This window comes from Strigops habroptila, chromosome 5 (assembly GCF_004027225.2).
Source record: "Strigops habroptila isolate Jane chromosome 5, bStrHab1.2.pri, whole genome shotgun sequence".
NCBI classification, from domain to species: domain Eukaryota; kingdom Metazoa; phylum Chordata; class Aves; order Psittaciformes; family Psittacidae; genus Strigops; species Strigops habroptila.
Window position 1 is genome coordinate 47,831,303 of NC_044281.2, and position 271,399 is coordinate 48,102,701.

At 39.2% G+C, this 271,399-nt stretch overlaps 1 pseudogene; it reads left to right on the forward strand.

Moving 5' to 3' along the window:
- The first annotated feature begins 7,560 nt into the window (after window positions 1–7,560).
- LOC115608270 lies at window positions 7,561–201,596 on the forward strand (annotated as a pseudogene).
- Window positions 201,597–271,399: the final 69,803 nt, after the last annotated feature.

A 271,399-nucleotide genomic window follows, 5' to 3' on the forward strand; every position in this document is an offset into this window, starting at 1 on the left:
TTTACCCATCTCAAAAGATGAAAACGTGGAATTTCCAAAATGTCTGGTTGAGAATACTGAATGCAGGAAGCCTTGTAGAAAAGAAGTTACTGGACTGGCTATAAATTGGCCCTTAGCTTCTGTGAGGTCTTTCTGAGCTCTATTGGAAACTTGATTTTCCCATGGGGTGATGTGTAGGAATCCACTGAAAGGATGGAGTAAATATATCTGAGAGAATCCAGACTTGTATTTCCAACATTTCTCTAGTTTCAGTTACAGGCACTTAGAGGTTTATGACAATATTAGCCATAAAAAAGCTGAGATTTTGAAAAAATGGTTTTTCAAAGAGATAAATGAGAGTGTCCCATCCATGGCTGGAAGTTCACTGTTTATGACCTGTATTTCAGCAGCTCCTGTTCCACCATCTAAGGCACCACTAACCACCAACACATGATATTCCCACATACCTCTTCTAGTATAAATAGTTGATAATTATTGTTTAATACAGAAAAGAGAACCTCATGTGATGTACCACTACCCTTGTCTCCTTGAAATTTATGTATTCTGTAAAATCCCTAGCAGAATAATTTTTTTTTGGGGGGGGAGGGGGCGGAGCGAAAGAGAAACACAAGGAGCAGCAGGTCCCTATGGATGATGGTTGAGGTGCCATGGCTGATTTATGAGTCTGGAAAATATTTGCTACACCCATATTATACTTGTTCTGGGGATAAAGAGGATTTAATTTAGTAGTACTATTAATCTGTTACCTTTCAATGCAGTAAATTCACTAAATTCACTAAAAAAAGCAATTCAGCTTCGTGGTGGTGGCATTGTAATATATAATTTATCATTTACTGTATGCAAGTACCAATAGCACAAACATTTAAAATCATCAACAGAAGTGTAAAGAGATGAAAGAAAAATGTTTCAGAATAAATCTCTGTCTTCTTCAAAGCAACCTACTCTGTGATAAGGTTATAAAGTGAAACATATGTTACCGGCAACTTGAAATAAAATTCTTATTTGATCCATTGCAAAGGTTTAAACAAAACTGTTAAAACTCATTTCCTATTTATGTATGAGACTGATGTCAGGAAGAAAAGGGGGAATTTTAAAATTAAAAAGAAAAAAAAGTGGACTGGTGTGTCTTGGTTTCCCTTACAGTGATGCAGTGAGGCTTCTCCAGGGAATTTGTCAGGGACCCTAAAGTTATATACTATGGGGAGCGTCCCATGGAGCAGTCTAACTGTGCTTATTAAATCTGCAGGAATGCCTGTCTCTGAAAACTGACGTTTAGAGTTAATCTGATAGTGATAAATGCCACATTAATCTTCGATTAACCTATTATCTGAGAAAAGAAATAATATTTGTAATATTTTTCTTTCTTGAATGAATGTAGAAAGGCAATTGAATCAAGTTAAGGGAGTGATCTATGCTGTATCACTTGCTTTGCCACTTATTTTGGTTCATCACTAGTTAGTCATATTTTACATTTTGATACCATTTATATCGTATTTTCGGTACAGCTGTTATGTTTTTTTATTTACTTCTAGCATCCCTTGCTTGTTCAGCAGTCCAAAAGCCTTGAAGAGGCAATATCTGTGTTGAAGAAGTAGAAGCAACTATCAGGTTCATTCGAGAGGTTCCCTGCCTAGGCCACTTGCAGTAATACAGCTTGCTTTGACCACAATACCTGCTCACATAGACTCTCCTGCAAGATCAAATTGTAATGGACAAGAATGAAAAGGAGGATGAAAGAAGAAATGTCAGATATGTGGATAGTCAGTTTTAATGCTGGTTGTACACTGTTTTTAATCCAAGCCAAATTCCCACCTTTTGTTATTAAACTTGGTGGGTTTGCTTTGATTCTCATTATTACTCCTGGCTGGAAGATCTGGACAAGGATTGACCCTGCACTGATTGCCCTTTACAATTTTAATTTCTTCAAAAAGAAAAGTTCCGGAAAAACACTGAATGAAATGGTTCAAAGTAGGAGGAACACCTTTCCACTTCTTGCTTTTCCACTGCTAATACTGATTAAAATCTGTGAAATGCCTTTTTTGCTGTCATTTCGAAGGAAACTGTTTCCTAAATGGAAAGTTCACTCAATGAGAAAATTCAGTCTGCAATTTTTCTGAGCAATAGTGATTTTTATATTGGTGTTATGTGTCCAAAATTAAGGCTATGAGTAGCCATGTTTCTTACTCTTTCCTTTTACTATCCAGTCAAGATAACTCAAGACTTAGGGAGAACAAGCAAAGAAGTTTTTCAGAAAAAGTCCATTTCCTTTTCCCTACTATATCCTCTGTTATTGGACTGAGCCACCAATGTGAAAGTGTTTTGACACTTTCCATTCCATTAAAGCATTGTGATACTTTCATACTTACCAATGTTAATTTTGAAGAACAGTCAAAACGCAGGGGTTTTTTTAAATCAAGTAATCCATTTCACCCAGGTTGCACAATAAATTATGTTCACAGAAGCTGGAGCAGTTTCTGGTGGAAGACAGGACCACGACTGATTCAGGCACCAGGTCACCTCACAAAAAATTAAAGGATCTAAGGACAAAAAAGGTTTCTGAAAAATTTATCTCCCTCCTACTTATTTGTGGAAATCATATACTTTTCTAAAAATGGATTCTGATGAGAAATCCCCAGCCAGTTCCAGTATATACTGTTTGGACATAGGTGTCATCTTTTTATAAGTATTTGCTAATTGCCAATCTTTTCACACAGAAAAGTAATTTTTGGGTTTGAGCTGTTGAGCAATGACAACCATTCTCTTCAACATGTCTTAGGGCACTCTGGAGAAGAAGTAAATTACAGATGTGATTTGTATTGACATCTCTGCAATAGTTTGCTGTTATCCAATAAAGAAAAGAACTTGTACAAAGAATGCACGTCAGTCATGACTGTGCCCCAGCACACATGAGTTCACAGGGTGCTTGGCTCACGTATAGCTCTCCTGCCTTGGCAGAGGTTTCCACTCAAGAACGGCACTGATGGTGCATGCTGCAAATTTAGTAAGGCGCACTGCACACAGCTAAAGTTCAGATGGGCAGGGCAAGATGTGGCAAAACAGTCAAGACAGCAAAACAGTCATTCATCCCCCTGCACACTCAGAGCTGTGGGTGCACCACATCAAGTCAGGGTGCACCACATCCAACTTTGAGCCATACCAAGGGGCAGCATAATTACAAGGAACTGATTTAATTTCTCTAGTAGGTTCACTAACACTGTCTCAGAGCCCAAGCACTCATGCGCTGTATACCCTTAAACAACCTGGAGATAATGAATAGGTTTCTTCACTTTATCTCTGCTTTGGAGTTTCAATGCCCATAATTAGGCTCACTGGCTAATGAGAGCTAATACACTGAAAGCTATCAGAGTTCTCCCACAAGGGAATTAAAACCTGAAAAATAAACACGCCAAATGATTGAATGTACAAATCACTCTCCATTCCCCTAGAGCAGGAGTGACTATGCTTTCATATAAGGAATGAGTCAGGATTAAAGGGAAGGCAGGGACAGGTGACATTGTAGTAGATTTATAAGCTCTCATTTGGTTCCTCATCCATCCCCAGGCAGAGCTCCATGCACTCCGGGTCGTCATTGACATAGAGGGAGACACCCCTTCCTTGTCTTCCCTGCCTTTCCCTCCTGAAGAGCCTGTATCCTTCCATTCCATCACTCCAGTCATAGGAGACATCCCACCATGTCTCTGTGATGCCAATAAGTTCATAGTCCTGCAGGCGTGTGTACTTCTCATATAATTTTCCGAAGAGCCAGAAATGCTGTGTTCTGTACACTAGAACACAAAACAGATGAATAAACAAACTCTAATCACTGTGTGACCACTGTCTATTTTCCAAAACCAGGCATAAACTGAGATGAAGTTCTTCCCATTTAATGTAACTCAACTGAGTAGTCTTGAAACGAGAGTGGTAAAATAAAGTAGGTTTTTTGGCTAACAAGGTGTATGAATGCAAACACACTTTGATTATAGTAAGTGTGTTTGGCATGTCTCTAAAATATACGGACAGAGATGACTAAAAAAATAAAAGCCAGCATCAGAGAGAGAGAATCCCGGGCCTGAACTCCTCCTCAACCCTTTTAAGAAAATCCTTGTGGGAGATGCCTAGGACTCAGCTAAAATCCATTATAACAACCTTCCCACTTTCTCGGATTCTACAGAAAGGATTGGTAGATGTGGACACAGCTACCCCCTATCAACAGATTGCCCTGGAAGCATGACACATTTATTCCTTGTCACTGGACTTGGCAAGTTATTTTCGATCAGATAAAACAAGGGGGGGGGGGGAAGAACAGAGGAGGGTTTTGGCACATGTAAATGTGTAAATTCAGACTCGCAAAATTTTATACTATTTAGTGAAGACATCTTCTCCCTCTGAAGGACTCTGTACTACTAGGAAAGTGTGTACAGGCAGGGTCATGATCTCTATGTCATCCGTGAATAACAAATCTCTTCTCTACTTGGAAAGCCACTCCAAGATATAGCCTCATAGCAAGGGTGTTCCTTGCAGGAAGCAGAAGGAAATATACCTGGACTGTAATTTTTAGATCAGTTTCTAATGAGTGCATCAGAGCTTAAAAGGATTGTACAACTTCTTGCTGGCTCAGGAAGGAAAGAAGAAGAACATGGTATACCCTTCTCCTTCCTGGGGACATCAAGGTAGACGGACACTTCCACATCACCTTCAGAAGATACCTGAGTAATGGATTCGTCTCTCAAAACTTCACTATATCCCAGGACTTCTGCATGCAACTCTTAAACCTCCTACACTGACTCAGAAGACTAAGCATTTCATGCTTGGAACAAAGTGTCAAAAAGTCAAGTCTTTGGAGGCCTTCAAGGTACTTGCATTTTTATCATGATGTTATCATTCAGTCCCATCCTGAGGTTTGGTTCTGCGTCTGAAGTAAAAAGCAAAGGTTGTTCTTAAAACTCTTCCCACAGCCTTCCTCCTACTTCTGCTTACCTCCCTCTGGGCTGTCCATTCCTCTCCGCTACAAGTCAGCACAGCTTTTCCAGCCCATCACCAGCATTGCAGCACCAACTTGCCAAGTGGGATATTTCAGGCAAACACTGTTTCTCATAAAGTGATGATCTCTGACTACCTAACACACATAGCCATCAAACAATTTTTGGCCAAGTCTGAAATGCTGCTGCCAACTTCCAGCTGTTGCCTTTTGACTTATTTTAACTCACCATATCCATCCCTACCATTGAAAATTAATTTAATACAAGATGGCCTGGTGTTAGGCCTCCAGTGTTGTGTAGTCTTTTTGTACAGACAGTGAAGCTAATTGTTTCAAGTGTTCACTACCCACACTTGACTACACCAAACTTCCAGGGAGTTTCAGGTTCTCCTTTTACTGAGGTTAATGGTGTTGAAACCGTGGGAGTATTTTCCAGTATTTTTATGCAGGTTCTACATGATTTTAATTTCTCATGATTTTTTAGATTAATGTTTGGAGGGAGAAGGTATTGCTCTCTGTTCTTCTGACATCAGTAAGGTTTTGCCTTAGGCTGGGAGAATATGGGGAAATGGGGAATATTTGCACCTCATTGTCTGACCTGGAGCTGTTTGTCCTCCCAATATGAAGGGAGCCATATCCAACCCAAGGAAACTCTTGGGCTGAGATGATATGAAGCTTCATTTCATCTTTACCAGGAGTAACCATCTTCAAAGGCTCCCCCTGATTACAACCTGCTTAGAGAGACAATAGGTAAGGGGATAAGCAAATCTGCAAAATTGTCCCTATCCTCCTGTTGCCCTAAACACCTTCCACTTACATTTTTTTGCCTGGTTACTTATGCTTTCAGTATCCAAAAGACCAACAAAAGCTGGATTGTTTGTGGAAAGCTCTCTTGCTTTATTATAAACTGTTTTTGGTTGCCGATATTTTGGTAAGGATAAATCTCAAACCACAACAGATTTCAGTCTTTTTTATGTTAAACATTGAAGCTGTGCCTTTTAGGCTAAAACCTAGAGTCAAAGAAGACTAGGCTCCTATCAGTGTGTAGATACTGCCACAAATACATTCAAGCATTAACTGAGAAAGCCACATAAAGGTAGAAATTGTGTCCTGTTTAACATAAACTGAATTTTGTCATTTGTCATACATTTGTACTCCAGAAATGGATGGAGATCTCTCAGGAAAAAAATATATCAAAAATATTGGGCTTGGAGTCTTAATGATTTTGAAAGGATATAATCTAAACATCAGCAAAACCAATGGAAAGACTCCCAAAGACTCTCAAAGGGCTACAGGTCAGGCCTATGAGATAGCTAATCCAATGAGACTACTAAAAGCAGTGATTTTGCAACATTGAAATCTAAAATCAAAATCAAGAAAAAAGTTCTAGAAGTTTCTTCTTAAATAGCTTACATGTCCCTCAAGGAATCCAGTGGTATAACTCCTCAAGGGATGTAGTTATGCCAAAGAACAACATTTGAAACTCCTTGGCTGTACTGCAGAACATTTTTAATGGTTTTGTTTATGCTTTGAGATGAAATGTTCCTCACAGTGATTTGCATGGAATGTTTACAGAGTTGTGTATTACACTGTTATCAGATAATTCACAATATCCTCACTTAAACAAGCAGACACAAAATAATCAAACTTGACAAGTCAAAGAAAAGAAGTGCTGGCAGCTATGGAAAACACTGAACAGTCAGTGGGGACACATTAATTTCCAAATAAAATGCCATGAATATCAGAGTATAGCATACGATTTAATAGCAAATTCTTCATATTGTGCATTAAGCTGGCAATATACATTGTCATACAATAAACTATGTTCACACCTACTAGAAGTAGCACAAAGGACCCACATGGTAGCAACAGTGCAATTTCCAATGAGACTAAACTTTAGAAAAATGTGATTGAGCAACATGAGTGCTAGAATTCTTTCACTGCTGCTTGCTTCTGTTTTCTATTTCTGTTGCTATTGCTGGTGAGCAGACCTTCTGAAATGAACATCTCATTTTCAGGGTCGGTTGGCAGAGCAAATGCTGCTGCACTTTATTTCAGCAGCAAAGGACTGTTCTCTAAAACGTCAGACAATGACCAAGATAGAAACCTTCAGGTGCTGTTTGCGCTGCACAGACCACTTCTGTATCAGTTTTGCATACATGTAACCTCCAGGAATCTGAAGCAAAAAACAATTTGCAAGCTTATATTTTTGCATTTTTTAAACCCCTCTCACATAAACATGATGTCAGATATGACTGCAATATTCCGAAGTTAGTGTTGACTGCTTTAAAATCCTCATGAGCAGGCATGCCTGGTTTAGCAGCCTAATTTCTTTCGGATTCCCTCTGACCACCGATGCCGTGGGTACATGATGTCCTCACCCTCCGCATGTGCGCGGGTGTGTTACTGGTGTGTAAATCAGAGCAGCTGCAGCTAAAGCAGCTGCAAGGACACATGCTCTCTGGTGATCTGCTTGGCGGACGGGGAAGTCGGAGCGGGGACAGACAAGTGTGGTTTGAGTATAGCTGGAGGGCTTCTCTCTTGGAAATTGTGCGCTTAATGACACATTAAATCCCCTCCAAGAGAGTGGATTGCAAGGAATGAAAGGAAGAAAGAAAAAAAAAAAAAGAAATGTGCAGGCAAGGCTGATGGCTTTTCCTGCAAAGTTTAGGACTTCAAAAATTAACTTCTAAGCAACATCAGATGCATGGATAAAACCTATCCTGGACAATATGCACCAGCCCTTTCCTTCCCATCAGCATCTCCAACTTGTTGGTTACCTCTGTTGGATTTCCTTGTTGGCCATTAGCACTGAGTCAGCTCCATTAGGTAAGGATTTTGTACTTTTTAATTATTTGATAGTTATTTCGGGGATAGAGTTCATGTGTATTTTAAACTGAGATGATCTTGTTTACATTTACTTTTAAATGTGGGTTAGAGTGATAAAGGGCTATTATTAGAAAGACTCTCCAATATAGAATGGAAGTAATGTTAAAATAAACAACTAAGGTAACGAAGAAGGTCACAGTGATAACCAAGCATGCTTACAGCACACAGTGATTATTATCCATTAGAGGATTTTTTTTTCCTTTTTTTATAATAAAGAAATTACTTAGAACATTTTCCCATAAATGGAATATACAAAATTAAACATAAAAGGAGAAAAGTCTTTAAAATAAGAATCTATTCCTCTAAGGAAAGAAGTATAAGCATGGTATATCACAGCAGCATGATAGATTAGTTAATTACACATATAATAATACACAGCTATACAGTCTCTGGCAATAAAAAGTTCATGAATAATTTTTCTAGTACTGTATGCATTAAATGTAAGGCTTGTTTCAGTCTAGCACAGAGTTCGAAGAGGACATAGATTTTACATATGTAGCTTGTTTATACAGCTTTATTAATCTACTGCAGGAATACATTGAAAATCATTAGTAAACTAGTAAAATAATAGACATTATTCAACTAGTAAAACCAGACTTAATAAAAAACGAAAAAGAAAACATGAGAAAAGCCGTGGGATGAAAGAATAGTGCTGTGAGTGATTATGGATACAGCTCTGGCAAACTCTGTAGAGGCACTCCCCCTTTAACAGCAATACATTGCAATATTTTACAAAATTTAATTCCAGTAGAGTTTCTTAGAGTCTTAAAAGTGGTTGTCAACCAGCACTCATTAGCTCTATGAAGATAAAACAATTTAAAGCACTCTTCACTTCAATATCAAAGGGTCACCTAGAAAGTTTTGCAGGACTAAACACAAAGCAAATGACCTATCGCCTTTATCTTCAAAAAATACCTTTAATTTCCAAAACCTTTTGAAGAGTTGCCAGTTTTATGGAGTGTAGCAGCTACTTATCTGATAGAACAAGCTTTTCATCAAGGGGAAATGACCTTTTAACTCCAGTAACTAAGTAACTGTATTTTCCATTGTATTTTTGTTCCTGACGGTACTATGTATAGGCATTCTTGTTAAGCTGGGAACACAAAATAAGAATTAAGAAATAGCTTGCTGTCTCTTAGGTGATGCAAAAGGATTCATAAGGCTGGGGTTTTGTTTGGGGTTTGGTTTTTTTTTTTTTTTGCCTTTATTTTTTGATAATGTGAACTTGAAGTAAATGAAACTGCTCAAATAAAGTTTAATTCTGACAGATTGCGTTGTGACATTATAAATTTATTAACAGAGCCATATGCTGTTTACTTTTGTACTCTTAACAAACTTACTAACCCAATAAGAATTTAATCACGAACAAGGAATGTCTGACCAAACAGCTTTTTGCAGATGCCTTGTTAAGAAGGAGAAGATGAGAAAGAAGAAATTTATAATCTTTTGCAGTCTTATTTTAGGGAATGAAGCTTCTAATGACTGAAGATATTTTCATTATTTGGGGGTTTTACATCATTTCCTGTGACTGAGAAACATGAAAGAGTTATCAGTAACGTTTGTAGCTGCTGTCTTGTAGAAGGTTAAGTAAAGCATCAGGGAAAAAAACAACTCAGTGAATCATAGATGTGGGAGGGCTGAAACAACACAGAGCTTGTCAGACTTTTCTCAGATGAATTTCTGTAAACGAGTCAATCAAAAGAAAAAGACAATAGATTTTTTACAGAAGTATTTTAGACAAAAGTATTTATCTTAAAAAAGATAGTTGCTTGAAACATCACCTTCAAGATGGAATGGCTCCCCATCTCCTCTGGAGCCTTTTCACCACATACAATTGAAAAAGCTTTTCATTTGGATATGAGCTTCTTGCAAAGGCACCAACCTTCCTTGAAGCTCATGAAATCCAGTGGAGCTTCACTGCAAGGTGTTACATATATAGTAAAATGAGATATAATGAATTGCTTGCATGTTCACTGCACTGGATTTTCCTCAAATCTGAAACACATAAGAAAAAATTTGAGCATATCCTGGGGTGAAGAAGAGAAGATGGTGTCAGGGGAAGACAGGTGCCTACAGCCAGCAGGAAAAGACAGTTCATTCTCAAATGATCCAAATGGTCTACTTTGATTTAAGAAAGTAAATGAGAATAGTCTATCATAGCAAAAATTATTCAATATATCTTGCCATTTTATAAATCCTGGTCTTGCTTTCACTATGTAATCTCTTTTGTGTGCTTGTGCTACACGCAAGCAACCCACAATCTCAATCAGAGCTTCTGCTGTAAAATCCAAATGCCTTGGAATGTCCATGATTAAGCAAAAATCTACTGGAGCTGAGAAAACATTTCCCCATGAGTATTTCAAAAAGAGTAATTCAAAATATTCAGGACCTTTCCCACTTCCCTGCTTCATGTATCTACCACTGATGACAAGCCCTCCCTTGGTCAGACCTCAGACATGACACCCAGGTCCCCAGGAACCCCCTGGCACCCCAGGACTCTTGTCACCCTCTGGGTTCCCCACACACAGGAAGGGTGCAAACACCCACACAGGGAAGCCCCAGGGTATCTGGTCTGGAAACAGCTTGCAGGGATCAAGCTCTTGGGCTTGGGTTGGGTCACAGAGATTCCTGTGACTTTAGAAATTACACTGAGTTTATGCTGGCTCCACATCTCTGTTCTACGGAAAGCACAACAGACATTTCTAGCACTGCGCAAATAAAAAATACCATGCTGAATGCTTTCCCACAGAAGTAAAACCAACACTCCCCGGCTATGGCAAGTAGGCAGAAACAGCTCCCAAAGGGAGAAGCACAGCTTTTGCGACATATTTCTCTACCAATATTGTCTTTAATTATCAAAAGCTGTTTACAGGTTAGCATTTTATTTCCCTCTTATTTACATTTTTGTCAAAATCAAGTAACTCTATTGGCCTCATTGTCTGGAATTAAACCAGTTTGTATTGTTTGAACAACAAGTGAAATCTGATTTCCTCTGATTTTGTGCAGTCAAAGCAAAGCTAGTAGCAGGGGTTGTACAATTATCTCTGTTTGCTGATAACTTTTTTGTTGCAGTCCTTTTTATCTTAAAGACCACAGGCTTATGTACTGCAGGGATATTTCTTTCATAAGGAAGGCAAAGTTGGGTGGCTATTGCAGTCTGTGTGTGAGGGAACTGAATACGCTTGTGACTTTCCTGAGCAGTATCAATATGTCAGTACTGGATTTTTGGACTTTGAAACTTAGTAGGGAAATAATTTTTAGCATTTGCCTTTAAATCTTCTGATGAAAATTAATTATTGTTTTCAAAGTTATACAGCTTACAAAATATGTTTAGTGTGAGAGGGCTGCCTTTCTACTGCGTCTCTGAAGGGTTTGCCTATTTCCAGTTGACCTGCCCAGTGTATACAGTGTTGTCCTTTTTAAACTCCTTAACAGCTACTTATTAGTCTGTGCTGTACTAAAATTGAGGATCCTTTTCTTAGACACTGTTCATAACAGTATATACAGGATATTCATGGCCAAAATATTTGCTTTAAAGGTCCAGTTCTTCAAAGTTACTTTGTCTACAAATGCCAAATCCGAAGTAGTATTGTATACCTCTAAGTTCCTTTGCAATCGATAGGAGCTGCAAGTAGTCAACACAAATCAGTGTTTGCTCCTAAATTGACAAGACAAATTGCTGCAGAGAGGAAGCATCATCATTCTGTTTTACTGATGGAATGGAAACGTGAAGTGGCTCAAGGTCATGCAGAAAATGTTTTGGTGGATCTGGGATCTGTACCGAGACCTCGTGGGTCACAATCCAACCCCAATAACTGCAGTACAACTCATCATTGGAACAAAAGCCAATATAGTAAATAGAAGTGCAATAAAAATGCTAAATCTTTCTCCATCTTCCTTGTAAACTCTGAAGTCAAATTCTGAAGCTACACACACAGACTCAAGTGGACACAAGGTATTGTTGGTGGGATTTAGACTACTTGTATTTTAGATGAGCAATACTTGAAATCTCACACAAATCCCCTTTGATTTCAATCAGGGAAGTATCCATTCACTTCCAAAATGTTACACCTTCCTTATCATAAAAATACAGGTGAAGAGAAGAAGGATAAGTCTTTCCTGCACTAACTTCATTAGGGACAGAATTTCTTTTCTGCTTGCTCCTTCTTCCCAGACCACTTCTGTAGCCTAATAAAATGTTTCTGGCTTTGGAAATCGCTCTTTCATTACAGTATATTTCCATCCCCCCCCCCCCCCCTTTTTTTTGTGTGTGTGTGACATAGGCTTGGTGCTTCAAAAGTCTGAAAATATTGTGAGAAGTACCATTTTGTTTATTTTTTCAATGGTTTATACTGTACCTCTTTGAATAGTTGGGAAAATTTCTCAAGGCAGCCAGATTACTGGTTTGTCTGATTTTATCTACAGATTTGTTTCCTTGGACAGGTGCAGGTTTTTTCTGACTTCTTGGCTACTTTCTTCCTGGATTAAGCATTTTTCTTGACACCTCACAGGTGGAGATTTAGTGTTATACATTGCTGATGCCCAATCCACTACAAGAATGGATGTTGCCTTTAATGTTTGGTTGGCAGGATATACTGCTTATTTCATGATTTTTAAGTTTTCTTCAAAGTAATGCATTTTACTTTCGGTTACGATGTTTATTAATTTCATTGTGGCAGCTACACTACGTGTTTTGCCCTCAGCAGAAGAGCTGTTGGAGCAAGTCCAGAGGAGGGCCACAAGGATGATGAGGGGGCTGGAGCACCTCCCATATGAAGACAGGTTGAGAAAGTTGCGGCTGTTCAACCTGGAGAAGAGAAGGCTAAGTGGAGACCTCATAGCAGCCTTCCAGTATCTGAAGAAGGCCTACCAGGATGCTGGAGAGGGACTCCTCATCAGGGACTGTAGTGACAGGAGAAGGGGAAATGGGTTTAAACTTAAACAGAGGAAATTCAGGTTAGATATAAGGAAGAAGTTCTTTACTGTGCGAGTGGTGAGGCACTGGAAGAGGCTGCCCAGAGAAGTAGTAAATACTCCATCCCTGGCAGTGTTCAAGGCCAGGCTGGAGAAAGCCTTGGGCAACATAGTCTAGGGTGAGATGTCCCTGCCCATGGCAGGGGGATTGGAACTAGATGATCTTAAGGTCCTTTCCAACCTAAACCATTCTATGATTCTGTGACTCTATAAATCTGAAAAAAGTGGATTAGTTTGAAGAATATTTTTTTATCTGAATTTGAAACACCAGTAAACGCATGTGTTATTGCATGCAGTTGTTTGTACAGCTTTTCTGGAAAGAGTTTGGTGTGTTAAGCTCTTAGGAGATTTACTTAATGAATATATGTACTCATTTGCTTCTTTTTGACACATATTATTTTGATTATTCTGACATCTATTACTTTGATTGCTGTGTTCACACTGCATGGCATCCACAGAGAGCCGCAAGGGAATAGTCTACATATTGAAAGAAAAAAAATTGATTGTCTAATATAGTTGAAGGATTGTAGTAGTATGCTCTGCTCATTTTGCTGGTTTTATATTAATTCATCTATTGAGAGCGAGTTTATCTTATTCCTGCATTTTGTTCACAAAGCAGCTTCCGTGAGCTGGATAGCAATTTATCCGCATACCACAATAATGTAATGCCTCTTGTGTGGTAGCTGGAGCATTTTACAGTTCAACTGTCCTTTGACAGGTTTGTATGTTGACAATTTCAGTAAATGATCCCTCATGTAGTATCTTGCCAATGCCTCATCAGTTCAGTAGTTCTTGCACTTTCCATGAACTGGTGGATACCCCAACTTTTCCTCCTCCTTATGCTAATAAAAGACGTAACATTCCCCATCCCAGACTCACAGTCTTACTTTCTCTTCATTTTTTAAATGGCTGATTGAGTTATGTTTAATTTGTCTCAGAAAGAAAAACTCTATTGAAAAAAATCCAGATACAGAGACAAAAGGATTCTCAGAATTTCCTGAATTAATAGCACTATAATGAATTTAATGGTAAATATGGAGAATGACTTGAGATCTCATCTAGACAATTCCTTCACAGAAAGCAGCCTGTCTTATATCAGCTCCTGCTTGCTTCTCAGCTCTGTTTGAAGTTGTCTTTTGCTGATGTTTGACTATCATGCAAATTTTTTATCTATCTCATCGATTTTCTCCAAACATATATGAAGCAAAAAGGGGAGTAAAATTCAGTCACTAGTTTGTTTAATAGCTATGCTAGTGTTTTGTTATTCATAACTTAATGATTAATAAATTCTTTAGAATTAGCATTATTAAACCTCACTGCATTAGTCATATGTTATCTGTTGACTGGTCCAGCTACCAGAACATGCAGATTCACAAAAACCTTTCAGAGATTATTATTAATTCTTTTCTTTGTCCCTTTCCTCCAATTATTTACTTTATAATCAACTATGGGTATGCTATAAAGTTAGTTGACTGTGACCCAGCATTCCTCAGTAACACAGCATAGATACTTAGATTCACTCAGGTTACCTTATCATCAGCTCTGTTCTTTTCTTAATGGAATGGAGAACAAAAAAATATATAAAAATTCACAGAGCCAGTTGTTCTGTTCTTTTGTTAGATGTTAAGATTAGAGCTAGCAACAAAGACATAAACAGGGTGAAATCCGATTAGTTCCTTGTTTCTCTTTTGCAAGAAATACAAGGTAAATGAAGAGGAGGCTTTTTCCTATGCCAATGTACTTTCAACTCATTCTTCAAGTGCTAAAATATGTGGACATTTCATTTTCTGAATATGTATAAAGCAGAATAAAAATAAAGGTAAAACAAACTTATCCTACTCCCTGAGCTAGCCCTTAACCACCCCAGAAGTTGTTTTTTCCTCCAACAAAGTCCTGTATGTGCCTGTGAGACTCAGCCACCCACACCCCATAACATTCCTGAAGTATTTGAGCTTCTTGGCTCCTATAAAGTCCTCTAAAATTCTCACTCATAATTGCTGAATATAGGAATCCTCCAGTTTCAAACAATTTTCAGTCCTTTGCTTGGACTAGTTCTGCCATTAGATCCTGTAAAAGAAATTCTTAGTAAACCACTGTGGAGAGTTACACTGGCAATGCTGGAGTAGCTCATAGCATTCCCGGTCTGGAGCAAAGATGCATTCTGTTCATCCTCCACTCCCTGGGTGGGGGTACCTGTGCAGGGACACAACCTGCCCTGCCTGGTGTGTCAGCACCTGCTGAAACAGCGACAGGCAGGACTCGCTTGTGCCTGCCCAGCGATTACCTCCCAGCACAGCACCAGTGCTATCCTGCCCACTGCAACACACCTCGTAGGAGTGAACGTTTGGTATATCCTTAAGTTATCATTGTCAAAGACTATGGCCATGTGGGAGCACTTGTGCTCAGATGTGAAGGGCTGAAGTTTGACTTAATCCCTGTCCCTAGAGTATGCTTTTGTGAGGACATTAGCCTTAAAGATACTAATGTACTGCAGGATAGCTGGATTTGAGTTGTAGGCTATGATCCCAGCACAAGCTACACATGTCCCAGAGGAATTTTATAACTATTTTTTCCTCTTGACACGATTGCTGCCTTGCAATACAAATAGCTCTGACATAAATCATAAATCTACTACCAACCCCCTTTCCTTCTCTTATTCTTTTTTGTATTTTCTCAACTGATCTCTTAGTCATGAAAATCATCCCCAGTTTTTCCTGCTGCTTCATAATGTCTGTTATCCACTAACATTTCTTGTTCTGTTTGCAATTGCCTGTACTCTGCATGGGTGTGTAGACACTTTCTCTCATTAATACACTCTTGATAATATTATCCATCTGCTGTTTCAAAACAATTTCATCTTCTGTCTTAGGTCTGAGCTTGCACATTGTCTCATGAGAATACCAAGCATCCTCATTAAGTGCCAGCAGGATGTGAGGGGACATGGTGAGCTGTGCCTGGTCAGCCCCGCGCAGCAACCAATGAACCCTGGCACAGGAGTATTCACATGGCCAAAAAACTGTGCTGGAAGGAGCTTATTTACCATTCAGAAAGGCTGGTGGCAGAGACACTAAATAGTACTTGTTTGTACAATGATTAGCTGGAAAACAAGCTGTCTCTGAAAGTCTGGTTTTTGTGGTGGTATTGGATTTTGGTTTTTTTAAGATCTCTAAAACAGACAACTTTATTCTGGCTTCTTTAAATCTGTTTGCTGAGAAATCCTTCCTTGGCAGTGAAGCACAGGCTTTCTGAAAGACCCTTTTGTGAGGTTCTCAGATTTAAAACCTTGCAGCTGGTCAGCACACAGGGATAAGGTATGCCTTTGACAACTTTAACATACATTAGTACTGATGTTGCTTTCAATGGGGCTAAATTGATTATAAAGTTAAAGCATTATAATTCTGTAAAAGGTAGCACAAATGGCCACATGCATACATAAGCATAGGAAACATCATTTTGGCCTCCACTGTTATCACTGCTTCATGTAATTATCGCTAAAATTAGTGCTGCAGAAATGCTGCAAGAAAAAATATGATTGTCACAAAAAACACACCATACAAATCCATCCATTAAGTGGGATTTTTGCCTCTGAACTCCATCAGGGGCTAGCTGCTGTTATAGCTCAACTCTGCACTGTGATTATCTGCAAAACAGTCTATAGACTATACAGCTTCCCAAAAATAACCTACTTCAGGTTGAGTAACTGCTGTTGATCCACACAGGAAGTTTTTTTCTTGTGTGATTGCTTTAACAATTGAAAACAATTAAAAATTTACTTTCCCACTGAGATAGAACCAGGAAAACCCCAAAGTGCTAAATGATAGCCTGATCTTTTGTTAATCACTTCTGACAGGAAAGATGTTGTCCTTTAGGATAGAGGAGCTTGATCAATCTCTTCTGTCACAGATAAACACCCTCAGAACTAGTCTATCGATTATGCTGGAGAGATATCCTTAGATCTCTTATTTGAACTGTTTCACTTTCTATTAGTAATTAAATACATCTTGGAATAAGGGTTCCAGTGTCAATCTCCTGTGTATTTACCTCCTGTACAGCTGTAAATAGCTGTGATGGACAGCAGGTTCATTCATTCTATGGTATAATGTATATTCGCTATTCATAAAAAAATATAAACAAAGCAATTCCAGTATAGATTTAGGTAGATAGACTGATCATTCAGTTGATCAATACATGGGTTTTTTTCTTTCAAAACCATATGCCCAAGTGCATGAGCCTCCAAATGCCTCCCTTCCTAAGATGAAAGCTGTACCAAAAAAAGTACAGGTCTTCTCCAAACTTGTACACTTCCATAAAAAATTCATTAACAGCATTTAAAATAACAAACACTTTAAATTCCTGACGAGTTCTAACCCAAGCATATATTTTTTAGAAGAATGAACAGGCTAAATAAAAAGGGCAGTAAATTTTGATATTAGTAATTACACTTGTTTGGAGTCCTCAACAATGCAGAAAGGAGTGATTTATGTACATTTGTGCTTACGAAGCAATGTTCAAACACACTGATTTTCAACCTTATTTTTAATCAAAGGTACTTTTCGGTAAAAATGAAGACACAGAGTAACCTGTATTCCTATTGTTTTATGCTTAAGAGAGGGCATATTTTGAATGAAGAAAACAAGATAAAGTGAACTAAATCTTTGCTTTATGAAAATCATAATTTTACTGAAGAGAAAGGAGTCCTTAATTTGAGAGAGAAATTTGACATCTTAAGAGCCCTCCTAGCTTAAATAGCATTTCAGTCTATAAGATATGCCTGGGAACACCCATTCTCTAATATTGGAGGTTTCGAACGAGGGGCTAGTGAGACATTTCTCCCACACACACTCCAGTGCAGGCAGCTGCGGGTGAGAATTGCTCCTCTGAGTCCTGCTCCATAACAATATCTAATAACTTTTTCACATCCATAAGCTTATTCCTGTTCCTTAAAGCCACCTTCATTTCCTAAAATGTTGTCTAGCACTAAAGTGCACTATTAAGCTGCTGCCATGTTTTTGCATTGTGATAGAAATTATTGTTCCATATAGTTTGATTTTAAGAGTGCACTCTGGCATCCATTTGGGGAAAAGGCACTATGTAAAAGCAAAATCAATATGAGGGGCAGTTATATTTCCTGAGCTTTTTCATTAGCTATAAAATACATACATTCAAGAAGGGAGGGGAAAACAATGTCAGTTTTTCCTAGACTGAAACAGGACAAGACAGTGCATGGAAGAATATGCATGAATGTGCATTGACAGGAGTTTGGACCATGCAGCTTTGCTGGGTTCAGGCAGATTTCTGCTCTTACTACATCCAAACACTCCTGCAAGACACTGGCCTCTCCTGTGGCAGGTAACAAGCCACTGGAAAAATACAGAAATATGTGTGTTTTGGTGAATGAGGTTCCTTGACTTGTTCTCAGTTTCTGTAAAAGTCAAACTGACTGTTGGCTGAATATTCACAGGAAAATTTTGCATTTGCTCAGCACTAAGAATGAGCAGAAGAGCAATGAAATAGAGCAAAAAAATTCTTCTTCAAATCCCCACTGAACTCCACCCATGTTATCTTTGTTCTTTTCTCCCAAAACATACCAATATTTTCTTTCTACCTGAGCAGGCTATCCTTTCAAGCATTCTTGGATAAAGCTCTCATCACCTCATGCAGTATTTTTTGTAAGATTTGCGAATAGAGCTGGAGCAAATTCAGAAAAAAAGTGTAACCTATATTTCTACAATTAAAAAATTGAAGATATTGCAGTGAATTTTTACCAAAACCAAATCACTGCTGCTTTGTTTAAGCCCAGCTGAAAAATTGAAACTCATACTGCTGTATTAGCCAGTATTCTAACACAGGTTACTAAACCATAAGCAAAAGCATCTTATTTAACTTGGAGTAAAATTTCAAATCACAGTGTCTTTTCGGTATCAGCATGCAATTATGTGAACAAGAAATTGCACAAAAGCCTTTTTTTCTTTCTAAATGGGCCTTCTATAATAGCATTTTCATTAGTAAAAAATATCTTTGTCTGTAGAAGAATAATTTGTCTTGTTTTTTGAAAACTAAACTATCCCCTCTAAAAGATTAGGTGAAAAACACTGTATAAATTTATAAGCATTCCAGATTAAATACAAAGTTCTGCTTATTTCTGGTGGCCCCTAGTGATCTATTTTGGGAGAGAGTTCAAGAGTGAACCCAACAAGTTATTTATTTCTGAAACACAGATAAGGCATCCAGAAGATTTTATCAGTGTGATTTTTGCCACTAGCCCATAATTCAGGGAACTGGGAAATAAAGGCACAGAAAACTTATCAGCATGTGGTTGTTCATTTGAAACCCAAGCGAAGCTGTGAAAGAACATGTAAACTGGAAGTAACAGTCAGCACCAAATAGCAGAAGAGGATTTGTAGGACAGCCACTGTGTAAAATTAGTCTCTTGGGTTTAACATATCACTTACTTACACCATATGACTACCATCAAGAAGCTTTACCTGTATCTTCCCATGTTTTCCTTTTTGCCTTACACTCTATTTTGTTATTCATAGGAACTCTCATCCTGTTACGGCTTCTCTTAGGGCTCTCAGTGAGGTAAGGTAGTGAAGCAAACCACAACTGGGCCGCAAAACTACGGGAAAAGTAGCCATGAAGTGGAATTTCATTTTTATTATCATAGATACCTGGCATACAGATCAAAACTTATTTCAAACCCATTTCATAAGGGTGCACCAGAAAGATGTCTCTTTCCCTGTCTGCATGACCATTATATAATATGACTGGGAGGCGTAGCTTGTTGAACATGTAATTTCATCATGAGAGAGTGCTCCTTGCTGTGCATACACTGCTGCATTACAGGAAAGGTTTGGATTAAAAAGAACAAGCCTCTAGCTGGCACTACCCTGCTTCTGCAATTGTATGGTATGTCTCACACAAATAAGAGACATTTGCCCACCCAACACATTCCTCTTGAGTTCATAATTGTAAGATGAGCTATAGCAGGAGGTTTTGATGCTCTTGTGCCATCCATCGCTGTCCCAGGACCCTGCTTTCCCCCCACCCTCTTGGTCTTTCCTGAGCAGTGATTGGAGTTTGGGCATTTTCTCTCTCCCAGCACTCTTCTTCCAGAGGGAAGTGGTAGGAAAGCATTCCTTGCTTCATCTCTGATTATAGCAACAAGGTAGGACTTTACATTTTTAGAAATCCTTTTGCACATCTCAGTATCCTGCTCAAACTACTGAGTTTTGAGTTGATAACAAATAAAATGGAAGAGTGCGTCTAATTTCTAACACAGGTATTTCATGTTATGAACCCTGTAATAGTGTTTTAAATTCAAGGCTGTTAGTCCTGTCCAACAACATTGATTTTCACTTTGAGTAGACCAGTCATATTGTGAGCAGAGTTTGGCTCCTTTTTGCCTTGTAACAGCTGCCCTCAAAGACATTTTCATTAAAAAAAACCCAACGTTAAGACCAGCCTTACATGTCACAGATTCTTGTTACATATTTTTTGCATTGCTTTTTCCAAAACAAACAATTTGAAAGATAATATTTGCTATCTGAATATTTTGATTGCTAATGATGTGAGAATGTTCTGCTAACAGGCAGGGTACTCAACAAAACGACCACACACTAGCTGTATAACATGCACAGTTTATTAAACAAACACACTAAAGCAAATAAGCACACTAAAGCAAACAAACACACTAATACGAATCAGGTATGTATCTCTCTATATACAGTGAAAAAGCACAATAAAGCAAATCAGATATATGTATATATAAGTAAAGCACAGCGGAAAATTAGGAATGCATCAAATCATTAACACATAGAGAGAGCAGAGGTTAAGAAGAAATATATCACCAATCACTAACGAATTATCATCCAGGCCCACACTTCAAGCTGGGAAGCCCCGTTGCAGCCAATGCCAGGAGTCTCAGGCAATTGGGAAAGTTCACCACCCACAGGTGAAGCTTTCAGATTCAGCTACAAGAGGGTCCTAGTTTTATACTCATAGAAAAACAACCGGCTTTATGCCAGCTCTGTAATTGTTTACTCATCGGCCCTTGCAGTTTCTCGTGATCTCACTGTTGTCCGCACCGAAAGCATTGGCGAGGCACCCCGGTGCGGCCAAGTAAGAAAGTCATATAACAGCTGCACACCTATGTTTTCTTGCCTCTTTCTGACACAGTCACAATGAACATAAACATATATACTCTACCGAATACGCTATGACAAAAAGCATACTTTGTTATGTCTCTCAGTCATGAGTGGGAATCAACTCTCAGCTAGGTTCCCATCCATTACAGAGAAAAGGCAAGAAAATTTCCTTTCTGCTTTTATAGCATAAAGATTTATCACAGCTTGCTAAATTCTGAAATGATTAAGTCATATTAAACATACAACTAATACAAATGTTTGATTTCTGTCTTCTGAAGTTTAATACTTCATTCAAAAACACATCTTGATTTTGAACATGATAATTTTTCTTCACTATAATACAGATATTGCTCTCCTTCCACAATTGGTCACAATGAAGCCAATAAAATATGCACAGAAGAAATGAAAGTAGCATTCGGCTCAATATAAAGATTGATAATGTGACCACCTAAAAAAAGTGCTTTTTATCACCATAAGTCTCCCCTGGTTTTTTATGGTTTTCATTGAGCAAAACGATCCATCATACTTGAACTTCATGCATGTTCCTGAAGCCAACAGTTAGACAAGTCAATTTTTAATTATATTTTTATAAAATCTACAATTTATTTCCTGGTTTTGTAAAACACTTTAAACAGCAAGTCATCAATATAAATTATGCAAATCTCAAGTGACACCAAAGTCATTAATCTGACTGAATTTCACAGTGAAACATAATATAGTAATAACCCACTAGCTCTCCACCTGACATCACAGAGCAGCAGAGGTGGCTACAGCAGTGACGAGCAATGGGAAAGCACAGTTTTGTTCTAGATTAGTGCGATTTTCAACCTTTTAAATAGGTTTAGAACACCTGTTTAGAATACCTGTTGCCTTCTCACTTTAGAGCTAAAGGAGGATGGGTCTGTTAACCCTGAAAAAGAGACTAAAAGGTTATCATCTGTAGCACTGTGCAAAAAGCAATGAACTGCTACTCCAAACTACTGGGCTTTACAGTCACCTGGCCTGTGAATTTGTCTCCATCCTGTTCCTACAGAAAGCCGCTTCAAATACTGTTGTCGGCAGCAGAAAGAAATCTACCCAGGAGGACTGAGTACAGCAGTTAGTTACCCTTTGGTAGCAGCAGCTGCCTTCATGCCAGTTTCCAACAGTCCTTTCTTCTGGAATCATAGAGTGGTTTGGGTTGGAAGGGACCTTAAAGATCACCTAGTTGCAACCCCCCTGCCACGGGCAGGAACACCTTCCACTAGATCAGGTTGCTCAAAGCCCCGTTGAACCTGGCCTTGAACACTGCCAGGGATGGGGCAGCCTGTGCCAGTGCCTCACCACCTTCACAGTAAAGAACTTCTTTTTTATATCTAATCTAAATCTACCTTCTCCCAGCTTAAAGCCATTGCCTCTGGTCCTGTCACTATATGCCCTTGTAAAAAGTCCCTCCCCAGATTTCTTGTAGGCCTCCTTTAGGTACTGGAAGGCTACTCTAGGTTGTCCCCAGAGCCTTCTCTTCTCCAGGCTGAACAAGCCCAAGTTTCTCAGCCTGTCTTCACAGGAGACGTGCTTCAGCCCTCTGATCATCTTTGTGGTCCTCTTCTGGATTCACTCCAACTAGCCTATGTCCTTCTTGTGTTGTGGGCCCCAGAAAACCAAAAAGGTCTTTTGTGCCAAACCCTTTCCCCATGACTTTTTACTGCTACAGCCCAAAGGCTGCACAACTGGCAGGAAGTTTATGCTGTATGAAGCATAAACTCCCCCTTCTATCCATCTCCTGTTATTGTTCCTTCCCCAGGCAATCTCGCCTCTCCAGACCCAACACCTGTTTCTCTCATTTCAGCCAGTTTGTTTGCGCCTCCTTTAAAACCACTTTTTTGATTTTCCAGCTGTTCTCCGTTTTGGTGGCCACTTCAGTCCTTTCCAGCTGCTACCTCCTTAGGCAAAGCTGTGCTGGCTCCATCCTCATCTGCTGGCAGCAGCCCTCTGCCTTCCCTGCATTTCTGTGTGTGGGCATCACCTGTATCCTTGGGGACTTAATGCTATTAAAATAGCATTGAAGTATGTAAATCTGCGAAGATGGCACAGGGATGAAGGAGGATGTTTTTTCTCTGCACAGGAGAGAGAGTCACAGGATTTAGTTTGTATTTTTCACTAAAAAAGAGTACTTCATGTTATTCTTTTAAAAGCAGGATGTGGTTATTGTCTGGGTCTCAGTCTACATGAACTAACATCAGCCAAGTTCATGTAGACCAAAAAGAAGGGGAACTATTGTAAAGGCAAAATACCCTGACTGTTAGACATTTCCAGCTCCTCTTGCTTTCTATGCCTTTTCTTTCACTTTATGAAAGTTTGTGCAGGAGACCAGCAGGTTGGAGGAAGCAACCGCAGCATTTTAGGATGTTTGCTAAAATGTAGTTGCAGAGTAGAGCAAGACAGCTTAAAAAAATGAGATTACTTTTTTACCTTTCCTAGGGGAAAATTTCCTCATACTACATTCTTTCTTCAGCACTTGAAATGGTTTCTCTTCCTATTTATGGAGTAAGATATACAGTCTGTTCTTCGGTTCATATTTTTTGAACTTCAGATACTTTTCTCCATATTAAAACATCTCACAGGCAAATGCACATCCTTATTTATACTTCTTATATTAACCCAGTTAGACGGTGGCAATAAAATTCCATAATAAGAAATAAGAGCTCTCATTGCAGATTCATAAAGCTCTCTAAAGAACAGAGAAAGAACAGACCGTTAGTCTCATAAATCCAACTTGATTTATTCATAGTAAGAGTCTACAAATCAGACATTTTTATATTCCAGGATATTTTGATAAGATGGTGAATGTAATCCCCCCAACAATAATTGATGATCAAGTAACAAAATAGATAATAGTTTAAAAAAAAAATTAACAAAAAGTGAAATATTATAAACAATAATGTGGCTTGTAGGCATTAAGTCATATATGCAGTGGGTGAGAGCAAGAATAACATTTCAAAACCTTCACAGGTCTGTGATCCCCTGAACCAGAAACTTCCAGCTTCACTGTTTCAGTAGCTGCAGTAATATGCAGATATTTTCCCTTCATCAAATATACCCAAGTAACCTATAGGGAAGATTCTATGCATCATACACATTTTCAGCCTCCAGAAGGTTTTTGAGGGGTTACATCCACAAGAGAAAGGGAGTCGTCTGCTAGAGTTGTCAGTCCACCCAGCGTAGTTGGAGGTATCTTTGGCTTTTTGCAGGCCACACCCAGGTATTTGGAAGATATACACTGGAAAGAGGATTTGGCAAACATCACCATGCAGAGATCCTTCAGTTACATTATAAAAGCTCCTCCAGTTGAACCATGCCATTGCCCTTGCTTAGTCCATGTCCCTTGCTATAGAGGCAGCATTTGAATCCATCTTAGAAATAGGTGTTTTGCTCAAGTCACCTAGATCTTTCAGTAGGCAGAAATTCCCTATTTTCCACCCCAAATATGCATATAGATGTTGCTCTTAGAGCAGATATTCTAAAAACAACATTCTCCGTTAGCCTACAGAGATCCCTTCCCCACTATGTACGTATCAGCAACAAGAAAAGCATTCTCAGTCTCCCTTTTGCTAGGCTAAGCAAATTAATTTTAATCTCTACTTAAACAGCAAGCTCTTCATTCTGCTGATTATCCTAATAGCCATTCCCTCTGCTTGCACAAAACTGAACATGTACACAGGGATCTCAATGAGCTCTATGCAGTGGTGTTAATTTAACTGTTGCTCTACTGTAGTGTCAGCACTGACAGCAGCTTTTCACATTACCATGGAATCAGTCACCTTGTGATTAGATGGTATATCCTTCATTTATTAACACAATTCTATTGCTAATTCTTAGGCTTGCTAATGTACTGTTTTGCCTTGGAAGTATTCAAGTGTCATTTGTATGTGAACAGGACTTAAAAGGGCTTTTGGAGATAATTCTAGATAACAGTATGTAGACTCGTGCATACTCAATTCAATAGTACTTGTTAGAGGAAGGAGGAAAAAGAATGTCCAGCAACAAAGGAAATTCTGCGAATCAGCTAGAAAGGTAAAAAGCAAGAATCCAGTAAATATCAGTCTTTTCAGATAATAGCTTTCACTATTCAGCTATTCTGCACCAGTTCCTTATCTAAAACCTCTGTGGCACATGCTCATGAGAGAGAATTCAACCCATATAGACTCATGGGAGAAAGCGATGTACACTCTAGGCCCACTTTTCAGCTGCTTAACAGTTAGGATTTTTTTTTTTTTTTTTTTAATAATCTAGATTAGAAATCAAGCAAACAGGACTTTCCTGCCTGGAACAAAGGTTCTGATTTATAGTATTTCTGCTTTTGGCACTTATTTCTCCCATTTAAAATTGTTCAAGTGTATGTCGAGGTGAATTTTTTGTGAGGACAGAGTGGCCAACAATGCAAACTTTGTGCTTGCATGATTTTGTGTGATTATGAAATTCTGTTGCTTCTCTCAGGAATTCCCACACAACCAATCATTTCTGCTTTGGTCTTTCCCTTTGAAGTCATTGTGAAACACTCCAAAAAAATGCAAAAGCAAATGCAGATCAGCCTGCTTCCTGCCTGACAGCAGCTTACAAAACTTATGGTGAATCTCTTCACAGCTCTTTCTTTTTTTTTTCCTGAGCATCCTGGTAAGGCTATCTTTCTCCGGGAAAGATAAGGCATGTAGCTTGGTTGTTAGAAGTCAGCCTAGTGAGTAACATGCAGTACCGCCAAAGCCCATGTGTTTTTCATGTCTCCACCCCCCAGAAGAACATGCCATCTACACATCTAGGAGGGACCAATCTTGTGTTCTTCATAGTCACAGAGGGTTTTGGTAAAAACAGAAGGCACTGCATGGGGCTTGAAGAAGCAAGACAGCCACCCCATAGCCTGCATGGCCTCAGCAGCCATTGCAGTCCCCTACCCCTTGTGCATGAAATACAGGAAAGCCAGGTAAAACATAGACATATTGGAATAAAACAGCCTTCTTCTAGAGTGAAAGGTACGTGTACTTAGATACCAGTGTTATGCAAAACTTGTAGGAGAAGATTACTTATTGCTGTCCGGTGTCTGCAGAGTGCCACCGTCTCACTCTAAGCCTAATGACACACTGGTATTCAAGTGTTATTTCAGTCTTCAGCAAGCATTCATAATTAACTTAAGGACAGTAATACTTAAGTATTAGTTTCTGCATTCGACTTGAAGAGGCAAATGAATAAAACTAAATAAATATCAACTGTTAGAACATGAGACTTTATGTGGTTCTGGAAACAGGTGACAGAAGTTTTAATCGCATACAGAAAGATTTCAAGATCATTGAGATCACTTCCATCTGAATGCTAATTACTGTGGTTTTCCAAATCAAACCCCAGAATTTACAGCCAGGCTCAGCACCCATTTTGCTTAGATCACTTCTTATGAGCAATAATGACCAGTAATGAAGCAGCCAAAAGCCCAGGTGGCTTTTCTGCAAATGTACATTTTAGAGCCTTGAGACCTGATCCTGCAGCTGCCAGCTTCAACCTATGAAAACCATTAACAGCTGGCTTCACATCTAGGAAAAAAAAAAATGAAATATGCTGCATTTTCATAGCCATCAATCAGCAGATGCAGTGCCAGGAAAGCTTCATAATGATGTAGATATTACCAGCTGACTTTGCAAAAAAATCTTCTTTTCTGGAGAGAAACACGTAGGCAAAAAACAACAGATGATCTCAGTCTATGCTTATGTGTGGACAGAGCAGTGATCCCTTTCTTATTTGGACAGGAGGGGACTGAGACCAGAAAGCAGCTCCCTTGCCAGAGGTATCAGTGCTCACCCTCATACCGAAGCAGCGGGAGCAGGACAGCACATTTCTCAGCACCCTTCTACACCACCTCCCTGGAGCCATCAGCAGGCTCATCCGCAGCCTTACATGATTGGATGAGTAACTTTGCTCACTTTGCTGAGCGTTCTGTTATTCTTACCAAGAAAAAGTTCTGAGAGCAGAAGACCTCAAAATGAAAAATAAAGTTGGAAACCTTAGAGTTACGTAAATGCAAGTAAACAGGGTGGGGAGCAATACAAAAGTATTAATGAAGAAAATGTTACTTTGGGGGGTTGTTTTCTTTTTTTCCTTAATGTTCTGCAAAATGTCTGAAAGCTGTCAGCAGCATCACTGCTCTTAAATGTTGTTTCCAAAGATTTGTCTGCATGTATCCCTTTTTATTATCTTTACTACTTCCTGACAGAGATACTGAAATGTCTGGCATGACTCACACTGTGAGCAGTCCTTTTGTGAGAACTGAATGAAAACAGGCTGATAACAAGAGCAATTTCCTTTAAAAAACCCAGCCAGGTGACTGGTTATATTATAGAAACTATGCATGCAGAACTGTAACACTACCATATTGTTTTAGATCATGTTTTCCATGGTGCAGGAGAAAGTATCTTTGTCAGCTCAGTGGGGAAAGGTTGGAGATGATTGAAATAGAACAGCAGGAGGAGGCTGATATGATTAGGTCACATAGCCAACTGCCCATGTATAACACAGTAATGGAGGTGAGAGTAGAGGGCAACCTAAAATTAAGTTGAAAGGACACAGGAGACAAAAGGCTACACATGCAGGAAAGGATGTACAATAAGCTGCTTTGTACAGCAGGTAGAGTGCAGAATTTTCATGCTCCATATTTAAGTATTCCCTGTTAATGCTGATGCAAATGCTGTACGAACTAGTGCTGGAATGGACAGTCTGTTTAGAAAGCATGCATGGAGAGAGGCACGTTTAATTAATTTTACAGTCCTGGCCAGAGAGGTCAGATGACAGCCTGTGAGTAAAATCCCCAGCAGCCAGATTGGAGAATTGAAAAAAGAAAAGAGTATTTGAAAGAAAACTGGAGTTAGCTCTGGACTCACTCTGGTGATTGTCCACACCTCTTCAGCAGAAAATAAAGTCTTGATTTTGCTACAAGCCAGCAGGTAAGAATATCATGATTGTAGGAAATCTTAGTTGCTACAAATACAACATAGTCTACTTTAAATTGTTCCCTCCGGGTAGAATGATGCTAGATACAAGTCACAAAACAGCTGGTCAAATGAGTCATAGGGCAATCAGAGTATCAGCACTGTAGTACTCTCCAAACAAGAAATGATCCATAAAAAATCATTAGAAACTTCTGCAGTTTGGTGCAGAGGCTGCTGTAGGTCACAACATATCAGGGTGGCATTTGGTCCCCCCATAATCTCAAGCAAATATATTGGGGGAACAGCTTGCAAAATCACTTTTGCTAGTCATCTTCATGGTTCTATTTCAGTTTTTTGTTTTCAGGCATTGTTTTGGCTTGAGGCCTGAGTTCACTTCAGAATAATTTCCATTGACAAGTTAGATCATTGCATACACTCACAGTTGTGCAAGTCACAATTACCATCTCCAAATGTTTCCAGAAGACAGCAAGACTGTCTGGTAAAATCATGCAGTCATCAGACACTATAGAAGTGGGTGTTAGAAATTGTCTCCAATTTATGTAATCACTAAGAGAATATTATTCTCTCCTTTTGTGGAAAAGGAACTGCAAAAGCGGAGAAGAGTAACAGGGTGCTAGTTGCAATCCCAGCAGGAATAAAAGATTTCATTTCTTCTGAGGTAAGGAAGCAGTTAGAGCCCTGAAGAAGCCGTCAGAACACTACTCAGCACTTGTGGCAGAGCAAACATCTCACCTTCCATCTATAAACACACAAAGTTGTGATGGGAAGCCCTCACAAGCCAGGAAATCCCAGAGATAGGGTTGTTTACATTACCTTGATTTGCTCCTTGTGCTTGAAAACTCTAATCCAGTCTCTGTGACATGACCACACACCGATTTACTTGAAGACTGACTCTTCCTTTGATGCCCAGGATAAAAGGCACTGCATTACCAAGCAGTGAGCCAGTATTTCGTGTCATTCTTATTTGTGAGTACATGGCCTTAATGTGTGTACACCACAAAGTAGCAAAAACCATCTTGGAAGTGCCATTCACTTACTGCAAGAATAATAGAGTCATCTAGGTTGGAAAATACCTTTAAGATCATCAAGTCCAACTGTTACCCCAGCATTGCCAAGTCCACCACTAAACCATGACACTAACAACCTTGTCCTCCTTCTTTATTCTAGCAACTGGGTGCTTAATGCTCAATTATTCATTTACTTTCACAGCCCTTGTGGAGTGAAGGGCAAATATTATTGGTGTTATCAAGACAAAGTAGTGAAGGTCCTACAGAGTTAGAAGGTCCTACAGAAGATTAACAGAGGAGAAGAGCAGGTAAAATGGCAGCAAATACAGATGCATTTGAAATCTTTGTTGCTTCAGTCTTTGAGAAATCTGATTGCAATCAGTTATTTAGCACAGTTAGTTTCAAGACTGTAATAGGAACACAAGGCACAAAAAGAAGAGAGACAGCTAAACATGGGTATATCCAGTTTGTCGGTAACTGCTAATCCACCTAGAGTAATAGCCAAATCATTATTTGAATCATTAAAAATTATCTTCAAAAACTTATGGAGAACTTCTGAGATCCAAAGGACAAAGACAGAAGTACAAATTCAGTACTTAACACCAAAAAGTGAAGAAAGGATGATTTGAGAACCTACAAACCATCCAGACTACCTTCAGTACAGGTTCCTAATGAATCACAACTGGCAGAGTTATTAGGAAAAATTAACAAGAACAAAATTTATTACTGAGGGTAGTGCACATAAGGCACAGCAACTCATTAAACCTGTGCACTTGGACTTGAGAGGCCACAGCTGGAGTACTATTTCTAATTTTGATCATCATACTTAAATAAAGCTGGACAAGTTAGAGGCAGTTCAAAAAGGGAATGGCAAAGCTAACAAGGGGCCTGGAAATGTGACCTGCAAGGAAAGTTAGAAGAAATAGGTTTATCTTAGAGAAAAGAGAACTGAAAGGAGTTGCATTTAATCTTCTAACATGGGCAGCAGAGAAGGCAGCAGTTGGTCATTCCCTGTATCCATGTAGGGCAGAGGAAGAGGGAGACCAGCCTGACCTTGGCAGAGGCGAAGGCTGGGCACTTTCTAACCGTGAGAGACTTAAGTGGTGGGACATCTTGTCTGGGGAGATCAGTGTCCACAAAACTCCCTTCACCTGGAGCTGAGAAGGGGATAGGCAAACTCCATAGGTGGGTGGCTTAGCATCGTTAAATCCTGCCTTAGAAAAGGGCAAAACAAAGTGATGGGGAAAAGCTGATGTAGATTATTAAGAATTAATTGCATTGTATGAGCTCATTTCCTTCTCTGACAGAGTTACTGGTCTAGTAAGTAAAAGGTGAGTATGAGGTGTGATGTATCCTGACTTCACCAGCATCTCAAGGCCAACAAGTGAATGGTTTCAGAGGCAGGAAAATGAGGGTAAAAGTGTCTCATCCACTGAGGTGTCTGCTCTGTGAATCCAGAGCTGCCTAAAGGGGAGACAGGCATGGAACTGCTCTCCCCTTCAGAGACTTTTTTTTTCCATGCTGAAACAAAACCCCTTTAAAATGTTTAGTAAAAGCATTTAGTAAGAGAGGGAAAGGGAGAAAGATCCTTTTCTCCCCCGCTCCATCTCCTAAGAGTGGTCAGCCCAAGAGATAACAGCATTAATTTGAGAAGCCTTGCTTGGGCAGACCCAGAGCAGAGCCCAAGCCTCTCATTTTGTGGCTTTTTGTGTGCTTTCATTATTCCAAAGCACAGAGCTTCTTACCTTTTCTTCCTTTTTTTCCCTCCAGCAATTCCATTCTAAAAATCACACAACGATAACTTCAGTGAAAAAAACACATTTCTGTGAAAATCTCAGCTGTGGCAAGTTAACATTTTCAAACAGAAATATTTTTCACCAGAAAGCTTGCAGCCAGCTCCAACATTGAGATTTCAGGAGCAGCTAAGCTTTAAGCGCCTCATATTTCTGCATATCAGGGTCGTCAGTCAGGCACCCAGAAAATGAGGAGCATAAAAGTAATGATCACCTCTGACATGGCTGGAGTGACTTATCCAGCGTGACACAAGCCCCTGTGGCAGCTGTATCAATCACCTCCTCGGGGCAGCATTCTCAGAGTATTTTTTTTCTCCAAAACATCAATACTAGCTAACATTTTTTAAACACTGTCATCCATTTCAGTCAATCTTATTCTTCATAATTTCAGTCTGTTTCTATTGGGAAATTTGGAGTGTATTTCATAGTATGAAGTGTCAAGAGAACTGCATCAAGGAACAACATCCTTTCCTTTGCCACTTATATTTGTTTGCCCAAGAAACATGTGCAGTAGCAAAATATACACATCCACCCAAGAGAGTGAGTAACAGTTCTGATGCACCACCACATACTAAGCATCTCTTAGACTTGCTAAAAATTATAATATTCCAGACCTCTGCAAGACCAGAGATCAGGTTTTTAGGTAGTTTGATCTTGCTACCCAATATTCTAATTATTTTTTATCTCCTTCATAACATTTGGATCATTTAGATAAAGTCTTAATGGGTAAAGCTACTGCTTTTTTAGCTTATCTATACAATTGCTTTAACTCATTTATATGGAATAATGTCACAAAAAGCTTATACTTTTCACTTTCATTATCCAAAAAAGCATACCAGAATTAACATATGGTATCTTGTTCTCTTCATTTTATACTGATTCCAAACACTCAGGGGCAAGTTGTTAGTAGACACAGTGTAAAACAAACATCTAAAATCCATGCCAAGCCCTAAATAGACAAGGGTGCCAAGCTGCCCCTTGTTATTGAGAATCAGAGGACTGCTCAGAGGCCTCATCTCAGAAGGACCCTGCAGATATTCCCCTGGAGCAGCATCTGAGGCTCCAAGCAAAAGAGTTTGCAAAAGTTTTAGGGAATTTATGGGAGCTACTCAGAAATATAAGTTCTGCATCAAAGCATCACGCTCCGCTAAGTGCACAGACCAAGCAATGGTAATGTCTCTAAGGTTCACAAATGTTATCCCGTATGTGTAAAATGGGATTGTGTATAATCCATGGTCTATGTTGTTGAACGCAGGTGGATTACATGACCCTCCCAGTCCTTTCCTGACCTATTTGCTTTGACCTTTGATTGCATTGCCCAAATGTCCAGTAGTTCTTTGCTTTCAGCTCAGGCTAGACCTCACAGCAACAGGGACACGCAGTCTGTTTTCCCAACTGTATGTCTCCCTTTCTCCTTCTAGCAAGGTTTTTTCTCATAGACAGGATTTTTTTCCCCCTATCAGTGTAAAAGGGGCTAACTCAGCTGTAGTGTTAATTTTACTTTGGCCAGAAGAAACAATTAATTGGTTTGTTTATTATCTTTAATCTTAATCTTGTTTGTTAACAGCTCCAACTCCTACTTGATCTGGTAGAAAAAAATAAACTCTTATTTTAGCTATTTTACATATATATACACGTATCTTATAAAAAGACTGAAAAGCAGAGTCTTCCACATATATCATATGCACACATATGTATGATGACCTCTGAGTTCTTTACATCCTGCTGTCCTGGAAAAGGAGGCTTAGCCTAATGACTATTTGCAGAGCCTTTTGCAAAGAGCTAGACTGCCATTTCTCATGAAATCACAGCCAAAATAACCTGCTGCTGTAAGAAATCTTTGAAAGTATTTTGGCAATGCAAAAATACTGCAAATTATTATTGCAAATAAGATTCAATCCGTACAAAAATCTATGTCATTCTTGGCATATACCCATGCACTCCATGGACTACCCTAAGAAAAGGTTTGCCTTGAAAGAGAAAGGTCATTTTTCCTTCCTTAGAAGAGGATTTTAAATGATTGGACACATTCCAAGAATAGGTCTGAGTAGAAAATATGAAAGCTGTAATCCTATGATCAGAGTGATGGTTTTGGTCCCCTGATTAAAGAGAAATATTCGGCTTTGATGTGCTCTTTGTAGTCAAGGAGTCGTAATGAATAAGTTACAAATATCGAGAAATGAGTTTGAGAGAAATACAGAAATTAGCTGGTTCAGATGGCCACTTCAAGTCAGACCTGCATTGTGTTATCCATGTCAGTGATTGAGGCCCTAATGGCAGATCAGACTTGCTGGCAACATGAACATATTTGCATGGTGACTAAGAAGAATTACAGTCTAAAAAGATGCAAAAATATAGGACAGGCAGCTGTCTCTAAGGGCAGATGAAGATGAAGACTGTGTCTTGCTGTTGAAGAAATATGTAGAAATATTACATGTAATAGAGACGTTAAGATAGACATGTTTCATGACATAGAGACATGGATCCAGAGTGTTTTGGATGCACAGTTAGGGGAGTCATTTATTTATGTGGCTGATCATGTGGAATATGGGAGATAAAACAGAATTAGACGTCCTTGCTTCAGGTAGAGGACAGGAAAATAACTGTATTGTAGAAGAACTGCCAGGAGACTGAAACAGTCTCCCCGCCTCATGTTCCCATGCAGATGCTATAGCAATAGTTTAGAGATAAAAAGGATTATCATGAAAAGCAGTAGGCTGACCCTCTTTTTAGCACTGTTTATGCCAAAACGCCTCTGTGCTCTACGCTGGGTAATCAGGGTTGGGATAAGTGCCATGCCAAGACATATTTCATTCTTCTATATATTTATGCTGTGTACATGCATTGTTTTCCTGACATCAGAGCAATAGCAGCTGTGTAACTTCCAGCTTGTAATGTGATGGGGATACTTTTTTTGCAAGAGACCTGTGTTTTAGACCTATTCTAACTAGACCCACAGTTAGAATAAAAAGAATAAAAAATACAGGCTCATCATACAGGGCAGTTCATGTGAATGAAGGCAGTTGAGATAGAGAAAACAAAAGCACAGAGATTGTGCTTCTTGGAACAAACCTAATGAACTGAGCACCCTCAGGAACATATTTCAAGTGAGCAGAGCTTGGGTTAAAATGGCATTGGCGACATCTTTCTCTACTCAGCAAGATCTACTGTAGTTTCATTTTGAACATGACAAACTTGGCCTAGAGAAAAAGCAGCCTATTGTTCAAAAAGTGAAATACTTTCTTTTGATGTCTTTGCAAATGAAATGACTCAATGCCTCCTGTTTCCAAGTTATTTAATTTCGGGTTGAAGAGGAAGTTAGACTGACTTTTGATTACTATTGGTCTTCTTTGTGATTTTAGAGATTCTGTTTCTCTGGATATACTGAAAGGTTTAATTTTAGATTGAAATAAGTTGGTTTTCCTCACTGGACTGGTGAACTGCAAATCATCTCACTAAATTTTTCATGTGCCAGTAACATCTGTTCAACAGTTGCCTATTTCAAAATTTACTACATCACAGTACTATAGCCATGTCTTGCTGTTCCTCCTACATGCAGTCTTTTCCTTTCTGGTTAGCTCTGGGTGCTGTCTGTGCTTATATTATTGCAGCAGAAAAATGTAGAACATTAGCATCTGCTAATCCTTTTATACCTCAAGTCTTCACATGTTCGGCCAACTCTCCTTTTCATTGTGCCTGTTTGTCTCTGGAATAGCCTCAAAATTCCAGATACAGCAAAATAATAACCCAAAGTGTAGCCTGGCCCCATGGTACTGCTGGAAGGTTATTTTAGAATTAAGATAATTCAGTGCTTTAAGTGTGTTTGCTGGATCCCTAGGAGAAAACTTTTATCCAGTTTGCAGGGATTTAGCCATTCGGTTGTTATTAATATTGAGCCATGCTGCTGAATCTACATGTTCTATAAGGAAATCACCTAGATTTTAGTGCTTTCCTTTACACTAGACATTTATTTCAGCAAATAATAGAAAGGATGAAGAGAAACTTGTCTAAGGACAAGGCCTTCAATTTTGCAGTGGCATGACACAGAAAAGGAATGAGAGGCTAAAAAATAGCTAGCAAAGACCTTCACAGTAAATTTGGACCCTGAGTTTTCTTTCACACCATGTTTGAAAGTAATGTGGGGGGTAAAATAAAGAGTTGCAGTTCCTGACCAAAGGGTAAGTTAAGTTGGAGGTAGGGTAAGGGTGGGGGCTGACGTGAAAAGGGAAAATAGTTCATCTCAGTCTTGTGATCCCAGTGTGATTCACCTTTGCAGGCTTGAGCATTGAGTCTTCTGGTGTCTGTCAAACAGAAATACAGACCTATCCACAGTGTTCTTTGAATGAGAGACAATAAGCCTTATGCTGCATACTGCTGTGATGAAAAGTTGATTTTTGGACCGCTGAGAACGAAACATGCCAAACATGATCAACTGCAGAATTAGTCTAGCCAGTGCAAAAGACTCCAAAAAAACAACCCAAACACTAACCTAAAACCCAAAAAAGCAATTCAACATTGATTTTTCAAAAGAAACAGAATCATGCAGGTAGGAAAATTCTTTGAGACTATGATAATTTGATACTACTATACTGTCGTGGTTTGAGCCCAGCCGGTAACTCAGAACCACACAACCGCTCGCTCACTCCCCCCCTTCCTCCCCCCGCTCCCGGAGGGATGGGGAGGAGAATCGGAAGAATGTAACTCCCACGGGTTGAGATAAGAGCAGTCCCGCAACTGAGGTATAACACAGAACCACTACTGCTACCACCAATGATAATAACGATTAGTGAAATAACAAGGGGAGAGGATACAATTGCTCACCACCCGCCGACCGATACCCAGCCCGACCCGAGCAGTGATCTGGGCCTTCCGGGTAACTCCCCCCGGTTTATATACTGGGCATGACGTGCTGTGGTATGGAATACCCCTTTGGCTAGTTTGGGTCAGGTGTCCTGTCTCTGCTTCCTCCCGGCTTCCCCTCCTCCCCGGCAAAGCATGAGACTGAGAAAGTCCTTGGTTGGAATAAACATTACTTAGCAACAACTAAAAACATCAGTGTTATTAGTGTTGTTCCCAGGCTGAAAGTTAAAAAACACAGCACTGCACCAGCTACTAAGAAGGAGAAAAATGACTGCTATAGCTGAACCCAGGACAGTATCCACCCCTTATTCCATACCATTCACGTCATGCTCAGATCCCACATCTCTCAGCACACCATCACCCCTGTCCCATATATACACATATATATACACCCACACCCACACACAGAGAAAGATATCATTCCCTAGTCCATGGACCAATCCCTGTAAAATTGCTGAACTCATCCAGTCCATGATGTCAGGCTCCATCTCTTGTAATAGTCTTTCAGGGCAGGAGGGACGGTACATAGTGTTGGGTTGCTGCCTGCTGATGATACTGCCAAACTCGTCTGGTCACTGCTGAGCTTGTCTGGTTTTCTCAAAATTCATTCTTTGTTGAGGTGATGATCGGAGGGAAGTCAGGGTCAATTGCTGGCGACCTGAAGATATCTAGCTGGTGGGCTATAAAAGTGTTATAGAGCAGGCAGCAGCGTACAATTGAGTTCATTGGCTGTTTTCCCCAAAATCAAATCCCCTTGAGGTAGACGTCGGACTTCCCCATCTTCCCGCATTACCCACCAAGTATATCCAGGTCCCTGAGCAAAAGCAACCCCACGAGTGGGTTTGCCTTTACCTGAAGCAGGAATAACCCAGACTGTCTTCCCCAACAAATTCTTTATGTGCACCACAGGAACTTTATCCCCCTCTACAGTACGCAAAAGTTCTGATTGGGCTGGGCCAGCCCTGTTGGCAGATCCCCTACTGTTGACCAACCAGGTGGCTTTTGGTAAATGTGTATCCCAGTGTTTGAAAGTCCCACCACCCATTGCTCTCAGTGTAGTTTTTAACAGCCCATTGTACCGTTCGATTTTCCCAGAGGCTGGTGCATGGTAGGGGATGTGATATACCCACTCAATGCCATGCTCTTTGGCCCAAGTGTCTATGAGGTTGTTCCGGAAATGAGTCCCATTGTCTGACTCAATTCTCTCTGGGGTGCCGTGTCGCCACAAGACTTGTTTCTCAAGGCCCAGGATAGTGTTCCGGGCAGTGGCATGGGACACAGCGTATGTTTCCAGCCAGCCAGTGGTTGCTTCCACCATAGTAAGCACATAGCGCTTGCCTTGGCGGGTTGGTGGGAGTGTGATATAGTCAATCTGCCAGGCCTCCCCATACTTGTACTTCAGCCATCGTCCTCCATACCAGAGAGGCTTTAACCGCTTGGCTTGCTTAATTGCAGCACATGTTTCACATTCGTGAATAACCTGGGCAATAGTGTCCATCGTTAAGTCCACCCCTCGATCACGAGCCCATCTATATGTTGCATCTCTGCCTTGATGGCCTGAGGTGTCATGGGCCCACCGGGCTAAAAATAATTCACCCTTATGTTGCCAATCCAAGTCCATCTGAGCCACTTTAATCTTAGCAGCTTTATCCACTTGCTGGTTATTCTGGTGTTCCTCAGTGGCCTGACTCTTGGGTACATGAGCATCTACGTGGCGTACCTTCACCACCAGGTTCTGCACCCGAGCAGCGATATCTTGCCACAATGCAGCAGCCCAGATGGGTTTACTTCTGCGTTGCCAGTTGCTCTGCTTCCATTGCTGCAACCACCCCCACAGGGCATTTGCCACCATCCATGAGTCAGTATAGAGGTAAAGTACTGGCCATTTTTCTCGTTCAGCAATGTCCAAGGCCAGCTGGATGGCTTTCACCTCTGCAAACTGATTCGATTCACCCTCTCCCTCAGCAGTTTCTGCAACTTGTCGCAGGGGACTCCACACAGCTGCCTTCCATCTCCGATGCTTTCCCACAATACGGCAGGACCCATCAGTAAACAAGGCATACTGCTTTTCACTCTCTGACAGTTCATTATATGGTGGGGCCTCTTCAGCACGCGTCACCTCCTCTTCTGGTGACATCCCAAAATCTTTGCCCTCTGGCCAGTCCATGATGACTTCTAGAATTCCTGGACGACTGGGATTTCCTATTCGAGCTCGTTGTGTAATTAGTGCGGCCCACTTACTCCATGTAGCATCAGTTGCATGATGTGTAGAGGAGACCCTGCCTTTGAACATCCAGCCCAGCACAGGCAACCGGGGTGCCAGGAGGAGCTGCGCTTCAGTTCCGATCACTTCTGAGGCAGCTCGAACCCCTGCATAGGCTGCCAGTATCTCTTTTTCAGTGGGAGTATAGCTGGCCTCGGATCCTTTATATCCCCGACTCCAAAAGCCAAGGGGTCGACCTCGAGTCTCCCCTGGAGCTTTCTGCCAGAGGCTCCAGGTAGGACCATTCTCCCCAGCTGCGGTATAGACCACATTTTTCACATCTGGCCCGGCCTGGACTGGTCCAAGGGCTACTGCATGAACTATTTCTCGTTTAATTTGTTCAAAGGCTTGTTGTTGCTCAGGGCCCCATTTGAAATCATTCTTCTTCCGGGTCACGTGGTAGAGAGGGCTTACAATCAGACTGTAATTTGGGATGTGCATTCTCCAGAACCCCACAACACCTAAGAAAGCTTGTGTTTCTTTCTTGTTAGTTGGTGGAGACATTGCTGTTATCTTGTTGATCACGTCTGTGGGGATCTGGCGGCGTCCATCTTGCCATTTTATTCCCAAAAATTGAATCTCCTGTGCAGGTCCCTTGACCTTATTCCGTTTTATGGCAAAACCGGCCTTCAGCAGGATTTGGATTATCTTCCTCCCTTTCTCAAAAACTTCTTCCGCTGTATCACCCCACACGATGATGTCATCAATGTATTGCAGGTGTTCTGGAGCTTGCCCCTGTTCCAATGCAGTCTGGATCAATCCATGGCAGATGGTAGGGCTGTGTTTCCATCCCTGGGGCAGTCGGTTCCAAGTGTACTGGACGCCCCTCCAAGTGAAAGCAAACTGTGGCCTGCATTCTGCTGCCAAAGGGATTGAGAAAAATGCATTGGCAATGTCAATTGTGGCATACCACTTGGCTGCCTTTGACTCCAGTTCATATTGAAGTTCTAACATGTCCAGTACGGCAGCACTCAATGGTGGTGTGACTTCGTTCAGGCCACGATAGTCTACTGTTAATCTCCACTCTCCATTAGACTTTTGCACTGGCCATATGGGGCTATTAAAGGGTGAGCGGGTCCTGCTGATCACTTCTTGGCTCTCCAGTCTACGGATCAGCTTATGGATGGGAATCAAGGAGTCTCGGTTGGTGCGATATTGCCGCCGGTGCACTGTTGTGGTCGCAATTGGCACTTGTTGTTCTTCGACCTTCAGCAACCCCACAACAGAAGGATCCTCCGAGAGACCGGGTAAGGTGGACAGCTGCTTAATTTCCTCTGTCTCCAAGGCAGCGATACCAAAAGCCCATCTATACCCTTTTGGGTCTTTGAAGTACCCTCTCCTGAGATAGTCTATGCCAAGGATGCATGGAGCCCCTGGACCAGTTACAATGGGGTGCTTTTGCCACTTCCTCCCAGTCAGGCTGATTTCAGCTTCCAGCATAGTTAACGCTTGGGATCCTCCTGTCACTCCAGAAATAGAAATGGGTTTCACCCCTTGATACCTTGATGGCATCAGAGTACACTGTGCACCGGTATCTACTAGAGCCTTATACTTCTGTGGGACTGATGTGCCAGGCCATCTGATCCACACAGTCCAGTAAACCCGATTACCCCTCTCCTCCACCTGGCTGGAGGCAGGGCCCCTCTAATAGTGATCACAAAATTCTCCACTTCTGTCTTGTAGAAAGGGATTAGTATTCCTTATCACAGGAGCTGGAGTAAAATCAGCTCTTTCACTCCATCTGGGAAACTGCTCGCCAGAGACTGGAGCAGCAGCTTTCCTGGGAGGATCATCCTTGACCATTGTTCTCCTCTTCAGTTCACGCACCTGTTGCTCCAGAGCTGAAGTAGGTTTTCCATCCCACTTTCTCATGTCTTCTCCGTGATCCCGCAGGTAAAACCATAGGGTGGCCCGTGGCGTGTACCTCCTATATTTTCTTTCTCGAGCAGTAGGGCGCCTTCTGTTAATAGCTGAGACATGGGTTGGTACGCGTGGCGAGCTGGATAGATCGGATAAATCGTCTCTCAATTGTTTGAACTCCTGGGACAGTTTTTCCACAGCTGAAATGATGGAAGGGGTGAGATTGTCTTCGAACTCTCGGAGTTGACGAATCAGGCAATCCACTGTTGGTGATATTCCGTCATTCCAGGTCATTGATGCCAATGTGTGGGCATATGATGATGGCACACTCCGTGTAAGTTTCCGCCACATGGGTCGTGTACATTCGACTTCATCTGGATCTACGGACGTGTTCCTGGCATCCGGCCTACGATAGATTATCTCTATAATGGCTGATTCCCTCAGGGACTGGATGCCTTTCTCTATCGTGGTCCAGTTGGCTGAGCGATTCGTAATATCATCTTTGTAGGGAAACCTTTCCTTCACAGCTGCCAGCAGCCGCCTCCAAAGACTGAGGGCTCGCTTCTCTCTTGCAATCGCTTTGTCAATTCCTCCTTCCTTAGCAAGTGATCCCAGCTGCTTGGCTTCCCTACCTTCTAGTTCGTGACCATCGGCCCCATTGTCCCAGCATCGGAGCAACCAGGTGGCAATGTGCTCCCCTGGAAGACGGGTGAAATCTTTTCGCATATTCCGCAGTTCGGTTGAGGTCCGGGGTCGAGAAGTGACCTCTTCTTCTTCTTCCTCTTCCTCTGACCCACGTAGTAGTAACTCTTGTTCAGATGCTGTTGCATGTAGTAATGGTCTTCATCTTTCTTTGCTTCGCGGCTTGCTCTTTGTGCCTCTCGTCTGCTTTTGCTTACAGGGGCAACAGACATTGTCACAAACTGGACATTTGGTTTAGCTGCAGTGTTTGCCACTGTGGTTGGAGTGGCTGCAGTGCCTGCCACTAGGATTGGAGTGGTTGCAATGTCTATTGCTGGGGTTGGTGCAGCTGTTGTGCTTGGGAGTTGAGTAACACCAACAGCTGCATTATCTGTTGCTGTCGGGGTTTGAGTAGCTACTGTGCATGTCACTGGGGTTGGTGTGGCTGCGGTGCTTGGAGTAGCCACATTGTCTGTTGCTGTCGGGGTTTGAGTAGCTGTTGTGCTTGTCACTGGGGTTGGTGTAACTGCTGTATTTGAAGTTGGAGTAGTTGCGTTGTCTGTTGTGTTCAGGGTTTGAGTAGCTGTTGTGCTTGTCACTGGGGTTGATGTAGCTGCTGTACTTGGAGTAGCTGTGTTGTCTGTTGTGGTCAGGGTCTGAGTAGCTGCTGTGCTTGTAGTTGGCATAGCTGCGTTGTCTGTTGCTTTGCCATCAGATCCAGAGACATTTTTTTCCCTTTGAAGGTGCTGGATAGTGTTGAGCAGGGCTCTGTAGGCATAGGCCAAGCCCCAGCACGTTGCCAAGATTTGTCCCTCTCTGGTATAACCAGGACAACAGCACACCTCGTTTAAGTGTTTTATTAGCTTTTCCGGATGTTGCACTTGTTCAGTGGTGAAGTTCCAAAGCACTGGAGGGGCCCACTGGCCTAGGTACTTGCCCATACTATCCCACACACCCTGCCACTCATAACTGTCCAGCCTCAGGGAAAATCTCCTGGTGGTCCTCCTATATCGTCGTCTAACCCTAGACCAGATTCAAACCTGATACTGCTGAATTTTTGAGATTAAACGAAATAGGATGTTCCTAGGACGGGATGGCCGTGGGTAAAACACACTCCGTATGTGTGCCAACATGCTGATCCCCAGCACAATCAGCAGGCAGGTTTCAAGGGTACTCAAAGGCCATCTAAAACCTTCAGAACTCTCAATTGCTGTTGCAAATAGGCTGGTGGGGGAACGGGGGGTGAAAGAGAATGCTTCCTTCGTAAGTTTACCCCCCGAGGAGAAAAAAAAAAGATATGCAATTGCTAAAATATTTCATTATATACCTCCCAATGTATAGAAGTGATGGCCACGCTGGAAGCACAAACCAGACCAGTTTCATGATCAATGAGCCTATTGTATTACAAGTCATTACCATGAAGTACAGTGAAACAAGAACCTTAGCCCAGGCCCCCCAGCCGATAAACACTAAAACAGCAAATAGTGGCTGTAAGTAAGGTACAACATGCTGAAACTCTGAGATCAAGCACAACAAGTCTGAGAGCCAAATAATCACCATTGTGACGAGTAGCAACAATGAATGCTTATCACAAATATGATTAAACACACTCCAGTCAGATCTGTCGTTATCTCAACCTTTCGAGCCCCACGTTGGGCGCCAAAAAGAACTGTCGTGGTTTGAGCCCAGCCGGTAACTCAGAACCACACAGCCGCTCGCTCACTCCCCCCCTTCCTCCCCCCGCTCCCGGAGGGATGGGGAGGAGAATCGGAAGAATGTAACTCCCACGGGTTGAGATAAGAGCAGTCCCGCAACTAAGGTATAATACAAACCACTACTGCTACCACCAATGATAATAATGATTAGTGAAATAACAAGGGGAGAGGATACAATTGCTCACCACCCGCCGACCGATACCCAGCCCGACCCGAGCAGTGATCTGGGCCTTCCGGGTAACTCCCCCCGGTTTATATACTGGGCATGACGTGCTGTGGTATGGAATACCCCTTTGGCTAGTTTAGGTCAGGTGTCCTGTCTCTGCTTCCTCCCGGCTTCCCCTCCTCCCTGGCAAAGCATGAGACTGAGAAAGTCCTTGGTTGGAATAAACATTACTTAGCAACAACTAGAAACATCAGTGTTATCAGCGTTGTTCCCAGGCTGAAAGTTAAAAAACACAGCACTGCACCAGCTACTAAGAAGGAGAAAAATGACTGCTATAGCTGAACCCAGGACATATACATACAAAAATATGATACTATTTTTGACTACTCTTTGTCTCTGAACTCTATTCACAAATGAGATTTTAAGCGTAAAGGTTGCTTACATAACAGGGGGCAAGAGTGAGAGTCCAGTAAGGACATTTACTCATACCTGGTCCACCTCTAAAACAAGTGAGTGCACTTATCCAAAGCAGTTCAGTTTGATAGTCCATGATGAGCAATCTTCTTTGATGTACAACATACGGATCAGAAAGGAAGGAGGGCACAAGCCGCCACAACTGAGAGGCTGGGCAGGGATATGTCTAAATTCCCACTGACGGGAACAAGTGACAGCAGGTAAACCTTGCCGTTTAGGGACTTTGCATCCATCTTATCCACTTCAGAAGTCTCATCTGCGAAACCCTCTCCCACAGATAAGTGCTTCTGTCAGAAACTTGCCTAGAAAAAAAAAAGGAGATGTTTTCTATCTCATTACAGTCAATAAGCAGAGGTTGTGGCAAAGAACTGGTTTTAATATCCTGCTCCCCGGTTTCTGCTCTGCAGGGATATCATGAGGCAGCAGAACATTTTGGTATCAGACCTGTAGGTTTTCTTGATGAAATTATGTATTTATAAACACAATTGAATATGCATTGGTGCAAAGAAAATTAAAAGGAAGGCAAACAGCTTTGGAAGCTGGAAAAGTTGGCATATCCTTGTTTATAGTTAACAATGTATAGTTAACAAAACTATAACAAAGGGAGCAGTTTCAGTGGGAGAGGGATCTGCCACGGAATATCCAAGTGCTCAGGCCATTGCCCTAGCACATGGCAGACCTTGTTTCAAGTCAGGGAAAACCAGCCAGCTCCAAATCTGCCAGTGCAGCCCACACTCAGCAGAAGATGTCCCCAAGTCACTTGCCCTCTCATGTTTGTTTGCCTTACATTGCTCATCTGCCTGGTCTATTCTGCAGACTGTGCTCTAAGCACATCCAGTGCCTCTCTGAGCTTACCCACTGCTTGCAAACAATATTTATACAACTCAGTTCAACATAAAGGCTAAAAAAAGTTAATGGGATACTCATTTCCAAATGCAGAAAGATGAACATGATAGAGGATAAAAAATAGAAAGCCTTCATGAGGGCACCTATGAATAAATGTGAACAGTTGTAAGGTCTGCACAGCAGCATGTGGCACCACCACTTCTCAGTCTACCGCAAGGAAACGTGTTTTTATTAATGGGCTGACAGGTGTGTTATTCAAACCATGTGGTTAAAAACATCATTAGATTTCTGTAATATTCACCCATGCAGTGGATACTGTGGGAGATGCGATAGTCAGTCTTGCACATGGGACCACAGCTGACTCATGCACTGTTTTGGAGATGTAGGTCCACAGTGTGTCTTTTGAAATGGCATATACCTGCTTTAGTGAGAACTAAGCCTTCACCGAACTGGGTTAGAAAACAACAGAAATAGAGCTGTCAGGGTTCCATGCTAAGGTTTAGCTATATGTGCTTGTGCACGATATTAGCAAATGCCAGACAGATCTACCAGTACAAACTTTCTGTTCTTTAAACAACTCATAAAACACAACACAGGACTGACCAAAGCCTGTCCTTCACCAGGCTTCACATAATCAAACTTTACAAGTTTCAAAAGCAACTCGGCTAAGACTGCAAATTGCTAAAGAATAAAGTAGCAAATGATACATTGATTGCCTGCTGTTTCTTTGTGTACTAATTTGTGTTATGGCTTTCCAATCTGAAATTGCTTGAGTAGATTTTTGCTGTTTGTTTTTTTTTTAGCTCAAATTGCAAATGAAATTACTGTGGCAAACTGAATAAATCAAGTGCAATGAAGAATTGATCAATTGTTATGTTGTAGGGCTTTTGTGAACAGTGGTTTCTAGCCTATCTTAAGATGAAAATTACAGTTATTAGCGAATTATCAAGTAAGAATGCAAAACTGTGTCTGATTTTGATAACAGAAAGATAGAAGAAAACATGAAATAGTGCATGCTTTCCTATAGTTGCCTTATTTTATTTACGGATAACATTTTATGCTGAATTATTCCCTAGAAAAAGAATTCAGCTCTGGTTACTTCCTCCTTCAGTAATGCTGTTTTTAAACCATCTTTTCCAATAAAAGGTATAACTCTATTTTATAAGCTAAAAGTCTACTCCCACTGTTATCAGGCAAGAAGGAGGTGGAGGAGTAGAATTGAAAGCTCAGCATGAAAATGGCTCCATGGAAATAAAAAATTACTAGGATTCATCTTGTCTGGTGAGAATTACCTATACTGCGTCATCAGTGTCTAGGAAGGAAAGAGAATAGTTCCCACTGAGAATAATCTATCCAGTAATCTTGTTTTCTTTCATTTATTTCCTAAAGAATTAGAAACTGCCACTGCTACACGCCCTGTAAAAACTACCGGCACCACACTGACTTTGGTGGAGGAAAACCCCATCCCATCCCAACCCATCCCTGCATGAGAAACTCTCCACATAGCCTGGCCAGCTATTGAGGAGTGGAGCTCACTTCCTGGCTCAGGCGGCTTTATAAGGACACAAATCTCTCCAGCACATTTGGAGTCATTTTTAAATGAGCATAAATTTTAAAACACATGACACTACACTGTGATCAAAGTTAGTTCAGTGTAAATGAGAAAAAATCAGTTGGTTTACCTTCTGCATAGCTGATCCCGATCAAAACACATCTGCCTATAATATGCACCATATGTGGCAACAATTGTCTCATGTTTATTTCTATGCCTCCTTAATCCCCTGTGTCCTCTGTAAGCGTGCGTATCTGTATCTGCAGCTCTAGCTGGATGGCCAGACAAAGGCATTTTGCTTCATGCACATATAATTATGGAGATGTTTTTTCGTATTATCATAATTACATCCCAAAAGATTGCGCAGGTAGCAGCTGTAAAGGTAATGAACACTCATCTGATACCAGCTGAACTGGATTTTCTTTTACATCAAAAAGCAGCTTATAGCTGAAGTCCTTATTGATTCCTGAAACCTTGCTATTTTTATGAAAGCTTCTACTAGACGTAAACAAGCAGAGATCTTTGGAGCAACCAAAGCAGACATGACCCTAAACAAACAGAAAAATTAGTACATGTTAGAACCACGAATGGGGACTAAATTCCTCTAAATAAAAATAGTAAATGCAATTATCTGGAGGGTTTAATGTATAGGAACTGAAAGCTTTGCTCTTTCATGGCATGAATAGGCATCAACAGATCTCATTCAAGTGCTAGACACACAGTGGCTGGTGTTTTTACAACTAGATGTACAAGATTCCCCTGAAATACTGCCATGGCTGAGGGAACCTGCTGGTTGAACCTGTGACCATCCTGTTTCTATAGGAGGAAAGCACTAGTGCATACTAATTTTGAAGATAATTATGACTATATGTACAGAAACCGTATCTTTTGAATGTCAAAAAAACAAACAGTGAGGATTGCTGATAAACTCGGTTTGTAGAAATCTATTAGACTTTATGTCGCACTTCCATGGTTGGGAGTGCACAGCTTTCTCTTATCAAGCTGGCCAGGCAGGCTGCCAACTATTTCTAGCTCATGACCTTTTATTTTAATATTTTTAAATCCATCCAAAGTGCTATAATGCATGAGAAGGGTTTTTTGCATCTCTAGCGGGAGCTGCTATGTGCTCAGTTCTGTTTTCCATCAACTCTCTCCAGGTTTCAAAGAGTGGGCAGCGTATGAGAGGATGAAGGACAAGGTCAAAGATGACCTGAATTTGGGTAGGAAGGTAGTGAGATCCTTCCAGGTTTGTGCATTAGTCAGGAAGAGGAGTGTGTCCACGTACATTGCTGCAGAACAGTAATGAATAAAACCTTAATTCAAAGGCAAGAACAAACCAAACCATTCTTTCTAAATGTCAAAACCCTGACAGAAAAACCCATTATAAACACGTGACGAGTGTGTGATTGCTGAAACCACTATTGTGGCAATGAATGAAACGAATAATAGTGATGAATAATAGCAAAACAACCACAGGAGAAATTGCCTCGTCACCCTGCATAAATTAGGAACTAAATCACACCCAGGACACATGCATGAATTTGGCATTTGGCAGCGCTAAGCTGCCTTCAGTCGGATTCCCCTTATCTTTCTACCAGTCTCTGCTGCATCCTGGATGCACTGACAATAAGTTAGCGGCAACACTTTCCCCAGCACTCTATCACCCATATACAGAATTAAATTGAAGAAGTTGGGGGGAAATGTGGCCAAAATTCAGCATTTGCCATGGGGGCAGTCTGGAAAAATGTGTGGCTCGCAAACTGCAATTAGCCTGCATCGCAGTTGAGGCTTGGAAACGGCTCCGTCTCTCAAAGGGGTAAACCATGGAAATCAAATTTCCATCTGAATAGAGCCCAGTGAGTTCTAAAAGCAAAACATGTGAGTTTGCTTTTGGTACTGCTATTTAGGAAAGCTACATTTGCAAGTGTATGTTCAACTGAGATTAGGAGGTAAAAAAGAACCTTGTCATTTTTCACTTTTTCGTTTTGAGGGATGAAAGCAAAATAGACCAATCAATAACAACAATTATAATTTTCTTTTATTGATTGCTCAGAAGTTCTTACAGGCATCATCATTAACTTAGAGATAACTTGAGGAAATTTATGAGGTTTTTAATTCTCTTCTGACACAGCAATAGTAGGTGATTTCTATATTGAGAGTTTCAGCCTTCCTGGCTCTGAAGCTGAGCCAGAATTAGCGAGGATAAGACCTGGTAAAATTTAATAGGGTAACTGACACGATTTGGCTTTGTTGCTTTTTCTAACCTGCACATTCAATAGATTACGCCATATTTTGCAAAGCAGGGGAACTACAGGCTTCACCTGTCCTGTCCAGCTGTCCATTGATTTTTATCCATGTGATCATGCGTTGTCCCTCTTGTGCCTACCATAGTATTTGTGCGCAAATTTCATGCTGATGAGAGATAACAGTGTGTCCTGGAGACCAAAACATTTTAAAGGACTCTTCTGCTGGTAACTTTCTGGCTCCTCCAGGTCAGTTGAACATGCATGTGGTGTTGTCCCTGAGAATAAACACTCAGTTCCTTCATTCTCTCTACTTATGGAGCACTGAAGAAAGCACTTTTCAGCACATTTGTGACAGTGCTCCAAACAAACTCCACATTAAACTGCTCAGAAGTTCCTCAGACTTTGTTCACTATTCTTGCAGGGACCCCTTGTCACCTGCGTTGTCAGCCCCTCTTGATACTTCCGGCCCTGCGCAAAATGCATGTCTGCCTTTTTCTGCATCCTCCTGTGTGAGCTGTATGTAGTGCATTGTTCTGCAAACCATTCAGAGGAAACACAGACTAGAAGAAAGGTTTCATATAATAAATTCCTCCTTTATAAACCACAAGTTAGAAATAGAAATGCAACCCAAGACAAGAGATATTAGCATAAATAAAAGTTTTCTCTGGGACTGAACATTGGCCCTTGGTTTGCCAATAGTATATTGCTTCATAGAAGATCAGGATAATGAGTGATCTTGTTCCCAAGCAAATAAAACTGGGATGTATCATACAGACATCTTGAGATTGTAGGAGGATTTTTTTCAACTACATTTTCTCTCCGGGTCCCATGCTATCACTTTTGTGCAGGAAAAAAACAAACAAACAAAAAAAACCCCAAACCCCAGAATTCCCTAAGAATTAAGAAATAAACTTCCCAATCCTGCCTGATTAGAGCAATCTCTAGTAAGAGACTCAGTTACATATGCCTTAAGTACAAAACATCAAGGGTGTTGTATAAAGCATTCATGGGACTAAGGGAAAGAGGAAAGGGATCTCTCGCCACATAGCTGCCTCTATCATTGGTGCTTGGACCACACTTAGGCACTGCAGGAGGATGCGCTGCAGGCTACGTTTTGCTTCCAAACATAGCAGATCCGTAGAGTTGAACAGCCTAAAGAAGAAAGAAGAGTGCTTACTTTGAAAGACACACGTGAAAGAGTCTTTAATTGTCTACTGAGTTTCCTGGGTTACAAGAAGATGTCTTATTTTCAAAACAGTCTTATATCTAAGGGGAAGCATTAAGCAGCAGATTCCTAGAAAACCATGTTCCTGCTTGGCTGGATTTTCCTTCTTAATTCTGTCTGTTATTAGTACAAATAATACGTGTGAAAAATGGCTTATTCTTTTCAGCGGGTGCTCAGCCTCTTCCTGGGTCAAATTTTCTATAATTACATTCATTTACAAAATGGTTCATTTACCTCTATCAATTTTGTCTTATGATCTCATTATGACTTGTTGAAGACCTAGCCATTATGAGTATGTGGTACTTATACAATGTTCTTTCTTATCATTTCAGTTAAGTAGAAGGTTCTTCTGCTTCTGAATTATCTGAAAATAGCTTTATTTATTAGCTATCAAAGTTTTTTATGAAATTATTACGTTTTATACCAAAGCAGCACACATGGTTCAAGCATTTTTATGGAGCAATCACTTTCACATGCACAACAAATTTCTGCCCCTGAATACTTTTAGGATTAAAATTTTTGTCAACAGCATGCAGAATAATTGCATTAAAATCTTAGCAAGTACTGGCAAAATAAAGCAGCAGCTTTCATCTGTCATAAACTGACAGATGTTCCTTAGCTACAAATGCCTTATCTATTAATAGGTTATTGTTTACCTGGAACTTGCATCCACCAAAACAAATTTGTAAATCTTGTCAGATCAGAGCTTTCTGCTGTTATTTTGAACACATCCATTAAGAGCTTGGAAAGAATGTCCCTTTCCCAACATCTGCCTTCTTTTTCTGCCCAAACTCTCTTTCAACATATGGTAAATCATAATATGGGGAAGTGGATGGCACTGACAGGTTGAAAGCTTCAGAAGTTTTCACTTGAGCTTTGATACATCAGTGAAATGCAGCCACTGGGCATGGAAGTGGTTGGTGGTTAAAAGGTTTCCTACTGCCTCTAAAACACAAAGAGAAGAAAGCGAACACATCCCTTGTCTGCAACTAATTTAGAGTTATGGCTTAATAGCCTAGATATTTTGGACTGATTTTTCCAAATGAAATCTTTCATAATTTTCCTTTGAAGAGAAATTCGAACACTCTGGAAATTTGTTCCAATATTGATGGTAAGAAACAAAAAGTAGAAATCTGAAAATCTGCCAGGGACTTCAAAATTTTGCTGTATGCCATACAAATGTCAAAAATACGAGTATTTGCATACGTAAGTTGGAATATATATATAAAAAAAATTCATGGTGTGGGGATGAAACTAGATGATCTTTAAGATCCCTTCCAACCAAACCATTCTGTGATTCTATGATTTATATACACATACACACTTAGATATACCTACATGTGCATATTTTCAAATGTTGTACTTGAAAACCTCCCCAGCACCTCCTCTATCTGCCTTTTAGCAAAGCCATATGAAAGCCAGTGGGCAGCCCCACTTCCCAGCTCTGGGGCTCGCTGCCGTTTTGGGGGAAAGCTCCAGCTGGGTTCCCACAATATGGGGGATGACTGCAAGAAAGCAAGCTGAATCTGGGAATATATCTTTCCTCATCACAGAACAATTACAGCACATTCCAAAATGGTGCTGTTGGTTAGTATAACCTTGATCAGTCACTGGGTTTTCATTTATCCTCCACACAAAAATTCTTTTGCAATCCATCAGCCATTTCCCAGAGCTTTAGAATGCCCTTTAAATATATTGCGTGGCTGACACCCCTTTGCCCAAAACAAACATGTACCTCAGGCTTGTGGACTATATTTCTTTAAGGGTTTTCTAGCTGCCATCACCTATTGATATTATTTGATTTGCAGCCACTATTTGAAGCAAAAAAACAAAATCTCACAGCTCCTTAAACCTTTCTCTATGTAAGCCATTGATCTTTACTGGGAGGAAGAGTGACAGGTAAAGCTCTGTCACACCCGCACTCACCTGTCTTTAGAAGTAAAAGCAAAAGGTTTAGAGAATTATTCCCTTTAAGTTCTCAGCCTGCTGCTCCAGTTTTCCTGGCATCCCTCCCTGACATGTCTGGTACTTCCTCCTATGGCCATGAGCATTAGCCAGGATAGATGGACCCATAGCACATGCCTGGTGGTCCCCACAGCAACCTCTTCTCCACCAGTGCCTCTGCCCAAGAGGTGCACAGGTGGCTCAGTTGCTTGCAAACCACACAGCTACCAACCTGCTTAAAATAAGCTCCAGCCAGCAGATGTTTAAGGTGATAAATGTATAGATCTGTGCTGGGGGCACCCCAAAGTAATGCCCTAAAACCACCTTTCCAGACTTGTTTGGCTGGTTCCTGGTATAACCCTGTGGAGACTCAGTCCCCTGGTACAATACTGGGCAACCCACCAAGAATGGACTTCTGGGCTGCTGCCCTCAGGATCTACTGACACGCATGTCTTCCTCCAGCCGTGGTCACATTGATGTTTCCCTTAGCTGAGAGCCAAACCCCAGGTCCACAACAGTATTTCAGCATGAAACACGAATGCAGATATACACTTTCTGAGCATTTTCCATAAGATATTTCTGGATGATTCTGCCTTCTGCAGGAGGCTCTTCTCTTCTCAGCGAGCCCACAGGCTACCCCTCATTTCATGCTGCCTGACCAATTTGGTGGCCTTCTATGATGGAGCCATGGAACTGATGGACAGGGGCAGAGCAGTTGACGTCATCTACCTGGACTTCTGCAAAGCGTTCGACACTGTCCCGCACAACATCCTTGTCTCTAAATTGGAGAGACATCAATTTGATAGATGGACCACTCAGTGGATAAAGAACTGGCTCGATGGCCGCACACAAAGAGTTGTGGTAAATGGCTCGATGTCCAGTTGGAAACCTGTAATGAGTGGTGTCCCTCAGGGATCGGTGTTGGGACCGATCCTGTTCAACATATTTGTCGGCGACATGGATGGTGGGATTGAGTGCGCCCTCAGCAAGTTTGCCGACGACACCAAGCTGTGTGGTTCGGTTGATACAGTGGAGGGAAGGGATGACATCCAGAGGGACCTTGACACACTTGAGAGGTGGGCCGATGCCAACCTCACGAAGTTCAACCAAGCAAAGTGCAAGGTCCTACACCTGGGTCGGGGCAACCCCAGGCACTGCTACAGGTTGGGCAGAGAAGAGATTCAGAGCAGCCTTGCAGAAAAGGACTTGGGGGTGTTGGTTGACAAGAAGCTTAACATGAGCCGGCAGTGTGCGCTTGCAGCCCAGAAAGCCAACCGTATCCTGGGCTGCACCAAAAGAAGCATGACCAGCAGGTCAAAGGAGGTGATCCTGCCCCTCTACTCTGCTCTTGTGAGGCCTCACTTGGAGTACTGCATACAGTTCTGGTGTCCTCAACATAAAAGGGACATGGAGCTGTTGGAGCAAGTCCAGAGGAGGGCCACGAGGATGATAAGGGGGCTAGAGTACCTGCCGTATGAAGACAGGCTGAGAAAGTTGGGGCTGTTCAGCCTGGAGAAGAGAAGGCTGCATGGAGACCTCACAGCAGCCTTCCAATGTCTGAAGGGGGCCTATAAGGATGCTGGGGAGGGACTCTTCCTTAGGGACTGTAGTGGTAGGACAAGGGGTAATGGCTTCAAACTTAAACAGGGGAAGTTTAGATTAGATATAAGGAAGAAGTTCTTTATAGTGAGGGTGGTGAAGCACTGGAATGGGTTGCCCAGGGAGGCTGTGGATGCTCCATCCCTGGCGGTGTTCAAGGCCAAGTTGGACAGAGCCTTGGGCCACATGGTTTAGTGTGAGATGTCCCTGCCCATGGCAGGGGGGTTGGAACTAGATGATCTTAAGGTCCTTTCCAACCCTTACTATTCTATGATTCTATGATTCTATAACAACTTCCCGCACATTAACGTCAGGTGAATCTCGACCTCTGGGTGTTAACGGCAACATCCCTCATGATTTCAGTGGAGATAGATTTTTCCTCACAGGACTTGCTTAATCAAGAGTTACTCTAATGCCATTTTACTTAGCAGATGCAACAGTTATTGTTACCTGTTTGCTTTTTGTGTTAAAAAGGAACTACCCAGTGTCTCTTTGCAGCAAGCTGCTGCCACAAAATAGTTGACTTTAAAAAAATGCTTTAAGTCTAGTAAAGTGAACAAATTCTAATGTCTTAGCAACAGCTCCTTGCCTATATGGAGGGTGGTGGTGGTTTAGGAAGAAGCTTTTTGCAGGAGACTAAAGCACCAGCTACCAAGAATATTCTGGACTGAGAGCTACTCAGTTTAATTTCTTCCTGAAGGAAATTTGAACGGTCATAACAATCATGAGCACTCAGCTTCCTGAAAAGCCAGAATTTTTTTCATAAGCCCTTTTGATGCAATCAATAGGAATAGAGCTGGGTGATTAAGTGAAATACTTCCTTTTTAAAGGCAATCTAGCCTTCATGCCACAGAGTAACAGCAACTCCACACAAGACATGGATGTGGACTTTTATTGTTTCACACAACAGGGGGGACAATTGTGATATTGAGCACTTCATCACTGTACACAAGCTTGACATCTGCATCTGACTTTGTCATGAATTAAAAATGAAGAGGAAGGCTTCATCTGATTAGAGTGTAGCTGCAGTCACCATAAGGTACAAGTGGGCATCCCTCAGGTGTACAACCAACAGGGCTCAGCTGTGTCTTCTTGGGCTTTTTTTAAATAACATTTTCATAATACAGATGATAACAGCGATGCCTTTATTTATTTCTGCAGGAAAGGCATAATAATTAACTTGCACTGTGGCCTGCAATTTACATGTTAAAGTTTACAATGATTCTGTCATAAGGCCATAATAAGCACCATTTTACAAGGGAAACTCGATAATTGAGGGATTGTTTTGATAATGGCTTGCTGCAAAACCTGAGTGAGCTTTTGCTTGAGCTCCCTCCTGCTCTGTGCCAGTGCACCGCCATTGACTTCAGTGTGATTCAGTCTGATCTGCATCAGGGTGAGAACAAAATCCATCAGGCTGGCTGCAGGGGAGCTGACAGTGGATCAATTTGCATTGCTGCCTCCTCGATGACAGCCTGCAAGCATGACTAAATCCAGTCACAGGTATATAAACATACTCTGACATTTAATAGAGAATAAAATAACCTTTAGAGGTGGTGGCTGCTTGAGCCAGAGTCTCACATATATTTTCTTTAGGGAGCAAACACATGGCTTTTGTCCCAACTACTGTTAAACTTAATGGGTGAATACTCCACTCTTTACTGACCTTGCATGCCTCCCGCTATGTGCTCCTCCAAGTCCCTCCCTGCCTTTTGCAAGTCCCATTTACAGCATTCAACTCCTCTCATGTCAATATGCAAACCAGCATTTTCTAAATTACTGCAAACAAAACTATGTGAAGGATGAAAAATAATTAGCCACATCTCAGTGTCTAATATATTTGCATTGTTTAGACAGAGTAGTTAATCATTGGTAAGACCACAGTGTGTTTCGTGACTTTGGATTATAACTACTACCTATTGAGCAGAAAGTTATTAATTACATTTAAAGGGAGTATTTGATATTATTGAGAAAGTGAATGCAGTTAATGATATGACAATGCTTTTGCAGGATTTCTGTTGAAATACTGTACAAAGAGATGTTTACTTTTAGACTTTTTTGTCTTTTCTTCAGAAAGCAGGTACTTAGGGCAAGCAAAAAGAGCCTTGAGCCAAAGTCCTGTTCCTGTTAATGCTCCTGAAGTACTGAGTGACAAATGAAGAGATCAGTGACAGTCTGCATTCTTTAGAAGTTTTTAAATATAGGGTAAATTTTTCATTTCTGTCAGACCATAGTTAGTTTGCTGAAATGTCACTTATTCCCTTGGGTTGGGTAATGGCAAAGGACAGTCTCCATGTGATCCCATCCGTTGGGCCCAAATCCCCAGAAAGGACACCTGAGGGAGGGAATTGGATACCAGATTCAATTAGAGGTGCAGTATTTCCAAGTGTTCCCTCTCTAAAATGGCTCTTACCTGTAGAGAAGAAAAGCTTAGGGCACTCCTTTTTCACTTAAAAAAGGCAATTTCATTAATTCAGCTGAATTTTGCATTGGAATTGCACCATCGCTTTGACAGTTTAGTTCCATGAAAACTGCAATAAAGGCTCTGTTACGCTACATTTTGTCCCCATTTGTCTTGTATACCATTGCTTTGCCTTTGGCACAATAAAAATAATCTTTAAAAATAGTACCATAAATGGATTGACTTTGACCTTCTGAGTATCTTGTCAATAAAATAAAAATGATAAATCTGTTTCAGAGTGCCACTGGTGTAATATTCTAGCAGAGTTACAATCTGAAAATGACATTTTAAAAATTCTGTTATGGGGAGGGGTCTGATTCTCTGTCAACAGTGCCACATAAATAAGCTCTATTTACAGTGCAAAGAGGTGATTCTGCTAACTGCCAGGCTCACTCCTGAAACTAGTTTGAGCAATTCCTGTGATGTGCTCTCTGCCTCTTACATCATCATTAGCAATTAAAGATTACTGTAGCAAGAAATTAGCTGAGCTTTCAGTTGTCAATGCATAACAGGGAGCAACTCCACCTCGGTCTCCTCCTGCAACCCACTTTACAATGCCAATACAGCAAAAATGGACTTTGCCCCATAGAGAAATGGATAAGACAACCAAGAATAGGCTCTTTTTTCTACATAATCAGCTTTTTAAAAATAAACAACCTTTCAAAGAATCACTATAAGGCTTATTTTTGTTAGGTGTTGAGGTTTCACCCCAGCTGGCAACTAAGCCCCACGCAGCCACTCACTCACTCCCCCTAACAGGATAAAGGAGAGAAACAGAAGAGCAAAGGGTGAAAACTCATGGGTTGAGATAAAGATAGTTTAATAGGTAAAGTAAAAGCTATGGATGCACAAGCAAAGCGAACCAAGGAATTCATCCATCACTTCCCATGGGCCAGCAGGTGTCCAGCCATCTCCAGGAAAGCAGGGCTCCGTCATGTGCAATAGTTAGGAAGACAAATGCCATTACTCCAAATGTCCCCCCATTTCTTCCCACCAGGTTCACATGCAGAGCATGACACCATATGGTACGGAATATCCCTTGGGTCAGTCGGAGTCAGCTGTCCCAGCTGTGTCCCCAGGACACAGAGGTGAGGAGCAGAAAAGGCCTTGACCTCGTGTAAATAAAGCTTAGCACTAACTAAAACATTCCTGTGTTATCAGCACTGTTTGCAGCACAAATTCTAAACATCACCCCATACTATTAGCTACTGTGAAGAAAATTTAATCTATCCCAGCCAAACCCAGCACATTAGGTGATGAGAAACTACTGAATATTCTGTTAAAAAAAAATCAAGACATGTATGAGAATAAATCGGGCAAGTGTGTAAACAAACATACATAGAGGGGCAGCAGTTTTGGTTTAAATTTTGTGATGCATGCACAGAAGTTCTGATGTATTTGGCTTTATGGGTACATGCCTCAGGTGAGTCTGACCTGTGAATATCCAGAAGCCTAACCTGAACTTATTTCTAAAAACCTCATACTGTTGGATTTTTACCATTTCTTTTTCTCTTAGCATTTCTTAGTTTTGTTATTCTAAAAATGTATTTAAAAGTAGTGAAGTTCATTTGAGCATCAATTTATGTCAAGATTAAAATGCTCATGCATATAGTAAATGAAAAAACCACCAAAACTATTTTCAAAGATCAGAAGGCTTTGGAACCTCAGAACATCATTTGGTTTCTAAGGAGGAGCAATTCAGATGTTAATCCCCAAAATTAGAATGAGGCCACATAAAGGTTTCAGGCTTCTGGTTCTGATTCAGATACGACAAAAATCTAGATATCTAAAATTTTTATGTTACCAAGCTTCCAAGTTTATATATTTAATTCCAAATTCTATCTTTTCCCAGATAGAATTTTTGTTTGCCTTGAACTGAATCTGAACATAAGAGGATGTACCCCCTTTAAGAGGTGATTAACAGTATTCAATTTAATTAACTTGAATTAACTATTTAATCATTGTCCTTTTTCACCCTTTCCAGCTCCTGAGTGCTCACGGGAGGGACACCACGTCCTCCACAATCCTTACCGCAGCACCAACTTTGACTCACTGGAGCTGCAGCGAACAGCAATTCAGGACCTGGTTTGTGACCACTCCTTGCCACCAGCATGGTACCCTTTCATGGTTGACAACAAGCCTGCAGAAATGCCAACGAGATGTGTCGAAGTCAGTAAAACCCTGATGAACTTGAATATATCCTTTGATGTAGTTTTCATTTCCAGACACCTCTGTATTCTCATAGCCAGTAGACTGCAATGGGGATAGGTGGGAAAACCACTTTTCCAATAGTAGTAGTAGTAGTAATAATAACAACAAGAATAATGTCATATCCAAGGGCAGCAGTCAGAGACCAGGACCTCTACGGATTGGGCATTATTCAAACATAAACCAAGGCGTTTTGCAACTGTAAAGAGAGATACTTAGTAATTCACATATGTCACCTTAAGTTATACTTTTTTTCAAGCAATTCTACTGCTTCATAAATGGATTCTGGCACCTGACTCTTTCCCCATATAATTTATTGTGAATTAGGAATATGTCCTTATTATGAAATCATAAGGGAAAAAACAGAAAAAATAATATTAGAGGATATTCTTTAGTGATACAGAAGGAAAAGCTAAATTTGAGTCTTTTTCCACTATTAGTATTATTTAGTTTCGTAAGTGCACGAATGGCTTTCTAGAGCAAAAAACCCTCCACCATATAAATCTACTCTCTAAAAAAGACAAAACTATAGTTATCTTTTTTTATGAGTATGACAATAACATTTAACTTGCAATCATTGCAACTTGAGATCCCAACTAAAGTCACTGCCATCTCAAACAGCCCATCTGCAGTTTAAAATATTTCAAACACACTGTTAAACAAAATTATTGAGAAAATAATAGACTAATTACCATAAATTACTTTAAATATTAAATATTCAACCTAGATTGCCAGGAAGTTTAATATTAGGTGATGCTACCCTAGCTGGAGAACCTTCTTGAAATTATCAAACAGTGTTTCATATCCATTCAAAATGGACCTGTGAACTTGTCACAATAGAAATATATCTCAATAATCTAATGTTAAATGAAATGTTAAGAGATAATTGTTACTTCTGCGGGATTTCTAACTCTGCATACACAAACCATAGATCTAATTAACATGAGCAAATTGACATGATTATTATTGAAATACTAATTTCATGGCAGGTCATCCTTGACCATCCCAATGTATTGTGAAGCTTATTTTTACAGGTTGCTCTATAAGTGTATATATATTCTATAAAGTTATTTAATTTGTCATTGTATTTCAGCAATCTTATGTATGTAGAAATGCTTTACTGTATGAGATTTCTTTCCAACAATACATGCTTTGTTTCTTTTAATCTCCTCTCTGGAGTTTTTTATTCAGGTTTGTAGAGCTATATTCATTAGTTTAGTTTCTTATCTTGTAACATAATTCTTGTTGTTGGTTTCTTCATTATCCTCTGAATGACAGTAAATCCCTGCTTCGCCATGCTGATGAAGGATTACATCTGTTAGATGTCATAACTGGAAGAATATGCTTCTTTTAGATCTTCACCTTCTAAATCTGCCTCTACATTCTATCTCTTCCACTTAATTAAATCATTGTTTAATTTGGTTTTCCGTTTAATTTGAGCAAAACTTGTGGAACAAAATAATTTAAATTAATAACTTCAAAGCTTCCACTCCTTAATAAGCAGTTATTATTGGACATTCCAGCCTGGCTGGAGTGAGCTGATTTTAATTAAACAAGTCAAAGAAAATCCTGAACAGATAGAAAAGAGACCAAATAAAGCCCAACACAGCTGGAGAGTTAAAAAGTACATTACTCCAACATCTTGCAAAATACATTCCTGGTGATATCCTATTGCTACTGATCGGATACAATTAGCTGCTTATCGATAGATAAGATTAACTTCTTAATTCAAAGTAATAGTAGGTAAGGATTCTTGTCACCCAACTGAGCTCAGAAGGAATTTAAACCATAATGGAGATTTAGAGGTCCTGCCCAGCTTGGGAGAGGATTGCAGCAGGAGAAATGGCACGTGCTGGGTGGGCATGAGGGAGGTGAACTCCCAGAACTGGCTGTGGTGCCTGGGCAGGGGTAGCTGACTCCCAGATCTCAAAGCCTGTATTCATAATATTGCCACAAAAAGAAAAAGCTGTACAATAAATATGTGGCCCCACCTGCATATAGTTTCATAACCACAGAAAGTATTATATTCAACAGAGAGCAGAACCAAGTCACAGAAGGTATGAGAATTTCAGTCTACAACTGTGTCACAGCAAACTTTTTAATGAAAAACAAGTAACAGCTCTTCAGAAGCTGCTTCTCATCCATTAATTAAAAATAAAACAAAAACAAAGAAAAAAAAACCCAGCAAAAAACCAAACATAACAACAACAATAACAACAAAAAAACAATCAAAAAAACCAACGAACGAAACAAAAACCTAGTGAAAAACAAAGGACAGGGGGGAGGGTGAAGGAGGGAAGACAGAAGAAAACCGCAAAAGCTTTTATGTCAAAGAGAGTGAAAATATGAATTGTATTCCTGAATTCTCCATCCTTTGGATCCAACTGCTGTTCACAAATTTATTCCTCCAGTGGCAAAATACTTCTGATTGAAACAGCTTTCCAGTTTAGGCTTTGCCTGCTGAATTTCTCTGGGGGGTAATGAATGATCCTGACCTTCCTTCCTCTATTTTTTCCTCACCTCTCCCCCGTGCTCCCAAAGGAGGCACAGCAATTACTGGATCCTCGGCATGGACTCTGGGCCACAGCGACTTCCCCATCCAAAACCAAATCCTAGCAGAAAAGCAACACAAACTTGCAAATTTTATATCCCCAGATATTGAGGCTGCTGCCTACAGATCACAAATATCAGTGTGTTCTTCAAGAACTGCCAAATTCACTGTGAAAGGCAGAAACACTAAAGGAAGAAAGCATAGTGAAGTTTTACTAAGATTAAGGCACTGTACTGAGGAGCAAGAAACAATGCATGAACATGGCCAGAACTCGTAGTAAAATGACCTTCAGAGGAACAAAACTGACATAAAAATTAAAGCTCTACAGAAAATGTATTAAAGATACAGAGAAGTATTTAACAGTCAATATAGGAAAAACATACATCAGTTAGTTACAGAAATTCAGGCTTCTGAATAATAGTAATATAAAGTATACACATACATCTGTATACATGTACATACGGACAATCCCCATGAAAGGAATAAATACTGAAAAGAAATGTGAGAGAACGCGACCTGCTAATATTATTGAAGATCTGCTCTACAGCCAGATTAAAGATCAATCTGTGGATCACAGAAGCACGGTGCTTGCTGCTAACTGTAATGCAAATCCAAATGCCACACCACACTGACAGGCAGGTCTTGCAATGCCTGCTCATGTCTAATGTGAAGCCAGAAATATGGCTGGAAATACACTTCTTCCCCTCATTTATATGAGGGTAAAAATGCATAGATTATACTCCAGAACCTTAAGAAAAAATGTCAATTAAGAATTTGAGTATGCAAATAGTAATTGGCTCTGGAGCCAGCATGCTCTGGATACCACATGCACAAGTAAGCTTCATTACTTCTCAAAACAATTCCAGTATTTCCAGCTTTGAGTAGTCAATTGTGAACATCAGATGATAAGATAAAAGAAAGGTATTAAAACCAGAATCACTACTAGAACAATTGTCACCAGCAAACACTTGTCCTCTGGAACAGAGGGTTTGTGGTATTATATTCCTTCAGTGGAGAGAGTAATAAAGATGTACTGCACTGACCACAAAAATCACCGCATTCCCACTGCCGAAGTGAGACACTAGTCTCACTAGTCTCCAGATTTCCTGAAATGTCGCACCTCATTAGCCTCATTTGCCAGCAGTCCTCCCACAACATCCACCCACGGAGATGGTCCAGATGTATGGTTCGGCATTTATATATGTATGTATGCATGCACAAATATGCATACTAGCTGGACTGATAGGCTCATCCCATGAGTATACACAAAGCATTCACACAGACGCACACACAGAGATATATACCTACACAGCACCGCATCCCATCAGCTCAAGTTCAATCTCTCAGAGCAGCCACTGCTTCACTCTTGGTTTCCTCCCAGTCCCAAGGCAGCGCCTCACTTTGGTTCACTTTATTTTCTGCTTTCCTGTTGCCATGCACGGCAGGAGCCTCCAAGCGACCTCTTCCACCACAGCAGAGTTCCACTGGCCCCAGGTGCTTGTCATTGCCAGCAGCTGAATGTGTTTGTCTGGAGGGGAGGACAGAACCAGGGGAATAGTTTCAGCTTTGCATGTTAACAATTTCCAGCAACTCCTAGTTCAGGGACTTCTGGATTCAGACATGGATTGTATGAGACTTTAAAGTGATTTCTCACCCATAAGCCAGTCCATTCATTGTAATTTATTAGCATCCACAATTCTGCAGCAAGTATTTCTACAGCTTAGTTACAGATATGACACTCTGTTTTGGAAATGCCCAGTAATACCTGCCTGTGATGGTATATAAAGATTACTTCCAATGTCCCTCTTCAGAAATTTCATTCTCTAAGTGAGAAAAAGCATCTCCAAATTTGTACATGTTCTAAATTCATGTACAACTATAAATATGGCAAAAGGACATGTTAAGTGGTCACGGCTGGTGTTTTCTCAACACATTTTTAACACTATATATTTAGGTTTTAACATATATACTAGGCTCAAACATAGGCTTAAATGTTACTCTTTAGTGTATAAAACAATGTCATGTTAAAGCATGTCAAATCTAACCTGCCTATGATGCTTAATATTGTAGCCCCCATGAAGAAAATTCACATTTTCCCATACTCAGTTTAATTTCTTCCTCTACTTAACATGTTGCAGAACATTTTATACTCACAATCAAAATACAATAGCTCAACTGCTTACTAGTAATTTTTTATTTTGTTTCAATTCTTATTTTGCTCTGAATCCAATCCTACTTTGATTTGCAATTGTTTTATGAACTTAAAAGCAAGTGACAATTTCAAGGTGTTATTTCATCTGCAATTCTCTTTCTTGCAAGCGTACGTGAATACTCCAAATCACAATGGTAGGCATGAAGAGGTTTTGGTTTTCTTGTTTGTTTTTCAGACATACAAAAAGCCTTCTGCAGAAATTACAATTACAGCTTCTATTGTTCAGAAGCATGTACTTAAAGGAAACACAATACAGGCACCGGTTTAATTGCTACTACAGATATTCCTGACGTAAACTGATTTCTGTGGAGTTCGGTCCCAGACTGAAACGAAAAAATGTTATTTACTTTAACTTGCTACAAAGAAATTTGAAAAAAAACCAAAGTAAAGTTTTGAGTGGATAACAGATGCAAAATGGCAGTGCTTTAACTGCCAACCAGCAGTATACCAAAAAGCCTTCCATCTCCATCTAACTAAAACAATGCATTTCTCACACATGGTGCTACTTATTTTTAACAGCATAATTTCAGTGCAATACCCCAGTGACAAGAACAATCAAGCTTGATTTCTTTGTACAATTATAAAGAGCCTTAGAGTGTTCAATCAATCAAATAAGTTGATTCTCCAAACCCCAAATAAATGGAAGGAGATATCATTGGATTAAACAATAATGGTTTGTCCCACTGTTTTGGCAAAGGGGGAACAAATTTAACATTTTTTTCATTTAGTTTTTCTGAACTGAATTATTTAAACGATAAGCTGGTGCCTAATTATGAATTAAAAATACTCAGTGAATGCTTACCTGCCACATAGAGGTGTTGAGAAGATTAATTAGGTAAGGTTTATAAAATGCTTTGAAGATTAAAGCACCACTTAATTATAGTTGGATAAAGTATAAAAGATACTGAGCACTATAGAAGCCTGGCAACAGCCTAAAAACTTCCTTTTGTGTTAGATAAGTTCTCATTCATGCAAGCTGTGTCACTGGTTACTTGATGCAGATGCACTGAATTACCTAAATTTAGGGTTTAAAACAACCTAGTTTACTTCACTTTCTGTTATGTTGATCAGTTGCACGTCCAAGTAAACATGTCAACTGAAGTAATCGAATGCTTGTGATCTCTTGTACAGAGTGTTAATCAGACATCCCCTGCCACTCGCCACCGAAGACATTGCTTAGAGACATACATTGGAAGCAGGATTTGTAGGAAGAGACTCTATTTCTCATTGGATCTACCAGTATACTCAGACATGAGTGGACAGACTGTGGGCACTGAGGTGTTTTCCAGTGTTGTATTGTAGCTTATTTTTCTTCCTGCTGTGTAGCTTTCATTTCAAGTGAGAAATATGGATATTTTGCACATCACAATGATAGTGCCACTATGCAACCTACATTATGTAGATTACCTGGAGAACCCCAGCAAAGCCATGGCCTGATCCTCACCACTGGCTTCCCATCAGATGAGCATCTACATGCGAGAGGCCTGTGGAGTTTGCTCTTCTGTGGCGGCAGCTGTATAATTTCTCTTCATCATTTTGGAAATGCTGCTGAATTACAGTGTGAGATTCCCACAGCTCTATGCTATTCTTAGAGCAGCAATGACTGTAGTTATTGCAGGTAAATGCTATATCTTAAATGCCAATCACTTAGTACCTCTGTATTCAATTATCTGGTTACTCTTCCAAATGACTGCTACAAAATTTAATGCTAATTATACCACAGCTGAGACTTGAAAATTTGGCTCTTTGAAATCTCTTCCCCTAAGTTTTTTTTCCTAAATATTTTTCTTTGTTTTTCTCTGTTCTTATCTCTACTGCTGGTTGAATACATGAATATACATTTGTCCTTCCCTTCCCAGGTCTGTTTTCTATTTCACAGAGGCCTCATGCAGCAAATCCTTTCAGCTAGCATGGGACAACTTGCTTGACTCAGATAGACAGCACGTAGCTCAAAGCAGAAAATAAATGCATGTATGTCATAAAGCTGCCAGGAAAACAGAAATACTCAATTTATACCAAAATTCTTCCTTGACCAGCTAGTAATACTCTATCATATTTTGATCATATTTAACTTGCTTCCTCACAGTCTGACTTTTCCTGAGTACAAAATCAGTCAAAATGGTTCATTATTGCTTGCAGTTTGTGCACATTACATAACAAACTATTTCGCTCAAAAAGTTTCAATCCGAGGTTTGCCAGAACAAATCCAGGGCACTGCAGATCACAGCAGGGGTTATCAGAAAGCCTGCACACAATGCTGGTGGCTGATGTCAGTGATGCTAATCCATACTTTCTCAAGCACTGAACTGGCTCACAGACTTGTGGTGAGGATAAATACAAGGAGGAAGAAGATCACCATCCTCTTATTTCAGCACTTATTTTTCCTCTCTGTGTTAACAGGGGGTACAGACCCACTTTTTTGTATGGATCACATTTTGTCTTTTTTCTCAGCCACAATGCACTGGCATCTGTCTATTTATCTACATGGCCCAGAGCACAGCAGATAAGATGGGTGTCTCATCAATGAATTTATTTTTTCAGCACTGCCACAAGGCAGGGAAGTACTATTGCTATCTCAGCCACCTCTACCTCTGGTTTACAGATAAGGAAGTGAGGTACACACAGAGTAAGTAATTTGCCCAAGGTCAGGCAGCAACCAGGGAAACTGAGGCACCACACGTGCCTGGCCAGAGGCAGCCAAGCAGCCACACTCGCAATACAGCAGCACTGATGTGTTGAGGCCAGTTACACCATTAAAGGCAGAAGGAAATGGATGCAAAAGCTTATTTTGAGCAGCAAAAGGTCTTCTTTTTCAGTTTGTTCAGCCATGGGTGCAAATGTTCCTTGAGACACAGGTATTTGCTGGAGACTGAGTCACTATAAAGCAATAAATGTCATTTTTCAGTAACTGAATGTCAGTAAATGGTGGCAACAGTGGTTGCAGTGGTTGTTAGCAGCACTGGGAATGCTCGCCTTGGCATGAGCAGCGCTGGCATCTCTCCTCCTCCTCCTTCTCCTCAGTCAGCAAGCTCCGGTGCCAACCGCAGAGTCAGCAGGAGTAGGGGAGTCCCCCAGGAAGGATGGGTAGGCTGTGCTGTGTCTCCTTACCACACCATTTTCCTTCAAGGCTTTCTGTGATCTTACACACTCCCATTGAGCTCGAGCACTCATTCATCTCTTCTGCCCTGCACTCCCGTACTCTGATTCTTCCCAGTTTGTGGGATTCAAAACACCTGCAAGATACACTCACAAATACCTTTTTATTTTAATGTAATTTGAAAAAATAATTATTCAGTCCAGCAATCTTTACTCACATATGCATAGAATCATCATAGAATCACAGAATGGTTTGGGTGGACAGTGACCTTAAAGCTCATCTAGTTCCAACCCTTCACATCAGATCTTGCTCTGTAGGTCAGAAGTTCACCAGGAAAGAACAAATTCCTGACATCTGCATTTTTCCCAGCACAGAAAGGACTGCTGTCCCTTAAGGCTGTAAATAAATAAACACAACAAATCATACAAACTCTTACAAAGTTACACACAATATGGCTTTTAAATAGAAGAAAGGAAGGGGTTTGTCTAAAATTCCATGTAAAAGCATTTTCATGCTGATCTGCTCTTCTTCGCTAGAGCAATGCTGGCACACTGTTCCTCACTGGGGACCTGCTGCACTGGGTGAGTTTCAGTGCCTTCTGCAGCGACACCGGGGACACAGCCCCTCTGCTTGACCAGTGCCACATCTCTGGGGAAACAAAAGACTTTGGACAATTTTAATGGTGTCTCTCTGGAATCCTTGTTTTCAGAAGCCTGACAACAGCTAGCTCCAAATGGAAATCCGAGTGTGTCATGCCATATGCTTTATTTTCTTCAAATATCTTTCTTTGCCTGGGTGTGAAGCCCCCACTCCCCTGTCCCTGCTTTCTGGCTTGCATAGCTCCCAGGTAAAAAACAAACTATAGGAGGGCATTGGCACATGACTTAATAAATTGATCATTTGACTTTTACTGCTTCCCCTGCTGTCATAAACAACTTTTGATCTTAAAAGTGAAGCAGCAAACCCAGGCCAATGGGAAAAAAATGGTGGGTTGTTGGGGTTTTTTTCAATGATGTGACATACAGCCAAATGTTCACACCGGGAGGAAGCATGTTCCCCACGTCAGACTATTAGAGACAGTTCACCACTGCTGGCTAAAGAAATGCAAAGCAACGGCAGCAGTCACACTCTGTGGAATATGACTGATACCTGAGAGTAAATTATTGCCAGTATTTGGTAATAATTTTCAAACTTCAGCTCAAATATCTGTATGCTTTGCATATTGGCAAATGATAGGTAACAGTGCAGAATAATGAGCTACCATTGTAAGTGGCTGTGTACATTTTATTAGGCTCTGATTATACCTGATCTCCTCACTTGAGGTGCTTAAAGACAGCTTTGGATAATCATGTCCCTTTAGTCAGTGGAAAGAGCCTGGCAGATACAGAGTGCAATTCAGATCTGAGATGCCTGAACAACCATCTCCAAGATGGAAAAGGTAAATCCGGCGCTGTTGCTGCGTTGCTGCAGCCAAGACTTGCAGAACTAAGCCAACCCCTGGCTTAGGGCTAGAAGATCACAGACACCAATATGGAGGATGACCAAATAGCGTTTTATTAAACAACAGCAGGCATTATATGCCTTTCGGCCACACGGAAGTACCTATGCTGACCCAATCAGAAGGCAGGTTAACAATTTTTACCTTTTATGGTATTGCCGAGCCTCGCCCCACAATTCCCCTCTCCATGCTATGGGGCTTGTGAGAGTATCCGGGGAGCGGCTCTCTCTTTCCGTACATCGCGATATCTTCCGGCCGCCAGACCTTAACTACCTACACGGCGCAGCCTCTCTCAACTGTGATCAGAATTCTATAAACTATTTAGGACCATCCCCTTCTGCTTTGGGATTTTCTATGTTCAGGGTATTCAGGGATCTGTTAACAGTTAGAAGCCTGAAAGGTCAAAACCCCCCAAAAATTTTATCAGATGATGTATATTCTGCACATGGGTTTCTATATATCCTGCATATGTGTTTTCCTTCAGAATGAGGCAGAGGCTCAAACCCCAAAAGATGTGTGCAGTATGTGCTGGAGGGGTCAGGCAGAAGCTGTCAGGACAATGACAGCTGAATCTGTAACTGTTCTGGAGGAAGATGCTAGTGTGTGGTGATCTGAGTATTGCAGTGTCCTGCTTTGGATGGCCCTAACAACTTCTTGCCCCTCATGCTCTGTCAGCCCTTGCTTTCTTCTGCCGCAGATGAGGCATGGATGGGGATGGCCTGCTGATGTGGCCCAAAGTGTAATTCCCCGAGAAAAGATCCAGCCTGCGCATATGCTTTCATATTTTTCATACAAACCAACCAAAAATAGAGGAAAATACTTTGGAATCCAGTTATTGTGTTCTTTGAGAATTTTATCTCTGTAAAGTACCTCTCTAAACTGAACAAGGCATTTTCATTCCCACTTACACAGCTTTTTCACTGGCTCTCCAAGTCCACCACACTCAAATTCTCGGGTTTTAGTGATTCTCCACGGAGTCTTACCGCACTTGCTGTAAACATTTTCTTTTGTGTGCATCCTCAGACGAATAAATGTGGGACACAAGCTCCGGTATGGCTGTCATTGAAGTCTGAATCCCTTCCAGTTCCCGGGGAGAGCAAGAGGCTGACGGCCTGTGCTACCTAGCAGGTCTTCTTCAGGGGCACCGAGGATTACTGCCGGTTTCGGATACCCATTGCCATCAGGAACTGTGGTGAATTCTTTGTGTATCTCCTGCAGCCTACTCAAGGATGCATGGGCTACTGCGCAAAAGGTGAAGATCAGTAAAGCATTTATCAATAAGATTGCATATGTCCCTCTGACTGTGTGTTCAAAGGTCCTGGTATTGCACTGCAGATCTCGGTGACCTTGCAAGTCAAGCATCACTCCCAGTAAGACACAGACTGTGTGGAAAATAAATCAGCAGCAATCCAAGGTGTTCCTGAAGAATAGCTATTATTACAAGCGCAAAATGTAATCTGGTGTGTATTACTGTAGTGTTCTTTGCTTGGTTACAGTTCACATGTAACCTTTCCTACTGCCTTTGTCTCCGCTTTGGCTTGAAGTTGCGTAGCTAGTGAGCAGAGGCATTTCATTTTTATTGAAGCACTGTGTCCAGGATACTGTATCTAAGGTCTGTTCTTATCTTCAATAATCCAGTATCCCCCAAAAAAAAGATAATGCTGAAACTCTGGAAGGAAAAAAAAAACCCAACAACCAATTGATAACATCTTTTTCATAACATTTATGTAATTGCTCTCATCAGAAATAATTTTCAGCCTACTACAAGAGATCTAACCTCTGTTTGGTAGCTAGGAAACAAAGGAATAGCAGAAAGCAATTGCTCAGTTAAACCTTCTGAGCTTCGGAGCATGTTCAGGTGCATATAGATTTAGTCAGAAACGACAGTTCTTTCTCAAAAGGTAAAAATTAGCTTTATACTTTCCTTTCAGCATTTTTTGACAGATATGACACACTGAGAAACCAGGGTTATCACCTTTCAATCAGGAAAAATTTGAGCTTAAATAAATTTTAAAGAGAGATATGTTAATTTTCTTATCTTTATCAATATTTTAACGTTCCCACATGACGAAGAGGGAGGAAAAAAGGCTCAAAGTAAGTGAGATTAATTCACTATTTGAAATAAAAAAAAAATCCATTAAAATAAATGGAACTGCTCTCTAATATCCATGATTCTCAGAAATTACTTTCTAACTGAACACAGTCATATTCTAGTCTAAGCTTGGCCTTTTTTTTAAACTATAAGATTTCCACTACCCTTGTTTGAAGAATTTTTTACGTACACCTTCTGGGTGGTTAGTTTTGTCCTTTCTCTTGATCCATACTTGTTTAGTAATGTAAATTTGCCTGCCTTTTTCATAACAGAAGCCTTTTTCTTACCACTGCTGTTGAAGCTTTCACCTTTTTCCTAGTCATTTCAGTGAGGTGCAGCTCTTATGAGCCTTTAACTTCCTGTCTTTAAGATGTTTTTGCAGTATCATGTATTGGATGGAAAATACCCAAAGCTGACGTTTTTTACTGGGAGTTGTTAAGTCACGGTCTTAAATTCAGCTGTGAACATTGCACCACAGGAGCCTCTACATGACCCCAGAGCTGGGTTCAGCTGCCACTGTCACAGCTTCTTGCCAGTGTCAATCCCCCAGCCTCATCCACTGGAAGCTCGAGAGCGGGAACACTGGTCAGCACTTCTGAATTTAAAGCTTCATAGCTTGGCAGAAAGGAGATGGCTGGGGAAAGCAGCATATGTGCTTGCAATTCTGCTCACATCCTCCCATGAGCTGATCAACTTTGTCTTTCTGGAATAATTTCCTGCAGAAAGTCATGAGGTGAACCACAGTTTGAGGCAGCTTCCTTCAGAAACAAAAGAGGAAAGGGTATAAACAACTGACCGTTATTCATATTTTAAGTAACTTGTTTCTTTTTCTTACCTCTTGTTATTTGCCCTGGACAAATGTTAATATGTTGGTTCTTCATTGTGCTATAACAGCCTTATACCCTATTCTCTTGGGCTACAACAATATTATCTACACTACTCCAAAAAGTTACTTGATTTATCCTTTCAAAGCATCTGAACCAGCAGCTTCATGTTCCATTTGAGTCCAAGTCTCTAGAGATGAAAGAACATCACCCTAAAGTATTATACACCTTTTTTTTCTACTTTCTAGGTGAGTTTAACAGGAAGAAAAGTTTCAGACTTCATAACTTGTTGAAGACTATAGAACGCAGGCTGTATTTTTAGAGCAATGGCATTATTCTGGGCAGAGGGAGACCATATTGAGCAGACTGAGAACAGCCTGGAAAGAATATTCACAGCATGGCAATATGGGCTGCATGCTCTCTGCAAGTCGATTTACCTCTGCAACATAATGATTTCTCATATCTCTTCTGTACTTATTGCAAAACTTGGATCAAAGAGCTGTGCTTCAGGGGAATGAAAAGCTGACGGCCTTTGCCAGAGTAATTTATTTGTATTAATCCGAGTGCTTCATTTCAATAACATTTCTCTTCAAACTAAAAACAAAACCAACAATACAATATTATAACAATAGGTATTCAGCACACAACTAGCAATTTTTGTGTTTTTATGAAATACATTTGCTTTCTTACATGGTTAATAATCAAATCACAAGACTATAATACGTAGCATTTCTCCCATGTTTAGTTATATTGAAATCTTCTTGCTGAGTGAACGATTGTAATATTAAAATAACATTTTGTGCTGCATCCATCCTTTGTTTCCTTCTTCCAGTCAAACTCACAAGCCTGGCTTTGCAACCTGTGATAAGTCCCGAGCTTGCGCAAGGTCGTGTCTACCTCAAGTGCACTTTCAGCCACCCCTCCTCAAAGCTGCCACTGCAGTACGTGGTGGTCTGGTCACAACTGTCCACCTCTGGCAAGAAAGAGTAGATTCAGCGTGACACCACCCTGCAGTCATTTTCCTACATAGAGATGAACAGCATAAACCTCAGATTGGGAGACACGGTAATGCAATCCCACCTTCAGCAAAAAAGGTCAAACACTGAAAGGGATCAAATCCTTTTCTTAAATCTTTGTTTTGTTTTAATTAGTGTTGCTCTTCACTCATTATATTACAACTCCTGCAGAAAAAAATACTGAAACTGTTTCTCAATAAGATTGTTAAACAGCTTTTGCCAGATTCAGGATCTGTAACATTTCTTTGAACTGCAGAGAGTTCATGGAAGCTATTCATTTTACTATTTTCTAAAGGCAATTTGAATAGTTGCGCTTACAGCTTGAATGCCATGAAGTTGGTATGAGTAGTAGGTACATGTGCCTGAGCCAATTTTTGCTTAGTACTTTTTGTATCTTGCAGCAGCGAGAATTTGCAGTATAGGCAGGTTCAGCTATATGCACTCTATAATTTTTATACTCATGGACCAGAGACACAGTAACATCTTTTCACAGAAAAGAAGGACAGTACATTTTAAAATAGAGGGAGGTTTATTTTACGGTCTCTTTCATGGTGTTCTGCCTCTCTGATTCCAAATTCTTGGTTCAATAGCATACTGAAAGATAGAGTTCATTATAAAACAATCTCTATGAAGTATATTTGATCGCTTACATAGCAACACAGGTCTAGTTTCAACAACAACAACAAAACAGAAGCCAATACAAGACTGGAAAAAAATTGACTTTTATATGAATTCATGGTTTTTCATGGTACAGAAACAAGACTTTTAAAGTTAAATTAGGTTCATAACTTTTATAGGCAGAGAGCCATTAGCGATGCTACAACAAACTGAAAGAATAAACAGGGAAAATAGCCTTGTGTTAAAAGTAGGTTTGAAGTAGTCTTGGCATTTTGCAATGCTTCTTTGAGATATTTAAGAAATGTGAACAAGCTTTTTCCAGTCCTTAAAAGGATAAGTAATTTATAACAGTAGCACAATCTAGATAGGCTTTTTTACTCATTTCTCCTCATAATTATGCCTTCTGAATTCAGAATCTGACTGATGCTTCCCTCACATACTATAACATGAAGCAGACAATTCTGCCAGCTTAAGACAAGTTTGTAAGAGGTATTTTCATCAAAATAATTTCACTTGCAATCACTTTAAATCAAGTTTTAACAGTCCTGAGGGATTCAGAGAAAATACATTTCTGTTAACTAGCAGCATCACCAAATCTTTATAAAACCATTTTTATTATATTAAGTTTTCAGTAAGCCCTTCTTTGTCTTCTGCTGAAACTACATGTTTAATTTTGCGGGTTTAGTGAGACTAAAATGTTCTTCTCCTTGCTAGGTTTTTTTTTAAAGGTCTTAATGGCCTATTTGATTAATTATAATTATCCATAAATCATCACTGGTGAAAACCAAGCAATGAAGCCTCAGCTGTAACTGAGAATTCAGTTTTACATAATTAAGATTTAAAAAAGCATTTCACCATGTTTGCCATCCCACTCTTGGTGCTAATAAGAGTCACAAAGAGGTAGACTCTCCTTTCACCTCCAGTGGTGTAAATCTGAAGCGACTTTGTAAGCATTGGCATGTCTACAGCCAAGGAAAGGTGATGCCACTAAAGGGAGTCAAACCGCAGGGACCAAACTCCACTGCACAGGGGCAGTTTGTAACTTCCACCTGCCCATGAAAGATGGAGATGGAAGGCTTTTTTCCTCAGGCAAATAAAGGGAGGCCACTGATAAAAGCCATATGAGAGAGGAGAGAATGAACCGGGGGCACTTTCCAGTACTCCTTCCCCTTCCCTATACACAGCCCAATGATAATGTCCTCATGGCTGCACACTGCCAGGGTGCATGGGTAGCATTCAGAGCAGAATTTGTCTCCCAGGATGCAGAATCTGCAGCATGTTGAAAACTGCTTACTTCTTTAACCTACTCTTCATGAACCTGCACGTAGCCTGAATTTGGTCTCAATGCTTTCATAGCCTGAAATCAGCATCTTCTCTGTCCATTTTTTGATAAAAAAAAACCCTAGAATCAAGAAAGATTTTTTTTTTTAATCACCTTTCAGGTGAATGATATCTACACTATTTTTTATTTGTCAAAAAGTCTCCAGATAATAGGTTAGTCACATAATAGAATATCTATTGATGTATTTTAACACACAGTCATAACCTTAGAGTTGAGATTTACCAGCTAACATTTCTGAACTTGTATTGACGAAATAGCCAGTTATTTTTTAATAGCCATCATGTGTGCTTTTCTTCCCCATCTTTGGGCTCCAATTTTGTTATTTCAGACAGTAATGTTGGCAGCCTAATGTTCCCAAAACTACTGCAGCCTTAAATAAATCTATAACATGCCACTATTTCTATATAAACACTGAAAGAAGCCTACTCCATCTGATATGAAAATCCTGGCATTCCTAAGCCTTATTTATGTGACAGTGACAGAGGTCATTTCATTCCTCGAGGCACAGCCAGCTATAGTGGCACACTGTGAGTAATGAGTTATGCTAAGAAAGAAAGGTGTTTAGAAGAAAACCGTGCAGATGTTGCTCAGCACAGCAATCCAGAAGTTCATACAGCGAGGAGCAATTGTCACCGTACATAAACTATGATGAGCATTGTAAAATATAAATGTTTAAGTAAAACTGGCCTTTCTGAGCTGGGTGCAAAAAGTGGCTTCTTTGCACAGCACTCTGCAACAGCAGAGGAGCATGCCCTAGCCAAGAAGACCATAAATTAGTACAACATAAAAAATAACTAATTTTCACTCACAAGGGATTAGAAGAGTGAAATTTTCCACCAGACTTGGAAAAAAAAAAAATCAAACAACAGAAATAGGAAGACCCACCTATCTGTAGCTCACACTTCAGTTTACAATTTCTTTCTCAACCTTCAGGTAGAAAATGAGGAGCATCCCCACAGAAACAGAGCTCTAGGTGAACTCGGACATTTTTAAAGCAGAAAGGATAAGAGATGATGAGCAAAACTCTGCAGCTGATAAGACACCTTACTACTACCCTAGGAAATTTTTTTTCCTTAGTAGATGAATTACCTGCAGTCAGCCTCCACATACTGTTTGGTCATTTGATAACTGGAAAGAGCTGCATTCTTTATATATAGTGAGCAGGAAAGTGACTGGAGCTGGACTTCCCTCAGAGACAGGTCACACTGCTGCATCAGCTCCCTCCCTTCTGCAGCCAACAGCCCATCACAGGGAATGATCACTTTTCAAAAGATTTAAGGTCTAGTTGATTAATTAACTCAAAGTCAGATTCTCCCTACTTTCCTCTTTCTGCTAACCCTTCCGGAAAGACTTCCACAGACTTTGTTCCTACCCCTTCCTGCAAATACCTACAATCAGATCATTTCTTCAAGCTAATGAGATTTCTCTCCTCCCTTCCCCCCACCAGCTTCCCTAGAAATGCTGTCCTTCAGCTCTGTTCATCCTTTGCTCGTTTCATCAAGGCTGTAACCCACAGTTCACTCCTGCACACACTCCCCAGCTCCCAGCAAAGCAACTCCTCAAGGCTTTTCTAACCCTAGCCCATTAGTGATTAATAGAGTTGACAAGGGCAGGTTGGAGGCCCTGACAGCCATTGTGAGGCACCCTTTCACCTGGTGTGATTGATTCCCTGACCAGCCCTTCACCTGCAAGCCATGAGTGTGGCTGAGTGACTCTTGCCCTTGCAGCCCGTCTGCCTTTTGACATGGGTGATGTAGCCAGGAGGGCAGACCCAATCCTGGAGTTAATAGAGTTAATCACCCACAGCTTAGGCATCTGCACCTTACAAGCAGCATGCAGGCTTCCCTATCCAGTGAAGGGAAGAAGTGGGCCTCCCTAAATGTTACCTTACATTGAGAAGGGAGCTTCCCACAGGTGGACAACATAAGTTACTGGCTGGCTCCAGCATCCCTGAATTCCCACAGCTCTCAGGAGATTGGATGTTCAGGTCAGGAAAGTGCTTCCATCTACTTTTTAATCCAGACCTTCAACTCCTACTGAGATGTACCTGGCTATACGTAGTCTCTGAAAGATCAGTACCAGTAAAAGTACATATTTCAACTTCAAACCATTGCTGTTGTCACTGTGAGGCCTCTGCAGTACAATACAGCTCAGGTACTTTCTGGACAGATGGGAAATGGGTAGCTGGTCCTCCCAGATGTGAGCTGCATGCATGTCCTGCCCTTCCCAAGGGAGCATCCCACCCACAGGGCATAGGCTGCACTAGGATAGGAAGCAGTGACTGCAGGTGGGGAGCTGTACATGCATTTGCTTATTTTCTCTGGTGACTGTTTAGGTAAAACATGCAAGCAGCACTGATGGCAGACCCAAACTCAGCACTCCCATCTGCCAGTTCTCCCCGTTTTGGGGAGAAGTGCTTTTGCTCCTGGGACAGTGTGGAGATGGGTGGTTGCACCATTTCTGCCAGTGTTTTGAGAAGCACGTGGCTGAAAGTGGCCTTTCTGAAAGCTCTCAAATTTATCTGGCAAACCCAGGAGTCTTCAGGTACGTGACTGATGAGCAGGGATGGGTTTTGATCACAAAATAAGCATCTCCTCTTTTGCCTTTGGGAACACAACCCATCATCGGAGCACAGTTGGGAGAAGCTAGTAAAACTGGAGGCGCAGCCATGCTGGATGCACTGGCGTCTCCTACCACATCCCAGCCTATGTTCCCCACAGTACATTCAGAAGTAATCAGGGGCATGGAAAAAGGTGAAACTGGAGGTGGGTTTATGCTCAAAATAAGAACAAACAACCGACCTGGGAGAGCTTTGGATTCCGAGTGCCCTGGGGGGAAAAAATAAACAAAAAAATTTTCATATGCAAATTGTTTATTAGGGGGGAATTTGCCAGAGATGGTGAAAGGTCCTAGGATTAAAATCCTCTCCCAAACTGTTTCCCTGAGCTACCTGACCTTCCCCAAGTTAATGACTGAAATCTGTTTTCAGCTAAATACGCTGTTCACAGGGTTCACCACAAAATAGGAAAGAATCTGACTGAGTCTATGTAAGAGTAGAAATCTTCTCCAACACACAGGAAAGGAGAAACTTCTTAGCTTCCAGGGCATTTTTCTGATCAGAATTTTGTGCTTAGAAGTAGTTTTCTGCCCTATACAAAGATCTGCCAGCACACAGGAGAAAGGGAGCAGCTTGTGCCCGGAAGCCATCTGGTCATCCTGTCTGAGGGCATCCTTACATTTCTGTCCCTTTAAAAGGGATGATGAAAAAATATAATTTTATTTTTTTTACAGATATGATGAGTTTGTGGAAAAATACTGCCTAACCTGTCACGGCCATCAGCACACTGCTGCCAGTGATGCTTTCATCTCTTTGCTTTAAAAAGGATGCATCCTGAGATGGGGTTAGGGGCAAAAAGGAAAGAAAAAGTTGATTACTGAACTGGAGAAAAGAGCTAGTGTTTAGCTGAAGGCAAAAAAACCCCTTTTTGAGTCACCTCCTCAGAGTGACTATCATAATAATTATGTGACAAACTATCAACTTGTAGCTCAGTAGCTGTTGAACATATCTGCTGATTGTGAAGTATGCGCCTAACAACATAAAGGCACTACAAGAGGAGGAATAGTATAAAAGACAGAAATAAAATTCAACTCATGATGGCTGTCTGTACATTTAGAATTTGCAAAGTTTGTGCTCATCTCCAAAAGCACTGAAGGAAAGGAAGAAACTGGAAAGGACTGACTGATAGTCTAAGAATGTCTCAGTGTGTCATCACAGAGTAATTTTTTATTTTCGTGTTCTGTGCTTTATCAATAAAATATACCTCTGAAATATATATGTGAGAAAATACAATGCTCGCAGGGAATGAGGCTGGGTCATGACATTTCCCAGGATGTCACTTTGGTGAAGATCACTGGGAGATGCCTCCATCAGTGCCCAGCATCCTTTTGTGTGACCGTGCTGCCTCTCACTACAGCTCCCTCCTTGGCAGAAACACTCCATGTGGTGTGCTCAGAGGGAAGTCTTCCGTGTGAACATTTTCGGCAAAAAGCATTAAAGGCAAAAGTGCAAACAATCTGGCGAGAGTAAATATAGCATCTGCAATGCAGGTGCATTCCATTTGCTCAGTGAGCTCTCCAAGCAGATCAGGGCTTGGTTTGGTTTTTTTTTTTTTTTAATAGGGGGGATATACATTGTCTAAACTCTTTCTCTGCTGTCACTACCTTGTCAGATTCCGATTTTGCAGACTGTCCCTGTGGCAGCTGCAGGAGAAGCAGCAAGAGGAAGATCAATGCCCGCCTCCTGCTTTTCCAGCAGAACTGTTTTGAAAACTCTGTAAGCTGAACACGAGCCTTTAGGGAATGTTTGAAGATAATAAATATCTAATGATAACAGGGGACTATTGCCTTGAGGAGACAATGACTTGTTCTCCTTTGGAGGCAAACTGGCTAACTATGAAGTATCTGAGGCTAACTGTAAATTACCTCTGTGAGGCACACCCCATACAATCACAAGGCTTTCATCTAGTTAATGTAAGAAATAAAACCATTTTCACATGGCCAAACTGGCTGGAGCTGTCAGCAAAAAAGTGAGAAACTTTATAAAGGTGAAAATGGCCAATGTACCGAAAGGTACATAAACCTGGAACTGAGCTGAACTGGAAGTAATCCACCTGAAGAACACAGAAGACACTTGACTTTTCCCATAGCCATACAAATGGTGCTGTGTTGCTGGTGGGGCACAGTTGTGCACAAATGAGTTTGGAAAGAGGATTTTTCAGTTTGGAATAAACTCACGACTTGATGGCAATGAAGAGGGATTTTTAGGGTGGTAAAATAAATATTCCAGAGTGCTATTCAAGTCATGTCCATGTGACCCTATGAATCTGGGAATATCTGGAGTTTGAGCCTCTTTTGCTGCAACTGGTCATGAGGGTTATGCCTAAGCCGGTAAGTGAGACCTACCAAGAGCAGCATGGACAGTGAGTGATGCTGGAAAATCCATCAAAAGGAGTTTATCACAATGGAAAATAAATTAGATTGGTCCAGTTCCTCTTCATGGGTTACTCGAGGCTTAAAAAAGGCAGTAGCTACAAATATGTCACCTGAGTATTTGGAATTGATTTAGTATATCACAATCTGTTACTCCATTTCCGAGACAAGCTCCCCCCAGAAAATTCTGAACTACAGTTTCAGAGTCTGTTGTCATTTGCTTTAAGGAAAATTTCTGTAGTTTAATCTTATGATCCTAGAAATTATGTTAGCAGCTTGGGTTTTCTGAAACCAATGAAACATTCAAATGGCAGATGGTGTGCAGGCTCAGCAGAGATAAAGGTTGCGTGACTGTGCTAGGAATAAAACATAAATGGCCTGGTACATTGTGTTTGGTGGAGTTTTTTGGTTAGGAGGGATTTTTATTGTATTTTTTTCTTACAACACACACCCTGTAGGCACATCTGCATCATCTTTTATAATGCAGTAAGGAAAAAAAAAAGCTTCTTGCATTGCTGACACAGTTTCTGTGACTGGATGACTGTCAAACTAATTTAAATTAAAAAAACCTATTTACAAATATAGTACAGAGAAACGATATTTGATCCAATGGACAGACTGAAGTCTGTCCCAAGGGCTACTGCTCTTATCCTGACAGTAATGTGCATGAACAATGTATTTCTCCCTAATTAAAATGAGTTAATATCACTAACCAAGATGCTTGAAAAACTGCAGAAGAAAACACATTGTAAGCATTCAGTGTTATTAACTGTTACGACAGAAACCATGTTTCTTTGCATCAAAAATTCTTCCAAATTTCCATATTTATGCAAAAACGTTTTTAAAGCCTAAACCTCTCAAATATATTTCAACAGCAGGAAAAAAAGCTTCATAATTCTGATCAACAGAAAGATGCATAATTATATGAATTTTCTTCGAGGAAAGATATAGCATATGTTGTTTATTTATCACAGGTCTTTTGCACTGTCTCTGCTTTTATGAGGGATACTGCTGAGCAGCAGTCATTGCCTGAAGAGAGCAAAGGTTTCTATGCCAGGATTAAGGTAATGCCAATAACCTTGATTTACTGACTTGGCACATCCCTAGGGAATTTATACATTATCAGACATGCTTTGAAAAAAAAGACACAGGAACTTAAACCCTGATCATCATAACCAGTATTGCTTTCATGTTCACTTTGATAAAACGGCTTTCAGTCTGTTTGTTATGGTATTATGGGAAGGCACACCTACAAGGATGATTTGTTGTAGTTCAAAAGTGAAGACAAAAATGAACTTTTATGGTCAGGCACTTAAAATGCTGAAGATAAATTCACACTGAGTGCAAAAGCCAGGTCTAATCCCACTCAAGGATTAGACTGTCACTGTGGCAGCCCAGGAAATTTTGAGATCTTCTGAGCATCTAAGATTTATGCCTCCACGAATGGTGTTCAAAAAATCTGGCAGCCCTTTCTGTCCGATGACTGAAGAACAGTTTCAGGTTTCTTGGAAATGTCAGAATTTCACAGGGAATGGAAATTCCCATTTCTGAGTAACCCCAAGTGCTGTTTCTGCTCTTGTCCCAGGAGAACAGACAGACAGAAATGGCACAACCTGAGCTCTCTCCCCAGTGCATGAGCCACCAAAGCTGTAATGTATTATGTACAGAGAAATTCATCTTCCTGCCATAGCAAAGAAGAGGAATAGGGCAAAAAATTGCACTCACTTTGCACCTGGAGCCGAGTACAGAAGCAATTAGACACTATGTATGACAACTGCACACATTTTCTTAATTGCCAAGTATTTTAAGAATTTCACCTTATAAAGTAAAAGACCATTATTATGAAGATTATTACTATGAGGATTATTACAAAGATTATTATTTTACAAGCAATTATATATTTTCATAATTGATTAAAAACTATTCACAATTTCATAAAGATTGGTATTTTCTAATTAATCTGTCATAATGAACTAAAATTATTTTCTTATTTCTAGTTTTTACCAGAATCATTACAAATTGCAGAGGATGGCAAAGAACATGATTTGACCATTCTGAGTACTGTACCCATTGTCTCTCCACGGCATGATGATTCTTGTAAAATTACTCTGCAACTAAGTATCGAGGATTTGGGTAAGAGTTTTATATATTGGCATCAAATCAATGTGCTTACTTTCCCCTGCATTTATGTTACAATAAATTCTCATAGAAATTATAAGACGTAAATAACAGCAAAGGGGCAGAAGCCATAATATCAGCAAGCTAGGTCATATATTTGGTTGCGAAATAAAATAGATGATAATATCATGCAGAGGTTTTAGGAAAAAAAAAAAAAAAAGTCTGACTAGCAAAAACCTGAACCATAGTCCATTGAGATTTACGGATGAAATAATTATGAGTGGAAGAACTTGTTTCAAATTCCAGGAGTATAAAATTCCATTGTAAGTTTTTGTAGCAGCAATGATTTTAGGTAGAATAATTTCACTAATTATCAATAAGAAACTCACTTGCAGATTTACTATTCAGTAAATGTGAACTGAAGCCTTTTTGCTTTCTTTTGCCGGCTTAATACAGAAGAAAAACATCATTCTTATGCTTATATATTATCCTCTTTCTAAAGGTTTTTTTTTTACTTGAAAACTTTGACAATGTCACTTAGAAAATTCTTGCCCTTTTAATCAGTAAATGCTTTCCTCAGGTTAATCTGCTGGAATATCATTCCTAACCAAGGGGGACATATATATATTTTCTTTCCATTTGCACTAAATAAACCACCCAACTCTTTTTCTAAAAAGGTATTTATTTCTTTTCCATAGGTGACTCAATGAGAAAAACATTTTGAGAAAGGATTACAGCCACACTTTCTCTACCCACAAAAAGCCAGCTCAAAAAAAAGTCTGGCAAAACCTAGATAGTTCCTGATATTTTTCCCTTTCTAAATCCCTCTCCTATCTCTCCCCATCATCAGCCAAGCACTTAGAAGAAAAAAATAATTCAAATGGTATCATAACACAATGATCTTAAACTGAACGGCACCTTATGGTTCCAGCAGCTGTGTTGGCTCTCCTACGTGAAGTACTTTGCATTTCTCCATGGCTCAGTGCTCCTCTGTTCTACATACTGCTCTTGGCTTAGAGTCTCTGCCAGTCCATCAGGCAAACATCCGCTGAGCTCATGTGAACAGATTTTCTTAGATATTGAGTATCTGAGAGCGCAAGCTGATGCGGGGGCAGGGGGACATCTCCAGTCCCCACAGACTCCTGTGGGGAGCAACTTAGACACCTACCATTTATGAGGATCAAATAAGAATTAGTCACATAAACTGTCAAAGTAATTTTTTTTAACTCACATTTTCTCTGGCAATGAATGCATAGTCCAGGAGTGCTCAAGTGGGGGAGGCTAAGTTCAATTGATCACACTGAGACTAAGGCTGACCCCTTGCCAGGGCCTTCTCCAGTCCCACATTGTGCATTTGACTGGAAGAAAGAGGGGATGCAAGACCTGCAGAATCAGCTTTGTTTTCAAGCTGTCAATGGGCTTGATGTGTTGGTGCTCAGAGGTGCCAGGATGGAGGCACAAATCAGCCAGTTAACTAATCTTTGAAGGAAGTTGTTCCTGAAGTGGAAAATCAACTTGTTTCTGCAGCTGAAACAGATAACCAGCTCTAGCCCTTGATTGCTCCATCCTGAGCCTGTCTCCTTGGATGACGCTTGGGTCATTTATGATTAACTGAGATACCTATATATACTTAAGGTTGAGTATCTGCTGCTAGGTGTTTGCATAACTGCATGTTTGGTTTGTGCCCTTATTGTCTTTAGGGTCTGTTAGTTTATCCGAAGAACAACGTGGGCTTCTGAAAAAAGCAAGGTTGGCCACAGTGCTAGAAACTGAAAATAAAACCTATTTTAGCCGAGATTTGTTTATACTGGATAAATTAACTGACAAGCTCCTTGTCTGACGGAATCCATAAAATAACATTGTTGTGCTAATTATGTAGGGAATAAGTAAGTGATAAGAAAGCTAATTACAAGCACAGAAATATCTCTCCAAGTTCAGACAATATCATAATGAATGTCAAGGCACAGCAGAGCCACTGGAGTTCAGCTTCTGTTAAGTTTGTCATTACTATTTTGACAAGATGATTTTCTTTGATTTTAAACTTTTGTTCTGGGTTGTGAGCACAGCTCATGGGGCTATATTGGCAATAACTATTCCTCATGGAAACCTCCAATTTAATTGAATCAAGAACCTTGAAAATGAGCCAGGACTTTTCTATAAGATGTGAAGCAGCCTTTAAGGACTTGATATGAGAGATAATATGCTATTAATATTTGTAGGTTTTTCGTTCAGTTCCTATAGAACTCTACAGGGTTAACTTAAATCATATTTTATTATTAGTTTCCATAAGGAATAAAACATTGATCGTGTTAGAAATACCATCTTAAAATACGTGAATGCCATCTCCTATAAATTATTAAGCAATCCTACAAATGGGGAAAATGTTATGAAAATCACTTATTTCCATATCAGATCAATTACATTGCCACCATTTCTAGAACTTTATTCTTATCACCTGACAATTAATGGTCTGGGAAAACTAAATACTCAGCGAAAATGCTGGCAGTCCTGAAATCAGCTGCAAGAATCTGACTATCTTCAGTAGGGCCACAATTTAATTTTTTACTCACCAAAGGATTCATGAAAGGCTGGGTGGCTTCTTTAGCAGCACATACACACTGTGTAAAATGCAGATGGCTCATAACCCTGTGCTGTCATAATTCAGTGTTTGTAAATAAAAAACATACCTGTGGAAATAAAAATTCAGGTTTGTTCTTTACCTGAGACCTCAGGATGAAGGGTCAAGACCCAAAAGAAGTGAACATTACCAGTCTTGCTGCTAGAAGAGGTCCCTTTAGGAAAGATAAGACATGCAGAAGCAGATCTGCATAATTGACTGGCGTTGCCATTGCCATTTCCGCATTGATTTTGTCTCGATCCATCACTTCCCTATCCATCAGAGATACTTACATAGCCAATACCACCATAGCCTATTACTTTTCCACATTCTTTTAGTGAATTTATCCTCACAATGCCTCTGCAAAAGATAGAAATAAAATTACCATCATTTTACAGATTGGAAAGTAAAGCACCATAGCTAACTATGCCAAAAGTACAAATACAAATCTGCTGCATTTGCCTTCCTGTCATGGATCCAAAGTTTACTAAAATCTCACTCAACTCTACCTTTCCAGATCAAAATTCTGTTTATTTTAAATTAAATAACTCCTTATAATAAAGCTAGTGAAAGATTAATGTTTCATAGAAACACAGGCTCATCTCTTTCTTTGTCATGAGAACTACTCATCTTCATTCCCTGGGCATGGAACCATAAAGATAAGACTGTCATTCCAGAAATATGAGCACCTGTGGAAAGAAAAGCACCACTGAGTTTTAGTAAACTGTCTACTGGGGGGGGGGGGGAATGGAAAGCACAGAAAAATGTGCAGAGGGATGCCAGATTCAGTCAGTCACAGCTGTCTTCATGCAAACCCCATCTGGTTTCAAGGCATGTGTGCCCTGCAATAGGAAACATCTGTGTTGGATGGTAAAGAGGGAATGGGCAACTGTTTGGATAACTCTTGTCAGACTCAGTGTTTGTGTTCATTTTAGATAGCCAGTTACTGGGTTCTCCAAACATCGCTCTTTCATCATGCCAGGTGGATCTGCTGCGGATGCCCTGCTCGGAGAGCAGCTGTGCAGCCGCCACGCTAACAGTGACAGCCGCGACAGACTTTGCTCAGGATGGGAACCGCATCATCCGCATCAGAGCTGAGCCAGTCGGATGGAGGGATTTGTTTGGAGGGCTTACACACCCAATGATATGAAGGTTGGGTCCTAAAATAATTTGGAAAACGTCAAATTTAAGTGGGAGGATTAGTATCAAAGAAAATGAGACGCTGATAAACCTGAACCATATAAATATTTGGGGGCAGCTGTTAGGAGAGTAAACCAAAACAGCCTCTTTATAAACCAAGCAAATGAAAATGTGTAGTCTTCTGCTTTAACAGATTTAGGTTGGATTATTAGTCAGCACATCAGTTAAACCATCAACTGGATTATAGATGTAACCAGGCATACTTGTGAATGCTGGGAGAGAGGTAGAACTTAAATTAGGGAATTAGCACCTTTTCAAGAAAGAGGGAGAGGGAAAATCAAGGGTTTAGAGAACAGTTTCTGAAAAGGCAGAGGAAAGGCAGCGCCATTGGTAATGAGAAAGGAGGATGGGACTCAGCATAGGTATGTTCAATTTGTGACTAAGCCAGGATTCACCAGGACACCCCCAGCAACACATGCGGCTGCTCCATCTCTTCATTCGTTCCTGTACAACATGTCTAAAATAAAAATAAGAAGCAGCAATCAGGGAGAAATGCCATGTTTTCCCTGCAGAAAGCCTGGCCAAAGCAGCCTGGTGAGCAGGGCCCAGCCTATTGTCTGTGAAGTTGTTTTAGGGCCTTCGCTGGGAGGTTTGAGAGCTGTGATCCCACTGCCTGAAAGAATAAACCAGAGCACAGATTTGACTCAGCTAAATTTCTGAGAGTAGTGGCACATCCAAGCTGGTATATATTAAGTAACCGAAAGCAAACCCCCAGTGAAATCTATAATTTCATTGCCCTAATATTTGTGGATTTGCTCATGAGAAAATGAGATTAAACAGGATCAAAAAGAATTTTTGTCTTCAAAGGTAAAATGCTTAGCATAGGACTGTATCCTTTCCTCTCCAGCATAGGCTTCTTTTAAACTTTTTAGGATTCTTTCTTAAATAAGAAATTGCAGCTAATTCAGTGTAGCGCACTCACATCCCCACATTTTTTCTTGATGTTACAAATGCTTTCATTAAAATATGAAAATGTAGCAAGTGTGAAATGGGATTAATCAATTTTAATAATAAATTCCATCTATCTCAGTTAAAACTTGATCTATGGAAACATAATAGATACTACTTTCCCTCCTCCCCATTTCCCTGTTGCTGCTTTGTGGTTAATTAGAGGCCTTAATGTAACACAGTTCCTACAACATATCAAGGAAAAATCCATATATTAAAATCCACATAATCTTTAGTCCTTCAGACTTGTTCAAACACTTCTGATTTATCTGCAAATTGAACAGAAATGGTGGGCAAAACATCCTGAGAAGTCCAGACACCTGATAAAGCAGATTATCTTCAGCAAACTAACACTGCCTGTACTTAGGACTTGCATACTCTGTTGGAATCATGCAGGAAAAGAGCAGAACAGAAAATGCTACATGGATTTACTTGTACAAAGGTTTTACTTAGGAAGGTTGTGGCCATGGAGAAAATGGGAAAATTCTGAGACAGTCCTTTATATCACACTGTAGATACAAATCATACAATTGACCTCAGATTGAAATACTGTTCAAAGAGGTTTTTAGTCCTCAAGACGATCACTCTAATAGTTTGGTATGCCAGACACTGGTGGATGTCTAAGCAGTGTCTCTGTGCAATGTTAAGAGGCATTTTGAAATACAAGATAATGTATTGCCACAGGTGAAGAATTTTGTCAGGAAATGTTGTTCTATCTTCACCCTCTTCGTCATTTATTTAATTTCACCACTGTTCCTAAAAGCTAAGGTCTGTTTTGTCATTGAAAGACTGCACAAGGATATAGCAGCCATTCTTTTTTCCTGCTCTGCAGATCATAGTAGAACTAACTGAATTGCACCTCTGGACTTCTCATGGGCAAAGAGTGATCGAAGAATTAACAGCCCTGGCAGGTGAGATATGGGAAAACTATAACACTTCATCACTCCCACCAGTATGACTGGGAGCTCTTCATATTACAAACCACTACACAACCCAGTCTTCCACTTCTGAGAACTGGATAGCAGGGTATTCAGCCATGAAAAAACCCCACCATCTTGAGCAGATGTTGCAACACCCAGCACTGCCTGAGATTCAGGTATTGCAGCTTCAAAGGGAGTTGCCCTTCCTCCGGTTTTCACAGGCATATCTTCTTGCAGGGTGCTAGGACTTAAGACCTAATGTAGACCCAGCTTGTGCCCAAGTAACCAAGAGCTGATGCAGCTGAAGACCTCTGTTGTTGTAGTAGACCTTTTCTTCTTACTGTAGTAGATCCTACCCTCTTTTATTCATGTGCCAAAAGCACACAGCTCCAGTGTCTGGATTTGGGGCCTCATCACCAGTACCCCACCAATAACCTGCATATCAAATATATAAATCAACCATTCAGATGCTGTATCAGGAAATCTAAGGCCAAATTAGAGGACAGGCTGTGACTACTACTAAAATATGCTAATGCTACTTAATTACAGCATATCTTACACCATACTTCAAGCATTAAAATTAGTTCAATTTAATGAGCATTCTCTTGATAATTTCAGTGAATAATCTACTTAGCAAAAAGTTTTAATAAAAAAGCTTCATTTTTTACTAGATAAAGAAAGGTAGAGCATTACATCAGGTAGACTAGGAGCACTTTGTACTCCCTTACTGCATGTGATTAAACTCTGTTGTTTGAAAGCAAAGCCTATCTATCTTGTACCCATTCGCAATCATGTTTTAGAAGTCAGACTTCAGTTTGTACTTGACACATGAATCCTGACCCTAATGTTTTGTGAGGCACAGTAATGAAGAAAAACTGCTGTGCAGACTCTATTCATTACACATTTCATTTTAACTAGGTCACAGTTCAAGACCTCCCAACAGGGAACTGCTACTCTTTCACTGATCCACACATTATCACATTTGATGGATGGTGAGTATTCCTCTTCAAAATAATTTGGCTCAATTACTGCAGTTTTCAGTTTCTGGATGTAGCATGAATTTGGTTTTACATTAGAATATCAAAAGAGTGTTGTACTAGTTTGCTTATAGTGAGTAATGCACTGCTTCAATAACTTATATGGTTTCCTACAAGCTGTTTATACTCCTTTTAACAAAAGGACTAGAAGTGGATTAATCTTGAAGCAGCAATGGTTTTGAGTCTGAATAATTTTTACAAGACAAAGGTCAGATTCCAAAATGTTCTTCAAACAGAACCATCATTAATGACTTTGAGAGGGCGTCTACACCATGTGGCATCATGACAGCTACAGCCCAGTTCCACGTCAGTGAGCCATTACGTCCCCATAGCAGCACAGCACGCAGGGACAGCCTGGTCCTTCTCAGCAGTTTAGTAACACCTGATGCAAAGTCATTCAGCCCAAGGATACTCTTGCATTCTTCTGCTTCCAGAGCTGGTTTACACACAGCTGCATCTCTGCATGGAGTTGACAGTCATAATCACAACCAAAAAAACCCATAAAGATGGCTGCACTGCCTCAGACAGAAGTCCAGAAATGATAAGTGGCAAATATCAGTGCAGAAATAAAGTTGTATGTCCTCCTGTACTGTTCAGCAGTATAATTATTATCGAGCAATAAGCTGCATAAAGTCTTAATGAGCCAAAGGTAGTATCTTTGTATTTGACAGCCTGTACTGTAGAGAACTTTTCTTCAGTTAACTTCTCTTCCCAATCACTCATGAATCTATTTACCCCAGCTATTTAACATAACAGAAAGCTTTTAAAGTTTGCATCTAGCATGTTTGAATCAAGGTTGCTAGCATTTCAGATCACATTCCAGGTTTGTCATTCCGCCATTAACCTCCTAATGGTACAGATGACTTTAGGCACACAGCATCCACATGGGCTTGGTGGGTGTGATATTCAAATTTTGATATACTAATGTCCCAATTTTAGTCCAGCATGCTCTGGAGGTAGCATCTGAAATGACATCAAACCTGGAGAAATGGGTCTACGGAATGTGAGTAAGAAAGGCAGTGACTCCATTAAAGGTTGTACATCTGCCTCAAATAAAGATTTCACCTGAACTGTGTAGTCTCAGCTAGGAGATTAGCTCTGCACATCTAGGGCTTTCCAGTTACCCTTCTGCTTTGCGGAATACCATTTATAATGTGGCCAGGAACTTGTTTCCTGCAAGTTTGGTTGCTTGATATATAGAAGTGGCAGAAGAGCTACAAGAGGCGCAAAATCATTCCCATGCCTCATGTATCTACAATTATTTCAACTCTGGGATATTAAACTAGATTAGAATATTATTTTAAAACTCTCTACACATTTATATTCTAAACTATTCCCTTCTGATTTAGGGCTAAGAATGGACAGTGATCTCCCAGGTTGTTGTATTTAAGAAGTCATAAATTACTGTAAAGTGCCTCTTGGAGTGGGGAAATGCTCTCAGTCATGTAGCATATTTATACATCGTTTCCATGGGAAAAAAGGTCTAAAGTAAAACAAAGCCATTTTATTTGAATAACTCGTTTTGCTACCCTGTTATTGATAGCACAGGAAACGCTTTCAAGTGTGAGGCATCCCTGCCCATGGCAGGAAGGGTTGGAACTAGGTGATCTTAAGGTCCTTTCCAACCCTAACCATTCTATGACTCTATGCTTCTAAGCAATTTACAATTCTGTTTGAGCACAGGGAGTTTGGAAAAGCCCGTCCTTCTGTGGCATCATGCCTCAGAGTCACACAGCCTTGAAACAGAAAAAAAAACCAAGATAGCTTGGCCCCTCAATAACGTCTTCCGTGTGGACAGACATTCATTACTGCTTTGTCCAGTGTAGCCTTAAATGAGCCAAGCTGATGGGGCTTCAGCCATCTCAATAATTAGGTTATTTCAGTAAGATATATCACCTCTTGAAATTCAGCCAAGTTTCTTACCCATAATTTCACAGTCCCATTACTCCTACTTATATTTCCATTTATTATTGTAAATAATTTCTCTTTCAATTATTGTAATGATTATGCCACCCTATTACACATCAGTTAAGTGACTTCTCTGTCTGCCTAACCAAAAAAATGTTAACACATTAGCAAATTATTTTAAGCTCTCCATTTAAGGAGTGGGGAATGCAACTCTTGCTTCTGTCCTGATACAAAACTTATAACCTAAAGACAAAGGCTGACACAGAGGTAAGGAACTGAAGCATTCCCTTTGGTCATGAAAAGGTAAATGGTGGAAAATCATGTTTGAAATAACATGTGCGTTAGGTGATGTGAAGAATTGTACAAAAATCTTGTGGACTTAAGTAAGAAATCCTATGAGTGTCCCTCAGTAATAAAGAAGTATCAGAAAGAGACTGATCTGCAGATTGCAAACAGTGAAGCAAGAGAAGAGAAAAAGCTAAGAGAAACTTCACCTAGGGACTACAGGGCAATAGGCTGTGAGGATGATTACAGCATCAGCTCTTTGGGCACCTGGCGCTATGTCAACTATGAGTGAACTGTAGACACTGGCTCGGGTAGAACATTACGCAGGAAAGAAAAGAAACATCCACAATTAGTCAAAAAGAACTGAAGGGAACAGCAGACTTTACCCATCTCTATATAGCTACAAAGGCAGCAGCAAACGAAGCTTAATAAACTATCAGAACTGCTTCTGAGATCAACAGCAGAGCATCCATCAAACAATATAACCTATGGAAATCCATTTATTCCACTACAAATCCTGTAGGTCAGCTTACAAGGAGCCACCAGACTGAGATTGAAATGTAGGCAGAGCTGCTGTGGGTAGGTGGCGACCACTTGTCTCTTTGGCACCCTTTGGCACCCTTTGGTTAGATAATTTTAAAATGTCATGAAAATCAAAATACTGAAAGTTGGTTTTTTTTGGTAGTAAAATGTTCCTGCTGAAATGGTCACTTCTAATATATAGGCTGTTTGTGAGATTTTTCAATACTTCATTTTGTAACTTCTATAGTGATATTTTCAACAGTTTGTAGTTGGACATACTGAGCTCACATTACACCTGAGGTAGTTAGCTATTCACTAGATAACTGAAATATCTAACTCCTACTTCTAATGATAACACTCCCCTTTGGAATGCCTCCTGCTAACATATTTCTGTAGAAATATTTATCACGTAATCTTCCTTTTTGACCAAAGGAAGTGACTGAAAATCAAAGAAGAATGTGTCATATTTTACAGCGTAAGCACAATCAATTTGCGTATATTGGAGCATAGATGTGAAATAGCGTTAATTATACCAGCTGAAGTCCAGAGAGAGCACTTCCCTTTATAGCAAAGTACCTTCTAAATTCAACAAATGTGAAAGCCTGGTAAAGCAAAAGTATAGCCCTCATTACAAGTTATGGCACATTATAAATAGAAAAGCTTTTCATGCCATAAATTGTAGATTCTTAAATATGAAGTACTAGCTTAAAACTAAATATGCAGAAAATCCTCTTAAGGAAAAATATAAAAAGGGAAATATTTCTTCATTGGTGAACTATATATATCATTCATGTTATTTTGCATTTTACTTTACAAAAGAAAAAGGGTTTTCAGATTTCTCAAACACTGATGCTTATCCATCCATCAGTATTATCACAGGGCCAATGGCACCATTTCCTGCTCAATCACAAAATCCCTCAGCTTGCACAGCTTCATGCTTCTGGTTGGCTTTAATGGCGTTTATTGTAGTAACCTGCAGCTAAGCTCTGGGCATAAGCAGCCCTGCCAGTGGTGCTGTTCTTTTGGATAGTTTGTAGAAGTTTATATATCCCCAAGCACCCAGTGACTGTGAAGGTAACCCAACAGCTTTGGTCCCTGGGAACAACATGACTAGTCCTTTAGTGATGAGCACTCTGAAACCAGAGAACATCCTCCAGCATCACCCAATACTTCCTAGGGTCACAACTAGCTAAAATAGATCTTACTAGCAAGGAAAGAGGGAGCCTGGAGGGACATGTCAACAAATCAAATTTTTTGGTGCCAAAACTGTGGTGGGAAATCTTTAGGAGCAGCAACATTAATAACTGAATTAATAAAAAGATGAAGTGGAGCTTCCCCAACATGAAGAAGCTCTTTACATTGAGGGTGGCAGAGCACTGGAACAGGCTGCCCAGGGAGGTTGTGGAGTCTCCCTCTCTGGAGGCATTAAAAACCCACCTGGACATGTTCCTGTGCAACCTGCTCTAGGTCCTGCCTTGGGTGGGGGTTGAACTCAGTGATCACCAGAGGACCCTTCCAAACCTAATGATTCTGTGATTCTGTGAATACTAAGCCCATTGTGTTAGTTAATCTAACACTACTAGTAGCAATTGCTTATATATATTTATATTCCTTTCTGTCACTCTCTTACAATAAACCAACTGAAATAATTCCTATAGCATCTTGCTGTCAAAACCAAAGATTTAGGAGTATTTTATAATTCTTGGATTAAGAGCATAACTTGAGCCATGACTTCATGCTAGGACAAGAACTTCCTGCATCCCTTGAGAAACAACCCAAACGCATAGATGGAGAGGCAATCCCTTTCCACCCGGTAGATCCATTGCTGCAGACTAGTAGTGAAGCAGGATGAGGAAGTGCGCTGAGGCCAATTTAGATACAAGTAGTGGCACCTGGCTCAGAAAGAATACACAGAGCTCTTGTGCAAAATCTCCAGTAACTGTACTTCATGCTTTTAGTGCCACAAGCAATTTCTCAAATGTTGTCCAAAGAATCATTATGAGAATTACAGATGTATAAACACCACAAAATTTTACCTGACTGCAATTATCCATTCAAGTAATTCAAAGGCAGCTAAAAACTTCAATTTAGACACATTGCTGATTTGTTAACCACTATGCAATCTATGCCATGACTTAATTGAAGGACTCTAAGTGACTTACAGGCAAGTTGGATGGGGTGTCAATGCTTATTAAGCAGTAAATAGCTCTCATAATAGCAATGATATTTATATGCATATGGTAATACAGTCTTATTTACCACATACCACTGATCAGTCTGGCTACAGCCATTCTGAGGCGTTATTTTCCATCAACCTCCCTAAACCTCTCTCCTTCTAAACTCCCCCTGTTGAAGGAAACCATGGAAGGTGATTCTCATAAAATACCCTGTCTCCTCTGTCCCCCTTGTGAAGATGCCTAAATGGAGCTAGTACTTGATGTTAAAAGAGATTATCTTTTTTTTATGTTGTCCTTAGTTCTAATCAATCTTAGCAACAGCAACTGCTCAGTGTACTTAGGATTTATGTACCTGATTAGAAAATAAGATGAGACAGAATCATTCAAAATCTTATCGGTTTTTGGCCAACTTCACTAAGTTTTCTAAGATAAAAGATAAAGTCATATGTATTTTCTAGCAGAGAAAAGCAGCTGGAGTTTAAACTCTTACTGTGTTTTAAGCTACACAGCTTTCTATGGCTTTTAATCTGAAGAGAAATAACATGCAGATATATACATGCTAAAAAAATGTAGTTCTTAAGCCATTTGTTCCTCTGTACAGGAAACACTAACAGACTGAAAAAATATTGATGTTTGTATGACAATGCTTAAAAATAAACCTGTTATTTAGTTGTGGTATTTTATACATTCCTTTTTACATTTTGTCTTTTTATTGAAGAAAATAATACTACTTATAAGCTTATAGCTTAGTTTCCATATTACTTAATTTCAGAAAAATCACATTTAAACCTAAATGCAGTGCCTTAAAGGGAAGTAGAATCATCCGTTGTTTTAAAAGATGGCAGCTGTTGGCTTGTGAGAAGAAAACTCCAAACATATATAAAGTATAAAGCTATTGTTTTCTTCACCTTTACGCCTCACATTAGGATAAAATAGAGTAAGAATAATACAAGCTTATGGAGTAAGAAAACAAAGAACAAGCAGAGGAAGATTCTCTCACAGGTCCCTGTTGAGGAAACCCAAAGGGCTACAGGTGGGATGAGTTTTACCTGGCTCGTGAAGAGGGCAAACACTTGCAAAGTCATTAAAGTTATTCTGCTTACTCAGATGGAGCAAGGACTTTCTGTAAAGAGAGACGAAAGTCTCCGATTTTTCAACATGCTACACTGTGCTGATTGCCAATCCGTTTAGAGCAAAAGTTGTGCTTACAGGAAGGTTGTTGAGGGGAGGAATCAACTTCATTTTAACAGGTTTTCAGTAGAAGCCCAGTTTTTCATATGAAGTATTCACCTAGCTGCAGTCAGTCTTGTAAAAGTTGGTGATTAGTCACAGAAAAGGTTATTTGAGCACTGATTTTGCTTTGAAGAATATCATTCGGTAAACCATTCAGTTAGAACCAAAACATATTTATTAAGGCCTGGAGCCAGGGACTTTTTCCCATTTGCTTTTTATCAAATGTTTATCCTTTTTATCCATGCCCATTGCCATAGCAGCAGCTGGGAAACAGCTACCCACTTTTCACATGAATTCTTACACACTTCCAGCTAATAACTGTGACAGCGTTCCCTTGGCTACAGTGCTGGAGAAACGCTTCCCCTTGGGGTGATTTTCCCTCCTTCAAGGCCAGCCACCACACTGGTCTAATTAAGGAGCACTGTTGTAAAGTACCAACAGCCGTCACATGGGTTCTGGATGTTCTGGGTCTCTAAGTCCTCTTATTGTTTGTTGCTGTTTAGGCGCTACGATAACTATAAAATCGGCACCTTCCTTTTGTGCCAGAGTGTGTCGCAGGCATTTGAAGCGCACGTTCGGCAGTGGGATTGCGGAGGCCACCGCTCCGCCACCGCCTGCAATTCTGGCATGGCTGCATGAGAAGGGGGTGACACCATGGTGCTGGACACCTGCAATGGCCATTTCCGGGAGAGCAGAGCCCAGTTAGCCATCCAAAGCACCAAGGCATCACCACATGTCAAAATCCTAAAGTCCTAAGGAGGGAGAAAAATAACAGTATGTGGATATTTGAGTACTTCTGTTGTTGTTGTCCTTTAAAAATGTGAGGTTAATATTTCTGAATTACTAATGAAGTCACTACAAAAATACCTATTTGAAGCCATAAGAGTGCCTGCAGGCAAATGTACCAAAAAACAAGATGCAGGGAAGAAGCTGGTTAAAGTGTTAGTTTAACAAACTGAAAAACAAAACAAATAGCTCTGGTAACTACTCAGAGACATAGCAGAGTGCCAGTATTGTTACTCTCTAAAGTACGGCAATCCACTCTCAGTTTGTTTATGCTAGGCACTACCCAACTGTACTGCATAAAGCAAATTTCTTTGCAGAGCTTATGATGTAAATATTCAAGGGAAGATCAGAGGTAGCAGAATAATGTAGTTTTAGAGTAGAACAGTAAGACAGTATTAATTAGATCCAGATAGCCCCCAAAAGCCATGAAAATGGGCTGCAAATGTACATTTGGTACAATTTCAAGTATTTGCCTAATAAATGTATGGCCACAAGATGCTTTGCACGAGTATCACTTATCCACACTAATCCAGTGAAGTCACTGGAAGAATAAAAGCAGGCTGCACCAGGGGCTTTGGTGAGGAGAAGAGCCATAAATTATGGCCAAGAAGATAATTTTATCTTAGAGTTGTTATCAAGATTTGTTGCCAGGAAACGTTTTAGGTGAAGACAGGTCTACAATAGAGCCAGAATGATGCAGGGAATGCCTGTGCTTGGCTGTTCTTGTGATCTCGCTTGGAATAGATCTTAGTAAGGCAGTAATTGAATGTCTGTTAATTATAGAATAAGGAGAAAGCAGGAAGCAAGCTGTCATTTCATTTTGCGACTGAATGCTACATAATTACTCTTTCATTACTAGAATAATCTTAGCAAGGAATCCCTATTCTCATTTACACCTCATGTAAGTCTCAGCAAAACAAATTGTGACACACCCAGGACATGAACCTGAATCCTGCCCTGATCTGAATGGGAATGTGTAGGAACTGTGCAGCAACAAACACGATCCCTGATCAGGCCATAGCACATGCTGCATCCCAATTTGCTCAACAGCTGCCTGTTGCCAACCTTGCACAGCACAGGAGCTGGCTCCCCTGCAGCTCCTACGCTTTTTCAGGCTGATGCTTTGAATTGGTTAAGTCACTCTCTTTCCTGTGCAAGGTAACAGCTTCCAGCAGCCAGTCACTGCATATCTCTGAAAACTGAGGTCTCAAAAAAACTTCTTTGAAGCCTCAACCAATTGGCAGCATTAAATCCAGGTGGGTTACAGAAAACCTGGGCAGCTTTTAGCTCCTTAGTAGCAGATGGGATGCCTTGCCTGAGGCAGCCTGAGGAGGAGAAAGAGTAACAGCCCTCCGAATCACTGAAATAAATCCACATCTAGATATATTAATCCAGACAGTATGGAAGACCGAAGCAGCTAATGCAGTCATGATTGCAAGGGTTTTGTACACAGCCTTGTAGGAAATGCTCCTCCCTGTAGTAAAGCATGTAATTAGAAGGCACAAATTTATCTAAAGAAGGAAATCAGATCCTACCCAGCACTGTGTCAACTGCAGTTCTCCTGCTCTACCTATCAAGTCACTAAGAAAAAAATAACTCATCAGGCCTTTTGAGCATTATGTTGTGGAATCTTTTTTTTTTTTTTTTTAAGCTTACCTTGGGAAGCAAAACACACAGCCAAGGTCAAGGTACAGCCAAGGAGGATGTGCAGTCAAGACCTTCTGATGTCTTCAAAGAACTTAATTTATATGATAGCTTCCATTATTCACCAAGTCAAATATTTTTTTTTAAAGGATGCTTTAAAAAGGTTGCTGGTCAAACACAGAGGGCCTGAGTTCAAAACATAATGTTCCCAGCTGTTGTTCCAATCAGTGACACTTTGCAGTTGATAAAGGAAATCACTCATGGAGAGCTCCTCAGAAAGTATTCTCATGCCTGAAAAGATGTCTGGGAAGCTAAAATGGAGAAGATTATTGTTTAGTTCAGCCAAAATGCGAACTTTGGAGTCCAGCACAAAAATACAAACATAAGCTAGTTGCTTCTTCACAGATGTGAATGGATTTGCTGAGAAGGAACATATAAAGGACCAAAAAATCCCCAATGGAAGAAAGAAAATCAACAGCCATTATTTGGCTGCATAAATTATACTTAAGCAGGGGTCACTTTGAAAAAGGAAAATAATTATTTTGATATTATTGTAATGAGATGTTTCCAACTCTTTAATGTACTTTTTAAGATTAACTGAAAACATTTAATTTTGGATAAAAAAAAAAAAATAAGGTTACTTATCAGGATAGAGTGCTCCTACTCCTGGCCCAGATCAGTTTCAAAATAACTTTCATTTTACCTGTAAAAATAAAGCAAACAAACAAAACCACATTTCAGTTGAATAGATTTTTTCTTTTTCTTTTGGGTTTTTTTTTTTTTTTATTATTTGGTTGGGACACCAATCTGAAAAATCCATTATCCACACAGTTACTTCTTTGTCTTAACCTCAAGATTTTTTTTTCTTTTAAAGGTCAGTGTAAGCCTACCACAAGTTCTTTAATGAGAAAATTGCTTTATCCACTTTAAAACACAATCATTTTCTGGGTAATCCGGCCTTGGAAAATGAAACGATTTTTCAGAGGGAAGAAAGCTGTTTTTCACACTTGGCAGTTTATCTGAAAGAAATTATTTCCCAGGCAAAGACACAAGGATGGTCTTATTGTCTTGGAAATCACTTCAAAAATTAGCTGGTAACTTACCAGTGGGAAAACTTCAATGGATGTAATTATTAATTTAAAAAGAAAGTACTCATGCAGTTTCATATTTATGTAATGCTATCAGCTATTAGTACCACAGAAACTGAAAGCAAGCTAAATAATAGCACAAATAAATATTTATAGTGTATCTAAGTGATCTTAAATTACCTCTGCCATCACCAATGTCCTACTTCGATATTTCTGTTTATAAAAAGGGACAGTTTCTATTGCATAAAAAGCTCGGTTACAGCGTTAATTCAGTAGGGTTTTTTTCTGCCTCTTCAGATCCTGTTCCCTTCGGGAGCGTTTGTTTGAGCTGATGTGAGCAAGTGGGGAATAGGTCTGACAGTGAGGATGCTGGGCAGCGACTTCAACAGCACCAGAGGTTTGTGTGGCCTCTTTGATGGGATCAGTCACAACGACCTGAGCAATGTGCCCGAGGAACACTTCATAGAGGAGTGGAGGTACAAAGCCAGAGAGGATCCCCCATGGGAGATGCTTTGTAGCACTGTTTCAAGGGGTGTTGATAGGTTTACTTCATTACATACTCCCCTAATGACCTGACAGAGAGATCTGCTTAATCTAGCAAGGGAAGTCTGGAGACCCATTACCATCCTAACAGCACAGGAGTTAATTTCAGTCAGCACAATACACATAAGCAGCTACTGAGAGATAAGTTTTATATTTGTAAGTGATGTCATGTTAACACCTGTGTTAAGATCTCACTCAGCTGTTAAAAAAATGCGGTTTTCACCCACATTAGAAAATGTAGATAACTGACAATAGTGATTAATTAACGGTTTGGTATTTCCCTTGTTCTTTTATTCCTGAACACTAATTACAGTATGTGAGTATAGATTAAATATTACATTTTGACAAAGTGTGGTAATATATGTACCATGCTAAAACTTACTATCTACTCTACTAATGATGATAGTGAGCTTTGAAAACTTGGACTTTCTGAGATAGATGGTCTGGAACCAAAGGCAGGAGTCTGGTGCTCTAACATATCATTGTCCTTGCCCCTGCCCCTGTCCCTGTCCCTATTCCTACTCTTACTCCTATTCCTATTCCTATCCCTATCCTTATCTCTATCCCTGTCTTTATTAGTTCCTATAGCTGAACATTTTAATTCCTGTTGCTGAACATTAAATATGCCTAATAGGTTGACTGTGTAGGTTTGTTTGTGAAGTGTGTTTTGCAAATAAGGAAAAATAAGGCGAACGACCTTAACATACCACTTAATCTGTACATGGGAATTTAGCACAATTTTTTAATAGGTTTTTTAATATATTTTTTATAGATTTATTTATAAAAATTCATAAATACTTATAAATGCATATTTATAAATATTTAGACCTATTGCATTTCAGAAAATAAACAAACACCTCTTCCATATTCTGTTTATATTCAATGGGCCTAAGTAATGGCAATTTAATGGCAATTTTCACCTGTCTTTACAAATTGTACTATTTAGAATTCAATAGCCATCTTTACCATCTTAATGATGTGATTATCAGTGAGAGCTTGCTTCTGGAAAGGCAAATGGAGAAGTAGTTTGGTGCAAAAACCAACCAACTGCTGACTACACAAAAAGGGGCTAACAAGTTCCTTAGGATGACCAGTTCAAAGCAAGTTTGTTGAAAGATCAGAAGCCAAAGCACACTATATAGGATTTTACTTGTAAAACAGTGAGGAGTTTTCTAGTGCTTGGCACATATAATGAAGATACTTCAGGGAAGGCAGGAAAAGCTCCTACTAAGTGAGAAGGGCAAGAGAGGTGATGAGTTTCACCTTGCAGTACCCTCAATGATGGACTCTCAAGAACCCTCCAGACCCTGATTAAAAAAACAAGCCAGCAGAAAGGCTAAAGCCACCTTCAGAGGAGACTGGATCGGTCGCTCATCCACCCATGGAGAAATAACACAGCAAAAAACAAAACCTAGAGGGCAATTTTTCTGCTGTTCTTTTTAATTTCATTTTAAGTAACACTGAAAGCATGTTAGGTTTTCTTCAGCACGTGAAGCTAGTCTGAGTGCCCACCATCTGGCAGTTCAACTCTTTTTCTGGCTTCCACCTCTCTCAAGCATCTGCAGGGCTCTGAATGACACAGATCTCTTTTAAAGACCAGCTCTCCAATGCGACTTCCAAACAATAAAACAACATCAGAGCTTCCCAGCCCTTAAACAGCATCCAGGCAAAGAAGAGCTGAATTTTAAAACACTATTTTAAGTAAGTAAAATAGATTTTACAAGCTATTTTTTCAAGTCTTTCAAGAAACCAGCAGGAATGCTATTGGTTTTGGAGTCTCTCTCTATGAGAACATCCAACTCAGTTTGAAAAACTTGTCTTTAGCTTTTCCTTGATTATAATGGGCAGCTAAGAGGAATGATAGTCTAGTCATCTTATTTAGGCGACAGAAGGCACATTCCAGCTCACTGAGGTGCTGTCTATATGTGCATGCCTGTGAGGAAGGATGAGGTTTCCAGTGGGTCCATCCTTTCCACACCATACATCCCCATCCTGTCGACCAGGGCTGACCAAAGGGAGGTATTTGGGAATAACAAAGGAATTTGTTTCAGTGAAATCTCAAGACAAAAGAGCTTCGGTTTACTGAAATCTTCATTTCTGTTTTAAGTTTCTGTCCTGATTCTGGAGCAGTTTATGTGTTATTTATTTATTCATTTTTTTATTGAGTATGTGATAACCCTGGACTCTAGTTTATGTAGTATTCCCTCAAAGAAAGAGTTACTTCTGCATTAGTTTCGGTTTGCAGTTAGCTCATGATGCGAGTCTGGGCAGCTCCAAATGCAGGTAACCCCACCTTGCAGAGCCAGGAGAACAGCGCACGCAGGGTGCCCACTCAGACACTAAACTGCGTTCTCCAAAGCACCAGCACTCCCTCAATCACCAAATGTGTTTTATCATCCTAGACTGCAGGGAAGTGCAGAATAGCTTGTGCATTTCTGTGAGCATGAATGCCATCTTGTTGTATTACATTGTATTCTGCTGTGCTCACACACTGGGAAAAATGGTTTCATAAATGTCTGGGCTTGTGTTTCAGAAGGAGAAATTGGTTCATTTTTCCTGTGTCACTGTGATGTTTTATTTTAAAGTTAGTATGTATCAATGGTCAAAATCATATATGCCATTTTCAATGTATTTTGGAAAAATTTGACAAAAGGCATTGCATTTTATATAACAGTACCTAGTGGCTCCAAAATGCTGACAAATGCTTTCACTTCCCTGAAGTATCATCTACCTTCTGGCTGCAAGACAAAATTAATGCCAAAATAATTTAAAATTTTGGTGTTATTTCAAATTTGGCTGGAAGCGAACTGCTGCAAACTATTGAGACAAGAAGCATATCCTTTGCTATGAAGCTCCAGGATTCCTCTTGTGCTACACAAATAAGATCAGTAAGAGATTTTGTGCTCATGAAATTTCTGAAGAAACTTTAATCATGGCTGTTTATTCAAACTGAACCCTCTATAAGTTCATCCATCATTAAAGCTGGACTAAATTAAAAAGGGAAAAAAAAAAGTAATCACCTCACCTTATTCGATAGTCTAGCCCTATGATCCATAGAAAACTGCTTCGTCAAAAGGAAAACGCAAAGAAAGCTCCATTAGAAGGCAAGAATGAAATATGCATAAAAATATTTGAGAGGAAGAAAACCCATTAGATTTTCGTAAGAAAGCATTTGAAACAAATACAACTGTTTTTTTATTCTCCAAGCAGTACCCAAGTCACACCAGGGACAAATCCAAGGCCTTACTTCATGTATAATATGCAAAGGGTAACCTGCACCTTAAAGAAGGTTCTGCAAGGAGAAGTCAAACAGCTAGGCAATGCTCCAGCAATGCACTTAAGCACCTGTTACTCAAATGTCCCCACTAAGTGCTTAAAAATGTACATGACAACTCAAGAAGGGCAGTGCAAAAACAACTAAAGAAAACAGAGATTAAACTTAAGCATTTTCTTAAGTACTTTGGTAGATTGGGAATTTATACATTCCCCAGCCTCAGGGAAAGAAAGTTTACTTGGTATTGTAAACTAATTTGCTGAAAGTTTCCTTCCTCTAATCTCTTTCTATTTTTAAATCAGAATACCTCCAGGAAAGAGTTTATTTGATAAGACTCCAGCACCTTCTGAGGGAAAGGAAAGAAAAAATTACTGCAGATGTCAGGAGAGCACTAAGTCCATAAACATGCTGAATGCCTTTTAGACACCCTTCCCACAATCCTCTGGTTGCCATTATGGCCATGTGGATTACAGCTCTGCAATCCCGCATCTAGATGTTACGTCCAAGTTTGTCACTCGCTTAGAAATAGAGTCTGCTTTAAGAAAAGATGAGAAGCTGTCGACCAAGTCTTTTGATCAATGACTTCTGCCTAAATCAGTCCAAAAGCGCGGTCGCCCCAAGGACCAATTAAAACCTCTTGCACATAATGTTTCCATGAAAAGAAACAGTTCCATTAACTCTACCAAACCAACAAAAGCCCCAAGGAGAGCAAAAAGGCAAGATAACTATTATGAATACTCATCCTTTCATCCATTGCATGGCCCAAGCCAGAGAGATTTTGACAGCTTTGCATATTTTTTCCCACAGGATTACTTTGAAGGGGTTTGGATGAAACTTCCATTGTCATGGCCCACGCCCAATGGCATAACAGCTGCCAAAGCTCTGGAGATTTGCCACCAAATTCTTGCAAATTCCACTATTGGCCTAGTGTGTAAAGATCTCCTTGGAAAACAGATGAATGAGGCAATTGATATATGCCTTTTAGATCTGCAGCTCAAAGATGACATGGCTTCAGTGAGGGCACTGATAGCCCTTTTGGAAAATGAATGTGAAAGAAGAGTGCTAGGAATCAGAAACAGAGTGTTTCATGTAGAAAACCAGGAAGAAATCCTCAGTGTCCTCCGGTGTCCTGCTTTTTGTAATGGCAACGGACAACGTACTGAACTGGGCTGCCAGTGCTTTGAAGACCACAGCTCCTATGATTGTAGCATTGCCAAAAGTAAGTAAAAAATTCTGTTTGTTCCTATCTTACCCGTCTTTCCATGGCATTAGAATTATTACGTAGAACATCTGCACAGAGTTGTTTGCTCTTCAAACAGTGCTACCAGTAAGGTATTTGATGAATTAGTAATCAGTTTTTGACCTTGAAGAGAAGATCAAAATATCTGGTTGGCTGGTCCTTCACTTTTTCGCCTCAGTAACTTTTTAAAAATGGATTTTACAAGCTCCTTAGCAAATTGGTTTTGCAGAAGTGATTTTCTTTACATCTGATCTATCGCTGGCATGCTGACAAGCAAGCTTCTGACAAAAAAGAGGGTCCTGCTCACCTTGTGGTCAATATTCATGTTAACACTGTATAGATACTTCTTTTTTTTCCCCTGATCAACAGAGAATAAAATTTGAAAATTAATTTGAAACACCTTACTAGTAACAAAAAAAAAAAAAAAAAAAAAAAAAAAAAATTTGAAAGTGACAAAATGAATAGGTAACATTGTCAAAGCCATAAAATAGCTACAGGACATATTTGAACCTGCAGACCTGATTTTGCAGATTTTTATGAATTACAGTTACACGGAAGACTATCCCGCAAGGTTTGTTTCTTCTGTACAGTTCAGCCTCTCAATGGATAAACCCAAGTCCAGTGTGAGTACTGACAGTGCTGGAAACTAAGCACATGCATAAATGTTAGCATTAATTTCAAAATGTAAGCCCTGCCTCAGCAAACCACATAAGCTTATGCTTGAAGTTACAAAAAGGTACTTAAGGCTCAGCCGTACAGTTGAGTTCCTGCAGCTTAAGAAGTATTTCAGCTAAACTGACAAGGTATGCTCTCTTAACCTAAACCAAATGTGGGGAAAAGCCTTTTTCTACGATGCTTAGAGCATTATTCTGTATTTAGGACAGGTAAACTCATATCTAGGGTCAGCTGCCATGGCTCGGCTGAGACATCCAAATCTTCAGGAGCTCAGCGACACATCTGATACCTCAATGCATTTACCAGCTGGGATGGGATTACCCACATACTTCGCAATAATCAGCATGCTGATTTAAAGTGGTTTAAATATACCCCAACATTTGTTTTTTGTTTGGTTTTTTTTTGTTTGTTTGTTTGTTTGGGGGTTTTGTTTTTTTGGTTTTTTTGTTTTTTGGGTTTTTTTTTTAATGGCAGGCTAAAACTTGCAGGATCATTTCCTAAGTATGGAGAAATTCATTCTCTTTCACAGACAGAACAACTGACACTAGTGACTGGAAAGCGAGTTGAGCAATTTTGCAGCAATTGTCCAACATACAATTTAATGTTTAACTTCATTTCGCTGTGAGATGATCAGGTTAGTGGGGTTACTTAGGCCAGATTTTTAAATTTTATTTTGCTATGGTTGAAATCCCTCAGATTAAAGGAAAATAACTTCATTATGACCTTTCAAGTAAAAGCTAATGGCACCTTTTCTTCTTGCTGCGACATCAAATATAAACAAGGACAGAGTAAAGAGCACAGCCTGAGATTGCACAGGGAGGTAAGAAGTGGAAAACAAACATACATCAGCTGTGGCAAACACACCATAAGCCATTACTACTCCCTGATCTGCCTGCTTTGTTCATCTCTCACTGCCTTTGCTTCGCTTTTCTACAGCTGAGGCAAATGTGATAGGTGGTCTTTCCTTCAAATCCCTTTTCTTCTGGGAGTCTGGTTTATTAGAGTTCACAGTACATCCAATTATTCCCTCTAGTTTTCCAAAGAATCACTGTTATTCCAACTTCCCCTGGCAGACTCTTGCTCGCTCCAGTGCCACTCACCTGGAAAACCACTCTGCTACTCCAGGGCTCCCATGGTGTCTCCATGGAGCGAGAGCAGCTCCATGGAGGCTGAATTTTTAGGATGAGCATCTTAGCCTGGTACCTGGGGAAGCCAGCCTGGCGCTGGATCCCCAAAAGAGCAGCACAGTTGCAATTAGGAAAGCATAAATTTCCCTTAAATTTCCCTTAATGTTTATACTGCTCCATTTGCTGGGAGTGAGTCTGTTAGTGTTGTGACAAAATTAACATTGACAGCTTCAGCAGTTTTCCTAACACAAGGCAGAAGGCCCTTTTCCAAAATTCCTGTGCAGTTTTCCCCAACATTTCAAGGGCAATATTTTATTTAAAAAGTGAATGGCCCTTCTTCTCTCTATCACACTGCATACAACCCGCATTACCTTAGCTTCAGCTAAGGACTTGAATTTTTTTTTAACTCACACCTGTAGAATATTTTCTGTGAGTGTAAACTTTAAGTACAAATATTATTTTTTATCTAAGAAAACCTACAGAACACATTAATAATAACTACTTGAGGAGAAGAATACTTTCTGGCTAAGTAAATTGAGCTCAGGAGAGAAAGCATTAAATAAAAATGTAGTAGAAATTGCCATTTTGAGCCACCAGTATTTATTTTTTTCTTGAGTGGCATAACTCTCTGATGCACAGGGTATGTCTTCCCAAGGGTGCACCTGATCCACAGAACATTTACTATTAATTTTAATTTTTTCCACCATACTAGGGAGATCAGAGGGAATTAACTTTAATCACCAAAATCCTCTCTGCGAAATATTAATTTTTTTCTAATTGTAATCTATCTATCAGCTTGTACAGGGTAAAACCCTGAACATGGAGCACAGTTCACAGGTATAGACACCTCAGTCCATGGAAACCTCTAAGCTGTTTTATGCGTGGAAATTAGGATGTTAAGGAGGATTTGCTGTTTCCTGAATATCGTGGTAGACAATAAAACTACTTAAAAATTTACTGTGTATTCCACATCCTAAGGAAAATATTTATTCAAAATATTGTACAATCTGTTTTTCATTAAAATGGGGAGTTGGGGGAGAAAGCACCTCATTAAAAAATATAATTATTCAAAAAATTTGCCCACAGACAAAAAAAAAAATCTATCAACATTTTTGAGAGGCTTTTTGTTAAAGAAGGGATTCTCCTTCATATAAAAACCCAATGGTTGTTTGGATGGGTTTGGTTTGGATTGGTTTGGATTGTTTGGATTGTTGTTTTTCCTCCCCCAATATGAAGAGACTAAAAATAAAAAGGATCCATGTCCTGACTAAATTTACCTAAGATATCATGGTACCTACAAATGGGAACAATGGTGATCAGGAGAGTTGCAAACACCTTCTGTAACAGGTTCCACAAATGCAAAACATTTCAGAAAATATACTTTTGAATCCATAGATTGCTATTGCTTGACTCTTCCCAAAGCACGGTGCCAGAACAGTCCTCGGCTTCTCCATGTGGTGAGTGAGTGGGAGGCAGTATGAATTTCTCTCGACGTCAGTGGTGACAATTTGAAGATTGTCACCATATAAGTCCCTTTATAGAGAAGGGGAACAACATTGAAAATTAACTTCTCAGCATGTTCACTGGATACTTGCCAATTTACTGAAGTGATTAATTAATTAATTATACTAATTTCAGTTCTAAAGCTGGGGTTCCCCAAGGGTCATTGTCCCTCATATCGTGGTGTCCATGCTCTGAGTCAGCTCATCCTTGAGTCATCCTTTCACATTCTTGTGGAGGCTAAATCAGCTTCAAACAAAGGGGTCAGAACAATCCTATCAAGGCCTCCCATGGTCAAATGCAAATGGCGCCTGAGACAAGCTCAGTTTCCTGTCTCTGACTCACACTATGGAATGTAAGCGGTGATCGAGACAAGCTCAATGTCCAGGCTCTCACACAGAAATAAGGAGATGCTGAAGCATTTGAAGATCAAGCTGACTATGAGCAAAATTGAGGAAAAAAAATATTCCTGAAAAATTAAAACCAAGGTAAAACCAAGGTCACGATTAATTTGCAAAACCTCCTCCTGTGTCTTTTGTATAACTGTAGAGAAGCTAAGAGATGACTTCACACAAGTTGGTTTCCGCATCAAGTATGGAGAGTGAAAAGTACTGCCACAGTCTAGAGAGAATCGGTGTGATGAACTGCAATGAGCTCCATGTATTACAGACTATTTATGAATTCATTTATGAGTGATCTAGAATATTCTTTCTATATACGCAAAAATACAGAAACTGCGTATCTATAAAAGTACCCAATCTTGTAATTGCAATGTAAAGCAGACCTGTATGTCCAGCCAGAGGACAGATGCCCCACAAGGAAAATTAAATCTTAGCTGTGGCATGCCAATCACTCTGACATTGTAATACTTAGAAAAGGTCAGCTAGTTAGTTTGGTACAGACAAGCAAGAAAAGTATTAGTGTGAGCTTCACCTTTAGCTTTTCTTGATTTTTTCACTTTCATTCACAACATTTTTAAAGATATTTGCTTGTTTTTACATTTCATAGGCAGAATGTTCTACATAGCATACAATCATAGAGTCATTTATGTTGAACCCCCAAGGTATGCATGTCATCTAACACCTATTTGCAGGGTAAAGTGCTACAGTATCACGCAATAAATATATGCTTCTTAAATGGCAGTTCAAAAGCCTGGAAGTCCTCAGAACTGAAGTCCTGTTGACGTCACTAAAGCCAGGATTTCACACCAGAAAGGCCATTAGAGATGAAGAATTTAAGATCTATCTCAGAAATAAAGCTGTGTTCCAACAGGAACAGCTTAAGCCCCCTAACAGCAGCTCAGGCACCCTGACCTGGCTGGCAGCATGCAGGCAATCAGCACTGTGCAAGCACAGGTGGGATAAGCCTTTGGTCTTTTGCACTAATAAGCAGAGGTTCTGTAGGAAGGGAAGAAAAGGAGGAGAAATTAAGAACTGAATTAGGTGTCTGCAGGACATATAAAACTGCTGCCTCTTTCGCTTTCTTTTAGAAAGGACAGAAGAAACAGAAGAACATACCTTGATATTGGAAATGCTAACTTTTAAATGCCATTGTTAGGAAAAGGTTTTTTCCAGGAGAAGTTGCATGAGTAATGAAGGAGAAGGCAACTCCTTTGACTGGCTACATATTTTCCCATTAACTCCAAAACAAATCTCCATCTAATTTTTTCAGGCTGGAATTATAGATACGAATTAAAACTCCCCCAAGATCAAAAAGGCCACCAACATACTTCAAATATCTTTTCCAAGGTCACCAAATCTCAGCTGCACTTGCTAATATATAATAATAGTTTTGACCAGCACACACACCAAAAAAAATGGCCATGCAGTATGTTCAGGGATCAGAATACAACCCAAAACATGTTTGGAGTAATTTTAAATCAAAACATGTAGAAAGAGATAAGATGGGAAGTGTGGCTTGCAGACAGGCTTACTCCTCTGCTCTGCCCAACTCCAACGGGAGCAGTCCAGGTGGCCAGAGCTATAATTATCCTCACATGAAAACTGCAATTTGAAGTTGAAAGGCACCTCTGAAATTTGGCAATGCTCCAGAAGCTTAGACTTTCTTAATGTTGCTTAACATTTCATAAACCCTCCCCCCCAACACCTGTATAAGGTGCTTAAAATGTCATTACCACCTGTAATTAAATGCAGAATCCAATTACTGCAGATAGCAAATCAGGTTGGTGCTTACCATTTGTATATATTGACCATGCTGCTTATAAAAAAAATATCGGGACTACTAAAGCACACATAGAGGGATGTAATATGCAGATTGTATGAAGCTCTAAAAAGCAATTACAAGATAAAAGGTAATGAGGAATAATAAGGACAAATCAGTTTCAGCGAAGTAATGACACTTGAAGTTTAAATTTCTACATGGAAAGTTCTGGGAAAAAAGTAGTCAGCAAAGAAATCAAAGTCAGCAAAAATGATGGTGAGAAGGTGAGAAGTTAATACTTACCTAACACACTTACAGACATCCCATTTTCATGTCAATAAATTTCAGTAGCATTATTAAGAAGTTCTGTGAATCCAGCTGCCTTTTCAGAGCAGTGAACCACAACCACACAGGTCCCTCAGACCCATCTGCAATAGCAGTTACATCAATTACACCCTATTATTTTTAGAATGATTATATAGACCTTCCTGAATTTATCATACTGCTTTGGGCTGAGTCTTGTTCTTGTGCTCTAATTAAATAATATTAATTAAAGCACCAACTATTACAGGTCCTCAGGTGGGGTCTTTGAAACAAAGATGTCTCCCACCTGTGCAAGAATAAGCTCAGAACTTTAGTCTGATCAGTCATGCAAGTTGAGGATGAAATATGTATTCTAGAAATCTCACCATTTATATAATTTATTTTTAATCTTTATTCCTGTTTCCAAAGACAAAAGGCATTTAAAGAAAATACTTGAATTGGTTTGAGATCCTCAGGTGAAAGGGAACAGAGTATTTCAATTCTCTACATCAGATTTTGTATGGGAACATATTGTCTGAAAGAAATAAGTTTCTCCCACTTCTATCAATTCAGTGGTCTTTAAATTCCAGATCATGGTGCCATAATAATTATTTAAGGACTGTTAGTCTGTCAAGTAAATGTATACCTTTTGGCACTCGTGATATGTATTTTGTGGACATGATACATTACAACAGCGCAGACAGAGCCATCAGGGCATACTGGGTCAATAGAAGCTCTCCATGCATAAATTAGACTATACAAAGTAATAAATGCATACTAGATTTTTTAAAGAAAAAACAGTTAATTTCTTAAATTGCCAGGATATCTACAAAGAAACATACTACTCACTGTATGTAAAGGGGTAACCTCTGTCTCTGCGACCAGCCTGTGGTGCTGGTGTGACCAGATCTTCAAGGGAGAATTACATTTTATATTATCACCATAAGGGCCCCAGAAATAGTTACCTGAAATTGTGGAATTTCTGTCTGACTCTCTCCATGGGATTTGATCAGGTTTTCAAATTTGTTTAGATTAGTAAACAAAGAGAAAACACAACCAAGCTTTTTACTAACATGGGGAAACACTTGATATGGTAGTGAGGATGCAATACATTGTACAATTAATTGTACAATGTACAATTGATACAATTAATTGTATCAATTTTTCAAAATTGGATTCCAAAAGAAGAGACAAACATGCTTGTGAGAACAGCAAACACCATACCCGCTACCCTTAAATTTTTCTGGCTAAAACAGAGTACTATTACTATTAAAAAAAAAATAAATAAAAGAATTACATGGCATTATTCTTTAAAAAGCTTTTTTTCTTTTCAAATTGTAAGTCATTTGGCTTAATTCTCCTCTTCATTATAATAATCCCACTGACTTTGGTGGACATAGTATTAACAAACTCACAGTTACTATTACATTGATGAAGTTTACATTATCAAGAAAAAAATAGGTCTCTTTTCACAAATGCTCGTTTCCTTTTTTTATATTAATTATTCCCTTTTCCATTTCACAATGTTGGGTTTTTCTACCTAGCCAACTGAGGAAGGTTTGAAAATTTCCTATGCCTGTGCCTCCCATGTTCCCTTGAATATGTATTTGTTCACTTGACAACTGATGGACTCTAAGTGAGGCAGTGTTACTGTATTGAAGTTTAGAAGCTAACTCAACTGTTATCAAATACATTTTTCTTCAGTAATAATTCCTGTAAAGCAGGAATACTTGAAGCAGATCTTTATATACTGTTGTGACATAGAACATACTTTAATATGCTGCTTCTATTCCACTGGAATTGCATTCTTTACATAGCATTAAAGATATTAAGAATAGATTCTTATTTCCTTCAAGCTGACATTAAAGAAATATCACTAAGATATCAATACTTTGTAAAAGAGGTTCTATATGACTTGAAAATGAAAACTTTTCTTTTGAGACCTGTTATCTCCACTTAGTATCAAATTTTTCCTTAGCTTACTGGACAACATTGAAAAATAGGTAAAGAATAAACATGAAAATAAATATTACGCAATTCAAGATATTATTGGTTTCAGTTATTCCTAGAAAAAACAATGTATGATTTAATACTGAATGTAAACTGGAAAAAAAAAACATTATTTAAAATGTTTATTTAGAAAACACACTGTTTCTTTCTCCCAGACACCTACAGAGTGGTCTTCTTCTGAGTTAGCTATGAACCCTAATAATATGGTATATGAACGAAATTATTCTACAGTATCTACAGATCTGGGCCATAAACATTCACACCAATATATTCTTTTCAACAAAAAAGGTGGTAGTAGGGATTACAATTACGAAAGGCATAATGAGCAAAACGAGTAAATATTAAGACTTTGAGATTACTCGTTAAAACATAAATTTTTTAACACAGCACTTACCTGCTTTTGGAAACATCACTCTCAGGCCTTTAGAATTAATGAGCACCTCCAGCCACAAAAGAAAAAAAAAAAAAAGGTAAGAAAGTAAGAAATACAAAATTTACAGAAGAAACATCATTAAGAATCACAAGGGGGAAAAATAAAAAAGTGAACCTAACCTACCATTAATGTAACCTGACTGACATAGGTACTCTGTTTTATATTGATGGAAACAGGTTTTTCCCAGTCACATAAAACCTATTTGTGGGTAATTCGCAGGGACTGACAACTTCATGCTAATTTTGAAGCTTTTCTTCTTTTCATAGCAATTTTAGTTTAATTTTTGATGGTGCAGATGCAATAAACATGCATCTGAAAAGGCAAACATCAGTACTAGCCTTCATCTACTGTTTTTAACTCACAGTTCCTTCCATTCAACGTACAGACCTGGCTGAGCAGGAAGAAAGAGGGTTATTAGCTTCATGGTTACAAAGTCAATAGAAACCAAATTTTAAAAGGATATCAAATCCTCGTGATGAGGGACACAGAAGGTTGCATGCTCAGTGACCCATACTATTCTCTAAAAATCAGATCAGGGAGATGAGTCTTTTCTGGTGATTAGTTTATTTGCTTTAATGCAAAGCAGTGAAAACAGTTTAGTGAAACATGTAGCTACACAAAACTATTTTCTGAAGTATATAGAATTAAATGCTAGGAAAGTTTACAAAACTGTAGAGCTGAGTTAAACTGACCAAAGCCAGACACTCCAGATGCATGCCTATAACTTCTATACGTCATGCTGTTTGTAGGTACTGGAGGAAATTTCAGCCTTAAATCTTGTTAAATCTGAAACAAAACCAAAAGCCCTGAACAAACAACCCCCTTCCCCAAATACTCACACACACGCACACAAAATAAATAACAAATTAATGACAGAATTAAAATCTGTGAAATGTTAAAAGGTCTGATTTAAACTGACCAAATTCAGAGCAAACCTATAATGCCTTTACATCATGCTTTATGTTGTGTAAAGAAACCATGATCTCCCAGTGCAGAATGTTCAACCAATGTGAATAAAAACGCAAGTGTAATAACAAGATTTTATTCTAATTCAGTAACTGTAAAGATGGGAAAATTAATAAAAACAACCAATTGGATACTAGCATGGACATAAGGACCATGACAACATCCACGAGCACCCCGATACCCAAATCTCTTCAGGTGGCATCACTGCCGTCATTCATGGGGAGCCACAAGATGCTGCCAGGGGTTCTGCCCTCAAGTGCCTTCAAGAGACTGAATCTAAGACCTCCTTTGGTATGCTAGTAAGCCCCATGAATGCATAACCAGATCTTACATTTCACCACCTTTCAAGGCCATCTAGAAAAGAGGTGATATTCCATAGCTAACAGTGCACTCTTTATCCCTATTGCTAAAATAAATTACTAGTAAGCCTTTTAAAAATAGAACGATCATATAAACATAAAATGTCATAGCGAGATTTCTAAAGCAAAAATAATCTACCAGACTGTTGCAACACATGGATGATTTCAGTGTGAAATTGAGCCAGTCCATTTCTTGCACGCAATGAGTACTTGCAAAATACTTTTCCCATACTTTCTCAGGCCTCACTTCTGCAATCTGTACTGTGTATTAGAGATCCTCAAAGCAGAATCCATGTCAGCTAAGAATCATAGGTCTATAGTTCAGTACTACAGAATCATTTAGGTTGGAAAAGACATTTAAGATCATCGAGTCTAACTGCTAACCTAGCACTGCCAAGTCCATCGCTAAACCATGTCTCTAAGCACCACATCTACAAGTCTTTTGAATACCTCCAGGGATGGTGACCCCACCACATCCCCAGGCAGCCTGTTCCAATGCTTGACAATCCTGAAGAAGAAATTTTTCCTAATATCCAATCTAAACTTCCCCTGGCACAATTTTAGGCCATTTCCTCTTGATTGTTTGTTCCTACTACTTGTTACTTGGGAGAAGAGACCGACTCTCACCTCACTACAACTTCCTTTCAGGTAGCTGCAGAGAGTGATAAGGTCTCCCCTGAGCCTCTTTTTCTCTAGGCTAAAAAAACCCAGTTCTGCCAGCTGTTCTGGTCCTTTCAGAACTGGTTTTGGAAACAGCGACAAACACTACCTTCATGTAGAAGCCAGGGAGGTCACTGATGCACAAAACTGTCAAAGAGCATATAGCTGCTAATTCCTTTTTCTTAGGGAAGATTTTCAAATGAGCTTTGGGTTACGGATAGCATGAGTTCCAGAATAATGCATTCAATAATTATGTGTATGATTGCTGTAATAACCCTACATACATAAGAAATACAGTATTTGTGCATGTATTTGAATGGAGGCAGATTCAGACTTGTTCTGTCCAACCTGTGAGATAAGTAGACGTTAGTCTGCTCTGATCCAGAACCCTCACAGCTGCAATAGCTGGACAGCCACAACCACACCAGTCAGCAAGCTCTGGTACAGCAGCTTGCTCAACCACCTATCTGATTTCAAGGATAGGGTGACTAGATAAATAGAGCTTTGCACTTTGGCAAAGCTCTGACCATATCTTGCACTTGTGATCTGGTTCTTGATTTGCTTTTCATGACTTAGGTTGCTTATTTATCATCCTGATCAGAAAAGCAGGGTAATCCATTTCCTTCTCTTTATTTGAACAAAATTCTTACCAGTTTTAATTTCAGGCCTGCTACTCCAGGTTAAAGTTGCATTTGCAGCTTTCAAACACTGTAGAAGAACTCTTTTTTGTCCTATGATACTTTTCTAATCATAAGTAGAAACCGAACATGAACCATTATCTATCCATCAGTAAGACTTCAAAAAGCGTAGTTCTGCAAGATTCTTGATTTTGTGCCAACTCTCTCCATTCTACCTTTACACATCTGTGTGTACTTACTTAGACAACACACTAGCAAATATTTATAAAACCAATTGTGTGTTTATGCAGGGGTTTTTAAGTCTATTATTTAGCTTATGCTCCTTGTCAGGTTTGACTTATGTAAATGCTTACAGAAAGAAATTGCACTGTCAGCACTGCCAGCCACTCTGAACTTGCCATTCTTTCCTGAAAATTCTTACTGGGAGTAAACCAGAGGGACTGGGAGGGTCCCTGACTCTCAAGGGGGGCACAACACAAGCACTGCAAATCAAACAGGACAGATGCCTTACTTCTATCTGACCGCCTGAGGCCTGGAGACCTTTTAGATTTCCACCTTCAATTCCAGAGTCCTCACTCCCTTTTATTCCAAGACAGTTGCATTAAAACACAGAACTTTTTGTTTTTTTCCTCAACATCTCCTGGTGTTCATCAGTGTGCCAATGCAATGCTGTAACAGGTGACAGATGCATTTCATCTTTACTTGGGTGTTTACTTGGGTGTGTGCAGAACAGGCATTAGAAATGCATCAGGATGCCCAAGTCTGAGCCAGCAGATGTGAACACACAGCTTCTTCTATAACATGACTGCGTCCTACCATCCATCTGAGCCCCAGGTGCTATCCTGAGGTTCAGTTTTTAATCTACCAGTAAAAGTCGAAGTACATTTTTGGCCTATAGATCAAAGAGAGAAAAGAAGGAGGATGTTCTGTCCCAGATTTTGTTATATATACACTCCTAAACATAAATTATTAATGTTCAAATAGATCAGACATTTCACAAGCTTGTTCTATGCACTGCCTGATTTCCCACAGATTTCTCTCCTGCCTCTAACCTGCCCCTCCACAGACATCAGACATCCATCCCAGGCCTCTTCAGCCTCTGCTTTCTCTGGATATCTGCACTTTTGCCCTTACTCTCACTTTTGTGATATATCCTAGCTCTTTCCTTTGCTCCTGTCTTTCTCCCCTCCAGCCTTCTACTGAACTACTTGCAACTCTTTTGCTAAGGTTTTTCAGGCTCTCCAATATTTCCTTCTCATTTCTCCACCTGTCTGGCCCACATGCATATGCCTCGTACAGGCCTGTTAACTACCCATCCACTAACACGGGGAGAGATGAACAACAGCTGAACCTTGATTGTGTTTCCCCTGGCAAGAGCAGGATCTGTATGGCTGAATACCAGCTACTGACTGTTATAAGACTTTTCTGAAGCTAATGTAATTGACATTTCACCTTCCACATTTGCTTGAAACTGCCTAATACACAACAAAACTAGAAGGCAGAGGGAAAGACAAACAGAAAACCACATTAAAAACAAATGCCTAAATTTCTACGCTTATTAAACGTGATACCTCATTTTAAAAAACAGCAAAAATAATGACAATTTTCAAAAGTGAGGTACTGCCTATACTGAGGTCTAAGATCTGAACTCTAGTATACATTTAAAAAGGAGTCATTACTTTCATTTTTCATCAGACTTTCTCCCTCTCCTTCTTCTCCTAACACCCCTTGTGGAAAGTAAAAATCTGCATGGGGACTCCAGCACTTCTTCAGTACCACATTGCAGCTGGCCAGAAATAAAGGAATAGAGCATTAAATTAAATATGATCTCCCTCATAGCTGTGCTGTGCATTCCTCCCTTTAGAGTGCTCCCAACTGAAGATGGCTTGACAAGTCCAGCTGAGCTAACAGAAAAAAACCCACTTGAACAACAGTTCAGTCCCCTCCTTCTTCCCCACCTTCATCAAACTACAGAAAACACAAGGTGCACTTTTCTTCCATGAACCTTATACCCCTTCTCACCAGAAGAATAAATCTCATTTTCACCCTGATTGATTAACTCACAACATGGCAAATCTTGAGAGAGGAGGTTCAAAGCATATAAGGCGATATATTTCCTCCATATTTACATCAACTGAAAGATATTGTATAAAGTGTTGTCCTGGTTTCAGCTGGGATAGAGTTAATTTTCTTCCTACAAGCTAGTATAGTGCTGTGTTTTGGATTTAGTATGAGAATAATGTTGATAACACACTGATGGTTTTAGTTATTGCTAAATGGTGTTTATACTAAATCAAGGACTTTTCAGCTTGTCATGCCCTGCCAGCAAGTAGGCAGGGGGTGCACAAGAAATTGGGAGGAGGCACAGCTGGTACAGCTGACCCCAACTGACTAAAGGGATGTTCCAGACCATAGCGTCATGCTCAGTATAGAAACTCGGGGCAAAGCTGGCCAGGGGCCACTGCTTGGGAACTGGCTGGACATTGGTCCAGCTGGTGAGCAATTGCATTGTGCATCCCTTGTTTTCTATACTTTTTTTTTTTTAAATCATTATTACCATGATTATTTTTTTCTCCCTTTTCTATCCCATTAAACTGTCTGTATCTCAACTCACAGATTTTCCCAGTTTTACTCTTCTGACTGGTGTCCCTGCCTGTGGCAGAGGGGTTGGAACTAGATCATCTTTAAGGTTCCTTCATATCCAAACCATTCTATTATTCTGTGATTCTCTACCCCATCCCGCTGAGGGGAGTGAGCAAGCAGCTGCATGCTGCTTAGTTGCCGGCTGCAGTTAAACCATGACAAGTGTGTACAGAATGGTTTGAAAAATAAATACAAAATGCTGTGCTGACACTGTAAGTCATTTCAAAAAGCATTGAGGCTGGGTAATCTTGCCCTGGCCCTGACACAGTGGTGCCATGGTAGTGTCAGGATGCTCATAAAGATGTAAGGAAACCCTCGGGGAAGCATGCAGGGCTCATCAGCAAGCAACCAAGCTGAGAGTGCCTTCCTGGAAGAAGAACGGCTGCAGAAGCACGCTTCTGTGCCTCACTCCTTCCCATGCTATGAGATTTTACTTCATCCACAGAAGCCTGAAAATCTGCGATGATAATGAAAATGTTAATGCAATCTGAGCTACCTCAGGACTAGTGGGGCTAACTATTAAAATCCAATGAAAAACGTAATGAAGCTTTTTTTTATTATTATTTTTATGCACTAACCACAGAAGAAGGCAATTTATCAAAACTATTCACTACATCTGACTAATAGTTTTGTACATTACAGGAATCCACAAATAACTGATGAATGCTGGTAAGCTGCAAACCATTTCTCTTCTTGTACATACTGCAAACCATCCAACAGTGAGATGCTAATACTGCTGCAAGAAAAAATAAATGAAAAAAAATAAAAGAAATAAAAGCTTAAAGCATTTCAGAAGTATAAAAAAAGCCTTTTCACTATTTTTCACATTTGTGTTGCTTTCCTTCCTCTCTCTGGAAAACTGTGAGTCATGCAGCTGTGTAGTTATGGGCTGCAATCTGGTGGGATTACAATGTGTAAACTGCATTCATCCTAGTTACAGCTCAAATGGCAGAGCCCTAAAGGAACAGCAAAGTACTGTGAAAGTTATCTACTCTGCTCAGAGCATTTTGCCCCTTGAATCAAAGCTGAACCAATGTACTAATAAAATTTTAGGCAACAGAGAGCCTCTGTTTTAGATTAGCTACAACTCAGAGAAAACTGATGAGCAGTATTGCTTCATCAGAGCAGTGGTGATGCGGCACTGAAGACAAAAAGCTAAGCAGCCTCTCCCCACCATATAACAGAGAAAACAGCTTGCACTAACTGTGCTGGTGCATGACGTGCCTCCAAGGGCTCCTGGTCATGCCCCTGCTATTAAGTGTTATTCAGGAAACAAGCAGCAAATTTTCTGCTTTGTGTTACTTGTCATCATAGTGGCTTCTCATCGGAACTACAAATATTATCAATAAAAAGATAAAACCATGATCCTGACTGACTGCTGCTATTGAGGTAGGATATTAAAGATCGGATTGTTGTGCTATCCATGTGCTGACAAAAGTATCTGCCCAATTATACTTTTTCTAAAGATGTGAATTCTGTGATGAAATGAACTTGCATTTTTACTTTATAAAAATAACCCCAATATTAAAACAATGAGCAATTTTAGATGTTGAATACCTAAACTACAAAAGAACACAAATGAAACTTTACCTAAGAATCATAAAACATTTTAAAAACAGTAATGGGTGAAATTCAACTTTGTACAGGGGGCAGCACTGGCTGTACATCACTTAAACTATTTAAGACTTCAAAATAGGATTTAAGTGAAACTTAGCTGGTGCATGACATTTGTGCTGACACTGTGCAGAGCTGAGTGCAACCCACTAATGACTTAACCTTTGCAAGCAAGCATCCCTTTGAGGATCATTATTTTTACTACATCCATAGCTTTAGAAAAAAAGCTGTTTGACATTATGACGAATCTGGTGGCATGGTCATGTTAGATACTTCCACTTCTCATTGTCATGCTTCTCTATGCTACGGCACAACACCCTGTCCCCCCAGCTGTGCTCCCATCCAGTTACCTGGGTCAGCAGAAGCGTTACCACTGGAGACCTTTCAACATGAAGCTTCAGCTTCAGTTAATTGATTCCATGAGCCGCATAATGCTCACTGATATATCTTGCAGTGCTTGGTGCACAGGGCAATTATTCTGTGGAAATTTGCTGCTTCCCATTTTGACAACTGCTCCTGCTCTTTTCAAGAGAAATTCACAGGGAGGCAAGGAAGACCCCAAGAAAAAGAATTAAATCAAAATAACAAGGTACAACAATAACAAAATCTCTGATAAACTGGAACAGTACAGCATGTAAGTGTTACTCTCTAAAGCTTTATATCTATTTCACCCTTTCAGAGCAAGCTTTGGCAATCACAGGCTTAGAGAACGGGCGCCTCTGCATCGTGCGTGCCTCTGACTGCACCAGAATTCAGGTGTTCAGCCTCGGCTTCAAAGAGTCACCCAACCTGCACTGCGAGGTCACCAGATTAATTGTAAGCAGCTTCCCAAGGGCTTTTAAAGTATTGATGATACAGTTAAATTTTGACATGTTTATATTAAAATCTTTTACCATGAAATGTGCCAAGTGCCACCATCTCTCATTGCCACAGCAGGGTGCAAATACCTCTAAAACCTGCTTCAAATATGGTTGCTCCAAGCTAGGGGAGGTGAAGAGCCTCAGCCCTTTCCAGGACTGGTTCCTTGGAAATGCACAGCTGTGTGTTCTTGCTAATTTTCTCTGTTGGGTTTCATTTAACTCGTTTGGTTCAGCTGCACTGTAGTCCAGTGAAGCCTGAAATCACAATATTATTTCTCATTGTGTGCATCTGGAATCAGTATGCTTGGTTGTTTTCCTAAACACATTTGAATGCTAAGTTTTGTGGTTAAATATAAGGTTTTCTTAACATAGTTACAGAGGCTCTTATTTGCATTTTCTTAGTCATAGTTCAATATCAAATCAGAAGTTTTAATGAGTATTAAACCCACCTCTTATGCTAACACTATAATTTTATTATAAACAACTACACATAGGCAATGCTAGGACTGAACTGTTTGGTGTTTCAGCATACTCAGATATGAAGTGTTCGATTCATCTCATAAATCCACCCCATAAAAGACCGCCTGGTTCCCATTCAGTGCTAACATGCTAATGAGGCACAGCTGAGATTTGCCTACTATGCCTGCTTAACAAGCAGTGATGTCCTGCGCAGCTGGTCTAGATAAGTAGCTGACATCACCTTCAAGGAGCAACAAGTGGGCTGCTGAGCTCCAGGAGCAAACACAAAGTTGCTCCATCATGTTACCCTGTCTCTTCCCAGCTGCTCATCCCAAGCACAGATCACAGAACTTCCTAAATCATTAGACTGCTTGCATGCATAGATGAGCATGGCTTGCTCTTTGCTGTGGCTAGAGTATCAGCATCATCTCTTTTAAGTAAACGATCTGGAAATGCCTTATATTATTAATTAGAAATACAAACATATGTTGACAACTTGAATTTCTTTATATGAGCCTTCAGTTTCTGCACTCTCATTCTGTTTTACTGTAGCATCTCAATGGCGAATGGATATCAAGAGAACAAGAAACCACAAAAGCAGATTTTCTCAGCTCTGAGGCTGTTGACTGTGAAATTCCTCTCCTGAACATTGCAGAGCCAGAGGCTGTGCACTTTGTGACTGGCAATGAGCTGTTCGCAAGATGGCAAGTGAAAGTAGGAATTTCTTATGTTTCTAAGAAATAATTTAGAAGGAAAAAATCAGTTGTCATGGTAAATTCAAATGCAAAGAATAATTTGTTTCCCTTCAGAAATGAAAACGCCTACAAAAATACTCATCTTAATGTCATATAGGGGGAAAAAAAACCCCACAAACAACCGAAACAATAGGCGTTAAACACAGTTGTCTTTATAGGCAATACAGAAGTGCAAATTAAAATCACCTCTCCAGGTGATCACCTGAGATTGATGCAGTCATACTAATCAATTGTTAATCATTAGTATTTCATTTCTGGAAACCCCAGATGAAACTCCTGATTAGGCAGCAGGTATAAGACAGAGGTAACACCCTGGTAGCAAGACTGATGTGTACACAGTGCAGGAGCAGAGCACTGTCCAGTTCCTGGACAGCAAGTGATGGATGGCACAGCATGAGCAGGGATGTCTTGGTCTTGATCTTGAATGACTGCAGGAAGAAGTGTGTGCAGTACCTACTCCTGCTAGGTTATCTGCTGCAGTTTTAGTCCCTTTTGTTCACAAAATGATACCTACTTTCTAAATATTTCCAGGAAATCAGTGTCTTACTGACCCTGCGCCTACTGCCCTTGGTATCACTTTGAGCCTGGATGGTTATTTTCTGTAGCTTGGTTGTTTTTTATAAGACAGGTTATTTAAGGGCTCTACAGCTGAGAAAAATATATTGTCATTGTAGGAAACTGCAGATGTGCTTTGAAAATTGCAGCATGTAAAATGAAACATGTAAAATACTTATTGGGGTGCTACTGCCTGTCCTGCACTCCACAGCTGTCTGTATGCCAGACTGGGACATGTTTGCCATGTGGCCTGGGGAAACACAAAGAAGTTTAGCAGTGCTCGTTTTCAGTCATTTATTTTAAATAGATAGGGATTTGTCTTTTAAGAGATTAGTGTGAGATCTCTGTGGGAGCAAAGCCTGACCATCAGCTGCTGGGGTGGACCTTGGACCTTCCTTCTGGAGAGGGTTCTGTCACAGAGGGCAGTCCCTCTGCTTCATGCTCCATTTCTCAAAAGAGATACTGAACTCTGCCAACTGTGAGATGAAATACTGCTTCCGGAAGGAAGGATCTGAGAGGGAGACACTCTTGAGTTTCCTGGCCCAGGAGGACAGCTAACATTTTTGCACATGCACAAGGCTGTTCTCCAGTGTAACCAGGATAGCTTCCTTAAAGCTCAGGTGTACTGCAATGCAGTTTGCTTTCAAGTACTGCCTTTCAGCCTTGAGGAGGTCTGAAAATATTTTTTCTCCTATTTTCCCCTCAAAACAGCTATATAATGTCTCTTTCCCTGCACTAAAGTTCAGGAAAACCTCTGCACCTGCAAGACGCTTTCCCTTTCCTTCAAACCCTGCAGAAAAACAGGTTGATGGCTATGCAGCAAGTGCTCAATTGAATCATCTCGGTCCACATGTGAATCCTAATTCTCCTGTGGATCTTTTTTCTGACTGAATTGGGAAGGCAAAGCTCAGTCCTCAGTGTCAAAGGCAGCAGAGAGAACAAAATGACAGAGCTTTTCAAGACAAAAAATTATTTGAAACTAATTCCACAGATGTTCAAAAATTCATGCTCTGGAAAAATCCTGATGAGATTTCCTGCAACGTTGATCTAGATTGTGTTAATAGATACTTTAAAAAATGTAGGTTAAATAGTTTTCAGAACCAAAAATCAAAACAATTCTTTCTGGAAATATCACTTCTCGGTATTTCCAGAATCTCTCCCTGCTCACAAATCAAATTTCAGAGGAATCAGCACATAAATTTCTTATAAGCCTTCTTCACAGCCAGCACTGGGGGAACAAGGGCTCAACAAGCTTTTCTCAGTGCTCTTTCATTTTATCTGCTCCTATATTCACGTTTCAGATTTTGCTCATTCTTTCCATGACATGCTGCCGTACTTAGACAAGAAAATACATGGGGCTGCACCAGAGTGTTTGGTATAATTAGTTTAGATATCAAAATATAAACTCCTATTTGGACAGCAAATGAGTTGGGCTGTCCACAGAGATGCCTGGGCAAAGAGGTGAAAGAGCTTGGCAGGCAGTGATCTAATTTGGGAAGTAGGGTCTCTGGCTTATCCTCAAGTCGTTATCATTTCTTGTATTTATTTGTCAAGAGAAGAAAAAATATTTGTTAAAAAAACAGTGAGGCAGAAACTGAATTTGAATTCAGCAAGTTTTTACATCTTACTTTTTTCATTTACAAACATTCATATGAGTCAAACTATGTAGATCACGAGTGATACAAAAAGCCAAGATTGTTTTGTGATGAATGAAATACTTCAGGCAGAAGTGTCAGACTTCCTGATCGTCCTGACTGCTTCTGAAGAAGTGGCTCTTTCTTTCCAGATGATACGTATGTTCAAGAATCAAGCTACAACTCTAAGCATGTCTTTGGCTTTTAAGGATCAACTGAATTCGAAGAGAGGTTTGCTCAGCTTAGGTCTCATTGAAGTATTTGTTCCACATTCACTAAGGTGATTAATGGAAAAGCAATTAAAGTAGCTATAAAAAAAGGTGATTCTGAAAAGACACCAAAATGGATGTTTATAATGGAATGTAGAAAAAAATACAGATTAAAAAAAAAATCAAGTTGGCCAGAGTTACATTTCACTCACAATGCTCACTTCAGACAGAACAATTAGTGCAATTTTGTAGCTTTTTATATTTTTCCCTATCTACCCATTCCTTCATCCATTATTAGTGCATCAGTATTGAGACAACATTGGATGCTTTGGTGAAAGACTGAAATGAAGAGAAATGTAAACTGCATTAGGAATAATATATTCTTAATGGAGATCTTGCTGCCAATAAGCACTGTCTTTCTGAAGAGCAGGTCTTGAGGGGGGTTGCCTATTGCTTTTTTTTTTTTTTCTCTTCTCAAACTGCAGGATAAGTTCTTTACTTCTTTTAAAAGGGTTTTTACCTTCAGAATAACACACAAAGATCTAATACTGCAACTGAATATGCCACCTAGGAAAAAAGAAACCCATTATCTTTCTTAAAGCTATACCAATGATTTTTACTGAATTTTTATACCAATTTAAATTTTTACTCCCTGCACTTTCAGTTATTTTTGTTCAATTTAATATACATTCTTTCTGTGAACTGAGTTTATTAACTGATAAAAAAACTTGACCATGTAAAAGTCCCTCAAAAAGGGACGAGGATGTCTCAGCTTTGGGGTCACAACAGAGATGGAGGAGGGCTTGGGGGTTGTTTTTATAGCAAGAGGACAGGGGGGGTACCTGACAGATCCAAAACAAAGGCCTTGTTCAATCTGCTAAACAGTGGCTTTAGTTTGACTATGAGAAACCAAAAACCCAAAAAATACTGGAAAGAAAGGGCTTTGTTTTCTTGCTGGAGTTCATCGGTGTTCACAGAATGGCTTTTAGCAGTGTTTTGGGATACTCTTTAACATTCACACCTCTTAAAAGGTGTCACGAGGCTTTCTCAAAAGCTAACCCTTTCCATACTGGTCTCGTATCCTTTCATTTTTATTGTAGAAAAATTAAAATATAAACTTAGTTAACCCTTTCTTCTTGTGTAAGCATTCATATATGAAAACCACCATGCTATATTAAGGCTTTCTAAATTACCTGCATGTCCAGGAAACTGACTGTGAGCTGAGACAAGAGGTGACTGTTATAATGTACCATCTTATGGAAATGGGACTGTTGCTCTCTGGTATTATCCAACCTAGCACTTTTTTAAGGTTAATTTAAAATCACATCTAGAATGGGCATCCTCTTTTCTTTTTTTTTTTTTTTTTTTTTTTTACCGCAAGGTGTTTACTTACTCGTTTGCCATTAATACAAAATGGTCCTGAATTTCAGCCAAAAATCTTACTTTCATTTCACAACTCCTTGAAAGATTGTAGCACTTGAGTACATTTTCCATTGGGTGTTGAAAGAAAAAAAACAACTCAGAAAAAACCTAACAGCAATCAGAAAAGTTGAATACCAACTGAGCCAAAAGATCTTTTGGTTATTAATGAACAGTTTCCAGTCTGGAGCATTAAACGATTTGTTAGCTTGCAGTACAGCCACTCACAAGTGGTTTAATTTATCTTGCTGGCAAGCATCCAGTTCAAGGGGGTGATGGTATATGCTCCAAAATGAGCAGACAGTCTCCATATGGAACATTATTACTTATTTTGTATCATTTAGATCTCTAACGATGGCTTCCAGTTCAGTAATTCCAGAGTGCTGACCCTGTACGATGCGGTCTGCCAGGCCTGCCAATTCCATCCAACTGGACTTTGTAAATTAAAGGTAATTTAAAGATCATAAAGGTTTAATACGGATTGTTCATCTCTTTTTTAGCCCTCTCCCTCACTTTGATGTACTGCGTGTAACAACTGCTTTAGAAGAGGAAAATCTATTTCATAGGTCAGCTGCACAGCCTAACTCTTTCCTCTCTCTCTTCCACATTCTCCTGTCTGTGATTTTTCTTTCCTTCATAATCACGTGGGGTATGAATATCTGATACACCACACTTTATGAAGGACTTTTCTCAGGCAGACACTTCCAGAAAGATCTTGGTTGACTATTCATACTTTGCAGTTTTTAATGGAAGTAAATAAGACTGAGTCGTCTCCCCTGAAAGGCAGCTTAAGTTCACTTTTGAAGTGTCTCTGCTATTTTACCTCTTCCAGCCTGTTTGGTGAGGGCACTGTAACTGTAAGGTATATCATTTCTATACCTATCTTCTGCCTTAGCAAGAGGTATACTTCAGGAACAGGCTGCTCCAGCATGGGTCCCTTCCATGGGCTTCATCCTTCAGGAACAGACTGCTCCAGCATGGGTCCCTTCCATGGGCTTCATCCTTCAGGAACAGACTGCTCCAGCGTGGGTCCCTTCCATGGGCTTCATCCTTCAGGAACAGACTGCTCCAGCATAGGTCCCCTGCGGCGTCACAAGTCCTGCAGCAAACCTGCTCCAGCGTGGGCTCCTCTCTCCATGGAGCCACAGGTCCTGCCAGGAGCCTGCTCCAGCACAGGCTTCCCGCAGGGTCACAGCCTCCTTTGGGCATCCTCCTGATCCAGCACTGGGTCATCCCTAGGCTGCAGGTGGAGATCTGCAGCCTAGAGACCTCCATGGGCTGCAGGGCACAGCCTGCCTCACCATGGCCTGCACCACAGGCTGCAGGGGAATCTCTGCTCTGGTATCTGGAGCACCTCCTCCCCTCCTGTATTGTCGTTGGTGTCTGCAGAGCTGCTTCTCTTACATGTTTTCACCCTCTCTTGCTGCAGAGTGCAAGTTTTTTCCCTTTCTGAATGATGTAATCCCAAAGGTGCTACCACCATCACTGATGGTCTCTGCCTTGGCCAGCGGTGGGCCTGTCTTAGAGCAAGCTGGCATTGGCTCTGTTGGACATGGGAGAAGCTTCAAGAAGCTTCTCACAGAAGCCACCCCCGTAGCCCCCTGCCACCAAAACCTTATCATGCAAGCCCAATACAGGTGCAAATGAGGGAAAAACCATTTAAATTTCAGATTAAAATAATTGTGTCAGAACCATCTCAATTAATGCTACAGTAGGTTTTTTTGTTAAAGGTTTTCCTTATTCTTACATTTTTGAAACTCAGAAATATATATGTTTTCTCAATATGCTGGTGTTCTCTAGGGTAATAATTTCTATTCTAAGATGCTTGAAGGGACTATTTGAACTAGGTTTCCAATTGCAGCAGACCACATGCTAATTACCCCTCTTATACCATTACTTTGTAATACCTAAATTGCTTTCGGGAAAGGTGTTTCAATTAGGGGAATTTTACATCAAGCCATTTCACATTCTGCGTTCTTTTATGGACCCCATTCTGTACCACACTATCACATCAGAAAAGAAAGTAATCTTTTTCATCAGAACATCAAGCCTTTGAAAACAACAATATAATAAAATCTAATTAACATCCAGATTTTAACGTTGAAGATCTGTCATATTCTGTCATGTTGGGGGAATTATGAGAGTCCTTTTTGTTTCTCTACCTTACCCATTACTCTTAAAGTGGCATCATTTAAAATATTGACTAATATACTTTGCAATAGAAGTTTGAGAAACTAATAAAGCAGTAGACATAAACCACAAGGCCAGTAACGGGACACACATTAGTCTCAGGAAAGGAATGTGTATTCAAAGGAAGGAAAAGGAAACACGTCTTTGGTCCTGGTGGCTTCTCCCTCCTGCTGTCCCACTGTAATGGTGCCATTCCCCATGTTCCCAACAGCACTCCATATTTTGCTAGGAATCTGCAATGTTGGATAAAGTCCCACCTGCAGGTGTGCCCCAACACAGGCTACAAGCAAAAGGCACAATTCTGCCACAGAACCTTCTCATGGCATAGATGTTTAATTACATCTGTTAATTATGTCCCTGTATTCGCTTCTCAGACAATCCAAGTGTCTTCAGCCCACGTGGAAGCCACAGGGCCTCCCTGACACTGGTGGCCACTCGAAGCACGAGAGGACAAGGTCAGCTTCAAAGGCTGCTGTGCACAGAGTGCACTGCATGAACCTTTGCTGGGCTGTTCTGCTTGACATCGATGTGTTTAGCTGTTTACAACTACCTTATGGAAGCCTAAACTCCAATGCACTTCTTTATTCTGATTTTATATCATTGCTTTTTCATATTTTTACAAAGCACTTCTAGAAATAATTGTTACCAGAACAGGATTCCAGAATTTCAAACAGAGCTTTTATCCAATCCCAGTATTTGTTAGTCTTATGGAGCTCACTTTCGAGGGCTACTTAATAACCAACATATCATTAGTCACAGCTGGGAATAATGATCACATACACTACATAAGTGTGGAAACGGAAATAAAAAAGAATCACATTCTGTTGCAGTCCTCCACAACAAGCAACATCACATGTTGCCTAAGCTAAAACATTCAAAGCCATCAGGATCTCAAACTGAAATGGGAAAATTTATGTCATGATTTCTCTCTGTCAGGAGAAAGTACTAGCATTTAAATTGCTACTATTTTATTGTTTCAAGAGTCAGGTGAGTTTCTGCTCATCTCCAGAAATTATTAACTGCTAATTTCTTATCTTCCTTATTTCTTTTTTTTCTTGCCTCCACCTCTCATCCAGTTTTATTTCCTTTTTCATCAGGAAAATACTTGCAATATAGATGGACTTTGCTATGGTGAAGGAGAGTCAAGTCCTACCAGTACGTGTCTTCTCTGTGAACCCGACATTTCGGAGTTCACCTAGTCTATTAATGAAAGTAAGATAGCTCTTTTCCAAGATTTAGAAGCACTTATCTGGGCATTTATGACTTGGTCTATGAAATACATCGTTCCTTCATTTGGGTAACGTGAATCTATCCAGCATAGTGTGCATGGACAGACTGCAGTGGGAATAACTGGGTGCACCAGAAGTGCAGACTGAACAGAAGCGGACAGTACTATGCATACATAGTGCATACACTATGTATCTGTGCATATATCTTGTTCTGGCTGAAATCTGACAAATCTCAAATTAATAAAACCAACATAATGCCTGAAAATGAAATTTTCATACACCAGTGCCTAAGTCTGTCAGCTAGAGGTGGTGGATCCTAAATACCTCTGTCATCATCCCGCAGGTACAAATCTTAAAGGGAACAATTTGGGGTAAATACTATTTTTTAAACACTAGTGTGTATTTTTGGTGTCTGGAAGTATTGTTTCCTTTCCCTGAGCCAAATCCTGTGAAATGCCCCACAAAAGACCTTGGCTTGGCAGGGAGCCTAAGTGATAAGGATCAGCCCCTCATTACCTTCACTGCCACGGAACCTAAAGGCTCATTCTGCAGCCAGTAGCAGAGAAGGCTGCCTTTCGAAGCACCTCCTGAATGCTGAGGACTTAATCATAGCTTTTTCATGGCTATATCCCCAGTGTAAACAACAACCATTACTTACCGCATGCTTTAGAGGTAATCCATGTTTCTAGCAGCATTATCCTCGAGTGCACCTCCCCACTTACAGGAGCACAACTGCATCTGGTCAATATAAAGATTACATTATTGCTTCTCTGTAGATTCCTGTGTTGGTTCTAAGAAAGAGTTTCTTTGCACTTTTAGGTTCTGTAAACACAAGCAAGGCAGGTGAGTGACAAAACCAGTCTGCTTTGTTTGTGTGCAGTTTTATATTCCTTTAGGGTGACTAGGTCAGCAGGACCCTTCTGGAAGGAGAGGAAGATTACTCTTATCCTTGGGGAATAGCTGGGGATGCTCAGGGGGGATGATATGGGGATGTATGATAGTGGCTGGAGTCCACAGCTCCAGCTATGGACTGGAGATACTGCTGAGACCAGTGAGCTGACACGCTCTTCTCAGAGGTGACAGAAAGGCCCTTGAGAAGGACCAGAAAGGACCAAACAGTTTCCAGCAACACAAGAAGCCATAAGTTGTCTGAAATCAATTTTGGAAGCAGGAACACAATAGGAAGGGAGAGGGTTGTTCATGAGCCCTATTAATTCCTGTTCCAGGGTAGCCACTTTGAATTTTCTCTATTTAAAAACATATTCCTCTAGTTTTTATATCCTAAAAAATTCTGCTTTTGGAATTTAAAACTCCCTATCAGGAGAAGGTGTAGGCAGATCCATCCCAAGTGTTGGCTATTAAAAATACCATCGGACGTTATTTGGATGAGTAGTTAAAATGCCTATGGTAAGCCAGACATTAAGAAGAGCTAGTACATCTGAAAGCTGTGTTTTTTCCTCCAGGCATATAGTTTAGTCTAATGAGAGATATTAAATGTGACTCATACACCTTGCCTCCTTTCTGTCCTTCCATTGTGTTGGCCACAGCTGTAGCACCTCTAGAGATGAGCTGATCCAGATGGTTATATTGCCAGACTTATTGCTAATATCAAGACAGTTTGATTTTAAAATTCAGAAAATGGCTTAAGATGGAATAACTGCCTTTGTTTTGGAATTTTTAAATCTACAAGTGATTGGGAAATCTGAAACAGATCATGGCTCACTTTACAATAATTTCAAAATTGAAAAATAAAGGGTTTGTCAGACTTGTTTTCAAAACTGTGAAAAACTTTTTGAAAGTTATGCAATAACTGGTAGTGTGTATATATATATTCACTGGATGGCAAGGAGATCTCTGTGGAATTAGAAACACTCCTACTCACAGACTACTTTCAGAACATCTGATTTTATGTTATTTTGTGCCTACAACTTCTTGTTACCCTTCATCCAGTTAACACCTTTGTGTTTATTTGTAAATGCACACCCAGCATCAATATTTCATTGATTACTTTGTGTACAACTTTTATGGGCTCCATGGTTTAAGTGCTTGGGAAATAAAAGGTAAATTAATAGATGGAAGCTTTCAACAGTTATGCCAGGACAACCTGCTGGACAAGCATTTTAGAAAGCTCTGATAGCACAGCAGCAAGGAGTGGAGAGACATTTAAATAATTGCATAATATGAGACATGCTATTGAAAACAAAGCTTGATAAAAGGATATGCACCACAAAAAAAAAAAAAAAAAAAGCCCTAATGATGACTTCCCACAAGCATAATGCAAGGAGAGACACAGTCCTTATGAGAGCACTTATGTAGTTCATAGTTTTAGAGCGTGACTTAAAACTAATCCCCAGTGTTAGAGATGTACTTTAAGTTAAACATAACTACAGCCAAATTACATTGTGAGGAGATTCCTTTAAATATCAATTTAAGGAAAGATGGCTTGAGACGGAGGAGGCTTAAGACATGGAGATGAAATTCCCACCCCTGTACAGAGCTGCTGTCACCTCAGGGTACTCATCCAATCTTACTTTTCCCTGGTTACCAATTATAAAAAGTAATACTTCTCTCTACCTTGCCCTCCATACCTATTCATATTATAAGTATCTTCAGATAGCATTTGTCTTCTACTGTAAAAGAGCCTTGTACCATTAGGTTTTTATCTTCATTAAGGAAACACCGAATGTAAACACCACCACTAGAAATAACAATGCCAGTGGTGACAAGATTTACACTACTGTCACTGGGGATAGAGAACCTCAGCATCACTGATGGACCTCTGCTGGTACTGGAAAGACCTTTATTCCTGATGAAATGTCCAACTGAATTCAGTCAAACTGCTCTGGCTTAATTACTACTTGTGTAAAGGCAGGAGACTCTACTCAATGGAGAAGTTAAACAATTCCCCCTTCTCCTTGAGTTGCCCATCCAATTAGTTTGTCATTCATCATATTGAAATTTAGTTTACTTATATTTACATAGATAGATAGAGTGGTAGAATATATATTTATTAGAAATACAATAAATTAAAGTTTTAGTAAGAATTGGGGGATTAAGGAGAGGTTACAGAAGTCATGTCTGATCACCTTGCACATACCAGATAACACATGAAAAGTAATCAAAATTCAGCATGGGAGAAAAGTTCAGTATGGGCATGAATACTTCTTGATAAAGCCATTTGCTGCTTCTAACATCTAAATTGCTTCCTCTGTTAGTCTCAAGGTACATTCTATACCTTTTTTTTGGTTTTTTGAGAGCATTCCTACAAAGACCCATGCTGTGAATCTTTACATGGAAGAAACTGGAATTTATGTAATCATGGTTTCATTTTTGCTGTTTAGACAACCTGCCCCCTGTGTTCCAGGCCCCCTCCAGGCAGCTGCTGACATTTATTGGTGAGAATTTTGTTTACCAGTTAATAGCAGTGGATCCTGAAGGGTCAGCTGTGCTATTCGTCTTAGAGGCTGGGCCACAGGACGCCAGGCTCTCTCCTGCTGGCCTTCTTATCTGGAAAGTTGATTCAGAAGAAATGCAGACTTTTGAATTCGCTGTGTCAGATGAATGCAATGTGCAGAGAAGATACTCTATTAAGGTAAAAAAATGAACACTTTAAAGGAAAACCAAAACAAGCCTATCATGTCACTGCCTCAGTGCAATTGTCATTATAGCTAATAATTTGTTACTGTCTTGAAAACTAAGACTTCAGCTTTTTCCTCATACGTGTATATTATCCAGCACTACAATAAGGATCAGTTAATGGAATAAATATCTCTGAGAACACAGAAACTATGTACAAGGAACAAGAGAGAGTGCTATTGATTACTGTTTGAAAGAACACTTTTGCAGAGCCTTTTAATGGTTCATTAGTCTGCTTTAAAATCCACATTCTGCATTTGGTTTGCAGAAAAAAGCATATAACAAAAAAGACCAAGCTGTAGCTATAAGAGGGAGATTATAACTCATTCTCAATAATTTTTAGAGGATTTCTTGCTCTTATGTCAGTACTCCACACTTTCAGTTTCTTGGCTGAGCTTGCGCATTGCTTTGTCTTTATTGTATAGCCTAACATTATCCTGTGATAGGATGAGCTAATAAAGTGGGATGCAGACTCTTAACGTTAGAACAGTTTTGTGAAGATTTTTATTCATACAAATTCCTGCTTTTACTCATTCAAACCACTATCATCAAAAATACCAACCTGCTGAACCCACACAGCGAAGGGGAAACTGGAGTCTAGATATGGTTTTAATGGAAACATTTCAAACTAGAGCTATGTTTAACTAGGTGAAATAATACAGAGGTTTGAATATGTTAAAATGTCACTCTTGTACATACATAAAATACAACTATGGACTTCTCTTGCCTAAAGAGAAAGACCAGCTAAGGAATGCTGCAATCATGTTCCTGCCTGGAAGCCACTTGTAATGTGAAGCAGTAAGGAGGGCAGACCAGCAGAGAAAAGATTTTTCATTTCTTCTTTGAAGAATAAGGAACTGCACTCAGATACTATGTAAAAACTGCTGTTATGGCAAATAGGAAATTTTTTTCTTATAAGAAGTTAGAATGTGCAACCTAAATGGTGAGGGGGGGAGGGGAAATCCCTTTAAAGTCAAGCTTTCAGTTAAGTAAATAATTATACCGAGCATGAGACCATCTATCTAGACAAAGGAAATTGGTTAGAAATAAGTTTTCATAGTACTAGATAACATGTTCGCAGTACAAATCTGTCCCTTCCTAAAGGGTAACAGTATACTTCTCAGCTGTGATTATTTGGAGGAATCTTACCACAACTCCCTTTTCCCTTCCTCAGGTTGGAGTGAAGCCCTGCAGATGCTTCAGTGGTGGAACATGTGCTACCAACATTAAATTCCCTCCAGGCCTTGGTGAATACCTGTGCTTATGTCCAAAAGGATTTGATGGAGAATTTTGCCAGGAAGATATTAATGACTGCAAATCAAACCCCTGCGGCAGCGGAACATGCGTGGACTTTTGTAAATGTCCCCCTGGTTTGGGAGGTAACACCTCACTGTTTCCATCTCCGATTTAACTAGAGATGTATTGTGCTATAGGATTTTTTGAGTGCAGCATGACCACGACCTGCCTAATGGACTACATTAGCCTCCTGTTCTGCTCCCATGACTTAGCTTTAGATGAACAGAAAATGTGCAGCTATCTAATTATCCATGCTCTAGGAAGGAGAAAGTACCTAAAGCTCTGCAGTCCTGAAACAACCACTCAAGGAGGCTGTGAACCTCACCGATCTCAGTTTCCACCTGCTTATTTCCCATGTATTCGTCCATCCATGAGATGAGCTAGGAGAAGACTGAGTGGAAGATAGAAAGGGCAAGGATCCAGGACCCTTTTGCAGTCCACAGGATCTGACTAAATTAAGCCAACAAAAGAACTGGGAATGAATGATTTTTCTAGGTCTAAGTAGGAAAAGTAGACACGGAAAACACAAAAAAACAAATTATCCTTTAATGCCACTTGAAGCTTCACTAAATTTAAGCATTATAAAACCACAAGCCTATTTGGTTGTCAGACATGCTGATGGAACAAAATCTAATCTTTTAAACTGTTCAGGGCTGCCCACGATATGATTTTAAGAGAGGAAGGAAAGACAGATGATCACTGCACCAACAAAAAGATTCTTTTAGAAGAGCAGAATGAAAAGCACAAAGAGGAGTAGTTGGAGAATGAAATGCAATGAGGCCAAAGAGGTGGATGAAAGACACATAGTGCAAACAGGAATGCAGTAAAGACCTGAAGTGTGAGGAGAAAGAAAAGCATCTAGTAGATAACATAGATGAGAACATGTGTATCATCTATGTATCATCAACTGGTACCTATCATACAATTTATAGTCAGCTTCACCACACTCAAAACATGTGTAAATGATTCACACATGTGAAAAAGCACTTCTGACAGCACGTGGACAATGACTTCCCCGAGCTCTGCATACTGGAACCAGCAAAGTCAGCCATTAGAGTCTCTGCTGCATTAAGCTTCTAGAGTTTGGCTGAGCTGAGTCACTGTTGGGTCTCGCAGAGTGCCCACCACTTCCTCCAAGCAGGGACCCAAGCTCCTGCTGCTCAAAACACCACTCACTTCCAACGTAACAGATTTTCACATTGCCCTAAACATGCCTTCACCTGGACTTTCCTGGAAGTTGTTGTATTTTCATTTCCAGTTTAGTTCTTCAGGAGGTACAAGGCAAATCTGAACACAGAGGACTTAAACTGGACTTCTAAACTTGGCTCTTGCTTAGCTTTGCAAAGGAACGGTTAAAATAACACACACTCTCCCAGGTCACTGTGCAGTCATTAGAAAGTAAAGACATTGTGTTACTGCCCATTCTTGTCAGAGTCAAATTAGCCTTTCACAAGTGAAAAGTGCTAACTGAAACTGCGTTGGAACATCTCTCGGATCGGAACCATTTCAAAAGCAGAGTAAGAAAAAAACTCCTTAAGCTGAGCTCAGATTTCAGTCCTTGACCTGTCAAAACCCCTACTCTGTTCGCATACAGAAGTATGAATGAATTAATGAGACCCACAATGTTGACTGTTGTTTGGTGCTATAGGTTTGAAAAAACAAGTAGAAGTAACATCAAATGCACATAATTATTACTGCTTACAGCGTGTATATATAAAAGAAACTCAATTTTAAAGAAAAGCAATGAACAGATTTTACACAGTGGGCTCATGCAGGCAGCAAGGTATCCTTTCTGCCTTTCAGTTCATGAAACCTTTGTTTTGGTCATGTGGGATGGCAAGTCCAGATTTCATTAACTATAAAATTCCAGAAGAAATTAAAAATAAAAATCATTGAGAAGTGGAAGTTCAGTAAAATGTCCTAAAAGATCTGTGACACCTAGACGGTGTTAAGTCCAGGTAATGCTACCAAATAGCCAAAGCCTGCTGCTATCCAATGCTATCTTTATGCCACCAGAGACTCTACTGATGCAAGAACACATAAGCCTAAGCATGGAGAATAAATTCAGCAAATGAAAGTTTGATCAAAATATAAGAATCTCCAAACCAAACAGACAAGCAGAATGTCTTCAGTCCCCCTGGAAATAACATTCCTATGAGCACAGGGAAATTTGGGAACCTTTCACACTGTATTTGGTTAAACACTGGAGATCTACAATGAGAACAATTATTCACAGCTTGTAAGGAGATGGATTAAAAGAATAAAAAGCAATATAACTTCATGAGTTAATAACTTCAGTGGATCTGCTCCTGTTCTTTGATCTTCACCAGTTTCACACTGCTGCCCTTCTCACTTTATGTGGTACTGTACATCGATGGAGTGAAATCAAGCTCCATTATTCCACACAAAATAGTCTGCCATAATTACAATGCATTGTTTATAAATTCGCACAGAGCATATTCTGAAATCTGGTTCTTATTGCTATGCAAACATATATATAATATATGTTAAATATATAATAACATGCTTGAAAGCAACATACTGCTGACTCTAGCGACAAGGGACACCTTGATGGCCAGAGAAACACTTGCTCTTCCTGAACCCTTAATTTTTGCCAGGTTAAATAAAAGTGCACTGGTTTTGTTGTTCTTCCCTGGCCCAAAATGCTAAAACACAAGCAACAACAGAAAAAAAAGATATGATTGAGTGAAACAAGAATACATCTCAAAGTTTTAATAGCAGGTGAAAAATTATAAGCAAGTTGAGATGAAAGCCAGCTGGGAAGTAGATGATTTTACTCCAGGGCAGCTTCTGTGACAACAATAAAAGCTCATCCTTAATGCTGTGTTTATGACTCAATTCCTCAGAAAACCATCAATAATCTAATGAGAAAGCAATGCTATACTACTCAAGTGACAGCACCACTTCACCATCAAATCTTTACAAATGATAGTGAACAGGTAATAGGAACAAGAAGTTAACTCCTTTGAGAGCTTCCCAAACACTGCTGCAGGAGTAGCAGCAGCATAGGGAACACAGTGTATTGCTAAGTGGCAGCAATTCAGGTGCATCGGTATATGTCAGGCAATGTAAGGGTATAATGAAGGAATGGGAACACAGCAGTGAGAGAAGCCATTGGAAAATCTGAGAAAGATGATTCCAGAATCATGGCTACTTTAAATTTCTGCAGAGATTTATATGCATTTATTTCATCAAGTATTCAAAACTCATTTTTCTTTGACACTGTTAAGAAGACAAGAATTCCTGTTGTTTCTTCTTTTAGCAACTGAAAGCCAGAACATCACCCACATGAGAACAGAACTCCTCCTCGAAAACTGTATCTCAATCACAAAACCATTATTTCTTTCCCCAATACCAGTGAAACATATAAAATTGGGGGAGCAGGGAGGAAGATGGAACTATAATTTCATTTTACTTTTCAGGAAACTAAAGAAAACCCCAAGATATGGGGGTTGTTCATGGCTTGTAACAACCATAGAGTCCCTAAATGAAATTTGCCTGTTCCTTTAGAGTCAACTTAATGTGAAGCAGATGTTTCAACATTGCAACCTGAAGATCTTTTATCCCTATTATTTTCATTTGTACTGTAGCAGTGCCGAGAGAATTGAGGCTCCCTTGTGTTGCAGTGCACTGGAGGTCATGCAAACAGAATAACTGACACTTAGTGCGGGACGTTTTTTATTCATTTCTGCTGCTTTTTCAGCAACCTTCAGCCAAGTTTCAGACTTTGCAAACATTTGTCCTTGGACTCAGCTGGGGTATAATTATGCCCAAATTGATCAGATACTGTTTAAAATCCAATCTCTCTGAGTGAAAAGAAGCACTTCTATAGTTCCACCTTTATGTTACAAAAATCAATCAATTTTAAATTTAGCTTGTTACTTACGCTGTTTCTTTGCTTTTTGTAATTCTCTCATCTTTCAGTTTTTAAAGCCAGCTCTTTGCAGCAAAAATAGAGTATGTAGGAGGGAGGAGAGGGGACTGAGGGAGAAGTGGCTGTTGTTACTGAAACTGAGAACTTCATTCTTACTTTCATTGTCTATGGTATTGTGTTTAGTCTTTATATGATACTCAAAGAAAGACAATAATTACTAATCTAATCAGACGATAACTCATACTATATTTTCCATAATGTGATGTTTAATAATTTCCCAATATGCATCAGAAAGCTGTCAGAGAAAAGCAGTCTGATGCTACACAAGTGCTAATTAAATTACAGATTAGAACTAGTAATCCAAAATGCAAAAAGGGAGGAAAAAAAGTAAATTAAGCCTTGAGATACTATGTGATGTCCAGCTTAAATTAAAGAAGCATGCAAAACCAGAACAACTTAGCTTGAGATGGCACCAATAAAGGGATGCAGGTTTTGCACTGCTGTACATTTTTTTCCGCAAGAAAAAATAGGCATGAGAGGGTGATGTCACTCGCTTTTTTAGGCAGCTCAACCAATAGAGAATTCAATTTGATTTTTTTAAATGGAGATGCTATTTTAACTTGAAAGGAGCAGTTGAAGCTATCTGAAATGCTGAAGCAATGAGAGATTATGTTGTAGGAGATGAATAATAATGCTCTGTTATTATCATCCTGTAATTCATTCCATTGTGACTTTTTTTTTTTTGAAGAAAAAAAAAAAGGTATTTTTTTATCCTTAAATCTTCTTTCATGATAAAGCTGGATATCTGATTTGAAACAAGCCTTTCTGTACCTTGTGTTATGTCCTGAAGCACATACCTAGACTCTCCAGAAGGGGTCCCAATCTCCTTGGGTATTCCTACAGGGACAAAGGACATGGCTTAATAGAAGTGATATGGACTGGTTTACGTCTTGCTATCAGGGCTGCATATTCTGGTGACCGGATATAGGCAAACAAGTTTTCTCAAGTGCACAGAGACAGCAGCATGCATACCTGAAGCCTGAAGGAGTTTTTAACAACTTTATATGTGATTACTCTGCATCATTTGCTGTTCAGACAGTAATTTTAACTTTTGGGTCACCTTCCGCTATAGGTATCCGTTAAATCACCCAGAGTTGTGAATCTGAATATCAATTGCTTCAAGAGATTTTTAAAACCCTATTTCCCAAATCAGCAATAGTCTAGATGCATTGTTTTGGGTTCAGATCCTATAGCAGCTTAACTTCTGTACACCAGCACTGCGGCTCAGAGACGTTGTCAGGATGTTTCTTCAAATTTTAATTTTTAATAGAAAAAAAATTATTTTATAAAAAATCTGATCATTTTCCAAAGTTTAACTTCAGTCAGATTCTATCAGGCAGCTTCACAATAAGCTACTGGTTACACAAATGAAAATGAATTTGTCATAGAAATGAAAAGTACAATAGGTCAGTACATGGCTCTTCCTACCCTAAAGCCAAAATGGTGCCATTCACTGGCTTCTTCGGTATATGACAAAGATCTCACATAAACAAGACACCAAAAGCAGCAGCAAAGATGGCAAATGCAGGGGAAATAATTTATGTAACATGCATAGTTTTCTACAGGCAGCCATCTCCAGTTCAGCACTTCTGGTGCCAATAACGACAGTAATAAACAGTGTGATAAAGGCAGGTTTAAGTGAGACAGTGGGGAATTTGGCTCTAACATGAGTGACATACCCTGTAATGAGTTTACAGATGAGAAGTAAGCCTTAGTCTGTTTCAACATTTGAGCTGAGGAATAAACAGGGAATCTTTCCTGATTATTAACCTTCCCTTTGTTTTACCACAGGGCTTACTTGTCAGGAAGACAGGAATGAATGTGAAGAGAATCTTTGTTTTCCTGAGTGTCTTGTATGAATACCTTTGGATCATATGCATGTGGAATTTGCCCCAGTGGGATGGAGGGAAATGGCAAAACTTGCAAATGTGTTTTGTATGACTTGTTTTAATAGATGGGGGGGGGAAAAAATGGGTTCAATTCTACTCCTATTATCCTTGAGTACTTTGCCACTTCCTTCAAATACAGATCTTTAAATACACAAAGCAGACTATTGTCATGCTATATTAATATGGGTAATTTCTAATTGATCTCTGCTATTTTTCACTGCACTTTAGTTTCATTTTGGTTAGAATGAACACTGTAGCATACAAAAAAGTGTTTTCCAGATGCCAACTAGATAATTTGCTAAGGACATTCCCCATGTTCTCCACTGTTTCACTCCTGAATATACCATCCACTAACAAGTACTTGGGGAGCACCTCTAAGATTACTTTTGTTTTGGGTGAATTCTGTGTAAGCAGCACGTCAGTTAAGAAGAAGGTGGTCCATGTGCAAATCCTTCACATCGTTTCTCCTGTTTTCAAGGTGTGCTTTCGTTAGAGGACACAGTACACAGTTGCTGATCTCATGCTTGGCATAAAATCATGCCACAGGTCCCAACTAGTGAAGGAAATTGCCAGGAACACTTTTACACCTGTTCAGTATTTGCTTTGGGGGCAACAGACTCTTTAGAAGGGAGACCACAGTGACTGTACTCTGCTAAGACCTTCCCAGTGCGCAGGATGTGACCTACTCACACTCTGCTTCTTTCAGTCATATACAAATAAGCCTTGTCCAAGAATAACATTTTGTTGGCCAGAAGGAGAGAAATCAACACTTGTAGTGGTTTGCACTATTTTTTCGGTGTTTCCAAAGAAATCTGATAAGCAAAAGATAGATATATTAACTGTGCAGATAATAACTTTTTCTCATATTGACTACTGAAAGGAGAAAAAAAAAAAAACAAACCAAAAAAGCAGGTGTAAAAAGACTCAGTTGTACCTGCAGGATCCTGGCACCAGCAGGACTGCCTTTGGCAGATTTACCACATTTTCCCTTAATCATATTGCCAAATGTCTGTACAGAATGTTTTCTTTGCTGTATTATTTGGCCACATTGGTTATTTCAAAGTGATTTTGTATCCATTTCACTAATGACTGGTTTTGTAGCTAATTTGACTAGTGAAGGAAGAATGTACAAAATAATGCCTTTTTTTAAATATATCAGAAAAGTAATTTCTTCCTTTGCTTTTTTTAATTACAGAAAGTTTTCTCTATTTCCAAAATACACATTTATTAGAAGGAATAAACCTGGGGGTTTCCTTGTCCACCCAAATAGGATAGAAGTCATTCTTTGTGCTTCTGATATACAGAATTAACATAACTACTCATACTTGCTTATGCAAATATAAAGGCTTCTGGAAGGAAGGAGGAGAAAACCGAAGTAACTTTATAGCTCTTAAAGTGGGCCATCTCATTGCGTTGTTTAATATATGTAAGGAGTCTCAGGCTTTATTAAGAGTACAGAATATCCAAGAGACCAAATAGTTGTTTAATTTGCAACATTATCCATGTAGACTTTACATTCCCTAATTCATTCAAGAAATTATCTTAAAATTATGCAGAAACCACTGTCTTTTAGAGTCTCCACTGATCAGTTTTCCTCTTCACATCCATGTATACTTTGTACAGGTATTTTGGTATGTACAAAGTTTGCAGCTGAATTAACTGAAGACAACAAACACGCACAACATTGTTTCAGACAGAAGCTTTCAAGGAGAGGTAGGAATCAGAGCACAGGTCCCAGTGCGTGTGTGGCATCTTCATCCAAGTAATGATACTCTCTAATACACGGGGACCTGATGCCTCCTTAGTGCCCCTAGCTCACGAAAAGATCAGCCTGCATATTAAGCATGTCTCCCAAAAAAGCAAAGTTCAGTGAGTTTGGGCATAGTAATTTTTTCTGTATTTGTGTTGAAGCTTTGCTGTATGTCAGCAGCTGACTCACCTGATTTGCCTTTATTTGCTTGATGGTTGGCTTCCAGAACAAACTTATGTCAGGTTATCTGATTTGCTGTTACTGTTGCTTTTTATCATCAATCACAGCTAAGCTCTAACATCTTGTTTCCTTGTCTTCATGCCTTCTTTTCACAGCTGTGCTTGCTGCTGACATTACAAAAGCTTTAAGCATTGAAAAAGGCAATGGCAAAGGTGACTTGAACAAGACTGAGATTAAGCAGCCACTGCAACTCTTAGAAGCAAAGGATTCTCCTGTAATTAAGACTCTTAACATAAGCGATAGATCTGGTATGTATACAAGGATATGAAATGTTTTTTAATTTGCTGCAGTTTACATATTCAGAAATCATACATTTTACCATCTTAACAGTAAACATAAACTAGCTGGTTATAGTGTATCATAGAAAGATAGAGTTAAAAATAAAAACCCCCTTAATACATCAGACATTGATTGCTCCTAAAGAACTCTACATGGAAGGGAGACATTACAGCAGTAATAGAGTGGTCAGGCTTAATTAAGAAATTGCATTGCTTCTGAAGTAGAAGAAAATCACTCTAAATCTTAGTGATCAATGGAAAACAAGATGAGAAGAATGACAGCTTATGCCCGCTTGCCATAACCAAGTGATGCTGACATTTTATTTAAGTATTTGATGGATCCAATCCACTGGATTAAGACTGAGTTCAGAGTGTAAGTGAAGATGGACTCTTGAAGTGCGAACTTGACTGTGGCAGTTTTCCAGAGGTAGAGCACTACAGCACTCTCTAACATGGGTGTGCACCTGCACAATGTTTACATTGGCCCTGTTTTAATGAGTGTTGTACATTTAGTTGATTTTCTAGTGAAAGCAGGGAGCAGAAAAATTGAGACTGTGCATTATCTGTTGTGAAGGGGCATACGTAAAAGCAAAGATTATATTTTTCTCATGTCCCTTTTTCATATCTGTACCAGGCCAGCCAACACCTAGCCAGAACCTGCCTCTTACAGGTATCCACCATAATATTGTAGATAAGGTGCAAGAATAATGCCGAAAATTCTTGAGAATCATAATGGAGACCTCACTGGAGGCAAAAAAAAAAGATCTACAACCATCATTAAGATTTTATTCATCATCTGTTCTCTGTCTTGACACTATTAAATACTTCACAGGCAGTTCATGTACACTTGCTATTCAGTGACATCATAAGTGATAAAATATTATATACCATCTGAGTGTTAACTTCTACATGTAGTTCTAAGATAATTAACATAGTCTCCTGTCATACAAGGTTTGACACATTAAGGATGATTTCTAGATTAGAAACATACGTATTTGACAGTGTGTTTTTAAAGGCAGGTATATGTGCTGTAAGTTTTGATGATTACCTTCAAATTTTAAAAGACCAAAAGGATGTTGAATAATACACTCTGTTAATCTTTCACTTATGCTGAAAATTACAGTTTCTATATTATCCATGATAAATGCCAAACAACTTTGAGTAATTAACTTGAAAACATGTAATTAGAGAACTAATAAATCTTGCTTTAATGAGAAACAGCTGTTCTGTTACACTGTGCCTACAGGACATTCTCATGTTTGCCTCAAGGTTTGGCAACATTTTGCATTAATTAGACTTTAAGAGAATAAAAGCAGTTATAAAGCTTTAGCTGGACTCAGGCAGTCACTGTTTAATTTTATATAAAATAAGAAATTAAAAATAAACATGCTTGAACTTCCTTCTCTTTTAGGACATGCAGCACCACTGTCACATACTACTACCTGTGCCAACAGGCCATGTTTTCCTGGAGTATTAAGCTTTGATCGGAAACCCCCGTACATTGGCTATGTCTGCGGCCGATGTCCAGCCGGGTTTTCTGGAAACGATCGAACCTGTACCAAAGTCTACAGACCAGGTACTTTCTCATGTTTAGAATATTAAAAAGGTTTTGCATACAAAGGATATAAGAAAATATGAACTAGCATGGCATTACAACATAGTATATTTTATAACCAGACACTGAAGGCTTTCTTCTTTCACTCTTACCTGACAAGCAGCTGGCAGGTCTTATTTCAGTCATTCCTGGCTCTGAGAGTCGAAATTCAATAGATTAACCACATCATTTGCCACTAGGGAGTAGATGGTATGAATCACCACATCCATATTTCTGCCACAGCATCAGCATAGGATTTCAAAACATGAGTATCACTCTGTTCTCCTTCTTTCCTAATTCTTTTGCTGTAAGGCATCTTTTCCCCAAAGTGACCTGTGAAGATGATGATAAACAAAGTGTCATGCAAGAACAACTATACTAACAACTAAAGGCAACAGATAGATAGTTAAAGCATTTCAACAGTATTGTTCATAGCCTGAGCAACAATCTTCCTTAGGGAGCTCTGAAACTCAGCTAGTCCCATTAATCTCTGAGGACTGATCATTAGAAGAGGTCTTCTGCTGTGATAAAGGAAAGCTGGGTGCTGACCTCAGGCAGAAAGTGGCAATGTCATAGCAATCACTGATCAGTCACCTGATCCTGGTCTCTCTCAATGAAATTCTCATAATTCAGTGTATGGTTCCCTAGGGACAGTTTGGATGGTTATCCCCTTTTTACCGCATAGAGTGATTTGCATAGAGAACTCATGTTTATTCCTTAAAAACAGTAGTTACTAGGTCAGATTCCCTGATTTCCTTCTAAATCTTTTTCTTAAATATTTAAGACAGAGTGGCTTGAAACCTCTCAAATTGTTCTCCAACCTGCTACACTTGACAAAGCCACCTTCATTTCCAATTCTGTGTCCAAATAAATGACTGTTCCCTAAAATGTTTTATTTTAATGCATGCTATCAAAGCAGAAGTAATTTTACTGCTTAGTGTAGGTATCATCCAATCTCTTTGAACTATAAATTGATTTTAGCCAGTTCTCTGAATCTAAAGGTCACAAAAATAAACCCAACATTTTTCTTTCTCTAGCAATGAGTAAGAAGTATCACAAAGTCTGTCAGAGTCACTAAGTCAACTATCAACTCTTCTGTAACTTGATGGAGCTGTAAAAGCAGTTGAGAAGAAAAAAAAAAATCATTGTGCATATAAATTAACTAACATTTCTATTCTTGACAAAAGCTACACCTTGTCATTAATGGGATAATGGAATATGCATTGAACACCCTAAAGGGCATTTAAATGCTGTTGAGTAGAACAGATCGTCTACAACTGTAGGTATTGGTACAGTAAATCACACACACATCATGCTTATGTAAACATTAACCAATAAATTTGTTTATGTTCTAAAAAGGGAAGCATAGACAGTAGTTGCCATTTACTGTGATTCATGCTGTCATACACAGCTCTGGGCGAGATTTAAGAAATATCCCAAGTATCAGGATCTGAAAGTAATACATGTTTCTTTCAAAAGCAAGCTGTGTATCAGAGGCTGGGGGGCTGTTTTTCCTCTCAGATATGCAAACTGAGTCCAGGACTTCATGCTGCAAATGTCGCCATCCAACCAGTTTGAGCATTTTGGGGAGGGAATTAAGAGGATTTTTTGTTGTTGTTCCATCAGAACCTTATATTCACTCATGTGAATTATAACACAACATAAACGATGAGAATCTTGTGCCTCAAGGTGAAATGAGAGTAGTCATTTGTTTTAATATTTAGAGATGAAGCAATTGCTGCAGCTGTATGAGTGTCCTGATTTATGACCAAAATGATCAGTTTAGCTTTTTTTCATGTGCTTTGCTAGTTGAAGCAGTAGTACTGTGTAGCATCAATAATTAAAAGATATCAGACCAAAAAAGAATGGATTTTCAATTAAATTTATATACAGTTATGGATTATTATTATTGTTAAAGCCTCCCTGCTAGAATAACAGCTTCTCTCGCTTGTAACTTATGCTATCAGTCTTCAAATGAAACAGAACAAATCCTTTTCAGCTTACTATGGTGCTTGTGAAAATACTGAGATTATGTGCCACTTCTTTCCAACTCTAGTAATTTTAATCTGAAAATACTCTGGATAATCCCTATTTTGTACTTTTATTCGCTGCTTTTGACATGAAGTTATACTCAATTGTTGTGATTTAAGGATTAAAGGATAAGTATTTTTTCATAAAGAAACAATAAAATTCTGAGCAGAAAACATATGCCAGAAAATAATTGTTTACTATGTCATATGTTTGATGAGCTGCACTCAAAAGTCCTAAAATTTTGATTTATAATCAGCAAAGTACCATTTCCTCAGCACTGATACGTGATAGGTATTAATTTTTTGATGTAGTTGACTTACTGCAAACTATGTAACTCCACAAATAAGTTTCTGAGCTGTATTTACCTGCACTGCCAAGAAAGCAGGGCCTCATTCTATTCTCACTTATGTGCTTTACCTGGCTTTTATTAGTAGTCTGTACTGTTTAAATTAACCAGACTTAGTTGCAATTGTTCTTGAAGTACATCAGGTTAGTCTTAAGGAAAAACATTATCAGTATCAAAGCCGGTATGCAGTTTGATATATAAATGGAAATTATTATTTTTAAAAACACATTCTTGTATCAGAAACAAAAAACCTACTTCTCTCCCTTCAAAAATCCATGAAATCCCCTAATTTTGTTGGAATTCCGATAAAGAGGAAAGTCTACGGAATTTAAAGCTGTCCAAGCTTCCCTGGGCACATTTCACATTTGTATAAAATATCTGTTACCTTTTCGTTAGAAAAGGCAGATCTATTAAATCAAACCATGCAGTATCATTGGTCATATTCTTGGCACAAAGAAAATTAATATATCCTAATGGGAGATGCTGGTGATGTTACTGCATGTTGCAATATTAGTTCTCGTCAGATACTACTGGTATTTCTCTAGACTGGTTTCATCACTCACAGTCACAGAGATACCCATCTGTTTGCACTTCCTTTAGCAGATTAGAAAGGTTGGTGTCATCACAAAAGATTTATTTTTTTTCTATTAGTAAATCAGCAATTTTGCTGGACAAAGCAGTGCCACATCCATCACCGATAAATGATTGTTTGTTCAGAGCCAGCTCTTTCTGCCTTTCCTGGTTTAGGGAGCTGAAGATCAAGGGAGAGATTATTTTATGATCTCTGTAATCGAGTTCTGCTTTTCCATTCTGAAAACCACTGCTAGCTCTCCTGCCATAGCAGCTAATTTGCAGTGTTGTAGACATCTGGCACTTGATATATTTTTGTATATGCCAGCTATTTGTTATGTTTATGTACTTTATGTTTTACACTACTCCAGTATCTGCATCATGCTTTTGAATTCACTTTGATTTTACATCAGAGAGATCTCTGTGACCTTCTCATTTGCACCACTGTCAGATCAACAACAAGGTGTGGATTTAAAAGGAGAATAAAATTAAAATATTAGAATTAAAAGAATGTGTGTGTTTAAACACACAATGCTCAGTCTAACACCAGAGAAACATAATAGTCTAAAGTTCTTTAGTTTACATTCTTAACTTTTAACTTTGAAATCACTGCTGTCATTATTAGCACTCATCATTGATCACTGCCCATGAAAAAGAAAACCAGTAAGAGCTTTGGTCACCAACCCAAGGTTTCATCTCTGGGGCTAACTGCAGGAGTAGGGACCTCTTAATGCCTAGGACCAATCAAACGATTTTGCTTCAGGAAATGACTAAAGAACATAATGGTCTCCTTTCATCTCTTATCTAACAGAATGGGTGAATTTGCATCAAAAAGATCAAGGCCCAGATTCCAGTCTCACACCAATGTAAATCGTAAGCAATTCCATTAAATAAATTGCATTACCCTAATGGAGCAAGCCAAGCACTGTTCCTGGAAGACACATCTTAAAATCTGTTAAGATAGGCACATCACACACAGAACTTTTAAATACAAAATCTGTATATACTAATAGGTGTAGATAAAATGCATACACTTTTCAGCATTCAGAGGGTATTTTGCAATGAGTAACTAACCAGCCTTGACATGGTTTATGCAGTGACTTTCAAGGCCTACTTGAAGGCAGGAATATTTTGATGCTGCAGTCATTAGCTATGATGTTGTCTGAGATCCTTGCAAAGAAGGCATAACAGAAATACCAAACAAATAGTAAATAATACTCTGATTTGCCTCTGTGTTGTAATACCTCCCAGCTATTCTTATGGGCTCCAAAATTGGGAAGCATTGCATCCCAATGCTGTATCTTCCAGCTCCTAGCTCTGACTCAAGCCATCAAAACTCTGCCCACAATTCATCTTTGGAATTTATGCTAGAAGTTGGCAATTCCTTTCGTAAACTGTTTCAGTGTTTCTAGGTTGTGTATTTCAGGACAAAATGCACATTTTTTCCAGACTGACCAGTTATGATTTGAGGATGTCTCCTTCAAGGGGTATGTGATGAAATGGCATCTGAAGTGGGGTTAGAAATGCCACACAAAGACATTCCATATAAATTTGGTCTCATGAAAGACAATTTTGCAAATGGTACACTAGTAATCTTTGCATGAGGCTGGGATCAGCCTGGCATTTTGAACATAAGCTGTGACCCTTTCCTGCCCTCTGAGTTTGTAATTGCCTGAATATCCACTCCTGTACTTGTCAAGATAGAAAGGGAATCTGAGAGTCTTTCCGGTGGCTTCTTCTCCTCAGGGATACCTAAACAAATATTAAATATTTTCAGAAAAATATCAACAGAAGCCTGTATGGTATATTCTATGACCCAAACATAACAACTAAAGTAGGTACGGTGGGAAGAATATGTTTAGATAATTTTAAAGATAAATGGTTTCCAGCTTCACTGATCCATATACTCTGTCAATCCAGAATTTGTTAAGTGCTTCCAATACAGATGATATATTTAGGAAATTATGTAGCTCGGCAATAGAAGACCAATGAAGCCCAAGCCATAAAACCGCTAGGGAACAGGACTCAGCTATATGCCATGAATAATATTTACATTCAATCGGAACATCAAGAACAGATTACATTTCTCTCCTACCAAGAATGTGCCACCTTTTGCTTAAGCAATCACTGTGCCATCATGACTTTTAAGTGATAATAACAGCTCAGTCTTCAACAAATAATCTATGGAGGATACAGATCCTGTAGTTTTTTACACTGACAGAATAGAGAGCAAGATTCTCTCAAAATTTCCCACATCATTTAATCATGTAGCTATAATAGCACACAGCTTTTAAAGATAGCCAACCCTATTTTCACAAATTTGGTAAGATTGCTGTTTTGTTAAAGGCACTTACAAGCCCTTTAAAACTGTAAGTTACTCAGACTGGACCAATATCCTGACATCATTAAAGCAACACCAGAGTTCTGCCACTAACTGCAAAAGTAAAGCATGAATTGAAGAAAAAGGATTCATGAGCAATGCAAAGCACAGTACGGTACAGGGGGGTAAAAATAGGGATGAAATACACAGACTCGTCATTGCTGAGGACAAATTTTGAACTAGTTCCTTAACTTCTTGCTGTTATTGATGACCAGGTACCTATAGATGTAGTGGCACCCACTTCACTGGATTTGTTTGCAGAATCAGGTGATGTTCACTGCCAAACCATGTGAATTTTGCCCCCCGAATTACACATCAGATGTATAGAGCTAGTTCATTTCTGAAGGGACACAGCAACAACCTGTAGCTAACACAAGACAACTGATCCTCTGGTATGCAGGAGGAAATTCTCTCATGCTGCTAATTTATTAGATTAAGAATTTTATAGAATCATAGAATAGGCCAGGTTGGGTGGGACCTCAAAAGATCCTCTGGTCCAACTTTTGATTTCTCAAAGGTAATTTATCTCATATATTATGATAAAAATATAAAAGACTTGTTCTGATTTCTATAGGACACAGGGCTAGAACCATATACTGGAGAGTGCCACCAGAGCAATCTGGTCTCTAAGTGGTGGAAGAGCTGATAAATCTTTTATATTACTGAAAAGTAACAGTTCTCTAAGAGTTTCTCCATGCTAATGCACATTGCTTACACTACTTACAGAATATCGTCTTTCAAATCTCAGATATGAATCAAGCTATTGTTTTATGAAATTTTAAATTTATCTTAAGTGAATGTAATACTGGATAGGTACTCCTTAAGCCTTCTTCCTTCCTTCTCCCCCAGATGCCTCTGGTCAGCTCATAACTTCCCCTTTATATTTGTTTGAATGAAAAAAAAAAAAGGGGGGGGGGGGACGGGACCTGTTACTTTCTTCATAGCTATTACATCACAATGTTGAATCCCTAAGTGACTTTGGCTTGCTTCAAAATTCTTGCTCCATTAAAAACAATAATTTCCATAAGACAGCCTTAGAGCCTAAAAGAGGAGGAGATCAAACACACCACCATTGCTCGCTGAAGTGCCACTACCAAATATCTCTACTTGCTCATCCTAACACTCCTGCAAAGAGAAAACCACAAACATTATAAAGGCAAGTCTCATGATATGACTGTCCCCAACATGCCACCATAGAATTCGAAGGGCAGAAGTAAGTTTTGTCAAGAGCTGATGACATCTACGTTAGTAGCGAGCTATAGCTCAATAACCATACTTCAGGAACTGTTGCAATGTTGCATTAAGAGCATATGCTGTTCAGATGGAATATAAGCCTTGAATTCTGCACTAATGCTGCTTAGCTTGGATTTAGGGGTGCCGAGCCCCCTTCTAAACCACAACCTGAATTCAATGCACATTGTTAATAGTCTTTATGCGCAGCTAAATGGACACACCAGTTATCATTGCAAACCTGCTGGCAATAGTGAAAAACCCGTTGGTTAAAAAAGATACAAATCAACAAAACTGACTAAAAACACTTGTAACATGCCATCCGAAAACTTACTGAAATTTCTTGGGGGTTTTTTTTTCCTATATTAGAAAGCATCTATAGATAGTTTTCAACCTAATCAGTTAAAATTGCAGAGAATTCCATAAAAATATGATTTCGCTGAAGGTATTTGCATATGCTTATATGGTATTAAAATAGATTCATTACTGCTCTCCAGCAAGGCATAGTTCAGATTGTGTCTTGGCTTTCATATGTAAAGTAACTCATTTTAATGTGTTTACAGCTCAAAACAACATAATTATAGTTTTATACCATTTACTTCTTGAATCGAATAAAAGGACAATTTCAGTAAAATATTCAAATTTAAGCTACTTTTTCTTTGAAGAAATATTATGGATTTTCTTTTGAAGAAATGTTATGAACTTTCTTTATAATCTATTATTACAGTTCTAAAGGATTCTACATAGATGTTTCAGAGACGATGCATCTTGATTTAGCTTATTTTGTATATATCTATTAACCTGTTTAAGCCATGAGAGATTCTGAAGACCCATGAGGCACCATCAGATAAGAACACAGTTTCTGCTGTTTTCATTTCTTGCAGTGCTGAGAAGTAAAATATACTGCCAATTCCTGAATACAAAATATAACTTAGTTTTATGAACTCTATCTTAATACTGTCTTTGTTATTGCTGAAATAATAAGAGTTGAAGACTCAAATAATTGGAGAAGGTAGAACACAAAGAGGAGAGGTAAAAGGTCAGACCTGAAAGATGGACAAAGGATAGTGAAAGAAAGGAAAATAAAAGTTACAAGGGGATTAAATGGGTGATCCATGGTGTTTTGAAACATAACCATACTTCTCCATAGCTTCCTGTTTTGTTAGCTGGATAATCAGAGAAAAGGACAAGAAGAGCACTTCTAAAAACTGCAGCAGAATGGGTTAGGTCTAAGGAACATAAAGAATATGGAAAAACATCTAGTAACAAAGGAGCAAGGGGAGCAAGGCTCCTGTGCAAGGGGTGAGAGCACATCAAACGTAGAGTTTTTCCAAAGATTTCATTTAAATCTTGAAATAAACTGGAAGGTAGGAGAGGTGTTTGAGAAAACATTGTTTGTTTGTAAAAAACATAGCTGGTTTATAAATCTCCATATACAATCAAAAAAAGCTACCAATAAAGAAAATTATTGACGGAGAGGAAAAAATACGTGTTTAGAAAGCATGCCTATATCTTTGCAATCAGTAATTCTTACACCATTTTCAAAAAAAACTGTCTCTGGTGAGTCTGATGTGAAAATTTCTATTGAAAACTTACAGAAAACATCAGAAAAGTAAAAGTAAAAAGACCCCAAACAAACAAACAAGAAACTACAAACAGAGTCTGCAAACAAAGTGCACAAAACACATTCTTTTCCTTAAAAGCTCATTCTTCTGTACAGCTATCACTGTGTTCATCCCCTTCTTGCACCGTTCTTGCACTTTGCCTGTGTATGATGTCTTACCCCAAGAATCTTACTAATCAAAATTTGATGGATACCTCCTTGGAATGCAGATACACATATATTACGTGAAAGCATCATTTATTAGGATAAGTTTCATACTGAAAACTGTTTCGTTACTTTCAAACTTGAGTGTCATTCTAGAAATCCAGTTTATATCCCGATACTATCCTTACCTACTCAGGACACATAGAGAGGAGACGATCATTTAAAGTTTATGGAGAAATCAGGCTTAAATGAATATAAACTAAGGCAGTATTAAAGCCCCAACGCTTTGGCTTTCTTCTTTTAAACTCTGCATTATAAAGCTTTCTATTGAAAAAGTATTATGAATAGAAAAATATTTCATATGCGGAAATGGCTATACCTAACCAAAATCTTTCTAAGACATTGTTTTGGTATTTGTTGAGTATGAAAGAGATTATCTTATTATTATTCCTTGACATAGCTTAGATAAGACTGAAAATGGTCTCTGACATGTAGTTGATAATATCATGTCTATGTTCATGAACTGGTTGCTTCCTGACTGAACATCTAAGAACCCCCATTTTCTTTAAATGCATCAGTTAATGAATTGAGATGTCAAATATATTGTTTTGAAAACCTAGAGGAAAATGAACAGTGATGCAGAAAAATACAAAAGACTAATTCAACGTAAGCAAACACAGAGTCTCTTTTTGAGGTAATATTTTCTTGTATATTCATATACGATTTCAACATCCCAGAACTGGAAAAGGGCCTCCTTCCTGGCAGAGTCTAGGCCCTATTTCATTTGTGGAAATGATTTATTCTGAATACAGGGAGATTTGTAAACAAAGTTTAGTGGGTGAGCTGGCTGAAGATCTCAGGTTTTCTCCTCCACTAAAAGCACTGTGCTAGAGCAGAATGATTTTGAATTTCATACACACAAACAAATTTGAGTTGAAAATCATGAATTGTGTTACAGAATTGTCTATGTGCACCTGCAGCCACATTTGACAAATAAAAGAGTCTGCAGCAAAGGAATGGTTATAATCAGAAGTGGCTGTGTGATTCAGACTCCATAGAATATTCCTTATTGCTCATGATTTTAGTAGGCGAAGGGGAAGAAAACCGCTCACCAAGTAGCAATATCAGCAACACAATCTCATTTTTTATTAGCTGAAACATAGCTCAAGGACACTGAACTAGATGTTCACCTTTTAATTTTGCTGTTAAAGCAAGGAGTAAATTTATCCATCACAGACGTGGTGGTTTAGGAGCACAGATTTTACTAAGACTGAATGCGCCTGTACAGATGGATACAAGGTGGTGTGACTGCTTTGCTCATGTGCTGACCTGTCTGGATGTAAGGCACGCCAGGCCCACAAGCTATCATCTCGCTCTGTTAGCCCAGCACAAGCTAAATAGCCTCGCTGGCTCGTTCTGTCTGCCTGTGTGCAGTTAGTGCCTCTCACACAGCTCCACATCCTTCCTGGATTTGCGAATTCCAGATCCGGGCACCTCCCATATAAAAGTTATTACTCCTATCTTCTGTTTCCACATTTTTCAAAGTGGGGATTAACTTTTGCCTGTGCCTACTTCCAGTGTGTTGTATGTTCCTAAAGTCTTTTACAATATGTTTGACTTTTCAATTTTCAACATAAAGAAATTAGTAAAGGATCATGAGCTTTGAACTTATGCTCCCATCTGAATTTATAGTAACATCCCGATCTCAATGAGTTTTTAAAACGTTTTGTTTCAACAAAAATAATCCTGGATGTGCACCCTTTGTAAAACTTACTTGGGAAGTAGAAGTACTTAAAGGAGCTGAGGACTTTCTTCTGGGCATTACTGCTTGTGACTGTAAGAGAAGGGACATCAGTGACTAGGAAGTCTAACCAGCATCTGAATGTGGGGAACTTCTGGATGCTGGAGGAAAGGATAATCAAAGCTCTATTTCTGAATATCTGGAAGAGGGAAGACATTAGGGTATGCCTGGATGGCTGAACAGATCATTTAGGAATTAAACACACTCTGACTAGAGAAGAAAGTTATGTCAGAATTTGATAAAATAAAATGGCAGAGTAAGAATTGATAGAAAACCAGAATTTCCCTAGAGCTTCCTACTGGCAGCTGCTCCATCTCCCCTTTCTCACCAAGTAAATACAGAAAAAAAACCCATTAATGTGGAAAAGCAGAGAGAAATGGGATGATCCTTGATACTCTGGTAACAAGACTTCTTAGACCAGTGTAATTTTTCTATTCTCTCTTGACATTTTAAATGAGATTTATGTGCTGGTAGATGTTTCAAATTTTAAATTATGACCCACATAGTGTAGTATGTAAAAAGAGCATTTCTCTGTTGACATTCTTCTGAATGAGAAATGTGCTAGACAGTATGTACCACTAAATGTTAATAGGTCTAAAACTACACAAATTGTAAATTTATTGAATTGTGTTAATAATGAATTCTTGAACTATTCACAGAATTCTGAAATAGTTGTAACCTTATCAGAATTAAAGGTGAACTGACAGGCAGAAGAGGCCACAGCCAGATGTCCTTGATAAGGAGGAGTCAGTGTCCACCTGAAGAGTAGACTGATTTGGGGCATTTTCTTACATTAGAGAGAGCAGCACTTGAGAGTACATGGTGATGCTTATAGTGTCTCCCTCATGTCATTACCTAAAAAAGTTACACTTGCATTTAAAGAATAAAATGCAAATTTAGAACTCTAATAGCTGCAAAGATAAGCATGGCAATGAAAAGGTAATAAATGCTCACATATACAGGAAGCTTAAGCAAGTGTCTGACATATCAGCTACTAGTTGTAGGTCAGGATGGGGCTGCCTCCAAGGCTTGGGAAGAAAAGTGTGGAGGTGCGTTAAGTCTAAGACCATCAAAGACTTGGGTGAACGAATATGGTAACCAACCTGGTCCACCCTGTCCCAGACAGAGTATGAAATGTGTGCTGCTTCTCTGGGAACAGAAATGGTTGGGGTCAGGAGGGGATGTGACTTCTCTTAATTCAAGCCTGGATGTGTCCTTTTTCTGAAAGCTTGTAAATGCAGAAAAAAAAAAAAACCACACCAAACCACACACACAAAAACCACAAAGAAACACAAAAACCACACACAAAACCAAAAAACAAATGAACAAACAAACAAAAAAACCCAAACAAACCAGAAACTCAGAAAACAGAAAATATATTAGATTCCTTGTCTGGGTTTCAGTGGTGATATCTCACCCTGGCTTTAAGAGACTGTTGAGTGCCTTCTCTGTTTGTGAACTGCTGTTTTCACTAGCTTATACAGTCATTTTATCATCTCCAGAATGAACATGATCCTCTTCAACTACAGACATCTAGTAGTTCACTATAAAATGCAATTCAAGTGAGAAAAGAAATCAGAATTTGCTGTGCCTTAAGAACACCATGGTGGCATTGGCAAGCATCATAACTAGTCTCTGGATCATGATTCTTATTTATGGGCTTAGTACAAGAGGCACAAAACACCTGAAACATCAGGCAAAATGAAGGCTGTGGTGTTCTCATGGCGGGGAACTCCTGCAACACACAGATGGAAAGCGTCCTGGTGTTGAGCTGGATGAGGGATGTTAAACATCTGTAGTGGAAATTTGCCCTCTGTCACCCTTGTTCTAATCTTCCCCAGATAGAGGGACAACAGAGAAATCTATCTTCTTGGGGTCTGATCCATTCCCACACTATTCTGTGCTTACAGCGGTGTAACTCCATCGATACAAATAGAGTTACTGCCCTACAGAGCTGGAGCAAAGAAGCACGTTCTCAGTCTCTTATCTACGCCTGTGAAAAATAAACCAAATTGTTCCACTGCTGCACATTTCCCCATTCGTATAGGCAGAAATACTGATAGGTAGTGAAAATGTATTCTTGTACTGTCATATAACCTTGAGCATTTTGCCTTGTCATTTATTTGTTATTTTCATCCAGTCCAGTATGTAATCATACAGTGGCATCACAGAGAAAACCAGATTTGTGCAATCACAGTTCTGCATTGATAATGGGTTATGCATTTGAAGATATCGATTGACTGCAAGGAAAATAAATTGAAGTAATACAGGATTTGAGAAAGCTACTAACTACAGACAACTGAGTCTGCAGTCTTTTGGTATAATTCTTTGGTTTAGCTTATTTAGATATCTGGAAGACTGCAGATAGAAATTTTCAGGTATTCCAGAAAAAATCTATCGTATTCTAATCCTAACTAAATTGCACAGTGTCACTGTAAGTAAAAATTTGAAATTATTAAAGCTGAGAGGACACTCCAGTTACCACATTTGAATGATGCCAAGATCTTACAAAGTTCGGTGGCCTCTGCAGAGTGGATGAGGGACCTTGAGCAGTATATATCATAATGAGCAACCAACCAAAATGTATCACTGCTCTTCATTGGTAGTATTATTTAAGATGGTAAAAATTGCATTATCATAGATACACGCCAACACTATGCTCCCCCTTACGGGGAAGGCTGAAGCTTATTTGTAGGATGGGTATATCACCTATATCATCTCATCAAGAAATAACATATTTCCCTTTTGCAAATAGTCAGTCTGATCTCCTAACTAGTTACCAAAATTTAGTTAGGAGGAAAATCCATTTAATTATGGCACAGTGGAAGGAACTTACAGTTATAATCAGATCTTATTTTCGAAATTTGTCAGAGAGGTCATTCAGTCCTTCACTGTCATTCCTGTTGATTTCTAGTCTCTGGATCAAATTTTCTAAAGGCAGTAATGATCCTCTATTATTCATTTTTAAAAATTGACTTCTTTTATCCTCTCATGCTCTTTTTGCTGATGTCCTTCCTGCTTCATCATCTCTTTTCTTTCATTCTGTGTATCCCGTCATTCATCAGCCTTACTTTGGACAGTAAAATTCAGGTGTTTACCTACTGATGTCCATTGCTTGATCAAGTACCATTGTAAAACTCCAAAAGATAATGCTTCAGGGCAAAAAACACTCACCAGCCTCTAGGAAAATGACACTGTTTATCAGCCAAATAAAACCAACTTGGGATGCTAAGATTTGCTTTGATCTAGTCAACTTTCACTTTGACCATTGCCAAGCATCTTAATCTCTTTCCTTGCAACTGTGGCTAATTTCTGCATCAATAAGAGTTTTAAGAAAGTGATTAATATTTATATTTTTTTAAAAAGAGGTACATTCCACATGGGGTTAACCCTAGAACCAAGCGAGGTTTTTTGTTCAGGATCCAATATATTCCATTTCCTATGGAGTGAGTATGCCAGAACTGGTTAAAAATAGCTTCTCCCATTCATTAGAGTCAGCAGATGGCCATTAATCTTCGTGAAAGTATTGATTCAAACTACTCGTCTCCACTTTCAAGGCCCCTCACAGACTACACTCTCCCCATCTATCACCCCTCTTTACACAACTGAAAAGACAACTGGCTTTGTAACAAGTGGGTGACAGGTACAAACCAGCACTCTCCTACATGCTGTCCCTCACATCTGGAGGGAGCTGTACACAGCATTAACAAAGCTTTTTCATTTGTCTCTCTTAAATGCTTTCCTAAAACTTTCCTTTGCCATAATGACTACAAAAGCATTACATAGTTATACACTGGTGTGATAGGACTAGAGCCTCTTTAGGACACAATCCTTCCAAGGACCATCTTAATATTGTTTATGTCTCCATCTCTGATATCTCTGTCCCAAAGTCCAATGTCTCATCTTACTCCTAGACTGCAAAAGCTTGAATGCAAAGTCTCTCCATTATGTACTGTCTAGCTGAACATTTCCCAGCATGCTATTGCAATATAGACAGTTAATAAGAAACAAATATTAGCTTAGGCGGTCAAGACTGCAGGGTGCACAGTGCCAAAACCTCATGACCTAGTGTAAGCCAAAATTGGTAAACCAGCATGGCAAGTGTTTTTGCCTGGCTGCAATTTAACCCCTGTAAGCCCAGTGCTGCACCTCAAAGAGTAAGGTGCAGAACCTCCACTGAGACTTACTACCTTAGTCTCAGCGTTAAGCCAGCATAAACATATTTCATCTAGTTCATGAACTGCCACCTTGTAAGTTCAGTACTGCAGTTCTCTGTGCATCCAGTACTGGTGTTACCTTTAGCAGATAACACCATGTCATTTCCATGCCAGCAACCATAAATGTGCCCTTAGCATATATGATAGATTAACTCTTTTACTTCTGGAATTGATGTTCTGTTGTTTGCTCATAAGCTAAAGGTTCGCTGTGGTTCCTTTAAATTCTAGACCAGCAGATTTAGCTAATATTTATCTTCCTTCCGCCCTAGTTTCAAGATCTTCACAAAGCCATGTGGATTTTGCTGGAAGAAATATTGAAGATGCTAAAGGCTCTCACCAGGAAGACATTTTAAAGACATCAAGACACATACATTCCCTTCTTTCCCAAACCCAAATTCCAAGACAAGAAAGTACACACTTTTTGGAAAGAAATCCCACAGTCATGAACACTCCCTCTCTTACAGTCAAAAGGAAGACTTCCCAAGCTCACACACTGTCAGCAGAAAAAAATGGTATGGAGTCCAGAGCACCTGAGAAACAATCTTTTCTTGAAAAAAGAAATGATACACACACTTTCTTTCTGCACGGGGGGCCAGACCCTGGTGCAACAACTGTCAGTGCGACAACCCGTACCCCTCTTCATTCTAAATGATACAAACCAGGTACAACACAGACTGTTCCTTCTCATCACAACACAAATACAAGTTCATTGCTTGCAAGGGCACACGCTGTTCAGCAATCTCATTCCATGTACAGGTATTCTCCCAGGAAATGGCCTGGTTGAGTCACAGTCCTGAAGACTAAACCATCCCAAGATTTACCAATGCAGCAGACGAGAGCACCTACTTTGGCAACACACTTCACCTTCCCTTTCCATTTAATAGGTTCTTCCCTTGATACAGCTCCCTGGAGTGCTAGCGTCCCAGCAGGGTCTGCTCCCCAAGCAGGGCTTCCAGCACAGACCACAGCAGCCAGAAAGGTGTACAGCACAGCAATGGATCATGTGAAACTGCCAAAACCAAGTGGTGGGACGCATCAGAAAGTCATTTGTGCTAATATGCTATGCTTTACCGGTGTGCAGTGCGAGCCGGCTGAAGATGGAGGATTTACATGTGGGCCTTGTCCCACTGGATACAGCGGTGATGGAATTACATGTGAAGGTAAGGAGAAGAATCCTTATTCTTTTATAACTTCAAATCTAATAACTCTCCAAAGTAAAAATGTATTTTGATTATAAATTTGGAGATTTTTCTAGCTGGGAACATTCTGGCTTTCAAAGCCAATCGTATTTCAAAATAATAGACAAACATAACTTTGAAAAAGCTCTTTCTGCTTAGAAAAATCACATTTATTTGATAATATCTAATCTATTGAAACCAGGGACAGATTACGATCTTGCTTACCCTTGCTTAAGGCCAGATTCATTCTACTGAAGTCATTACATTTAAAAATATATAAAACTGCTGTGGAAAGAGTAAATTTGACTCCATTTGTCTATACAACACATATTCTAGAAAAAACCTAATTGTTCTACTACCTTAAATATGACTTTTAAATATCTAATATCTTTAATACAAAACTGAACTTGTCATCTGAAATGTATAGCACCAGCAGGGTTTTCACAATATATGGAGTTATTTATTAGACAGCTCAGAACACCTCTGTAAAACAGTAGTATTATGCACATTGTTGAATAATGAATTCCCTGACTTAGCTATCATTAATTACACCTTTTGTTGAAATCCCTCTGATAAGCTGATCTCTTAATTGGCCTTTCACTACAGAAAGCAAAAGTATTTGTATCATCTATTTCGTTCTCTTTCACATATGGTTCCTCGAGCTCTGTGTAGAGAGAAGGCAGGTGTAGAGGTGGGTCTCAGCTGTGATGCACTGCGGAGGACCTTGCAAGGACTCCTTGCTGTAAACAAGGCTTCACGGGGGTGTAAAGCCCCCAGCAATACTGCAGCCCTCTGAGGCTGGAGATATATCAGAAAATGCATAAGAAAAGGTTACTATAATCTTGGGTGCTATAATTTTTGCCTATTTGCACATTTCTGAAATGCCCCTTCTAAAGGACTGAAGATTACTTGGCACAAAAGACCCTGTCTCTGGCCTCTGTTTTATACCCAGAGCTGGAAGAGTATCAGGTAGCTCCTCGTAGTGGGAAGCCCAAAACAAATCTAACCACAGAATGGCCTCCCCTCAAAGACCAGGCCCATGGTCATATGAGTATTTACAAATATGGGCATATGGCTGCTTTGTGTATATTTAGTATGCCCATCAGTATAGTCCCATCAGTATAGTCCTTAAGACATAAACCTACCTCTACCTTTTACTGTCTCACAAGATGAGATGTTTCCTTCACTTACTGGTATTACTGAAAATCTCCCTGGAGAGTCCTTAAGATGAAATACTTTATTACCAACATCATTCTGTGTACCGGGGCTTGATGACATGATGCACAAACATCGTTTATTTGTCTCTCATCACTGACCATGTCACCTGATTCAGTAATAAGCCTGTCTGCTTCCTGCTTCTTCTTCATCCTGAGCCCTTCCGCACACCTGCGAGCAGCACCCTGGAGCATGGCCAGCAGCATGAAGAGCACCCATTGTACCTCCAGTCGTTGATGTCTCTTCCCATGTCAGATGTAGCTCAGTCATCATGAGAGCTGAAGTTGAAAGATGAGGCTAATTCCTTGGATTAAGGCCTGCCATAATCTCAGCTACCAGCACCTTACAATGCTGCCATGATTGTACCAACTTCCTTGAAAATAGTAGTACCCTCTAAGAACAGGAGCAACAAAATTGAACAAGTGATCAAAAGCTCAGATGAGACCCACGTTTGCAAAATCTTCAGGCTTCAATGCCACACCTGTGGCAAGTGAGCAAAAGTTTTGACAGACTCAGACACAATTGACAGTTGTCACCATCTTATCTGATACCAAAATTCACCAAGATTAAAAAACCAGCCCACCAGTAGCAAGTTTTAATACCTGTGGAGCTTGAGGAGATGTGACGTTTGTTTAACAAGAGTGTCTGAAAATGCTCTTAAGATAATAAATACTTTACTGAGTGATATTTATGTTGTGACAGAATCTAAATTTTTTTTCAGATCTGCAGATTTAAAATCAGGCTTGGAGGACTGGTTAGGAAAATAAAGCAGATTCCTGAAAATGAATTTCTCTTCTAAAGTAACATACCACATTTTATACCTGTAATATTATTACCCCTTTGGACGAGAACCTCAGTCTTCCTGTTCGGTTTTAGTTGGAAGTCCTCTCCCTCTACTCTGTCTTCCTGCTTTGAGAATCAGACTCACAGGAGTCCAGGCTGGAGGGGACCGCTGGGGATCACCAGGTCTAACCTCCTACCTTCTTTTGGAAGAACATAGCTAGATGTCAGTGAGTTTGGCTTATATTCAGGCATCTAAACCGAGACATGTTCAGATGCTCTTAGCAATTTCCATTTAGATCACTCCCTTCATTACTGACAACTTTGTCATATGTAAAAAGAAGGATCTCACTTTTGCCCATCTTGATTTGGTGTAATAAACATTACAGATTCTTAATTCTTTCACTCCTGGCAGCAGCTACTTACCATGCAGATGAGGTAAAATGAACTAGCTCCTCAAGGCTCTACTCATCACTCCCATGCCCTTTTCTACAGCTGGCCAGATTCCCAGCTTGTAGAGCTCTTTCACCTTCATGCGCAAAGGCAGTATCACCATTTATTAGTGACCTAATGTTAATACTAGTCTGCTAAGCAGGCAAGGGCTTGAAAAACTTAATTTCAGAGCAGCATTTTGGAGGTATCTGGCATTGCCTACACCATAATAAAAAATAAGCAGGGGAAGTAAGGCCTGCTTTAGTCCACTGGATTCTCTTGCATGTTCTCTTGCAGAAAATGCTCACTGGCATTTATGGAGCAGTTAGCCAAGAGTTCCTCTAGTGATGAGGGAGGTTCCTAAATACCCGATTTCCACTCCAAGCTCAATTTTAAGGATATATACCATAAAGCCAATGCATTACTATAGCACACTCCTAGCAGTTTTACAGGACAGCACCTACAGCCTGTCTAAGCGCACTGCAGAAGTGTCAGAATGCTCACAGAGCTTTAAATGTTCCCGCTCAGTATGCCAAGTAAATAAAAATCTACTACTTTAATAATGCATAACTAGTTCAAACAGGATTGTTTTCAGAATGCTTCTGTTATTTTGTCTAGAAGTGCTAAGTAATAATTGAGGCTAATGCTCTGAAATAATAGTTAGTATTGTTAGTCACCTTAAAGCAATTACTCACCGTCCTGCCTCTGTTACACACTCTACAACAGGGACACAGACAGACCTTCACTTTCAAAGATGTTGTATTTACTGGACAAGGAAACAAACGCTGTCTTTTCCACAGGCTCAGTTTTTCACCAGGGTCTGTGCATATGGCACTGTCCAAGAGCAGCTGTTCTACTTCTTGAGCTCCTTAGGGTGCCCTAAGGTGGAACATGTCCTTTCCATTTGATATTAGGGTTGAAGTTAAAAAAAACATCTGTTCTGGACATCGTTGTGCTTGTTTCTAAGAGACCCTGATCTGAAGACTAAAGAAGGGTAAGAATTTAAGCCAAATTTCTGGTCATCATTGTTTCTATCTCTAACCCCAAGTTGATAGGGAGTGTCTGGTTACTAAAACTGTACAATTAAAAAGTTAAAGACTAAGTTCTGTAGAATAAAGACAATTATTTAAGATTATTTTGGATTAGGTGACAGTTGAGGACCAGTATCTTTCTAATTTTTAGTAGTCATAAAAGTTCCTCAGAATTCCTATGGAATATAAAGTCATGCTACTTTAGAAATATTTTCTTAAAAATGTGAAGTCAACAAAACTCTGGGATATTTTATAGTATTTTATTTGCATAGTATTTCCTAAGGAAAGGGGAAGTCTAGAACAGTAGTAGTTATGCTTTCAGCTCAAGAGTTACAAACACCACATTGCCTTGACATAACAAAACCACTGTTCAAACCTAATAATTTTCAAAATAACAGGAAAGATGAAGTAGGTGGGAAAGTATTATGACCTCAGGATGAACACCTGGATGAAACGAGGCAAAAAAATTCAGGTAGCTGACAGTCATCTGTTCTGACATTTTACTCCCCAAAAGCTCTACTATGTCAGACCAAAATTCCTTTCACTATCTCCAATAGCTATCAACATCAGATGTCTCAAAGTATATGGGAAAGATATAGCGATACTATTCAGAACAGTCCCTCAGCAAGTCATGGATCATGTGCTATAAAAAGCCAAGCACCCTGTTCAGCCTTTCCAGGCCATGCCTGATTTTGTAATTTTCTATCCTATCCCTCCAAGTCATGTCTTTCCCAAAGTCCTAATATATTCACTTGTTCTTCATACAAAAGCTCTACTATACCTTTGTTTATCTCTGTCACCTTTTTCAGCATCTTCTCCACTTTTACTATATCTTTCCTGAGATGGGGCATCAGACCTGAACATGATGTTTAAGATGCAGCTCAGTATGGATACAGACCATCATAAAGTCTGGCATTTTGTGCTCTGCTCATTTCTTAACAATTCCTAACACTTTATTTGCTTTTTTGACTGCAGATGAGCACTCAGCTGAAATTTCACAAAACAAAATCCATTAGCACAACCTAATCAGAACTGTTGTCTGCATTTCTATTCCAAATTTATTCAGTGAAGTTAATCATCTAGTTTATTTTCTATTTACTGTAACAGGACCCAGGGACTAACTACAGGCCAGCCAATCTCACCGTGATGCCTGGCAAGATCATGGAGCAGATCCTCCCGGAAACTACGCTAAAGTACATGGAAAATAAGGAGGTGGTTGATCACAAAGTGGCTTCACTAAGGGAAAATCATCACTGACAAATCTGGTGGCCTTCTACAGTGGGTTTACAGCATTGGTGGACAAGGGAAAAGTAACTGATGTCATCTACCTGGACTTGTGCAAAGCATTTGACATTGTCCTGCAAGACATTGTCTCTAAACTGGAGAAGCATGGATTTAATGGATGGATAACTCAGTGGATAAAGAATTGCCTGGACAGTCATGCTTAAAGAGTTGCAGTCAACAGCTCGATGTCCAAGTAGAGACCAGTGACAAGTGGTGTTCCTCAGGGGGTATTGGGACTGACCCTGTTCCACATCTTTGTCGGTGACATGGACAGTGGGATTGACTGCGCCCTCAGCAAGTTTGCCAATGACACCAAGCTGTGTGAGGCAGTCGACCTGCTGTAGGGAGGAGATGCCATCCAGAGGCACCTTGACAGGCTGGAGAGGTGGGCCTGTGTGAACCACATGAAGTTCAGCAAGGCAAAGTGCAAGGCTGGTGCACATGGGTTGGGGCAATCCCAAGCACAAATAAAGGCTGGGCAAAGGATGGATTGAGAGCAGCCCTGAGGAGAAGGACGTGAGGGTGTTGACTGACAAGTTCAACAGGAGCCAGCAACGTGCACTTGCAGCCAGAAAGCCAACCATATCCTGGGCTGCATCAAAAGGAGTATGACCAGCAGGTCAAGGGAGGGGATTCTCCCCCTCTACTCTGCTATCGTCAGACCCCACTTGGAGTACTGTGTGCAGTTCTGGGGTCCGCAACATAAGAAGGGTGTGGACCTGTTGGAACAAGTCCAGAGAAGCCCATGAAGATGGTCAGAGAGCTGGAGCACCTCTCCTGTGAAGACAGGCTGAGTTGGGGTTGTTGAGCCTGGAGAAGAGAAGGCTCTGGGGAGGCCCTAAAGCAGCTTTCCAATACCTAAAGGGATGGACAAGAAAGCTGGAGAGGGACTTTTTACATGGACATGTAGTGACATGACAAGGGGTAGTGGCTTTAAACTGAGAGAGAGTAGATTTAGATTAGATATTAGGAAGAAGTTCTTCACTGTGATGGTGGTGAGACACTGGCACAGGTTGCCCAGAGAAGCTGTGGCTGCACCATCCCTGGCAGTGTTCAAGGCCAGGCTGGACGGGGCTTTGAGCAACCTGGTCTAGTGGAAGGTGTCCCTACCTGTGGCAGGGGGCAGGGGATAGAACTAGATGATCTTTAAGGTCCTTTCCAACCCAAACTGTTCTGTGATTCTATAAGCCTTTGGATATTTATTTCATAAGTGGGCTCCAAACTGCTGGACTATTTAAATATGCATATGAGTTATTTTAATTGCACTAATACATACTTTAACCCTACGCTTTATTTCCTTTATCTGTGTATATTACAAAAACCAATACTGTGGTAACTTTCTTTTCCATTTTTCCCCTCCCTTACACTGTACATGTTCAAACTTCTTCTAATTTAGGAAATTAGATTAATACATCTATGAGAGAAAATAAATAATATACAATGATTGCATGAAACAAGGTAGACTACACCACTTCCAGTGAAGTCTGTCCTGACCTGACTGGTTTTCAGAGGTTATGCCCTCACATCTCTTTTAGCCTTGATTTAGTGGTTCACACCCATGACCACACATGCCAGATGGCACAGGGAGTTTACTCACTGTTGGAGATGCTAAGCAATAACTCTGTTGTGGAAGACATTTGCTGATTAGGTTATCAAAAATGGAGGAAACAACATAGCATCCTCTATTGCTGAGTACTCCCAAAGTTATCATAGAGAAACTTACAAACTGTAGAGAAACTTACAAAATGTGCGTGATCTCATTTTAATGGAAAAAAGTTGTTTTGGGATATTTCCCAAAAAGCCCTTTCAAAGAAAACAATAATGGACTTCTCCATTTTCACCTCCAGATTTTAAATTATAAACATAAACATACATATATTCGACCGCAAGATTGACCATTTGCAGCAATGTTTTCCTCTTTACTGTTATTTTATACCATCCAAAATCGTTTAGTATAAAAACACTGCAATACCTTTGTACAATTTAGCAAATGTTTATGGGGAAAAAAAAAAAAAAAAATTATTCCAGAAGATGAAAGATAGAAGTTTTGGAAAGGAATTTGATGCAAACAGTATATTTCTATCATGGAGGGAAATATACTTTAGGTGAATACTGTTCTCGCTCTCACATTGCAGCCAGTGCTCAGTTTTTATCTTTTGCTATTCACCAGTAATAGAATAAACACTTTACTATTAAATGTCACCGTAAGAGCTAAATGTTTTAATATCCAAAATACCATGTTCATTTCTGACAGTTCAGATGCATCTTGAAATGTGTAAAGGCCAGATGGAAAGTATTCTATTCAAATGGACATATTCACTTTAAGTGCTACATACAAAACACACTGAAATAAAGCATAATATGTTTGAATGTCACTGGGCTTGGCATAGCACTTAGGCACCTGGAGGCTTTATGCAACCATCATCCTACAGGAAAGGCAATCACATTTCACATACTTTAAAAAGTGTTACATTTTCCCCAGGTTTTGTGTTTCCCTGTCTCCATGCAGAGAATATTAACAAAGTTACCTACCATTAATTTTTAATTGCAAAGAAATCTCTTTATAAACAATCCCTGGGCTTATGCAAGCCCAGCAGAATGGAGATGGTTCACATGGACGTGTGTGAGCAGACAGGTTGGCATCCTCCTTTCAAAGCCCTGAACCGGTCAGTGACTTCAGTGAGATCTAAGACAAACCCCTGAATGTGAATGGTGGCTTATAAATGTAGTACTGCAATTTTAAAGGAATAACAAATGTACTGAAAACAGCATCAATTTCTTTCCCTTTCTTCCACTTCCCATTTCATTACGGACTGCTACCTACTGTTTGACCTAATAGCATGAGACCCCAGGCTGCCTGAGTCTCTAACCTGGTCCAACAGCTGCTACCGGTGGCTGAAATAGAAAAACTTTAGGGAAGTTTAACCCTAACTGCTTAAACAGATCTAAACCAAACCTACTTAGTTGTACAGACAATGTCAATTTTTTTAATTCTTTTTTCTCACAGATGTACACTTCAAATTTCAGCTAAACCTATGCTGAACTGCAAATGTCTAAACCTCATCGTCCATCAAATCAAAACTAAATTTAGCTTAATGACATTCTCAGCATGTATAGTATGGATCTAAACTATATCTAGTGAGTTTGCTGTTCTCAGGCATGTCAAATCCTAAAGATATTTTAATGCAACATCATTGAAAATTTCACAGTTAAAACTGGATGGTAATAGGAAATGTAAATACTGAAGTATTTTAAGAGAAGATCTAATGCCAAATATATTTCTTTAATGCTATTTGTGTCAAAATGATTTATTTTCAATTACCTTCTTGGAGCTTGTCTTTTTAACTGCAATTGGATAATGTGTGGTGACTTACATTACTTTCTTGGATGGCAAAGTACATATTCAATGGCTTTACCTGAAGGCTTAGTGATAAACACAAGGATGCCTTCAACACATAAAGTTCATTTAAATTATGTGATACTACAAGTATTTGTCCTTCATTTAGCTTTCCAATTACACAGTCCATTTTCCAGTTTTAAGAACAAAATGTGGTACACTGGGGTTGGGGTTTTTTTTCCACAGTAACAATGCTTAAAATGAAGATGCTTTGTTTCAGATCTCCTTAGCTTCATTTTGTGTTTTCCTTGGAATAACCTTGCTTAGCTTCATATCCATTATAGAAGACAAAACTCTGCCAGTGAAGTGTGCCAAAGTACAAGACTTTTCTCTGTATTCACTTTCCAAGAACAAGGAAAGACATTTTTCATTCTATTATGTGGGGTGGCTTTTTTTTACAAAGGCATGAGAGCCAGCTGACACGCATGCCTTGCTCTGCTCCTGCACACAGCACTTCTTCAAGTGTCAGTGGCCTTATTCTACCTCCAGTGGTCTTCTCCTCTCCTGCATTTGGCATACAAAACTACTTCTTATTAAAGGGCTCCAAAAAGAAGTGTTCATGACATCAGATGTCCGGTGTCTACCTTAGATGTTAGGTTTAAGTGGCTAAACCTCCCAGGCTCCCTGTACAATAAAGCCATTAGGCTCATAACAATCAACATTTGAAAAACAAACCAGTGTCTTCAGCAAATAGCCTGTTTCAGGAGTTGCAGTATTTTCCGGCTTTATGCAGTACACCTGCTCATCCTCTTTCTTCTACAGAATGATGTTGCACATTGCAGTATGTCAAGAAATTATCTAACTTGCTGCTTTGTCTGCAGGCCTCACTCTACTTATTAAACATTAAAATCATTGCTTAAATGTTTGTCATTTTGCTGACAAATTCCCATACAGTTCTTTTCTATACAGAATAAACACTTCATCTCTGCTTTAGTGACTTCTAACACCTGTTAAGCTTACTGAACATCCACATGGCAAATTTGTAGAGAGGGATGATCAAGGTTTTATTACTGACTACATTTGTACTTGATCCATTCTTAGACTTCAAAAATACATACTTAAAAATGTGCATGCTCAGAAGTGAAATATGATTCTGTTAAAATCATTCCCTTGCAGACATTATATAGCTGCTCATTAGCGCTGTATTACTAATATAATACCTACTTTTATCCTGCAGTGTTTTCCTCAGTAGCCATATTACTTGTTGGATTAATAAAATGGTATGGGAAAAGTAATAACAAGTGCTGTGCTCATAACCACACAGAATGTAACATTTTAACTGTATCTTCTTTCTCTTTGCTTTATTCTTGCAGTGCAGTGTGATCCACCATGTGAGAATCGAGGAACTTGTGTATCTCAAAATACTTGTCTTGTGCTTATGGATTTGTCGGTCCTCGACGTGAAACAAGTAGGTATAAACTCATTCAGGCTTTTCTCCTCATTACATGTTCAAACTTGCAGAAAATTAGAAGACAAAGAAAGCCTTTTTATTTTTCTATACTTCCCCTTAAAATGATGATTGAATACAGCAAGGAAATAAAAGTATAATATATTGAAGTAATACAGTACCTAAACTATTTCAGAGCGCATATTTACCAGCAGCATAGTTGGATTATGTAAAAATATGCACATCTATATCAACATTTTCTACAGAAAAAATGCTTCTGGAAAAACAAACAAACAAGCAAAAATGTCCATGTTATTTAAAGTAATATTTGTGAAATTCAAGGCTGTGTGAGTGAATGCAGTAATACTAATTTCGAGAACACAAAAAGACAACCATACCTGTTGGGAGTCACATTATTGTGCAATACAAGTTACAAGAGAGGCTTAATATATAGAAGATCTGGGGAAAAAAAACAGCCTTCAGATCCTTCTACATTAGCTGAATGTTGAAACATATGTAGTTTCATTACTGCAGTCCTCGCTGCTTATTTAAATATCAGGTTGCCCTTGACAGGAATATAATTTTATCTCTGAATCAGAGCAGCTGGAATACTTAAGAAGTAAAGAATTTTAGATGCAGGATTTCTATTAAGGAAAGAAAACCAAGGAAAGGGACAAATTCATCCCTCAGGTTGGACAAATACCATTAGGTATTTGCCGTAATAGAACAACTTCAGGATCTGCATTGATGTTACTGATAAGAGATTTTGATCCTTTGTGTATTTTCCAGTGGTGTATAACAGACACTGTCACAACGGTGGGGTCTGTGTGTCACTAGATGAGCGCAAATGCAGAAATGGATGGAGCAGCCCTTCTTGTGAAACAGGCAAGTCATTAGAAATGACTGGTCTCTCATGTACTTTGCCCCCTGAAATCCACGTGATTCCCACAATTCAGTGGTCAGACTGGGAATTGTTTAAAGAATTAAGACATAAGAACAGGAGACCAGTTTAAAATAGGACAAGAATATAAGCAAGCAAATGTGACTTCTGCTGCCAAGTTAGCAACTGTATATGCAGTTCTAACTCTGCATAGTCAAAGGAAGAAAAGTGAACCTAAAAATGTAAACTATCAGAAACTGAGACTGACTACAGTGACTGTTGTGGTCCAGTTCTTGGATTCATTTTTGCCATTCTAGAAGATGGTTTGTGACTGTACAAGACAGAACAAAAGCCAGTTTGCAAGGAGAACGTAACCATTCACCCCTATCTCAAACATTCTGCTGCCACCAAAATTCACACTGCTCCTCCTGCCTGTGTCTCATACGTGCAGAGTGCCTACAAAAGACATCCACAGAAGTGTGTGCGCTCAGAAAAAAGCCACCTTCACGTGTCAGTACAAAATGTCAAGATAACGATTGGATCTAGGCACCTATTTCTAGCCAGGACTCATATTTTTGAACCCTATTTTGAATAGATACTGCTCAAACCTTCCTCACAGGGTCTAAGTGCTAAACACTGGAGTACATATTTTTCCTCCAAAGGCACAGTAACTACAGCACTCATCTGGGACAAGGCAAGCAAAATAGTGAAATACTAAAAGGAGCAAGAATGAGGAATACCTTAATCAGTGCCAAACCTCAAGGCTACAGAGGCACTCTGCCTCTGCCATAGTGAATATTAAATGACTAAGACACCTTCAGCCTACATTACCTTTCCTGGAAGGTAAGAGATGTCATTTTAACCTTCATCTCCGAGAGATTGCTCTTCCTGTAAGTGTTGAAATGACAGACCTATTGAGGACACATAAATTAACCTAAAATCCATGATAAATGACTGGGATTGCCACTAGCTATTCTGGTTCCCACCATCTTCTCTTTTTCCTGCCGGAGATTACATTACTCTCCTTGAGTTTTGCAAATTCATTTTGGGATAGTTTTAAACAGAATTATTCCAAGAGGAGGACAAGCAACAGCAGCAGAAGCAGTAAAGCAGTAATTTCCAACCCAGAATAACAGCAGCAGGATTTGTTTGCCTGCCAGTACCTTAGGTGAAAGACTGTCAGGCTCACCTCTCTGGCACTGTTTTGTGTGCACTACACAGAATATTTTGTGGATACTGTTGAGGTTTTCTGCCTCAATGTTAAGATAGGAGTCTCTGGATGAACATATATAGTAACAAAAAAAAAAAAAAAAGGGAACTTGGGAGACCTTACCAATGGAAATATGAACACTGGCAGAGTGTGGACATCTGTGAACTAGCTAGGACAATGAGGCAACTAATCCAAATTCACCATTAGCAATGCATGAAGTCCATTTTGAATTCATAAGTGATTGCTGCTTAGTCAGAAAAGCCTCTCATCTAGACTACGATTTCACTTTTTTTCTTTCCAAATTGACATTTTATTTCTCTTTTAGTTCATATGAAACATTTTAGTGACCCTTAATTTCTTTAATCTTAAATGTATTTAATTTTTTTAATGGGCTATTCTGTCAGATACTGAAAGACAAAGGGAATAGAAGGAAAAAGACTGTTTTAAAGTGTCATTCTGCTTTAAAATGAAAACTTTATCAGATTCTTTATTCTTCACACACTGACTTCCCAACTAAACTAATCTGCAATTCTAATACTTCTTTATTTCAACAGTCAGGTACTTGCTGCATAGAAATATGCAAGAGCTTTTACTTCCTAATGCCTGCTGTATCTTCTCCAGCAATAATAGATAAATAAAGAGGCAAAGGGAGCTCAGCCAGTGGCTTTGCTGGTGATGCATGAGCCAGTATGTTGGGGAACTGGCATTTCAATGAGGCAGAACAAACAGAGTCTTTGCGGGGCATACCTATTCAACTTCACAGAAATGCCATGATGCTCTGCCGAATTCAGACAAAGCAGCAAATGGTTAATAGCTCTTCTCCACCTTATCCAGGCTGTATGCAATGTGACTACATTTTACTACCTTGGGATCATGTTTGGTGAGGATACTAGAGTGGAAGTGTCCTGGGTTCAGCTATAGGTTCGCAGTCTCCTCCTGGAGGTGTGGGTTTTGCCTGCTCTATAACACTTTTATAGCCCACCAGCTAGATATCTTCAGGTCGCCAGCCATTGACCCTGACTTCCCTCCGATCATCACCTCAACAAAGAATGAATTTTGAGAAAACCAGACGAGCTCAGCAGTGACCAGATGAGTTTGGCGGTATCATCAGCAGGCAACAACCCAACACTACGTACCGTCCCTCCTGCCCTGAAAGACTATTACAAGAGATGGAGCCTGACATCATGGACTGGATGAGTTCAGCAATTTTACAGGGATTGGTCCATGGACTAGGGAATGATATCTTTCTCTGTGTGTGGGTGTGGGTGTATATATATGTGTATATATGGGACAGGGGTGATGGTGTGCTGAGAGATGTGGGATCTGAGCATGACGTGAATGGTATGGAATAAGGGGTGGATACTGTCCTGGGTTCAGCTATAGCAGTCATTTTTCTCCTGCTTAGTAGCTGGTGCAGTGCTGTGTTTTTTAACTTTCAGCCTGGGAACAACGCTGATAACACTGATGTTTCTAGTTGTTGCTAAGTAATGTTTATTCCAACCAAGGACTTTCTCAGTCTCATGCTTTGCCAGGGAGGAGGGGAAGCCGGGAGGAAGCAGAGACAGGACACCTGACCCAAACTAGCCAAAGGGGTATTCCATACCACAGCACGTCATGCCCAGTATATAAACCGGGGGGAGTTACCCGGAAGGCCCAGATCACTGCTCGGGTCGGGCTGGGTATTGGTCGGCGGGTGGTGAGCAATTGTATCCTCTCCCCTTGTTATTTCACTAATCGTTATTATCATTGGTGGTAGCAGTAGTGGTTTTGTGTTATACCTTAGTTGCGGGACTGCTCTTATCTCAACCCGTGGGAGTTACATTCTTCCCATTCTCCTCCCCATCCCTCCGGGAGCGGGGGGAGGAAGAAGGGGGGGGGGGGGGAGTGAGCGAGCGGCTGTGTGGTTCTGAGTTACCGGCTGGGCTCAAACCACGACAGTAAGCAAATGAAGTGTGCAAATCAAAGTAAGACATCAGAAATAAACTATTAAGTTATGCTATTTTTCATCCCCAAAGCTATGCTAAAACACCACTGAAATGTTCCCACTGTGTTGACAATGAATAAATGCCGCAGTACAACTGACCAGCAAGGATTGTGTGAAATTTATCACAATATTACTACAAATGTTTATTCTAATGACATGTGCAGAAGCAAAAGTGTGCCTACTTTAAAAAATTCAAAATTCTAAGAGATTCATAAAATTATCTTGTATTCACATACAGCTGTGTGCAATCCTGTATGCCTGAATGGAGGAATCTGTGTATGGCCAAATATGTGTACATGTCCTTACGGCTTCTATGGGCCACAGTGCCAGAGAGGTAAGAAAGTTCTATTTATCATCTTGATAAAGGATCCAGGCTTAAAATATAAACAGAAGCTTATATCATTTCCTGCTCCCACATGAATACATCCAGAGACTTTCCTTGTCGGAACTCCCTTTGTGTTCCTTTGATGCTGTAGTCTGTCGTAAATTCACATTCTGATGTTCTTAATGGTATTTTGAAGGAGTAAGCACTTATTTATGATGGCATTAATGATAACTAATTATTCTAAAACTATCCGAAGTCAGTGATATCACTTATTAACAACTGTTCAATTAAATGTTAAAACATGGCTCTACTTTATTCATTTTGCATACTCCATAGTGTGTACTATACTGTGTTCAGAACCAGATGATAATTTATCTTCAAATGTATCATCTACATGACCACACTTGACTGTAGCGGATGGGAGACTTGTATAGGACTTCTTCAGATCCCTGCTCAATGACCTGATCAAATATTGCTCTGCCTGACATAGAGCAGGACCTGATTTTGAATCTCTGTCCTAACGGGGAGAGTTTTAAGCTGAAGCTAACAAGATAGGGCTTCTTGCTCTCTTTGTACTGCAGAAGTCAAAATAATGCATACTTTAACTACTCATTTGCTCAGGCAGAATAGAGAAGAGAGGCAAATTTATGTTTAGGGCTCAAATAGCTGGAAGATCCCTGTGATTATACCACTGTTTTTCAATTTTTTGAGAGTAGCTCTAATAGCCCCTCCTGAATCTGGGAGTATAAATACACTTTTATTACCAAACCTGAACTATTTCAATATTAAAAGTTCATTTCTCTTTCTCTCACTCTTTTGTTTCCCTGGAGTTCCTAGATGAATACAATCCCAATGCATATTTTTGCAAGTGAATGATTCACATACAAAAATCTAATTGCAAAAGGAGCCTGCTGGAAGCTCTTTGTTTTTGTGATGTGGGGGGTGAAGGAGAGTGAAAATGATACAGACTGTAATTTTATGATCTTCCTCTTGAGGTTTAACATGGAAGGTGATTTTCAGCATCTAGGTGATTTGGAATTTTTATCATTAAGTGTCATGATTTAGACAGAACTAAAACGTGAAAATAAAAATCCATATTTGTGGGATATGGAAGTGATATGGGGAGATAGTAGCTGGATGCTGAACTAAAAAAAAAGCCCCTTCCTTCTGCTTCATTAGAAAGGGGGAAGAAATAACACTAAAGCCAAGCTAGCAGGTATGAAACACCAATCTATATTTCAAGGTCAGAAGCCCTTGATGAAGGCCCTTACCTAAAGAGTTAAAAACCTAAGAGATTCTCAGGAATATTATGACCACTTAACTGCAGGTAACTAAAAGAGACCCTTGGCTGTTAGGAGTCATGTCCTACATTCTTTCCACAAACAAGAGAGAATCAGGATCTCCAGCTAGGCATCTACCTGAATCACCCTTTGGAAAGACACCTTCTCTACCCAACAGAACGAAAAAGCCTCTGCAGACTGGTCTCCCAACATAGACACGTATATAAGGAGCCTGTATTTAAGCAATATTGAACCCCTGTGTGATTTTGGTGCACAAAACTTTTGCTTTCCTTTCCCTAGCTGTTTGCATTCCTCCTTGTAAGGACGGTGGTCACTGTGTACAAACCAATGTATGCTCCTGTACCAAGGGCTACACTGGAAGAAGATGTCAGAAAAGTTACAAACTTCCCTTTGCTTTCCAATGTTCTCTGACTCATAAACAGTTTTTCTCCTTTTCATACATGTTCAACAGAATATTTAGTCTGGATTTATATCACGATCTCCTATATTTCTATCAGACCACATAGAGCACTACGTTATATCTAAAACCAACTTGTTAATTAGAATAGCATTAAGTCAAGTCAATGTTGGGAGTAGAACATTTACTAGAATCCTCTCTAAGTATTTCATGCATTCAGAATGGGTAACACTTGTGTTTGGAAATGAATTAATTATTTTGCATTAGAGATTTTTTTGGAAAAAAAATAAAGCCAAAGGCAGAGCTGCTAACTGAAATCCTTAAAAATATTAGATCATACTTCTAGCTTAATTAAGACAGTTGGTTAATAATGCTTCAGCCTTGCCTTTGTTCATGTCACTGAAAACTCTCTCTTCACCTTAGCATCGGTATTCATATTCAATTCTTCTATTCTTCTGTGGAAAGGTTATTTTGGCAATTTTACAGACTCTATCACTCGACAATATCTGTCACCCAGGGAGTTTAGGATATGTATGTGAAAACTTTTTTTTTTTTTTTTTAATTTTATTTTATTATTTCTTAACCAGTTTGAAATTGGCAAAAAGGGAGCTGTGAAAACAACTATCCTTGGCAGGAAGAATATGTATGTTTCCAGAACACTTTATGTCTCTCACACACAGAGAAAAAAAGCTAGTAAAAAATCCCTTCCAGCAACAAAAGCCCTCTCAATCCCCATACTACAGCTCTCCCCTCCTTCAACAGGGAGAATCACGACGCACAGTTCTGCCTGGCTGCAAAGTACACAATTGAATAGTTTGTTCTGGCAGGAACAAGCTGGAGGGAAGAAAGAAGAAAAAAACCCCTTATGTTTGGCATCTTGTTTTTGAGGTTAGAGAACATTAGAAAAATGCTGTTTCCAGCTTTAAACATACTACCACATCTCCAGACAGATCAAAGGAAAAAGAGGTGATCATGATGGCAGCAAAGCACTCGCCTAAATTCTCTAACTGCTACCAATACATAGTATCTTTCTTTCCATTTTCAAAATGTTCATGAGATTTTGTTGCCCATCTTGGTATAATCTTTGCAAAAAAGCTTTCTGATATGATGAAAATATTTTTGTTCTGTACAGTCTCAGCCTCCATTCTACTTCAATAACTACTATATAGTCTGTCCTCGTGTTATAAAAACTTAAAGGACCTGTGTTTGTGATGAATGAAGAGAAACATGATTAAGTAAAAGCAACTACTATTTGCCTACTCTTACCAGCCACCGACTGTTAATAGGTAAAAAATGTTGAGTAATGTTTCTGTTTTCTTGCTTAAAATCAACAGCACATATTATTATGTGTATTATGATCCACAGAAAGAAGTCTGTTATTCACAAACTTTTCATAACAAGCAATTGCTGTTAGAGCTCTATCTCTTATCATTGTTGCCATTTGAAACAGCCTCCCTCTTGTCTGCCAGAGGATCCGGAAGTCTTCACTCCTCTGGAGCAAAAGACTGTAGGGCAGACAGCAGCAGTAAGTCTCGGCTGACCCGCACAAACCTTCCCCCACAAACAAAATGGAGAAAACTAGTTCTCCCATCAGCTGGAGGCTGCTCACAGACCAGTACCTCTCAGAGTTAAAATGCGAAAGGCATTTAATAATTTTTTTTAGGCATGATTTTACACCATTTCTGATCAGGCATTGACCTAATTGGTAGATCAGCCAATGTACATGGCAAACACTTAAAGGCTAGAAGTACATACACAGACACACATTCCTAAATCATTCACACACAGACAAATTAAAAAGTGGAGAATAAATTCCTAGCATGAAGAAGTTCCACTACTCAACCCCTTTTTCTTAAATAAAAGGTATAAAAGTACCACAGTATCCATTTGACATTCCAAAAAGAGCTAACATATCATGTAGCTCATTCTGTCTCATTTGCAGTGTCGCTAGCAGAATATATAGATGTCCTTATATATTTATCACATTAATTTTTATAATCTTGTAGCTGCTTGAGCCACTGAATCTGTAGAGGTGAGACCAGCCCCATGAGCTGTGTGCCTGAGTGGTCAGAAACCCAGCTGGGAGATAATCTGTGCAGTGTTTCTGCTAACCTTCCTGCAAGGGGTATGGCAAGAAAGAATCAGAAAAATAATCAGTAGATTTCTACTTTACAGAGAGGGTTTTCTCTGGATTTGAGCATCTTTTCCATTTGCCTTTGAAGACCCCATGAGCTTTGAAGACCCCCAAGCTGTGCCCTGAGTTCTTAAGTAAGGAAAAGAAATTTATGACAATAGCAAAACTGTTATTAGATACAAAATTTACTGGAAGTTTAATATTGTAACAGCTCCCATTTGCAGATCACCAGGAAAATGTGCCACATTTTCAGAGGAACTGTCAGAGGTAAACCTGTGGCCTGAATCATAGCTTGGTGTTGTCTAACCTGTTGCTGCCAGGTTACCCCACGCTGTGAAATGTACAGCTGGCTTAGCCAAAATTCTTAGCCATTTCTCAGAATGTGAAAGTTCTGAGAAAAACAATTCCTTGTGAGGGGTTTTACAAAAATTTTAATTGTTCTTTGCTCTATGAATATGAATTTGCAGTGTCCTTAAGTCCTTTAACACTTCTAGTACAGTTTCTAAAACCTCTCGACAGCAAATCAGCTTTACTATGTACTTATTCTGAGTCTCTAATCTTAGAAATTTCGGGTGGATTTATTACCTGCCTAATAAAACCTATCAAGATAGAGTGAGTAAACTTAAGATTAAGGAAGACAAGTCTGAGGAAGTTTCTCAGCCATGTATTACACGCAGAGCACTCACATTCTTGATCCTTAGTTTAGAAAAACGTTTGTAGGTCTGGGAAATTTCCCACGAACCATAACAACTGAGAAGTAGTCTTTTCAGAAACAGTGATCTGAACAAAAATATTACCTTTCTTAAGGTGCAGTGAATGCTTGGGATTGACAATATTCCATTTTCTCTTTGTTTATATACAGCAGGACACAGTTTTTTCACACATCTCTGATACCTACTCATAATGATAGGAATTGCCTCAATAAGTGCTTAGATTTCAGCTTCAACATGCTCTAACACGGAGTTAGAGCAAGGGGGAAATTCCCTGCCATGCACAGCCCTGATTATCATAGGGGTGCTAGTTTTCAGGCTCATGATACCATAACACACTTGTGGATGACCCCTTTGATGGAGCTACATTAAGTCAGGGAAGCCAGAAGCACTTGGATGCCGATCCTGGAGATAATTTGCACATTAGAGTTGTTCCTAATGCATGAACCCAAGTGTCTTGCAACTCAGATATATCAGGGGTTTAAGAGGGACAGACATTTGTCCTTGTGATGAGTCAACAAAGTAAGAATAGTAATAGTTGTGGGTATCTGTTTCTCCAGTAATTAATGCTTATAAGTTACATAAGAATAAAGAATTCACAGACACTAAATAAGCTGCATATTTGTCATGATACTAACTTTATGAAGTTTTTTTAGGTAGGAACAGTGTATAGAGGCAAAAATAACAGTAAATCAAATAAGTTTTTAGGTCATTTATCCCTTGGATATTTTGGCATTGTTTTCACTTCTTTTAGACATATCTCTTCCTTCTTGAAATCTCACCTGCATGGACAGAGAAGCAAAAGCTTCTGTTTCTTTTTGTCAGCTTCAGATTCTCAATTGAAGGAGATAAGTAAAACTATAAGCCATGGCAGTCAATCAAAGACATGTTATTGGGTTCTAAACCGAACCCAAATGTGCTACTCGTTTATTTTAAATATATAGCAACATGCCTTAGGACATTCATTTCCATTCCTGTACAGTCTGGCATTTTTAATACTCTAGAGCCAAAACTATGCAGGACAGAGTGGCAGCACCACATCTTTACCACTGGGGCTTACTCTTCTTTGCTTCCTTAGAGTACAAAGAAAGGCATTCAGCCTGAAAGTTTGTGTTTGTTTTGTACGTAAATAAACATCGTCTCAAAAAACGTGTAAATCAACAAGGTCTGATTGGCTGCCAGACAAAATATAAGACTTTGCCTGGTGTGTTTACTGATAAATAACTGCCTGGTGATAATGCAAACCAGACACCCACACCCAGGATGAGCGGGTGTCAGAGCTGACAGTGAAATGTATGGTTATGCCTCAGCAATTGTACAACCTCGTATCCTCACTTGCTATGCATTGTTTTCAGTATAACCAGTCTTGTTGAGCAGAAAGAGGCAAGTGCTGGCAGTACCTCAAAATAAAATCTATTTCTGGATCAACTTTGCATCAAACAAACATGCTTGGCATTAATACTAAAGAAAAGCTATTTGAACATGGTTTTAAATTCCCTTTTGAAAATAATGCACAGCTGTAACAATCCTGGGATATCACTCCTGTTTACGAGGCTTTAAAGCAGTGTTCACACTGATTTCTACTATCACCTTACAAAAATTGGAAACAGATTAGGTTTCATTCATATATTACATGTATTTACACTAATAACAAAAAACTCTTACAAATTCAAAGCTAATAAAAGCTCAGCTTTCTTCTGAAGCGTTAGAAAAAAGAGAAGGAGAGAAAAGGAGAGATTCATGGGTCCACTTTGAAACTTGTTTATCCCTTCTCTGCTGCTATCTGCTTCTATTGAGTTTATCTCTGAGCAAAACGGCAAGCCACAGCTCCCTCTGGAGCTCATCAGCAAGCAAAGGTCACAGGAGAACATCCTCCTCCTCCCTTCTCCAGAATACCAAGCAGACTTCCAACCAGCCCTCACCCCCTCTTCCGGCAGCATACCTTCTTGCCACTTGTTTCACAGCCAGCTAGCTGGAGATTACTTACGCTTTGAAAACAGAGACCATCTTTCTGCATGTACCTATTTTACTGTGTCAGGCTGAATCCTGCCGACTTTGTGTCACATAAATCATCACACTGACATCGGGACTTTGCAGATTGGATCTCAAAGTTAGTAGATAACTATTTCTCCATTTCAGTAATTCCTGCAGGCAGGATTTATAGCCAACACACAGTGCACAACATAACTCGCGCTCATTCTTCCAACTCCACTTGCTCTTCCCTCCCCCTTTCTTTTTCCTTCCCAGTACCATGAGAACTTTACTTGCATGAAAGCTAGGAGCAAACTACTTGCAAATGTGAACACCGGGCTTCAAAGGCAACTTTTTGCTAAGCAATGTCATATTGTGAAAGTCACTGATTTTCCATATTCCAGCCTTCCCATGTAACGTTTCTGTAGATTACTGCCTCACCAGCTGCATAAGCAGGAAGTTTTACTACTCAACAAATCACACTTCTATGAAGTTGTCATCTTGACAACAGGTGATACATTCTCTGGAAAATCTTTACTGAGTAGACAGATTGACTTAGGCTATCTAAAATAAGCCAGGTTGCAAACCAGAGTCCAGCATACCCTCTCACACAACTGAGCAGGGAACAATCCATCTAAATGGATGGAGAAATCATTTGTGGTAGACTTGCTTTTCGTACGTCAAGGATGTGCTTAAAGGTAACAACTATTTGTCCAAGATTTCTGGATGGCAGATATCCTTGGACAGTGGGTGTTCAGAAAAATAAACAGCTGCTCATTGCAGTGAGACCTGTAACTCAGTGCTAAAAGCATCAGTTTTGCAACAGAAGTAGAACGACTGTCAGGCTGAGTAGCTGGTGCACAGTCTGGAGACACAGGAAATGGAAACAATGGTCCATCCCATGTAACACAACAGGTTCATATTAGATGTCCTCTTCCTTCCTTGGGCAGGAAATACAACAGAAGATGAAGGGGAAAAAAATCAGGGCTACTACTGTCTTTCCCATTCAGCTGAACAGATGATCCATGCATTTTGCCCTGGGGGGAACTGGGAGAGCTGACATACCAGAGAAAGGGAGAGAGACAAACATTAAGACAGTGGCTCAAGTTACAAACCGGTTTGTGGTCTTCTTTCAGAGCAGTGCTTGTTTGCTTGCTTTTAGGGAGGATGTGTGACAAAACCATTAGTTGGCCTTTCTTAAAAGCTATGTTTTCTTCATATATATGTAGCTCATGCATTCATTTTAATACAGGTTTTGAGCACATGCAGTTGTCTAAATTTATTTTGCAGGAAGAGAACAAGAATACACCTGGGTAAGAACTGAATATATATCCTAAATAAGCCCAAAAGCCTTATTAAATTTTTATTCATTCCCCAAGCAAAACATTCACAGACTACAGCAAGAATTTTACTGTAGTTGAAAATCTAGGTTTTGAACCAGTATTTCTTTACACGTATATTAAAGGCACTAAAGAAATCTGTAAGATCTGATGTTATATGTAAACACAGACAAAGCCATAGAGCAGGGAGTCTTCTCTTTGCAGTGGGATTCTGTGTGAGGATAAGTGCTTTTTTCAACTAATTGATTTAAGAAACAATATTTTTTTGGGGGGGTGTCTATTTTTAATTAAAATGCTTAAACCACCCCTTAAAGGGTATACCTATTAAAAGGCGCATAGCATCTACTACTCGAAAGCCCAGAGGACGGACAGTTCTTGTGATTGACATTGCCTGCTTATCCACAAAAAGATATTGGCAAGACAATCCTCTCCAGCATGATTCCCAAGTAAGCCTTAGCTTATCTTCTAACACAGATAATAACAGGATGACTAACAGATTAGTGCAGTGCCAGTGCAGACAGCAGTTCTCTTCTGAACACCCTGACTAGGATCCCACTTTTGGCTGGGTTATCAGCCAGACCAAAGTGGCCTGTGGCTGATCTCCTTGGTTTGAGACTGTCTCTCCCATACCACTGCAGCTCTCTTTGGTTATGCTGCCTGAATCTCCCTTTTCTTTTGTACAGATGAAAATAAACCAAATTGCGTCAAGCACAGGCAACGTCATAACCCATGCAGTGCAATGAAAATGTGCCTAAATGGCAGGTCACACTAGAAGCACAGAAACTGCAAAAACAATCAACAGAGGAAAACATATATAAGAATGCTCTTTCTTTTCTTACTCAGGCATGACAAGAAACCAGCTAAACAGAACAATTTATACACTTGCCGCAATGGTTCACTGACCTAATAAAACACAAAGCATTCTTCAATGAAGAGAAAATGTTACCAAATCCAAGACCCTAACAAGACAGGAATACAAGCCGTGCTGGGAGTATACTTTACAATTCCCAACATTAATTATATGCTAGCAGTTGCAAAGATGAGAATAAAGTACAGCTATAGTCTCTTTCAAATTAATAGAGTTGCAATCAGAGCAAAACCAATCAGTAAATGAGAAAAAGGTTTTGTTAATGATATCAAACTCTGACAATTCCTAGAAGAATATATATATATGTGCACACCTGCGCATGCTTATTTTGTTTATAGTGGCTTTCATTCTGAAAGATGCAAACATTTCAGCCCAAGGAGAGTGGAGAGTCCCCTATTTGCACTGGAGTGACAATCCCTCACTGGCTTCCACAGCTTTCTGAAGCTTAAGAGTCTTGCGTACCACACACTACCAGGAAATCTTTTTGAGGTGCAGATGGAGAGATCAAGATCCTCTTTAACTGGTAGAAGATGTTATCATCTGATGAGAGTGACATGACAGCAAACAGGAATGCAGTACATTACACGCCGACACTCAGAGTTTAGTCTAGCAGCTCAGTATTTTTGCCATACAGTATTAATTAGTTTTCCCATTTTTCCTGAACTAATACCTAAATTAGATATATGTCCTCCTTTAATATCTCTAAAAGGCCCCATAGGTATATGACAGTACGCATCAGAATGAAGACTAGACAGAATTAAACAAAGCACTGGCATTGCACTGCTATCTATATGGTGTACAATTTTTCAGACCATTTTTTCTTCTGAAATGTGTGCTAGGTCACGCAAACTAACCATATTGCTAGAGCCGTGTGGTAAAATGAATATATTATAAATGCAAACTGTCACCACGCCCATCACAATTACATTTACAGCTCCCTCTGTGTCTTGTAGTAATTGGTTCTCCTGCACTGCATCCCTCAGAGGTTTCTACCAGATTATTTTTACTATTCAGAAAGGTAATTTATTGAAGAAGTGCTTTGCATCTCTGTCAGAGACACACGTGAAGTGAGAAATAGGGATGAGAAAACCTCAAAATGATTGGTAGCTTGTTATGGATAAGGATCCAAATTTTAGAAGAACCTTGCACAAAAACTGCAAACAGTTTTATTACATGTATTACAAGTATTCCTTCTCAAAATTTAATCTGTGGCTATAATTACTGACATTCAGTGGATCACACATTCGATGTTACTCTCATAGAGCTTGGCGAGAAAGTGATTTCTTTATTTACAAATCCAATCAACATAGATGAGGAATTATAGAAAAAATCAAGCTCCGGAAAAATACACATGCCTAAAATGCAACACGGGCAGAACTAGTTCCTTCCTGCCCTTGGAAGTAGAAAAAAGGGGACTAGAAATTGCTAGTGTCCCGAATCTATACCATGTTTTTCAGAGCTGTGTGCATTTGGGACCTTCACAGCAGCAGATATATTGGTACATCCATCTCACTAATGATCTGTTGAGCATCAGCTATACCCTCTAAAGGGGAGAATGACATTTTTTATGTCGACTAGTTTCTTCTAGTGTCAGGGCAGTAGAATCCAAACAATGGTGACGTTTGTTGGAAACACTCCTTTTGGCCAGAACACACCCATTTTGTGATTAATTTTTTCTAAGAATTAAACATCGTTCAGCAAGATGAAATCTTTGTTTGGAGCCTAGAAGCATCCAACCAATTGTTTCTTTACTGCAGTCAGGATAATGTTTCATTCAAGCAGTGCCGCTGGGATGCATAATGCATCCAGAGAGACGGGGAACCTTCTTTCCAGACAATCAATTGAACCATGCTATTTTGTGAAACTGCAGACCTGACCTTCCAGTTCTTGTCCTATGAAAAAGATCAGCAACATCCCTACATTTTAAGGCTGCGGTCTCATGATTGTGCCATTCCTGGCACAGACCTTCTACCTAGTTTTTGTGTTTTATCAATAGGTGATGTATATGACCTATAAACATTTGAAAACAACTAGAAGGGCCAGTTTTAACACAAAACCCACTGCTTTCACATCTATTGGTTTCATTTTTGTTCTCAGCTTGAGTTCTGTCATCTATATTTTCTTGATAAGACCAGTCAGTGTTATTTTTAAATCTCTCCAATGCTCTGTGTCCTTACTGTGTCGTATCTCCCCAGCTACAGCTTTCTGGTTTTGAGAATGTCATACCAAATCAAGATAACCACTAAGCAGAAAGGAGAAAATGAACACTAAAACAATATGAAGAAATAAAAAGCCCAAACTGCAACTGTTCTAGCTCCTCTAAAGACCAATAGCGAGAGCAAGTTCAAATATGCACTAGACCCCCAAAGAAGTCAGTCCAAAACCAACAACAGCCAAAAATAAAAGCAGTGTCTGTGAATCACATATAACTGACAGCACAGGGATGGTGACTTAAAGGATACACTGAAGTATGTATCTACAGTAGGTGTTCTTTTGGCCACATTTCTGTGTTCTTTGTCAGTAAGCTATTGCCTGATGCATTACCTTAGCTGGCCCACACAGATGTTACTGCTTGAGGCTATTTTCTCTCTTCCATCCAAAGGCAGAAGGCATCCAGAAGCAAGGCAATTTTCTCAAGCTTCTACAGAACACATACATTAAAAAAAAAAAAAAAAAGTCTTGAAAACTACATCTTCTAATCAGCAGTGCAGTGTGATGCACTGTCTCCTCAGCAGCAGCATGGCTCAGGGTACGTGATGACAGGTAATTTTTGATTCAGAAAGAGGTAGGTCTGTGTAGTCTGGTAAGGAAAGGTCACATGCTGCAGCAAGGCGTATTCCTGAAAAACTGCAAAGGATCCCTTTCTGCCAGGATTTTAGGACCCAGATTTCATATTCTCTCTGTTTTGAATTTATGAGGGTGGTGCTGTAGACTGCCTCATTTCAAGAAAATTACAAGTTTTTCACTACTTATTGTTACCTACTTCAAGTGAGAAAAGGTGTAATAAGGTACTTGCATCAAAAAGTGGCTTAGGTTCAACTTGAAAAGTATTTGTTTGCTAATTCACAGCAGCAGTGGGAGTCTGAAAGAACTGTCTGGCTTCTTTTAATCACTGTAAACTGATCAGCGGATACTGCTTGCTAATACTGTCACTGTTTGTTAGAACAAGAGATTACTCTCAGTTCCTTCAAGTTTGTGCAGCCCGGCAAACCATGCCCAGTGCCTAACTTTGCTCCCAGTCCCTTTTAGCTTTGCATAGCAGAGATATTTTCCCTAACACTGTGTATTTTTTAGGGGAACTGTTACTGTAAATCAATGGTAAAGGTAGGCAAAGGAAGACACCAAAATTGTAGGTGTCCATCTCTGGATGTGGTCCTCCTACACCAGGAGGGCCTACTTGACTCTACACACCACATTTAAGGTGTCAGTTGCTTGTTGGTTTGTTTTTTCTTTTTTTCTTAGAATTCTAGTAATCTCTGGAAATATTTATTTTGCAGGAAAAGTCTTCCCTTTGTCTGACAAAGCAGGAATTCTGACTACCTTAAGGATGTTAAGGCTCAATACTTGAACTATAGAGCTCCATAGAGGCTGATAAAGAGAGTTGCAAGAAGCACTTCACTGGGTCAAGTCAGCCTAGAGAAGATAAACTATGGAAAGGGTCACAGGAAATTCTAAGTGGCTGTAATGTCAAAATGCATTAAAACCATCAAAGCGAAATAGCTGCTACATAGACCAGAAAATTTTGCAACTTGTGAATGCCTTTCAGTGCACAGAAGAATTGTGTATATTTTGCATGATGTTCTGTGCAACACCTATGTTTTATCTTAACACCTGCAGCTACTTGTTACCTTATCAAAATCACTCCTCTCCTGAAATACAACACATAATCATGCTTTTTTCTTTAACCTGCATTATCACCTTCAATATAGGCTCACCTTATCTAACTTACCAGTTTTGGAAAACATAAGATCATGGAAGTCTTTTCTAGTTTTAAGAGGTAGCCTTATAGAATTGTGGCACATTATAGAATCGAGTAACTCTATTGCATATGAAATTCTATGCTTCGGTTCTTACTGACGAGCATGGAGATGTCACACTGACAGCAAGGGGAATAGGATTAAGGCTTCAGTGAGACTGACTGCTAGAAAGCTTGCACCCAAGATGTGTTGATAGTACAGGACTCTCCCCACCCCCAGTGGTACACCCTACCAAAATATAACAAAGAGATGACACAAATGTGTTTATATCCCTGTCATTAGGTCTAGTGCCCAAGACAGGTGGAAAACCCATCAGACCACTGCTGTCTCTGGGTCAAAATGCCAGGCCTATTTTAAGGGTAGGGGTTAAAAAGAAATGTGAGTCTTTTCAGAGTCGTGCCAGTGCCTGGGAGGATTACAATAATTCGATTTGCTCTCCTAGTGTCAGATGATTTATTTAGTTTTCCTGTGAGAGGCAGTAACTTTTTTGTTTGCTATTTTGAAATTGGAGCTCCTCCACAGAGGCCAAGGAGTGGGACTAGAACTGATCTGAACTAGTTACCATTAACAAACATTGAAGTCTGCCTGATGGGTATTGAGATGGAATTGTATTTAAGAAAGTTAAAGAAAGGGAGAAGAAGGTGGAGATGCCAGAGAGAAAAAGGGGAGAGAGAACATTGCATTCAGTTACATGAAGGTGCCCTTGAATTCCCCAGCAGGAAGAGAAAGTATCTGCCCTGGAGTGCAGGCAGGTGGAAGTGCCCCTCCAGTTCAGAACAGGTTTAGTACTTCCGTTTGTTCATTCTGAATTGAACTCCTTTGGATTTATCACCAAAGTGAGAGATGCCATGACCAATAAACAATGTAAAGGAAGTTCATGCTATATTTTCAATTACTTGTTTATTTGTAAGGCAGCTGAACAAAGAGAGAAATAGATCCCAAGTTGAAAGTCAGTTTGAACTGATGTTTTACTCAGACCAAGACTGGACTTCACCTGCTGCTTAAAGTTTTGCTGAATTACAATACAAATTGAGCTGGTACAAGTTCAGTTATACAGAAACTGAAAACTAAAAGTTAATGAAAAAGCAGACTAGTTTGATTCCCTGTAATTGAAGGAAGAGTCTGCTGTTCTACAATTTAAAAAATCTACCAGTACAAAACAATGAGGAGTATCTTCAAACGTAATTGTTTGTACAAGGTTTAAAATTCACCAAAAATGTAATGGACCAAAAAAAAAAAAAAAAAAAAAAAATAAATAAAAAAAAGAAAAAGCCAAAAAGGAGAAACCCCCATTTGAACAACTGCTTCTGTGCTTCTAGTTACTTTTTTCTTGGTAGCTTTTTCTTGGCAACTTTTTTTTGGCTTTATGTTTTAAGGAGCAGGGGGAAGGCATTGTCCAAGTTTCATATGATCTCAAAATCAAATCTCTAGATTTTCAACTGATTTGGGGACAGAAGGTTAGCACTGGGGTCATTTGAAATCTATAAACAAATTCTATGCTTTGGGGTCATCTTTTCTAAATTCTGAATATCTGAGTTGTTTTATAATTCAAACAGGGAATCAAACACATCACAAGACTGTAGGTCGGAAGTCCATTATTGGAGGCACGAGATCGAAAGGGAGAGAAAAAGGAAGAGGGAAAATAAAAGATTAAATTATTTCAGTTATGTTGCTGTGATACTTTGAACTCATCTAGGTTTTAACTAGTGGCTGCAGCACTTTTTGATAATTCAGCAAGAACTGTAGATCCCTGTTAGCCTTAGTAAGCAGAGGCCAAGATCACAGCATGGATCAGGAGAGGTGGAGAATGAAGGAAAAAGAGGATGACAGTTTCAGGGCTTAGATCCAAGCAGTCCTTATAAGCAGGGGTAAGTCTGACCTGCCTGAGGGCAGGTCACTGTGCTGAGGGATCCAGGAGGCTTGGCACAGAACAAAATGCAAACGTAGCAGCCAACCAAGAGCAGCAACATAGTGCTAAAAGCTGCCTGTGCAGCATCTACACCGAACCCAGGACACAAAGCTCCACAAAAGCAATATTTCAATACATCAGAGGAATAATTAGGGAATCTGTACCTATCTAAAAATGCCTGATCATACTTGAGAAACAAGCTATTCTCCCATCAAACACAGGTGGTGTATTTTTGCATGCTATTTTTTAGTAATCATTCCTGTTTTGAGGCTCTCTGCATAATTACACCTTCTACAGTAAAGGTCTGAGGGGGGGCTGTGGTAGTTTCAGTCTTGTATGTAGTGATGACTTGAAAACCAGAATTACTGTAGCATTAGTATTCAAGTTCTGCTCTTAACTGCTGATGTTAACTGCCAAAAGACATCACAACCTTCAGGCTCATAAAGGCACTGTAATGTTACATTTTAGTCGTCAGCCCCCTCAGTGCCTGCAGAAGCAAGTAGCCTACTCCCTGCTGAGGAACAGCTGGTTGTTAAGCAGCCACCCAGCTCTGCAAGCAGGGAGGACTCATGCCAATTACCAGTGTTGGTAATGAGTCACTAGAAAATCCCAGTGTGCCTATAAAGCTTTAAACATGGCAGAAGCCATTCAACACAAACGTGTTCTTAAACCTGTACTGTCAGATGCCTCCTGGTTTGACTCTTGTAAGCCAGTCCAACCACTTGCTATGTAACATGGCTTTATTGTCTTCCACCCATGTTATCACATGCCTTCTTCATTATCAAATGCTTTCTTCCACATAAAAGGCAAATCATTTCCACTCCCATCATACCAGCACTGCCATGTTTCTAAACTATACTGTTTCTGATGGGTCCTCCTACACTTCTCATAACAGGCAAGGAGAAACAGGAGATGAGGACTTTGGGTATTTGTCTGTGGCATCTACCTCCATCAAAGCAGGTTGAGAGTGCAGATGTTTGACTTGCCGTAACAGTGAGAATTTACTGTCAGGTGTTGTAAAGCAACAATATTGATAAATACAGGCCTTAATATGAGACACAAAAATTCTAATTTGTTAGATTTCTAATGAAATCTAACAAAAAAAAAAAAAAAATTCATTTAGTTTTCTGTGGTCAAAAGAACAACTTGGCTTTCACATCTTATTTGTATGAAAAAATAAAGAGGTAAGTACTTTAACAAATAATGGTGCAAAAAGGTAATGGAGGAATAGATCTATTCAGTCTTAATGCTTGGTTGAATGCAAAAACATTCCCAAAATTGTGTGAAACCAATTTATCCTCTTCAAGTCTTTTCTTATCCAAATGAACACCTGAGAACACATTTCCAATCAGGAAGCAAAAACTCTAACAAGTATTCGATCTGTCCACAGCTACCATAGAAAATTTTTTACTTGTTTTTCTGAGAATCATTGTAATTAATGCCTCTCTCTTTTTTCTGGTGAGGCAGCTCTTACTGGAGCTTCCCCAAAAGAGGTTCCACACAAGATGCAGCATTTTCCAGAAGGATTTATGGGAGCTATCAAGCCTCTCTGTTTCAGATTCTTAAATCCAAATTACTTTTCCATTTTTTAATTACAAGCAATTCAACCTTCTGAAGGGAAGCGAGTAAGTCTCTAGTAAAGTCTTCCCTCATTTCCCAGCTACCATGTTCTTCCTTTGGTATGTATCTGCAGGTGTCTGTGATCCCACATGCATGAACAGGGGGAAATGTGTACACCCAAATGTCTGCGACTGCCCATCTGGTTGGAGGGGAAAGTACTATAATAAACACAAGCACCTCTACTGCCCATGAAACAGATTATTATTACTTAGGCCAGTCAACAAAAATTGTAATCTTCTTTTAATATTAAAAAACAGTGTAGTGAATAGAATCTGTTTTGTTACTTCAGCAGTTTGAAGAAAAACAGTTTTAAGTACAGGTAATATAAAATGCTATAAACATTTGATGTTTGCAAAGGAAAAAAAAAGCTGTGTAGGTGAAGCCTGGTTCTGCTTCATGCAGCTGTCTGTTATACATCTTGTTACGGAAATTCATTTTTACAGTATCAAACTTGAAGCATTGATTTTATGCTTGCTTCACATATTTTGTTATATTTTACTGAGAACTGCCATGTATTTCAAAATACAGAACTATTTAAAGCCTGCAATAAAGCTTGCCAAACTGATACACTCTCAAAGTCACCAGATACATTTTTGTGCATAATTTGGAGAATTATGTGTTCTTACTCTGTGACTCTACCAGATCTGACTACAGTTACATAAAAATGTAATTAAAAAAACACTCTCGCCCTAAAATACTTCCAAGGAATATTTTTCCTTACATGGCTATTTATTACCATGATGTTGACAGATAAACTGAATAAATTTATAATCAAGATGACATACTGTATGTAAACCAGATTAAAATATTGGCTTTTTACCCTTAGAGTCCTGATCGTAAATATTATTTCAGAACCAGTTTTGAAATTTAAATATTAATAATTTATTCAAAAATGCTGAAGGAAAGAGGTGTCTCTCACACATACACACCAAAACATGCATTTGCTCCTTCAGCATATCTGAAGAAATAATATATGCATTAAACATATCAAACTTTACTATGAGAATCTATTTATTTATAACATGGAACACATGATTTGCATATAACACATATGAATATATTATATGGGAAGTATTCTTAGTTGATGGTGAGCTGAGCATTAGAAATAGCAAAACTCCCAGTAGGCAGTCATCAAAGATAAATTTCTTAAGAAGCAAATATCAAAGAATCCTGAACAGTGATTATCTGATGAAGAGAAAGCATACACTCCTAAAGAAGTTAGCCATATGGAATAAAAGCTAGCAGGTCACCTTTCAGACAGAATCTTGAATATCCAGATATCACATGTACATCTTCTCTCGTTTCATGTCAATCTGTTCAGCTGTTTGCCTCCAGAAGTGTCTGAACGGTGGAGAATGTATAGGTCCAAACATCTGCGAGTGCTCTGGAGGATGGGTAGGAATACTGTGCCAAACCCGTAAGTGCTGTTTTAATTACTACAGTTTCGTAGCCACACGTTGCACTAGAGATCTTTATGCATTATAATTTTTACTATGTGTATCTTGAGTTAGGTTTGTGGTTGGACTCAATCATCATAGAATCATAGAATCATAGAATTTGGGTTTGGGTTGGAAGCGACCTTAAAGCTCATCCAGTTCCAACCTCCTGCCATGGGCAGGGACACCTTCCACTAGACCAGGTTGCTCAAAGCCCCATCCAACCTGGCCTTGAACACTGCCAGGGATAGGGTAGCCACAGCTTCTCTGGGCAACATCCTTACAAAGAAGTAACTTGGTTATGTGAATCTTGTTTTTCACTAATACAGGCATGAAAATAAGTTAGATCTTAAAGGTCTTTTCCAACCTAAATGATACTATAATTCCATTACACGTGAAAGTCCATCATAACATGATTAGCACCCAAATTCTGCCTACTATTTGTCATAACTGTCTTATGCTGCCAGTAAAACTATTACTTTCAAAGACATTTCTGTATTCAACATCAGTATGGACAGAGACCCGACTCATCTTTTCTTTATGTGGATGCTGAGCTCAAACTGCCAGACAAAATTAGTAGTCTTTAAATAAAATAATTTTAAATATAAGGTAAAAAAGAGGGGTTGAGGACAGAAGGAAATGGAGTAGCCCTTTCTGTCTCATTAAACATAGAAAGAAATTCTATGCATTTTATAACCTAGGAGCCTGACGCTGTAATCACTACGTGCTTAGACGGACCACCAATATGTCTGGAAGTATTTGCAAGCGGAGGGACTGGAAGGCCTGGAATAGGGAGAGACCCATTACTGCCTGTTACACACAAGGTCGTTTCAGTTTGTGTATGTTATTAGCTTTACAGTAAACGGGCATGAGAAAAATATCAAGGCATTATCCCCTTCAAAGGGCAATCTTTCTTTCCTCTCACACTCACAGAGCATAATTACTTATGGAGATCTTTTGTCAGTTAAATCCCAGTGGCCGTGTAATTGTTTCTTTGAGCCAGCTGTCTCCTAGTTCAAACATGGCAATGTTTAAAGTTATTTATTAGTTGATGATATATTCCTGACTCAGTTTATTAAATAAATAAACAAATCATGCCTGTTCCTGTAAAAGGCAAGGCTTACTATCATTAACAATTTCTGCTATCCTATGCAGTCACACAAGCCTAGGCAATTTTTTATACATCTATCTAACGTTTGAAACTTTGCTTCAAACCTGTTCACTTACTAGTTACCCTATTTTTGCTACTTCTTCCCATGTTTTCACTGTAATGGGAAGTTAAATCAGCTTTTTGCATAAAAAGCTCTGGCTGAAATTCCTAGGTCCCACAGCAAACCCAAATAATCACCAACTGGTTGGAATTACTGGTTTTTCAGATAGAAAGAGAGAGGACTATTGTCACAGAGCAGATGGCGAGGTCTTATAATGTTGCTCCAGGGTATTTCAGTGAGGCAGGGAGAGAGCAGGGGAACAAGAAACATCTTCATCCTCACAGATGTTAGGTATAAAGTTTCGCACAGAAGTGTAATCCCTGAAAGCAAGTCTGGTTTTGTGTTTTGATGGGAGGTTATTCACCCAAATCCAGAACTTAGTGGAAAAGAAAAAAAAAGTATTTGTCTGTCTAAACACAAAGAGCCTTCTGAGGGCCTCCCTTGTCTGAAAAAGTGCTTACCTTTGCCTCAGCTCTGGCCCTGACGAGCAGGCTGCTAGCAGCAGCAAAGGGGACCGTAAACAACCTCTGGTTACATATTTCTGTTGGTCTCATATTACTTTGTCCTCTTTACCATCTCCCAGCAGCACACAAATAGTGGACCAAATCCATACACTTTTCCAGAAAAAGTGTGTTTTTGGCAAGCAGGCGTTTGTTTCATGACACTACTCCTCTGCGCAAAACTGCTTTGTGAAATTTAAGCTCCCGAGGTTTCCCTGTGCTCAGCACTCTCTTCTTGCTTGGATGTGTATGCCCAAATTCTGTGCATCACTGTTGTATCAACAAGGCTGAAGATGGCCTTGATTTGCACCACTTTAACTATAGACTTTAGCTGTTAAACTCAACGGTGAAACAATCACATTATAAGAAACATATTATTCATTATCTACAAATATTGATATTCTATATTAATTTATTCTATTACATATATTAAAATATTACATATTATATACTATATATGAATGTGCTTATATTATCTATTAATTCTCATATTTTTCGCATTATTCATCTAAACTTTTCTGATTTCATAATGCAAAAATTCCGTCTCACTCCACAAGGAACAATCCAGATGATAACTTTTCTTGGCAATCACTGTACCTTCTCCACTATCCAGAAGCAATTAGGGCTGGATTGTTTCTCTGGGGCTTTTTCAAGGGTAGGAGGAGGTTGATAACCCAGTTTCATTCTTTGTTTTCAGCCTGTGAATTCATGCAGCTGCCCTTATTGGGATGGCAGCAATGGAAAAGCAGATACAGGTTTTATCTACCCATTCAATCTCATTTTTTCCTCATTAACTTCCTAACACACATCCAGTCGGGTGACTAAAGCAAAGGATCTACAGAGATGTCCACTACCATTTTCTGGACATTTCTCAGGTGGAAAAAATTGTTTCAGTCCTCTGTACTGAGACAGCTAGCCAGAGTAGTCAATTAAGCCAATAAAAGAGAAAATGGACAAATACTGAAAATTTACCTTGGATATCTACTTTTGATTTATCTTTAATAAGAAGCCACAGATCACCTTCATCAGTGCAGTTTCTAACTCACAAAGGCCTAAGCCTACGTGGACAGTTCAGGAAGATGTTCGGAGGCAGCAGCAGATATAGCTGCCACAATAAAATCTTTTCTAAATCTTCTCTCTTTGGTCTTCTATAAAACCAGAAAAAGCAGAACATGACATTCTCTACTTTTAGGCCCCTAACAATTAATTTAAATACTTGAAAGTGCAAATACCAATGCCTCTGATTTTTCTGCCAACTTTCACCAGGAAAAAAGGGCACCAACCTCTATCACAAGTGATAGTCCAAAATGCTTCAATCTTCCAGCAGACACCTCCATTGACAGTAACTTAAAACAGATTTTCAGTTCTGCTGCAATGAAGATTGGCAATGTCTAAGTCAGAATAATTTTATATCTAACATATTTTGAAAATGTCTCAGAGAGTAAGACCAGACTGTGTTGTCAAAAGTAGTCACCACACGTTAAGGAGCTTATATCTAATTTGGAACAGGTCTGCTATGTTTTGGAGATGCAATCATTTCATACTAGATATCCAGTCTAAAGCTTCATGCCTGTGGCTTTCCCTTACCTCCTGCAGTGTTAACTCACATTGCTCTTTTTCTTGAGCTATGAAAGAAACATTAGACCAAAGGAGTGAAGACCTGACAGTACAGTCTGATTATCCTGACAGATAAAGCCAAAACATAATCCAGTAAAGCCAGAAGGCTTCTAGCCAGGCATATAAGTCTGTTGTTTAAGGCCCTGAATGCAGGATCAAGGTATAATTCTAATAATTAATTATTAAGTATAAGAAGGTTATATTTGTGAAGGATCTTCATCATTAAAATTCATGCTGCTATCTTCTGTTCTAATATTTTTGAACTCACACTGGCTCCTCACTGCCCTTCAGAATATCTTCTCTTTATTTGCATGTTATAAGTGTCAAGCTTAAAGCCTTATAATTTCCTCAACATTCTTCCTCATTCTCTTTCTCTGCCTTGAACAACATCTCAGACACGCTTTCTTCTAGCTTTCCTATGTAACCCTTTCAGACCTTAAAAAAAGAAAAGTGTTAACAAAGAATGTAGTTTGCATGCAAATTACAGCTCTGTTCTTTAAATACCCAGGGATAAATCTCTTTCTGTAATGGGCATTTATTGATTATAATTTTAACATAAGCTCAGCTTATTAAATTACTTTGCTGAATCTGTACAGGATGAAGCATACACAGCCTCTATCATTTTAGTGTTTAGTGGCTTAGTATCCCTTGTAAATACATTTAGGAAATATTCATTTGAACTTCAGCTATGTTATTATCCTCTCTGATTTCAATTCAAATTTTCTTCCAAAATGTTTTTAACTTTTCTCCTAACTGAGCTCTTGTTTTTCTGAGCACCAAAGCAAGAAGCAATGGATGGAGAGGGAGAGACAGGCAGGTAGAAAAGGATAAAATAGGAGGAAATATTTTCCCTTTTTTTCCCTTAGTTTGCATCAACTGGCAATCAAACAGACAGAAAAAAGCCATATCCAATGTCTGTTCTTCTGCCCACGCATACCAGAATTTCCCCAGCTGCTATAGGGGTCTCCAGAAGAATCCATCTCTCTTTGCCTTTCCTTATTTTATCCTTATTTTATCCACTACCAAGATGAAAGGAGAATTAACTTCCATTTTTCCCCACCCCAAGTTTATATCAAATGAATAATATCAATGTCATACACAGTTCTCTGTAACAGTAACATCATGGACAGTTCTCTCTCTTCTATCTCACTAAATAGTGGAACAAAACTGGCAAACTGGCACAAGGAGCCCCTTCTGCTGACAATGCACTATTTCTGTTCCAGTGAATGAAACTCTAAGATTTTTCCAGTTATAAACCTGAGTTCTTTCCAAGTTCATGGAGCAGCTGAAGTAGCAGTCGGCAAATGTTAGGCATGCCGTTCTAGCTTGAGAATGATTTCATTCGTCCTCTGCCCCATCCACACCCAGGATTCAAACGTGGGACTCCTGATCTCAGAAGAAGAAGAAACTTGAACGTTTGCAGCTGCCCATTTTAGGTCTTAAGGAGTGCTTTACAACAGACACCTAACAAGACCAAATTTGCTTTTAAAATATTGTGTCAACAAAACAGCACTTTTAACTTTTCAACTAGCTCATCTACTAGGAGGCAAGTTGCTGGCTCCAGGTCACTGGAGTCCTACAGCAGGCAACAACTTGACACAGCTGGCTTTTTAAAAAGGAGCATCCGGAGGTCACCAGCATGTCCAGGTCTGGCCATGTTCTTGTTCTGGACACAATATAGGTCAGTAGTTTTGACACAACATGAACCCTCACAACTTGCCTGTACTCAAAAGAGCAGCTGTTTGCCAAGCTGTTTACAGCCTCTCTTTTTTAGATGTATAGAGTGGCAGTAAGTCTGGTTCTTCGCTCCTCTGTCCCGCAGCTGTCAGGGCTGAAGTTCAGTATACATATTTAGATTTTAATATTCCCTACTCTGCCAAAATCTCAACCTCCTCACTGAATGTTAGCAGCCATGATAACACATGGTAGAACAAAACCAATACACATTCCAGGTATTGTTAAACATCTTGTCCCTGGCCTTTCAAGGTCACTATAACACTACTATAACTGAGAATCACATTTGGATAGCATAGGATCCCACCATGCGTTTTCTAGTGAAATTTCACTAGCCTGGTCTATTCCTGAGACATGGATCATAACACAAAGAATTTGCATGAACTTAAATCTGTGTCAAAATCAGAACCTAACTCTAACAAACTGAAATTCTGGAATTTGCTCCTTCAGCCCCTGAAATTGTTGATTTTCTGGGAAAAAAACTCAAACCTTACAGGGTTTAAACTCTGTGGAACTTTTGGATGGAACACTTTGCTCCATGATAAAGGAGATGGTATTTGATCGTAAGATATGCGTCTACTTTGTTTTCAGATCTGTCTTAAATGGGACATGGTTTGCAGCTTCCTATATGCCTCTGCCACACAAGAAAATATAAAAGCCACTTGTTGAGTCACATCTGACCAGTTTTGAAGACATTTAGTTTGACTGCCTGTAATTAGGATACAATATTCTGGCAATATTTATGTTTAACTCATGAGATCTAATTAAAATACATGTGTGTTCTTCCTGAATTGGTGCCCTATGAATTGGCTGTTCTCTTTTCCCTATGCCAAAACAATGTCATAACAATATAAATAGCTAATGAGGATGAAAAACTGGCTGAAATTTGACTAATTTATTATCTTTTTTTCTGTCTTAAAAAACCCCCCACTGATTCTTTTAATAACAGAATATCTTCAAATGCATGTGCCTCTATAAGTACATGGGTACTCAGGATGAAAGAGGGTTTCTAATTATTTTTCCTTGGGAAATCATTACTGATTCTGTGGGGCCATGATATTACATGTTCTAATGCCCTAGTTTCCAGAGGTGCAAAGCGTGCAGTGCACCAAATTCTCCCTTTTATTTATTTGTAATAGCATCACCTTTGGGAGTATATATTTAACATATCTCTTCATATCAAGTCAAGAACAGACCTTTTAACAGCTGTTACTTTATTTCAATTGAAACGAAAATAAAATTTGGCATAAATCTGACCAAACCTCAATTCCCAGAACATATCCTTGCTTTCAAAATTAGGCCTTGCACTGATTCATTTCCGACTGAACTGAGGTGATTATTTTAGCACAGTCTTCTCTTTCCCCATCACTGTGGAGAAAAGGATAAAATAAAGGCAATTGTAAACATAACAGACACATAGGCATAAAAATGCCTATGGAAAACCATTTTTAATGCTTCAATGTTTTATTTTTTTTTTATTTTTTGTCCTTTTCTCCATCATATGAAACTATAGAATCATAATATATTCTGTCAAATATATTTGCTTTCGAAAATAAATATGTTTTCAAAAGCATCTAAATATTCTCTTTCTAATTATGAGACTTAGAATAAGTGTATCTCTAAACAACTTTATCTTTCATTTCTAGCACTTTGTGAGCAAAAATGTCTATTTGGAAGCAGATGCATAAGACCTAATGTCTTACGCATTGCAGAAGTGGCTATACTGGTTCAGCATTTGAAAAGAAGGTAAGGTCCAAAACCACTGATTCTTATGGTAAGGACAAAAAATATCAAATGTAACTGAAATAATTTACAGGAAAATGGATTAAAGTCCTGTTAACATTATGAAAGGTATAAATAGGGATATAAAATAGCTTAAAGGAAGATAATGACTGTTCAGTTGCCAAATTAACCCTGTATCCAAGTTCTACACAAAATTTTCCCTTAATGAACAGTTTAATGCTTCAAATACAAAACCCACAAATGCCATGTCTACTCTGGTAGTTAGGGTCATCCTTGGTACGGTGCTCCTGTCCAAACCCACTAGCCATCTGCACAGCAAACCCTGGAGAAAAATAGCTAACTGCAGTCCGGACCAAGCCTGGAAGATATTCTGAATTGCAAGGGCAACCTCCTCCTCCCCAGCAAACACCCCTCCACTTGCTTTTCACATCCCTGCCTTCCTAACTTTGCCCCTTGTTTGCAATATGAAATCGCAGGCCTTGCACCCAGGAGGTCTGCAAGCAGCAATTACTCCTGTTCATTCTTTCTCCACACCAGTTTCCACAAACAACCCACTTCTTGCTGAGCTTGACCTCAAACTCTACATTAAATGTCACTACAGACCTATCCAAAAGTGGCAAAACACTAAAACAAGTCTCATGGTCAGAGAATGATCCACCTCACTTGCCTAAGGAACTTTGTTAGATGCTCTTTTCCAAGATGATCTCTCTCAGCACCTGTTAACACTTCCTACTCCATTACCAAATAAGTGCTCCTGCATGTGCTCAGACAGAGCTGATAGGGCTAAATTTTCTGTGCCCTTCCTAGGTAAATGACAGCCAAAAGAGGTGACACTTGTCCTGCTCTGTATCTTCTTTCTGTGATAGCTGTTCCCTTATGAAGAAATAATGGTTGATTGCTTCCGGGCATTGACCTGAGCAAACTGAAGTCTAGTTCATGCAAATCTTTTTTTTTTTTTGTTTGCATGAATTTGTGAATCATTGAGTTGGGCAAATACTGTCCTTACCCTCAAAGTGGATGGAAAGCTGCCTTGCAGAAAGAGACCTGGGGGTGTTGGTCAACTGCCAGCTGAATATGAACCAGGAGTGTGCCCAGGTGGCCAAGAAGACCAATGGCATCCTGGCCTGTATGAGAAATAGCATAGCCAGCAAGACTAGGGCAGTGATCGTTCCACTGTACTTGGCACTGGTGAGGCTGCACCTCGAATACTGTGTTCAGTTCTGGGCCCCTCACTACAAGAAAGACAGAGGTACTGGAGCGTGAAATCTGGTGAAGAGTATAAGTCTTATGAGGAACAGCTGAGGGAACTGGGGTTGTTTAGTTCGGAGAAGGCTCAGGGGGGACCTTATCGCTCTCTGCAACTACCTGAAAGGAGGTTGTAACAAGGGGGGTTGGTCTCTTCTCCCAAGTAAGAAGCAATAGGACAAGAGGAAATGGCCTCAAGTTGTGCCTGGGGAGGTTTAGATTGGATATTAGGAAAAACTTCTTCCCTGAAAGAGTCGTCAAGCATTGGAATAGCTGCCCAGGGATGTGGTGAAGTCACCATCCCCAAAGGGATTTAAAAGACTTGTAGATGTGGCACTTAAGGACATAGTTTAGTGCTGGATTTGGCAGTACTGGATTAACGGTTGCACTCTATGATCTTAAAGATCTTTTCCAATCTAAACAATTCTCTTCTATGCTATTGCTGAGGACCACATTTTTAAGCCACAGTCATTTTCCAAACTCAAACTCAAACACTGTCCCACTCAGACAACCTGACTGACCCAATCTGCAGCTTTTGAAAAGGCAGGTTGCCCTATCATTTATCTGTTTTGAAAGGCTAGGGGCAAAAATCAACATATTTTCATTTCAATTACATAATGCATTAAGAGAAAGCATGAAAATCTATTCAGATAGTCACTTTATTCTGTTAATGATAATTAGATTTTAATATCACAACTAAAGTTCTGTATGGATTTTCTTAACAAGTACATTCTCATACTAAAGCACAGCTCCTACATCAATACTGAAATGCAGCTGATGTAGATAAAATGAGTAAGTGCTGTTATTTTCTAAATATAAAAAATCTATTACACAGGTTGGCTGTAGCCTACAAAAATATGGTGCACATTTTCTCAAATAATTAACAGAAGTACAAATGGAAGCAGTAATATACCAAGATAAACTGGAGTTACTATCTGCAGGTATTTATATCCAGGAAACTATCCCTCGATGGGTCAAGAGCTGCCTTTTTTGATAAAGCAGCCCAAGATTACCAGGATTGCTTTAGAGCATTATTCTAGTTGTGAAACTGTGAATTATGATAGTTGTCATTTCATAAAGGAAGTGTATCTTTGTTGAACTTACAGAAAATATTAACTCAAAAAAACAGGCTTCCTTTTTCACATGGATAAACTATTATACAGTAAATCAGTCCTGAAAGAAAAGGAAAGTAGAAAAAGACTTTGCGTATTATGTATGTCCAAGATGTCAACCATCAATGATACACGTAAACACATGGATCTCTCTAGCAATGATTCATTTCACATTTTTTAAGACTGTTTGAAGCACTCTTCAGTTTCATGGCTCATTCCACAGAAATACTGATTGGCTGCACTGATACGAACATGCATTGCTTTGATGTGAACAAGGAAATGTTTTGAATAAAACAGAATTAACAGGTTTCCTTCAATCCATGAGCCTTACTGAGAGCTAGAATTAAAGTTAGTAATAAAAATTATGGATTTAATGGTGTATAGTTTAAATTACATGGCATGTATTATATGAAAGCAAATAAGCTACCCATCCAAAAAAAACCCAAAGTTATTTGAGATATTAAAATACAAAGCTCATTTAAGAGCATAGATTATAGTAAATTGTAAACATAAGAATTCATACCCATATTACTGTAGAAAAGTTGGGATGACAGGCCTCCCAAGAGTTAATTAGACTGGATCAGGTATAAGTGAACAGTCTGAACAGGATTTAATCAACTTCTCCAAACTGTCAGTAATGGAAATCTCACAGTTTATTTAAGTAATTGTTGAAGTATTTAACTATATTATTAGAGCACAGTTTTGTTTTTCCCGACACTGAACATAAACCCAATCTGTTCCAAGTAAAACTGATACCTCTTGGGGTAACCTTAGTGGGCATAGAGAAGTTACCACAGTAACAACATTTACATGTTTGAAAACAGAGTCTCTGCTGCCTGAATTTCTCCCATTTTCGTAAGCTAAACTAACCAAGTTTCAAACTCTGTTCCCTGTTGCTTTTGTCTAAACTCCCTCTGGTTTCTCTATATCCATCCCAACATGTTGTAACTGAGCTCCAGCAAAGGCTAGCGCCCAGCAACTGCCTTCTTGTGTGGCTCCCCAACCTCCAATACATTTACAGCAAGAGATTTCCATTTTTTCTGTGACAGCACTGCAACCTGCTCAGTCTTCTCTACAGTGCTGATACCTTATCACTTATTTCCCATTTGGCATTTGTGCAGTTGACTTTTCCTCTGTAAGCACCATCTTTACTGTCTCTATTTAATTTTTTCTTGTGGATTTCAAGCTATTTCACGTATTTATCAAAAAAAATTTTAATTCTAAGCCTGCTTGCATGGCCTCCAAGTGTGACATTGTTCAAAAATGTGACGTTTCATTGTCTAAGACATTCATTAAAGTAGCGATTAGTAGAAAAATCAGGGTTTACAGAATATTGATGAAATTAATCATTGATAATACTTTCTTAAATGGGCCTTGCTCCTTACTTATTTCATCTGAATCATACTTTTACCGGCACGATTGTCTGAGACCTATCAGAAGTCTCCCTAATGTGAAAAACATATCTGCTCTTGGTGGGTAGAGTGGCTACTTCTCTTATTAAGTTTGAGGAGCTTGTAAATTGATTATTTAATAATTTGGTTTAGTATCTTTCCAGGTAGCAACTTTGTTTGAATTGTTGGCTGACATTTCTTTGCTTTTCCTTTTTTTTTTTTTTTTCCCCCTCACTTAAATATATGTACTATGTTTATTAGGACTATTTATATCCTTCAGGAGTTCTCAAAGCAAATCAATGCTGGTTTAAAAACCGCATCTTTAAATATGCTGGGGTAAACTCTAAGAGGCCCTGTCAACCTAGAAAAGCTGCTTCATGTAAAGACCCTTTTATTTACGAAGACCTTCCATATGGGGAGTTAATGCACAGTAGATAGAACACCATAAATTCAAATCCCAGTTTATTGCCTAGTCATTTGACCTTGTAAACAGGCCTTAAATCTGACTTTTCTGAATCTAAATACTCAGTTCCTTCCCTACTCTCCCTTGTTAGTTCTGATCATGTTAAACCTTTTGTCACATTTAACCTTTCCATGAAGACTGAAGAAAAGGCATTGAGCACATTAGCCTTGCCTGTGTCATCTGCAATCTTCTCTCCTTCCTATTACATTTATCGCTATGTTATCCTGTGGGAGTTAAAACTCTTGCTTTGTTCTGTTTCTGTTATGATACTTCAGATAATGGGAACAACACAGTAGCAATGGCATGTAAAATTTGCCAAAAAAACCTGAATTAACTTGAAGAGGAGCAGCCTCTTCCCTCCTCTCTGCAGCAGTTGACAAGGGATGCTCTAGGTGACTGCACCCACAGCTGAGTCATGCCAACGTCCATTTCCCAAGGAAGGAGATGCAAGGTAATTGCCACCTAGCGAGTTTAGGAGACTGATTTCCTCCTTTAAACTTCATTTCTGGTCTTCAACTTAGTGTCACAAAATTAGAGTAAGAAAATAAATTATACACTGAAAATGCTAAGGAGATAGATACAGGGAGCTGGGAAAAAAAAGCGTCACTGCAGAACTCCTTTTTTTTCCCACAAACTAAATAGTGTCTGGAGTCTCGTTGTGCCAGTGCATTTGGACAAGCTGGATGGCGCATATTCGCTTAAACAAGTTATTCCCGTTTCTCTGCTGTGATCTTCAGTATAGCTCCCCTTTGTGCAGTTAAGATTCCTGGAGGAACAATATACATTTTCCCAAATTATTCATCATCTACATCTTAGTTCTCACATTTATATTGCCAAGTGATCTGCAATTCATTTTTTGACATTTTTGGTTTACTTTGTTTTGGACTTCTGCTAAACAAAGCCTGCCAACAGCATTCCTCAGAAGGCTAATGAACTTGCTAGAATAGCAATCACTCTCTTAGAAACCTTTTGTATATTTTTAATTTGTATTGACTCTTTGAGAGATCCAGATAATTTACCAAGTTTCATGGCAGACATGAAGACAAACGCTCCTGCTGACTTTCACATTCAAAACAGTGATTAGAGCACATTTGTTCAGGGCTGGAAGGGGCGACCCAAACAAAACACGTTAAACAGACCTCTTTTCCAGTGGAACCACAGTTTAAAACTTCGGCACGAGTCCCAAAAGAGACTAAGACAACCACTGCACCATTTGTACAATGGGAAGTTTTTCAGAAAGCTGAAATTTGTATTGTATCTGTTGTCCTATCTGATACCATAACACTTTCCTTGGTGTTTGGTTTTGCCTTTTTTTTTTTTTTTCCTTTCTAAATGGATTAAGGTAATAGCATTAATTAAGCCAACAGAATTAATTTAAGCTAAACAACCTTATCTATTTAGATGTAAATGGTACATAATATTACACTATAAGCTATCATGATGGTGTATTTTCCCAATAACAGTTTAAATATTAATGCACTAAACTTGCCTGTTGAATATTTATTCTAAGGCATAAAGGTACTGTGAAGTGCAGCCTGTTACAGAAAATAATAATTAACAAAAGGCAAACCTTATAGCAGATATTTTTAGCACTGGAATTTACCAGTAAATCAAACAGCAACAGGACATTCATTCCCTATGAATGAACCCATCGACTACTTTCCAGACATTAAACATACTATTGATTTCAGTTCAGCCTGAAAATACAAGATGTTTTTAATAAACAATTTCTCATATTAGGCAACCCTTTGCTGCAGCTAGTGACTTTAACATCACTATTACTTTGTTCATTTATACACTAAGAGACATTAAACCACATATCATGGTGCCCAAGTTACATGAGTTGTACTCAGTGACTGTGAATATACAAGCTAGTCATCTGTGAAGTTTTAGGAAAAGATGGCATGCCTATTCATATATTATTTGATAAATAAATGGAAGCAATATGAGATAAAAAAGGGAATGAAATATATAAGCAGTACTGAGCTACACGTGTATGGTCAGTCAGACTATTTATTTGCTTATTACAGAGGAATGTAAGAGTAGTTAGTGCTATTTAAGCAAGAAAAATAACTGACTTTCTCATCATATCACTGAATACCTTCAACACATAAACTTGTTCATAGACTGTATTCGGAAGCATCATGATACACTGCAGCAACTGAGGTTGTTAAACCTGGAGAAAAAGAGGCTGAGGAGAGGAGATGTTATCGCTCTCTACAACTTCCTGAAAGGAGGTTGTAACAAGGGGGGTTGGTCTCTTCTCCCAAATAAGAAGTGACAGGACAAGAGGAAATGGCCTCAAGTTGTGCCTGGGGAGGTTTAGATTGGATATTAGGAAAAATTTCTTACCTGAAAGAGTTGTTGAACACTGGAACAGGCTGCCCAGGGAAGTGGTGGAGCCACCGTCCCCAGAGGGATTCAAAATACTTGTAGATGTGGCACTTAAGGACATGCTTTAGTGGATGGACTTGGCAGTCCTGGGTTAGCAGTTGGACTTGATGATTTTGAAGGTTCTTTCTAGACTTAGCATATAGATATATTTACACATAAAATATAGATATATATACACATCTAAAATCCAGATATATATTTTAGTATAAATGTGTATATAGATATATGGAAATATGTAATATGACACAGACATGCACATAAATTTTTATTTGACCTCAGTAAACATGTATCACTCCTCCAGATATTACACACATTTTTTCCATGTAAATTCAAATCCTCACTCTAACTAAACATAACCTGTCTAGATCTCAGTAGGCACTTACAGAAGTACACTCTCTTTTCATATAAAATAAATGTGCCATGTGCTATTCACAAATAAACAATGGCTACCTGGATACATCACTATCAGAAACTAACGTAAGGTATTTTAGAGTCAAACGGGGAAGTAAAATTTGGATACATGATGCTAATATCAAGGTTAACCTGTCATATCAAATACAGATACATCAAGATTACAAAGCACCTTTCTTCTAGCTCTGAATAATAAATTAATGTCAACATGTTTATGTGCTTTGTAATACAGATTTTTATAAAACTGCCCTTCAAAATGTGTTCTTAAATCTATGTGTAAGCATAAAATAAAGCATTTCATATCATCTATTATCTTGTTTTGGAATAAAGAAAATTCACTCATGTATTTAAATCAGGATGATATTCATGGACAACTTCTGCTGTATGAAAATGGGATAAGTGCACTGAAATGCTTTCAGGCAAGAAGCCAACAATCTCCATGCGTTATACAGAAGTGGCAGAATGATTTTCTTAAGGCACACCTGCTTTAAATGAAAGAAATTGAATTCCAACTCCATAACTGTCAAGCGCCACCACAAATAATAGAGCCTAAGCCGAATCATTTCAGCAGTATAGCTATTTTCCTGTTGAAGCAATGGAGCAGAAATCAGCCATAGCTAGATGATATCACTTTATGTGCATGCTTTGGAAACAGTTCCATTCATCATTTCACTGCTTAATCCCTTTCAAAAACATGTTCTTCATTGCCTGGTTAATAAAGACTTTGGTTACCTAAGTCAAAAATGTGAAAAAAATGTGGATTGTGATTTTGCTGTAAATACATAAAAATGCTAAAGAAAATAAACTAATTACAATAAATCAGTCAAACACTTGCACATAATATTTCTTACATGACAGCACATGCATGAGGCTGTTTCTTCTGTAGTCAGTCAAGCAGCTGAATCCTCATTTCTTTTTTGCAGCTCCCAATAGGATGAAGATAACAGCAGGACACTGAAGACAATCATTTGAGTATTGATAATCTGGCACTGAGCATGTTTTTCATTTGGGAAGACATAGTGTGAAGTTCTCTCCCTTCTACCCTCATATAATCACATGGAATAATAAAAATCCCCCCAAACCCAAACTTCTCATATGTTAATAAACCTACGTTTATTTTCAATGAGCCTATGGCAATGCTCAAATTTGTGATCCGTGCTATAGTGACACCATCACAATGACTGCTCCTGACAACGAGATTTTAAAATGGTACAGACCATTGTATAAAAATTTTTAGTGCCATATTAATTTGTTTTCATTAGAATTTAAAGGGACACATAAATTTCCTCATTTCTCCCGATTTTTTTTTTTTCAAACAGGTATATCTATACACATTCGAGACAAAAGTGAATAAATAATATCCTGTTTCTAGTGAGGAATTTCAGTTACTACTTAAGGGAAAGACTCGATAATGTTTAACTAACACTAGCTCCAGTCTGTAACATCTTTCCACTGAGTAACTGCTAAAGCCAAATGCTTTAGTTTTCTAAAACCTGTTAATGTGTCAGCATGTATTTGTGGCAGTATCATCAACGCAATACCTGATGAAATACTGGCTTTTAGTTGCCTCTACACCTGAGTTCTCCTTTGCCCTCTGTAATGGCTATACATTGCTCCTGAACTAGTTAATGGTTGTCATGCTAAGGATACACAAGATCTCACGTAAGCCATATAGCTGAGAGCTCCCCGGGAGCATTTTAGAAAACTAGCTTTCTAATCATACAATAGGGGCTCAGTGAAATACTGGAAAATCTAGGTGTCTCAGAAATTTGCAGCTTAATCTGAAAATTCAGATTTACAGAAATCTACCACTGGCTCACCTACCAGTGGCCAAAAGATGAGACACGTGTTTCATCACAGGCAGTGGTACTGACGTGGGATGGGAACAGCAGTAGCAGGAAACCTTGAGGGGAGGAGGAAGGAGTGTAAGGAAGGGAATAAGGACACCAATTATAAATTCACTTGGAAAAAAAGAGTTTTAAACTGTCACCTTGGACAGCTCAGGTTCAGTAAAGTAAATCCCAAACCATGCTCTGGGCATCCACACTCTCATTTGTCTCACTGGAAGATTCAGAGCAACTACAGAACAAAATCTCAGTGTCTTTATGGAGGAATAGAGAAGTTCTAACATTCCCCTTACTCTTCTAGAAGCAACTTAGAGGAACAATGAAACAAGTAAGGATTTTTTTGATTGAACCTTCAGGGCTGCAACAGTAACTAGATGTAAGATTTTATCTGACCATTACAGTCAATTTATGAGAATAAAAAATACTGACTGTGAGACCTTTGAATACTGCAAATTAAATGTTTAGAAAAGCTTGGAAAAATAGTTTGCATTATAACTCATAGAAACATTCCTCCTCCCTTTTGCACATTTCCCAATAGTAGCATTTTTCCCCATGTCTAAGTAATATAGCAAAACGCTTTTAAATGTATCCATTCTGTTTTCCAATAAATGATTCTCTATTCTCCATTTCTGAAGTTTCACCTTTCGTTTTATGTTATGAACGGCTCCAGTGTAAATAGTATCCCAAATGCAAGAGATTAAAAAACCAAATTACACTTGCCACTCCTTACAAGTTTCCTACAAACACTTAGATAAAGGACCAGACATCAAAAATACTTGCTATATTTTACTAATACATGCTGATCTAGATCACAGGTAACAATGTTAAGATGAAGTTAAGCTTTCAGTATTCACTTTAACAGTTCCAGGAAGACATTAATACTAAAACAGAACATTGGCACCAGCTGAGCATCTACAAGATTAAATTTAGGGTGGCAATTACACCTATCTTGAAGTACAGCCCCAATCAATAAAAAAAAAAGATTTCTATCACCTGGCCTCCATAATGTCTACAAGAGACAGTGCTAATGACCAAAAGCCCTTGCCAAGATTGGATTTGAAAACCTAAACCAGCTTTCCTCCCCTTGCAACTTCTCACTGCATTTCTAGAAGTGATTATTTGAGACAATATACATCCCCATCTATTTTTAGACAATTAGAAAGTTGTTCTGCATCACTGAGGATAGTTCATGTGTGCTTATAAAACAGAAAACATTTCTAATAAACAGCAACACCTAGGTTCCAGTATCTGGTATCAAACTAGAGGTAACCTACAGTTACTGTAGGTTCACAGATTGTGTCAGTGTAACACTTCTTTCCTGAAGGATGATTTGACACTGTTCCTTTTCTCCCAGCACTTCAGCACTTAACTGATTTTCCTCCATTGATTGTTCAACATACCTTGCTAAAAAGTCACTAGATATGGTGATGACTATATTCCCAGCTTGTATTTCAACAACATATGTAATAATTTCATAGGTCTTTTACACCTTGTTGAAAAATACCCAAATGGGACACTTTCTTGCAAATACAGGGTCTTATTTTATTAAACCTTGTCTTCTATGCCACTTCTACTTCTTGTACGCCCCAAAAAACTGCAAGGAGCTTAAGGCAGGAGCCAGTCTTACTAATTGTACTTTGCAAAAAAAATATTTTACCAGCTCAGTGGAGTTGAAGTTCTAAGTTACTTAATTCTAACTTCTAATTGTCATTATGTCTTACAATACTCTTTGTTTGCTACAGACTTACTTCAAAATCCTATTAAAATCCAAAATAAATAGGGTACAGTAAATCATGATCTCTTGTTATGGGAATAGCAAACAGAACCATTAGGCAGAAGGGAGAGTGTTTGGGGGGTTTGCTTAACGTAAACCTTTTTAAGAGCACCGTCATCGGCAGATTTAACTCATCAGTGGCTTATAATATTCATTCATGTGGATGTTTAAACATTAACTCCCTGGCTCTTTTCTTTTTGAATAGGTTTGTGCTGTTTTAAAGAGAAAAGGTAACACTAACATTTCCACCTAGAAAGCGGGAGACTGCTATAAATAGGAGTTAATTTTTGTGGCTACTCTGTACCATTATAAACCTTTGCCAAAAAGATGGGGCAGGTTATATTATTTATTGAACATACATATGTATGCATATATATGTGTATCTCCATAGTACATTAGCTTAAAATCTCCTAGAAATTGATATAAAGTAAAGAAAATGTTTTTAACGGAAAAACAGCCATGCTACTGGGTATTCCAAAAGGACATATGCCATTTTATTTTCTTTTAAAAAGGGCTTTTTCTCTCATGTTAGGAAGTATAATGTAAGTTGAAAGAAGTGCATGTACTCCCTGCAGAACAAGTCTTAACTCTTTTTAGAATGAGCAGAGTTTTGCTCCAGAAATGTACCACTTTCGGTGGCCTGCAGATGTCCTTCCTTGGTTTATCCATAAATAAGTACAGCAGTAGCTCAACAGCAGAAGCCACAATTCTGTCCTAGGGACACCACTCAAAGGGGAGATACTGGTCTGGTCTCTATGTGTATTCAACCCTCAGCCTTCCTGCCAAAAAAAGCCTTTTGCAGAGGTCACTGAAAAGACAGAGGATGATGGATTGAAATGAGTGTATTCTGGGGCTCGCTTCAAGGTAACAACACATTGATAAGGTCTGCCAACTCATATATCATGTCCCAAATGAAAAAGACTTTACAATCCCCCATATACATAAATAAACAAATACATAAAATTATGCATAAAATTATTTTCACTTTAAATTATTTATCTACAAAAGCTGTAGAGCAAGACATGCTCTGTAAGCTTAATACTACATCTTTATCCTCACTGAATTTTTTAACATTGATATCAGTTGGAAAAGGAGCAGGACATACCAGAATATACATGGTATGCATAACAAGATGTACCTCTAAGATTATCGTTTATACTTCAGCAAACTAATTCACACTTAGGAGCTCTGGGTAGCAGCTGCCACATCCAAATTAACATGCATTATTCAGAACAAGTTTTCATTGTGCTTGAGAACAGGAGCTCTGGATCAATCCCCAGACACCGGCAAGGCACATTTGGAAAGAAAGGTGGTCTCTGCTTTCTAGGACACTGACAGACATTACTCTCTCTTCTATATTGCTTCCTATTTGTATCAGGTGAGAACTGGGAGACTTGACATTAGCCAGTCTCCCCTGGGAAGAGTAAACACATGGATGCACTATGCAGTTTATTTACATGAGCTCCAAGCCCTGCACTGTGAACAGAGGCAGGTAACCAGCTACACAGGAGCTCCTCCTGCAGAGGCGCAGTAAGGCTCCTGTGGCACAGCCCACTCCTGTCTTTCGGTGACTGCCAAGCCCTTATCCAAGAGTATGTGCGTTCTATCTCTGTGCTCCTAAACTAAGACACAAATCATCCAGAGATGCCTTTCTTTTCTGCCTTTGCCCAAGTCACAGGCAACTCAGTTCCAAATTAGACATGTTAGTTGACCTCTTCAGAGTTCAGGAATTAACATCCTTCCCTCTCCCTCCTGTGCTAGAGCCAGTTCTGTTATTACCTTCCCATTTGATAAATAACCCAAATTCTGCAGCTAACCTGGTTTAGAGAAGCCCCTCTATTAAAACTGATCAAAAAATGGAAAGTGCTTCTGAGGAAATACTCCAACTAATTCTCAGTCTGAACCAGAAAGAACTTTTATTCTAATGATCATAATTTTGTAAAAAATTTTGTACTGTCTTTACTCTTGAAATTTTACTCTTCTGTCATGATAGCGTTCCTGATGGGATCAGCCAATTTCCCAGCTGATTTCTTTGACACCTGGTTTATACTTTTTTCCCTGTTTAGAAGTGATTTTGATCTAGACATGTAACTTGCCAGCATTTGTACTGTAACAGAAAGATGGGAATAACTTGTGGTAAGTCTACTGAGAGAACACAGAGGCCTTTGATCAGTTTGCTTTATAGCATGGTAAGAAAGGAACATACTCCTGGTCTGAAGTCCCCCATTTTTCCTTTCCTTTTTTCCCCGAAGCAGCTTTTAGCATGCATTACCCATGACTGATTTATTAGATTGTTAGTGCTGTCAGAGTCTGTGTCAGGTGTAAGACAGATTTATCATAAAGGTGTAGCAAAACTAGATTACCCCATTCAAAAGCTGCACGCCTTTCCTGTAGTCTGTGCCAAGCTTCTGGTAGTCAACAAAAAGAGTTTGTTACTAATACAGATGTCTGACAGAAAGAATATGCAAGCAATTGTGATCATCAAGCCTGTTTATTTCACATTTTAACGAAGTCTGGGGTACTGAAAAAAAACCACTTCAATGAGCACAAAATGAAGCAGCCTATCTGTTTAAATACCACAAGCCACTATCAACCTAATATGTTCATTTGCCCTTTAATACAGAGACCATTTCAAAATCTTTCTCCTGCTATTAAAACACTTTCAAAGCTTATGCCCTTGTAAACCAAGCAATCATTTTTCCCTCGACAACTATGACCTGCCATCACTTTACAAGACGAAGGCAAGTGGCAGAGGTTTCCTGCAGGAGATAAAAATGACCAAAGCACTATTCACATACAAAATGAAATTCAAACCCGCCTTTATTGTCTATTTCTTCATATAAGAACTATTTTTGTAACATCTACTTGGAAACATCTGAGAGTAAATATACAAGCGAAGACATAAGCAATGAGCTAAACAGAATTGTTTTAAAGACTGAAGCTAGGAAGATCAAGGCGGAAAAACATCAGGTTTTGAAATTATGCAAGGTTCAGGCTACTGTAAAATAAAACAATGTAATAGATAGGGCCATACCCGGACAAGGTAAAAGCACAAAGATTAATACTGACATAAGATATACAGATATTACAAAGTAAGCCCAGAACATTGATTTCCCTCTCCTTAAAAAAAAAGAGACTAGGAGAGGAGTTAATCCAAAATAAACAAAAGAAAGCCAGGCTCAGTCTCAAAGTAGCAAAAGCTGAGAGTGAATTTTTGAGTCGTAAGGTTTGAAAAACAAACAGACAAACAAAAAAAACCAGGAAAAGAACCCAAGCAAGGTTACAGCAGCAGCAGAAAGGAGCTGGGGAAGGGGGCGTGGATAGGATCTAAATTAGTAGCTATTACTCTAGAGACTGCTTGGATTAAAAAAGAAAGATAAAGAACATTTACATAAAATAATAGGAAATTATTCTGGACCTATAAAGTGGGTTGCAGTCTAAACAGGAAAATGTTTACATGTGAAGAGTATTTAAAGGATTGCTACAAAGAAGATGGAAGACTCCTTTTTTACAAGGAATCATGTGCAAAAGACAAGGGGCAATGGGCACAAGTTACTCCTGGGGAGATTCCAAGTGGACACAAAAGGAAACTTTTTCCCAATGACAACACTCAGCCATTGGAATAATCTCCCCAGGGAAGTGCTGGGTTTCCCAACATTGGACACATTTAAGATTCAGCTGAACAGGGTGCTGGGACATCTTTTCTAGACCATTTTTTTGCCAAGAAGATGCCAGATGATCCTTGAAGTCCCTTCCAACCTGGTATTCCATGATTCTGTGGTTCTATGAAAACTCTTTAAAAGGTTAAAACATTGATCATGAACGGGCTGCACATATGCTGATCTTAAACTGAAGGAATCTCGGTGGAAATGCTTATAAAATCTGTATATTCACCTATCGTGTACCTATCGTGTTTTTAAATAATTTAGAGAATAATTTAGAGAATAATTTAGAGAATAAGGCTTAAATCCTATAAGTTAACTTGATATAATGGATCTTTAGATTCTAAACAAATTTTTTTTCATGCCTTTACTTCTGAAAATGCTTCAGGTTAGGCAGAAGAGAACAGCACTTGGATAAACCAAGGTTTCAACACAAAAATAAACTAATACTGAAAAGGGCCTCAAAGAGATGTTAAATTGTTTTCCACCTCAAACATTCAAGAAAGTATTCACAAAACAGAAGGTACTAGAATAAGGAAAATAAATTTTCTACTGAGCTTTGACAGGCCAGTCATCACAACAGAAAGTGGTGTGATTTGAACAGGAACTTGAACTCAAGTTTTTGAAGTCCAAGTCCTGAGCTGTGTGTCTATGAACAGCTAGTTTCTTACAATCTATATACAAGAACTGGGCAAATGAAATACACCTGTGAAATGAAGAAATCAGATGCAACAAGGCAAAGGACCTTCCACAGGTATGACAAAATGCTTCTGCTACATCCAACCATCTCTCCACCACCAGTGGCAGTGGGCTGACGAGATGTAACAAGAGACCAAGGAGAAGGCAGGCTGGGAGGTCTCCATGGCCTGAACGGGCAGGAGGAAGAGAAGCGATTTCTAGCAAGGCCAAGAGAACAGCAGAAGCCACAGTGGCTGTGCTCACACAGCTTTCTGGACGCTGTGGTTTTCTTAGCAGCTGGTTCTACCAAGCCAGACCAATCCTGTTCTAACATGACTCTCGGACCAAGAGATCCCAGACCAATGCTCTTACAATAATGCCATCTTTCTTTTCTAAAGTCACTGGTCTTGCTACACAAAAAAAAAAAAAAAAAAAAAAAAAAAGAAAGAGCCAATTATATAAAATAAAATAATTAATATTGAGCACTACTCAAAAGTCTTAACTCTTTCAATGACTACATGACTGGTTTAAGGTCACCACAAGGGCAAGTTAAAAATCAGACAAACCAAAATCAAGGCAAGTGCCACATTGCCAAGTTTAGTCCACAGTTCAACTGAAACAAATTTTAGAAAGCAGAGTTCAAGCTATTTTAAACCCATTTTAATACCTTGCTTATAGTATCAACCTAAATGCAGTTGTCCACTCATCCCTGAGTAATCTGGGAACTAATAAATATTCCACAAACGTGTGAAAAATTGCCCCTGTACTTAAAGAGAAAAGTTTTGTGCCAGCAGCCTGGCATCACAAACTGCTTCTAAAAAAAACTGTGTGGTGTTTTGTGTCCACAAAAAGAAATCTTAATCTGCAATTTTAACACTGTACTGATGACTACAGTACTGCAATCTGTTACTGACTGAAAGCGCTGGAGAGTGTTTTGCCTAGATGCTGTAGGCTAAGTCCTGTCCTTGGGTGCAAGGGCACAGCAAGATTCATCTGTATACTTAAGGGCTAAATTTAGATGAACGAAAAAAGGCCACATGAGATACAGAGTTCCACTTTGGATCATTTCATGCTTGGATTTGTAGTCAGTAGCTTTAAATTTTCCTAGTTAAGAAAGGGCACCTGCAATACACTCAATTTTATGCAAGTTAGGTCTGCTCACAGATTCATAGTACACTGCTGAAGTAGCTCCTGTCTGAACAAAGTTCGTACAGAATTACTAACAGAAATGTACGTGTGGGAAACTTAAAACAACAGCAAAACAAATTAAGCAGGAGTTCAGAAAGTTTTCTGTCTAATTTTGAGCTCAAGCTTTCTCAACGTCAGTCTCATAGCCCTTATACACACAAAGCCTGAAGGAAAGCAGAACCCCCTCTGACTCCACAGCTGTACACAGAAGCATACGCTTTGCCGGCCCTACTGAAGCCAGGCCAAAAGCACATCCAGCTCCTTGCTTTCCTGCAGGTCCCTATAGCACCTCCACATGCTTTTCAACACCATCTTATTTATGCTGGAGTTTTGGTTACAGATGCTCTTGCCCATATATCCCATAGTCATGTGTATCACGTCAAGCAAACCATTCAGTGTGCTGACCTACCTAAAAAACATCTGTATTTCCTCCTTGGCCTCACTAGAGAGCCAGCAAACAGGTAACAAGAACTATTCAGCATACCAACTCAAGATTTTAAGTGAACCAACAAACAAGTAAGCCCTCACAAAAGAGAATTTCTTTAATTTGAAAAGGTTATGATTTTTTATAAAGCTGCAGAATTGAAGCTTGAAGAAGAGCTTGTAACTGAGTTCTGTGGATTTATCAGTCCATAATAGCAAAACCAAAAAAACCCAGAAATTATTTGCAAATTAGAAAGATGTTTAGCAGGCATTGGGTTTTGAAGTCAGCAGTAGGTGCATTTTTATTGAAAAGCATAGTGTCATTATTGAATATACCACATGACAAAGCAGAGATAACGTTAACAAAATTACAGCAAGAGTTATGAAAGACAACAGCTAAAACATTATTAAAAATTATTCTATTAAAAATTATGAAATTATTGTCTACTTCTCTTTGATAGAAGTGTTACTTCTATCTGTATTATTGTATTATCTGTATTGTATCTATTGTGTTCTACTGGAGAACACAAATCCAACTGGACATTTACTGGGCACAATGCACTTCCTTACTTTTTAATTAGTACTTTATAGGTAAAATAATGTGTACCTCAAAGAGACAGGATCAGATCCACTTTGGCCTTTAGATTTTCCAAAAATTAGTTTAATGTTATTGTATGGTTTATCTTTATTTTTAAAAATTACCACCAAGACAATGCAAATCCTTAAATTTTATCTTTCTAATCATGTAATTAATTTCTAATCAAGAAAATATGCCAGCTCAGAGAACCAAAACTTGAATGGATTTGGATCAAAATATAGAAGGAAAAGGGAAAAAAAAAAAAAAAATTCAGTATATAATCCATCTTCAAAATGAGAGAAAATAGATAAATTTTCTAGTCAGTATGATATTTCAAACTACAGTCTTACGTGGTATATGGGTAAAAGGCCTAATTTCCTATTTTGTTAATATTTTTATTATCATTAAATACACCTCAGTTCCTATCTCCTCCTTTTGAGACACTGTTCATATCAGCAGAGAATAGGTAAAAGTCTGGGTTTGAGCTAAAGAGGGAATTAACAATTAAAACTGGAGTTTACCAACACTTCGTAACCACACGAGGCATTATACCAGAAAAGTCTTTCAACTTGCACCAGCATTTCTCATCCATTTCACCTGTTTTAAGACCTACCAGATTTTCCCTTCTTCAGGCTCTGTTTCTCCCACTCCTTCCTCCCTCCCTTTTGTTTTCACATTGCTGATAATTCTCACTGTTCTCTTCTGCATTTCTGTAACAGTCAAGACCTTTCCTGAGGTCCAGTGTCCCTGCCTGGGTGCAGGGAAGACGCTGAGGCCTTTTGGTGCCAGACAATATTAGTACTAATGCAGTACTTTTCTTTGTATATCCCTGAATGAGTTTTTATTTCTGCTCTGAAGCAGGACACTATTTACTCATATTTTGTCTGTGATCCCCTGTAATCCTCTATATGCTTTTTTACAAAAAAGCCATCTACCCATGTGGTACTGAGGCTCCTAATTATTCCTGCCGAGTGCAGTATGTTGTATTTCCATGGTGGAACAGCACCCTGTTTTTTCAGACAGCTGCTCCAATTTATTAAACTCATTCTGAATCCTAACCCTGACTTCCGTTTACTTGCAGCCCACTACCCCTCTGTATTACCTGAACATTTTGTGGGCAGGATCTTTGTTCTGCCTTGCCAGTCATTACAAAAATAGGCTTTGACCAAACACAGGGCAAACCCAATGGAACCTCACTAGCAAAATATGTCCACATAGATACTGCAAACCATCAGTAACTCCTCAGATTTGCTCCCTCCTCTCCTCACAGCAAATGCACCCAGACCACGCTTCCTCAGCTCATTTATGAATAGTTCTGACACAGTTGCAAAAGACAATGAAGTTAAAACACACACAGCTTTCCATATAAAAGGTTTGGCTTGACGTGATTTTTTCTTAATAAATTCATGTTGGCTATTATTCATTTCCTTGTTAGTAACTGGTCTACATACCTACAAACTCTCTCTCACCCACCTGCTCCTCCTTTTCCCCCTCCCTTCTTTAAGCAGATCCCAATGCAAATCAAAGCCCTAGAGCCAGATGATATTCTTTGCTCCTTATCTTTGATTTCAAAATGGAAGTATGATGGATATTCTGATAGAAAAGAGACTTGACACATGAGTCCATAATAATCCTGTGTTCTCAAATAAGTTAAGGCACCAGTTCAGCTTCAGACATTCAGCAACACAAAACATTATTCATTGGCTGTTAAAGAAAACATATGGCAGTTCTCCATGGCAAATTCATCCTTGTTTTGAAAGATATGTTATCAGTGCTCAGAAGGGAACTGTAAGTATAGATTTTAAAAATAGTCTTGCAAAAACATTATCTCTGAAAAACTGAAAGCAAAGCTGCCGGAATGCAGTTTGATACCTTATTGCTGATAATACCTGAAGATGTCACAGTAGCACATTTTCCATATTTCCAATGTGATTTCTAAAACACAACTGAAAGCACAGAATAGTGCTGTGCTCACAATACTGATGTCAGGTGCTGGAGGAACGGCAGTGCTCACTTGGGCTGCCCTCCATCCAAGCATCCCCATGTCACAGGCTCAAACCACAAACACACAGCACAGGCTTGGGGCATGTGGGACAGCACACAGCTTGAAATTAGAGCATTTTTAATCCTCCAGACATAGTAATAGAGGTCAAATACCATTTACAATGTTTAATATTTTAGTTTTAGGAAGACTGATGACATTATAGCTCATTGGATATTAATGAAGAAACTGAGTAATCTCATTTTCATGGGTAGTTAACGCTGTGGACAGAAACATTCACACAAAACCCAGCTGCTGGTAAGCTGCATTGGGAATTTTTTGCTATCCTACTCAACACTGACATTTTTAAAACTGTCAAGCCTTATTCTGAGCAAAGTATCCCGTCTTCTTGGTGCTTCCATACAGTAGAAGGCATATCGAGGGAACAGAAACAGGCATGGAACATTCAGTTATGCAGGTTCATTAAGTATTGCAGCACAACCTAATTTGGCTGTAGGACATTATTTTCCATGGAAACCCTGGTTTGTGCTAATGTGACTCTACAGGAGGTCTAATTGGAAATGTCTGATGCGCTCAGGGGGAGCAGACAGAGGAGTGCTTTGCTGCGCCCCGCAGGCCCTCTGCTGAGATCAGGGTTTGTGGGAGCAGAAATGTCTTTAGGTTTGTCTCCAGCTTCCCAGAACACTGGAACCCCTGAAGATGCCAGGACACAGTTGCAGGAGCTGGAAGGGCAAACTGCCTGCCGAGGGTTGAGACGCAGGATGGCCCATGGTGTTGTGCAAGAGATCGTTCAGACTCCTCTTCGTAGCAGGAATAACCTGATGAGAGTTATTTTGTCCCAGGCTTTCCACACTGGTCAAAGCCATGTCCACAAAGCCACCCTGGATTCCAGGAAAAAGCCCTGTGGGCAGCAGGTCCCACAAGCTTTTCCTCCCCGCTATGGGCACTGACACCAGGGGGCTGCCAGGTAACCTAATCACTTCTGCAATGGCAGCAGGAGAAGCAGGATTGTAAGTGCAATAGTTTTTAACAACATCTACTGAGATGATGCTTACTGTTTGCTTTTCTCCTAAAACAGGCCATTTATCTTTTAAAGTTTCCATGTCAGGCTGTCAGTGTCAGATAATGCCAGACTGATACTTATCTGTCCTGGTTTGGGCATTACAAAGGACATTTTTCTTTAAACAATACCCTTATCAATGGAGTGATATGGGCTTTAATTATGAGAACACAGTTTTTCATAGGATCCTTGCTTCAGCTGGTGCGCTGCATGGACACAGGAAGGGGCCAGAGTCAGACTGCATGGAGTCTGCCATTAATCTGGCATTTCTTATTTCTGAGCACAGAGCAGATTTCCTCTTCTTCACTCAGGCGCCTTCCCTGATTAAATTCTAATAGCTAAAAAAAATAGTACTAACTCTGGCTGCAACATGAAAAAAGATTGTGGAAATAACCGCTGCTGGAGATGAGAGTGAGATGCAGATAAAGAAGTAAATAAGGAAGAAGTGAGGAACATCACAAAATTCAGTGCTTGCAGGCTTCACTTAAAAATACATAAATAAAATGTAGAGTTATGACAATCAGAACAGAGCAATAAAGTATTATCTGCTAATCTTTTGAATTTTAAGTGCAGCTGTTGGCTCCACACAAGCCTTATTTTTTAACGTTTCTTAGAGACCTTCTGCTGTCTTGACTACTTCCTATCACATTACATCACAAGTACAGTTTTCCAATCAGTTGGGATATTTAATAGAAGTTTTTTCCCTTCAAAAGTCAATTTGACAAGCAAGAAAAGCTTTAAAAGTGAGGTGACATTTTACTAGATTAGTACATAATTTTCATTAACTGAACATCTACTATGTTATGTGAAAAAAACCATTTAAACATAGGTAGACAGAGAGAAAATATATTTGATTTAATTTCTAGAGCTATGCTATTTAAAATCTGATTATTTTCTAGTAGTTGGACAACCTTATTATTTTAAAAGTAAAAGATTATATTGAAAGTAAACTCTATTGTCACTGTTAACACGGTAGAATAACATTCTACCATCTTGCATGTCACAATAAGGAATAATTGTTCAATTTACAGATTATGTTCACATTAAAATACTTCCTCTTATTTCTACATAATTTACGATTGGTTATACATCTATTTTAAATTCTTATCATTAGTAAATCCAAAGCTGACCTGTAATAAACCACTGATTTCAAGTTTAAAAGCAAGAATTTGATGTTAAGGAGAATGGTCTAAATACCTGACATTTCAGGTGGTGGCCTACCAAAAAGCATTATTGCGGGTTTTTTCCTCATAATTTTATTTTGTTTCAAATGAATGAAAGACAGTTATGCCATTTTTAATTCTACTTTAGGTGGCATTTGCAAAGATAATGAGATAATAGATCTTTTACCTTATTAAAGTGGTTAGCACATTTGCTTTCTACCTGAGCTGAAGAAAAGTTATCAATAAACCTTGAGCTCATTTAGCTTAGTGGGTTTATGTCTAATACAACCTATTAACAGAAAAAGAAGACATCATTGAGGTGCAAAATTCAGAACTTCTTCACCTGGAAGCTGGCATCTAGCATCAACGCCAAAATAAAACAGTATAATGCAGTAATAGTCTGAAATACTGCAAAGTCCATGTTATACTGTTATCACAAAGTATTATAGAGTTTTAACCTCTAAGAGAGCAAGAGGCAGGAGAAAAAAAGCCATCTTTGTGAACATTGATTTAGCTCCACTGGTTTGTAGCAAACTGAAGTCTGCAACTTCACAAAGCTCCAATAAAATGCATAATGTTCAGTTTCTCCCTTTCCGAAACTCTGTCCATTATCATATAGACTTAAATATGTATCACTCAATTCTGAAACTATGTGTTCAACACATAGAACTGACATACATTAAACACAGGTACAGGCTTATGACCAACAATTCAGGCAAAAATGTGTTAAAAAGCATTATAGAATCTGTTAGTATTGCCATTCTTAATATACACCCCAGCTATAAGATGCATGCCTATTAATCTCTGCCTCTATGATTTTAACATAAATGTTCTAACTTCAGATGAATAAATAAACAAATGGAACTAAGCTTTACCAAGGTTGTCTTATTTTATTATGAAATCTAAGGCTTTTTTAAAAATAAACAGGCTATGAAAATACACTGTAGCTACTGCACTTCAAAAAAACATAGGTTATGACACATTCTCCAACCGTTCTGGGGAAAGCAATAACAATTATAAACAAGCCCCTTAAGGTTATAAATGGATTTTCCACAAACTATCATATCTTTCCAGCTATTATATTAATTTTCTTCTTACTGCCTCCACTAGCTTTACTAGCAACATCTTTTCAGCCTTCTTATGCAACAAGCTAAGTAATATTCTATGTGGCTGAGTATGTATTTATTTTTGAAAGACCAGGCTCAACGCTCAGCTGAAGGAAGCTACCTCTTGGGAAATACTCTGTCAAGTGTAATGCATTCTTCAACTTGGACTTCCATGAAGATATTTTTATGCAGCAATAATCTTCTGACATCTTGCTTGCACCAAGGGACAGAAAGTGGTCAATCTATTGACATATAATTTGTTCTCCTGCCAGGTTTCTGATTTCTTCCATTTTCCAATATACCTGGCTAGGTCTCGTTTACCACAGGATGGAGCAGAATGCATTGTAGGAATGAGTTAACAGTACATGCCATCTTAGAAGACCCTGTCAGTCTCCCATTTCCACCACCTTGGAAGACTGTGCCAGTCTCCTGTTTCCACAGCACTTACTCCGAAAGACTATGTTAGGACTCTGCAAGACTGAGTTCAGGCCTAGGGACGAGAAAACATCCATTTAAATCCTAAATCTGCCACAGATTTACCACAGACCTTCAACAAAGGCATTAAAATGTTCTATACTTCAATAACCACCATTATTAAGATATATAAAGAACTTTCCTTGTTTTGAAAATCTTTCCTTTAAAAGGATAACCTCATAAAAAGGATTAATGGAGAATAAATCCCTTATGGTCCACCAGTCCTCTAGGCATGTCTCACCATTGGCAACTGCAACGGTACCTCCAGAAACATCACACGTTTGAGGAACCAGGCAAGTTATGAACAAGTCTGCCTTCCTGTATTTCTCTATTTCCTTACACATTCTTCACCATCACAGTGTTTGAATCGTCCATGTCTCTGTGATGTATCATGCCTCATGAATGAAACACCTGTGAACACCTTTGCCTTTAGTCCACATATGGAGCAGAATCTTGATTTTAATCTGAATTTAAGTTTTGCTATGAGTGAAAATTCATTCCTGGCACACAAAAATCCAATCTGGCAACGGTTCTATTGCCTGCTCTTTTTGAGAGCCTTCCAGGAAAACAACTAACATCTGTAGCCTGGAATAACTTATTTTGAGATTATCCAAATTATTGTTTACCAATATGTGAGCTACCATGAGGTAGCCAGCAAACAAAAGCTCTGGTATGAATATGATGTGGGCAAGAAGAATCCAGAAAAGAAGAGGTCCTTCCTTATGGCTTCACCCATCTCCCTATCACTTGCAGCGATAAGGATGAAGGGGTGAACATGTAAAACCAGAGGTGTGGGTAGGGGAAGGAAAAAGGGAAAGGAAAGGGGAAGTCAATTCTGGAGATGTCAGGATGGGGAGGGAAGAAGTGAACAAAAAAGGAAAAGCAGCAGTTGCAAAGATCACCCAAGAGACATGAAATTACTTCTGTATAATTGTAGCTTCCCTTCTCTGATAAGCTGACTCCTTGGGTGAGCTTCCTCAAAAGCTCACATCCAGTCAATACACATCAAATTAGCACATCATTACCCCTGTTTTTTTTAGGGATATTAGCTCAATAGAACTAAAATTCAGGTGTGACTGAGACTAAATTCATGCTGAATTTTGACTCATTTCAAACAACTGGCACCCATCATAGATAAGCTATGAGTTCCTGGAAGATTGGCTGTGATTTGGGCTCAGTTTTCACTTGCTGCAGTTTTCGCTGAGCTGATGAGAATTTTGGTGAATATTTCCACAGCATGTGCCAAGCCTCAGAGGATACTAAGGGACTTCAAGGGATGAAGAAGAAAGCTTAATTAAAAGTAAGCTAACATCATTGCACTGAATCCTTTGAGAGATGTTCATCTAGTTCTCTGTTTTTAAATACTGCTGTAGCAGGACTCACTGCAAGAAAACTAGCTGTAAAACTTTTTTTGAAACTTCTTTTGTATGGAATTATGACAGAATGTTTTACAGCTTTAATAGACATAATCTATCACATTTGAAAGAGAGTATCAGGCAGGAATCATGACGCTTACCAAGATCAAGTTCAAAAAACAACAAATTCAATACAGCTAAATCTTCAGGGAGGATTCTGAGACTGAAGAATTTAACTGGACTTCATAAAGGTCCAAAGAAACAGGAAGGAAAGAAAAAAGAAGACTTTTTTCTTCCTGCTTTTTTTATAGATTCTGTAAAATCACTGGACAAGACAGGCTGTCACCTTCCAAAAATAACTGGTCCATGTTGTGCAAGCATTCTTCAGTTGCTATTTCAGCCTTTTGCTTAGGATGGTACAAGAAATCCCACCAGAAAGCAACAGCCAAAAGCCTGAAGCTAAAAACTAATTAATTGACAGAAGGGGTCTTTTTCTTCTCTCTCTAGATACTAGAGCCAGTGCCTGGCCATATATATTCCATTTTGCAGTGGAGTCTTATAAACTTACGTTCCTGGGAAGGTGAGAGCCAAGGGGACAGGATTGACAATTGCCCTGCCCCAAGGAACCACAGATTCCACGCTGCATGGTTCTGCCTCAGCTCGGTATTGATTTCTCTGCTTACTGACCAGTCAGAGAACCAGTTAAGTCATTATAAACATGTTCTTCATACTATTGGGGACAGACACTCCTCCACTACAGTGTGCAGTTGTAAACTCTGTTTAATACATTAAATTTCCAAGCTAAATTGCATTAGTAATTTTATCTCTTTACTTACCTGACCTTCATAGATTTAAATATTAGATACTTAACCTTGCATTAATGGCAGGGGTTTTACTACATGAGATTACACATTTAAAGCCATTATAAGAACCTCTACTCCTAGGTATAAAAGGCTGAGAGGCATTCAAATACACACCAGGAAAATGACTAGTAAGGAAGAAGAGGAAACCTCTCTGGCACCATCTTTTCTTTTTTTCTTTTTTTTTTTTTTTTTTTTTAACTGTTATTAAAATTGTCTCTCCCAGTTACTATACTGATAGCTCTCAACCCTAACAAAGCTTTATGGATATTTCTAATGTTTTTAAGAGTGACGGTGCAATGTTAGTTATGGGATTGTAACTCAGAAGTTAGGTCTTGTTTTCACAAGGAAAAAGATCAGCATTTGACAATTACACGTACAATTCCAGTAAAGGCAAAATTAGAGTTATCCTAACATGAGTTTGTAAATTCAGTTAAAGAAGAACCCAATCATAAGCCCTCATTTTCCAGGTGTTATCTTCAACTGTTCACATGCTCACAAAAAATCCTCTCACTCAAGCTTTGCACTATTTAAAATCCAGGTTGCTGGAGGTGTAGGGTATAGCTTGCAGACTCCTCACAGGCTGGATTTGTTACTGGTGCAATAAACACACACTCATGCTTAGCCTGCTATCTTATGCCTGCTTTCTGTAGGCATTAAACTTTGCATTAAACCTATGAAGATGATAATAATGAAACACCATTGCCATGCTGCTGTGGAGGTATAGTTTCTGCGACAGGCCTGACGGTCAGTCATACATCTCAGGAATGGAATTTGGTTTTGCATAAACAGTCCCTTTATTTTTTGTTTTATCTCAAATAAACAATTTCATTGCAGAATTTCAATTTCCAGGTCTTTGGAGCAAAGTAGACCAATCCTAACTGGAAAGACCATGTGCCCAGTAATGTTATTCTTCTACTGCACTAACTACCACTTGTGACTCAGCGTTACCCATTACATTGCAATTTTGCATTCAGGTGGAGCAATCCAGTAGTTACCAGACCTTATCAATACACAACAAAAGGTGGCAGCTCTTGGTCATGCTAACACTGGGAATGCCAGATGGCTTTTTCTGGCTTATGGCCCAAATAGATTGCTGGTTATGTTGTTAGCTTACTTCAAATGCCTATTTGCTTTCATTGTCACAGTGCTATGTTTCCTAATGATATTTCTTGACAAAACATGAATTTATCCTTTTTACTAGCCATTTCTCTCTTAAAATATGATATTAATTATAAACTGAGATTATACTATCAGGAAGGAAGTGTAAATTCAGTTAAAGAATTTAGTTGGGGCTGTTCAAGTAAACTGTTCAACAAAAGTTCAACTGTTCAACAAAAGTAAAGTTAAAGTTACTGGAAGAGCTAAGTTTAATAACTGAGTTTAAAAAAATAAAAATTAAAATAATAAAAACAACAAAAACTTGGAAAAGCAAAAACTTTAAATTTCATTGTATTAATAGGTCCTCACAGCTCACCTTACATTTACTAGTGTCCCGTGGAGAATTTTTAAATGCAGTGAAATATCTGCCCCAGGTAAAATTGCCAGCACTTCAGAACAAAGGTTTTGTAAGTGGTGGTTTATAATGCATGTGGGATTTGAAAAGTACTTTTTTTTCTTGTCGTGAAGATAAGTCTTATTAAGATGGCATACCACCTTGGAGGCAATAATGGGTTTTTCCATACTTCAAGTTTGAAATAATACTGTTTCTTGCAAGAAAGGCACAAAACGGGGTTTTTTTATCCTCAATGAGGTTTATGCTTTCTGACCCAATATTGTTACAGTGGGATACAGATTTAAAAGAACCCTAGTTCTAAGCACAGAAATCACCACTACCAATACAAATCACCAATATTCAATCTATAGCCAGATTTAAATCTTCAGTTTTTCATCCTGTGTTTCCATCACATCCTCACAAGTAAAGCTACTTGGGCGGTATAGTGCAATTTTAAAATAAAGTATGTTAGAGATGACAGAAATCTGTTATGTCAGCAAATCCAAATCAGGATTTTAAGTATACTTCTAATTATACTGCTAAGTACGTATATTTTCTAAGTGCTTTCAGGAATCAAATTTCAGGGCTTACCTTGCACTCCTGAACCTTTCCAGTATCTCCAGGCCACAGCCAGGCCCCTACCCCACCAACAAACTGGGCTCCAGAACTGTGTTTTAGAATCATAGAATCGTAAGGGTTGGAAAGGACCTTAAGATCATCTAGCTCCAACCCCCCTGCCATGGGCAGGGACACCTTGCCCTAAACCATGTGGCTCAAGGCTCTGTCCAACCTGGCCTTGAACACCGCCAGGGATGGAGCATCCACAACCTCCCTGGGCAACCCATTCCAGTGCTTCACCACCCTCACTGTAAAGAACTTCTTCCTTATATCTAATCTAAACTTCCTCTGTTTAAGTTTGAACCCATTACCCCTTGTCCTACCACTACAGTCCCTAAGGAAGAGTCCCTCCCCAGCATCCTTGTAGACCCCCTTCAGATACTGGAAGGCTGCTATGAGGTCACCACGCAGCCTTCTCTTCTCCAGGCTGAACAGCCCCAACTTTCTCAGCCTGTCTTCATATGGGAGGTGCTCCAGCCCTCTTATCATCCTTGTGGCCCTCCTCTGGACTCGCTCCAACAGCTCCATGTCCTTTTTATGTTGAGGACACCAGAACTGTACGCAGTACTCCAAGTGGGGTCTCACAAGAGCAGAGTAGAGGGGCAGGATCACCTCCTTCGACCTGCTGGTCACGCTTCTTTTGATGCAGCCCAGGATACGGTTGGCTTTCTGGGCTGCAAGTGCACACTGCCAGCTCATGTTAAGCTTTTCGTCAACCAACACCCCCAAGTCCTTTTCTGCAGGGCTGCTCTGAATCTCTTCTCTGCCCAGCCTGTAGCAGTGCCTGGGGTTGCCCCGACCCAGGTGTAGGACCTTGCACTTGGCTTGGTTAAACTTCATAAGGTTGGCATCGGCCCACCTCACAAGCGTGTCAAGGTCCCTCTGGATGGCATCCCTTCCCTCCAGCGTATCAACCGAACCACACAGCTTGGTGTCATCGGCAAACTTGCTGAGGGCGCACTCAATCCCACTGTCCATGTCACCGACAAAGATGTTGAACAGGACCGGTCCCAACACCGATCCCTGAGGGACACCACTCGTTACAGGTTTCCAACTGGACATCGAGCCATTTACCACAACTCTTTGCATGCGGCCATCGAGCCAGTTTTTTATCCACCGAGTGGTCCATCTATCAAATTGATGTCTCTCCAATTTAGAGACAAGGATGTCATGTGGGACAGTGTCGAATGCTTTGCACAAGTCCAGGTAGATGACATCAACTGCTCTGCCGCTGTCCATCAGTTCCGTGGCTCCATCATAGAAGGCCACCAAATTGGTCAGGCAGGATTTCCCCTTAGTGAAGCCATGTTGGCTGTCACCAACCACCTCGTTGTTTTTCATGTGCCTTAGCATGTTTTCCAGGAGAAACTGTTCCAAGATTTTGCCAGGCACAGAGGTGAGACTGACTGGTCTGTAGTTCCCCGGGTCTTCCACCTTCCCCTTCTTGAAAATGGGGGTTATATTACCCTTCTTCCAGTCATCGGGAACTTCACCTGACTGCCAGGATTTTTCGAATATGATGGACAGTGGCTTAGCAACTTGTCTGTTTTACAGCAAACTGTCTGTTTTACAGACATCAGGCTCTGAAAGCACACACTGTCATCCTGTTAGCTAGTACTTTGTTCAGTTGACTTGCCCACTGAATTACAGCATTTTAAATATGCAGATTGTTATGAAATGTTCTATTGTATGACACTGGGTATTAAAGTAAATCTGGCTGAATGCATGCGAAGGCAGGTGAATCACTTTAAACAGCATAATAGGCATGCACACTTCAATTATTCTAGTGTTTCACCTGTAAAGTATTGTTTCAAGCAAACTAGATTTAACAGAACATTGGCTTTATAGTAGCATCAATTTGTCAACTAAATTAGAATAATAAATATCAAAAAACTCTTACAACCGACTTGCATTTTAAATCTGGCTTAAACAACATAGAAAACAATTACCAACACAAAATCTCCCATAACTGGCTTCTGATCACAGGGCAGGCTGGGATCATACAGCTCTCCATGCCCAGAGAGAGCACTGGGTTCCTCGTTGGGACAACCTAGTTTGTGGGAAGCTTTCTATGGAGTCCCCAAAACCTATGGAATTCCCCTACACTGGAGTTTGCCTGCAGTATGTGCAATCTTTGACCACAAGCCTCTTCTCCACTCCATTCCACTCAGAAATCTTTACATATGATTAACTCATTGGATTGCTCGCTCCTTCCCAGCTCACCCAGCCTCTCCAAACACCCTCCTGAAGTGGAGGGGCAGCTGGAATCAGATACTCGGGCCATTGCACAAAACCACAGAAAAATGCAGGCTGGAGATCACCCAGTCCAGCCTCCTGCTAGAAGCAGGGACAACTTCCTATTGAGGTCAGGGTGCCCAGGGATGTGTCTGGTTGAGCTTCGAAAAAACAGCCTCTCTGTGCTCCTGTTGTAACCATGTGTACTGTGCCATTTTTTTTCTGTATCTCCCTTGTTGCAATAGATGATTGCTGCCCCTTGCCCTTTCTCTGTGCGCCTCTGAGAAGAGCTGGGGAAGACTGCTATTAGGTTTGGTCCACCCCATCCCACCCTTCTCTTCTCTGAGCTAGGCAAAGTCAGTACTCCAGGCTCTTCTCACAGGTCTGTATGTCTACTGAACCTAGACACACTATTATGGATGCAGCCTCCCCAGTGCCATCCCCTGGAAGGAGCAACCTCATCCCTTCTCCTGCTAATGCAGGCCAGCCTTCAGTTAGCCTGCACTGCTACAAAGCTGCATGTCAATATGTTGATCACAAGCACCTCAGGTACTTCTCAGCTGTTACCGCAGGAGTGAATCCCCAACCCTAGCTGTGGCACGAGGTCCCCCCATCCCAGCTGCTGGACTTCAGAGTGGCCTTTTCTGGGTTCTGTGAGGTTCCCAATGGCCAGTCTCTCCAGTCTGTTAAGATCCCTCTCAGATTCTCCCTCGTCCTAAGCCACCTACCTAGCCCCAACTGCCTCAGTTTGGCTATTGGCATTTGGTGGGGTTTGCCTTGATGGCTGTGCTAATATTGAGTTGAACAACACTTGTGGCTGTCACCCAGTTCATAGAGGGAGTCCTCACACTGGGATGGCAGTCACATTAGCCAAGCGCAACTTCTTGTAAACCAGTGCTGGCTACTTCCGTGACTTCCTCATCTTTGGTGTGTCTGGATACACATCACATGGACAGAGACTTGCTCCATGATTTACTCAGGCACTGGGCTGAGGCTGACAGCCCTATAACTTCCTAGGTTCCCCTTCTCTCATTTTTTAATGAATTCAGATGCAGAAAGAGTCTGATTTCTACTATATTGGCCAGGGCCTGGATCTTTCCTTCCCCCCCCCCCCCCCCCGTTTTATTCTGCTATCCTGAGATTTCTTTCTCATTTTTATTTCCAGTAACGCCTATTGCATTAGAGTTTAAGGGAAAGTTTAATAACCAAAAAGACAACAACTTTACTGCATATTATTTCATTAGTTTCAGAACCAACCTCACTAATTCCTCTGCCCCTTCTATTTTCATTTTGTATTTGCGGGCAACTACTGCGTCCTTTGCTTTAATAGTTGTTAAGCCATGCCATGCATATTTAACTCTTAATCATTTCTCATTAGTTCATCTTTCCAATTCTTGGCTCACTTTTCTGAATATTAATTAGCTTGTTAAGAGCTTTGTGTGCCTATGGGCCTTGGTTCTGCCTTTATGGAAACTGAGGGAAAATTCCAATTCAAGGGACCTGGCAGCCCCTAGCCCAACTGTGACTTCTCTGGATAGGAAGGAGAATAAAATCATCCTTTCTGGTCTTTGCTCAGGGTATTTCTGTCACTTCTCTGAGCCCCAGCTGCTATCAATTCCCCAAAGATTTTCAGTTGTGGGGCTGACTTCTACTACTGAAGAAATAAAGTGACTTATTCTTTCAATAAAGTGGAGATGCAAAGGAGCAATTTATAGAAATAAGGAAGAAATATTTTACTTAGGTATTGGAACATACAGGTTGGTTTACAACTGCTTGGTTAATAAGCATAAATATCTATCAATAGCACAGAGTAATATTAAAATAAATGTTCTTTCTCATAGAGGTACAGCTAAGCAAAGAAATTTACATCAAAACTTAAAAGAAAAAAAAATTGGTGATACCTAATGTGGAATTAAAAAATAGAAGAAAAAAATGCAAGAAACAGGACAAACAGGCAGGCTTCTTACCTTTTCAACATGATCTCTTGATTCTGTTCTCATTTTAAATTATTACTTTAATAGTTCCTTCACTGTGCTTTTATTAGGATGAAAAACATAAACATCTTTTTTGACCTAGCCAAACATTTTAACAGCTTTTCATTTGGAAAAATACTTGCTTTCATTCGCAAATTTTAAAAGTCAAATGAGGAAATCCATTTTTATCCAAGCTCAATTTCATTTTCTCACCAAGTAAATCAGCAAACAATACTTGATAGATAAAAGAAAGTCCATTAAGATGCTCAATTATCTATTTCCATTTAAACGCTGCATGCTTTAAATACCATGCAGGACCTAAATCATGAGAGGAAATGTTAGCTAGAACAAATAAAATCTAGGGAAGGATGCTTTCAGCTTAAAAAAAAGTTTGTATCAGTTACTACCATAGGTCACCTTCAACTTCCGTATTACAGAAAGCACTTATTTTTATGCAGAGTCCTATCTGACAGAGGGGTTTGTATTTTCCTTTAGGATAAAAAACAAATGGTATTGAAACTCCTGCAAGTCCCCAAGCTCAGTCATTATGTCAAGAGAACCAGAATATTAGTTCAGGAAACAAAGCGTCTGAAGAAGAAAATGGAGGTGGTTACGGTAGAAAAATATTAGTAGTGTGTTCCTCATCCTCCCAGTGCTCCCCACACAGGAGGGGGACATGGATCCTTGAGCAGAATTCTAGGTCTGCTGCTCTCTTATGGATTAAATCTTTCTTCTTTTAAAAAAAGAAGCAAATATGAGAAACACTGTTCTTCTCTTGCAAATAGATTAAACAGCATGCTCACATCTTTCACGGTGTTGTTACACATTTAAAACAGTGGCATTAGCCTGAGGTCTATTTAAAATAATTTGCATAGTTCTGTATGAATGCCTTTAAAAAAGAAACTGAAGGAGGGAGAAAACAGGGACAATTTGCAGAAGTTATCTTTCAAATCCGGGTGTAGGACATCTTCATTGCCATGCCTTAAAAATGTATTTTCCATCTGCAGTGAAGATGTGGGCTCAAATATTTGAGGCTGACTTAGACTTCAAAAGAAGTGAACCCTTCAGAGGAGATTCACAACTGACTAGTTGTCCTTTGGAACTATCATCAACTTCAGAGAAGATGAGGGCTTCCCAAATTGCTGAATAACTTTTGCAATCATTGGAAAACACGTTCTTTTTAGCTATTGCTTTAATATGCTTTAGAATGTAAACTTTTTTTTTTTTTATCTTGATATATACAAATAAACACCCTTCTGATTACTTTGTGCTTAAGAAAAACACTATTAAAAAAAAGCCTTATGGAACTTGGAGAAACTCTACTGGAATCAGTGAAACTTTTCCAGATGTACCAGTACATCATCACTGCCAGGCATGAAGAATTTAGTTCAGCTTGTTTAATTGCTCAGAAATTCACATAATCAGTTGATAACACAAAAGGGAGTAGCAGTGCACAACACTTCATGCATGCTCCAAGACCTGGAGAAAGCTGCTGCCAGATGGTAAAAAAATTCCCCCCATTCTGCCGGATTTGTGCATTCTTGATTAATGGATTAACTAATTCATAGAATCATGGAATTGTTTGGGTTGGAAGGGACCTTAAAGATCATCTAGTTCCAACTTCCCTACCATGGGCAGTCACGCTTTCCACTGGACCAAGTTGCTCAAAGCCCCATCCAACCTGGCCTTGAACACTTCCAGAGATGGTGCAGCCACAGCTTCTCTGGGCAACCTGTTCCAGTGCCTCATCACTCTCACAGTAAAGAATTTCTTCCTAATATCTAATCTAAATCTACCCTCTTTCAGTTTAAAGCCATTCCCTCTTGCCCTGTCCCTACATACCCTTGTAAAAAAGTCCCTCTCCATATTTCTTGTTGGCCCCTTTAGGCACTGGAAGGCTGCTCTAAGATCTTCCCTGAGCCTTCTCTTCTCCAGGCTGATCAACCCAAACTCTCTCAGCTTGTCTCTGTAGGAGGGGTGATCCAGCCCTCTGACCATCTTCGTAGTCCTCCTCTGGACTTGCTCCAACTGGTCCACATCCTCATGTTGGGGGCCCCAGAGCTGGACACAGTACTCCGGGAGGGGTCTCACAAAAGCAGAGTTAAATAGCTCAGTAAATTGTTACCCAGGTTATCGTTAAGTGTTGGATGAGATTGTTCAGATGAAAATAAGATTCAAAACCCACCAAAAATTCAAATCAGGCAATTCTGTCATCCTGAGCAAGAAACTAGTTTGTATACCTCTGGTTTTCTGCATTAATCTAAGAGAGAAAATAGGTCTATCCAGGGATTTCGAAGAGTTTTTTAAAGTATCAAGTCACTTAGCTTCATAACAACCTACAAGTAAATAATCTATTACAGCTCCCATATGAGAAGGCACCAAATAGACAAGGACTCATCAGACTGGTTAAGATAGCCACTATAAAAACATGAATAGCACAGAAAAGCATAATTATTCATTATTTTTCAAAACAGAAGGACTAGGAGGAACACATAAGCAGGATACAAGTTTTAAAACAAGGGGAAAAAGTCATTTGGGGCACATAACCTAAGTCATTCGCACCCTTTCCAAAGATCTGCAGTTTGGAAAACATGTCTTTGTCTAACCTGCACCTTGGAACAGAGCAGTAGAAGTATGATGAGGATAAGAAGCAGGGAGAATGGCTATTAGGGTACAAGAGGTTGTGGGACAGCCTTCCTTATACACACACATAATTTGATTATAGGCAAAGACAATTTCTTTAGAACAGAGATGACCTACAGACTACAGCAACACATACGGTACTTTTTTAGGTAATGCATTTTAATCATGGAGCTCATTACCAAAGAAATTTGTGGAAACCAAAAGAATAAATTGTTTTTAAAAGGTATTAGGCAGATTAATCAGAGTTGGCACACACAATGCAAATGTAACCATTTCTTTGTAAGGCCCTAAACTGCCTCTTGCCTGGACTGAGCAAATATGCCAAGAGTATGTTTACCTTACGCTCCTCCTATTTCTTTTAGTAAGCATCTGTTACTGGAAATTGCTGGAGACAGCAGTCCACTTCAGTCCAGCAGTTTTTACACTGTTATCAAAGGAGGACAAGTGAAATCTTGTCCCCCTGAAGTCATTAGATATTCTGCCATTGCCATCACTGCATCCAGTACATCATCCCAAAAGTTTACCCCGTATATTGCAGTAATATCTGTGCCACAGTCAAAAAAAACCCCCTCGGTCTCCTGCAAAAGACAGCATTACCTAGACCTTCCATAATCTGTATTTCAATACTCTTCACCTCCCAAGGAAGCAATTAAAAAATACCTCAGCATATTTCTGCCCATTTCCAAGATTTAAATTATTCTGGTAAAATCCTATTATCCACAATCCACTGTGATATCCATTGTGAAAAGGTTATTTTTCATAGTAAAATAATATTCAAAACCCAGCAATAACTGTCCCTGGTTTAGGTGCTCTAAGTTATTAGAAGAATGATCCTGACCAAAAGAAGTCCACTCAGGGCTGTACAAGGGAACTGTAGACTGGCTGTAGCTGCACTGGATAACAAGGCAACATCGTTCACACAAGAATGACAAACTTGACAAAATAATTAACAGGATGTAATCTCCATTCATCCCTCATTGCAGACCTGAAATGATTACTCCTTGCAACCATATTTTTCCAAATCAGCCTCTTAATATGATCAGTTATTGTTATATCCCCACTTGCTGGGGGATGTAATGTAGGTAATGTACAGGTAATAAAATGCTTGCTCTGCAAATGAGAAGACCCTGCATTCAGCAATGAATGAAGTTTCCACATTGGATTTAATCATTTTGACTTTAAAATATTATCTCTCCTTGCAGAATAAAACTTCTATTTGTGTAAATCACCGTATCAGGGAACATGCATCCTAATCATTCAACTTCCAGTAGGATAATTGAATGTGGGGGGTTTCATCATGCGCATGTAAAAGATCCAGAAGATATTTCTCAACAGTAGTAAAGTAACTCCAGGGAGTGTAGTTATCATGATTATCATCAGGCAATTACTGTCTAGCTACTGAAGGATACGAGACCTTGAGTTGCATTACTTGCATCATAACACAGACATTAAGAGTTCAATTATCACATAATACCTGCTTGCTTATCCTGTTTTACCATTTAACTTTCTAGTATGCATAAAGGGAGAAAAGCAACAGTAAACACACACAAAGGGCAAAGAGCAACAATAAGAATGTACATGGAAAGAATGCATAATCATCAGGATGCCTTAAAATTCAAAGTAAGAAAAAAATAATAAATCTTTAGTGAAGACTATCCAAAGCTCTTTTTGGAGAGCTTCTGCAACATGTTCCCTGGATTCTAACTTAATAAACACTTAAAACACAAAAGGTACTTGTAATCACACAACTAATCCCACCGTGAATCTATAAGGCCTTGATCCAGCAAAGTGCTGCTCATACTGACTCACTCCAGCAAAGCACTTAACTCATGCTTAGTTTTAAGCACTTGAGAATCCCTCTTTGACCTCAGTAAGACTTAAGCATGATTAAAATGAAGCGTATCTTTAACCTGCTGTGGGATTCGGGGTTTGAGCAACAAGGAGTTTAATTTTATATTTTGTCTACAAACAAGGAAAATAGTATTTCCGTAAAATATAATGGTAGTAAAATAAAAATATTCTATAATCTCTAAGAAACATGTCACTCTATGCATACATTACCATATGTTGTCAATTAAATGCACATTTAGTACATACATAAAGTCTATGCCTATTGCCATATGCCTGTGAACTTTTGCTTTTCAGACTTTTTACCCCTAACTATGTTTTACTCTACTGTGAACAGGACAAATATAGACATGATTTAAAACTCCAGTACCTACATGGCTGAATTGTCTGGATAATTTTTTGAATGCTGGACCTATAGTTTTTTCCCCAGGCAGATCTCCAATTAATTTTATGGCATCCTATTCAATTTCAATGGAAGGCTTTTGTCAGAAAAAAGGATTTTTGTAGTTGGCACTGAATTAGATTGAGACAGTGAAGAGGAAGCACAGTTTCATACAAATGTGAAAGTATGGGCAATTTATTACATTTACTGAATCTTTAAAAAACATTGTGAGGGTTTCGTTGTCTGTGTCTTCCATAAAGATGCAAATAAATAACCACAAATAACAGGTAAGACTGCTGCCTTTATCTTTAGGCAAAGCTATATGCATATGCATAGGATACGTGTACCTTATATTTAACCTCACATATTTCAATTCCTTAGCTTTTAACCAAGTCTTTTATTATCTTGCAATGCCATGTCACCCAACACTTCAGATGTGTATGTAACTATGCATTAATAGCAATTGATATTTATAACAATTGTAATTGAATTTAGTATAATGTTCTAAGTCCAAAAGATCATCGTCAGGAAATGGTTTTTGTGCTGGTGAACCTCACTGCAATGAAGACAAGAAGAACTGGCGTGGACAGGGAAGGAGAACACTGGTGAGGTAAATCTGGAAGCAAGAAAGGAAAGTAAACAGGACACTGAAAGCCGTGCCATTCCTATTCCCTCCGTCATTGTGGCAGCCATGTGGAGAGTTTATATCGCAGTTTCCTAATGCTAATCAAACTGGCACATCAGGTTCAAAGGATTCAAGGAGAGTTGTTTTTTTTTTTCTCTAAGCCAGATAATTTGCTCTGGACTGCACTTCATTCCTAGCAGACATACAATGCTGCTCCCTGGGCTGATAAGTAGCAGCAGGCTAGGGAGGTGTTTACTTGGCTTTTAAACTAAAAGGCAGCCTTGCCACATTCGCCGACCTCTAAATTGAAGAGAATTGCAAATGGCAAAGACTGAATTTAATTCGTGCATGATCAATAAGCAGAACTGGGATGTGAAAAGTGCTGAGTATTAAGGGCAATGAAATTCTCTAACCCTAATTTCAAAGATAAAATACCATTTTCACTTTGATGAGGCTGTTTTGGGTGTTTTCCAAGAAGAGTGCTCATTAGAAAATTTAACTGAATATGAACAACTGCTGCTCTTTGTCTGGCCTGGAACTACTTTGGGTGTAATTGGTTATGTTTGTATGGCTTATTGTCTGTGGTGCATGTAACCCAATGAGCTACTCGTGACAAATCACCCTGAATAAGTTCCTGCATTGTTATTGTAACCTTCATACTTCTTCTCCCACCCCTATAGTTTGTTGCTGCCATTTGAGGTTCTCAGCTTCATAGGCCTATCTGATTAAGCCCTATGAAAACAGACCTTGAAGTCTGAATGCTGCAGAGACACAAATGCATCAGGCACAGGCATGTCTTTAACAGAGCTGTAGGAACACTGCAAGTATAGATTGTACACTCTCTCTAGAAGGAATCATTATGATCAGGCAATTAAATGGACCCTGTATGATGCCACCTGTCAAGAGTTATGGCAGGGAAGATGAATTTCAGTCCTTTCTCTACCTATCTATCTTTTACTAGCAATTCATCACATGCTCTCTTCAGGTTGCTGGCCCTTAAGACAAGAGCTGTAGAGCAGGTGATAAAAAGTGGTTTCATAACCTGTGAAATTTATATCACTTTCTGTCTTAAAACCAGCATGAGATGTCGGTGGCCTGTACTTAGGTTCAGGTTAAGTATTGACCTATTATATCTATTTGTAGTGTATCCATCTATTGCAATAAATTCAAACCATATTTAACCTAAGATCTAACTTCTAAGCTTCTGCAGAGAAGGCCAAAAACCTACTGACTCAAGAGCAGTTATACCCAGGCAGAAAATCCTTTCTCAATAAATCAAGAACAATTCAGCCAGGACAGTCACTGATTCATTTGGGCAGAGTAGACCATACCAGGAGCAAAATGTTGCACTCCACCAGGGAAGAAATTACAACCCTGCTGGCACTGGGTCACATCTTGCATAATTTCTTCCACTAACTCTTACTTTGAGCCAAATAATTTTAAGAAATCTCATCTTAATTTAATTTCCCATCGATTTTTATCCAAATTTTTGTTGTTCTAAATTCACAGTAGAGGTTTTTGTAGGAGATTATCTAGTTGCAGTCAGGTTTTTTTCCCCAACATTTTCAATTTTCCTTTGAAAGTCAGTCTTTAAATTCTGTTTTGATTTCTATAATTCTATTGAATGCTAACAAGGGTGTTGACAGTTGTAGGCATGTAGCTCTCTAATATAACCTTGCAAGCAAAATGCCCTTTTTCAATTCAGATAAAATCCTCTTTCGTATAGACATTATCCTCTTTCTACATCACAATACCCTGCAACATAGAAGATGCAACACATGCTGTTTTCTCAGAGATCTGTTACCATAGCTACATATTAATACAAACTTTCTGGGACAGTATTGCCTTCCTTAGAAATCTCATACTCTGCAAATGTAGAGGGTTAAGCTTTTAACTAGAAGATGGAAGCATATATATCTGGGAGCACTGGTGCTGTGGAAAGAAGATTTGTGAAATTACAAAGCAAGAACATAGGTTCTGGCGACTCAAATCTTGATGAAGCAAACAGTGCGGTATTTTTAGTGCATCACCCACTTGAGCAGAATTTTAGGGTTTTATTTCTGGTTTCACTATGTGCTTTCTCTGTTTTGCACATTTTCCCTTTGGCTCAAATAAGGGAATTTAAAGTATTTGAACTCCAGACAGGGAAAATATAAGATAAATTTATTGGAATTCATGGTATTTTCGCACATGGCAGGCCGTGCAATAATTATCTCCTGAACTCAAGATATCATTACGATAAAATTGGAATTGGAAACTACTTGTTTATTCTGAAAATTTCCTTCTACAAACAGAAACAGCACAGAGACAGGTGGTAAATTAATCCAAAGCACAACTGGAGAATTAAGTGAGGCTCCTCAGCAAGAGTAAGTCAAATCAGACCTGGAGCCATTCAGATGTTTGTAAGCAAGTTTGTTTGCCAAGTAATAGAACAGCAGAAGTGACTGCAAGCTTGCATCATGCTGTGACACAAAAATTTCATAAGCTTTTCATCTATTAACTAAAGCTCTCCATTATTGAGAAGCAGCATCCCAAAGCCTGCTCTGATACATTACAATATTGTTGCAAGGAATGAGGTGTATTTGGGACATGCTGCAAGAACTGCACTTGCATGTATGCAAAGATGTCCTGCAAAGCTCAGACCTTGGAGGACCTCCACTAGCCACAACTTTGAATTTATTCCTCAACAATAATTTGCTTTTAAGCACAAGTTGCAAGGTATGTAACAAGATCCATATCTTGCTCACTTTAATGTCTGTGGTAGAGTGCTGTCAATGGAGTTTTTAAACCCTGTCTGCATGCAAGCTGTCACATCTTATATAAAATGTATCCATGCTGATTTAAACACTCAGGCTTATTTTCTGTTGTTGATCATAATACTAAAAATCAGTTACTCAGATGTTTGCAGGATATGCAACTCTAAAAACGGGAAGTATTGTCAAAGTGAATTCATTTGCAAATTCACGATGACATTCATGGAAAAAAAAAAAAAGATCACTTACATTCATTCAGCTATTTCTGTAGTGATTTTTAATGCCTTCCAAATTCCTAATTTGGAAGACATATCTGATGGTGAAATACTACAGGACATTATATATGAATTATTGTCTTCTAGCATTTTGTCAAAAGTATTAATTGGAAGTACATTATGTAGGAGAAAAGTTAGTTTTTGAGATTATTATGCCTGTGGATATATTTACCTTATGTCTCTGATGAAATTTGTACATGCAGGTGCGGTTTGATTAATTAAGAACATTTTACATAATTCACATTGACTTGCAGACAGCAGAAATGTTGGTTTTGTCTTTGTTCTTACTTTATTTCTGCATCCCTTGAACAAGCATCCTCCACATTCCTTCTCTGTCTTTGGCATGACTGGAGAAAATGAGGCAGTAACACATCCAAATTGTCCTTTCCCTCTCTGTACACCAAGATCCTCAAGACAGTGAGTAATGGGAACAGGGTTGTGGCTAAATTACTCTAGAGATGACTCTCCAGCAGAGAGGATTATCTAGAGGCAAGTAACCCAGGCAAGATAAAGTTCATCGCATCAATCAACCAGCTTTTTGTCTAATCAACATGTGCTGGACATCTCCCTGGTCTGATTTACCATTCCACCCCCTGGGGTTTAGACTAGGGCCTGGGTTCCGCAGAGCCCAGCTCTGCCATTGTGAGGCCAGCGGCTCTGTGCTGTAAGCCCCAGCCTCCCTAAGCAGCTGAAACAAGGCATTTTTGAGTGGCTACGCATAAATTACATGCAAGTTCATCATTAAAACATTTCTCATGGAGCTGAGAGTGAACACATGCTTGGTTTTTATGGTGGCCTTTAAGCAAGCTTATATTTTATATAAGTATATTAAGGCATGAGCTTCTTTAATCTTAATGGTGTATGATGACAGCTGCAGGCCAGGTGTCTGTCCTGACTCCTATACAACATTTCCAGTTGTACAATGTTTCAAAATCACATATTTTTGCTAAGGTTCTTTTTGGCATTTTAGGGTTGGGTAAGAAAATAATATACATAATGAGATTTAAACCGCCTTCTTTGATATACATAAAGCTGAGGGCCCACAGTAACATGAGCTGGCTTTCTCCAGCTGAGGAACATGGAACATGGAATAAAATGTAGGTAAGATCCTTTTTTGCTACTGTGGTATCAGTGGTTGAATAAATTTCAAGTTCATGACACCTCAGAGCAATGAAAATGCAGAAAAGTCATAAAGATCGTGCTATTATTATCACATGCACCATTAGGATTAAGATGACTAGTAGACCCATCAAAAAGCTGACAGTGTAGTAATTTCTGGAGGGACAGATTATACACAGCGCAAGTACATCCACCTTACAGAATCACACCTGAATCCTCACTGGAGCTTACAGGTACAGTTGTACATTCACACTTCTTGACAGTTTGACATGATTTTTCATAAATGATAGAAAAGTGGTGGACAGGCTTTAAACTGTTTCTGATACATGAAAAAGAGCTTTGAACTGAGGAGCAAGGAGGTCTTACCTGCCCTGTTGACCTATGCAACTGAAAACTGGAGAGCAAGAACCAGCAGGCAGATATTGCCACTGGCCAGTGAGCATTAAGAGGGATACAGTTTCCTAAAAGGTGCTGTCACATGGGAATGGTAAGGAATCTTGAGGAAGATGACTCACAAAGAGGATCTCAAGCATAGAAATTCAGAAAAAAATACATAATTTGAAGAAATATTTGGGTCTCTGAGAGGTTTGTCATTTTACCAGACTCCAGTTCTTAAAACATGATGCATAAATTCTAGGGTATCTGCAAAAGCAAATATGAGGACAGAGATTAGCACTCAAAATAATCTTCATTCAGGTAGTTATCTCCACAGGAAAGGTTCTAGGAAAAGAGCTTTCCCTAGTAATCTATAGTTACATAAATCATTATTCTCTGATGGACTAGGATGACCTGACACATTGTGTACCACAACCAGAAACAAAATACTAGCTGGAACAAACATGTTATTTGAGTTCAGAGAGAATAGAAAAGGAAGATGTTTGTTTGTTTGTTTTTAAAAAAGGGGGAAATGGGGGAAGGGAAGGAGGGAGCGAGAAGCAAGGAGAAAAGATGCAGACTCTTGACTGCTGGTCTTCTCAGATTCCACAGCACCAGTTTTAGGGACCACAGTTGAATGAATATGTTTATGTCCAAAATGATGAAGAAAGGCTTTATTTAAGTATTTGCTTAAGGTTTTGAAAATAAGGTCAAAATATATAGGTGGGGATGAAGGTGAGAGAAACAATATTACCCATACTACCACCATGTGCAAATTAGTATCTCCTATACAGCAGGAGAGAATGTGGCAAGCACAGAAAGAGCCACAGTGACATTTCTTTCAGTCATGCACATGCTGAACAAAAAACACTCACTGGAGGCAAAGCTCCACCAGGGTTGTCCACAGAAGCTTAGTACTGGACTCCTGGTGCTCAAAAGCAGAGCGAACAATGCAGGTTTGGGCAGTAAACTGTTTTTGCCAAACACTTGCCACTGACCAAGCAAGGAACTGGGGAATAACTGCAACACAAGAGGGGCTGGGGTCCTGCAGGCTGAGAACATGATGCCGTTTCTTATGCCAAAGGCACATGGGATTCAGGGTGTGATGGTTTCTGACACACTAAGCCAAACTTTCTCCTAATGCAGCTTCATCAATGACAGCAGACTTACATCACAGATGAATTTGGACCACTGTCTTTCCAGAAATATAGTACAGCTGGAATGCTGGGGGAAGGAAACAATCTTCTCTTTGCCACAGGCATGCTGAAGTTTGTTGCTCAGTTCAGTTAATGTGTGCACGGAACTTCAGAAGGTTCATTTAGTAGGATATTCTATTAAAAAATATATATTAAAACTTTCAAATAAAAAATATGAAAAGATTCCAAAGGTACAGAACACTTTTGCAGGACAGTATTCAAAATGGGTATGACCACAAAAGTACTCCTGTGAAGAAGCAGCACTCTATTCCTGATGGATTCCTCTACCAATATCTTTTCCACCTGGCAGGTTTCTTTTTTTTAATACAGAAACTATTCACACTAAGGGATTTCAAACTAATCAGTTTGCAAGCTGTTCTTAAACATCTACACTTCTATGAGACTAAAAATAATGTTCAACCACACATTCTCTATCTACATTGTATCATCCTCTAATTACATTTCACCACAAGGGCATAAAAAAGCATGACATCCCACCTTTAATACTACAAAGGTGGGCAAAACTCTCTCATCTTACCATTCAGGATCACTTAATGTTAAATTTTCTTCTGTTCTGACATTTATTTTTACCTGCATGGGCCTCCACACCAGCATGTGCCCAATTCCTCCACGCTTCATCCCAGAACCTGTCTACCAATTACTTGATCTTCTCTCTTTTCCAGGTGGTGAGTTAATATGAAACTGATCCAAATAAAACTGAATCAGACCCCTGGATTTGGACTTTTCCAATAAAAAAAAAAAAAAAAAAACAAAAAAAAAAAAAAAAAAAAAAACACCAAAACCCCCCCCCCCCCCAAAAAAAACCCAAACAAACTATTGAAAAAAAATACATTTGCAAAAAAAACCCCAAATGAACAAGGGATGAAAATTTTCATCTAATTGCAACTATTATAGCTGTGGCTTGAGAAAAATCCAGCTTTTGTGGAAGAGATATAAAAATAAGAAAAAGTTAAAATTTACATTTGTCTGTTGTAAAGAAGAAAAACTACAAAATTAGATCAAGAACAATCTCCTATTAGGAGACAGTCATCCTTCCCTTTCTCAGGAAAGCCGGGGTACAAACAGCAATAATGAAATCAAATGGCCATTGCTTTAACTGATTGCACTGCTTGCTTTGGGCTTGTGCCCCCAGTTTGCTGAGTTTCTACAGAACCAGAAGTGGATCCAGGATGCAAATCAGTGTGCTATCTTCTCCTGGCCAGTACCATTCACCCAGACCAAAAGTCACGGTTTGAGCAATAGGATCATGAGGTTGATCTTGTTCAAACTCGCTGTCCTATTCAAGCAAAGGGACCTGAGTTTCCTCTGTGACACGGGAAAAGCGGAGATGTCCCATAACTCAGCATTTTAATCAAACTACTCCAGTGCCTTCAGAACCAGTTTGTTTGTTGGCATGTCACAGCTTTCTGGGCTTGACAGGCCACCTGGAGAAGCAGGCTCCTGCCCAACTGTGGTGGCAGCAGTCTGCCTAGGGGGAATGTTGGATGTCCATAACAGCTACAAACCCAAGTGGCTCTAAGGGAAGTGCAGTCCAGGGGTCACTCATATACGTTCATTCAGTATCTCCGCAAAGACCTCAGCAGGCAAAGAGCTGATAGAGGACATCACAAATAAAGTGGCTCAGGAGAGAGCTATCAGCAGGAAAACAGTGATTTATCAATAAATGTACAATCACATTGTCAATTTAAAATACTAAGTATCTAGATAGCATCTATTATTTATAAACAATATTGTTTCAGTTCAAAAATACACATGCATACATATCTATATATACACAGATATACACACATATGTACAAATATACACTCCTGTGCATATATACATGCAAGTACACACATAACAGAGTCTCTGTTAAAGCTACACAGAACTTCTTTGTGTGTCTGTAAAAGCACTCGCCCAAACAAAAAGATGTGTGTGCTGAGTAAGCAGAATAAAATCTAGTTTTGCAAAACAGTTTTGTATGGGTGAATATATTCCCCAGTGGATATATATGTGTATATATATTCTTCATTTCTGAGATAAGAAGCCTATTACATCTGAGATGGATACTCACACAGTCATAGTCACAGACTGCTCCCTGTACCAGGGAGTATTGTAGCTCACCTGAAAAAAACCCTAACTGTCCAAATCATGGCTAGACTCCATTGTGATTCTCTTCTCACTATGATAATCATTTTTCATTCTCTGGTCAGAATACACATGATTAGACGGAGACAATTAATTCACACTAAACAGTCATTCTAAGAGAGTCCAGCCCATTACTTCCACTTTGTATATACCAGTTGAAAACACTGATTGATAAAGAAAATGTTACTGCATATTTTAACAGAAAAATAGCACATTAATGAAGGAAGAATGCAGCTTTCCTTTTCAGATACAAGACAATGCAATAACACTTTCCAGAGAAGGTTTCTGGCCTATGAAGTCATTCAAACTTCATGAAGGCGGCGGGGGGCGGGGGGGGGACCACCATGGAGCTCTGATTTAAAGAATTGTCTCACATTCCCCAAACTACTGCCTTTCCATGCCCCTGTCCTTCCACTCATTTGAAGAGGTTAGATTTCTCATCAGAGGCATGTCTTTGTAATCAGTATAAATTCTCACATTTACAGTGACTTTAAAACAGCGCATAGCCTTGAGAATCTGAGTTTAAGTTTGAGGGAAAGACTTCATAGCCCAGCACAAAAGACATCATTTTGACACTACGTAAACTTACATTGACCCCATTTATAGAAACTCAAGAATCATTTTCAACACAGGCTGTTACATTTATCAAAGCTTTTACAAGTTTCTTCACAACATTCCACTACCAATTTGAATTCCCTGCTTGAGCTGAGATTTCCAGAAATGAACAGTATTAATTCTGTTATGATTAAAGTACTCAACAGTTCCCAAATAAAAGCTATATTTTTTACATTTTGCCCCGAGTTTTAAATATGTATTTTTAGATTCCTATATTTCAAAATATGATTTCCTAGAACATAGTTAGTATTTTTCCTCTGGCTAAGCACAAAACAGTATTAGCATCTCTAGCAGAAAGCCCCGTAATTGGTTTGACAATTAAAAACACAAATATCAAGCCGCTTAGAGGAGATTACCTAGGTCCAGTAATTTGTAGTTTTGTTTAGCAGGACAGGATGCTTAAGGGCATTAAACAAACAGCAGAAAATGTACTATGTAATGGCAGCGACATTTTCAGTTACCATTATTGTAAAAGGCAAGAAAATATATATTGTCAGCTACCATACTGGCAATGGCCTGTTACCTCAGAGCATTTATTCAAAGAAAATGTTTTTAGAATTGCCCCAGATATTTGGGGCACAAGTTCCTTCACCTGAGAAAATTCAAAATCATACATGAACCCTGGCTTTCTGACAACTCTTTGTAATGATTTGACCACAACAGTGCCCTAAAATAAGTAAATGGCAACCCTGGGGGCTGAAGACCCATAGTCTGTGCTACCCTCTCCAGCTTTTCCACTGGGATACACCAGCATACAAAAACACACACATGCAAAGGGTGCCTGCTGCTCCCTTGCCAGGACCCATATTGACTCACCCCCAAAACCAGTTCAAAACTGGTGTTTCCTTCCTTGGGCTTCTAATTATTGAGGATTTCAGTACCTGCAATATCTTTGCAACGTTTCCATCTCTAGAAGAAAGTTATTCAAATTAATAAAAAGAAAAAAGGTGAGATGCAGCCATTACAACCCAGAATCCTACCTGCAGATGGTTAATCTACAAAGACAGCCTAACCAACTGCTCCATCACATTTTCCTCATTAAGAAATACTTTGCAAATAGCAGTAGCAGAAGAAAGATCACAGTTCCACAGGGGAAAAAAATCCAAGGAATTCAGCTAAGAACATTGCACATAAATGAAAAGATATTTTGTTTCCTCCATGTACACAGAATTGGACAGTACCTGACAGGAGAAAGTCAGTTCAGTCTTTAAAGAAAGTACAGTTCACGTTTTTACCCAATCCTAAAATGAACAGAAATAAAGTAATTTTTGTCTCTTACATGTGCTACAGGAATGTAGCAATTTACTGTAACTAATGTTAGGGATCAAAAATGCTTTTACAATTACTGCTCGGAGTACAGATGTTCATTTCGTGACTCAGTCCCTCTTTTCACTGGTATATCATTGGCAATCTTTTTGCAGCACTTTAGCTCTGCTACTTATTTTTCTTATAGTGGCTTTATACATTTAATTTTCAGAATGGTGGTACAGTTTTATTTATATTCTTTGCTAGTGTTCTCTCTTTAAGTAATACAACATTGGCATTGGTAGATACCTGGAAAGGTACCAGCCAAAACTGAACACAGACCGTAGCAGTCCACATCTGCTGCTGCAGTGAATCAGTCCATCTCCCTTCCAGTAAAAGTTGGACTTGATTATCTTAAAGGTGTTTTCCAACATAGTTGATTCTATGATTCTATGATCAGAGCAGCATTTTGGTTTACTACACCTAAGGATCTGGTTCTCAGTTCATATCTGATATAAATAAGCCTCACTGCTGAGATCTTCCTGGCTAATGAAAGCAATCTCATTCGTTTTGTGCTGTGAGATTCAGTTTCTTAAGTATCAGCTCAGCCAGAGGACAGGGTGCAGGGAAAATATGGAGCATCCTCTGCATGGTCAATTGATCTGCAGTACAGACCCCCATGCCTTGGCAGCACAAGGTAGGACACAGTGCAAGCCTAGTGTGGCACAGCTGATCAAGGATCCTGAATACCAGTCCTGTGAGAAACGGTTAAAGAAGGAATTGGGGAAAAGATGTCAGAAGCTTATGAGAAAGAAAAAAAAAAAAAAAGGAATGAAAGAATAGAAAATGAAGTGTGAAAATAGCACAAAGATATAAAGCAGCAAGGACAGTGATGAGTCAGGTGAGCTACAGGAGTGAAAATTACCTTGAAAAGAATTAAAGGGCATTAGAGATTGGAAAAGGAGCACATTTTAAAGATCACACTCTCACTTTGGTTTAAGAAAGTCTTGCTTTGAAGAGAGAAAAAGAGATTAAGAGTAAGAACAGGTAAATAATGAGTCCACATGTAACTTGTTAATAAATTAAAGCCAGTCGCCAACTCAATTAAACAGCTTGTAGTTCAGTTGGGGTCCTCTATAAAACTACTGTAAAATTAAGAAGGTGCATTTGGGACTTATATTTCAGTTACCTAACTCTTAATTATCCTTGGCTTGACTGGCTATCTATGCAGCAGACCACTTTGATATGAGCATGCACACTGCCCTCCACCTTGGAGGCTCTACAGCAGCTGAAACTAAAGGCCAGCAGGAGACCCCTCTTTCTGTGGTGCATATAGTCCATATGCTTTTCAGCCACCATCAGTAGTAGCTTATTTGGACATCAGCAAGATGGTTAAAGATTTGAGGTCTGCTTATCAAGATACAGATTCAAAGGCCCAAGTTGTGAAGTTCAGGTTCTTTCTAAATGTGAGGTACTGCACACACAGAAGTTGTATCAATCAGATGATTGACGGTTATCTAATAATAATTATAATAACCCAGTGAAAAAGTATGCAAGGCGCAGGCAAAATTGTGCCTTTCTAACTCATCCTTTATCTCCAGCTCATACTCTCAAACCAAGAGTAGTCTGCTCCCTGAAAATTTTCATAGGATGATAACCACAACATGCCAGCCATATGTACCGGGATGCCAAAGGTGAGGGAAAAAAAAAAAGCTAATGAATTATAGACAGGAGATGACAAGAATTCTCCAAATGACTCCACTGCTGGCTGGCCTAGAGGGAGGCTTGCTCTGCTGCTACATCCAAGGGCAGTCAAGTAATGTCAAGCCCAGCAGCTCCTGCCAGCTCATCTCCCTCCTCACATGCACCGGGCTGCCCAGCAGCCACCGAGCCATCACTTTCCTGCAGGTATCACACAACATCCTTGCCAGTCAGCTCCAGTACTGCTAGAATATTAGATCAAGGTCTCATATCTCAAAACCGAACTCCTAAGTTTGGTCATAGGAGACCTGCTATTTAACTGACACAAATGAAAGCCATCTCCGAAAAACACACATTGGTCTTCAGGGCAGCTGTATCAAGAGTGTACTTCATTAAAAATGCATCTGCTCAACTGACTTGTAAAATAGACAATTATTTTTCTTTTTAAGACACTCTGAGGCATATGTTTAATAGGAAGGTTGTAGAGATAGGGTTTGAACAGGGATTCCTTCAACCCCTGATAGGATTTAAACCATAGAAACACTCTTGCTCAAATGTAATAAACTCTCCAAATCAGGCACTCTGTCTTCCTGTGTTGAGACTAATAATCCAAATGACTTATTAACAATTTAAATTAAATCATTCAGACATTAGATTTTGTCTATTTTATAATGAAAATTGCATTTATTGAATTAAAATGAAATGGATTTTAGCCTACCTAGACCAAGGTTTCAGCTGGGTATCTCCACCATAAGTAACAGTTAGAAATGAAAAGCCTTTGCTTTTCAAGTAGGCCAAATGAGGTATTAGCCTAAAAACCAGTCACTAGGGTCTCCAGTGAAATCCCAGACTCTGGTGCTAGAAATGCAAGGAAATAGTAACTCTACCATATGTGTTTAAATGTTTGCATTCCTAGCTTCAGAAGAAAAGAGATTTTGGTTTTGGCAATTTATAAATCTTCCTCTTTGTTTGCAAGAGGTACAGCCTTCATTCAGCTTTTGAAAATTCTGAGATAGTGAAAACTCTCCTAAGCCCTATGTTCCTGTTGTTCATGATCAAGAGAAACAACAGGAGGGATGGAATTCTCTGAGTTCTTCCAAGAGTGAAGACAGAAAGGGTTTTTGAGAAAATTATCAGGATAGGTATTTCCCTTTGTTCCCTTCCCAAATCCCTGTAATCATGTTTGGTGAAGCACAATTTTCAACAGGCCAAATCCCTACTGAAAGTGTCTTCTGCTGCCTTATTGTCTCATTTGTTTGTTTGTCCTCCACCTTGTTCCTTGCATATAATTTCTGTGCTACTTTCTGCAGCCTGCAGAACACTTACCCTCTTTTCTAAATCCTAGTGCAATTTGCTATTTTCAGCTATGAAAGCAGCCTTCAGATTCTTCTGCTTCTGAAACTGATACATCTTTAGTCATCACATCTCCTTTTCTACCCTCCTTATTTATTTTTCTCCTTTATTTCATTCCTCACCCCATTTCCATAGGATCAGCTTTTATATGGATGAGATCTGTGGATCCAAGAAATCCTTAGTGACTTTGGTGCTTGGAAACATAGTCATCTATGTCAGGATTATAACTCCTCCATTAGATATACAAACTTACATTTCAGGCAAAGTCGTCTCTCCCTTCAAGGCAGGCAGCAGACACACTATATCACATAGTAGCCACAAAACCTGATCACTCTCCTTTCTTATCACTGAAACGAAAATGTCCTTACTGGAACTTAAACTCCTGTTAAGAATATTCCTATTAACTACTCTATATTTATTAGTCAAATGTTTGCTGCTGCAGCATTTAAACCTGATCACTCTCTTCATTCAGTAACTCAGCAAATGCACTAAAGTAAAACTCAAATATTAGATCAAGGTCTCATATCTCAAAACTGAACTCCTAAATTTGGTCATAGGAAACCTGCCACCTTACTGACGCAAATGAAAGCCATCTCCAAAACAAAAGGTCAGCATTTTTATCTGCAAAAGTCCTATCATAACCATCAAGACTTGCAATTTTGGACTTGATGCATGTTCCTGTGAATAATTCATAATTTATTTTATCATGAAAATTGCTTTTATCAAGGCTAGAATATGCTTTAAGAACCATCTGCAATGACTCAGATCAGAAATTCAACAATTTTATGTACAAGTTGTATGTAAATATTGAAAAAAAAAATTATAGTTAAACCCCAAAGAGAATTCAGACAGGCAGAATGGAACTTGAGTTGAATTCATTCAAGCTGACACCTCCTCTCCAGCAAAATAATTTTTAAAAGTATTCTGTCCTCTTAGTTCAACACTGTTAACTTGCACAATGGTCATGTATCTTGCAAATCTCTATCAATTAAAATCTGCTTTAAATCACAGCCACTTTGAGCCACACAATTACCATTTTACCTCCTCATTACTAAAATGTGCTACCTCTCTTAATTTATTATTCATATACGTACTCTGAAATCTTGCTTATTCCCTTTGGAAATTGTTGCCTTCACTGAGACAAAGTCATCCATGATAGATAACAGTTCTGTTAGCATTTAGTAATCCAGATCAGATTATTAGATTAGGACTGAACGTGCATTAGTATAATAAGACAGAAATCTATTCCAAATACAGTGCAAACAAGCCCTACTTTAGAAAATAAATTAATGCAACTCATCTTTGAGAACACCATTCAGTAGAAAACAAAGATGTTCTGCTGAGAAAGCCTGGAGGACAATGTGATTTACAGAATGGGCAGAGGTCCACAAAGTATTACATCTTGCTCATCCTTTCCTCCTTTCTTTATAGTAAGATCATTACCAAAAGCCAACATTCACATATTCACTAATCATAAAATAAAAATAAACCATCTGAATTTTTGCTGTTATGCTGTAGAAAAATCCTACTCTACTTTGGATGAAGTATATAAACAGTGGTCTAACTTTTTCAGGTTTCTGGAGTCTGTCTTTCTTAAATTTATGCAACAAAAGCATGGATCTTACTCTAAGCCTTTCCCCCATAGCTGTTTCTAAGGGCTTTTTGCTTTGGGATCTTTCCGTTCCATTCTATAATCTCTTATGCCCCAAAGGGACTTTTCAGCTCTTTATCCTTGCTCAAGTTAATAGGGCTCAGAGGATTTAGCAGAATAATTCTTCGTCTCCAGGAAGGGCTCAATAGTTTCAAAATGTGATGACTTAACAATAGGCCTTTATCCACTGACAGATTTCTTGCTCTCCTCCCTCTCTTACGCCAAAATGCAAAATTCAGGTCAATCCATTTTAACTAGTAGATCCATTTTTCAGTTTTAAAAACTAGCGAGAAAACTTCAGACCTGTAGGGTCTTTGGCTGAGATGTAAACCAGAATGCTTTCAGTTCTCAGTTCAGCTTTGGGGTTAGAACTCTCCTCTTCCTGTGTCTTGACTCTTCTAGGCAGAACAGCCAGGCACATATGCTGGAGGAGAGCCATGGCATGCTCTTGCAAGCTTTCAAGCAACAGAGAATGACCATGAAATGTCTGCCCTGTGGTCCAATTATACCCTCTGACCACATAAGTCAGTTTTAACATCAAATATTCCTTGAATTAATATATTGATCTGATGAGAGATGAAGACTGAACATCGCAAGTTTTACTCTGAATTTCAACTAAGTGTCACTTCTCCCAGTTCGACGTTAGGGAACTGGTCTGTAAGTACCCACTATTTGAGTGGCTTCCCTTCAGGTAACCAGTTTGGATGAGGAGATCAGAACTGCCTTCATGAGCAAGAAAATAAACACTGCAGAAGTGGATGTCAGTATTAGGACTGCAATGTTTTGCCATCCTTCTGCAATTCCTCTTTGTGTGACACCGTGCTGACCTGGGATATAGATCTGAAGGAAAGTGGAAAAGCTCGAACACCTCAGACTTAGATCAGGCAACTACATATGTTTGAACACCTAGCAAGTGTTCATATTAAGAGGAGCTGAGTCTTCATCACAGCCAAGGCACACAAGCCAGTTTTCTTCTAGCTGTCTTGTAAGACAGCTTGTCTTGTAAGAAGCTCAGTACAGACTGCAAAATCTGCGAAAGAGCAAGATAAAACTAGCCTGCATGGAGCCATCAAGGTCTTGCTAGGACCTTCAGGCTGCCTTTCCTGGTGAGCTTTCATCATTCAGATTCATATGTCTTACCCTGTACTGAAAAGAAAAGGCTTGCAGACCCGATGCAACTTCAGTGCAGACTTGTTCTTAATTTTCTTGGAATCCCTGGTAGCCAACCAGAATGTTTTTATAATTTTAACAATTTAATAACTTTTTGTGCTTTGTAGCTTCATTTGGATGGATCAGAATCTTCTACTGTTCTACTTGCAATTCTGCTGGAATCTTACAAGGAAATTAAAAACCAGACTTGAAAAAATATTTCAACTGCCAATTAAATATCCTGAAAAGATAGGTTAATCTCAACGGACCTCAAAGTTGACAAAGTCATTGTTTAATGTGTTTAGATATAAATGTAAAAGAAATTTGATAACAGCAATAAGGCAGTTCCAAGAATATCATTACCATGAAATAATTACATCCCAACAGGATTAGAGGTAATCAGCCACACTGTGTCTCAGTACACCTGGAAGGGTGATTATCTTACCATAAACACCCATTGTGTTTCATTGCTTAAATGTGTTCTGATAAAATAACATAGTTTTAAAGTTTGTGTAGCTGTTTGTGACAGCAGAGAAGCAAGAAAATTGTAGTCATACTATATTTTCCCAGTAACTTTGTATTTTTAAAAAATTAAATCCCATTGGAAATTTACAAACACATTCATTACTAAAATATATTCAACTTTTAGATTGCAACACAAATAATCAAAAGTAGGACATTCAAATTTATCTTGCCAGGCTGTACTTTTTTCACACTCCTATGACTTTAATTTGTGTCACCATTTTAATGTTGTTTAAATATGGAATTTTACTTAATGTGTTTATGAATTGCTAGAACGAAAGAAAATAAAGAAATGTTTCATAGAAGATTATGAGTCACACAGAATATTATTTATTTACATAAATGACCAAAAAATAAAAGTAATAAATCTTAGCCTCTGAAATAAATGAAGCTATTATGCCCGATTGAATGTATTTATTTATACTAACAAAAAATAGTATCTCCACAGATATTACTTCGCTATTATTTGTTATGTGCTGTCAGTGTATGAGGTAAATATAGAAACAAATAAAAATATATGACATAAATAACAGCTCCACAGCACTATTCTGTAGTCGATATTCTATATTAGCATGGCACCATATGGGTTTTGCTATGTTTTCTTAAATATGTGCATGGCAACTGACAGTGTAAGTCAGCTTTGATAGTGGAACATTAGAGATGCCATGCTAGGCTGCTGATCTGCCAAGCCCAGTATCCCACATACAAGAATCATAGCTAAATGATATTGTCTATCATTTATCATTACAGAGAGATCTAGTGGTGACAGTTTACTTGTCCTGCAAATATTTATGTGATTAGTGTGATCAAGCCAAGTTTTCCCCTTTCCTTTATTACTTGAATATAACATTGGCACTTGGGTCGGCAGTCTAAACTTAAGAAAAAACCCAACTTATTCTGAGCACATGAGAAGCCTAGGAATTGTAGAAGCACACTGAGTGCAAACAGTAAATTACAAATTAAAAGAGATTTATCAAGCGCAGCTACTACTCAGAGAAAGATCATGTTTTGGTCTTCTTGACCTTTCTGAAGACTGGCTTTCTGGCTTATTACCAAGAACTTTAAAGAGTATTATAGATGGTTGACTCAGCTATTCTAGAAATGAATTATGCAGACTATAAAGGGAACTTAACTGACCTCATATACTACCATCTTTTGAATGACTATTTTGCTTTGAATTAAAAGTCAAAGGGAAATTAAAATGGTTATCTTTATGACTGCTTTAAGGAATTTTTAAACCTATAACAAAAAAAAAATAAAAATTTGCATTTTTCCAGCACATTATTCAAGAATCACCAAAAGCAGCTAATGTATGGGATTCGCATTTTACAGATAAGAAAACTGAGGTACGGAGACAATAGAGAACAAGTCCACCCAGAGAACTTACTGCCTTTTACAAACAGAAACTTCTTCCATTAATGCATCCCACGACTATGTTCCATTAGTCTACACTATGTAATTTTTACACTAATTTCAACTAGAGGAACTTGTCTTTCATGAACACTAGCATTTCAATGTTCAGTAAGCCAAACTGAGAATAAATAATGAAACCATCCTTCTCCCACATGGCACTATCTTCTTTCAGGAGCCCTATGAATTCATCTATTTTCTGTTCATACTGAGAACATCTAAATGAAGGTGCTAATGCTGCATGTTTGAAGAGAATCAAAGCCGAAATCAAAGAACAGAACATCCTACTGTGAAAGCATCTTTCAATTTGTTCTGTGCCATTTTGCAGACAAAGAAATAAAAGCTTCTGCACTATCAGTAAGGCTTTGTTTTAACCCTGCATCACAGAGACTTGTAAATCTACTGTCATAACCGCTCCGAGATTCTTCTATAGTCAGCCAAAATCAATTATTATATTATAGGTTTCCAAAGGATTATTATTACTTTTTATTCCTAAACTACTACATTGAAGGACAATCACTGTTATTTAAATCTTACAGTGGAACTAGCATATACCCATGAAACGAAGAAAACATTTTGCTTTACCTGTTTGGTTTTTTCTAGTACCTGTAACTGCAACCACATCTGAAATCAACCACTATTTTGGGCATTGTCTGCTTTTCATCAAATTGCAGTCTGTAGAAATACTTTCCCTAGTGATCTTCAGAAGTCTGATATAGGTGTCAAAAATCTATCCAGAATTCAATATCTACATTAGTACTGGTGCCGTTTGGGAATACATCATTCTGACAAGGACTCAAAACACTTATGTAAAGGATGACTGGATGAGAAAGATTTCTTTTGTAGTTAGGCACAACAGGACAGATCTTAGTCTGCTTCGTATCTCCTCACAAGAGGCACAATGCAAAAAAAGAAAAAAAAAAGAAAAAAAAAAGAAAAAAGTAAAAACCCAACAAATCAACCAACCAACCAGGAATAAACTGAGAATAAATAATGAAACCATCCTTCTCCCACATGGCACTGTCTTCTTTCATAGAAGCCCTCTGAATTTGTCTATTTTCTGTTCATATTGAGAACACCTAAATGAAAGTGCTAATGCTGCATGTTTGAAGAGAATCAAAGCTGAAATTGTGTCTTACTGTGAAAGCATCTTTCAATTTGTTCTGTGCCATTTTGCAGACAAAGAGAAATAATAAGAATAATAAGAAAAAAAGGTTATGCTTTAACTCATCTGCTTTGCCCATCCCAGCTTTGGATCTCCCTGACACTGTCTCCATTTCCTTCTTTATTCTTTTCCTCAAGCCATTACTATGCCGTAGTGTCCTCTCCTCTGCACAAACCTGTGAGGGTTTAGTTTTTCCTAGCCCCATTACTTCTCAGTTGATCATTCTTCTTTCTCAGTTTGTTGAACTTCTTGTCTACAACAGCTGATTAGAGTTGGATTTTTTTCCAGTCTCAAATGATCCAGTTCAGTCTAGCTTTTAGCTGCCATTAACAGTCTTAATGTAGTCTCTAAAACTTGAATCAGCTTCCATTCTTCTATTGCTTCATTTGTGAACGACTCCCTCCTGCAACCAGCATTTCACTGGAATTTTTGCTGCCTTTGATTCCCCTGTGACCCTCTCACCTCCCAATTTTCATTCCTTCTCCTTCTTCACTTTCTAAATGAGCCTTTTTACCCCTCTTCCAATTTCCTAGGTGGTTCCACAAAGTTGCATCCATTATCACCATTTTTGCTGCTAGCTCATTATCTATTTGGATAATACCATAAAAAACGTAATCACCTTCAGACTGTTTCACAGAACTACTTCTCTGCTTAGATAGGCCTACCTAGGCGCTCTCTCTCTGGTATCCTCTACATGCCAAGCAGTCAGCCAAAGACCAAGAAGCTTTCGAATCAGTCCTAGAGGATCCTCACTTCCAGTACAGATACTAGCAGTATCCTCACATGCTCACCATATGTGCATTATCTTTGACTCGAACCTTACTCTGGCTTCTCACATCCAGGCTGATTCTAGGAAGTCCTTTCTCTTATCTGAAGGCTTTCTCGTGCACCCACATGACCACACTTTCATCTTGGGTCCCAGCTGCTGAATAAAATAAGATGGTGCTCTGGACCAGCATAACTCTTCACACTACCATTGTGTAAAGATGAGAGACATCAACATCACACAGTTCTCGTAGTGGAGAAGAGATACACAGTTCTTTAAGGTATATATTTTGTTTGTATATAATACAACTTGTCAGATCAACAGATGCCCCAGACACCCCAACGTTTTCTCTGCTTAGATACCTGAAAGCTGCATCTTGTTACCAGAACTTTATTTCAGTGTTTTATCTCTTGCTAGGTATTTCTTCATATGATGAGAAAAAAAATGAAACTTTAAGACTGAAAACACACAGACTCCCTAAACTCAAAAGCTTCCCAAAAGATTCCATAACTGTAAACAGCAATAGTGGCTACATTTTTTCCCCTCCTCATTTCACCCAGTATGAGTCTCTTTCCAGTGCTTCCTGCCTATGTTTTTCCTCTCAAAATAACAAAACTTGTTTTGGAGGAAAAAGGCACTTAGAACTACTGTTAACATTTCTTCAGTATTCTAATGAACGTAATAAGCTCCCATGATGGTTCTCACAATATAAAGAAACCTTTAAAAATATTAAAGTGACTCCTTACTCCAGCACTAAGGAGCATTCCAGTTGACTGGTACGATACATCAATATTACATGCGTTCTCTTAATGCTGGAAAGGAACTCACAAGAGGAAACAATTATTCACTTTGAAGCTTTTTATTATTTTTGAACATAACTCTATTACATTATTCTGCTTATAATTTTTTTGTTTCACCTAAAATATCACTTGATTTCTGATGAAACCATATTTTCTCACCCAGTTCTAATTTCATTTACAGCGCACTTACAGTTTCTCTATAATTCAGTGGAAATTGCAGTTTGACACTGTTTCTCTAACACCTAAACTAGCTCCACAAGCTAATAAAGCCCCCTGACTCTGCCAGAAGTTTTGAGATAAAGAACTCTTATGAGGATTTTTCCTACAGAGGATTTAGAGATTTAGATTAGACATCAGGAAAAAATTCTACACTATGAGAGTGGCAAAGCACTGGAACAGGTTGCCCAGAGAAGTTGTGGATGCCCGGTGCCTGGAAGTGTTCAAGGTCAGGCTGGATGGGGCTTTGAGCAACGTGGTCTAGTGGAAGGTGTCCCTGCCCATGGCAGGGGGTTGGAACTAGATGAGCTTTAAGGTCTCTTCCACCCCAAACCATTTTATGATTTCTTACTGTCAAGGAATCTAAATGAAACTAGCACGGAAAGGCTAAAATAGGGTACCTATAACAATATCACAGACACCTCAATACCACAAGGTAACCCATGGACCTCTAATACATTGGTTGTGAGCAAAGGGTCTGATCACATGGAGTAGTTCACAGGTTGCTGTAGTTTTGTTCATGATTAGGAGATCTAACACAAGAAATGGTGTGCTGTACTGGCTCAAGACTCAGTAAAGTCTTCTGGAAATCAGTGCAGACCTACTTATCATGAGGGATCAGAGTCATAACAGGAACAACTGAACAGGAGGCCGTCAGCAAGGCTACCATTATTCTTGTCAGTCCCAGTCACCAGCAAAACCATTATTGTCTCCACATACATTATTTGTTCTTCTGCCCTTTTTATGTCACAGCAAGACTAGTGCCTCCTTTTCAGATACTCCCACACAAACACATAAAGTTCCCAGATTTAATAAACCTTCAGAACAATCAAGAAGCTTAGTTAGGAAATGCCTAACTATGCCATGTCTCGTGCTACAACTAGAGGAATACATCATCTGTAGTGTAATCGCGCCAGCTGGATCTTAGTGTGGCTTTCCACAGACAGAGAGTGATGTTCCCTATGTGATCTTGTGTAATGGAAATTAATAACAATAATCTGGAAAAATAAAGATAATATAAATAATAATAATAATCTGGAAAAATAAATATTTGGTGATGAATTTACTGATAGCTCAATTGTAAGTATAATTACTTACATTTGTACTAAAAGAGCACTGCTACTCACATACAACGCATTCATTGCATCCCTTACTCAAATTACCTGTAATAGTGGATTATAAACTGAAACTGTAAAATTCTCCCAGATCACTCCTTTATAATATGAAAAAAAAAAAAAAAAAAAGCGTATTAAAAAAAGATGAAATGGGTGCAGGAAGAGAGAGAGAGAGATAGAAAAGAAGACAGGCTGGAGGACCAAGGGCACTGACTCCATCAAATTCTTATTCACACTGTCCACCAATATGGAAATGTTAGAGCAGAAAAGGGCCTGCTTTGCCCACCTCATGAGTGTCATATGACTACAAAAAAGGAAAATCTGGGAAGTGAAAGTCCCTTTCAAAAACATGTCCTCAGATATTTTCCTTTTGCTAAATTGGATCTTCTGAAATTCGCAAAAACTTCAGTCCTTTCTAACTGCAGAATTTGACAGTCTTTTTTCTGTGCTTCAATTTCTTAATGTTCTAAAACTATTACAGGAGGTTATAGATCATCATGAAATCAAAGCCACAATGTTTTTATATCTCCACCTGTTTCTACCACACTCTCATTTTATGGAAATAATTTTCATTGCATCTTCTTACTTTAATTTTATTGTCTATTTACTTCTCCAAAACAAACTGGGAGGAGAAAAAAAAATAAAAATAAATATTCCACAAAATTGTTATTTAGGAAAAGTGCCCAAAGCACCAAAGAACCATGCTTGAGAACTCACATGAAGGATGAGCATGCATTTAGGTCGCTGAAACTGCAGCTAGCAAGATGAGGTGGCAGCTCTTACCAGACACTAAGAAAGTTTACAGAATACATCCAGCTGAAGAATACCCAGCAGCTGCCATTCAAAACACAGAATCCAAATGAATTTAGACATCTCGCAAGGTTTTGCAGATAGACATCTGAGCATTAAATTTCTTGAAAAGAGACCTCCAGCTCTCCCTACATCTCATTTTAGGTGCATAATCATCTTTTTGGGGCTGCCTGGGTTAGCAGTTTGTTCATTATAATACAGGCTTGTGATAACACAGACGAATCCTCCCTGTTCTGCTAGGTATCAACAGAAGGGAGGAAATTCCTGTATCTGTAGTCACAGACACCTTCCCCTTCTCAGATTCTCAGACGGACCCTTGACCATATTTCTCTTAGCTACCTGCCTGAAGCTGTTTCTGTTTGGCAATATGATGCCAGGACCCTGCTGATATGGGTCTCTAAATCATATCCCCTTGGTTAATAATTGCTGCTGTAGCATGCCAGACTTGAGTCCAACAGAGCTTTTCTTGTGGAAGATGAGAGGCACTACTAAAATGCCATGATGCAGAAAACAAATTCTTCAAAACAAAGTATGATGTATTTTGTCAAAAAGTATACAACACTCAGACAAATTGACTTAAAATCACAGAGACCAAGGCATATACTGTTACTGCTTGGCATCACCTCCAGGCTCCAGGTAGATGTGATTTAGCCTTGACATCCACTGCTCTCTCAGGTACCTTGTTACGGCCGTCCCAGCCCTTGGCCCTCAATCAACCTCTAGCAGCTGGTGGCAGCTGCATATTCCTCCCTCCACCAGGTTAGAGTCTTCTACCGGATCAGTGTCTTCTGATCTCCTCCTGGTCTTTCTTAGCAAGACATCCTTGCTGCTACTGTTAGGACTCTGCAGCTGCAACTTGCAGATATAAATACAACCACTCTGCTCAAGTATTTCTGGAGTACCCTTTTTATAGCCCCTTATTTTAAATTTCTTGCCTGTTTTTTTCTTCTTCTCTGTTCCCCTATCTCCCTCCTCCATATTTCACTTCACATGATGGATCTCACTCCAGTGAGCCAGAGAGACACTATAATCATGAAAAATAGTTCAGAGATAGAGGAATGGACATACTGTGCAGAGAGAGGAGCATGAATGCATGCGTGGTGTCAGGCAAGGAATGCAAGCAAATCCCAGTAACAGTGCCGCCCCTGCATTGAGACCAGGGCTATTTTCATCTCTCCTGCCTCCATAGCTAGAACCTATGAACTTTATTATCCATTCTGAGCTGTTCTCCCTTTCTCTCCAGGATACAGAATTCCTCTCAGAAATTAGATTAAGATATATCTTTTAAAAGAAGACATCAATCTTATCTTTCACCCTTGTGCAACTTCCCACAGGAACCCTATGAAAGTGCCATTCTCTCTACCACAGAAACCTGCAACTGTATTGTTAATGTTCAACAGAGAGGTGAAAAAGGAAAGCAACAAAAACCCGAGACATGCGGCACTGTCTAAGGGCTACTGCTTGTGAAACGACATGCCTAAAGATCATCAAAGGAGTAACTAATAGTTTTGAACAGCATCTTGTCTACACTTTGATTTTCAGATTCAGCATTTAGTGATATTTTATCTTAGCCAAGTCTTCTCTTACAAAGAAATTTTCACTTTCTTACAACCCAAGGAAGTGGAGTTAACACATACTAAATGAAATACCACAGCATTTTTCTGTCTTCATCAAATGTTGGGGGTGTGAAATCCAGAGAGTGAGCCGTAAACAGCAGATAGCATAGTAGCTGGGAAAAAGTGGGGAAGAGGGGTGACTGGATGAATCCTCCATTGCTGATTGAACACGACAGTACATTTAGATGAAATTAATTTTCAGTGTTGAAATTATGTTGCAGTAGTGATGACCACAAGAAAATATTGATAGCAATAAAATGAAATTCTAAACATACTGGCACTACTTCAGAAGACAGGATGTTGACACTATTTATGTTAATTTCTCCAGGTTTCACCCCCATCTGCATTATTGTTGACACCTCATGTAACCAAGCAAATAACTCTCAAAGAGCAAGGAAGTGAAAGTAAATGATTGCAGCTGCCATTACGCTCCTATATATTGCAGTAAGCAAACATACCAGCTCATTATTACCTTGATCTAACAGCCACAGTAGTCAGCTCAAAGGCTCATTGAGTACTGCATTTTTCAATGTTATTTCACAGAGAATGTTTATAGAAAGTTACATTTCTCTTACCAGTTTTCAATTATAACAAGCAAAAGACTATGGCAGAGGAGAGTGAGAAATAAAAATGAGAACACAAAAGGAAATCAGGGACAAGTGAATCAAAAGCAATAAGCAAACCTCTTTCAATAGTCAGGTGTGTTTTCAAAACTATTTACAGGTCACAGAAGAGGACATTTACTCAGGTCACCTTAGCATTATGTTAGCAAGCATCCTTTCCAATTTCATCACCACAGAACCTGACATTTCAAGCATATTCTCACGCATGTAAATAACTTTAAATAAATTACAGCAAAGTCCTGTTGGCTTGTAATTCAGTAACTCAGATGAAGCTTCTCACAAGAGGTCTTTCCACTGGGAAAGAGGATACACTGCATCATAAACTCTCATTTATTCAAAGCAATGAATACCATGTTCTGGCAATTGAAGTCAACAGAAAAATTCCCACCAGCTTCAACAGACTTTGAATCCTACACTAAGTTCTTGCCCTGGGTTCAGCAGTAGCAGTCATTTTTTCTCCTCCTTAGTAGCTACTGCAGTGCTGTGTTTTTGACTTTCAGCCTGGGAACAACGCTGATAACACCAATGTTTTCAGTTGTTGCTAAGTAATGTTAACTCTGACCAAGGACTTTCTCAGTCTCATGCTTTGCCAGGGAGGAGGGGAAGCCGGGAGGAAGCAGAGACAGGACACCTGACCCAAACTGGCCAAAGGGGTATTCCATACTACGGCACGTCATGCCCAGTATATAAACTGGGGGGAGTTACCCGGAAGGTCCTGGTCACTGCTCGGGTCAGGCTGGGTATCGGTCAGGGGGTGGTGAGCAATTGTATCCTCTCCCCTTGTTATTTCTCTTATCATTATTGTCATTGGTGGTAGCAGTAGTGGGTTTGTATTATACTTTAGTTACTGGACTGTTCTTATCTCAACCTGTGGGAGTTACATTCTTCCAATTCCCCTCCACATCCCTCCAGGAAAGGGGGCACTGAGCGAGCGGCTGTGTGATTCTAAGTTACCGGCTGGGCTTAAACCACAACAGTTCTCAAAAGGCATTTGCCTTAGCTTTAATTCATCTGTTGCCCCCTCTCCTTCAGGTGCAGTTGCCATTTGGCCAAATTAACTGTTGTCAGAATCAAGAGATAGATGGGATTGGCTGCGTAGCTGGCCCTGTTGCATTTTCATTTTATACACCTGCAGCTCCTTTCTTAATTTGGAAATTACTTTGTTATACTTAAATTGCTTTCAAAGGCAGTCTGTCTAGGCCAGCAGATGCACTAATGAGGGTTCTTTATCTTTAAAATGTGCAAAGGGTAATTTTTTTTTTTTAATTTAATTTTAGAAAGATTTTAGTCTGTTATTTTTCAGTTTGCATTTAATACCAGAGTAAAGGGACAGAAATATAAGATTCTTTGCAGTAATCTTTAATGGATTAGTGGTATTGATCAAAGAGCTTTGGGTGCTGATGTGAATTTGTTGCTTAATCTTATAGGCATGTTTATCTATTTACAAAGAAATCAGAGTGTCAAGCTAGCAGTTGTATGAGGCCAAGGGCTAGTACATCTGCTTCCATAGTTCGATGCACTTACTAACAAAAGGAAATAAATGGTCAAATTATATATCATTATGTATTAGGGTGGGGACTGCTGTTTCTTTTTCTAACTCAGAATTTTCCTTAACTTCATCTAAGCAGAACCATTTCATCAGGGATGGAGCAATGCAAGACAACACTCTGTATTAAATTAGGTAGTAACCTGTGCAGTGCATGTTAATGGGAAGAAAAGCTGCATCGCTGGGATTTCTTTCTTTTTTAATTAGATACAATCAGTTTGACAAAAGGACATTGAGTGGTCTTGATTTTCATTTCAGAGAGATGTGATCATACTTACAATATATTTGTCAGGCAATTTTAAAAAATGAAATATTAGATTATTAAATTAACTCTTGTATATATGATACTGGTAAATTAAATCTGAAGTGACCTTGAAGAAATAAAAGTTTCAAATTTTAAAAAGGGTAAGTCTTTAAAGGGAAAATAAGATTTGCTTGAAGTTTACCATGAGTTTACTGCATGCTCAAGATTTCAGCTCTTCTCACTCATTCCCAAACCCTTTAGGAAGAGAAGAGTCTAGGATCTTGACTTCATTAACAGGAAGAAAAGATAACTAGGAAAAAAGTATGTCAGTTGAAATACTATGTAAAATCATTGTGACTACAGTCTGTCAGTGGTTAAAGAAGAGTGAGGCAGAGGGAAAGGAGCTAAGATAAGGTTACCGTATCAGCATTGTACGAGAAAGTAGAGACCAGGGATTCTCAAAGTATTTGGTCCAGAGGTTCTCTTTGGACAAAAACTGGTCCATTAAATGTTTAATCTAGCCTCTGCCCTGCCACCAGGATCTGACTCTTCTCTCAATGACTTCTTCTCCATGTGAAATAACTTGTGAAGTAGGGTGCTAGCCCTGCTCAGGCTTGGGGGAAGGATGGCCGACTTGTCCCAGCACTAGTGGGGCTAATGGGGAACTGGTGAGGACTTTCCCAGAAGCCTGGGGTGGGGAAATGTCAAAGGGTAAGGGCAAAGAGGACTTACTCTGGTGCCAGGGAAAGAGATCCATGGTGAAAATGAAGGGAAGATAGAGAAATACTGTTTACGCAATGGGGTTTGAGATGGTCCAACATTTCTAGTCATGTGGCAGAGATGGTGCTGTAAAAGCATTACAATACTGTGGAAACCAGTGTTGAAAAGTAAACTGAACAGAAAAATGAGCCAGAAAGGATATAAAGCACCAGTGTGAAGCACAGACTTCTTATAATCTGACAAGACAGACAGGTATCTTCCATGAATGTATTTTAGAAGACTGCATGCTGAATTCAGATGTAGCACCGGCTTTCATTATCAAGACTTTCCTATAATATTTGCTTTTGGAAATTAAAGTTCATAGCATTTCAGAAAAGGTATTTGCATATAATTACCCCTGATCTCTTTGCTCTTTCTTGCTGCCTGGTTCCTACTTCCTACAACCAAATTCCAGTCTCAACCTGTACTTTTCTGTCAGTCCTGTTCCCTTACCTGAACCTGATGCCACTACTTATTCACAGCATCTTCCAGCTAACCTGACCTTTGGTCAAGAGACAGGACTTCTCCCACAGGCTCGGGAGGCTACAATGTTTTTCAGCACTGACACGGCTTAAATGTGTTAGCTGGGACTGATCCTGCTTCCATACGCTTGAAACTTTCCTTCTGCTGTGAGTACTGACTGGAGAGTTTTTCTGACCTGCTGATATGAACCATCTTCATCAGTAACTTTGTAAGAAGCACATTATCCCTGATCTTCCGGAGCCATGTTCAGTTGTATCAAAAGTACCCCACTAAAACAGACCTCCAGTTTTCAGGATATCCTGAACTCAGATGTACCTCTTCTCACTTTGGGTTAGGAAAAGTGCACTTAGACTATAAACATCTTTTTACATCTCTGTTTGGTAGTATGAAGCAATGAGACTTCTGCAACTTATGTTTCTGGCTGTCAGTGTAGTCTTCCATGTAGTAACACCTTTATTTTCTCTATTTCAGATAAATTTCCATAAAACTCCTGCTAGTTGCAATGGAACAGCTCATCAAAACTTCTTAGTAGCATGTAACTCACCATTTTTTCTTCCATCAGCTTCAGACTGGGCATAGTCTCAAGCACAGACAGGATCAGAAGACAAAGCAAGGAGGTTTACAAAGGACATTATCACTGGAAAGAGACACTAGGATTTACAACCTATTCTCTCCGGGACGATGCTTTAAGGAAAGTAAAGGCCTACAGCTATAAACATTCTGCCAACAGTACAATAAGAGTGACATCCACTAGAAGTTAAGGATTTGTGTTTCAGAAAATCATAATAATTGCTCATATTTTTAAATACAATAATTCCAGAGATAATGAAGAAAAAACAACTCCTTGTCATATAAGTTACTCTTCCCCTGGTTTGGACAGTGGAAGTAACAGGAGAGGAAGCAAGGATGAGGTGAAGACCGGAAGAGTTACCAAAACCAAACCTACCCAATTTGTCCTGACCTGAAGCAACAAAAAACATCCAGCGTTTCTGCAGAATGGAACCCCACACATTTAGTTAGAAGCACATGCCACCAGACACAAATGCCATTTGACTGGTTCTCCCACATACACTGTCCCTGATGATTTGAGATTTTTTCGCTACGTGAGGGAGATTCAGGCCTGGTGAGCCACAAAGGCTTCCCACTTCTGCATAAGAAGCAGATGTTTATAAGAAATGTAAACCATTAAAAAAGATGCTGAGGAAACTTTAGAAATGGAGCTGTTGTCAGCAGAGATTAAATTGTAAACCAACAGCATGACATTTATGCACTGCTACTTAAACTGTGACAAATGGTTGCAAACATGATAGTTTCAGGATCTTTAATCTAAATGGTGCTTTTAGCCTACCTCTGACTGGAATTCATTTTGGAAATAAAGAAGCATTTCCTACTTGGTTGTGTACAGAACTATGCCATCAATGACTAAAAGGGCAGGAGTCACAGCCTTCACAGCTCTCGACAGTACTACGGTGTACTGTAAGGACTGGAACAAGTTGACTTTATGTATTTTTTCCCTTCTGAGTCCCAAAAAATGTCTGCAAAGTCAATTAAGATTTTACCTACCTGTCTACCTTATAGAAACTGTTTTCAAGAGGTTTTTTCGTCTCTTTCATTTTTCTTGTTATAACAACATGCATAACGTAAGCTCATATAAGACAAGAGAGATTACATTAAAATGTCATTTTTTAAATTACAAATATCTCAAACAGTGAGTTATTCAAAAATAATTTCCATCATTATCAGTTTAAATGTAATATTAACTACTGGAGAAAAACTGATGGCATGGGTAGTTTATCCTACTTACACTAAATTTATTCCTGTATTATCCTCAGAGACTCTCAGCTGGAGGAATTAAAAGCATGATTCTTCCAAACAAGTATTTACGAAGTGATTTTTTAGTCTTGTTTATAGTCTTGTAATGCAATATTTATAAAATAATTTAATCGCAAACATTCCAAGGTGTTCTTCAGCTGATAGCACAAGAGAACAGTTCACTTTTTTATCCTGTCCCCCCACCACCACCTCCTTGCTCTTGATCAGTGCCTTGACTGGACCCCTCAGAGATTTCCAAATTAAAAAAAAAAAAAAAAAAAAAAAAAGAGAGAAAGGAAACAGGATAGGATGTTAGGTGAAAAACTTTTCTTTTTCTTTCCCCCCCAAAAAAGAAACAACTCATTACAATCACAAAAATGTGAATTTGGCACATAAATCAGGTGACCAGCTTCTGATGTTTGTATGAGCAGACCCCTTGCTCAATTGCAAGATTTGCAGCTGGGGCGACCTGAGGTGCTGAACTGGGTGATGCATTAGGAAAAAGATCCCTGAAAGCTGCCTCTTCAAACCCTGAAGTTTACTCCAGCCTTTTAATGGCTCCTATATTTTTAAAAAGACAATAAAAACAATCTTCCCTGGGTTTTTTTGGTTCTTTGTTTTTTGGGTTCTTTTTGAGGTAAAATACAATCTTTGTTCAGAAGAAATTCTTCTGATGAAATACTAAACTTAGAACAAGGTTAAAATAAAGTTAAGGCTGTTTTTAAGAGCAGGAGCGCAGTGCCATCTTGTGGAGTCTGTGCTGGGAGGCTGTGCACCCAGGATGAAACACCAGAATCTGCCATCTCAGCCTCACTGCTCCAGGAACGCCACTGCTGACAGAATTCATCTTTCTGTGCACACAGCCACATGTTAAAAAGCAAGTCGCTGGATCTTTGGAAATAATAAGAATTTTCCTAAGGAACTATATCTGACCAAGCAAGATAAGAGACCTTTAAAAATACATCTAATACAGATACCAGAATGGAATTCTTAGTTACATTGCCTTCAAGGTTGTGTCTATACTGGGAGATTTGCACCTCAGCAGCGCACTACAGAAAACAGTCCCAGTACAGAGGCAGTTCTGGCAGGGAAAGCTGTCCTGTCTACTGCTGTAGCACCTGCCACAAAAAAAAAAAATGCATTATAACCGTAAAGCACAGGCTTTGTGGTAGATGCCTAGGCACTGGGCTTTCGTGGGCACAAGGGTGCCCATTGAGTCACCCTCCCTGTGCAGCCCTGATCAACACAGAAGTGCTGACAGAAATCTGCAGCACAGCCCGTGATTATTCTGTCCTGCTGGGAATTGCTGAGATAGAACAGTATCACCCTCTCTCTTCCCTCTCTCTCTCTCTCTCTTTTTTTTTTTTTTTTTAATCAGTGTCTGTTATTTCAATATATTAGAGCTGAGATATTCAAAGCTGCCTAAGGGGTTGGAGAATTAGATTCAAAATGTTCTAGGCAGTTCTGAAAATTCCTAAGAGAGTGATTTTACAATGCTGTGAGTCTGATCCTTCAATCCCTCCTTGTGTAAGGAGCACTTAGAGAAATAGTTCAACTAGTATTGTCTTAGAGCCAAGTCTTCACATTTAGCTGCTGGCCATGCTGGTAGCACATTTTTTCTCATGCTCTCCAGTCTAGAAGGAAACTCAGAGTGACCAAAAAGCTGCCACCTCGCCTTTAGGCAAGGCACACTCCTGGACATGCACCAAAAGAAGAGCCCGTGATTTGAAGATGCTGCAACTCTGAGAGATGCACACAGCACATGTTAAGTGGAAAATAGATTCCTTACATGCTGTGTTAGAAGTGGGGAAGACTTTAATCATTTTGCAGAAAAATATGCCTTGGTTTGTTTGTCTACTACTGTGCTGTGGGTTTTTGTGACCTACAGGCTTAAAATCCAGCAAAAGCTAACGGGCACAGAGACAGGAAGAATGGACCCACGCATTGTACTATTCACTCCTAATGAAAAGATGAAGCAGAGAGCAGGCTGCTGCAAGTCCAAAACCAACCTGCTGAAGATGCAGAACCCAGTTGGGAGCAGTTTCAAGGCCCCAGGACAGACAAAGGCTATGTGGATAAAAGACAGACTGATGTCAGTCAGATCGATGGAGAGACGGTAAAGTAAGCTTACCTCTAGTTTTAAAGCAATGCCTGGGACAAACAGGTCCTACTGAAAGTGCACAGTTCAAGTGGTATCAGGTGTGTTAAGCTTTTTGCACGAATTTTCAGGAGAACAAGTATATGCGAGCGTCCTGCCTGTGTGCACGTGTCCGGCAGTCCACTCAGTAACTTTTTAATCTTTCAGCTGGTTTAACCAAGCCCAGCAGAGAGGTAGCAGGCTTGAAGACCCTGTAGTCCTACCATAGGTTATCAATACAAACACTTAGACAGTGATGATGCACTTCACACCCCCGTCAAGAAAAATACTGCAGTGTGAATCAGAGCTCAGTCATAAAGAGCTCCAAAACAGGCACAAAAACATAGGGAAACAGATTTTAGGAGTTCTGCATTTTGTAGGACTAACGCTTGTTCTAACCCATTTCTCTCTATCACTAAATTTAGTGGCTGGTTTTCCTTTCCAAAACATTATTATATCTCAGGTGGTAAAAAGAAGATGGGATGGAATGCTGATTTGATTTAAAAACAGGATGAGCAGTGTGATTTCGTTTGGAAAGGAGCAGAGAGATAGACCCATCTTTTGAAAGAAACAGCCAGGAAAAGTGAAAAACATCTCATAGCTCACCCTGCAAACAAAATGCCCGTGAAAAAGTCTGCCTGTGAAAAGTCCTGAGTAAAGGGTGGAAGTAAATATTCTCCATTCATATCTAAAATAGCACTTCCAGGCAATTTGTACCCAGTGCACCAGAATGGATGTTCACACCCCACAAAGTAACCTTGAATGAGGTGTAAAAAACATTGTGCATAAGAAGCTGGCATGAGTTTCTAAAATGCCCTAAGTATCTGATTCAATCCAGTGAAGGGTTATGAACTGAGGAAAAGGTGAGTTTTTTGCACCTCACTCCCAGCTGGTAATTGCACTCATCATTCTTACTGTGTATAGGAGACCATGGCATACTGCGTGAGGATATATTTTGTTACGCAGGGTAGAGATGAACCTAGACAGTATTGGCAAAAGCTTGGCAGGGACTGCAGTGTCACATAACTCAAACTAAAAACTATGGCGAGCTCAGCTCTGTGTTCCTCTATTGAAACCACTAAAGCTCGGAGGGTTCAGAAGTCCCACTGAAGGTTGGTGGCTTCCGAGGGGTTCCAAGAGGTTTGGAGGGGTTTTGCCCATGTCTACTGCTGATTCAGTTCTCTAACACAGTCACTGGATTTCAGTTACTCTTTTCGTCTGTCCCTATCCATTAAAGTCTTCTCTTTAGTGCCCACTGTTTCTCAACATACACATGGATGAGCATCAGAGGATTTTTCTGCAACATATTTAGTAAGCTCCACAATGCTGAGACATACACCAATGAAAACAAAATTCTCATGAAGCCTTTGATGATAACATGAGGTTAATATATATTCTTCAATATACTTTAGTTTTTAAAATGCACTATTTCAAACACTTCTCAGAAATTATTTAACCATACTAGTACTAATAACTTGACACGTATTATCAACTGATATGTATGTAACAGCACATAATTTCATTAGAAACATTTCCAGGTCTTGCAGAAAGTAAAACATGGCTTCAAGTAAGCATGGTTTCAGCTCTGCAGATCAAAAGCTACTTTAGCTAGTAACACATAGTACCAAGTCGCCTGGTGGCTTGCAAGAATGTCTGGTTTACAAACAACAAAACAACCCTGATTAATAACATGCTTGGGAAGCGGCTGGACACAGCTATTTCCCACACAGGCAGTATTTTAATAAATCTCCTACAGCCAAATGTTATACACAGTTTCACTACACTTTTTAGCACTTGCAACTTTTTATTTCTAACAGGGCATTTGCTTGCTGTCAGCAAACAACTCCCCTCTCCTGAGCAGGTCATGCTTTTTAGCTCCACACAGCTAATGTGTGCTGGAGAAACCTACGTTGTCATTTGTGCCCATCAGAAACTGTGAATATTGTCAACACTACATCTGACTTGCAGCAGTACTCAGAGGACCAGTCCAGTCACCATCCCACTAAGTATAGTCCTTGCCTCCAAGGAGCTAATTCACAATGAATAATTTAGCTGACAAACTTAGTCTGCTTGAGAAATACCCATGAGCAGATTTCAGTTTCTTCAACCATAAACATTAGTCAAAATATTCTGGAATAAAGATGGGGTGAAAGAGGTTGAGGGGAAGAAAGATGAGGAAAAAAACAAAGGGGATCATACCTGTATTTCTGGATAGCGCAGCATGACTTCAGGCCCCTAATTTCTATTCCTCATACTCAATGGATGAAATTAATTTGGGCAGAAGAGAGAGAGAAAGCCTTTCCAGACCACAAAACTAGTTTAGATCAGAACTATAGAACTAATATAAATTTCACCGCTTTCCATTCCAAGTACAAGATTGCCTTCTTTAATCATGGTTTTTTTCTATCACACAGAGGCACCAGAGTACCTATAAGGAGAGGTGGAAAATCCCCCTTAGTCCCTGCCCCACGGGCAGAATTGTGCAGCAGAAATCACAGTGTCCATGTGCCCATGGTGTGTGATGGAAGTGCAAACAAATACTGGGCCAGCCACAGCTCACACTGGAGTACTTCTGTCCTGTGACACAGGGCTCCTGCATTCTGGCTGAGGATGGCCACCTCCTTGCTCAGAGGAAGTCTACCACTCTTAAGTGCTCTTCACACACAGTGCCCCAGCTAAGAGATTTAGGGTGACTAAAAGAGGGAGAAATTACCCATGACAGGAGATATTAGTCCACTACTGAACTGGTACAGACTACAGGAAGCAACAGCGCAGGACCAACAGGTACTGCAATACTGGCCGTTAACTGCTGCACTCCCTGAATTAACAAACAATAACATTTTCCAGACACATGGGATTTGTCATACTGTATGCAAAGACAAGCACATCTAAAGGAAGACCTAAAAGGAGCCAGATTGGATGAAGCTTTGGGCAACCTGGTCTAGTGGAAGGTGTCCCTGCCCATGGCAGGGGGATTAGAACTAGATGATCTTCAAGGTTTCTTCCAATCCAAAGCATTCTATGATTCTATAATTCTATGACAAGACTCTTGCTTCCTCTTCAAAACACATGCAGAACTAAAATAAGAGCTGACCATATACTGACTGCAACCAAGCTACTGCGGAATTACACTAATATACAACAATCCTGCCCCAAACCCAAAAACACTTCATATTTGATCTATCCTTTATCAGGTGACTTTAATGCTGCATGTTTATAGCCTGGAGGATGTATATTCCACTTTTTTCTCAAGTCTAATGTCTGACCTGCAATCTCAATTTCTCAAGGAAAGTAAAAGGAACTAAATTGTATTCTGCTGTTAACTATTAATTGGTTTTTTTGTTCAAGTAAAAGAAAGCATTTCTTTGATTAAAAATGAGCATGTGGCACTTACGATAGTGCATAAGTGACTGAGAACTTGCTCTCTGACTCAGAATGATCATAGGCAATTTTAAAGGCTGAACATTGAAACATACAGTGTCTGCCTTCCCTTTAGTCCTTCATCACCGAATAGCAATTTCAAATTAAAAAAGTGTCCCCACTCCCTTTCTTCCCTTCCCTTCAGCAGGTTTGGCAGCTAGATTACTGCCACAGAAGCGAGCATGAGCATGTGTGAGCTCTGTGCTATATTAGTAGAAATTTTTGACAGGCTGCTTTCTTTATTTTTCTAAACATGGGAGAGGGATGTTTGTTACATTTCTTATACATGTGATGTTAACAGTGAATATCAGACACAGTGATCAGTCAGAACTAAAAACATCATTTTAAAGTTCACATTCTAAATGTCCCTTTCAGAGAGATGATATTTTGGGTAAATAATTGTTCAGGATTTTCTAGAAGGAAGCTTATCAAACCAAGTACCTCCCAGGCAGGCAGCAGCTCAGTCTGCTAGGAACACAACTCTGTACGGAGCTGCTTCAAAGACAGAAAAGATAACTAGACAGTTCTGCCTTGGAGACAGGTCATCAGCAAGAGGATGTCTCCTAGACAGGTACCTGTTTTTGTCTGCCTGGAAAGTGAGTTATGAGCCTTTGTACAGCACCTTTCAGGCAAGCAACTTATTCAGGTCTGCCTAGAAGGCAGGTCAGCATGCAGATATGCCTAAACAGACCCAGGACTATGCAAGTCTGCCTCTCCATACCTTCAAAGATTCCAAGACAAGTCAAGAGTTTCATTTTAATGATTTCAGAAGAAAGACATTATTTCCTGCAAGAAATGATTTTCAGTACAGTTGCTGGATATGTCGAACTGCAGTTTCTTTAACACACTCTCAATGCCACATACAAGAACAGAATTCCTCTTTACAAGGTTCTGGTATTACTCTTAATATAAAAGGAAATGTTGTTTTATAAGATTTGGCAGCGGGTTACTACAGGGAGCAAAATGTTCAAAAGAACAGGCAAGTACAACTGGAAAAAAGAAAACTGACAATAGACAAACTGAGAAATATGTGCTCTACCCGTATAGACACAGATGTTGGCCTACTGTTTTCTCTCCCATCAATATACATACCAGCAATGATTGCAGTGGAGGTTTAGGAGAACTGGCAAAAGCAATAACATGAATTTAAAGATCATTCATTTCAAAAGGATTAAAAATTGTAAAAATTTCCAATCAGCACGGGCTTTAGCAAAGCCGCAATTTTAATCTCTCGGCTAGACAACTTTTTCATCAAGATGAAGAGCTTATTTTGCACATATCAGAGGTATGGTTTCAGTGTATTTGTGAATTCAAACAGCTCTCCCATCAGGTAAGCAGAAGTCTTGGACAGAGAGCGGTTAGCGGTGGTCTGAAGTGAAACGAAAAAACTGTGACACTTATCAGCAGTTGTTCATTATGGAAAGGCTGTATATCTCTAAGAAAGATTCCGCAGCACCCGCTGTGAGGGAAGAGCACCGGTTTGGATAGTGGGACAGCACTGGGCCATTCCAGTCTACAGGGACCTGCTAAGGCAGCTTGGAAACTCTAGTTATTTTAAAAGAAAGAGAAGCACAAAAAAAAAAAAAGAGATCTACAAGACTCCAAACTGTGGTATAAGATGGACAGTAAATGGGGCACATTCCAGGGGGAAAGCAGGGCATATCCAGAAAACACAAGGCAAAGAGCACTTGTTTAAACTAAAACAAAACAGTTTGGTTTAATTCAAAAGACCAGCAAGCCACTCTTTATACCTGCACAATCTTTAATGACTCAGGATATGAGACCCTGCACTTGTGTTATGCAGGACCACCTGGTCTGCTAACTGTCAGCAGGAATCTTAATGAGAGTGACTTATCTTTTCCAACTGATACCCCCATAGGCACCCAAAGAAAGCTCAAATCATCTTTGTAGAGGGCTTTCTCTGCCTGAGCTTGATCTTTGGTGTGCAATCTGTACTATATGTAAAAGACTTACCATATAACAGAACCAAGAGAAAAATTCTATACATATAAAACCACAAAAAAATATAATTAATTCTTATACCTGTACTATAAATGAGATTGTTATAGTCTGCATGGCCACCTAATCTAGATAGCTTAGCCAAATTTATTTCACATAATCCTATCTATATTGCTAGAGCTAAAAATTCATACTAAAAGAATAGTACTGGCATCATTCCATGTTTGTTCATCACTATAGAATGCCATTTTAAGCTTTCAGATTGTAAACTCTTTATTTGCCATAATGCACCTATTTTTTATTAAACTGTATTATTCCAGCTCTGAAGAACCACTGAACAGACGTATTCATCAACAGCTGTGGATTTAGGCTTCAAAACCACTTTTTTCAATTAAAGGACATATTTTTTAGAGAAAACCTGCCTCAAACTAAGTAAAAGGAGAGGGATGAGATGATTTTATTCTAAAATGCCTTTCCCATACTCCACTACTGGGATCAAAGCAGATCCTAAAACACCTCAGAGATATCTAAGGGCTCATTTAATTTCTTCAAACTGGAATAGCCTCACGGAGGTCCTCTCCCACTGAAGATCAGACAAATATACTGTTTGGCCAGATGCTACACACAGCCTACGCATTCACCTCTTCACTGGTGTAGCCCACTAGTATCTTTCAGGCTTTTTACAAATGTTGAACAAGATTTAAGTAGGTCTCAAAAGTTTAATTCTGAATCTTATACAACTTTTTTGCGCAAGAGTGGCCTTGTGTTATCCAGAGAGTGCCCCTGTAAGCAGAAGCCATTTCACAAAACAGTTCTGGAATATCCACCACCCTTTCTTATGCTGGAGCAGAGGAGATGCGTACCAGGCAATGCTGGCACTGCATGATGCTAGTGGTCGGCTGCGGCCATGCCTCAGCATGCAACTGTGTGTTAGCAGCTCACATGTCTGCCAGGCTGCACCGGGAAACATGGATCCAGTCCTCCTATATCTCTACATGGTACTGAAAAGTTGGCTGTCTTCTTTACAACACACATTTGAAATTCAAATAGCTTTATGTGTTTACACACACACATATATTCCACTTCAAATTCTTTCAAAAATTTAGAATATAAAGGAATTTACGTTCATGCATCCTCTAATATCAGTGTAACATTTTCAACAGCAGCTTGACACTGGCTTCCCTGTGATGTCAATTTGGAACCAAAGGGATTGCTAAACTGTGAGGACGAACTCTTGTATTCTGCTTTTGCAACACTGAGCAATTAGGAAATAACCTTAAAATGCTGCCTACAGTTCAACTGATTATCATTCTGATTATGCTACCAGCTACACTGGTGCAGAGACAGATTAATTCAACTGGTGACAATGAAGTCAATTCTGACTTGAACCTCAGTGACTGAATCTGTCCTCTAATCAAACTTGAACTATGGAACCATGATCACTGATGTCTTCATTAACAGAAGCGAAAGCATTCAACTGAAGTGCTAAGGAGAATAAAGTGAAGAATCTAAAAAAGGTCAGATTTTGAGTATCTTCATAGCAGAACACTCAAGAAGCTTAGAAGAGGGAAAGAAACCATACAAACAACTTCAGTTGCACTTGAAGAAGCTCCAGTAATTATAGAGTCAATTATATTTCTTTCATGGGGTTTTGGATATCTTTGTATTTGTCAGCTCTAAGCACTTGAAAGAAACTGTTGAAAATACATTCTTTAAAGAATCTACAAAATCTTGTGCAGTACAGTGCTCTTCATAAAAGGATATTGTAAAACCTCAAGGATGAAAAAAAAGCTTGCTTTGTGAGATCTAGGAATCATGGGGAGGGGAAGATGGGCCAAATCAAATCACAATACTTTTGAAGTGTTTGCAATAGCTGTTCCACAAGTGGAACACAAGTGGATGATTCTACATCTCGTGATCATGTTCATTATTACAGCAGCTGAGTATTTGTTACAACTGAATTATTATTTTTTATAACTGAATTATAAAATTCAGTTGTATTTCTTCAGTAGCTTTAATTTTCAAAAAAAATTTAAAAAAACCAAACAACACTGGTCTGTACGACAATTCTAAGCCTATTTAGTAATATATGTTTTAGTCTTATACTTCTCAGTGACTTAGAAAACTCCAGGGAAGCCAGAAAAACAAGATTCTCCATTAGTGATCCAAGCTGATAAGCCTGGAATGTAAGACACTGCAAAACAAACCATTAGTCTCTGATGAGGTGGCAAGACCATGAAATGTGGGGTAGTAAGGCATTACACAGGCTGACCATCATGCTCACAGCACCTGGAAGAGGACAGAAAGAGGGCAAGGCTTTTAGTACTTTGTCATAAGAAAAGTCTGAAGAGTCCATGACACTTTTCTGGATGGTCCTTCAAGTGCCCTTAAAACCACCAGAGCACACCTCAGCAGTGGGAGTTTGAGGCATGGATTCACACGACGAAGCACAGGATGGTGGAAGGGTCCCTCCTAGCCAGCCAGCCAGCCAGCCAGCCACACAGAGAGACAGGAGTGAACACAGCTTTCATCAGAGGCCTGGATTCTCACCAACATGTGAATTTCCAAACAGACTGGCAAAGGATCTCAGCCCCCAAACCACGCACCACAGGTGAATGTTACACACAACATCATCCCAACTGCCAGTCAAGCTTGGTTAGGATAGATTTAATCAGCAATGAAATAAGGGAGCAGGCAGGGAGAGCTTTAATGACAAGACTTGGCACAAATACTGCTTGCAAAACATTTTGTTTCCGAGGGCAGGTATACTGTCCTCATATCGTTTCAATTTGACAGAGAAATGAATATGCCTTTTCATCCTTCTGCTGAATGCAACCACGATCAAAAATTACTTCTGAGACAGTTAATAACAACTTTGAGAGTATCAGCAGAATTGTGTAAAACACCACTTAAATTTGGCAAGTTTAAAGGGTTTTGAAATAACAGGTGAATAATACATTTGCATTTGCCTCCGTGGGCAGCCAGAGCAGAGAAAATTACTGTAAGACAAATTTTTTGACAAAAACTTAAGATAAACAACTCAGCTTCTTTTTGTCAGGAGTAACAGAGTGGGTGTATAAATAAAATGCAGTAGGCAGGATGTCTCTGGAGTTTAACAAGGCCTCTAGCACTCCACCACACAGAAAACTCATTAACACACCGCAGAATCATGGCACAGATCAATTCAGATGAAGAACACAGATTGTAAGTGAAGAGATTGCAAGTGAAGAGATAAGTGTCATGCTAAATCAGGCTGGGTAGAATATCAAGAAGGGACTTCTAAGATCCCACATCATTAATCAACTACCAGCAGTCCAAGGCAGAGCTCCTCCTGCTCTACCCTACCCGGTGAATTGCACTGAGGTAGCAGACTGCTAGTTCAAAATGTGTGGAGGATATATATTAAGACCCAGAAGGTTCACCATCCTGCCTGACTTGACTTAAACACATGAAGCCTTAAATCCACCTCATGTTGAACCTTTCCCCATTTAACACACTTTGTGCAAGTCCTCCTCAAAAAAACCCCTCTTGTACTGTTCCATATTTTGACTACTCCTCAATCTTCTCTCCTTAAAATCATTCTCTTAGAAAATCTGTATAGGGTAAAATGCCATTTAAAAGATTCTTTGATCAACATATATTTTATGGCAGTCACATTTATTAAGAACTGCAATAAAAATGACAATTGCATCATCCTGGCTTGTTGTGAAGGACAGAAGTAGTTGTCACAGATAGTCAAAGCCACAGACAGACACATAATGAATAACATTGTCACATGCATTATTCTCAATGTTGTGGACATTTCCAGCCATCCATGTCCTTTATTT